The sequence below is a fragment of the Conger conger genome, chromosome 13 (genome assembly GCF_963514075.1).
Source record: "Conger conger chromosome 13, fConCon1.1, whole genome shotgun sequence".
NCBI classification, from domain to species: Eukaryota; Metazoa; Chordata; class Actinopteri; order Anguilliformes; family Congridae; genus Conger; species Conger conger.
The window spans coordinates 6,540,265-6,795,648 of NC_083772.1; the positions used below are offsets into that span (position 1 = coordinate 6,540,265).

A 255,384-nucleotide genomic window follows, 5' to 3' on the forward strand; every position below is an offset into this window, starting at 1 on the left:
TATTGTCGAATCTCGCTATACAGGTTCTCTCTCTCTGCAACACAACATTTGGCGACGAGAGATGTCGAAAATGATACACAACAGATACCACTGTGTAAAATAAATTGAAATATTACCTCTCAAGTATCATATATGAAGAGTTAATTTGCAAAAACGGATAAAAGCCTCTCTTACAACGAATAAACAAACAGCTGTTTGATTGATGCTCCCTGGAGTGCCCAAAAAATATGATTTAGGATGATAAATAGACAAATTAAATTAAACAATACTTCATGTTATTAAATGTATTCTCATAAATAATATGGTGAACAGTCGGACAAATTACGCTGCACTGATGCCGTTTACAATGCGTCAGTCGGGCAGATACGAGTGCATAGTTTCATATATTGTTATCATATGCATATATTATGTTTTATAATGTGTTTATTGTTATGGCTTTTTGTTCGTTTTATCTCTTAATTTTGTAACTGTATTTGTATTATTATTATTATTATTATTATTATTATTATTATTATTATTATTATTATTATTATTATTATTATCATCGTTATCATCACATTCGTTGTGCAGAAATGTTCGTCATTTACAATCAATCATTCATTAGGGGTGTTTCACTGCCTATTTATAGGCAACTGTGGGCGGGACATGAAGCTGGCAAAGGTGCGCCACATTTAGAGTTGATTGTGATTCATAAAGGAAAACTGGCGTGGGACGTGCGTATGCACTGTTTTATAAATCAGAATATTTTTGTGCGTACGCACGTCCTGGATTTTATAAACGAGGCCCCAGGTGTGAGGCACTGCCAGTCTAAACCGTTGAACGTCACAGTACATTGTGCGTGCAGAACGTAAGAGCACGGGTGGAATTACCTGCTATATCTGCACAATCCTGAAGAGGTCAGTGTTGCTCTCCTGATAGTTCTCGCTGGGTTTTTTAATTTTTTAATTTTATTTCATAGACATTACATTACATTACATTATTGGCATTTGGCAGACGCTCTTATCCAGAGCGACGTACAACGAAGTGCATACCCATAACCAGGGGTAAGTGCGCTGAAAGACCCTAGAGCGAAGTACAATTTCAATTGCTACCCGTTCAACAAAGATAAGGACCAGGGCTTTTTTTATTTATTATTTATTTATTTTATAAATCAACAAATAAATAAACAAACAACAAAGCCAAAGTGATCAAACTTAACTATCCAAATACTGCTTACCTAGCCAAATAAAAATACCGAAACACTACCTAAATCACAAAGACAGCAATTAAGGTTCACAGGGAGGTAGGGAGGGATGAGGTGCTGCTTGAAGAGGTGCGTCTTCAGTTTGCGCTTGAAGGTGGGGAGAGATTCTACAGTTCTGACCTCAACAGGGAGTTCGTTCCACCACCGTGGAGCCAGAATAGACAGTAGTCGTGAGCGTGAGGTGGAGGTTCGGAGAGGGGGAGGTGCCAAGCGGCCTGTGGAGGCTGAAAGAAGAGGTCTGGCAGGGGTGTAGGTTACATGATTTTTTGTAGGTAAGCTGGGGAAGACCTCTTAACTGCTTGGAAGGCTAGCACCAATGTTTTGAATTTGATACGAGCCATGACAGGCAGCCAGTGGAGGGAAGTAAGCAGGGGGGTGACGTGTGAGTATTTGGGAAGGTTGAAGACCAGACAAGCTGCTGCATTCTGGAAAAGTTGGAGGGGTCTAATGGCGGACGCTGGGAGGCCAGCCAAGAGGGAATTGCAGTAGTCCAGGCGGGACAGAACCATCGCTTGGACCAGGAGCTGGGTCGAGTAGGGGGTGAGAAAGGGGCGGATTCTCCGTATGTTGTATAGGAAGAACCTGCATGACCGGGTCACCGCCGCAATGTTCTCGGAGAGGGACAGTCTGCTGTCCATCACCACGCCGAGGTTCCTTGCACTGGGTGATGGCGTGAGTGTGGTATCCCCAAGGGAAATGGAGAGATCCAGGTGGGGAGAGGTAGTAGCAAGGATGAATATAATTTCAGTCTTACCTGGGTTGAGCATTAGATAGTGGTTGTCCATCCAGCTCTGGATGTCACTCAGGCAAGCATAGATACGGGCAGAAACCTGTGTATCAGATGGTGGGAACGAGATGAAGAGTTGGGTATCATCCGCATAGCAGTGGTAGGATAGCCCATGTGCAGTGATCACAGGGCCAAGGGAACGAGTGTAAAGAGAAAAAAGAAGCGGGCCTAAGACTGAGCCCTGGGGAACTCCTGTGGCAAGGGGCCGAGGTGTCGATACACCTGGTGTACACATGGGTGTTTATTTGTTTTTTTGCCTAATTCAGATACACTTCTATTTCCTTCTTTTTCTTGTGTGCTTCCGCATAGGTTGGACATGAATATGTCCTCAGTTTGATCAAACAAAGAAAGGATTTTAACAAATGTGTCACGAAAACCAAATAAGATCTGTTCAGTGAATACGGCAAAATAATCACTCTTACATTTGTTAGGGAAAAATGCCCTTTTTAACATTTCACAGGTGAGCATTGTCTGATGAAATAGAACCCAGTAAAAACAACAATAGCTATACTTGAGTTTAACTTTTGTATTTATTTGCAAAGAAATGACAGAAAGTGAGAAAGTTTACCGGCTTTCTAATTTGAATCAGACACAGTAAGACTCTTATACACACTTTTCCAGAAGGGGGGGCTTTACTAAAACAAAAAGAGATGAAGCTGGCCACAAACATTTATCAGTATTTTGTCTTCTGAATACCCCTTGTTGACCTTGCTGTAAGACCAGAATGTGCTAGCTGAGAAGACATTAAGACATTAAGGTCAAAGGCTGTCTGTCTGCTGGGAGAGAGACAGAGAACGACTCCTAGTAAGCACTTAATTCATCAATAGTAATAAGAATACATTTTTATGTACATTTCCCACTCCCCATGGTGGAAAAATATCTTCTCCTTCCAGCCCTCATACCAGCAAAAATATATATAATAATAGTTTTGAAACTATTGTACACATTTGTGGCTGTGCGGATTTTATTGTGGCTACACCGGGAATCGAAACCAACAATCTGGGGTCCCAGTCATGTACCTTAACCAATACGCCCTAAATAGCTTTGGCCAGCCACACTGAGAGAAGTACTGTAATAAGTTACTAATCTTCTATTCTGTGAGCAGACTAGACTATGTCTTGATCTAGGGAATACAAACCATTTTGCCTGGTGTCTTTTCCTTATTGAGAAGGTTAGGAACGTAAGCGGAAAGCTTCTTCAGATTTTCGAGGTTGTCGAATAATGAACTTTTTCTTGATTTCCCCGACTTCACTTGTTTTTCTTTAATCTCTTCCTAGTCTCTCCCGATGGGTGGAACAAGGCACAAGAAAAGGAGAGAAGGAAAGGAAAAAGAGGAGGAAAATAAGGGGTTGGAATGGGCCCGCTGTTTCTCTGTCTGGACTACCACATCCTGCATACTGCATACTGCATACTGCATACTATTGGAATGATCACCATGGCTTAATTGTCCTTGTGGTGAGGAGAGGGGTCAGCAGTAGATGAATGGAGATAGGGCAGGTAGTAATCACATTGATAATGCAGGTAAATTACTGAAGGCCAGTGGCACCACATGTGTCATACATGTGACGGGCCCATGACCAACATTTGGATCTCCCAGCCCCTTTTTTTTCGGTACGGTATTGACTCTTTCTGTGGAAACAAAGACCCTTATAATTGTGTGGAGTGTTGTCCTGATTGGATTGCATTTTTACAATACTAGGATGGATTTTCCTTCTCAATCAAACAGCAGTAATGTGTACAGAAATGTTTTTGCCCCCCACCGAACTCTCAAACCATATTTAAATGCCTCATGGGGCTAAGGCTTTAATTGGCATTGTACTGGCAGTGTCGGTAGTGTGATCCCATCTCTATCTGCAACCCACTCCGAATAAAGTGAATATATACAAAATGAAGGTGGACTGTCTACAAACCTAGCTGCACATAATTGCATAAGGAACTAAAACGAGATTATATTTAGAGGAAATAAATAACACGCGCACAAGAAGTAGAAAATTTAAATGTGCAACGTTTCGTAATAAGGTAACAGAAATGCATGTAACGTGCAATGTTCCACATATGTTTTTCTGAGAAGAAAATGTGACATTTGCTCCTCTTCTTGGGAACTTGATCAGCTCGAGAGGGATGCCATTGACTGACACGTGCTTGACATTTTAGGAACAGAACCTAAAGTAAACAGTTTAATCAAGAGAGGGAGAGGCACGCGGTGTATGATACACATGGCTTGCGGCGGCGGAGGAATGAGCGAGTTTCCTGTTATTTAAATGTGCGCTCGGTCTTACAGCACGTCCCTTAATTACGTTTCGAGCAAGAAAGGACACCTTTCTGTGGCGTGTATAGGAGCGAATAAGGTAAGGGGCCGGGGCGACTATTCGTAATTATGTGTTAACGCGTACAAACTTTCTGACCAGAAACATTAACCGAAATGTATGTAGCTTTCGCTCTCACGCCGAGATCCTTTGCGGATATGCGTCTTTCATGAGTAAAATAGGCTTGTTGCTTCTGGGTAGCCTGCACTAAAATGCGAAATTAATCCACCAATTGTTTCCGTTGTCAATGAGAATAGTACATATTGCCTGCGCTGTAAGATGTAAATCAGTAATTCCGAAATAGCCTTCCAAATGTGCCATCTTACAATTGGCTACATTATATTTGTTGGACTAATGGCTGAAGTTTAGCTGTTTAGCCTAACTTACCTAATTCAACCGTTAAAATGTTGCCTAATAAAAGCTTGTCTTCGACGCATCGTTGTTTGAAATGAGGCTACATTTAAAGCTTAAAGAAAGTTTAAAACCATTGAACATATCTAGAAATAGTTAGGTTAAAACATTATGTGTGAGCTAATGATTGTTTCGGTCTCGTGATGGGTAATGCGGACAAGGTGTCTAAAGTTATTAAACATCATCCTTTAATTTTAATTTCGTAATGTCGTTTGGTAGGACTTAGGAGTCATATTCGCCACTGACTCGCTTGTGTATGATCGTGTGTCATAGGTTACCGAACTTCCGACAGCAAAGTAGAAATTGTTATTCATTTCCTAACGGGTTTCCACATCAGCAATTCTCATCTTATGTCTACATTTTCCCTATTCAAACAGTTTGTGAAATTTAAATTATGCTAGGCTATTTCGCTGGGGCGCAGGTGTCCATGTCATGTATCCTGTTGAGATTCGGAAATGTCAGAAAACCTCTCGCTATCTTTTCTAAGAGTGGAAAGAATGTTTACATTTCTGCTTCCTTAATTGCACTGACGGAACATATACTGATTAAGATCGACTGGTAGGCTAGGCATACAGGCATTCGCGCTCATTGTTTTCTTTCGAGAACGAGCCTTGAAATGCATCTGAATGTAACGGTTATTTGTTTATTATACTACGGCAATGAAAGATAACCCATCACCGGCGGCACATACGGCATTCTGATTGGCCGAGACAAGTCTAGCATTAATTTCTAAATATTCAACAAATATCAATGCGACCAATCAACAAAATTCAATTAAATATTGAGGTGTTTCGTTGCTTCAGTTCAAAATGGGATGGGCTCCGTTCAGTTGCATGACACTTAAGTCTAATTTTAGCCTGGGCGAAGCTTCTTCTTCTTTTTTTTTTCCTTACAGGGGCAATTTCTTTCTCCCGATACAATTGTGTTAAAAAAAAAAGTGTTTCTAAACTTAAAATAAATTATCCCTAGCCACATTACGCTAATAAGCCGTGCTATAAGCGGGATAATACCCTATGAACGAGTCAGTTATGAGGAAATGACTGCCCTTGAGGGTGGTACCTGTCGGGCAGTTATGATGAAATATTATCCCTCACATAGCGCAGTTTGCTTTAGTAATTCTAAATCACACCTGTAGCCTACGGGTGAATGTCATTGTTCTGCAGCCCTTGCCGAGAAAGACCACTTGTCATTGTTACAAAATGCGAGCAATTTCCAACCCTAGTTATAAATATAATGTTCTCCAGGCCTCCAGGTTTTATACACACACATTTGACCCTGCTTTACATTACAGTATACATGCAAACTGCAACCAAGTAGGTCTTCTACGCCGTAGCGCCAAAAAAAACAAAAACATTTGTTTGGTAGAGACAATTGTTTGTTAATGGAAATGATCATGTTACATTTAGCCTACAGTTCCACTTTTCTATTAAATTTACAAGCTCACTTTCACCACTGAAAGAAAAAAAATCAAAGCAAGACACAATCACACAAAAACTGTAACAGCAATGACACTGCTCAGTATATCTGTATCAAAACAGGTTAACCTTTTTTACAGCACACCTGGCTGCTGACTCATGGGTAACTTGCATTACCTATTGTTCACCTTTGAATGGTGTTCCAAGATCTTTATTCAGCACCCACTGTTCCACACAGTCAATGTCACCATCTTGTTCCCCATCACATCGGCCTTCCAACGACACCAAACATGATAACACTGTATATGGAAAACCTAACATAATGATCTTTCAACTCCTTGTGGGAGCATTCCGAGCAGAATGATTGCAACAGCACTATTGGGGCAATCGCACTGTCTCTTTATCAAACCTTGCTGACTCCCTTTCAGCACCGTAAACACAGTCTGTTCTCCTTTGGGGGTCTAATAAGGGGCACACTTCTGTGAACGACCCTAAATGGGCCAGAGACCAAATGTGGCCTCCATAGACCATTGTGTCCCTTTGACCAAATATTGAGAAGAAAATGTGCCAATAACTGTGACTATGCCCTGGTCTGCATCTTGTACTGTGTCAGCCTTCCATAAGTGACAGAATAAGGAATTCATATTCAGTAAGACAGCATGAATTAATTTACACTTATAGCTGTCTTTATTCTATTTTATTTCCTTTTCTGGGTGTATGAGTGGATACTGTGTGAACATGCACAAACAATATAAAGTCTCTCCTCTCGCTTGTTTACAGCATCTCCTGCACATCGCATATAATTTGAACCGATCAGAAGTAACTCTTCTCAGAAATGCATATTTTCACACAGTCCTGTAACAGTCCTATGACCCTGTCGGTCTGTCAACACATAGACCAGTTGTGGTTTGACTGCTGCAACATTAACTTCAGCGTTCGTCAGTGTCCATCATCATTGACTTGTTATTCTCGCAGTTTGCTTACCACATTACATTAATTACATGAATGGCATTTGGCAGACGCTCTAATCCAGAGCAACGTACAACAAAGTGCATACCCATAACCAGGGATAAGTGCGCTGAAAGACCCTAGAGGGAAGTACAATTTCAACTGCTAGCAGTACAACAAAGATAAAGACCAGGGCCAATTTGATTATTATTATTATTTTTTTTTTTAAACAAACAAACAAACAAACAAACGCAAAGGTATGACCAATCCCTTAACTAGCCATTAGCACATCTAGGGTGTATGTGACATCACACAACCAAAAAAAAAAAAAAAACCCAGCACAGTATCCCACAGTGAGATAAGGGTTTGAGGACCACCTGATAATGTGATCGATGGCCATGGGGGCTGTTGCAAGCAGCAAAGCAGCTGCCTTCAAAGGCTCTGATGTGGTGGATCACATACACCCTAGATGTGCTAATGGGGCAGCCGGTAGCGTAGTGGTTAAGGTAAATGACTGGGACCCACAAGGTCGGTGGTTCTCATCCCGATGTAGCCACAATAAGATCTGCACAGCCGTTGGGCCCTTGAGCAAGGCCCTTAACCCTGCACTGCTCCAGGAGGATTGTCTCCTGCTTAGTCTAATCAACTGTACGTCGTTCTGGATAAGAGCGTCTGCCAAATGCCAATAATGTAATGTAATGTAATGCCAATGCTCTGCTCTTACTGAAACGGCTTTGTGCGGACATAAAGGATAAAACTGACTTGATTGATGAGTCATGAGTCACCTCTGGTACTTGTGCTGTCAAAAACATTTTCCGTTTCTCTCTGGCTTCCTGTTTCTCAATGTCCATTACGCCAATATCCTCGCTGTGTTTTCGTCAGAAACAAAATGTGCTCTATTGAAATTGTCTTTCTTTTCCCACAGGGTGGACATTGCCTGTAATGTGTGTAATGTAATGTGACTGTGCCTTCAGAGAGCCTTCGTCTACGTCGGCACTGTTCTCTCTCCCACTCAAAATGACAAGCAAGCCCAACATCTGTTAAAAATGCCCAAGATAGCAATAACCTACAATATGGCTTTTTCAGGGGAATAACATGAAAGTTTTTGTTAAGTATGAAACAGACATACAGTACATGGCAAGCAGTTTGAATATTATCAGATGTGAGAAAATTACATTACTTATTATCTGATCAGTGAAAACCACAGAAAACAATGTACTGCAAATAATGGTAACTGTGACAAATAGAACATGGGAGTATAAAATCTTTACTGAAAGAGCAATCAAAATTAAAAGAAGACAACGTGGCAGCTTATGGAAATCCACAGCCGAGATGAGGTTTCACAGCACAAGAATCGTAGTTTAAAAAAAAGCTGTCTACTTTCAGGGCAAATGCAAGCAGTTTTTTATTTGTTTTTATTTTTCCACTGTATTATTTGTGTGTGTGTATAGCTGAACACCTGGCAATCACAGGACATTTTGGTTACAGTTTTCACTACCTCAAAGCAACAACAAACAAAGCACCCCAAATTATGTCTCAAATTTCCATTCTCCCACCCCCCTCCACCTTCCCTCCATTACATAGAATGGAAAAGAGAAGAGGAGGGGGAATGGGGGGAAGAGGGGGAGGGGGAAATCAAACAGTTTCTCTGATGGCACTGCCTTTCTGCACCTTCTGTCACCGCAGTTCCTTTCTGCTGTCTTGGTGCTGCACTGTGGTAAGAACTAGGCTACGCCTTAGTACCACGTAAAAGTTTGCATAGTTTCCTCGTCTGTTTTGCTGTGGGTGCCTCTGTCACAAAACATTTCAGAAGTGTACTAGAGGAGATTTGTCTCTTCTAGGTCTGAGTGTGAAGTTTCCTGACAGACAGGGCTAGAATTTGGTTTCAAACTCCTCGCCTACGTTTACACTGGCTTTGTGTTGTTCCCCGCACTTTGACCACTCCTACACAAGATGGCAGCAAACATCTTGAAGCAGTTAAGCTTGTTTTCCTGGGTGCCATGTTAGCTATGGATAGGTCCTGATTTCAGGTCTGAAGTAGGAAGCCAGTATGTACCACCTAATTTGGTGTAAATTGACGGTACACTGTGATTCTGGTTAGCTTTTCAAAATCATTTTCTGGAAAATGCTCATGTTCATCTCATTTGTTATCCTCACACCATAAATATAGGCAGCGTAGTCTGTTCTCTCTACCATTGAAGGAGGCAAAAATAGCTCTATCCGTATAACTATAACTGGATGAGAAGGAGGTGCATACATTTTAAATTAATTTATTACTGTATATTCAGAAATGCATCATTACATTTAGAGGAGCATGGTAGATTGTGGGTGTGCAGGGTGCACAGTAGGAGAGGAAGAGGTGGGTGGGCTGTGTGCAGCAGTGGATCATAATGGCTAGATGGCGAAACAAACCTGCCATTGCATCACTGAGCAAGGTACTTCTCCTGAATGGCTTCAGTGAGTATCCAGCTGTATAATGCATGGTATGTGAAATGTGTAAGCTGTGCAGATCACTCTGGATAACAGCGTCTGCTGAATTCAGAGATTTTGTCTTTTTTTATTTAAATGAATGCTGTTGTGCTGACAAGAACAGGCCTTTCAAGGACATTGGGCATGCAATTTTCCCCCATATCTAAAATGAGCTATTGTGGGCTTTTGTTATTGTTCCTTGGCTTTATCTCCATGGCTTGCTACCTGTGTTGTCTTGTCATCTCAGTTGCTCAGCTTGCCTGCGAGCTCTGGTGTCGGCTGGATTTTTCTGTTGGGTCAGATGGCCTTATTCACATTCCGTGCACACAGAATGAGAAGACCTTATGCAGCTGCCCATTCCTCCACCGCCTGTGGACATGTTGAACACAGGGTCTTTTCTGCTCTCCTTTGTCATGCTCCGCCCAAACATGGTCTGCTTGGTGAACAAAAAATGTCCACAACTTCCTTTCTAAAGTCGATTACGTCGGCATTGGCAAGGGCAGATTTGACACATCAGGAATAGAGTTTGAATGTGTGACTCACCAGCGTCATGATCAGATGGCTGCACTTCTTGCTTTGCTTAGAGAAGCAATGTCGCTCAACAACCCATATAGTGCCTCCGGAGCCAAAATATTTTAAAAAGTTAGGCGTAGCTTAATGTTATTTTTGGCAAAAACTATTTCCCATGGCACGTGCAACCTGCGACTACATTCATCGGGGGAAGTACCAGCATGATGCAAGAACAGATGTTTACGCTTAGTTTTGTTCACTTGTAACATAATGTCACTGTACAAGCTGCTCTGGACTTACGTGAAGTGTAGTTTCTTGCCACACACCCCCAAATGTCCTACAACCATTGAAAAGCTGGCAGATGTTCTGAAACTGTAGGCATATGAATAAGTATCCTTCATTGCACACAATTTGTAAGCTAATAAAAAACAATATACTAAAACTGGACAAAGATTCTTAAAATCCCAGGAAGTGAACTATCCCTTTAAGTGGCTTAACAGCATAATTTTTGAATAAATATGGAATTCCAGTTTAGACTTGCTTTCCATTCCATACAGTGTGTTAAGTGGTATACCAAGAACAGGCGCTGGGCGAGGGTGTCATAAATTAACCATTTTAATGTTGTCATTTTAGAGGGCCTTGTGTATTGAAATATTTGGAAAGCCCTGATTTAAAATGGGCTACGTAACAAATTGTTAGTATGGTTTTATGGTTGTGATTTGCCATTATCTTTACATTGATAATAATAATAAATAATCTGTTATACATTTATAAATAAGTAGACTAAGGTCACGCACATAAACTATTTTTATTTTTCAGGGGCTGCGTGGACTGACGAAACGTCCAACGACGGAGTGTACAGTTTGAAAATGTGGTTGAGCAACTTCCTTAAAGTCTCGAAGCACAAACGTGTCATGCTTGCAGCGCTGACACTTTATGTGCATCACATGGCCTAGATACGGCTTCGGTGGACTCGTTTAAGGTGTAATATAAACCATAATATAAAAGCACCATCCTTGTGAATCAGAGGGCGTGGATTGAAGATTGAAACGCTTTGTTCTGCGAGACCCCTCCTCGCCTGACAGGGCGGAAGGTACGGAGTGCAGTATGGGTCAATCCCCTTCCGTATCGCCGTGCTCCTCCATCGTCTCGGCTAAAGCGAAAGGAAAATCGGTGGAGACGGCAGCGAGGCGAATGAGAATACGAAGAATAACAAGCGAGGAGCAAGGAGGTGACCGGTTTGACCGGAATTTAGCCAAAAATAAAGAGCTACCCAAACTGGAAGAGAGGGTGACGGATATTTCTTCGGCGGAGCTCGGAAGCGAGGATTGGGAGGCACTCGGACCAAAGGAGTCGTTTTGCGGTCGGACAGAGACAAACCAAATCTCCGTTACCAAAAACCCACCTGGTGACCGGCGTGAACCAGCCCGGGCTGTTGTGAGCAGGTATGTGGACGGAAGCGGTGGTGAATTAGATGCCGAATGTTGCAATCTACAGGGCAACGGACTCGATAGAATCGACTGCACGAACCATCAACGCGACGGCGCAAACACGACCTGGGATCGTGATAGAGATGCCTCGGTCCAGATTATGGAGAATCAATCTTTCAGAGATAATTGTACCAAACAGAGCAGAAGCGCTTTGGAGGCCAAGCTACCACGGGAGCTGGGGGTACCGGTTGGTTCAGACGGAGTGTGTCCGCCGGAGCAAGCTATGAGACAGACTCTAATGAGCTTGAGTTTGGACGCTCCAAAAAGAAGTGACGTGACTGGTTCGGCAGACTCCCAACAGACTAACTCCATAGAGCGTATAGTAAACCATTCTAATGTGCGAATGACTAAAACGCCAGAACCTACTTCCCCTTGTCCGATCAAAGCGTTCAGACCGGGGGAGAGGACCCATAGCTGTCCCGTAGAGTCGGTAAACAAGTCAAGCCCTCTGAAACAACACGGAGTTCAAAGAAGCATACCCCCAAGTCAGAGCTTCCCCGGCACAATACCGCGACTCATCGTGACTCGGGAGCCGAGCCCAAGTCGAACAGGGGAGTCGTGCCTTCACGGGGGCAGTGGGCCTGGCATAATCTCTGTGGACATACACATGGACGAGGAGTCGCCGTGTTCAGACAGCGGCTGTGGAGGCTCTCCGGTGCCGTCCCTGGTGTTCCGAAAGCTCTCGAGTTCGTCCTCTGCTGGGCTGTCGTCAGCCTCGTCGTTTGAGGAGTCGGAGGACGACTTTACCGGTAGCGACATCGAACCCAATTTAACTACAGCTGTGTTCAACAGTATGCTTAGCAGTCCGGAGGAAGTTCCCGGGGTGAGTTTGTGATTCTATCTCTCTCTCTCACACACAAACATACACACACACACACGTAGTCTTTTACAATTTTAGGAGGTAGCTAACACTGAAACGTACAGTAACACTTTTCTGACTTCCAATTAAAAATATAAAATGGTAGCAACATGTATAGCAAAATTCAGCATGTATTTTGCTGTAATAATACAAAGTTGAATTATATGGCAAACAAGCCTGCTGGTTGTAGCACCCCGATTTCATGGCGGTTATAACATACCACGTGATACTATTGTTGCCGATGTGTTGGTGGAATTTCTAACTCAGACTGACACAGTCAGGCAGGGCTGTCGCGTAAAGACCCTGAGGGACAGACGGTGAGCTGTTCTTCTGAGAAATGCAAAAACAGATGTTTGCATTGCTCTTTTCCAGAAAGGGAAAAGCTAAAAATGTAATCCACACTGTCACATGACTGCCACACCTCTGTGGAGAGCGTCGGGATTGACAGACAGGGCAAGGGGAGGGGGGTCTTCTCCGTCATTGTTGCCGCTTGCCTTTTTTTGTTTGCTCGCTCAGTCTTCTCTCAAACACAGAAACTGCTGCTACTAACGCTACTACCACTCCTGATGTACTAAGAATGTTTCATATGATTCATATTATTATTGGTTTTAAAATCATTTGCATAATGATTATCGTTTCTTAATAAATTAGTTCGTGTCGTGGTTACCAATGTAATTTCCCGGCTGTTGAATATCTTAATATTCAATATATTAATTCAATATAATCACACTTGTATGCATTTCAGTCTTGCACTGAAGTACCTCACAACCTGTGTAATTAGTTTATTCACAATGGCTAATTTTCCATGAGCTTGTGGAAGTTGGGTGGGTCGGCGTTCTGACTGGACGCAGTCAGACCCAGTCAGTGGCTGAGGGCCTGAGGGGCTGAGGGCCCTTTAGTTATTCTAAAATTGAGATAATCTATATTTTTATTTATTTAGGGGGAGGGTGGTTTGTTGGGGTTGGTGGTTTGGGGGAAAACAAATCCTGCATTGGGCCCCTCAAAAGCTACGGTCGGCATTGTACATCGGATTCTTTGAATGCCTGGCTGTGCGTGCCCATGTGTGTAGGTTATCCAGCTATGTGTGAATTTGTGTGTGAATGTGTGTAGCTGTGTCACCCCTCATCTTCTTTTTGACTCAGTCTTTTTGTTGCCATTTGGACATTGTAGGTATGTGTGTTTGTGTCTGTGTCGCGCTAAGTCAGTTTGTGTGAGTAGAAGTGTTGTAATGTGTGTATTGTGGCTGTGTAGGCCTGCATAATCAGGCTATATAGTGTGTGCCTGCATTGTTTGTGTGTGTGTGTGTGTGTGTTTTGCATTGTGTAGAGTGTGAAAGGTGATCAGTTACTAAGATAATCGTTGTGTGCAGTGACATGATTTGGATTTATAAATAGAATTTCCTGAAAGTATTATGTTGGCTAAATAATAGCTTGCTACCTATGTCACCTGGAATTCTGTCAAAAATGTGAATGCCAACTAGTAAGTTGTATTTTGTTCTCAGAAGTTCGTTTCTCTACCGATAATCAGTTTGTTTCATTCTGGTTTTTTTTTCAACACTGTATTGGGGAAAAAACGCTGTTGAATACATTTCACATAAATCGATACATTAATATCCGGTGAGTTTCCTGCACGCTAGTCATTCATTCCTGTAAATCCTCCTCTTTTCAGGCCTTTTCATCTTTCACTTCTCACACCTCCTCCTGCGCCTCCTCTGCTCCTTCTGCAGGAGGGGGCGTTTTGTAACAGGAGGTGGTGGAAGTGACCGGATTTAAGGGGAGAGGGCTGAATGACCAGGAAAAAACCCTCACTGCCCTAACGGTGACCCTATGTTTACGCATATACCCCCCTACGAGTACGCACACACATGCACGCATGCATGGCATGGGTCCATCCCATTGTTTCCACAATAAATACACACGCATTTGTGCTTTATCATGCATAAAATTAAAAAAAAAAATAATCATGTGCTGTTTTATTACACAAATAAAGAAAACGTACACGTTCTTTGCTGTCCTTTAGCCTGCTGTACGTAAGGAAGTGATGTCACAGACTGTGCATTCTTGTGTTGCGAATGATGTCCTTCATGCCCAGCAGGAGAGGTTAATACACTGTTTTCAGACTGTGGAGAAATGCAAGGAATGATGAGGACTGGAAAAGCAGGAATTGACCAATCAGAGTGCTTGACTCCTGAGAAAGGGTGTGAATTTTTGGTGGACTTTGAAGCACTGTGTTGAGTGTCACACACTATCACCTAATCTGGGTTGAGCAATTCTTTGAATTGCACCTGTATGGCTTCTGTTCTAGATTTCTAGATTCTTCTTTTTGAAAGTTCCCAGGGATCAGAGAGAGAATTAAAGTCGCTATTTCAAGTACATATGTGACCCAGCACATAATGAGACAGACACACACACAGACACACACACACACACACACACACACACACACACACACACACACACACTCACACAGGGTTGAATATATATATATATATCTGTACACTACCCACACACATGGTTGTGTCTATGTCCACGACAGCCCATGGTACCTGTATTTACCTGTGCTGGGGATCTGGGTTATACCCTTAAGTTGTTTTGCTCATTAGGATGTGAGCCTTTTCAGATTGGCTCAGCATGCAAATGGATTAGCACATACATTCTCAGTTTACTCACTTTGGCGCAAGTGCTGTTGGGGTGTTTGTGATGTTGATGCATGTACACACGCACACACACACACACATGCATGTGCATGTGCATTTCGGCCAATGCAAAGGCATAGACAGATCAGGGAGTGTCATGGAAAATTGGGCTGAAGGTGGTTCTGTTGCTAGGTGATAGGGTTTCCTTATATGGCGCTGTTTATTTTTTTTCTCTCTCTTGCACCTTCTCTCTCACTGTCTCTTTTTTGTGTGCGCGCACACACACACACACACACGCACACCATGTGGTGTCTGAAGTTGTGTCTCAGGCCAAATGTGAGACACCGAGACCGTTTCCAGAAGGTTGCTACATTCCTCAACATCGCAATAGTGGGGGAGAGTTGAGGGGGTAGTTTTAGTACAGATGTGAGAAATCCTGGACCTCTGCAAAAACTTGACACTCACTCTGTGTTAATATATAGTGTGTGTAGGTGCCTGTGGTTGAGAGTTGTACTGCAGAAGGGGAGGGGATGTGGTTGAGACAGAGAGAGAGAGAGCGAGAGAGAGAGAGAACGATGAAGTAATTGGGCCAGAAAAATGTACCAAATGAATGTGGTGGGTAGGGTCTAGATTCAGTTAAATTCAATTTGCTTTATTGGCATGACATGCCGGCGGAAAATGTTGCCAAAGCCACTGTGGAAACTAAATGTGGAACTATTTAGTTCAGACTGTTCACATGAAATAAACAAATCACTGAGATCATGATAACTAACAGTTATTATAGTTAGCTACAGTTATATAGAATCAATAAAACATTTGATGCACAGTATACCTATTGAAGCTGATATTGATAATAAGTATTTTCCTGTCCATGGTCGTTGATGCTAAAACTGATACGGCCATATTTTACATTCTAGCATGAATGCAAACTGCAGCAGACATAACCAACTTATGATAGCTAAATGTCAAAAAATTAATTTGTCTTAATATTTAAACTTTGTTTACTTTCTCCTTGAGGAGACCTCATGAGAGGAGAACACACAGCCAGGCATTCTTGGTAAAATTTAGAGCACGGTATACGAGAGAACCCCCCGACTTTTCTTCCCGAAAAACAAGTCCGACTTTTCAGTCCTCCACATTTGACGCCGTTGTAAATGCTGTAAATGTTTTGTCATTTTTGCTCATGCTAGGGGGAGAAACACGTTCAAAATGTCATTTACTGCATCAGCGGCAAGTGACACACATATGCTGCGTTATCCTATCTGCCATGACCCTAGCATTGGACCAACAACAATAAGTTAGTTTATGCGTCCTTAAACACATACTTTAAAGAGAAAAAAGACTTCCCTTATAGTAGTAGTATTATTATTATTATTATTATTTATTATTATTATTATTATGCATACCTCTGTTATATTGTTGTGTGGTTGCTCCCAATCGCTCCAGTTGTGACAAGCTCAAACATGTTCTGCTGAGAGTGGGGCTCTTGGCCCTTTCCCTAAAACCACTTGCAGCTTTTCCTCATTTGTCAGGGAAAGGTGCAATACCATTCTATTTTTGTCTGTCTGTTTTTGCGTCCGCTTTTTCAGTTCCTAAGATGTGGTTGCTGATACTGATACTTGAATGGTAAATGGTTCGCATTTATATAGCGCCTTTATCCAAAGCGCTGTACAATTGATGCTTCTCATTCACCCGTTCATACACACACTCGCACACTGACGGCGATTGGCTGCCATGCAAGGCACCGACCAGCTCGTCAGGAGTGTTAGGTGTCTTGCTCATGGACACTTTGACACAGCCTGGGCAGGGGATCGAACCGGCAACCCTCCGACTGCCAGACGACTGCTCTTACTGCCTGAGCCATGTCGCCCCCACTTGGTTGGGATCTGCCTCTGTAGAGACGAGATACGCTGCTGGTGTGTATTCTCTCTCCCTTTTAGGCTCCGTAGTTATTCAGTTCATTTTGGGATTATTTGTATGTTCCAAATAAATGGTTTTGATTTATTTAGCAGTTACAAAGCAGTGCTTATCTAAAGCTGATATGTGATGGTGAAGCAGTGCTTATCTAAAGCTGCTCTGTGTTAGTGCATGATGGTCGGTGAAGCAGTGCTCATCTGAAGCTGCTCTGTGTTAGTGCATGATGGTCGGTGAAGCAGTGCTCATCTGAAGCTGCTCTGTGTTAGTGCGTGGTGGTTGGTGAAGTAGTGCTCATCTGAAGCTGCTCTGTGCAGAATGGTGGATGATGGATTAAGGAGGTTCAGTAACAGCTGAATGAGTAGACTCCTTCCTAGGCTGACCTCTAGGTTTTAAAATACTTGAAAAAGTACAGTAGCCTTTTCTGCATTTGATTACGACTAGGATACCCCCACCGCTCTTTTTTTTTTCTCTCGCTCTTTCTTTCTCTCTACCCCTCCTTTCTCTGGGGGAGAGTGTGCTTGTCAGACTGGTTTGTTTCTCTGTGAAGGTGAGGCATGCCTGTGTTTGCCGGAGGAATGCCAAAGAGGAACGTGGAGAGATGGAAAGAGCAAAAGGGGGGAGGGGGGAGGGAGAGGAGGGGGATAGGTGTGACAGAGGAATGGTGGTGTTGGATGGGTGGCAGGATCAGTGGGATTATGTGACAGACGGGTGTTCAGCTGTTGGCGTCACAATAACAATTTGTGTGTGTGTGTGTGTGTGTGTGTGTGTGTGGGTGTGGGTGGAGTGGAAATGCTTCAAGCCCCCCCCCCCCCCCCCATTTAGAACAGTAATTTATCTTTCTCTTGCCAAATGAGAGCGGTTGGGTGTGGGATAGTGGCTGAGAAAGGTAATGGCTGAGCGCAGGTGATCACAGGGGGAGAGGGAGACAGAGATGGATGTTTTGCATTTTGTGTATCTTCTAAAAACATTTTATTTTTAATTCTCGTGCCAAAGAAGCACATTCGAATTTGAATGAGAGGTGGGTGGCAGAGGCTGCAGAAAAGAGCAGATGGAGGCAGTGAGGGAGGGAGCAAGATGAGTGCAGGCAACCGAAAGAGGCAGGGATTTGGGGAGTGTGTGAGAGAGAGAGAGAGAGAGAAAGGGAGGGATTTGAGAGAGAGGGGGAGAGGGATTAGTGTGCATGAGAGAGAGAGAGTCACACTGCTCAGCGTGAGGGAGAATGCGTGGACGGGAGTACGACCATACCGAGAGACAATAGCAGGGTGTGCTGACCGTGACCGGGGCCGGGGCCGGGCAGCATGCTGGCGGCTGTGGGGGATGGGCGGGGGGCGAGCGGGGTAGAGGCTCCGGGGCGTTGCGCGTGGTCCTGGCTGCGGCCTCGCTGCCTGAGCCTGTCTGCGTGCGTGTGCGCCTGCCTGCTGCTGCACTACTGCGCCGTGTCCCAGGTAAGGCTCGGGCGTGTCCCGAAACCCGCGCTGACGGGGCGGCTTTGTGAGGGAACTGCAGGGCCGCTGTGCTTCGTATCGGCCGTTTGGAGGCGTCTGTCTCTCTGTCTCTCTGTCCCTCTGTCCGTCTGTCTGTGCCTATACAGTGCAGTTTAAGTACTTGGACTTGGTTCTGTTCTTTTTGCTCTGTACTCCAGACTTGAAATTAAACAATGAATATGCCATTAAAGTGCAGACTTGTGTCCATATCAGGACATCCATACATCCGTTTATATACCCCCCCACCCCATTTTAGGGGACAAATGGTAATTGGACAGTTTCCGATTAGTCAGGTGACCAAACAATTCTTGCCAACTGAGGAAAAACCCTCAAACATTTGTCCAACGGGTCAAAAACACTCTTCATGCAATGTAACAGCAGAATGAAGTGTACAGGCGCATCTTCTCAAGTTCAATCAAACGCCTCCAAACTCTTTGGATGGTGTTTCATCCCACAGCAAGGCAATTTTCCCAAACATACACCATGTCCTCAAGCTCTCTTTCTCAATTATGTTCCAGTTCATTGTTTGTTTAGGCAAGCCTATGGTTTAGCCTTTTTTATTTTTTTTATTTTTATTTCATAGCCCTCATAATTGCTTCCTTGACTGTCGTTGATACAACTTTGGTCCCTGTTGACAAAAGGCAATAACTGGCAATCAAAAGTTGAGAATCGATACTAGATAAATACTTAATGCTTCCTCATACCTGCCCTAAGAAAGCACCTGACTAATCGGAAACTGCTGAGAAGCCAACTGTCCAATTACGTTTGGTCAGCTAAAATGGGGAGAGTTCTGCCAGAAATATTGTTTCTTAAATCTCAAATCTTCCTATAGGTTGCTATGGCCGCTTGTCCTCCGACATGTTGTCATGGAAATTCACGTGATTAAAATATACGTCATATACGTTTGCCACAACCTTTTAAGTGTGTGCATGTGTGCGGATGGTAGTTTTGGCCACATGGCTCAGGCAGTAAGAGCAGACGTCTGGCAGTCGGAGGGTTGCCGGTTCGATCCCCTGCCCGGGCTGTGTCGAAGTGTCCCTGAGCAAGACACCTAACCCCCAGATGCTCTTGATGAGCTGGTCGGCACCGTGCATGGCAGCCAATCGCCATCAGTGTGTGAGTGTGTGTATGAATGGGTTAATGAGAAGCATCAGTTGTACAGCGCTTTGGATAAAGGCGCTATATAAATGCCAACCATTTACCATGGTGATGGCTGTTTAGGGAGTGGTTAGGGTTGGGGTCTGTGTGCTGGCTCTGTTCACGGCTGAAGTGGGGTCAGGTTCAGGGTCGTCGATGACGACTGCGGCGGGTCCGGCCCTGGCAGTGTGGGTTTGGCGTGGGGCCGGGGTCATGGCAACCCCGGAACAAAAGCCCGTCTGTGGTGGAACGACGCTGGGTTTGTGGTGACGATGAGTGCCCACTCTGAAGGGTGTGGGGGCGGAGCTGTGGGCGGAGCCAGGCCAGAGGCCTTCATCACAGCGAGGGGGATTCCCCGCCGTTGGTTCCCTGGGGCATGAACAACAGGGCGAGGGTGAGGATTTGGGTCACTATTATGGTTACGAGTTACAGTTACGGTTACAGTTATGGTTAGGGCTGCTGAAATGTTAGGGTTAGGACTGTAGTTATGTTCAGGCTAAAGGTAAGGTTAAACTTTGGGATGGGGTTATGGATTAGGGTTATACTTAAGGTTATGGTTAAAGTTTGGGATAGGGTTATGGTCAGGGTTTGGGTTGTGGTTAGGGTTATAGTTACGGTTATGGTTTAAAGTTTGGGTTAGGGCTGTATTTAGCTTTGTGGAAAGAAACGCAGTTGCAAGCAAACCCTCTAGCAGCACACTGCCTTTTATGGACATTGCTGTGGATGGGTGTCTGAGTAGCAGCCCTGAATGCAAGGGCATCGCACAAATGAGTCCCTCTTTCTCTCTGTGGTGTCCTGTGCCACATGACCATTGGTTGCTATAGCAACAAACTGCTAGATGTGGTGGCTGTTGCAAGCATTAGTAAGTGATTGAGAACTTGAGTCAGAACTCAGAGGAGTTCAGTATGCTTCTACTGAGAAGAAACCTCTTCCATTTCACACAATATATACATTACATTATTGGCATTTGGCAGACGCTCTTATCCAGTGACGTACAGTTGATTAGACTAAGCAGGAGACAATCCTCCCCTGGAGCAATGCAGGGTTAAGTGCGTGCGTGCGTGCGTGCGTGCGTGCGTGCGTGCGTGCGTGCGTGCGTGCGTGCATGTGTGTGATCCCTCTCTCTCTCTATACTTGCAACTGTTCTCCGGTTTTTCTCCCAGGGAATCCTTGTAAAAGAGAACACGTTCTCAGTGCATCTCCCCTGGTTAAATAAAGGATTAAAAACAACTGTGTGAGACAGAGAGAACAATCGGTGTCCGTTCATGTACACACGCACGTACCCGTTGATGCATGTAAGTGCACGTGTGTGTGAGAGAGGGATGGACAAAGACAAACTGGGTCAAACTGAAACTAGACAGGAATTAGTATTAGTGGGTCACCTGCCACTCACAATCAGGTCATGGTCCTGTCCCATCCAGTCCTGGGTGGAACCAGGCATAGCACGGCTAATGCCTCCTGCCTTGATGTGGCGGTAATCCGCTTTAACGGATTGAGATGCAAAGTCACGGTGTTTCGTGTGTCGCCCGGAAAATGTCTCCGCAGTGTCGTGGCTGTCGTGAAACGCACTTCCACTGTGTCTGCCAAATGACTGAATGGCCAACTGCGATGCTTTCCAAGCATCGAGCCACAGCCACAGGTCTCTTACGCCGACCGCATCCCGAGATGGGGATGTAGACGCCTAGCGCTGTCTGTTCTGACCCAAACGCATGCCGCTGTGCGTCAGAGCGGCGTCGGGCCCGGCGGAGGGTTAATTCCACAGGATTACTGCACCATGCTGTTGATGGCCACTCTGTTGCTGCCCACACTGACCTCTGGCCTCCAGCAGTCTTAGTGAAGAGCTGATGGAAGTGTTGTCAGCAGTCTAATGCTCCCTCCCACACACACCTACACAAACACGCACACATACACAAACACGCACACGCACACATACACACACGCACACGCACACACACGCACACATACACATACACAAACACGCACACATACACAAACACGCACGCATACACAAACACGCACACAAACACGCACACAAACACGCACACAAACACGCACACAAACACGCACACAAACACAAACACAAACACGCACACAAACACGCACACATACACAAACACGCACACATACACAAACACGCACACGTACACAAACACGCACACGTACACAAACACGCACACGTACACAAACACGCACACGTACACAAACACGCACACGTACACAAACACACACACACCATGCAGCGCACACAGCTCTCTCACAATCTCCAGCTTGCACAGGCTGCGCTTGTCTGTGTACGCCAGTCCCCTTTAAAAGCGTAAAACTGAAGTTTCACAATCAGATAAGCTCTGACTGTCTGTGCGTGGGTACGACGGCGCTGTTCGGGTGCTGGTGGTAAATGTTTCACCAGCAGGATGAACGCACTTTAACCCAGGTGTTGCACAACGGCAGGGTTCCGTTCGCTCCTCGCTGATAATTGTCGGATTCAAACCGCCGACGTCGCGGCTCGCAATGAGCACGTGGATGGTGCTCTACAGGCTGCGCCACCGAGACACCCTAGCGAGCGGCATTTCTGACAGGGGTTAAGGTGCGCTGACGGGACTGCGTTTCGCAGGGAGCAGATTTTAATCTCTCTCTCTCTCTCTTTCAGAACAAATCGTGGAAGAAGCTGAAGACCATGGTGCAGTGCTCCCCCTTGGTTGCGTCCTTCAAGAAGCGCTGGGTCCAGCTCGCCGGGCATGCAGGTGTGTGACCGCTGCGCATCCATGCGTATGTCTATTTAAGAAGGAATAAAGCCCTACACAATTATGCTCTTCCCTTTACATTAGTTTGTGTGGCCCTGAATGCTCTCCTGTGCGTTAGCGTGTGTGCGCTCATCGGCCCTGGTCCTGGTTTGTCTCCACACAGGGAACTTCCAGGCTGGGGAGCGGGGTAGGCTGCTGAAGAAGTACTGCGAGAACGAGCAGCAGTGCCTGGAGAAGCTGATGAGCGACTCCCTCCGCCCATTCGTCCCCGGGTACTACGGTGTCACCCAGCTCGACGAGCAGGACTACAACGTGATGGACGACCTGCTGGCTGACTTCGACTCGCCCTCCATCATGGACTGCAAAATGGGCAGCCGGTAAGAGGGATGGAGTGCCGTTCATAATTCAGGGAAGATTAAGGCTCCTGGTTATCGAATTATAAGAGCCATTGTTGCCAGTGTTTTAAATAAAATAAAAAAAATAATAAAAAAAAAATAATAATAAAATAAATCCCCTCCCCACTCTCTCAGGACATATCTGGAGGAGGAGCTGGTGAAGGCCCGGGAAAAGCCCAGGCTCCGCAGGGACATGTATGAGAAGATGGTTGCCGTGGAGCCAGGGGCCCCAAGCGCAGAGGAGCGAGCCCAGCAGGCCGTGCTGAAGCCCCGCTACATGCAGTGGAGAGAGACCCTCAGCTCCACTGCCACCCTGGGCTTCCGCATCGAGGGCATCAAGGTCCGTACCGCGCCGGCTGTACCAGGGACATGCATTATGCCTGTACTGCAGTCTGTACCAGGAATATAGGTCTGTACTGCAGTCTGTACCAGGAACGTGGGTCTGTACTGCAGTCTGTACCAGGAATATAGGTCTGTACTGCAGTCTGTACCAGGAACGTGGGTCTGTACTGTAGTCTGTACCAGGAACGTGGGTCTGTACTGCAGGCTGTACCATGGTTATCCATTAGGTCTGTACTGCAGTCCCAAGTGGGGATATCAGTCTGTACTGTAGAATTTCCTGTTGCTGAATATAGATATTGGATAAATGAGTCTGTACTGCAGACTCCATTATATATATTCTCTGAGTATCCCAAATGGAAATTGGTCTGTAAAACACTGGTACTTCCTAAAGGCTACATAACCACCTACAGGAATAGGCCTTAATCCTGCTATGCTGATCATTTTTAGGAGATTAAATGGTGGCTCTGCGAGGGAGGTTATTTTCAGTGGTAAAATGTTTTGTATCCGTGCTGAACTGACCGTCGCACTCTTCTTCATGCAGAAAGCTGATGGCACGTGCAACACAAACTTCAAGAAGACCAAACACAAGGAGCAGGTGATGCAGGCACTGAAAGACTTTGTGGGCGGGAACACACAAATCCTGGTATGTATTCTTCTGGGAATTTTAGAATAGTGTGGAACCCTATTGTGTGTGTGTGTGTGTGTGTGTGTGTGTGTGTGTGTGTGTGTGTGTGTGTGTGTGTGTGTGTGTGTGTGTGTGTGTGTGTGTGTGTGTGTGTGTGTGTGTGTGTGTGTGTGTGTGTGTGTGTGTGTGGGTGTGTGTGTGTGTGTGTGTGTGTGCATGTTTAATTTTTTAGCATGACGCCCTTTATTAGCATGACAAACACAGTCCTATTTGGACAAAGAAGCACAGCAGAAAATCACATATTAGAAGAATTAAAGGGAAAAAAGTTAGGATAACAAACCATTTGCAATGGTAAGGAATAATTTCATTGAAATATTTAATTTGAAGGAAATCAGGCATGAGGTAAAGGCAACTTAGGTAATGCACAGAAGAAAAAGCAAAAAATATGAAATTATTTACTTTTTGAATTCAGATGTCCTGACAAATAACATGCAAGTAGTACACTCATAGAGCACTTTATTAGGTAGACCTGTACACCAGCTTGTTAATGCAAATATTTAACCAATCATGTGGCAGCAACTATGGGCACCCCTGGTATAAATATCTGTTACAATTAATCTGTATGCGATCAAAAGCAAACCTGAACTCTGGTAGTTAAACATGAGACCTTTCTGCAAATTTTAAAGCTAAATTGCTTTTCATTTTAATTTTTTACTGTTTATAAATGATAAAAAAGGGAAAGGGCCCTGTGTGAAAATTTCGGAACCCTTTTGGATTATTCTTTGTTACTTTTTCAAAAAATGATTACTAAGGCCCAGACCCAGGTGATTTACTCGTTAGGGTTTCAATGAGTCAGGTGAGTATAATTCCAGGGCTGAACTATTTATTCTGAAGTAACTCCATGCCTTCTAAAGTATCCAACTACAGTGGCTGTTCTGTCTGGTGTTGACAACCATGTTGTCATGGTTCTGCAATAGGTGTTCTGCAAGGAACAATGGGGGAAAATTTTGTTCACTTTGATATTCATTGTAAAAGGCTTGTTGACCAGGGGTGACAGGAAGGTGACAGTAATGCAAATAGCCATGCATTGTATCAACAGTGGTATCCAGAAGAGCATCTCTGAACACACAAGGCATTAAAGGTCGATAGGCAGAAGACCAATAAGTCAAAAGAATGAGTCTAATCAATACCTAATAAAGTGCTCATTGAGTGTCTATATTTAACTTAATTAACTTCCATTTTTCTCTCCCTGTCTCTTCTCATATTATATCCGATAGAAAAGTTACCTGCAGAGATTGGAAGATCTGCGAACAGAACTGGCGAATTCACCGTTCTTCAGATCACATGAGGTGAAGTATGCTTAGGGGCTTCCCAAATAGTCAGATCCCCCGCTGAGTCACTGTGCTGATTGCTCTGATTCCTCTTCATTGAGTCACAGTGCTGATTGCTCCGATTCCTCTTCGTTGAGTCACAGTGCTGATTGCTCCGATTCCTCTATGTTGAGTCACAGTGCTGATTGCTCCGATTCCTCTATGTTGAGTCAGTGCTGATTGCTCCAATTCCTCTTTGTTGAGTCACAGTGCTGATTGCTTTGGCTACTCCTGCAGGTGGTGGGCAGCTCCCTACTGTTTGTCCATGATGGCTCGGGGCGGGCCCGGGTGTGGATGATCGACTTTGGGAAGACGGTGCCCCTGCCCCCGCCCCTCACCCTGGACCACCGCACCCCCTGGGTGGAGGGCAACCGTGAGGATGGGTACCTCTGGGGGCTGGACAACCTCATCAGCATTCTGACCACAATGCTGCCCGCAAGCTGAGGGAGGGTGACAGGAAGGGACCTCTCTGCCCCCCCGCCACCCCCCACCCCGATGTGGGACCAGCTCCATGGGACCAGCTCTGGAGGACCCAAGAGATCACCACCAGCGGCCGCCACTTCTCATCTCTCTGGGAAACGGGATGGAGAGAAAAATCTGAGAAATGACATGAGAGAGCTTATGGGTCCGAACAGGATAGAGCGACAACTGACATGGAGAGAGAGAAACTGTGCAAACATCTCACTGGGGAGCAATTCGCAGCCAGGCTTCACATTGCTGATGGGATTTCTGCGAATCGCTGCATCTCCCGGACAATCCATCCCCTCCTTGGGCTCTCTACTCCTCCCTGGTGGTGAGAGGGTTTGAGGCATTGTTACTCACCTTTTCAATTAGAAAAATACCCTAAGTGTCCTTAGCGAGTGGAAGAGTATTTTATTCCTACATGGACCGATTTAATTTTAAAGCGATTTTTACAGATGTGCTACAACACTAGAATCTTGGAAAAACCTTTGCAGTTATATTTCTTTGGTTTATTCGTCGTTTAATGTAAATAGTATTTTACGTATGCATTGCGGAGAGACGCATGCCATTTGGTGGATATGCTGGGCGTTTCGGTTTCAACTGGAATAGGGAGGACATTTTTTTCTGGGAGAGATTAACCATTGCAGAGTTAAAGGAGATGACCCCATTTGGGCCATTTTAAAGGACAGTTTACTAAACGTGGCCCAGGGAAATGACCCCAAAGCTTGACTCGGGTTGGAAGGCAGCCAGTGGAAAATGTGATGGTGGGCAGCGTGTGCAGAGGCTGTATGCTGAGGTGACAGAGGCTGAGGGTGGTGGTGGTTTGTGCTTCTGGGAGATGTTATTCCATCCCCTCTGCAGGGGTTAAGCAATGCATTCCAGCCCTGTTCTAAAGAGGTGTCCACTGGTGTTGGGCCTGTTTCTATTCAACTTCCTTTGTGACCAGCTGGTCTGTATTGCACTGTTATGCCTCATAGATGCTACTGAACAAAGCCAGGACTCCTAGGTGTGACATTTTCACCCCTCAACCCCCAAAAAAAAGAAAAGAAAAAAAAAAAGTTCAGTGATATTTTGGTGTTCCCAGAAGAGATTTTGGTTTTACAAATTAATATTATGGGCTATATTGTGGGAGCACTAGTGCCCTTAGATACCATATATATCAGCTATGACACATCCGTAACATCATGTACGATGTGTGTTTAGACTTGTTAAGAGGGGGGTGGGGTTTGGGGTGTTTTTTTTTTTTCTCCTTTCCCCCCCTCCCCCCACAGTCATAGCATTGATTTGTTTTACTGGTAATGTCTGCTCTGTGTAGACTTGCCGGTGTGTAATCTGGTGTTTTAAAAAAAAAAAATGTTTTAGTCCGAACTCTTAAGCCATAACAGGAAATGAACACACAGACTGCTTCACACAAAACAGTTCCCTATTTTAGCCGAGTGTGGGATAAAAGACCCAGCTTATCGTATTAAAAGCTCATGACACACAGTCATGGGCCTGCGTGTCAACACAGTATCTGTGTTTGTGTGATACAACCACAACCTTCTGATCTCAGATATTGCCAGAATGGCAATAGGATCTTGTGAATTATGAATACTGGGTTTGAAAATATGTTGGGAACTTTCACTATGACTAACTGGTGGTGTGTGAACTTGTACAACTGGTATTTCAAAGGCATATTCTGTCAAAAGTTCTTTTTAAAAAGGATTTGAATCTTTTTAAGAAGCAAATTTTGATAAATTATTGATTTGAAAAGATTTGTTTTTGTGTTTTTATTTTGGGCATGACTGTTTGCTTATTCACGGCAGTGTTGTATGGTATTGACTGAGCCCATCACGTGGGCCTGGAACTGGGAGGTTGGGTGTAACAATCTTATGCTTCCTCTGGACACTGTCATAGCATGTGGACCATTAGGCAGTGGACCACCTGTGATTTCATTAAGAGATCAGTGCCAGTTGCGGGATGATTTTTATTTTTTTATATGCGATGGGTTCAATTGAGTGTGTTGATTTTCCTATCTTTTAGGGTGGCTTCAAGAACTGGCCTACATGTAAACCGAGTGTCGGTCTGTCTGCCAACATTCCCATTTGAGTCTTCCTCTGCATTCCATGACCACAAAGTATTAAAGAACCCATGGCTTTGTGTCAGTCTGAAACACTTCCAAACCTGAAAACTAACAAAATGTGTCTTTCCCTAAAGCTCAAACATCTCTTGGAGCAAAGCGAATTGGTTGAAAACCATTACTTTTCATAATATCATGCTTTGGCATTTTGCAGTGTTTGTGACATCAGACAGGGAAGAGCAGTGGGATGTTTCTGGGGATTTCTGCTGGCTTTGGCCTTGCTAGGTGCAGCATGTTGAAAGAGAGCGGTATTCTGGGTAGGAACCACAACTCTGTGTCCACTCTGTGTACAGAAAGCAAATGCAATAAACTGGGACCATGAGCTAAAAAGCCTTTATAAAGAACCCTTGTCGCCTCTCATTAACGTGAGCACAGCAGAACCGTTACAAGTTAAACGGTGCACTTCCTACTTTGGTTTGGCCCACAGCAAGTTCTAGAGCAGCAGGTGTTTTTTTTTGTTTTGTTGTTTTTTTTACACATTCAGATGAATATTCAATACAATATTATTTTATTGAAATGTAGGTGGCCACTGTCAAGTTAGTCATCAAAGAACATTTTAATAGTTTTATTTATATTTTTATATATATATATATATAGTTATATATATATATATATATATATATATGGGAGAGCGGTCAGTCCATCCTTTGAGCCTTTGAGCAGTTGTTGCGTGGCTCAGTCCTGCTCCGTGCTTTGGGCAGGGTTCACGTCACGGTCGGTCTGTCTGTGCAGAAGCACTGCCTGTCCCGCCAGCCCGACCTGCAGCCCGCCCTGGGGCAGGACGTAGGCCGTGCCGTCAGCCGCTCGCTTTGGGTCCATCTCCCGCAGCTGGCTGTTGCTCCTCTCCAGCGCCTCCAGTGGCCAAAGCTGGTAGCGCAGGCTCTTGCCCTGCTTGGCCAGGATGTACACCTCCTCCACCGCCGCACCCTGCCAGCAGGGGGCATCCCGGGGCAGCAGCAGCCAGGGCAGGGCAGGGTCTGCCTGGAAATGCCCCTTCAGAGTGCCCTGTGCCACACCCAACAGAATCCCTATGGGAATGGGTGGGGGAGAGACTACAGGTGTGTACTGGGTCAACAGGCATATGCTGGGTGGACAACAACAGGAGTTAGACTTTGAAATTCATCACTTTTAGATGCCTTCAGAATTGTCAATTAATCATGTTCATGACCAAAATTTTAAATCATCACAGGATGGAACAAGTTGGCGGAAGAAACTACATTATCATTTAAATAAACTTATGAATATTGGTGAAAGTAATGTTTAACTTATGCATGCTGGGGGGGGGGTGTGTGTGTGTGTGTCGGTCCGTCTCACCTGAAGCCACAGCCCAGTGTGCTCTGTGGCCACTACGCAGACAGGGCTCGTGGTTGAAGTCCTCGTCGTAACTGCGCAGATGCAGTTAAAGATCATGACTGACGTGTGCTCTTTCTGCCTTGCCTGACCGGTTGAGCCCTAGGAGAGTGCCAGTGCCTCTCTAAAGCAGTAGCAGCCAACAGTACACTGGCCAGTCCAACATTACATAATATTACACTTTTATCCAAGTTAGAATTGATTAGACTAAGCAGGAGACAATCCTCCCCTGGAGCAATGCAGGGTTAAGGGCCTTGCTCGAGGGCCCAACGGCTGTGCGGATCTTATTGTGGCTACATCGGGGATCGAATCACCGACCTTGCGGGTCCCAGTCATGTACCTTAACCACTACACTACAGGCCGCCTTGCAACTGCAACTGCCAGGCTGCTCAAATGTGACGAGTCAAAACACAGTCCAATTTAGCTTTTGGAAGACCCCAGAGAGCCTGCCCCCTCAGCATGGGCTTTCCTGTGGTGGTCCATCTGACACAGGAATGACATGACAGGTGGCTTCTTCCTCTAGCACAGGCTTGTGTTTTTATTTTTGCATGCATTTGCCAGGAGAACAATTTATCTATACACCTCAAGGAAAAATTTTAGGATCCAGGATCGCCAGTTCAGAAATCTGATTTGTCAAGTTATGAAATTATTCCTGATGTGTAAAACATCTGCTTAAAAGCCCATCGCTCTGGATAAGAGCGTCTGCCAAATGCCAATAATGTCATGTAATGTAAATGAAATTTGTAGTGAGGTACCACCGGAGCTGGGTTCGGGGTTAGCCAAGGATACGGAATGAGGACCGGAAGTCCGGCAGAGAGGTGCCTCACGATGCGGGAGGAGTTATCCCCTCCCATTCCTCCCGACAGATGCTCTGCGTGGCACCCACACACCTCTTCAGCAAGCAGAGCCATGTCCCGGGCTAAAACACACACACGCACGTGATTGAGCCAGACCTTCTGCTCCAACCGGGCGCCAAAATGTTGCTGTTGAATCGCAAGTGCCAAACAAACTGCCGCTGCACCTGAGAAGACTTCTCCCTGCGCGGTGTAGCCCCTCTGCATGGCCGTGTGCACCACGCTCTCCATGGTCATGGCCAGTGGGTGCTGCAGGAGGTGAGCAGCCATCCACAGCGCCACCAGACCACACCTTCAGAACAAACAACTCTGAGATACAGCTGTGTTCCCCAAAAAGGACATGGCTAACTCCCGCTGAACAATTCAATAATTTATTTTTCTTGCTCAAGGAAACTTCTGGGTCCAGCTTCTCGCTCTTCGAAGGAAGATTTATGGGTAAAGGCGGCGGATCTCGAGCGATTTCCCGGGTCGGACAAAGAACAAGGATATAGGAGGTGAAATAAGTGATTTTTACCTGCTAAACAAGAACACTCAAAGGAATGGACATGCAAACAAGAATGTAAAGTATTTAGACTAATGGCAGTATTGACTCACTGTGGTCCATCCTGAATGAGGGAAGGCACGTATTTGTTGAAGAGGGCCCACTGCAGGTCTTGTCTGAAACTGCATGGAAAACACTAAAGGATTAGTTCAGATTTTAGCAGGGGGTTTCCTATTGAAAAATCCAACCTTGTATGAATTAATGTTTTACCTTCTTTTCAAATGGCATGTTTGCCATGGGACTACTCAAATACAGAGTGTAGGTGTGTTTCTCCCTTTTACAGGACACCATTGTTAAAGGAAACTCAATGAATGTTTGGGGGGGAAAAAAAGAAGGAAATTCTCCGCTGTGTGTGTATCTAAACATTCCAAACAAATAGTGAGAATTAGTATAGCTGCTGCTTGATTAATCTCAGTTCAAAGCATGTCAAATGTTTTGTTGATTCAAGACTGGACCTGCATCATTCATGCTTCCATAAGGGACACTTTTGTATAGTACAATGATTACTTATCTGGAATAAAATATCTGGATTTTGTAATATGATCAAGTCAACTAAAACTGCAGTGGTCCCCAGTGTAAGCTATACATTTAATAAATTATCAACTGCAGTTATATGATGATAACTGTTCTGAAAGCATGAGTACTTCAAAACAGTAAGTATGTTCACAGTACTGTGAAGAAACATAACATGTTAATTCGCTTACAAGGTACTGGGTGAGATGCACTCACTTTGACAGTAACCAGGGGAACTACAAAGGTGCACCAGTCAGCTTAAGCGCTCCCTCACCTGCCCTCTCTCTGTCTGAGTAGAAGCTGTGCCTCCTTGTGATCTCCCACCACGGGGGACTTTCCCTCAGCTATGGCCTGGTACAGCTTCTTCTTACTGGAGCCTGGTAGGACAACTGGGGGTGGCGGAGCAGTCGGGGGCAGAGGAGGGGGCGGTGTGGGGCTTTCAGTTGACATGCCGCCCTGTTTACTTCCTCCACTCACTCTGTGCTGAGTAACCGCAGCAAACTGCAGACTGGTGCATGACTATCAAGCAAACAAGTTACAAACGTGCAGGTTGCAAACTTTAAAAATTCACAAATGGCTGCAACAAACTTTTTTCTTTTTTTCCCAAAAGGAGACAAAACTAAAGTGGGTAATTTTTCTTTAATATTTTGTATACTAGGAGCTTTACGCATGACAGAAGCATCATACACATGATTCATATCAAGTTACCAGGCGACTTTTCTTTTGACTGAAAATTATTAAGATGCTTTCTAATAAAATATTGCAGAACATGTTTTACAAAACATCGCTGGGGGGGGGGGGGGCTATGTATAAACACTGCCGTAATTTGTACACGACGAAACCAAAATGCATTAAGTGCCCTTTATTAAAATCAGAAAATGTGCACTTTAACCACATGTGATTTTTTTTTTTTTTCATTTTTATTACAAATCTCAAATTGTGTACAGAGGCAAATAAATAAATAAATAAATAAATGATGGATCTTTGTCCCAAACGTTATGGAGGACACTAGGCATTCACCTAATAGCTGTAGGTATTACTCGTGGCGAAAATAATAGCTCGGAAAACTCGCTCCTTGGTTCATAGGCGTTATTCACGGTATTTTGGCGTTTGGGCTACTGCCCCTTGCGTCTTACAGTAAGCAATAAACTAAAAACAATTTACATTTAAACCCCGTGTATTGCGTTAGTAAACTTAGGTCGTGTTGTAGCTAGTATCTAGACGTGTGTGATCTAACTTATGTACCCTCAAAAGTAGTTTCAGCAACACAGTGGCGGAAGTTGGCTAAATTGGCTAGCTAGCTAGCATTCACTAGCTGGAACATAATCGTGAAATGTAGCCAACAAAATAAAATAATAAAATATTTTTATTTAAATAAAATAAAAAAGAGCTCTTACAAAATGCTAGAGTGAAAAGCTATCCAATGAAAATCTGAAATAGTGTTTCAAATTGAAGCTCAAACGGCACATACCGCACGAGTGAAATTGCTTCTGCCTTGACTGAACGGCTAACGCGGTGTTACAGAGCATGCCCATCCAGTACCGATTCCATATAAGGCTTGCTAAACTGTTGGATGCATGTCATTATAAAACCGTTGGTTAATAGCAGTTATAAACGACATACCACGGCTATGACTTCTAATGGTTGTTTGTTTGTTGGTTTGTTTGTTTTCACTTTTCACTCTGCGGTCGTTCAAGTCCAAAATGCAGCCAAGGCGCGTGAATCACCTTGCAAATATGTTGCGCAGGAATTACAAGCAAGCAGGTACGCACAGCGACACTAACTAGGCTATTGCACAATTTATAACCATTCCACTGACTATCCCTCTTCCCACGGTCCAAACTTTGCTCTGTGCTTTTCTCCCAATTACATTTTCTACCCTTACTCTCTTTGTTGCTTCCCGTGACATTTTTGTTCTTTGCTGTCATCCGTTTCACCGGACTTTCCATCTTTCTTCTCACATGTCTCACACCCACTGATTTCCCCCACAGACAAAACATGCAGCCTGGTCTTTAGACAACCCACACTTTTCTGAACACCCATCTTTCCTACACCTTACCCGTGCATACTGCTGCAACATGTCCGTATGACACCAATAACAGTGTCCCTCTCATATGCCCTCATACTGCAGCTACCTAATTAAAACCCTTACTGTAGCCTCCCACCGAATTATAGCAATACTGATCCACTGTCTTGTTCTTTTCCGTCCCTATAACTGTTCAACCCCTTCGCCCCACGAACTTTCTCCACTTAGTTATGTGTAACCTGCTAACGCAATGCTATTATGAAAATGTGAGAAAATATTGACGACAAATAGGAACCTGCATCCGGTGAACATCAGCGCGGGGGAAATATAAATACAGTTAAAGATTTATTTTCTCGTATGTTTGTTTCTTTATTCGATGTTGTCTGCATAGCTCAGTAAATGGCATATCCTACCTTGTTTAAATTACATCCATTATTAATAGGGTCTCATTAAATAAGTTCTGAACGGATTTGTGTCATAGAATTCAATAACTCTCAAACCTCTAAACTAGCACTATGTGCCTTCGTCCATTTTGGATACGAAGGGAATTTGAGCCAGAATGAAAACTATTCCTCAAGTTACTGCAATCCAATCGAATTGTATGTTAGAGTTGGGTTATTAAGCCTTGTCCAATCACACCACGCATCTCGCGGGGGTGATGAACTTCTATCTAACCAATGGAAGCCCACAAATGTATGGAAAGGCAGGATCTATTTGACGATTGACGGATAAAGCAGCCAACGGCGTTAATGAAGTTGTTTTGTGGCTGTTGTAGTTAGTGGCGGTTTCACAGGAGTACTGGTAGCAGGCCGCACGTTGGGGAAGCTCACGAAAAATTTACCAAAAGGTTTATGTAAGTAAAACTAAATCACAAGAGAGTGTGTTAAGTTTACTTTTTTGTTCTCTGAAAACTGGTACTGGTATTTTAACAAGGATAGTTCACCTTAGTCGTTTTATCGAATCGATGTAACTTGCTAACCAACCTTACTGGCAAGCCGGCACTTGAGCGAATTTACGGTCGTTTTTTGTTTAAACGACAGTAACGTTATTTTCAAATTGAAAAGCTGTAACATGTTTTAGATCTAGCAGACGGCATTCATAATGATACGTTTGGACTATCTCTTCGCTTATCGTGAGTGCATGAACCAGACCGGCTTATTCGGCCTGCAGACAATAGTTGCCTGACTGGATTGTGGTGTTTGTATGCCGCTCTCAGAAAATGGCTGCCCAGGACATGCGGCTCAACCACACCATTTACATCAACAATCTAAACGAGAAGATCAAAAAAGACGGTAAGTTTATTTTCATTTCTTTTTCTTGACCATATGGTTTCTTGTTTACAAATAAGTTCGCAAAGTTATGGCTTGTATTGGAAAATCGGAGTACAATCCTGTTTTATTCGGGCTACATTGTATTTGTCGTTGCAATGTCAGGCTGTGCGTAGATGTGATTTGTTACACCAGAATGACCGTTGCACTTCCCTCCTCATTAGAGTTGAAGAAGTCCCTGTATGCCATTTTCTCCCAGTTTGGGCAAATCCTGGACATTCTGGTGTCCCGTTCCCTTAAAATGAGGGGACAGGCTTTCGTCATCTTCAAGGAAGTCAACAGTGCCTCCAATGCCCTGCGGTCCATGCAGGGGTTCCCCTTTTACGACAAACCTATGGTAAACCTATGGTTCAAATGCTCCTGATCCTAACCGTTCCTTTGTTTTCAAGATGCGGTGTAGATTAGTGTCTTAGACCATTAATGAAATCGCAGTAACCTGGGTGGTGTGCTAAAATGTGTTCTAAACTTGCTAAAACATGACCAACTGTCCAGTGAGCATGCCTACTATACAGTGGTAGGAAGAACTACGTACATGTGCACAACATTAGCGCAGATGTGGGGTCCAGAACATGGTATCCAGGGGTGTGGTTGTATTGGCTGCTGATTTCATTCAATTGTGAATGTAAAAACCTACACTCCAAAGGGTGAAATGATGTGGGTGTGTACGCTAGCCGCTCGGTGTTATGGCTTTGCCCACACTCCCGTGGCGTAGCTCGCAAAACCCAAGGCACCGTTGTGCAGTAGGTTCTCACGCTTGTGCTTTGGGCTCCTCGACACAGCGCATCCAGTACGCGAAGCTGGACTCTGACATAATCGCCAAGATGAAGGGCACCTATGTGGAGCGTGACCGCAAGAAGGAGAAGAGGAAGGTGAAGGGCCCCGATGTGACTGGGGCCAAGAAGGGCGTGCCAGGGGCCGCAGCCCCAATGGGCCCCGGGGTCCCGACACCCATGCCTGTGAGTGCCTGGACTGCCGCCGTTTTATGCTCTCCATGGCTCACGTAGCTGTGCTGTACAGGTTAATGTGTGCCTTTGGAGCCTCTGCTTTTACATTTACATTTTAATTCTACCACACTAGCAGTGATGAAAAGGTCTCAATGTTTTTGTTATTATTCCAGGTTGTGTTGCTCCAGGTTTTCCTGTTTTCCTTTTTTAAAGCCTGTGTCAGTCACTGTTGGAATGGACGTCATACCTGACTGGACTTGCTGCACGTGATGCCCAGTTTGCAGTGAGCGTTGTTGATGTTGCAGTCCCCCTGCTGTGTTTAATGCGGCCCTCTCTCCTCCACAGGGCATGCCCCCCATGAGCCAGGCTCCCAGGATGATGCCCATGCCTGGACAGCCCCCCTACATGCCCCCCCCTGGCATGATGCCCCCTCCAGGCATGGGGCCGGGGCAGATGCCCCCGGGAGCCATGCCCCCTGGCCAGATGATGCCGGGCCAAATGCCAGGGCAGATGCCTCACGCGCAGCAGGTCAGTGCAGTGACGTCCGCGGGATTAGAAATCGCACCAGTGTGTCCTGGGTACCCCTGCCTGCACCATGCATGGCGTAACTGCTGCCATCTGTTCCAGGTGTCGGAGAACCCACCCAACCACATCCTGTTCCTCACCAACCTCCCCGAAGAGACCAACGAACTCATGCTGTCCATGCTGTTCAACCAGTCAGTAGCCTCTTCTCTTCTGCCTGTGCCCCACAGCTGTTCAGCGCAGTTCATTAGCCTGAGGGCATTCTCCCCCCGACACGGCTCTGCACTAACCTTTTTTGCCAAGGAGCAGTTGCTCCCAAGTTAAATGTAGAAGCACTCTCAAGCATCCCAATTCAAATATGTGCTCCTAAAATGGCAGCATTGTGGAGCCCTTCCCTGAGCACGTCTGTGACATTTATTTAGGCTTGGCATTAATGTAGGCTCCACATTTCTGTGAAGGCCTATTCTGAAAGGCAAACGCTGAAACGTTTCCATTATCAGCGTCAATGATGTCGCTCATTTACTGCATCAAGCACTTAATTTATGAAACTCAAGGGCAGCCTGTAGCGTAGTGGTTAATCAACCGTACGTCACTCTGGATAAGAGCGTCTGCCAAATGCCTGTAATGTAACCTCTCGGTCTCACTAAGTTCTTAAGTGTTTAGGGTCCGTCCTGTTGGAAATGCTTGCTCTCTTCTGTGTGCCTGCCTGTCTGGGTATTCCGGAGCTCACCCGATGTTGTGCTTCCGCTGCAGGTTTCCCGGCTTCAAAGAGGTGCGTCTGGTGCCCGGGAGGCACGACATCGCCTTCGTGGAGTTCGATAATGAGGTGCAGGCAGGCGCTGCCAGGGAAGCGCTGCAGGGCTTCAAGATCACCCAGACCAACGCCATGAAGATCTCCTTCGCCAAGAAATAAAAGGAACCGGCTCCTCGTGATGCATGTGTACACATTCATGCGGCTGGCCATACGCTTGGGACAAATTGGGGGCCCCTTTTGTTTGCAAATTGCACCCACACTGATTGCCATGATTCTCTGTAGCTCAATTTTATTTCATTTTAATCCCTCCCACCACAAAAGTTGTTCAACACAGCCCACAGGTCCCCCAGCAATCCCTCTGTGTAGTCTCATTTCGGCAGTATCGGTGGGCAGAGCCCATGGACTTCCCAGGAGCATGTGCTTGAGGTTGGTAGCTCATGACCTGTGTCCACCGATGCTGCCCCTCTTGTCCCTGGTATCTGTGGAACGAGCCCACACTTCCCAGCAGCGTTCCTGTGAGCTCAGAAGAGGCATTGCGTCTGTGTCCCAGCTGCGAGGTAAGGGTAAGGATGGTGCACAGTGAAAGGTTGGTGTCTTTTTACAACCATTTTATTCCCCCTCCCTCCCTCAGACATTCTTTTTGGCTGCACAGAATGTCTGCGCTGTTTACTTGATTTAGTTTGAGCGCCTTAACGATCATTGCCACCATGTAGTATGTTGGCCACTTACAATTTTTTTTTTTTTTTTTTTTTTCTCCGCATAAAGATGTCCTTCTCAGCTAGTTCTTGCAGCTTCCATGTGATTTATTTTATCCCTTCTGTAGTTTGAATGTTTACTACCTCAACAGGTAATCTGGTATAGTTAAAGACTAAAAGAAAGCCAATACACCTCATGCTTCTGGTGGTAATTTTTTCAAGGCGTATTGCCCAACAGTTTTTCAAAGCCAATGGGGAGGGATGGGTGTTCTCTTGAACATGTGTTTTGGTTAATTATGTAACTCCCATCAGCCACCTGGATGTAATGTGTAAGCATGCGTGTTAATTTCCTTTTTATTGTACTGTCCTATTGTAAGCATTGCACCCAGGGTCTGGACCACCAGACATTGTACCTGGAGCTTTTCTTCATTATAAAATGTTTTATTAAGCACAATGTCTGTCTGTTCATTTCATCGTGGGACAAAGTTGTCAGTGACGCTTTTTTTATTTATTTATTTTAATATATTTTAAAGATAGAAAATAGTCTATCCTGCTCTGTTTAACTAGCTCCCATGGCTGCCTAGTTTGGCAGGTAATCAAATGTTTTTAAACGTCTAGGCACGCTTCAGCGATTTACGCAAATATTGGTTACATTTCATAACTATACCTTTACGTATACACTCGCCAAGGTTTTATTAGCTGGTCGAATGACAGGTCTTCTCATTCTCAAACTCCTCTAGAAATGTCCAGCTTCCCAATTACCATAAGGTGCTCTCATGCAACTCCTGCATGCCAAATGGTGCACTTGATTGTCATTGGCAAAGATAGTCACAATGTTTAGCCACCGGATGTCACTCGTGAGTTGTCTTCAACTTATTTTTTTTTTTTTTTTGAGATCTCACTTTTGGGCGATTTTTCCTGAATCTGTTTCATTGAGGACGATTAAGGGTGTTGTTGCAATTAAGAATTTTGAAATCTGGATAGTTGAACTTTTTATTTATTACTTTTTTCAAATAGCGTTTTGTGTGTGTTTGGAATTCGGTTTCTGGGCTACTTGGGTGCTGTATTCTTCTGGTTTCAGGTTTGCTTTCAGACTGGTTTTGGTTTTCACTTAATGCAATTCTCCCACGTGCGTGCTTGTTTACCTTGACCCCAGGGGCTCGTTAATTGAGCCGTTTTGTTGCACATTTCCAATTTTGGTACACCCCTCCCGAAGACTGATGGGAAGACTTGGCATTCCTGTAAGTCTTGGTCGGTGGGGGTGCTGTCCCCGTCAAACACAAATATATAAACTGATTGTTATGGTCTGCTGTCAATCCCTGGCCCTGGATCGGTTAACCCTCTTCTGGAATCCTCCAGTTGCTGAAAAATAACAGCGTTCTTCCACCAATTTGGGTGTCTCGCAATGCTTCTGCATTAGCTCTTGTAAAGATGGAATCACTACATCGGTGTCCTTGAGTATTCCTTGTGTTTCCAAGGGAGACCCTTACTTGATAGAAAATGGATTTGTAATTACAAGTGGAGTGTTCATTATTCACGACTTAATGAGGGATGGTTTCCTGGTGGTGTGAGATTGTTCAATAAATGAATGTTCACATTGACGGAAGTGCGATACGCCGCTGTTCGCTGTGCCCTTCAGTTGGCTGTCGAGTTGATGCTGGATGTGGCAGGGGCGTCCGTTTTGAGGAGAGAACCTCGGTCACTACTGCTGTAGTTGAATACCTGACATGAATCCTTTCCTCAGCGCACTTTAAATGCATTTAAAGTGAATTTGCTGTCAAACTATGCTCTAATTTCCAAGTGGTTTTCCTTGTCGAGTTTTGGTGTAGCAGGTGTAACCTGTAGTAAATCTCCCTTTGGAAATGTCTGCAAAACGATTTTGACCGGGCCAGGTATAATCGATTTGTCTCCCTTCAGTTTTCATTTTTGCATTATGTAGGCACAGTTGCCATTTGCAGACACCTGCGCGTGGCAATGCAATTCTAAAATTATAATCCAACGCCATCACGCATTAACATTTGACATCGACATGCTGTAAGTGGACTTTAATGTTGCCACATTGTACACCTTTCCAGTGTTTTATTTTAGGTCCTGTTATCCATAGGCGAAGTTTGTGGTTAAGTGCCAAGAACAATCGCTATCCAGTTGTGCATGTCCATTCTCCAGTGCCTCTTATGAGCTTTACCAAGAACAATTAAAAGGTACTAAAGGTACAATAGGTACAATTTTTGTGTTCAAGACCATTGTGAATCCCTTCCTATCGTTGAAAAAGGCTCACTGACATGTTGACTCACCCTCTGCCTGTGTTTATAGTCCTTAAATTCAGGTTTCAAAATATGCAGTTGACGGGCTGGCACTGTACCAAAACATTGTACAGCTGTACAATAATCCAAGCTCATTGGTTGAAAATTGTCACAGCCAATGGTGTTTCAACATCAGCGTGTTCAGAGAAGGGGGAGGGATAAACAGTGTTGTGATTTGAGCGTTTCTTGCTGCAATTCCGTTTAGAAGTCCAAAATTACCTATTGTACCTCTAAGGCTTATTAATATCAATGAATCTCTGTTCTGATTGGCTGGCTAGCTCCAACAAACGATGGATTATGTGGATTTATTTGGTGACTGCATTTTGATACTTTCACAGTGTTCTAGCACCTTCAACTCCTTTATAATCCACATAGCAAGGCAAATGTCATTTTACATGATATGGGACCTTTAACCTCTGGTGTTATTTGGGTAAATCGGAGTACCTGGTGTATTTCTGAATTTGAAATGAAAGTTAGAACAGCTACAGGCTGACGGGCGTATGTGAATGCAATTAGTGAGAACATGATGTAATGGTGCCATGGTGATGCTGATAGCTTGGCTGCTGGACTGATGTTGTTTTTTGGTGTGTGTGTGTGTTTTTTTATTTTATTTTTTTACATGACCAAATGCTTGTGGGTAAAAAAAGGAAAACCTGGTCGTGTGAAGCAATCGCTTAATCTGTGTTATGCATGCGTCAAGCGCCAACGAATTGAAGGAACGACACAGAAGTGAGGCTGAGGCCTAGTCTGTCCCCTCTAATTCTTCCCCTCTGTTCCTCAGATCCCCTCATCTGCCTCAACATTTTAATTCCTGTGTCGTCCGGGGACTGGGCTCCAGCTTGCGGCTTCCTGCCAATTCAATTTTCCATCCGTCTGAATTTTTTTTCTCGCAAAAACACAAAATATTGAAATTCATGAGATTTGGGGATGGCATTTGCTGCGTATCGATTGCGGCAGTGCGGAATGGGGCCGCGGCGTGGGCACCCCCGCACAGCGACATGCACACCATCAGCCCTGCGTGCTGCCGCCAACGTCCTGTCAGCGGGTTTGAAGTGGCAGCCAACTTTCCAGGGGTGGAGGGGGGAGGGGTGGTAACTGCTGTTTTTTGTTTGTTTTTTTGTTTTTCTTCTCTCCCCCTCTTTCTTTCTCTTCCCCATTGGCTATTTGATATGATTGGGAAAGGGGGGTGCAAGAAAAAATGTCCCCCCAAAGTGAGCCAGTGTGGAGCCCCAAGAAGAGGTGGCTGTGGCTTAGAGTGGGAGGGGCGGCTTGTTTACTTGCCATCTCTTGTTTTCAGTGTCTGTTTATAAGCTTTTTCTGCCAGCGGTTCCTCTTGTTCCATCTCAATTTTTTTTTTTTTTTTTCCCTTTCTTTGGTTCTGGAGCGACTATGTCTTATGGATTTGCTTCGGTTTCCGCACTTTGTTGGAGGGCTGATTTTTCTTTTCTGTTTCCCCCTGGCCAGACAGAACCAGGATTTGCATCCTCTGGGAGATTTAAACGAAGCCTCATAAGTCTGTCATTTTGGTTGGATGTAAAACCTAATTTCTTTGTTTGGTAAAATATTTTCCTGGCTACTTAGTGCCTGAAGCATCCAGTCAGCCCACGCACCGTTCACTGAGTTGTATTGTGCGAGGGTTCAGAAATGTTTGTGTGCAATTCGTTCATGTAAACTTTCAACTCATAGAATTCTTCCCCATGCTAAATTATTCCCTTGTTATTATTTAGAGGGTTGGTGGTACTCCCAGCGCATCCTGTGACTGCTGTATGAAATGCAAACCTGTGATTTAAATGCACAGTGTTGTTCAGTCTGCCCCCAAGTGCTGATCCAGAAACCGTTAATGGCTCTAAAGCTGTTCAGATCCTGCCTTATTTCAGGTCAATACTATAAGCATTACTTCGCCATTGAATTTGGTGTGAATGGGAGTCTTAAAGCATTCTGGCCTGCGGGGTGGCTCATTTTGCTAAGGCACCACAGAATCCTCCCATTTCCTCTGATACAATCGCCAGTTACATGTTGCCCAATGTATGGGAGGGCTCAGTCGTTTAGGGGTCTATCTACAGAGACCCCTGGTCAATTGGGCACCTATTGACTGCATTCAATACATTATATTGCATTACATTAAAAAAACAGATATGAAAGGTAATCCTCCAACTCCCCCTTTGCGAGGTGAACTGGTCTGCAGTGTAAAAAAATTATAAAACTTTCTGGTGTTATTCTGCCTTTTCGTCAATTAACCGCAATAAAAAGGGTTCTCCCAGTGTCAGGGCAGTGCACAGCGTATACAGCAGTAAACGCTGTCTGCAGCCTGCCACAAAAAGTTTAGTATAGTTATAGGCCGTATAAGGTATTTGTATCTAGTGCTGGCATAAGTGTCAGTGTAATAGACTATTATTATAAGAATTGTATATGTGAATGTGCTTTTTTTTTTTTTTCTTCCCGTTTCCCTTTTGCCTGAGAAAGCGCTGACCTTAAGCTACTGGGGCGCCGCGTACGTGCGTGCGTGCGTGTGTGTGTGTGTGTGTGTGTGCGTGCGCGCGCGCACAAGTGTCTGGAGCTCTTGGCGACACGCCTGGTGACTCCCTTTTACCAACACTATGGCCTTTCAGCAGAGGAATAAAGGCAACTATCTGCCGACCATGCGTGGGCCACCTCCGCTGTGTCCATCTTATTAAGATTAAAACATCAAGAGCATTCCATCGGACTTTAGCGAAACCGCATCATGTCCTCGCAAATATGAGAATACACTAATCTAGTCCATAGCTTGAAAAATTAGAAACACTCTTACAATTGGGCTGTGTGTGATTATACACCGAACTGGAAGTGCTGTATGTACCTTCGCTCCTTAGAATGATACAATGTTGAAAGCATTCCAATTCAAGTAGCCTAGCTAATATTTCGTGTGATCTCCGATTACATCTGTCTGTGTTGCAAAGCAGAATCTAGTGATTCACACGCCTCTGGTCAGCAGTGACAATGTTACAGGTTAAAAGGATAATGTTTAAAGCCAACGTGATATGATTTACTCGGTTTCAAGCGGGGTTTGTTGATTTTGTTGCGAGGGAAAGAATGCGTTTGCCTTGTCTTCAAAGAACAGTGTTTTGTTTGAGGTTCCTTCTCAAATCGCCGTGAGCTTATTTTGGATTATCGGTTTTGCCGAGGGTTTGCGTAACCTGTAAATTTCCTGTAGCTACGCATGTTATCTGGAGCCACACAGCCTGCCGTTTATGTCTGATATATCACGGTGGGTCTAGCAGCCCGTTTCTGCTTAATCCACTGGCCTTGGTCGGTAGTCTTCGTAGGCCTGTTGAGAGATCAAGATGCAAGACGTGAGATTTGTTGCTGAGAAAGACCGAGAGCAGCTCTTCACTAAAGAGCTGTGCCATCACCGACTGGCAATGCCAATCTGTTTAATTCAGTCGGTTTTAATGTGGGGATAAAGTTTTATAACCTGGTTAAATCAGTTAATTTCATTTATGGTTACATTGTCTTGCTTTGATGTAGAGCATGCTGGAAATGCTGGGGCAAATTGTTTTCAATAGATACAGTGGCTTCAGAAAATATTCAGACCCTGTCATTTTTTGCAATTTATTATGTAGCACATTTATATTTAAACTGATAAAATTGTTCAAAGGCCTACTCTCAATAACCCATAATGACAAAGTAAAAATATGTTTTTTACATATTGAGTGGCCCAGCCAAACCCTGTCTTAAATCATGTAGAACATCTGTGGAGACCTGAAGATGGCTATTCACAGACACTTCCCATCCAATCTGACGGAGTTTGAGAGGATCTGCCAGGAAGAATGGGAAAGAAAGGCCCTAATCCAGGTGTGCAAAGCTTGTAGAGGCTTTCCCAAGAAGAGTCGAAGCTGTAATTGCCAAAAGGGCTTCTACAAAGGACTGGATTAAGTGTCTAAATACTTATATAAAGTGATTTTAGTTATACATTTTTCATATCTTAGCAAAAATTCTGAAAGCATATTTTCACTTTGTCATTATAGGTTGTTGAGTGTAGATTGGTGGGCAAAAATGGCAATTTCCTCAATTGTAAAATAAATATACAACACAAAGTGCAAAAAAAAAGTGAAGGGGTATGAATTCTTTCTGAATCCACTGTAGGCGTGCAATTCGCACCTCCTCCGTCAGGTGGCGGCCTTCGTCTGAACACGGACGTTGGGACATTTTATTGATTGTTGATGCGAGCGAAAATGTGACTGGTTGGACGAAACGCTACTCCTAAAACAATCGGGACCACTTTCATGTAGACTTAATGGAAGGAAATCTGTGAAGTGACTTCTAATCCCTTGATCAACGAGAAGACTGGATTGAAATTCAGTGCATGCCCCTATTCACTGGTGCTATATGCTAATCAACGCTGGTGGCTTGAAGAGCCCTCTGTTCTAACCCAGGGTCACCGAGCAGCAAAGAGAGCACAGAAACTATCCGTTGCCAGGGACGTCAGCGTCAGCAACAAGTCTATCCCCAGACAGAGAGCGTTTTCGAATAAAACTGCTTCATTATGTTCCAAGCATAAAGCAGAGACATTGTGCGTATCTCTGGTCTGGATGAACGGGTACAGGCAGAAACTAGCTAGATGCGGAAAGTATTTTGAAAAACGACAGCCAAAAAATAAAATGGCATGCCGCTTCTGCTATGAGGAGGGGTGGCTTCATTTTCATGTCGTAGTTCGTTTTTTTCCCGCCCCTTTCGCGCAGCACAGGAGAAGAATGTTAGGCTGCCTCGACAGGTTTGATTGTACAAATGCGTACACGCACAAGCCTGGTAGATTGCAGAAAACGTTATTTGGCACGCTGGGAGGTTCTCTGCGTGCGCGTGCATAGTAAATTATCATTACTAAAAAAACAAAAAAACGAGGTGCAAAATATTGGGCCTAACTCCTGGGAAATGCTTTCCCCATGACTACCTAAATATTATAGCTTATGAATGAATTTCCATACTGGCTGCTTCTGTAAACCACCAATTAGCGAGCCATTTCATAACCGATGACCCTCTTAGAAAATCCAATAACAAGCCAATAACACTGTTATTGTCATTTATTTGACAGAAACGTTATCAATTAGTGAGGCAGCACTTTGATGTTAAATGCAGATTAATTGTTGCTTAAAACACATAGAGGACCATTAGTATATCCGACAGTATAGACTAACTGCGAACAAACCAAGCCAACGAGAAAACAATCAGAGAAACCATTAACCGAAAAGACCATATAGGCCTATAGACTAAAACCTGTGTCGATGGTATGTGAGGACAGGATCCAGACAGCAGGCACACAGTTAGATCAACACAAAGGAGGTGTTCGTCTATTTATAGGCATTCTTCAACTAAAAGCGAATTAAACGAATTCTAAGGAGCGATAATGTCAAAGTACATTACACATGAACCGGAAAAAAAACGACTGCAAAAGTATCCTTGATATTGCAGATCCCACAATTAAACACATTATAGACTGTCAGTCACTGTCATTGGCACACTGACGAGTTGTAGTGTCTGAAGCATGTTACAATTAAATAAATAAATAAATAAATAAATATTACAGGTAGGCTATCGTATTCGATTGGAATGCGCAGGAGGCAGAGACCGCCTCCGTTACCAGAAGCACTGCACACGAGAAAGGACGACGGATATCCCCAACGCCAGGACACACCCTCTTATCTTTCTCTCCGACATTCGCAGTCAAATACACACTGTATGCTCTTTTCCTCCGTAGCAGCAGTCGTGTATTGCGCCTTCTTCCAGGCCAGTCAACCACCTTAGGTTGGAGTCCAGTGGGCAGCCATGCGCACAGAGCGCGAAGCGTAGCCTAGTGTGTGAGGGTTAAACGGCAGAGAGAAAGTCGGACAGAGAAAGAGAGGGAGAGCGAGAGAAAGCGAGTAATTGGGATGTGAGCTCAAGTCAGTGAGCCAGCAGGTCGGACAATCAAAGCTTCTTAACGACTGGTGGAGGGAAAGAAGGGGGGGGGGAGTCGTGTTTTCCCCGAGACGGACAGCGTGGACAGCGCACAAACAGAGGGAAAATCGGGGGAAGGGGGAAAGGGGTGGGGAGGTGGGGTAACCTTACTGACCATATTTACCCAAATATGCGGGCTGTCACTTAAAGTCCGGTGGGATGAGAAGGTCTCGGGAAAGCTGAGTTCGGCGGAGCGGGAGTCGGAGTAACAAGGGGGTAAAAACACGCACGTGTCCCCCGCAGCGAAAGTGCTCGAAATCAAATGTCACGAGAGGGAGAGACGGAGAAAGACGACGAGGAGGGGAAAACGTGGAGGGACAGCCGGACGAAGAGCTCCGCGATGACGGACCAGGGACTGGGACAGCAGTGGCCCGTGATTTTCCTGCTGGCACTCACCCTGCAGTCACAGGTAGCCTAAGTCGCCGATTAAGCGCTATTTTCAGAGCGGCTGTTTAACCTAGTGGCTTTATTTTGATGCACTTTTCCGCTGTGAGAAAGTAAGACCAACAACAATTTTTATACCTCTATTTTAATTAGATTTCCGCCCTGTCTCCATTTAGATGTGCTCCACCTGTTGTCCCATATATGTCGTATGTGGTTTCATTTGGACACTTGTTGCTCTTTGTAAGCGATTTTCTTTTCTTTTACACAAAAGCTACACAAGACAGATTCTTCTTCTTGCATTTTTCAAGAGAGCAAGAGAGCGCGTTTACTTAAATTCTCTACGCAGCTTAAATGTAATTACTTTCCCACCAGGCGATGGGGTTGGGGCTGCGGTCAAGTCATTGTTTGAACTGTAATAGGAGAAATAAAAAACAAATATAGGAAAGAGCATTGCACGTTCACTGTCTCGGGCATTGTGTGCAGTAAGCAGACGAAGCTTTTGCTTATTAGAACATATAACACACCTATAGGGTAAAGGAAGACAACGATGTTGTGTGTTCCGACAAGAGGGTAGCCGTTCTATGTTCTGTTGTGTTTACACCGAGCGAACCAGGCGATAGTTCACTTATATAGGTGAGGACGCGATAAAAGTGTAGGATCTGTGTGTGCGCGCCTGTGTGTGTGAGAGAGAGAGAGCAATAGATGGGCTTGCTGTAGCCTATTCTCTGTTTCAGCTGTTTGACTCACGTACAGTGATCCACTAAACAGAATCAATCTTCTTAATAATGCTCGCCATGAATGCGCTTTGTCGTCCACTCCCGGTCCCTTAAGCGAACCAGCCAAATTATCTGGCCGGGGGCCAGGCGTCGTATACAGATAGTTTATGTAAGTGTATTATTCACAAAACGGCAGCGCATATTGAAATTCCGGCCATGACAGTTAAGTAGAGGCGTTCCACCCCCTGATATCAGGCCAATATGTCAATGTACGGAAATACAAAAAATAAAGATAGGCTACCTGCAGATGTGGAATTGTAAATGATAAGAAATTCATAAGAACATACAGTGCATAAACCTGTGTCAGGATGACACTAATTCTACTAATGCAGAATGCACTAATACAACCATTTTCTGTCACTGTTTGTCATATGTCAAGATGACTGTGTTCATATACACCCACTGAGCACTTTATTAGGTATTTATTAGACATATTTTTTGGCTGCTGTAGCCTATCCACTTCCACTATCCATCCAAGGTGTGTTCAGAGATGCTCTTCTGCATACAACTTTTGTAATGTGTGGATATTTGTATTGCTGTCACCTTCCTGTCAGCTTTGACCAAAGTGGCCCTTCTCCTCTGACCTTTTGTCATGTTTTTGCCCGCACAACTGCTGCTCACTGGATGTTTTTTTTTGTTTTTCGCCCCGTCCTCTGCAAACTCTATAGACTGTTGTGTGTGAAAATACCAGGAGATCAGCAGTTCTGAGATACTCAAACCACCCTGTCTGGCATCAGTGATGATTCCATGGTCTGAACAACAGCTGAACCTCTTGACGATGTCTGCATTCTTTTACGCATTTAGTTGCTGCCACATGATTGGCTGATTAAATATTTGCACAAGCTACAGAGAAGTGGCTGGAGTGGTGGATAGAGTAGACAGTTAGAAAGAGAAATAGATAGTTACATTACATTTGGCAGACGCTCTTATCCAGAGCAATGTACAGTTGATTAGACTAAGCAGGAGAAAATCCTCCCCTGGAGCAACTTGATGGTAGGATTAAGAAATAGAAAGAAGGATGCATTGATTATCTTAAAACAATTTATTTGGTTGAGTGATTGATTGCTTGATTGGTTAATTGATTAATTGGTTGATTGTAGGATACTTTCTCTGCCTCTCTGAATCATGTGTGTCTTGATTCAGTACAATGCAAGTGGCCTCTCCCAACACAAAAACACTCACGTGGTGTTTAATCACCCTTAGTTCAATAACTATCTATGTAGATGAAAATGTGAAGCAGTTAATTACAGTAAAATTAAGATGCATCTGTTTTTTAACTGAAAAACTGTCACTTTACTGCATTTCTCCTTCCATTTTCCATGGGGCGACATGGCTCAGGCAGTAAGAGCAGTCGTCTGCCAGTTGGAGGGTTGCCGGTTTGATCCCCCGCCCGGGCTGTGTTGAGGTGTCCCTGAGCAAGACACCTAACCCCCAAATGCTCCTGCCGAGCTGCCTTGCATGGCAGCCAATCGCCGTCGGTGTATGAATGGGTGAATGGAGAAGCATCAATTGTACAGTGCTTTGGATGAAGGCACTACATAAATGCCTGGCATTTATTTACCATTTTACAATGTTTAAAGCTATGTAGAACTTTGTTTATCTCGTAAAAATACACATTTTCTTTACTGGGCAGGGGTAACCTAGCTGAGCTTCCATCAAGGTGTCGCCCCCACCTGATCGATGTTGGGCGGCCTGCAGCGTAGTGTGTTAAGGTACATGACTGGGACCCGCAAGGTCGGTGGTTCTAATCCCGGTGGTTCTAATCCCGATGTAGCCACAATAAGATCCGCACAGCCGTTGGGCCCTTGAGCAAGGCCCTTAACCCTGCATTGCTCCATGGGAGGATTGTCTCCTGCTTAGTCTAATCAACTGTACGTCGCTCTGGATAAGAGCATCTGCCCAATGCCATTAATATATTGTAATGTGATGATTCATGACCGCTGTTAGCATTAGCGACGGTGCCAAGGCAGAGGGCAAACTGCGGCTCATCTCACACGTGTGAAGGGGAGGGTTATGTGTCAGTAACACACATTTGTATCACAGCTCAGCGTGCTGGCTGTGAAACCCCAGAACAGAACAGTGTAGAAGAGTGTTTATAGAGAGTGCATTTTTCACTGAGGGTACTTTTGTATCCTTTCTCATGGGCAAAGTTAGTCTTGTATTCATTCTTTACTAGGCAGAGTGTGGTTTAATCAACTCGGTGCATTTCGGTTACGGTGTTTCTCAATCTGCGTGGAGCGGGGCAGAGTGGTATGGAACTTATCAGTGAAGTGTTGTTCGGCCGGTGTCAAGCCGAGCATTGGGCAGTGGCAGAGGGGAGAGGGTTGGGGCTGTGTTGGGGTTCAGGGACCGGTTGCAGGCATGCTGTGCTGAAGGATGTGGCTCTTTGAGTCTCCAGGTGAGTGCTGAAAGGCGGGTATGTTTGGAATGGCCACGGAGGAGAGAAAGCGACGGAGGAAAAAGAGGAGGAGAATGGGGTGCCTGTCTCTCTATCTCCACAGCCCCTTTGATGCGGGAGTGCTTAGCTCCCCAGCAGTGGACCTGGAATGGGATGAGATGCCCTGCACTGACAATAGGCTGGTAGCACAGACACACACTCTCTGTGAAGCTCCCTCTTCTAGTCCTGGACACACCTCCCCACGCAGACACACACACACACACACACACACACACACACAGACATACACACACACACAGACACAGTCACACACTCCCTATGAAGCTCCCTCTTCTAGCCTGGACAGAGTTTGTGTGTGGGGGGGGGGTGTCAGTACATGTACACAGGCACAGACACACACACAGACACACATACTCACTCTCACACACACACACACACACACACACACAAAGACACACAAGCACACACAGACACACACACAGACGCACACTCACCCACACAAACACACACCTACCCATGCACACGCACACACACATGCACCCACGCACACACACACAAACACACACTCACCCACGCACACACTCAACCACACTCACCCACGCTCTCACACACACACACACACACTCACCCACACACGCACACACTCACCCACACACACACACACACACTCACCCATGCACACACACACACACACACACACACACACACTCACCCACGCTCACACACACACACAAACTCACCCACGCACCCACACACACACACACACACACACACACACTCACCAACACACACACACACACACACACACACACACACACTGCCCACCCGGCCCCTGGTCCTCTCTGGGGGTCTTGTTAGCAGACAGCGGGGCAGGTGTGCCTCCGTCGCCCTGTGCCTGGGGGAGCGGGTCAGGGGATAAAGGGCAAAGAAAGGAGGGCAGGACGGTGTGATGAAAAGAAAAAAAGGAACAATTAAGTGAAGAAGAGCCAGAGAAGGAGGGAGGGAGGGAGGGATGGAGAAGTCACAGCCTGTTCTCAGAAAGAGGAGGCTGTTCCTTCCTCCCTGGAGAGAGGACAGAGGCAAAGGGAGGGAGGGAGACTGATACAGAGAGAATGAGATAAAGAGAGATAAAGAGGAGGAAAGAAAGGTAGCGTGTTGGGGACGAGAGAGAGATCTGTGTGTCTCTTCCCCAGAGACAGTGAGGGGAGGGGGGGGGGGCACTGACGGACCGATAGAGAGAGATGAATAACTAAGTAAAGATAGAATGAAAGACAAGAAGCAAACACATGTCCTCCCTCCCTGGAGAGAAGCGAAGGACAAGAGGTGAGAGAGAGAGAAAAGGAGAGAAATAAAGGAGGGAGGTGAAAAGAGGGCAGCGGGTTACAGGAGAGAGTTCTCCGTGGCTTTGTTTGAATGCACACACTGTGGAAGTATGCAAGCACAGAGCCTCTCATTCTTGACTCATGTGGAGTTTACATTACATTACATTAATGGCATTTGATGGAGCGACGTACAGTTGATCAGACTCAGCAGGAGACGGTCCTCCCCTGGAGCAACGCAGGGTTAAGGCCTTGCTCTAGGGCCCAACGGCTGTGCGGATCTTATTGTGGCTACACCGGAGATCGAATCACCGACCTTGCGTATCCCAGTCGTGTACCTTAACCACTACGCTACAGGCCGCCCTAAGAAGGTGTCACTCAGTTAAACTCCACCTGTCCCCAGTAATGCTTTCAGGAGTGGGTTTTGTGGAATGAGTCCCAAGTCAATGTTCTGGAACTCCACTGCGTTCAGTCACCAGCAGCGATTGTTGCATCAGCATTAGAATGTCCACTTAAGAGCGTTCTTATCACACATTTCTGACCTTGCACCTTTAAAGGGCTAAGCTTGTCACTCTTTTCGAGACAACCTTTGAGTCAGAAATCTCTAATGGGAAGCCGGCCACTGTCTGTCTGACTGCCTCTTTCTCCGTTTGTGCTGGAAGAGTCATAGGAGGGGAGGATGAGTTTTGGAGGATGAGTTTGGAAGTCAGTGAAAGTCGGCGAAAGATTACGGAATGAAGAGAGGGAAGATAGATGAAGCAGCTGAATCGGAGCGGAAAGGTGAAGGCCCAGACGGTCACAGAGTGAGATAAACGGAGCGAGATCCACCAGCACGTGGGAGTGCTCTCTGTATGTGACGGCAGGATAGAGCGGATTCCATTTTTTCCTCCTTTATTTTGGAAGAAGGTAGCTAGAGAAAATGTGTGCTCTTTCCCTCCCTCACTGTGTATGAAAGGGTGTTGTGTATAAACGATACATTCTCTTCTGTCAATTGTTTCCTTCCATGCCAATGGAGGGGCTCCTCTGAGTGATTTTGACTGTCTCACGGGACTCATTTTGTTTCTCCCTCTTTCTGTGCATCGATATACGCACCTCACCGTCTCCCACACCTGCCACCGCTCATCCTCTTACACGCCTCTTTCCACAATTTTATCTCATCTTTCACTTCCTGTCCTCCTGTCCCCTCTGGGGGCTAGATGTCTGTGGGTGTGTGTGCGTTTTTGTGTGCATGCGTGTGTGGGCGTGTGTGTTTTTGTGTGTGTGTGTGTATGTGTGTGTGTGTGTGTGTGTGTGTGTGTGTGTGTGTGTGCGTGCATGCGCGTGTGTGTGTGTGTGTGTTACAGCTGTGTGTGTGTGTGTTTGTGCGTGTGTGTGTTACAGCAGTGTGCACTCTCGTCTCTCCTGCAGGTGGTGTGTGCAGTGGGCTTGTTTGAGGTGCAGATCCGGCAGGTGCAGAACTCCCAGGGCCTGCTGCAGAATGGAGAGTGCTGTGACCTCCCGTCCAGCGGAGGGCAGCGCTGCTCCTTCACTGACCAGTGCGACACCTTCTTCCGCGCCTGCTTGAAGGAGTACCAAGCCCGGGTGGCGCCCACTGGCAGCTGCACCTTCGGCTCTGGCAGCACCGCCGTTCTGGGCGGCAATTCCTTCTCCCTGCGTCACCGTGGCCACGGAGGGGGCGGAGCCGGAGCAGGGGGCGGAGCCGGGGCAGGGGGCGGAGCCGAGGACCGGAGCAGTGGAAGCATTGCCATTCGCTATAAGTTTGCTTGGCCGGTAAGTGCAGGGTGTCTCATTTCGATGGCTGCTATTTTACAATCTATTAAACAAGCGGGCAGTGGGAGGACCCAACCCCAACCCAGCCCCAACACCCAGCTGGCTCTCCCCCCTTGCTTGCCCTTCCCCGCCCCTAAACCGAGTCCTTATCGATGGGTTCTGCCTGCGCCAGTGGCTGATGTGTTCAGTTTTGCTGTGTCTGGTGGGCGGTGCGTTGAAGGCTGATTGGCCTTCAGCTCCATCTGATCTTCTGGCTGATTGAGTGCAGGTCCCGTCTCATTGGTCTGAGTGGGCACAGACAGGTCCGGTCTGTGTGAATGAGAGGTGATTTAGTGTTGCTGGTGCAGGTTCTGTCTCATTGGTCTGTGTGGGCACAGACAGGTCTGGTCTGTGTGTATGAGAGGTGATTTAGTGTTGCTTATGCAGGTCCTGTCTCATTGGTCTGAGTGGGCACAGACAGGTCCGGTCTGTGTGTATGAGAGGTGATTTAGTGTTGCTTGTGCAGGTCCTGTCTCATTGGTCTGAGTGGGCACAGACAGGTCCGGTCTGTGTGAATGAGAGGTGATTTAGTGTTGCTGGCGGCGTTGGCCATTGCTGCATGTGATTGATGGCTCAGTGAGTGCTGCACTGCTCTCAAGCATATGAAATCCTCCTGAATGGTTATAGCATTGCACAGTGACACACACACATACACAATCAAACAGACACACACACCACACCACAATAGCTGCAAATTGTGATGGCTTAATCAATGCTGATAGTATAATCCTGCTGCAGTGCAGTGATCCACCATGACAGTGTGCAGCACTGTGCTAAACGCAGTTGCACACAGTGCACTGATTCAGTGCAGTACAGTGGCTTGTGGTATAATAATGCGTAATAACAGCAAGCAGCACAGCAGATATGAACACAGAAAGGCACACAGAACAGAAGGGTCCGTGTACATGGCTACACATATCAGACGTGTGCATTGCAGCACTTACTAGGATATGCATAATACAGAGGCAGTAACTCAACACAGATTTCACTCTTTCTCTCTCCATCTCTAAAGTGTCACCTGGTAAGTGTTGCACCATTGTAAGCTCTCTCTCTCTCTCTCCCTCTCCCTCTCCCTCTCTCTCTCCCCCTCCCTGCTCTGCCTGGATCGATCTCCCTGCTCTCAGCCGGTGAGCTGGGGGCAGACCGGGTCTTCATTACGCTGTGCTGGTTATTAATCGCACGTTGGTTTAGCGGGCAGGATCCCTGGCAGCCAGAATGATGCGCTCATCATTAGCATTCCTCCCTGGGAAACGTATCATCGTAACACAACCGTGAGAGGATAGGGAATGAAAATAAACGGATGTGGGACAAATCCCTGGGGCAGAGGTTTAAAGCTGCATGTATAATATAATATACTGTACAATATATAATAAAGCTTGCAGTGTTGCTTTTGGCAGATGGAGCCTTCTATAAAACTGCTGACAAAAGTGTCTTTCTTTGTCATTGTGTGGAGACAGAGGCGGAGACGAAGGGTGAAAGAAAGTCAGTGAGGAACTGGATAAGGGGCATTGCCACTTTCACTAGGCAGGGCCATTTAAAGAAACTATCCTCACTTTCTGTTCAACATTTCATTTTTCTTTCGGGTTAAAGTGCTTTCTGGGAGCTTTATAAGGACCACTGCCAGAGAATAGAATCCTTCTAAAATTATTTGGCTGCTCATGCAGAGAGGCTGGTTTTTAAAGTAATCTCTAATTCAGTGTTTGTTTGCGTTTGCTGGATGTTTTTTGTTTTTCGCGCCATTCTCTGCAAACTAGTGACTGTTGTGCATGAAAATCCGAGGAGATCAGCAGTTTCTGAAATACTGAAACCATCCTGCCTGACACCAACAATCATTCCACGGTCAAAGTCAATTCGATAACATTTCTCCCCCATTCTGACATTTGGTCTGAAAAACAGCTGAACCTCTTGACCTTGTCTGCATGCTTTTATGAACTTAGTTGCTGCCACATGATTGGCTGATTAAATATTTGCATTAACAAGCTGGTGTATGGGTCTACCAAATAAAGTGCTCTGAGTGTACACACATATTGTATGCACTGAGGCACAGGGTGTGAATAGTAACCAGTGCATATACAGTGTACGTGTGTGTGTGTGTGTGTGTGTGTGTGTGTACAGTATACCTGTGTATTTGTTTGTAGCTGTATGTGTGCCTTGTGTGTGTGGGTGTGTGTGTGTGTGTGTGTGTGCAACCTCTGTGGGCATATATCAGCAAAGTGTGTGAGTGTTTGCTGTGAGTGTGAGAAAGTTCTCTCCCAGAAAGCCAATCTGTATCGGTTTCAGGGCTGGGCAGTAGGGTGGGGGGTGGGAGAAGGAAGAATCAAGAGAAAGAGAGAATGAATGGATCTCTATGGGGAATTGAGGGACTGAAAGACTTGCATTATCTGACTATCTTTGTGTGGCTTTTGGGTGGGGGGGGGGGGGGGGGCGGTGGATGTGGAGGAGGGATGGTTGAGGGGTATCGTGATACCACTGCCCCAGGTGAGGGGGCAAAGAGGTGAACAGAGTCATTTTGAGAGAATCTGAGCTCCATCTCTCTCTTACTCACTCTCTCTGTCTTTCTCTTCCATAATCTCCTCAGGGAAAAGTTGGAAAATGTGTGTGTGCGTGTGTGTGTGTGTGTGTGTGTGTGTGTGCGGATTTAGCCTGAAATTACAGTATTCTCATGGTTCCCTGATGAAGGCTTGTTTGATTTGGCTGCCTTTTGATGGTAACCACCACAGGCCAATTTCAGGGGCTGAACTGGCCTTGCCATTTCCCATGGTGCATGTGCAGATATCATGAACGGGGCTGTGGCTAAGGAGTGCCAGACGAATGGACATTACCTCGGCATTATTCTGTGTGTGCTACTGAATGGTGTGAGGCTGACCCTGATTTTAAGTAAACTGTGATGATTGTTGTGCTATGGGAACCGTTCTGCAGCCTGTAGCTGCTCTGTATCAATCTACAGGGAAATGGCACATAATGCTTAATAAACTTCCTTTCATTTTTTCATCTGCTTAATGTGGACTTTCTACTTTACCGGCTAGTTTAATACCTGAACTGTTACCAGCCCAACCTATAAGCCAGCGGAGGATGGGCATCCCCCCCTATAGCCGGATTCCTCTCCAGATTTCTTCCTATCGGAGAGTTTTTTCCCTCACCACTGTTTGAGGGTCTTTATCCCCACTAGGGAATTATTTTACCTCGTGCTATCTGGGGGCTCAGGGCTGGTACCCTTTTTTTCTTCCCTTCTGCTACTCTGTAAAGCGTCTTTGTGACAGTCTGCTGTGAAAAGTGCTACAAAATAAAATTGAATTGAATATAAAATCTAATCTAAGTGAATGTAAAATTTGGCAAGTGACAGTGAAATGGGATAACCCACTCTGAGGCATGCATACTTTCTGCATTGAAATCATATAACCATCCCGTGAATTATCCACTTCATAACCTGCTAATAGCCTATGTTACCATTAGCCGATGCTTTCCAGATTCGTCTTCACCAACACAATTTGGAATTTAGTTCTGGTTCTGATTTGGAATCAGTTTTTCGATACCCAGCCCTATCTACACCAGTGTGGAATGAGAATAAATCTTGTAGTGGGTGTAGCAGAAAAATAAATGACTGTTCTCATTCTCTCCCTAACCCGCCCCCCCATCCCCACTCTCTCCCCCTCCTTCTCTGCTCATGGAGTTCATCAGATAACCAGATCGTTGCTAATAATCAATATTTTTAGCATTAGCACTTTACGGTCTAATCTCTTTACATTTAGTCCTTCCTTGAGCATCTATTGAGACTGTTAATTTATCGTCAGGCCCACGCCAGTGTCCTTCAAGTGGGCTATAAGTGTGTAGCCTTGGTTTTAAATGTGCTATTAGAATTTATCCTCACTTTTGTAAGGACATGAAGTACTTTTGCATATTCCCTGCCTAGCTGGTAGTGTCTGTGTATGATGCCTTGACCTGATCAGCAGCATTCAAATGCTTTTCTTTTGTTGCTGATTTGAGGCCTGTTCCTATTTAGAGTGGTACAGCAATAGCCCCGATAGTTAGCTCTCTTCTATGTGGCAGCCAATGGGATATAAGAGTGGTGTGTGCCAGCCAATTGGGAATGAGGGAGATGGCACTTACTGAAGGTGCTAAAGGACAATCCGACTGGAAGGGATTGATAATTAATACATACCAAGCAAAGTAAGTTTAACCGCGGTTAAAGCTAAATGTTGACGCCTCCCCAGTTTATCAAAAAAGAATATCCTGCAAGTGTTTGGTAGAAAAACCAGAATGACTAATTTCATTGAGCCTGCAGTGATTAATTTGCAGGTGTGCTTTAAAGTTGTGACTGTGTCTGGCCTGAGGTTAGAAAGTGTGGTTAGAGCTGGAAAAAGCACAGATCCAAGGGTTACAAAAATCAGAACCCTCAGGCTAATAATTTGAGCGTCTGAGGCGCAAAAGCTAGTGTGTGCGTGTGTGTGTGTGTGTGTGTGAGAGTGCGTATACTATATATATATATATTTATATATATATATGTGTGTGCATGTTAAGTGTGTATGTGTAAGCTTGTATGTGTGTATATATATTTGTGTGCACATAAGTGTGTGTATGGATGATTGTGTGTGTGTGTATAAATGTGCATCTGTGTATGGATGATTGTGTGTGTGTGTATGTGTATGTACGTGTGTGTGTGTGTATGTACGTGTGTGTATAAATGTGCATCTGTGTATGGATGATTGTGTGCGTGTGCGTGTGCGTGTGCGTGTGCGTGTGTGTGTGTGTGTGTGTGTGTGTGTGTGTATGTACGTGTGTGTGTATAAATGTGTGTCTGTGTATGGATGATTGTGTGTGTGGGTGTGTCTGTGTGTGAGTATGTTTGTACATGTGTGTATAAATGGGCATCTGTGTATGGATGATTGTGTGTGTGTGTTTATATAAGGATGCTCGTGTGTGTGTTTGTGTGTATGGGTGCGTGAGTCTCAGTGGGCTGTAATATGACTCCTGCTCTATTCTGTAGGGCTGTGCTGCTCTGTTACCTGTGCATTCCTGCTGCCTGGGAACCAGAGAACACAAGCGGGCGCCGGCTTTCTTCTCCCGCCTGGCCTCTCTCCCTCTCCCTGTCTCTCTCTCTCTCTCTCCCCCTCTCTCCCTCTTCACATCCCCAATGCCCTATTTCATTTTCTCTCAATCTGCCACTCTCTCACGCACATACCTGTGCTCTGGCACACTTGCATACACTCACACACGTGCACACCCATGTACTCATACAACACATACACATGCACACCCATGTAATCATACAACACATACACGCACACAAGTGTACACTCACACACATGCATACCCATGTACTCATACAACACATACATGCACACAAGTGTACACTCACACACATGCACACCCATGTACTCATACAACACATACATGCACACAAGTGTACACACACACATGCACAACCATGTAATCATACAACACATACACGCACACAAGTGTACACTCACACACATGCACACCCATGTACTCATACAACACATACATGCACACAAGTGTACACTCACACACATGCACACCCATGTACTCATACAACACATACATGCACACAAGTGTACACACACACATGCACACCCATGTACTCATACAACACATACACACACACAAGTGTACACTCACACACATGCACACCCATGTACTCATACAACACATACACGTACGCAACCGTACACTCACACACATGCATACACACACGCAAGCCCATACGCACGCAACATATGCATTGAAAAAAAGTGCTAAATCCATTTATACTTTATCCTTCTGGGTTTGAAGATAAGTAATTAGCCTGAGAGAAAAGTGTCCACTGGGATCTTCTGGTTTAATGCTTTCATTTGTGTGCAAATTGGATTGAAATAGAACTGGCTATATTAGAGACATTGGGGCAGTGCGGGGGGTGTGGGGGGTGTGGGGGTAAAGAGCCGATCACCTGGGAAACACGGCAGGGACATGGATGATGAAACATGATCTGTGTGTGTGTGTGTGTATGGTGTAATAGAGGAAGTGTAATACATCACAGAGTGTGGTCACAGATGTCATCCTGTGTCTTCTGCAGATTTTTATAGAATTTATTGATGTGTTCTCTGCCTTTCTCCCTTTCCATCCCCCCTCAGCCAATTCTGTCCCCCGCCCCCCCCCTCTTTATTTTTCACCACTCCCTCTCCTTCCTCGCCTCTGTCCTTGTCCCCCTGTTCTTCAGACGGTGTAGGTTCTGCTTTCTTGTCAATAACTGCTCCTCAGGTGGCACAGCTATTTCTGGCTTAAATATGAAACCGCTGGGATTCACACACTCACAGGCACACAGCCACGTAGACAGACTCACTCTCACACACACACACACACACACACACACACATTATATACACACGTGTACACACACACAAACACACTTGTTTAAAAATATTTGTTGTCTTTGAGCAGCCTGCCTGACTGGGTGCTTTCCTGTCAGAGCCAGTGGGTGCATGTTTACATTTTAAATGTACATTTTAGTCATTTGGCAGACCCTTTTAATCCAAAACGACTTACAAGTGCATAGGTTCTTCCACAAGCAACACATCCATAACTAGTAAAATACACATGAAGTGTTGTTCTAAACAAAACATACAGTCATCGTAAGTGCAATTTCCTTTTTGGGTTAGACAAGAGGGATAGGGATATCGGAAAAGGGGGGGGGGGGATCAGGAGGGAGGACTAAGGTTTGAAAAGGTGTGTTTTTTTTAGTCTGCGTGGAAATAGGGGGAGGGATTCTGCTGTCCTGACAGTGGTAGGCAAGTCATTCCACCACTGAGGAACCAGAACGGAAAACAGGCGTGAAAATGCAGCTTGACCGCCAGGTGCTCGTAGTGAGGGAGCCGTAAGTGAGCTGGCTGACCGGAGTGGTCTTGCTGGGGCATAGGGCGTGATTAAGGATTGTATGTAAGGTCCCACCCCAGTCCCCTTAGCAGCCTGAAATGCCAACACTAGGGCCTTGAAGCGGAGTGTAGCCCAGCGGGGGGCCCAGAAACGCAGGGGAGACTAAGACTTCTGCGTGTGGGGGACATGGCTCAGGCAGTAAGAGCAGTCGTCTGGCAGTCAGAGGGTTGCCGGTTTGATCCCCCGCTTGGGCTGTGTCAAAGTGTCCCTGAGCAAGACACCTAACCCCCAAATGCTCCTGACGAGCTGGTCGGTGCCTTGCATGGCAGCCAATTGCCGTCAGTGTGTGAGTGTGTGTATGAATGGGTGAATGAGAAGCATCAATTGTACAGCGCTTTGGATAAAGGCGCTATATAAATGCCAACCATTTACCATTTACTTTGAGAAGAGGGTTGGATGAAGAATATGCCTGTGGGGCAAGGGGTGTTCACCTGGCCGGTGAGGGCTTGAGACTTATCAAGACACAAAGGAAAGGAAAACAGCAGGAGGAGAACAGGATGAAAAGACAGCTAGTGCGTGCTTAATTACACAGTGTGTGCGCGTACATGCGTATGTGTGCGTGTGTGTCTCTGCGTAATAAGCTATTTATGAATCCAAACAGACAGGAAATTATATTACGGCCTGATGCAGGAGAGAGTCTTCAGTCTCCCGCACCGTGCAACAGTGAGCCGACTGACCCCGCCATGACCCCGCCAGTGTTCGGCTCGGTGGAGCTCTGTTTCACCCAGAGTTTTCGGAAACCCACTTCCCACACACCGGGGGGACAGTCAGAGGGGTTCCCTTTTCCCACACACCAGGGGGACAGTCAGAGGGGTTCCCATAGCTCCCCCAGCTCCAACACATCCCGATGCGGTGTCCCTCATTCTGCCGACTAAACCGCGCTTCAGGCATTCTAGTTCTGCCCAGATTTTACTGGAGTAATTTGTCAAACACAGCCTCAGGTACAGGTGGCCTCAGACTGACTGGAGGACCCCAGAGTGAGCAGAATGCTTTTCTGTGCTCTCATGAGCTAACAGGGGATGTTGCAGCAACTACGGCCTTATAAACAACAGCCGCTACAGCAAGCACATTGCGAATGAGGGAAAAATAAATGAATGTACTCGTATATATTTATATATTATATATATATTTGTAAAAATCTACTGTCAGGACAATCAACTAGCCTAGGAACTACTTCTATGCAAAACATGGCCACGCCTGTCACAATGTTAATGTATGATAAATCTTTACATGAACAGAAGCTAGTGTGGCCTCAACACTGCACGAAGTTAAGCAGGGCAGCTTTATGCCAATTTAACACCTTTTTATTCCGCTGCATTTATTACAGATCAAAGGTAATGAACACTAGTGTACATGGCACATACAATTGTCCAGGCACCCTGTTGGTTAGTACTTTGTAACATCTCCTTTCACATATTATAGAAACAGCTTATAGAAATGTCCTGTCGCTGGCACAGGTAGTCTTTTTATGCTTGCTTTTGGAATTGTTTCCCATTCCTCTTTGTGAAGCCCTTAGCTCTGAACCATTTTAGGTGTCCTTATATGCACTTCATGGTTGAAATCTCCCCACAGTTTTTCAATTACATTAAAGTCGGGACTGTGGCAGCCATTCCAAAACCTTCATCTTCATCTGGGCCACCTTGACTTGCGTAGTAAAACACAAAGTCTCTTAAGCACACCTGCTAGTCCCATTCATATGAAAATATCTCCCCACCAAACCTATGCATGTGAGGTTTGAGGTTTGCTTGGGATTATTGGCTTACAAAAAGGTCAATTTTTCAGCCAAGTTTGTGCTTTCTAGGGTTTGGTTCGGTAGGGATTGGGTTGCCCGGTTTTTGGAGAGAATGTTTTGGCACTTGCTGGAGTTCATGACGCCGATGACCAAGACCTGTAGATGCAAAACAGCCCCATAACATCGAAGATCCACCTCAGAATTATGTTTTCTGGTGACCAGCATAGGAATCCTTCTTCTTATGCCGAACCCACTGTTTGTGTGTGTGGCCAAAAAGTCAAATACTAGTTTCGTCTGACTATAACACCCTGTTCAGTTGAGGTTCCAATGCTGAACTTTGATGAGAACTGGGTGTCACGTTGTACTGTATCTGTGTGAAACGAGGTGTTACTAATACTCACGTCTGTCATGTCCACGTCAGTTTATATTTTAAATCTGTAGTGAATTGAAATGCACAGTAATCACACATTAAAACTATCAGAAAATTGTCATATTTATTATAGATGACTTGCATTATTAGAGTTTGTGTGAGAGAAACTGGTTGTGTGTGTTACTATAGTGTGTGTGAGAGGTGAGTGTGTGGCGGAAATTGTGTGTCTGAGTGACGTGCTATTAGTGCAAGAGAGATTTGTAGTTTGTGTGTGAGTGTATATGTGTGTGTGTGTGCGTGTGTATGTGTGTGTGTATCTGTGTGTTTGAGAGAGAGAGAGGGTAGTTCAGAGGGGAAATTCCTCTCTCTGGGATGGGAGTCCTTCCTGTCAGAGGGCTGTGTTTGTACAGCCTGGATCAGCCAGGATTTCCTCCTCTGCCTGTCTGAGAGAGGGTTGCAGAGAAGGGGGTAGAGAAGAGAGGGAGGCAGCAAGAGAAAGAGGGATGAGAATGTGGAGAGGGGAGGAGGACATTGAGAGCTGTTGGCAGTCAGGCAGCGACCGATTTTAATTGAAAATTTTAATTGGTGTGAGAATGCATTTGTGAAAGGCCCTGCTTTTCCTTCATACCACTATCAATATCTCCATAACAACCAGCAGGCACTAATGAGCCTTCAACCAATCGAAACATATTAATCAAAACGGTGACCTGTAGCAAAATCAAAGTCACTCCTCCACATGCTAATTGACTGCAGAGTTACAAAAATAGTGAAAGGAACAAAATATGAATATTTCCAAACAGCAGTGACAGGGTAGAATGATGGGTGTGCTGATGGCGTCATAACCGGCGGGTTGTTGGCTCAAATCCCAGACAGTAAACCCCTGAGCGATGCAGAGCTTCCTTTATGTTTCTCCACCAGACCTGTAAATATGCCTTACTCAAAAGCCCAGCAATCGGTAATAACGAATGTCGATCGTATTGAATGAAGCTAATCGCAAGGCTGTTCCTCGACTGAAGCAAAGTCAGCATGTGGGTACCTGTTAAGTGGAGAACGTTCTCGTTCAAACAGCCCGGTGTTGAAGTGACTCTGCCAGGGGACAGGGCGCAGGGGGACAGAGGGGGTCGGGTGCAGGGGGACAGGGCGCAGGGGGACAGGGGGACAGGGCGCAGGGGGACAGGGGGACAGGGCGCAGGGGGACAGAGGGGGTCGGGGGACAGGGCGCAGGGGGACAGGGGGCCTGTGCTGTGGAGTGGAAGCGGTCTGGTCAGTCAGCATGGAGGTGGAGTGAGTGGCTCCAGCTCCCCTTGGCTGTCGTGTGGGGGGCTGAAGGCCCTCTGCTGGCGGACTGTGCAGACGTAGACGCAATCAGCGCTGTCATCACAGGCACCCCCGCACCCCGCCAGCACCCCCGCGCCCCTCTCCCTCCTCGTCTGGCACATCCCCGCCCCGCCCGTCGATCAGCAGCTGTGATCGTGGGTAAAAATATGGCCGGCATTGTTGCTGTTGATCTTTTGTTGAGGCAGAGTTTCCCCTAACCCCCCCCCCCTTGTTTACTGTTGCTGCAGAAGGCCAGTTCCTCCCTTTTGAGCATGTTTAGGTTTGGTTTTGGGTTTGGTTGAGGCTTTGGGTTATGAGTAAGGTTAGCATCTTGGTTAGGTGAGGAAAAAAAGGACAAGTCTGTTGACATGCAGGGGGGAGAGGGGGCTGGGTTCAGCAGGGAGACTGAGGATTCTCTCCTCCTTCATCAAATGAGCTGCAACATCATTTCCTGTCCATATGGATTTATGAGTAGCTTATTACACATGCGTCGGTGATTCATTACATTTGGCTGTGCCGAACCCAAACTTCCAGACACCCAGTCAAGTTGGAGCTCACTTTGAACTGCCAGGCCGGGCAAAAAAGAACCTGGAGAAAAATGACCGCAAATGCCTTCATGTCGCTCTGGATAAGAGCGTCTGCCAAATGCCAATAATGTAACGTAATGTAACATGCACACGGACACACACACACATACACACTCACACACACACAGACACACACACACATTCACACACACACATACACACGGACGCACACACACACATGCACACACATACACACACACATACACACGGACACAAACACACACATATACACACACACACACGCTTACACACAAACACACACACACATACAGAAACACATACACACATATACACACGGACACAGACACACAGACACACATACACACGGACACACACACACGCACACACTCACACAGACACGCACACACACTCGCATACACACACACATACACACACACATACACACCAGTCTTTTGGCCTCACCTCTTCATCCCGCATATACTGTGGCATCAGCAGTTTGGGTCACTATGAGTATGCATCAGAGCGCTGTCTCCTACCATGTAAAATGCCACATAAACACACTGTTACACACACGCACACACACCTAAAACACACACACACACACACCCAAGCCCTCCTGGGTGGCTGATGTATTACAATCATGCAAGCCCATATACTCCATAAGAGCAGCATTGCCTCTCACTCTTGTCTGTCTCTCTCTCTCCGTACATCATTTTGGAGTTGGAGAAGGGGAGGGGGTTGGGGGCCAGGACTGTCTTTTAAGTTTTTACTGCGTCTCTCCATTTACACCATTTTTCTCAGTCTATCCTCCTCCATCTCCATCCACTCCTCCTCCACTCTCTCTCACCCTCTCTCTCACCCTCTCTCTCTCTCTCTCTCGCTCTCACCCTTGCTCTCTCAGCCTCTCTCTCTCCCTCTCTCTCTCCCTCTCTCTCTCTCTCAGAAGAAGAAGAAGAAGAAGAAAAAAGTCCTGGAACAGTGACCAAGTGGCAGCTCCAGATTGTAAACACACAGATTTTTAGAAAAGAGCAGCCTCCACTGCTCAGAATCCCCGCTGCAAGTGCTTCTGGGATATCAGGGGACTAGGTCAGGCTCGCCGGGGGGTTTAAGCGCACCCAGAGACACGGGCGAGCTGAATCACACACAGGGGTTTGTGACAGGGCGTGGGGATCGGTGGTGGTGGGCGCGGGCTTGTGTCAGAGGGTACGCCTAAAACAGTGACCTCATCCTACCAGGTGAGTCACAGCTGTAGGATGGGTGTAACGTTCGCAGGTCTCCGGGTCAGGGCCGGAGTTCCCATGGTTACAGGTGGGGTTTCCACTCCCCTGGCACCAGAATGCCTCAGGGTCGCAGCGCTAATGAGAACGGTTTCCTACGCTGACGTGCACTCCACTCTCCTCTTCCTCCTCCTCCTCCTCCTCCTCCTCCTCCTCCTCTTCCTCTTCTCACTCTCAGCCCTGCTGCTGTCTAAGGCACAGTGCAGTAATTCTGCCCTACGGACCGTCAGAAAGCACACGTTTAATTTGTAGCCTAGCTAGCTTGTTGTACGTCTTATGTGTGTCTGTGTGAGTGTGTATGTGAGTGTGTATGTGTGTGAGTGTGTGTGTGTATGTATGTGTGTCTGTGTGTGTGTGTCCATGTGTCTGTGTGTATGTGTGTGTGTGCGTGTCTGTGTGTGTGTATGTGTGTATGTGTGTGTGTGTCTGTGTGTGTGTGTGTGTGTGTGTCCATGTGTCCGTGTGTATGTGTGTGTGTATGTGTGTATGTGTGTGTCTGTGTGTATGTGTGTATGTGTGTGAGTGTGTCTGTATGTATGTATGTATGTGTGTCTGTCTGTGTGTGTGTGTGTGTGTGTGCGTGCATGTACGGGTGTATGTGAGTTTGTGTGTGTGTGTGTGTGTGTGTGTGTGTGTACACATGTAAGGGTGTATGTATGTGTGTGTGTATGTGTGTATCTGTGTGAGTGTGTTGTATGTGTGTGTATGTGTGTGTGTGTGAGTGTGTATGTGTGAGTGTGAGTGTGTGTGTGTGTCTGTGTGTGTGTGTGTGTGTAAGGGTGTAACTGTCTGAATAGCTCTGCTCTTTCATTTCCTGCCTTCCTCACCTCTCATTTCCTCTCTCTTTCCCTTTCTTCTCTCTTTCCTTTGCTCTCAAGGTACTTCTTTCACTCTCTTACTTATTCCATTGGCCTGTATGTCCACTCTTAGCCTCTCCTCCACTCCGCTGTAACCTCTACCTCTGCCTACTGTCCTCCTTCTCTTGCCTAGTCTCTCCTCCGCCCTTTAGCAGTGAAAATAGAAGAAGAAAAAAAAGTACTGGTAGAATGTCAGCGTTCTCCATGATGTTTAATGGCTCAGTTAAAAACAAAACTAACCCTCGCACCTCAGCATGGCGGCCTCAAGCCAACAATATTCAGAAGCCAGCGTTGCTCAGAGATGCTCGTGACCTGGCGCAGCCAGGCTGTTTTTGCACGAGCTACTGTAGATGCCTTTCCAGATACACATTAATGTGCCCGTTCAGAGCCTTCCCTCCTTCCCAGCATCCACCAGAAGCACTTGTGTTGCCATGGCAATTTTCAAGTGTAAGCCCGTGCGGAGCAACAGAACACAACTGTATTTAATTTGCTCTGCGGTTGGGTGTGGACTGGAGTACTGTAGATCTATGCAGCGGCTTGTATTTTGGCTACTATACTGTCTCATCACTGTACCATCATAATCATAATCGTGATCATGCCACGCCATATATTACTTGTGTGTATCGTGTCAGACACCGGCAATATTCTTCATACGCATCTCTGACTATGCTGTTTATCTTACTATATGCAGCCTCTCTCCCACTATTGATCTTATTGGCCTTTTCTCTTCCTCTTTCTACCTCTTTCCATCTCTTCTCTCCCCCGTTTTCCATCTTTCCTCACCAGGCCTTCTTGCTTCCCCTTTCTTCAGTTCCCCCTCTATCAATTTATCTCTCTCCTCCTCTCCTCTCCCCACTTTTTGTGACACCTTTCATTTGATCACCTCCCTCTTTGTCCCTCCTTTCTTCTTCTCTCTTATCTTCTGCTCTCTCCCCTCTCAACCTCACCTCTCCAGCTCCTTCTCTCCGCTCTGGTTTCTCTCTCACCTCTCCCTCCTGTCTCTCATGACCTCTCTTGTGCGACCATCTCTCCATCTCTCCTCTGCCTCTCTCCTCTGCCTCTCTCCTCCTCTCTTGGGGGGGAGGGGTGGCGGCGCATCCCAGAGTCCCAGGAGAAGCTCCGGTCTGTAATCCGCGCTGCCCGTGTGCCACCGCAGTCTTATCTGCGTGGAGGAGACGCTGAGCCTTATGGAGACGGAGGCTGTGGCTCTGAATTATTCATCCTTCACGCCCTGCGCAAAATCACATAAAGACTCACCCTGACCGGGATTCATGCAGCGTTTGCGCTTTTCTCCGTGGGCACAATTTGACATTCTTCAGTGATCGCTTATAATTAGTTTGGAAAACTGTGTTTGCAATGAAAAAGAGTGACAATGACATCTGATTTAGGTCAAAAGTTAGGGAGAAATATTGATCCTGGAGGCCCTCCAGCCAGGCTCAGTGTGCCAGTGTCTCAGTTTGCTTTGCTGTCATTTATCAGGTGGTGTGATCCCTAGGTTTGGGGGGCAGCCTGTAAGTGGTTAAGGTACATGACTGGGACCCACAAGGTCGGTGGTTCGATCCCCGGTGTAGCCACAATAAGATCCGCACAGCTGTTACGCCCTTGAGCAAGGCCCTCAACCCTGCATTGCTCCAGGAGAGGATTGTCTCCTGCTTAGTCTAATCAACTGTATGTCGCTCTGGATAAGAGCATTTGCCAAATGCCATTAATGTAATGTAATATTAATGGGTCATCTGTGGTGACATCACATGACATGAACCATGAAACATTCAGTATTCTATGCTAGATTTCGCCCTTGTCACCTTATGGATGTTGTGGATTTCATCAATCCCGCTGTTGAACAACGTTTCGTATTATGGCGGCCATGCTGATATTGTAGCGTTGCACCTTATATGAGTCTCGGTTGGGGAAATTCTGATACCAGAGCGACCTTCAGGTCCGGGATCTAGTGCAGGAATTCCCTTGAGGGCGGAAGTACATTCCCAAGAGACATCTAGAGCCTGAAAAATGTGTGTGCATCAGAAGTATCAGTATGTGATTCTGACCGTGAGATTGTGTCCAATAGCTAGTGTACATTTTGGGTTGTTTCATGAGCAAGTATGTGTGCCTAGAATTACTTGGGTGTGCAATATCACAGTAAAGTGATATTATAAATATCACTGAAAGGACTTAAAGTAGCAGCTAGCAGAGAATGCTTCATTTAGAAGCAGACCTTCCTTCAGTAAGCCACGCTTTGTTTATGTTTTTCTAAAATTTGTTAAACATCACTTCAGAGTTTTGAGCAAATAACATTTCACAACTTTTCGGCAAGAGTTTCACACCTGGAGCTCTAACCTGAGGAAACCTCTCAGCTCGACTAGCCCCGACCAGCATGGACTTAAAGGCACAGAGAAAATGCGTCATAAATTACTGTATGATAAATAACGGTTGAATGTTAGGTTTAAACAGCATTGTTATGAGTTAATATGTTTAATATTGGTCTCTGTCTGTCTGTCTCTCTGCAGAAATCCTTCTCCTTGGTGCTTGAGGCTCTAGACTATGACAACGACACCTCAGAGCCAGGTAAGGGCTGAGCAGCTGACCCCCAGCGTGTGTGTGTGTGTGTGTGTGTGTGTGTGTACATGTATAAACAAGTGCATGTAGTGGTTAAGGTACGTGACTGGGACACGTAGGTGGTTCGTAGCTACAATAAGATCCGCACAGCCGTTGGGCCCTTGAGCAAGGCCCTTAACCCTACATTGCTCCAGGGGAGGATTGTCTCCTGCTTAGTCTACTCAACTCCACGTCGCTCTGGATAAGAGTGTCTGCCAAATGCCAATAATGTAATGTGTATGCACGAGTGTGTGTGTGCATGCACGTGCGTGTGTGTGTGTGTGTGTGTGTGTGTGCGCGCATGTGTGTATGACTGAGAGATGGAGAGAGAGAGCTCCTCCCAGTGCACAGACAGACTGTGACGTATGCGCACATATCTGCCAGATGGGAAGTGAACTCACCCTGTAAGCAAATGGTGCCGTTCAGTCCCACTTTGGCACACAAGGATATGTCACAGCCTGTACTGACCCTGCTCCGATCCCCACGATCCAGCCCACGCACAGACTGACATGGGGCTGCTATCCAGAGCCACTTACCCAGCACACTGTTTTTAACATACTGCCCCTTTGTCCGGCTGGGTATTGACTCAAGCTGTTGAGATGAAGTACCTCAATCCCAGGACAGAACGGCAGCCCAGTTCCCTAACCGCTACCCTACGCTGTACTTCGAGTCTTCCATTGTCCCATCTAGCTCTGTGACTCTTCCTGGCCAAGTGGACATACTCACGAGATAACACCGCCCCCCTCTCTCTTACCTATCCATCTGGTCCGTGAGGTGTTGTCGCCGTGGTCATGCCCTGCCCAGTGGATTTTGGGTCTGGGCATGCCCACAGCTCATGCAGGCTGCTTAACTTTTGGCTTTCAAAAATCTATTGATTTTTCACCTCAGGTGCTTTGGAATGCCGAGGTAAAAATGTACACTCACCGTGGAAACATGCTCTTGCTTGCAGTCAAGGGCAAACGCATTTGATTCAAGGCCGGGATCGTCATAGATACCGAGAGAGCAGTAGCACATAGAGAGACTTAACCAGATATACCTAAATTAATGTAGAACGCAAAGTCTGTGTGTGTGTGCATGTGTGCGTTTCTGTGCGTGTGCATGCATGTGTGTGTGAGTGCGCATATGTATGTACGTGTGTGTATGGTGGGTGTGTGTGTGTGCATCTGTGTGTGTGTGTGTGTGTGTGCGCGCATGGATGTTTGTACATATGCTTTGGGGTTTTGAGGAGGCTCTTTTTAACACGTCTGCAGTAATTTTCCCAAACCCTCCTCATGCATAACTGGACCTTTTCATTAATAATAATAAAAATAATAATAATTTAATTTGAATTGGTTCGTCTCTCTTACTAAGGGCTGCAGCACATTGCTAATGTCAGTTGGCAGACTCGCACATTACAGTAATTATGTCACCAATCTGACTTTGAGCTTTACCGCAGCTGCTGGTCGATGGCTCCAGACTGGACAGTTTATTGAATACCACGTTCATTACATTACATTACATTGCATTACATTACATTTCATTTCATTACATTACATTACATTACATTACATTACAATTATTTGGCAGACACTCTCATGCAGAGTGAGGAAGAGTGACGAGAAGGACAGTTATATATATATATACAGTACGAGATTAAAGCTCAGTGAAGGCACTTTACAGATGTTGTGCTCACCCCCTCCCTGCCCCGCCCGCAGGAGTGCAGGCGTGAGGGGGGCGTGAGGGGGGCGTGAGGGGGGCGTGAGGGGCGGGACACACTGCCCCCCGCAGGGGGTCCTCGCACACTGCAGGCGCACCTGATTCAGGCACAACAACCAGAGCTCTCCCGGGCCTCCAAATTCTGCAGCAAGTCTCAACACCTGGCCGCAGCTCCACGCACCAGATAAAACTGCCGTTCTCACACTGATTTTTATATCGAAAAGTCCATTAAGAAAACACACTGAATTGACAATTCATTTTTGTTCATGGCTTTTGCATTTCAGTTCCTTGCAGTTTGAAGCAATTCATTGAACTGACTGAACTGAAGTCTTGTCCTCACCCCTGCTTTCCGCTGGCCGGGCCAGTGGTCCTCCTCAATTTTATGTGTGCGGTCAGGTTCTTTGTGAATAGACTCCTCTTGGCAACATGTTTATAATGTGCGAATTTTCAGTCAGGAGTCTGGGGCAACCTCTGGAAACATCCTCATTATTTCCATAAACCCTCATTATTTACTATACATCTTGTGAGGCGCGTACTTACAGATAATGAATACTTAATGTCACTCTCATAACTGTAATTACGCATTACAGAGCTGCAGTAAATGGGAAACCTTGCACCACTGCTTATTCACCAATTATTAATTTAGCTCTGGCTCTGCTCTTTTGTGTTCCTGTGCTGCGTCTTACAGAGCCCTGCCTGCATTGGAATCAGGGAGCCGTGCTTTTTCTTTTCACCCGTTGAGAATTGAGAATTATTATTCAGCCCAAACTTTGAGTGGCTCTGGATAAGAGCGTCTGCTAGATTAAAAACATGCACGTGTGAATTCGCACCTGGGGCGTTGACTTAAGAATGGAGAGCGAGAGAGTGAGAGAGGGAGAGAGGGAGAGAGATAGAGAGGGCAAGAGAGGGAGAGAGAGAGAGAGAGAGAGAGACTGCTGCTCTTCCACTTTCACCTTTATTATTTCTCTCCCAGGCTCTGTGTTTATTCTTTTCTTCCGACCTAGATGATCTCATCTCTCTATCTGGAGTTTTGGATTGTGTTAGCGCTCACACTGCCTCCCTCCCTTCCTCTCTTCTGCTTGATTACACTGTCTTTCCCTCTCTCCCTCTCCCTCTCTCTCCCTCTCTCCCTCTCTCTCCTTCTCTCTCGTACTCTCACCCCCCTTTCTCTCCCTCACTCTCTCCCCCTTCTTGCTCTCCTCTCTATCCCTCCCTCCTGCTCCCTCTCCATCTCTCTCTCTTTCTGTCTCCCTCTCTCCCCTTCTCTCCCTCTCTCTGTCCCCCTTCTCTCTCCCTCTCTCTCTCTCCCTCTCCCCCTTCTCCCCCTTCTCTCTCCCTCTCTCCCCCCACTCTTTCCCTCTCTCTCCTGCCTCTCTCTCTTCTCTCTATCCCTCACTCTCTCCCTCTCTCTCCCTCACTCTCTCTCTTACTCTCTCCCCTTTCTCTCCTCTCTATCCTTCCCCGTCTCTCTCACCCCATCACTCTCCTCTCTCTATCATTCCCTGCCTCTCTCTCTTTCTCTGTCCCTCTCTCTCCTTTACTCTCTCACTTGCTCTCTCCCTTGTTCTCTCTGTTTATTTTTCATTGTATCCCCCTATTATTTCTGCTCAGGACTCTCAAACTGAAACTGATGATGAAAAGCAGAATGCTCTGACTCCCTCATTCACTGTCTCGGTCCCTGCCCTTTCATTCTCTCTGAGTTTTCGGTCCAGCCCGACTCAACGTGCTTTAATGGCATGGAATGCATGTTAAAAATATTGCCATGCAGGTGGTGGTGTAGAAAAGCAAAGGTACATTTGAACCTTTGAATATACATATACTCTCATTGCTGTCAATAGACACCACCAATACAGTAACAGCAAAATAAGTCTTGAGCATAATGAATGAATGAATGCTAACAGTAGCAGTGATTATAATCTGATGAATGAAAATAAATAATCAAACATAACAAGATAACATTTTGATAGTAAACTGAGTTTCATTTTACAGTCTTGGGGTACTGTACACTGATGTGTCTGAGTGAATAATAGTGTTTTTCTAACCACCAGCGGCCCTGTCTCATGCATGTCTTCTCCTTTGATGAATTGGAGTACATGCAATAGGTGCCTTTGCCTCCTCGTTGGGCACGTTGGGCACGTTAGAGCACGTCTGTCACGGTCGCAGGCTGCAGCTGACTGGGCAGCTCACGGTGCTGCTTCTCCCTCCCCAAGTAAAATGGACTCCTTGCTATTCCTTCACTTCGCAAATTTGGAGGACAGACGTTCCAATCTTTTCAAATATTTGTCTTTTAGTTTAGACTTTTTGAATGTTTTTTAACAGCAAAAAAGTGAACTCTACTGGCTCACAGAACCCACACACTGCGGTTTCTCTGTGTGGGCACTCTGTTTTTAAAGGGGAGAGGGAAACTGCACACATAGGCAGAGATGTACTGGACTCGCCTTTTACTGTTTCCTGTCCTCCTCCCTCCTCTCTTCCTCTTTCACTGTGGTTTGTAACCCTATTTACCTTCCCCCCCGTCTTTTCCCTCCCTCCTGTTCTTCACCTGTAATCCATTTCCCTTCTCCTTCATTCTCCTCTTTGCCATTTGTCTCTCCACTGTCTCACAGTACTCTCCTGCTCATGCCCTGTTTCTTGCTCTGTCGCCCCCTACAGGGCAGCAGGTCATTGAGCAGGTGCTGCTTTCCTCCATGCTGAACCCTGGGGAGCAGTGGCAGACCTTCAAGCACCACGGCCGTCACCTGAGTCTGGAGTACCAACTGCGTTTCCGCTGTGAATGGAACTACTACGGGCCCTTCTGCAACAGGTTCTGCCGGGGCCGCGATGACTTCTTCGGCCACTACGTCTGCGACGCTGCGGGGCGCAAGGCCTGCATGGAGGGCTGGACCGGCCCCGAGTGTCAGCAGGGTGGGTAAAGGGCTGGGGCCTTACAGGGGGGCGGGGCCTAAGCATGGGCAGGCTGGGTAAGAGGGTGGGGTCTTAGAGGGGGCTCAGATGTCTGGAATGATGTGGCTCAGATGTTGGGAATGATGTGGCTCAGATCTCGGGAATGAAGGGGCTAAGATGTTGGGAATGAGGTGGCCAGATGTTGGGAATGATGTGGCCAGATGTTGGGAATGATGTGGCTCAGATGTGGGGAATGAGGTGGCCAGATGTTGGGAATGATGTGGCCAGATGTTGGGAATGATGTGGCTCAGATGTTGGGAATGAGGTGGCCAGATGTTGGGAATGATGTGGCCAGATGTTGGGAATGATGTGGCTCAGATGTGGGGAATGAGGTGGCCAGATGTTGGGAATGATGTGGCCAGATGTTGGGAATGATGTGGCTCAGATGTTGGGAATGAGGTGGCCAGATGTTGGGAATGATGTGGCCAGATGTTGGGAATGATGTGACCAGATGTGGGGAATGAGGTGGCCAGATGTTGGGAATGATGTGGCCAGATGTCAGGAATGAGGGGGCTCGGATGTGGGGAATTTGAGAAGTGGGACCCGTGTTAATACCCATACACATTCAAAACGTGCCCTGAGATCTTGGCTTAACGTCTCATTAAAAGCGGCCCCGTCCGCAGCACCACGGCCACGGATATTTTATTCTCGGTCCAGAGGGAAGAGAGTGTGTAGCGTTGAGTGGTGTGTTGAGGCCTGTTGTAATGCCAACATTGTGCGTTGGGGCGTTGTCATTTCAGCGGTGTGCAGGCAGGGCTGCCACCTGGCTCACGGCTCCTGTACCGTACCCTCGCAGTGCACGTGAGTACCAGTGCAACGACAGCGCCGCGGTCACTGACACAGGCCGCGACACGAGGACAATCACGCTAATGCTAATGCTAGCACTCAGGGCTACCAGTCTTATTCAGCGTTTTAACAGTTCTCGCTTGAACCACTCTTCTCTTTTTTGACCACTCCCTCCCTCTCTCTCTCTGCCTGTGTTCCACCTCCCCCCCCTCCCCCCCCCCAAGTTCATGTTTAGTTCAGCGTTTCAGCTCAGTTTAATTCCAAAGCTATTCAACATAATTCAATAAGTCTAAGTGCTTTTCTGTAGAATTAAATTCCAATTCACATTTATCCACTCTATACTTCCTTCTCATTTATGTATCTCTCGTCTCCTTAGTGTTTTTATGTCTTTTTTTTGTATTCAATTTAATTCTATTTAATTGAATGTTCAAAAAACTTTTCTTTATCTGCATAAGCATTAGTGTACAATACATAAAACACCAACAACCACAACAAATATAAATTTTGTAAAAATTGCAATTATTGTAATGAATTTTGTAACTGTAGATTAATAGTTGTTGATAGAATGTAAATGATTGCTATTAAACTTGTTATTAAATCACATTTATCTTGAAAAAATTACCAAGGGTCCAACTGATTGGCTTCTGAATGCTCACTGGAAAGTACAATGCATTCTCATCATTTCCCATAACAATATCATAGAGTTATTTCACATTTCACAAAATATTGCAGAATATGTTATATATATTTTTTGCCATGGAAGAGAAAGTGCATTTCACTCTCTACATCTCCGCGTACATAAAGTTGCTTTGCATAAAATCTACTGTAGTATCCAAAAAGGGCACATTTTGGCTTTTATGTCTGAATAACCCCCTGGAACCCGACGACCTCACTGCAGGTGTCAGTACGGCTGGCAGGGCCCCCTCTGTGACCAGTGTGTGACGTTTCCCGGGTGTGTCCATGGCAGCTGTACCGAACCGTGGAAGTGTGTGTGTGACACCAACTGGGGCGGCCTACTCTGTGACAAAGGTGAGGCCTCTGTTCGTGAAGGCCACATTAGCTCAGGAGGTAAGAGCGGTCGTCTGGCGGTCAGAAGGTTGCAGGTTCGATCCCGCCCTGGGTGTGTCGAAGTGTCCCTGAGCAAGACGCCTAACGCGTGTGTGTATGAATGGGTGAATGAGAAGCATCAATTGTACAGCGCTTTGGATAAAGGCACTATGTAAAAATTAAGCTCTGTATTTTTCTTTCATGCAATTATCTATCCATCCATCCATCCATCCATCCATTATCTTAACCCGCTTATCCTGAACAGGGTCGCAGGGGGGCTGGAGCCTATCCCAGCATACATTGGGCGAAAGGCAGGAATACACCCTAGACAGGTCGCCAGCCCATCGCAGGGCAGCAGTTATCTCAGCATGCCATAATTTTAAATAATTTCCACTACATTTTCACATGAAGCTTTTCCTCTATCCAGCCTTTATCATGTATCATCATTAGCATGTATCCAATAGCCTCTAACCTCTATTCTCCAGCCTTTATCATTCAGCTTTTAGAATTAGCTTCCACTATTTAGCACCCTTTATTAACCTCTGACTCTAGCCAGAAACAAACACCTTGAGGTGCTGCATTATATTACATTACATTAATGGCATTTGGCAGACGCTCTTATATTCTGGAACCACTCGTGTTGTGATCCGCTTGTGCACACTCATAGTTGGATCACAGCTTTGCTTCTGCCAGAGTAAATATGCCAGTCGCAAGTTGAAAGGGTTCAAATGGGTTTCAGGCATTGTTGATTTATAATATGCTCCACGGTGGATAGTTACTGCAGCGCAAGAGCTCTGTTGGAGTTGTGTAAAATATGTATATATTGTTCTTAAACATGTATATATTGTTCCGTTTTATTTTTTTTTGTGCTACCTACCTCTTGTGTGTTTTTGATATGAGTTATGATGTGTTACTGACATGGATGCTACTGCTGCTGTAACGCCATTCCCTCTTGGGCTAAATAAAGTACTCTATCTCTATCTCTATCTATCTCTGTCTATCTATCTCTGTCTATCTCTGTCTATCTCTATCTCTATCTCTCTGTATCTCTGTCTATCTGTATCTGTATCTATTCATCTTATATTAAGGGTTTTCTGCTGGTTTCTGCTGGTTTGTTTCGATACATTGGATGTTACATTACATTACATTACATTACAAGGCATTTAGCAGACGCACTTATCCAGAGCGACGTACAATGAAGTGCAGATCGAACACAGGAAATCAATCAATCAATCAATCGTCTAGCCAGCCAGTCACACGTGTGGGTGGGTGAGTGTGTGTGCATGTGTGCGTGTGTGTGTGCGAGAGTGAGTGAGTGAGTGAGTGTGTGAGTGAGTGTGTGAGTGAGTGAGTGTGTGAGTGAGTGTGTGAGTGAGTGAGTGTGTGAGTGAGTGTGTGAGTGAGTGTGTGAGTGAGTGTGTGAGTGAGTGTGAGTGAGTGTGTGAGTGTGTGAGTGTGTGAGTGTGTGAGTGAGTGTGTGAGTGTGTGAGTGTGTGAGTGTGTGAGTGTGTGAGTCTGTGAGTGTGTGAGTGAGTGAGTGAGTGAGTGAGTGAGTGAGTGAGTGAGTGAGTGAGTGAGTGGGAGTGTGTTCTCATGTTCCTGTGTGTTATTGTGTATGCGTGTGCAAACGGAGCTGTTTTCAGCTCTGAATCATGAATAGTGAACTGTGTGCTGGTGTGTGTACAGGTCCTTGCCTTATGTACACAATGTGTGCAGCCCACGTGCGGGGCGATGGGAGGGGTGCTGTCAGGAGTAACGCAGCGGCCCTGGGCAGGCACAGTGTGTGCTGGGCGGGGCTTAGGGAGGTGGGAATTCCAACGCACTCCCCCATTCAGGTCTGCATCGGCGCTCCTCAGAACGCTTAGTTCTGCGAGCTGCCAGGGGCCCACGCCCAACCCTGCGGCTCCTGACCTGAACTTCTCTCTGGGTGGGACTGCCATTCAGAGCACATGCTTGTATGCGTGCCTGCTTGTGTGCGTGCGTGTGTTCATGTGTTTGGTGTGTGCATGTGTGTCTTTGCGGTGAGTGTGTGCGTATGTGTGTCTGTGTGTGTGTGCGTGCATGTAGATGTGTGCTTGCGGTGTGTGTATGTGTATGTGTTCATGTGTTTGGTGTGTGTATGTGTGTCTTTGCGGTGAGTGTGTGTGTGTGTGGTGTGAGTGTGTCTGTGTGTGTGTGAGTGTGTGTTTGTGTGTGTTTGTTTGTGAGTGTGAGTGTGTGTGAGACTGTGTGTAGATGTGTATGGATGTGAGTGTGTGTGTGTGTATATGTGTGAGTGTGCGTGTGTGTGATACAGTGTGTGTGGATGTGAGTGTGTATGTGAGTGTGTGTGTGTGGATGCGTGTGTGTGTTGGTGTTGTGTGTGTGTTGGTGTTGTGTGTGTGTGTGTGAGTGTGTGTGTGAGTCTGTGTGTGGATATGTGTGGATGCGTGTGGATGCGTGTGTGTGTATTTGTAGATGTGTGTGTGTGTGTGTGTGTGTGTGTGTGTGTGTGTATATGTAGATGTGTGTGAGTGTGTGAGTGTGTGAGTGTGTGTGTGTGTGTGTGTGTGTGTGAGTGTGTGTGTGTGTGTGTGTGTGTATATGTAGATGTGTGTGAGTGAGTGTGTGTGTTGGTGTTGTGTGTGTGTGTGTGTGTGTGTTGGATGCTATTGCTCAGGGCTGTGGTTGCCAGCGCAGGTCTTTGTGTCAGGGACCCTGTGTCAGGGAGATGGACAGTAGGACACTGTGTGCGTCCAGAACAGGAAGGAAGTGGCAATGGCTGGCACTGAACCCCTCTCCTTTTTCCCTCCCTCCCTCCCTCCCTCTCTCAGACCTCAATTACTGCGGCACCCACCAGCCCTGCAAGAACGGGGGCACCTGCGCCAACACAGAACCTGACGAGTACCAGTGCGTGTGCCAGGAGGGCTTTCGGGGTCGTAACTGTACCATCGGTGAGTGGAGGAACCCGCCACCGTCCCGGGGCGTTAACCTCTCCGTCCTGGCTGAAGACTTCATTACTTGGCTTAATTAAATAGTTGGCTTGTTTGATGAGAGCTAAGCCCAGTTTATTGTGCTGCGGAGACCCACCGGGCCTGACTCATTATGTGCATTAGACTGGGACCCTCAAGGCCTGGAGTTCACATGCACCGTGAACTGTTTGTTGTCTGTTTTTTTTTTCTCTCTAGCGATATACTGTTTGCATGCTGTTCAGGCATAGAGTTGGCCCTCCCTGTGCTGTACAGCGTTTAACTATTGTTCTGTTTTCTTGCCACTTCTCTTGCCTCACTCTCTCTCTCTTTCTCCCCTTTCTCTCTCATACTCTCCCGCCTCTCTCTCTCTCTCCTCTCTCTATCCCTCACTCTCTCTCTCCCTCTCCCCCTCTCCTCTCTGCCTCTCTCCCTCTCTCCCGCTCCCAATCTTTTCTTTCCATTTTTATTGTGTCTGCCTGCGCAGTGGAGCACGCCTGCCTCTCGGGCCCCTGTCTTAACGCCGGGACCTGCGTGGAGGACAACACAGGCTTCAGCTGTGTCTGCGCTCACGGCTGGACCGGACACGACTGCGCCGCCGGTAATCAGGCCCAATCAGCACTGCGACTGCGCCGTCCGGCAAACACACATCCCAATCAGACGGCCAGGATACGCGGCGCTAGTGCAGCCAAAACACCGGTCACACCAACGACAACAATCCGGCAACATGAGCTGATTCATAGATTCCCCCAGCAAGCCAGTTAGTTAATTGGTCTAAGCCTTTAAGTGAACATGTGTGTTTGGTCTGCAGTAGCCTTCACCCCGGGGACGCCTCCCCTCTTCTTAATGCAATTTCACAAGACCCAGGGCAGTGTATCACAAAGCAGGATTACTAAGTTAGCTGGTCACTGAGTAAAATTCGGAACCCTTGCAGAACTGGAACACGGACTGAAGTAAGAACAGCCTGTCTTTCTCTTGTCAACTTATCCAGCTAACTCGCTAAATCCTGCTTTGTGATGCATCCCCTAAAGCTACAAGTAGACGACACTGTGTCGACATTGCGAGGGACATTGAAAGGAATTTCTGAATGAGCGTTTGTCTCACGGATAAGGGGAGCGAAAGTGAAAATGTGGAAACGCAACCGTCTTCCAACAGCTCAGTATTATTCGCCCTGCAGAAGTCCCAACACTATTGGACTTGTGGTGTGGCCCCACACCTTGAGAAGTGACCTTAAACGGGCGTTTCCATGTTTATGTTACCTACCTGTGTGCCGCACAATGGTAGTAGTTCCTGTCGCACAGCATGTGACCATCCTTAATGGTAAATAGTATTCGGCTTTTCAAATTTGATTTTTTTAAATTTGTGTGTGTGCTGTCCCTGTGTGACGGTGAGCCGAGCAGCCTTGTATACAAAGTGTGGGGCGAGAGGAAAGTTTGTGGATCACAGCCTGTTTACCATATACATATGGACACCGTTATGTACACATATAGTGGGGTGCAAAATGATCGAAAGCAAACCTGAACTCTAAATAGTACAGAGTTAAACATGGGTGTTGTCTCAAGGTCTCATGTTTACAGAGTTAATCATGAGATCTTTCTGCACATTTGAAAGAAAGATTGCTTTTTATTTTCATTTTTTACTGTTTATACATTTTTTTTTTTTTTAAAGGAAAAGGGCCCTGCGCAAAAGTTTGAGAAAGTTTCTGGATTATTCTTTGTTTCTTTTTTAAAAGATTAAGGCCCAGACCCAGGGCTTCAATGAATCAGGTGAATATAATTCCAGGGCTCAACCTTTTATTCTGAAGCAACACCAACACCACCACCAGTATCCAACCGCAGTGGCTGTTCTGTCTGGTGTTAACAACCATGGGTTCCTCAAAACAGTTGTCCATAGATTTCAGAATGAAGATTGTTTATTTCCACCAGAAGGCTACAAAATGTTTCAAACTACCTATTTTGTATTTCAAAAGTTAAATGGAACAGTTGAAGTCAAGGCAAGGTCTGGAAGACCAAGAAAGGTTTCAGATAGAATGGCCCGAGATCTGGTGAGAAATGTTCAGAAGAACCCACACGTCACTGCAAAAGACCTGAAAAAAAGAGTCGCAGACACAGGTCTGGTTGCTCACTTTAAACAACAAAGACCTACATAGAGTTTCCAGAAAGAACAACCTAATGGAGGTGGATCCATTATGCTTTGCAGTTGTGTTGTGAATATTATTGAAACATGCAGTACATGCAAGGAGGCCAAAGAATATTTCTGAGCTAGAGGTGTTCTACCAGTAATAATTGGGAAAAATTCCAAAAGTGAGAATTGAAGTGTTTATAAGCTGTTATAGTTGCCCAAGGAGGAGTTCTAAAGTACTAACTGACTGGATTTCCAAACTTTTGCACAGGGCCTTATTCCTTTTTTATTAGTTTGAAACTGTAAAAATGTTAAATAAAAAGTAATCTTGCTTTAAAATGTGAAGAAATGTGTCATGTTTAACGTTGTAGAGGTCAGGTTCGCTTCTGTTCACTTAAATATTCATTGTAAATGGCTTTTTGACCTGGGGTGCCTACATTTCTGCACACTACTGTACATACAGACACACACACATATAGTACATACATACATACACACGCAAAAAATACACAATACACAATCATATACACATCGATCTGCACTCATACACAATCATATACATATCTACACACACACACACACACACACACTCACACACATACACACACACATCCACACACACAGAAGCTTTTTCCCCCGTGGTCGTACTATGAACTGGATTTACTATGCTGCAGTAAAAAGCGTCACACCACAGTTCATTTCTGAACACTGCCCTGCACTCATGTTCACTGAAGGATTTGGGAAGTATTCCCTGAACTATGTTTTAGCCTTACAACGATGTTACGACTATGTTTGTGCCGACTGCTGGCCAGAAAGAAAAATGCCCTCTGTTGGGGGGCTGTTTTTATTCGGGACCCCAGCCAGGAAAGCAGCTCTAGCCCTGGGGGGGGGGGGGGGGGGGTGAATTTCATTGTACGTGATGTGAGCGCTTAAAGTGGTCTTCCAAAAACAAAACACAAAATGATGACTGGGAGTAATGGGTGGCACCCGGCTGAGCTGTGGAAGTGCTTGGTGCCAGGCCTGCATGAGGGTACCGACTCCTCCTGTCTCTGTTTTTAATTCCTCTCCGGAGAAGTGGAACCAGGCTCAATTCTACCCTTCACACACACACACACACACACACACACACGCATACATACATACATACATACATACATACATACATACTGGCACACACACCTACTGGCACACGCATTCGCCACACTCATCTGTAAATTAGTACATGCTTACATACACACACACACACACACACATACACAGAAATACACATGTACATGCGCACATATACACAAACACCCTCCCCTCCCTCTGGATGGGATTGCCAGCCAGCAGAAATCACCCCAAATGTGCTAAATGTGCAGGCAATTTTGTTTTTAGTGTGCACAGGAAACAAAGCCAGTGAGTAAGGAATGACAACATCCCCCCGTCATACGTGCCCCCCCCCACTCCTCTTCCACTGCATTTCTTTGTGTCATTGCATAGGTGCAGCACGTACACACGCGTCCAGGGTACGTTCTACTTTTCTGTTATGATTGATCAATGTACTGACTGATTGGCACATTGACCGAATAATTGTATTTGTGTGTGTATGTGTGTGCATGTGTGTGTGTTTGTGTGCGTGCGTGTGGGTGTGTGTGTGTGTGTGTTTTGTGTGTGTGTGTGTGTGTTTTGTGTGTGTGGGGGTGTGTGCATGTGTGTGTCCACGTGTGTGTGTGCGTGTGTGTGTCCGTGTGTGTGTGTGTGTATGTTTTTGTGTGTGTGTGTGTATGTTTGTGTGTGTGTGTGTGTTTGTGTGTGTGTGTGTTTGTGTGTGTGTGTGTATGTTTGTGTTTGTATGTTTGTGTGTGTTTGTGTGTGCGTGTGTGCGTGTGTGTGCGTGTGTGCGTGTGTGCGTGCGTGTGTGCGTGTGCGTGTTTGTGTGTGTGTGTGTGTATGTTTGTGTGTGTATGTTTTTGTGTGTGTGTGCGTGTGTGTGCGTGTGCGTGTGCGTGCGTGCGTGTGCGTGTGTGTATACTCCCCTCTGCAGCAGTGGAGCAGTGTGCCTCCAGCCCGTGCGCACAGGGGTCGACGTGTCTGGAGCAGCCAGAAGGGTTCCAGTGTGTGTGCGCGCCCGGGTGGTCCGGCAGAACCTGCCAACTGGGTGAGCTGGAGACCAGACAGCATCCAGCACCGGCACTGCGCCTTCCACTGACACCCACACAGCCATTACCTCAGCCACCACCAATGTGCAGCACCCACCAGAACTACAACATTCCCTGGAATAGATTCAGGCAATATGCAAAAACATTGGGCTCATCTTCATAGCCATATAACTGTGCAGTGGTCTACAAATCCACTTACTGGCATTATTTTCAGTACGCCACACTGAGACTTGAAATAATTGTGTATTTCTATCTGTGTAAACAAATTTGGGCAATAAGGTTAAATATGTAGAGCCAGTACAGGCCATACAGACAATGCCTGCCATTCGAAATTCAGTTTGTGTTTCTACAGTTTCATACGCTGGGTCTGCAGAAGGCACTTTTCCTGGAGAGAGTTTCTTGAAGGCTGTAATTACCTGTCATAACTGCACCATTCTCTCCAGCTCATGGGCTGAGGCGGCTCTTTAGATCCTGCCTCTGAATTGATTCCTGTTTAATTGCTTGTTTGGGGCTATGCGCAGAGATGCGCTGCAGTCTAATCTGTATGCCTCGTCGTGCTAAATGAGTATATTTTATGCGAGCAGATATCCCTGATCTCTCTGCCGCAGAATAATACCGCGGTTTCGCAGAAATGCGTCTCCAAGGAAACATGACATCTCGTTAGCGGGACAGGCTCGCACGACAGACATGTGGTCTCGTTAACTGACATCTTCACTCGTTAACTGACATCTTCACTCGGGCTGTGTTCATTTCTCAGTGGGTGATTTCGGGTTCATACGAGTGGATTGTTTTTCTCTTCCTGTGATTTGGGGACGGCCCACGCAGGGATCCCTGCAGCTGAATGGCATGCTTGCTCGTTCCCCGGGCTCCTGCCCCACCCTTAGACACACTCGTGCTTGTGTTTGATCTGCACTTCGTTGTACGTCGCGCTGGATAAGGGCGTCTGCTAAATGCCTCGTAATGTATTGTAGACAGGTACCACTGCGCAGTCCCAGGGCCTCTCCTGCTTTAAGATGGATGTGCAGTCAGGCATCCACAGGCCTACTGACGACCCAGTTCAGCAATACATGCAGTTTGGTTTGGGAATTTTGTAAATAGTATGATTATACGCATGTCCCCTTTGGTAGTGTGTTAACGCTCCCCAGTGCATTGTATTCCTGACTGCAAGATGATTTGATCTGCATTACTAACCTTGTGCTTTTATATGTAAACATTTTTGCAGAGGTGCGGAGTACCAGCAAGTTTAAGACCTCAGGTCTTCACCTTTGCGAACAGTAAAAGCATCAAAAGTGGCAATAACATGTGAAACAATAAAGCAATAAAAATGTGCAATAAATTATACAGAATCAATTATCACTAGAAACACGTTCCTCAGTGTATAGCATGACTTAGCAAGTCCACAAGCACGAGTGCGCCAGTGAGAGTGCGTATGTGTGTGCAATGCAAGTCCATGAACGTGTGTGTCTTGTGTGTGTGTTTGCATTGCTCTTGCGTTTTTCCTCTGCGTTACGGTGTGTTGAGCAATGGCAGCTTGGAAGACTTCCCAGGTGTGCAATAGGCGGGCCTGTGAGCTGTTCTCACGGTAACGGTGGCGTTCGTTCCCACGTTCTCCTCCGCCACTCCTGACACGGCGCAGGACGGGACCTGTAGCTGCCTGTCTGAGCAGCTCCGTTGCAGGGTTTAGACCGGACTTGTGAGCATATGGTTGTAGGTTTGAATCCCTGCTGTACTGGTGTTGCCAGTGATATCCCAGAGAAAGGCAGCCCAGCACGCAAATGACTTGATTTGCTTCCGTAAATATGCAACTGCATATATTAATATTATGTCCAATCTGAGGGTTTGCCATACTTAAAAGTATAATCGGTCATTTCGGACTTCTAACGGTCAAAAGAGGAATAGCAGCAACAATCACGTTCAAACCACAACACTGTTTATCCCTCCCCCTTCTCTGTGAAACGCGCTGACGTTGAAACGCCATTAGAACCAATTTTCAACCAATGAGCTTGAATTATTGTGCAGTTATATAATGTTTTGGTACATACCTCATACCTGCCCCTGTTCATGAATAGCCCCACCCTCTCTGCTCATATCTGCCCCTGTTCATGAATATCCGTGAACTGTATATTTTGAAACCTGAATTTAAGGACTATATACACAATGAGCATTGAAATCCATTGGTCTTGTAACACTGTTTTAACACAAAAATATCTTATCTATTGTACCTTTAAGGCAGTCATTTTTTTCTGCATCCCACGGTCCATTTCTAACGCACTCTGGTCTAAAAAAGATGGCTGCAGAGTTACGGACTGCATTCACAGTCCCGGTTATCTACTGTGTCGAAGGTTAGAGGAGAACCAGGAAATGGCTGTTTATCTGTACTGCATCTTGGTTGTGGAACATTTTTCCAAAGGCTCTTAGATTAGAGGAAGTTGTATCGTTACCTGAATTTAGTGCCAAAAATATTTGAAATCGGCAGTTCTATTTAAGCAAGTTCTGTATTATTCTCTATAATTTCGTTTTGTGGTTGGCCTACGTGCAAAGACAGCATGTAACGTGTCTCTCACTGCTGACCTTCTTTGTACAGCAGGTCTCTGTTTCCCAAGCTCAAGAGATCTTCTGCTGAAATATAGGTTGAATTGTGAAAAAAAACAACAAAAACAAAATGGCTCCTCTCCAGCAGTTTGATTGTGCTCGGCTAATGAGAATGATTCAGGACTGCGCAGTGGCCACCCAGTGCCCAATGCTGCAGCCCAAGTGTGTTAGTTAGTAACGGGCGTGTCCTTCCTCTTTCTGTCTCCGCAGATATCAACGAATGCGAGGCGGAGCTGTGTGTCAATGCCCAAGGGTGCCGCAACCTGATTGGTGGATACCTTTGCCAATGTCTGCCGGGATGGACCGGGCTGAACTGCGACATTGGTTAGCGTTGGAGAAAAGAGTGAAGTGTGAAGAGACAGGGATGGAGGGAGGGAAAATGAGAGAGGGAGAGGGACGGGTAGGTGGAAAGCTGGAGGGAGACAGAAGGAGAGTGAAGGAGTTGGAGGAAGAAAGGACAGGGGAGATTGTAAAGGTGGAACGAGCAAGCTAGATGGACAAACAATAGTAGATGTCTGCATTTATATAGCGCCTTTATCCAAAGCAGTGTACAATTGAGAGGTGACGCTCACACACACACACACACACACACACACACACACACACACCGATTGGCTGCCATGCAAGGCACCAACCAGCTTGTCAGGAGCAGGGTCAGGTGTCTTGCTCAGGGACATTTCGAGACATCCAGGGCGGGATCGAACTGGCAATCCTCTGACCGCCAGACGACAGCTCTTGCCTCCCGAGTCAATGTCACCCCAACAAATTTGCAGGAAGGGAGAGAATCATTAACAGTCATTGGTGTGAAGGCAAGCCTTATTTCTCATTGCAGACACCCAACGTTTTTGGTGTGTTGTGCTATCCCTGCTGATAGAGTGATTATGAAAAGCATGGAGATGCAGGAGTAGGAAATGACTCTTGAGTGCTGGCTCCTGACTGTTTCTGTTTGCACCTTGCCTGTCCACCCATCTGTCTGTCTCCTCCACAGCTAACGGCAGCTGCCAGGGGAGGTGTCTCAACGGGGGGAGCTGTGAGGTGCGTGCTCGGACCGTCCAGTGGTTGTATTCCTGTTCTATCCCATCTTTCCCACGGATTTACTTTGATGTTGATTTTGACACCCCTGCTGGGTGTGGTGCTAACATAAATTTCAAAGTTGGACATGAGACATTCATGATACATGAGATGGAAAGGAACACCTTATTTTAAATTGGTGTTGTAGTGATTTGAGGATTGATTGGTGCTTCGATGTACACTGTCAATTTTAAAGCCTTTGTTTTTTTTCTGTCACTAAAAGGTCTGGTAATCTCTCCTGTGTGTGTGTTTGTGTGTGTGTGTGTGTGTGTGTGCATGTGTACGTGTGTGTGTGGGTGTGTTTTGTGTGTGTGTGTTTCTGTGTGTGGACCCACAGGAGAGTCTGTCAGGGTTCCAGTGCCACTGCTTGCCAGGTTTCTCTGGGAAGTACTGCCAGAACGAGCCCAGGGCCTGTGACAGCGGCCCCTGCCTGCACGGAGGACAGTGTGTGGAGGAGGAAGGGGGAGCCATGCTGTGCCACTGCTCATTGGGCTACACGGGCCCACGCTGCGAGGTCAGCCAGTCCCACTTCCTGTCTTCCTCTCTCCAACTTCCTGTCTGCCATTTCCCCTTCCTCATACTTCTCTGTCGCCTTTTTTTTAGGTCGTGGACTTCTGCAACCCCAACCCCTGCCACCAGGGAGTGCCCTGTCGGAGCACCGAGGGAGGGTACTTGTGTGCCTGCCCGGAAGGTTACCATGGCAACGAATGCATGAGCCTTAAGGATACCTGCCATGGACAGCAGTGTACAGGTATGAGCAGAGAGGGTGGGGCTATTCATGAACAGGGGCAGGTATGAGCAGAGAGGGTGGGGCTATTCATGAACAGGGGCAGGTATGAGCAGATTAGGTGGGGCTATTCATGAACAGGGGCAGGTATGAGCAGAGAGGGTGGGGCTATTCATGAACAGGGGCAGGTATGAGCAGATAAGGTGGGGCTATTCATGAACAGGGGCAGGTATGTGCAGCGCGGGTGGGGCTATTCATGAACAGGGGCAGGTATGAGCAGAGCGGGTGGGGCTATTCATGAACAGGGCCAGGTATGAGCAGAGAGGGTGGGGCTATTCATGAACAGGGGCAGGTATGAGCAGAGAGGGTGGGCTATTCATGAACAGGGGCAGGTATGAGCAGATAAGGTGGGGCTATTCATGAACAGGGGCAGGTATGAGCAGATAAGGTGGGGCTATTCATGAACAGGGGCAGGTATGAGCAGAGAGGGTGGGCCTATTCATGAACAGGGGCAGGTATGAGCAGATAAGGTGGGGCTATTCATGAACAGGGGCAGGTATGAGCAGAGCGGATGGGGCTATTCATGAACAGGGGCAGGTATGAGCAGAGAGGGTGGGGCTATTCATGAACAGGGAGAGGTCATTTGCCAGCATATTTGTCAGGTCCATGAAGCTCTGTTGTGTCGTGTTGTCTACGTACTGGGTTGTTTGTGGCCTGTGTTGTCCCAGCCTGTATTGTCTGTATTGTGTTGTTTGTAGCCTGTATTGTGTGACTACCTGTTTTTGCTGTAACTATATTGAAGTCAAAGGCAAATTTACAGAAAAGGGACCAGCAGGAGGGAGGTGTGGTTGGTCTGCAGTAATGTATGGTACGTCTATTGATACTTAATGCGTTTGTGCTCTTCGTTTACTTCCGTCCCTTTGGCTCCTCTCCGGCTCTCCCTCCTCACCTCCTCCCTCTCTTCTATCATCCTCACCCTCCTCTTCTCTCCCTCTCTCCCTCTCCCTGTGCTCTCCCCTGCAGGCGCCATGTCAGGCCCCGCGGGGGGTGGCGTCAGCATGTACACGGTGCTGCTGGGGGTGCTGGTGCTGCTGGCGGTGGGCGTGTGCGTGGGCTGCGGACTGCTCCTGTCCCGGCTGTGCAGACAGAGGCGCAAGCAGGAGCCGCAGAGGACAGGGCCCGAGGCGGGCATCAACAACCAGCGCGAGTTCGTCACCCTCATCCGCAACCTGGACCGGCCCTCGCCCCTGCCGCCGGCCCGGCCTGCCTCCCCCGCCCCCTGCCGCTGCGAGGAGATCGAGCTGACCCTGCCCCCGGCCCCCGTCTCCTCCTCCGCCCCCGTCCCTGCCCTCAAACCCGCCCACGCCCCCAAAACCGACATCTCCAACCGCGAGAGGGAGAAGCTTAACCGCTTCCACTACCCCGACAACCAGGAGCTGGAGGTGTGACGCCGTAACCCCCTGACCTCTCACCTTTGACCTCTGGCCTGGCCTGGGCTGAGAGCAGGGCCTTTGTCACAGAGGAGAGGTGTGGTCCCGATGGGGACTAGTCCCTGGCCTGAGCTGGAAAGGTTGTTGTTCCGCCGGGCACCCAGCCATTTGATCTCCCCCCCTGCTCCTATCCCCTCCCCTCCTGCACGCTGTAATTACCAGTTGCTGGAAAGTCTTGTTCTGAACTCTGACCCCTGCCCCCTCATGTGGTCTGCCCCGAGGCCCTGGTGAACGCACACTTACACTCTGCTCTCTGAGACTCACCCATTATCACCCTCATTTCTGGATCTTTTTTTTTTGGGGGGGGGGTGGGTTGCTCTCATTACCCTGCCCCAGATTAACTGAACCTCCATCCCCCCAGTTGCTCGAGGGAGATTGATAGGAGCGGAAGGGAGGAGTACCAACCTGTTTTTAATTTCACTGAGATATTTTCCTCATCCATTCAGCAGAAGAAAGAAGCAATTGTTTGCCATTATTACTGTGCGTGTGTGAGTGTGTGTGAGTGTGTGTGAAAGCACAGGACATGCTGTGTTTTAACGGGGCGAGGCTGGACCCCATTTCAGACTCGCCAGAGTCTCCGCTGTGACCCAGTGTATCCTGGAGTCATGTGACCTGGTGGAGCAGGATGTGCTACTAAATGCTGTCGTCACGTGATCTTGTGGAACGGGGTGTGACTGCTGAACCCCGAGTCATATGACCTGATGGAACGGGAAGTGACTGCTGAACCCTGGATCCATGTGACCTGGTGGAGCAGGAACTGAACCCTGTCTAGCTGAGGATTCTACTGGCGAAAGGTATACACTCGCACGGCGGCCATGGACACGTGAACAAACCAAGGGGTGACAAACAGAAAAGATGGAATAAACTCAATGTTCGAGTGAGGGTTTCAGAGCAAACATCAGAGAAAGGAAGACTACTACAGACCAGTGAAAGACTGAGCTGTGGAAATGTGTCAGAGGTTGTTGAAGATGTATGGTTTTGATACATGTTTGTAAATATCACTATTGTATATATGCTGTATATATTGGTATTATCTCTTAATATTTTGTACCGTTGATTGTCCCAGAACGTCACCAATTTTACTTGGTCTTCTTTTTAATCCTCTCTCCTATAATTAAATGGTGGCTGAGCAAGTCTGGACTGTTCTGTAATTAAAGTGCATTGATTGCCAAAACTGACCACGGGTTTATTTTTAATGTGTGCTGCACACATGTGTGTTCAGGTTTATTTGAGATATATTGACTGTGTGAAGCTGAGACTCAGTGTGCAGCTGTGATGTGTGTGTGTGTGTGTGTGTGTGTGTGTGTGTGTGTGAGTGTGTGAGTGTGTGAGTGTGTGAGTGTGTGAGAGAGAGAGATAGAGAGAGTGATTGATTGATATGTAGGTAGATAAATAGAGAGAGAGATAGAGGGAGATAATGAGAGCATGTGATAATGTAAGTAAGATTCAGTATGTATGTAATGAGGCTGGGGGAGTGAGAACTGAAATCATTTCTGAACAACTTCTGCCCTCTCTGGACAGGGTGAGTACTTCCTGTCTCCACCCGTCCCCACAGAAACACAGGAAGTACACCTGAAACCCTGCTCCCACCTCACAGAAACACAGGAAGTACACCTAAAGCCCCCCTCCCACCTCACAGAAACACAGGAAGTACACCTGAAACCCCGCTCCCACCTCACAGAAACACAGGAAGTACACCTAAAGCCCCCCTCCCACCTCACAGAAACACAGGAAGTACACCTAAAGCCCCACTGCCGCCTCACAGAAACACAGGAAGTACACCTAAAGCCCCACTGCCGCCTCACAGAAACACAGGAAGTACAACTAAACCCCCCCCCCTCCCACTGCCACCTCACAGAAACACAGGAGGTACACCTGAAAGCCCCGCTCCCACCTCACAGAAACACAGGAGGTACACCTGAAAGCCCCGCTCCCACCTCACAGAAACACAGGAAGTATAACTAAACCCCCCCCCCCCCATCCACTTTGGTTGACCAGTCAGTTTGAAACTCTGAGGTTTCACTGCTATATTACATAATTTAGCATCTACACACTTACCAAGACACTCACCCAGTGCTTTTCTGCTATAGATGTATGGAGGCAAATTTTACTCACAGAGTGTACAGAGACACGTAGAGTATGATACTCAAGTAGGCTTTAGTCATTAAAACCTTCTATCTTTATTTACTCTATTACATTCACTCATCATGGCCAGGAACAGCTGACTGGGTTGAAGTTAAATTATTCAAACTAATTTGAAGAACAACAAGGCCTTGTTGACTAAGGTCTTTTAAGAGTGAGGTGTGACATTCCTACCACACGGTGGCCCCGAAGTGCAAAACATCGCAATACAGTGGCATCTAGTGGCCATAGATGTACATTCACATCATTGAGAGTGACCGTGGTTTTGATTTCCCCATAACAAGGGATTAGTCAGAAAAAGATATTGTCGGTCCACGTAATTTCCCTAACAGAGCAAATTTCAATTTAGATGGTTCAGTTCATTTTTATTTTGTCATTATGATTTCAAGTAAGTTCTTTTTTTGTTTTTCTTTTTTTTAAACAAAGTTAGTATTTATTTAAAGAAACCCAATTTCAGGATTAGATAGAATCCAAAGTATCTCCCATCTCACACACACAGTTTGTTTTTTTAGGTATTTTAGTGTATTTTCCAAAATCCAAAACTAAAATCTGCAATGTTGTTGGGCTGTCAGTGGTGTGTGTAAATACCGTTCATGTGGCTTCTTGCTTAAGCCTTCTGGACTATTTTAGTCATTGACCATCATCTTCCGGTTTTCTCAAGTTCCTCTTTCTACTGAAATATCACAATGCCTCAGAATGCATGAAACTTTATTGGAGCTCTAGCAGCAGAAATGGCAGAATCTACAGTTTCAAAAGATATGGGTATATACGCTGAACTGACCTCTCCACACCATGATGTGTACTGTACAGTGGGCCAGACCACACCCAACAGCCCAAGAGCACAGCACACAGGTAAGAACACCTGTACAGCCCATTCTGGAATAGCAGTTGATGTACTCGACTAGAGCGACATGTGATGAAGTCAATTTTCAGGGCTATGGTATAGTATAACAAATGAAATACATATGAAAGCCAAGTGAATATCCTCCCTGCAATGGAAACAAACAGTAATGTTTCACAGGATTTCATCCATGTCTTTTCATAGTGCAATAATGACAATAAGGAGCATAATTGTTTAATGACAGAGTTTCATTATTTTATCCCTGCATTGCTTGTGGCCACAGAGACAGTTGGCCGAAGCTCCCACCCCTATAGGCTGGCTGCCGTGTGTCTGGGGCTGCTGTGTGCTCTCTTATTGGCTGCCACTATAGTCCTGTGTGTCCTCTGTGAGTATCTCTGTGAGCAAATCTTGAAATTCACATAGTAAATTATCTGCAGCAATATCCTTATAGAGCCCAAATAAACAAAATGTTTTAACTAAAATCCTATTAAACTGTGTAATTGAACAGTTTAGAAATGAACAGTCTAGAAAAAACAATTCCCTCTTTTGGCAATAACATAAAATAACATTTTAAATAGTTTTTTCCTAGCTTGCCTAACTTTCTCAATTCGCAAAAACATGTGGTGTGTGGTGATGTGGTGAACCGAATGGGGGTAAACGTCCTTAATTCTAAGAAAGGATGTCCTCTTGTTTATTAGATACACGCCTGTCAAAGAACAATTCAATGCTGGAGAGAGAGCAACTGGATTTTACTGAAGAGATAGGCGACAATGGCTCAGGAGGTAAGGGCAGTCGGAGGGTTGCCAGTTCAATCCCACCCTGGGTTGGTTTGTGTGTGTGTGTGTGTGTGTGTGTGTATGTGTATGTGCGCATTTGTGAATGGGTGAATGAGAAGAATCAATTGTCCAGTGCTTTGGATACAGGCGCTATATAAATGCAGACATATACCATTTAGAAAGACGAGCTACAGAGAAGCTACAGCACAGTTTTTAAGAAACTCACATCCATGGAGCAGTACTACCCCCTCAGTACTCACACAGTGAGTGCTGCTACTCTGGTCATTTACTGTTTTATTTTTACCCTCTTACTTATGTTGAGGTAACACAGAAAACTGTTTCCTGTTCTTCCTGTACAGACAGTGAGTGTCCACAGGGCTGGGAGCAGTTCTACTCCAAGTGTTACTACTTCTCCACGGAGAGGAAGAGCTGGAAGGACAGTCGCAGAGACTGCTTAAGACGGGGAGCTGACCTGGTGATTATAGAGAGTGACGAGGAGCAGGTGAGGTTCAGTGAAAGCAGTGAATGGATGAGGCAGTGGGTTATGCATTTATAATTAGCCAATTATTTATGGTTAATTGTGTTTCTCATATCCTGTTGGCTCTTACAATCTGCCAATAGTATTATTCCAATATTCGTTATTTAAGTGAATCTCATTTATCTGTGTGGTGTGGCTCTCGCTGTTGCTCAGTATCCGGACACATCCAGAATGAATTGAGTCTCTCTGGGTCTTTAACAGCAGAGTGAGCAGTGAGAGTTATTATGTGTCTGTGTTCAGGAGTTCATCACCAACAGCACTTTCCAAAGAGCCTTTAACTGGATTCGACTGAGTGACTGGGGAACAGAGAGCACCTGGCTCTGGGTGGGTGAACCTTTACTGAGGAGAAGGTAAGAGTCCTTGCACACACAGTACCGGGCATGAATATACAAACAAACAGAAAGTGTGTGATTATGTGCTCATGGCTGTAGTTATCTGCTATGGTATGTGCTAATGGCTATAGTTATGTGCTATGGTATGTGTTATGGCTGTAGTTGTGTGTTGTTGTGTGCGAATGGCTGTATTTGTGTGTTGTCATGTGTTAATGGCTGTAGTTGGCTGTAGTTGTGTGTTGTTATGTGCTGATGGCTGTAGTTGTGTGTTGTTATCTGCTGATGGCTGTAGTTGTGTGTTGGAGCAGCCTGTAGCATAGTGGTTAAGGTAAAAGACTAGGACACCCAAGGTTGGTGGTTCTAATCCCGGTGTGGCTGTAACAGGTGAGCAATTGCCTGAGTCTGAGGTGGGATTTGAACCCTCGCCTCTCACTTGTCCAAATATTTGTTGAACAAACGCTTTACCAGTCAGCTAGAGATGAACTCACCACTAGCCAAGGGCAACAACGTTCTTTTTGAATATGAGGGTTACATCATTAGGGAGTGTTGTCGCGATAACCTGCTACCAGCCTTCGCTTTCACTGCACTTCACCATGCTTACTAGCGAACTAGCTGAGCTAAACATGCTACATAGCCACAATAAGATCCGCACAGCCAGCCCTTAACCATGCATTGCTCCAGGGGAGGATTGTCTCCTGCTTAGTCTAATCAACTGTACGTCGCTCTGGATAAGAGCGTCTGCCAAATGCCAATAATGTAATGTAATGTAATGATTCTGAGCAACATCTGATTCTGAACTATGAATGTTCCTCCGCTGCTAGTCAGTCATTGATCTACATTTTCACTGTCTAAACTCTGCTTCTGCGTTTGCAGCGTCACACAGTGCACTATCATAGACAGCACTATACAGAAAATGTGAAGGAGTCACTGGATCTCTGTAGGAAACAAGAGAGAAACAGAGCTCCTATGTAACATTCAGCGTCTGTGGTTCTCCTGCAGGTTCTTCCTGGGCTATCCTTATGCACTTGATTGTGCCCAGACACCTGTGAATAGATTGGCTGCTCACCTTTGTGCTCAAGACTGGGGATGGATCTGTGAGACAAATGCACTGCTCGCTTAAACAATTTTTATCATTATATGTTTTTGGTTATTTTGTCTTGTGATAGTCAGATGACCATGCCAGGTTTCACTGACAAACCCGGGACCAATAAGCAGATTGAAATGTTACTAATACTATTGGGAATGTGTGGACTATACTGTACATGCTGCTATTTTAACTAGAAATATCTTAATATTTCAAGCGCAAACTGAAGACGCACCTCTTCAAGCAGCACCTCTCTCTGTCCCTCCCTACCTCCCTGTAAACCTTAATTGTTGTCTTTCTGTGAGTTACTTGTGTATCAGGATATTTTAGTTTGGCTAGGTAAGCAGTGTTTGGCTAGTTAAGGGGTTTGTTCATACATTTGCGTGTTACAGATTAAAAAAAAAAAAAAAAAAAAAAAAATCAAGTAGGCCCTGGTCCTTATCTTTGTTGTACAGGTAGCAGTTGAAATTGTACTTCCCTTTAGCGTCTTTCAGCGCACTTTTCCCTGGTTATGGGTATGCACTTTGTTGTATGTTGCTCTGGATAAGAGCGTCTGCCAAATGCCATTAATGTAATGTAATGTAAAGAAATATGCCTGTAAGACTAATCTTTATCAAATGCATTGAAATTACAATACAAGTGATTATACATGGAGAATATTTTGTTGGCTCTCTGAATATGAATGTTTGTATGAATAATCACACTTCAAATGTTTAATAGTTCTCATTAAGAGACTGTGGGTAGACACCTGCCTATGTCCTCAGCGTGATACTAATAAAAACAGGTCACCGTAGTTTATTAAATCACTAAAGTCACTAAAACCTCTGCATGAGTAGGCTGTGGCATAACTCCCTTGCTCGTTCTCAACACGTAAAAAGCTATTTATTAGGTAGACCTGCACACCAGCTTGTTAATGCAAATATTTAATCAGCCAAACATGTGGCAGCAACTAAATGCATAAGAGCATGCAGACATGGTCAAGAGGTTCAGCTGTTGTTCAGACCAAATAAATACCTAATAAAGTGCTCACTGAGTGTATATGACAGAAACAGTATTTGCTACCTACTGTGTCATGTTATTTGTTTGAGTTTAAAATATAGTATATATTTTATGTAAAAATATAAGTTCGCTCGTTTATCAGTTTTACCTTTTCGATAACATTTGCTTTAATACTCATGAACTGAAAGGTAATATCATCCTGTGGCTCAGTATGAAATAGGTGGAACTAATTCCACAAATGTGATAAAGAATATGCAGGAAACATGAAAAACAATGGGAAACAAAAGTTCAAGAGGTAAGCGAACCATGAAAAAAATATGACCTCTGACTAATAAGGTGCTTGTTATTAGGGTAGTGGTGACAATGGCTCAGGTGGTAAGAGCAGTCGTCTGGCAGTTGGAGAGTTGCTGGTTTGATCTCGCCCTGGGTGTGTCGAAGTGTCCCTGAGCAAGACACCTCACCCCTAAATGCTCCTGATGAGCTGGTTGGTGCTTTGCCTGGCACATGTATGTCTGTGTGTGTGTGTGTGTGTGTATGAATGGGTGAAAGAAAAGCATCAATTGTATAGCCCTTTGGACAAAGCCGCTTTATAAATGCCAGCCATTTACCATTTAGTTGGTCACATCCTTATTACTAATACTGCTGGGGTCCCTTTTGTGCTGATGCTGCTTTATTTGTGATCACAAAGGTGCAACGTCTGCTTCCTGTACAAACTGCACTGAGCTGCTACGCAATCCCACCCTGGATCTGTAGGCTAGTTTGATGTGTTATACCATGTGTATATATCATCAGGAGCAGGATAAAAAATAAAAAACGTAATAATTACCACGCAAACTGCCAAATTTCAGCTCTAATTCTAACTTTAGAGTGGTTTAGGTTTATGGTCACTCTCAGGTACTCTGTGGTTCTGCTTGATTTTATTCTGCTCTTTATAGGAAAAAGCAGTGTGGACTGTATTAGTAATACGAAGTAGTACCCAACAGAGATATACAGTGATATATAACAGATACTCGGGGGATCACCACTGCTAGTGTGAACCCCTTTGATCCTGTAATATCCTACTCAAGCATCAATATTAACACCACTTGAACCCTTTGTGTGACCAACTGTCCCTAACAGGAAGGGCTATAGCAGAGTGAGTGCGTGTGTGCCTGCATGTCTGCGTGTCTGTGTGGGTGTGCGTGCGGGTGTGGATGTAAGCCAGTCATAAGTAACATTTGGTCTCATGCGCTGGTCAGCTTGCTGACTTCCCCCTCCCGGAGCATGCCTTATTAGCCCCCACCTTTTAGCACACATGCCTGTGGGGGAGAGCTGGAGAAGGATTCCTGGAGCCCCCTTCTCTCACATTCGAAGAAACCAAGCAATCTGGGGTGTCTCCTTTCCTTTCATTCACCCAAATCAGGTTTATCCAAAAGGTATATTACCATGAGAGGCACAAATACATATTTACAGCATAATGCAGTTATCATGAAAACTCCCAACTACAGCATTCGTAGTGGTTAAGGTCAGGAAGGGCTGCCATTTGTGAGGGACCTGAGAGCTGGGGTTTCTGTTTGGTATGGATGTGATCTGGTAAAATCAAGGAATTGTATGAAATACATTTCATACCAAATGGAGTTTAATAAACCATAGTTTCAGTAACTCAAGGGAAAACCTACACGTCCTCTCTTGGTAATCATCTCATTTTCCACTCTTAACAACCCCCAAGGGTGGGGGTCTAAATTCCAGATTTGACCACCCCTCCAGGTTGATTTATGGCACTGCCGCCTGGTTTCAAACGTATGATTTGGCATAAAAGCAAGGGAGACAGACCAATCTGGGAGGATCGTATTCAACTTCCCACACAGCATATTGTACGTATATGTAAGTATCAGGAAGATCGTATTCGACTTCCCACACAACATGTCTTGGGTATGTAGGCATGTATGTATGTATGTGTAGCAACGGAAGATCGTAATCGACTTCCCATACATGGCATATTTTATACTCTTTGTTTGTGTGTAGCCAACGCAGGCTAGATATGATGATTTACTCTATCTCTATTCTTAATTTGTGCGTCTGTAATTGACTATTGGCATTCTAAAGCTAATAACCTACCTGTCTGCGAATAAACTATTTTGTTTGTAACTTGCGTGATCTTCATGACTCTAATTCATCTTGTACCTTTTCAGCCTAAATTACAATTGAATACTCAGGGGGAAATGGTGGCTAAAGACCGACCGATCGGCGGCTTGGTACATCTGTGGTAGTTCTAAGCTGTGTGGCCGTCAAGTTTCTGCCCATTAAAGGATCGGTGACGCACGGCTCTTGTAATTTGGTGCGAAGGGAACCCATGGGTGTTACGGCACTGGTTCCTGTCAAATTAGCTCTAAGGAGCCGAGATAATGCTACGCCGACCTGGGCTCGCAACTATCATGGCAGTTTTGCATGTATTGTGTTGGCTGGACCCTCAGCCTCTGTGTTCTCCACCGAACTGAGATTTCAGCAATAATGCTAATCCCGGGAGCATATATTGAGTAATGGTGGCGCAAGTTTCAAGCCCAAAATTCTAAACTATATCTTAAATGGAGTCAGATAAACGAGTAAAACTATAGTAACCACTAAGCCTACAATATGGGTCCGTTTGAGAACGGAGAATATTAAGAATTGTATTGATCTGTTTCAGGCCAGCCGTAAGCGGGATATGGGGCAGGTCAATCCATATCCGACCCGTGGCAACGAACCCAGTATATTCTTAAACGTAATTGTGCTCTGCTCTTGGACAGAGGATAGTAATAACCCTACTAATGTTCTCCCAGCAACGTTAGAAGGACAAGCACGCAAAACCCCCTTCGGCCCTCGCTAAATTTCGTCATTGGGTTAGCGTGGGGTTTTACATGGATGTGTATACAAAATGAAGGTAAAACAGGAACCACTTAGAGTGAAACGGTTAATGTGTATGATAAATCTAAAAGGCGTGGTATGTGACTCTCTGCGTTTCCTGTCTTAAATGTATCTCAATCTGCCAGTATCACAGAAGCAAAGTCAGTCAGTGGGCTTTGGCCTGTGTAAATGCCATAGTAATGCTCATAAATGAACTTGAATTGTGCCCAGACTATGATTGATGTGAATGAACTGACTGCTAATTACTGTGCTGATGACCGCAATTGGGTCTGTGAGACAAAAGCTCTGCCACCCTGAATCATTGTCATTTTGTGTTTTTGGTTATTTCATCTTTTGAGAGGCAAATTACCATGCCAGGATTTACAATTGATTGTGGGACCAATAAACAGGCCACAAAGTTACTTTTACTGTTGGGAAAACATGGGATATGGTGCATGCTGCCATTTTACCGTAACTAGAAATGTGTCAGTGAAACTAAGATTTATTAGGAAATTACTGTACTTGCAGAATATATTTAAGCTATAGCTTTTTGGATCTCTGAATATGCACGTACTCTGAAGAGAAACCACATACTTTTAAAAGACACTCTTTAAGAGCAACAGCAATTACCCTGCTACACAAGTTCATGTCTTATGCCTTCATTGTGTGAAAAAATCTCCTAATAGCAAGAGTTCTCATTCATTTTTAAAATGGTTAAGCCATTAAAACAATATTAGCTGTAGGTCTCCATTCAGAGGCTGTGACCAAAAGCCATAAATCATATGTAGCCACAAGTGATACTGTACAGTATGTGACTCTATGGCTTCAATTCGATCACCATTTATGCTTAACTTACACTTAACTTACAAGTGTAAGTGATATTATTTTTCTTCGTAGTCAGTTTAGTAAATAGCTAAACTTTCCAAACTGTGTTGGTGAAGAAATGTATTCTTGCTAATTATTGTAATGACAAATGTTGATTGAATTGAAGTGTATGTGTTTCCTGTGTTACATTTATCTCAGTCCACCTGTATCAGAGAAGCAAGTCCATGAGTTAGCGTTCAGCAAAGTGTGTTTGTGAATGCGACTGTATATTAATGCTAATGAATGGTAAACTGATGAAGTAGCAACAATTATATTCCATACAGTTTTTGAAGACATATTTCAATCACTTTGATGTTAATCTCATAAATTTGTGCTCACTTCTCGAAACCTCAAAACGGAAGCTCATTGGTTAAAAATATCAATTTTTCATGAAATACTATTGGAACATTTAGATGAGGTGTGGTTCAGCAGTTGCCCAATCTCAATGGAAACTTGTACAAGTTTCCCCAGAAGAGATGACTGCATCAAGGGCTTTATTTGTTTGATCTGTCAATATGCCTGATGTCTGGTGTGTGGATGCCTGTTTAAGTGATCCCTGGTCTAAAACCCAGCTATGACCAGCTTAAAATGATCAGATATCAGCTGTTTCAAAACATAGCTTGAGCTGGTCTGAACCGATAAACCAGCTACCAGCTGTTTTTTTTCCCAGCAGGGATTTTAATTGACAGTAAGACATTAGTTCATGTTTTATTCCAGTACAATCTCAGAAATAAAGGTAGAAAAAGGGCCTAGAAAGGTACAAATGCTTGTTGCTGGAGTGGTATTTTATAGGTACAAAACGCAACCCTAGCTAGTAATGACAACTACTTTGTACTTTTTGGGTTGGAAAATGTACTGATTTGTACCCAAAGAGGAAATTACTGGACTTTCAAGCTACATTTGGGAACTTGATCCTTGAAGAACAGTTTCTTTATTTCTTTAAAATTGGCACAACGAAAAAAGAGGAAGTATAGCAAATCACACTTTTAAAAAATGAAACAGCACACACCCAACAATGTTATTCATTTAAAATTGTGAATGCTTATAAAGGAAGAAGAGTCACTTTGTTATCATTTCTACACATGAACTGAAAGGTAACATCGCCATCTTGTGGCTCAATATGAAAGGCAGGAAAACCCATGAGTGTGATAAAGAATAAACATGAAACACAAAGTTCAAGAGAGGCACAAATCATGAAAAAACGGGAACACTAATCTAAGGAAGGAAGGTTATTGTTGTTACAGTTTTTTTCCAATCACTTTGGTGCTACTCTCACAAGTTTGTGGCAAATTTTAAAAACCTTAGACACAAGACTCAAAATGGTCAGCGCATTTAACACAGCCTATTCATCGTCATTCATATCTATGACGAAATCTTGCACTTCCAAACTTCAAATAAGTAATTTATCATGAAATACTATAGGGACATTTGTTTAGATCACCTGCACACTGCAGGAGGATTTTTGTAAGGGTATATTCGAAATTTATCTTTTGTCTTTATGATCTTATTATAACATGTTGGTTTGCAAGATTGGCCTTGTTTTCATTTGAGGAAGTTTTGTTACATTTTGGCAGTTCGCCAACCTTCCCTTTTGGTTTCGTCTGACCTGCCCACCTTGTGACTTCATTGCTCTCTAGTGACCCCCACTGGTTGATCAGGATCCAGGGACTACATGTCGAATCTATATATGAAAGTTCTTCCTCCAATTCTACTATATGCTTATTTATTTATCTATTCACAGGCACAACAGCCCAACAATGTGGAGTACTGAATGATTTTTAAATCACTCTGGATGATTTTTGCATTTCTTTGACAAAAAATGCATTCAGTGAACACAATTAATTAATTTCTCACTCAAGCTCAACCACCAAAAAAAGTGTCTAAGTACAGCCCAATTTTCAAGGACTTGCATACTGATACTGTAATTACCTAACCCCATGTTCATTGGTTACATGTTTGAAAAAGAGAGCCGTCAGTACATTTGCGGTTAAACACTGTTTTCTGATTGGTAATATGAACGAATGAACGAAAGGTTACGGCAGTGTGGCAGCAGGAGCTACACAGTGTTATGCGGCCAATTAAATAAACTACCATTACTGAGTGGCTTACTCTCAAAGCAAGAGTCCGTGGTTTTATTCAAGACATTTAGTCGCCACTTCCACCAATCCTTTACTTTATTCTGTAGGTACAAAGCAGGGACACAGCAGATACAAAACTTATACACTCAAGTTACAATCCACTACTTGACTTGAAGTAATGTCTGACTGTCACTGTTAATTGATATCACATCAACGCACATCCACACGCCGGACATATTGGCAGATGAGAAACCCAATGAAGCCCTTCTGCTTTTTGAAAGAGTTGTGCAGGTTACCATTGTTAGGGAAAAAATGCCCTTTTTAACATTTCACAGGTGAGCATCGTATGATGAAACAGATCCCAGTAAAAACAACGACAACCAAACTTGAATTAACTTTCGTATTTATTTGCAAAGAAATGACAGAAAATGAGAAAGCTTATCGGCTTTCTGATTTGAATCAGACACAGTAAGGCTCTTATACACACTTTTCCAGAAGGCGGGGCTTTACCGAAACAAAAAGACATGAAGCTGGCCACGAACATTCATCAGTATTTTGTCTTCTGAATACCCCTTGTCGATCTTGCTGTAAGACCAGAATGTGCAAGCTGAGAAAGGCTGTCTGTCTGCTGGGAGAGAGCCAGAGAAAGACTCCTAGTAATCTCTTTATTATTGTTGTTTATCACCCCCCGGGTCCTCTGGGGAGCTTCTTGGATGAGATGGACATCCTCCTTAGCTCCTTACCAGTCAATGACACTCCCCTCATCCTCCTGGGTGACTTCAATCTCAACTCAGAGTCCACCCAGTCTACCTTTCTCTCCCTCCTTTCTTCTTTTGACCTTACCCTCACACTTTCCCCTCCCACCCACAAAGCAGGCAACCTCCTTGACCTCATCTTCACAAGGAGCTGCACAACAACCAACCTCTCTGTAACACCACTCCATATATCTGACCACTCCTTCGTCTCTTTTTCTCTTCCACTCTCCTCTAACACCCATCCATCTCTCCCACCATCCACTGGCACCTGTTGGCGGAACCTACGCCACCTGTCTACGTCCACCCTCTCATCTACAATCCTCTCCTCCCTACCATCCGCGGAGTCTTTCTCTCAAATGTCTCCCGATGATGCTGCTACAACCCTCATGTCCTCCCTCTCATCTTCCTTTGACTCTTCCTTGACCTCCCCCCCAATCCTTGGCTTTCTGATGCTCTACGAGCTTTCCGAACCCAACTGCGGGCAGCGGAGAGAAAATGGAAAAGGTCCTGTCTCCCCAGTGATATCGCTTCCTTCCATGCCCTCCTATCACCTTTTCACTCCTCTGTCTCTCTAGCTAAATCTTCCTTCTTTAACCTTCTCCTCTCTTCTGGCCCCCCCTCCCCCCCCACCTCCCTCATCACTCACACCTGATGACTTTGTCTCCTTCTTTGAAAAGAAGGTTGACGCCATTCGCAATTCCTTCTCCCAACCCTCTCCCCCTGCTGACCCCAACTCCCTAACCTCCTTTTCTCCCCTCTCTGACTCCGACACATTGAAACTCCTTACATCCCACCGCCCGTCCACCTGTCCTCTTGACCCCATCTCCTCTCCCCTTCTACAATCTATATCTAATGACATTCTCCCTTTTCTCTCCTCTCTAATCAACACCTCCCTCTCTTCCGGCACCATGCCCTCTTCCCTGAAGAGGGCCAGAGTCACTCCCCTGCTCAAAAAACCTACTCTTGACCCCTCTGCTCTGAGCAACTACCGGCCTGTCTCTCTTCTTCCCTTTCTCGCCAAGACTCTGAAACTGGCGGTCTGCTCCCAACTGTCCACTTATCTTCTTCACAACAATCTCCATGACCCCAACCAGTCTAGCTTCAAGAGTGGCCACTCCACTGAGACTGCCCTGCTCGCGGTCACTGAGGCACTCCACTCTGCTAAAGCCAAATCCCTCTCCTCTGTCCTCATCTTCCTCAACCTGTCGGCCGCCTTCGATACAGTCAACCATGAGATTCTTCTCTCGTCGCTGACTGGGATGGGTGTCACAGGATCTGCACTCGCTTGGTTTTCCTCTTACCTCTCTGGTCGCTCCTACCAGGTGACTTGGAAGGGCTCAGTCTCTGACCCTCACCCCCTACAAACTACAAAAAGACTGCCCCACCTTACATACAATCCTTGATCACTCCCTACTCCCCAGCTAGACCACTCCGGTCTGCCAGCTCTGGTCGCCTTGTGGTTCCCTCACTACGCGCACCTGGCGGTCGAGCTGCACGTTCACACCTGTTTTCAGTTCGGGTTCCTCAGTGGTGGAATGACTTGCAGGATAGCAGAATCCCTCCCCCTATTTCGACGCAGACTAAAAACACACCTTTTCAAACTCTACCTTTGTCCTCCCTCCTGATTTCCCCCGCCCCCCTTTCTGATATCCCTATCCCTCTTGTCTAACCCCCCCCCAAAAAAAAAGAAAAGAAAAGAATTGCACTTATGATGACTATATGTTTAAAACAGCACTTCCTATGTATTTTCCTAGTTTTGGATGTGATGCTTTGACTTGTGGAAGAACCTATGCACTTGTAAATCGCTTTGGATTAAAAGCATCTGCCAAATGACTAAAATGTAAATGTAAATGTAAGCACTTAATTCAGCAAGTGGTCTAATAGTAATAAAGATTATCACTAAAAGGCTATTTGTAACCATGTGATTGTCTTTATGTTAACACCTTGTCAATTAAGAATCAATACATTTCCCTCCTTTTATCATTTCATAATACCATTCAAATAAGGTAACTGCAGCTGAACCAGGCCAATCCTCAGATACACGTTCTGTAAGACGTGGTCATGTTGAAGTGATGAGGAATAAATGATTGCAAAGTTTTTCCAAAAAGCAGAAATGATTTATTTCAGCTTCAAACAGACATTCAGAATTCTACATATTATATTTTGAAATAAGTTTTAAAAACAAATAAGAAGACGAATGGGACAGTTTTACTACATCAGCTAGGTGTTTCTGAGTACTAATGTAGCATTACACATCCTCTTAGCAGAACGCTCAGAGATGGAATTTGTTTTTCAGACACAGACAGATGGAGATACATTTAACACAGGAAACACAGTGCTACTTTGGGTACATGTGGCTTATGGCTGTAGGCCACAGCCTCTGTTTGGCGAGCTGCATGTACAGGCATGCAGAGTAATTCTTTTTTTTTGCAGGGTGATTGCAGTTGTATACGGAGCTCCATAATGTTTGGGAGAAATACTTTTTTTCTCGATTTGGCTTTGTACTCCACAATTTTAGATTTGTGATCAAACGTTGTTAAATCAAACCTGGTTAAAATGCTGATTCTCAGCTTTCATTAAAGGTTACAGAAATGACAGTGCTTTTAATACATAGTCACTCCCCATGTCAGGGTATCATAACATTTGGGACATGCAGAAAGTCATGTTTAGTACTTTGTCGCATATCTTTTGCCTGTAATGGCTGTGACCCATAGACATCACCAGGTGTGCAGTATCTGATCTGGTGATGCTCTGCCAGGCCGGTACTACAGCTATCTTCCTGCTTGTTTTGGGGGCGAGTTGTCTTGCTTTTTGTTCAGTTAGATTCAAATCATGTGAATGACTTGGCCAGTCAAGAATTTTCCTGTTTTTTCTTTGAGAAACCTCTGTCTTGGCCTTTAGCGTAGTGGTTAAGGTACATGTCTGGGACCCACAAGGATAGTGGTTTGAATCCTGGTGTAGCCACAATAAGATCCACACAGCTGTTGGGCCCTTGAGCAAGGCCCTTTTCCCTGCATTGCTCCAGGGGAGGATTTTCTCCTGCTTAGTCTAATCAACTGTACATTGCTCTGCCAAATGCCTTTAATGTAATGTAATGTCTCTCTAGACTCTGAATATGAACTAACATGTGTCTATATTGTTGATCTATTGTCTGAATATCTATGTCTGTTTTGTCTGTGTACCACTCTGTGCTAAATGTATGTGAACAAGAGTTGTTTGTTAGATGCAAAGCAACTCATGGACCTGTCTTATAATAATTTTTAACCAGGTTATGCTTGAAACTCACTCACTTACTGATGTTTAGCAGTCTGAAGATTCAATTCAGGGGGCGCGACATGACAGCAATGACGTAAAACCTTCAACCATACTTCCTCAGATACAAAAGACCACAGCGACCATTAGAAGCAGTTTTCAGAAATGGCAGCATCTACAGTCTCCAAAGATTCAGAGGGTATATACACTGAACTGGCCTCCACACAACAAGATGTATACAGCACTCTGGGCCACACCACACTCAACAGCTCAAGAGCTCAGCACACAGGTAAGAACGCACTTTTTTTTGTTTATTTGAGTTTATTATAAATGGTAAATGGCAGGCATTTATATAGTGCCTTTATCCAAAGCGCTGTACAATTGATGCTTCTCCATTCACCCATTCATACACACACTCACACACCGACACACCGACGGCGATTGGCTGCCATGCAAGGCCCCGACCAGCTCATCAGGAGCATTTGGGGGTTAGGTGTCTTGCTTCGACACAGCCTGGGCGGGGATCGAACCGGCAACCCTCCGACTGCCAGTCGACTGCTCTTACTGCCTGAGCCATGTCGCCCCGTTATTTGTTTATTTGAGTTCATTTGTTTTATCTGTGACTTTGCTTGTGACCACAGAGACAGAGAAAAGGGGACAAAGCTCCCACCCCTACTGGCTGGCTGCAGTGTGTCTGCTGTGTGCTCTCTTATTGGCTGCCACAATAGCCCTGGGTGTCCTCTGTGAGTATTTCACTGTATCTGTGTATGACATCCTTATTGGAAATACCCTGAACTGTGATTTTAGACTTTAAAAAAAAGGATTTCCTATATAATGTGTCAATCTGCTTTACTATCAATGTGTCTGAGTGGGTATTATGATACAACCCACCATCGTTTTATTTTTCATAAAGATCATTAGATTTTTACATGAATGCCTATAATTATGCATATATAAAGTTATATAAATTAAATAAGAATAATCAACATTTATAGAAAAGAGGCCATTCAAACCAACATGAAACTGTTACACTACTGAGTAGTCAACTAAAATGCCCACACTGTTCAGTTTATATGGTCAAGATGAAACATGTTTGCTCTGATTGTCAGCAGATACTGCATTAATTAGATTAGTAATATAATAATGCATGTTCCTTCACACACCAGACCAGAAGGGGACAATGTATGTGTCTACGGAGTGCTCAAATACGGTGAGAGAACCGAACAATGACAGCAGAGGGATTGAAGAAGAGAGGATGAAGATCAACACAGCTTTCCTTTCAATGTTAGGGAAAAAGTACCAACTTCTGGATAAATACTGCCCTGTAATTTCAAACGGTGAGTTGTATTACCGTTAGCATAATCTGTAGATGGAGATGATCTTTTTGCTACTTGTTGGTGGTTTTCTTTTAAAAAAATGATCTATTGTATTTCTGTGAAAAAGATATATGAGAGAAATTAAATTTCTTATTATGTTTCTTAAATTATTTCTTATTTATATGATTTCTTGTTGCAAAGCATCTTGTTTGTTGTGCATCTGTAATTGACAGAATCTGTGGCATTTTCTTCCTGTACAGAGAGAGTGTGCAAGCCCTGTCCACAGGACTGGGAGCTGTTCTCTTCCAAGTGTTACTACTTCTCCAGGGAGGAGAAGAGCTGGATGGACGGTCACAGTGACTGCTTAAGACGGGGAGCTGACCTGGTGGTAATAAAGAGTGAAGAGGAGCAGGTAAGATACTGTGTGAGTGAGAGACTGACTGACTGAGTGCGACAGAAAAAAAACTAGAGTCACGTAATATTCTATTGTCATTGAAATGTATTAATGTTTCAATGGAACCAACCAAAAGCAAACATTAATTCAATAAAAACTCGATTTATAATAGAATAGACCAAAATCCAAAGGTCCATGATTATTGGCACCCCTGGTACTTGGGGCATCCACCTCTGGCGAGGATAACAGTATTGAGTCTCTTCCATTAGTGCTTGACAAGGTTAAAGAACACATTGTGTGGGATTTTGGACCATTCCTCTTTGCAGATCCTTGCAAGATCCTTCATATTCTTGAGTTTATGTTGGCCTCTTCAGTTTAGCGCACAGGTTTTTGATTGGACTGAGGTGGCAGAACATAGCTTTTGCTGTCATGGAACCATTTCTGTGTGAATTTTGAGTTATGCTTTGGGTCATTGTTTTGCTGGAAAGTCCACCAACAGCCAAGTCTCAACCTTGTGGTAGAGGCAACCAGATTTTCAGCCAAAATTGCCTGATACTTGGTGGAATCCATCATACCATTAATTTTAACCAGTGCCCCAAGACCTCTGGAATTAAAACAGATTTCTCGGTGCACTTTCTCCATAGGTATGATATCTGATTTCTGTTTCAATGGCATACATGCTGATCCTGCATCTTTTACATTACGTTACATTAACATTACAAGGCATTTAGCAGACGCTCTTATCCAGAACGACGTACAATGAAGTGCAGATCGAACACAGGAACAAGTGTGAAGAGGACCCTAGAGGACAGTACGGTCAAGTCCTAGCGTGACCATACAGATACATCTGACCAAAATGTTCAGTTTGGTCTCATCTGACCACAGCAACTTCGTTCAATAATACTTTAAATGACCATATGAGACCAAAATTGAATGTATTATTATTATTATGTGCATTACCAGTCAGGGGTGCCGATAATTCTGGAGCCTACTGTACGTGAACTTGTGTAGCCTTTATCAAAAGTACAAACAATCAAGACATATCTTTTAAGTTATGGTCAGGTGAACTGGCAGTCCTACATGTATCCATTTTTTACCATCTTTTACCAACAAAGTATAATCTAAAAAAACCTTCTTTTAAACCTTTATACAAAACAAAGTAGATAAAAACTTAGTAGATTTTAAAAATCCATCCATCCATCCATCCATTATCTTAACCCGCTTATCCTGAACAGGGTCGCAGGGGGACTGGAGCCGATCCCAGCATACATTGGGCGAAAGGCAGGAATACACCCTGGACAGGTCGCCAGTCCATCACAGGGCACACACACCATTCACTCACACACTCATACCTATGGGCAATTTAGACTCTCCAATCAGCCTAACCTACATGTCTTTGGACTGTGGGAGGAAACCGGAGGAAACTCACGCAGACATGGGGAGAACATGCAAACTCCACACAGAGAGGCCCCGGCCGACAGGGATTCGAACCCAGGACCTCCTTGCTGTGAGGCGGCAGTGCTACCCACTGCACCATCCATGCCGCCATTTAAAAAATCCCAAAATCAGAAATAAACACATAAGAACCCCTCAATCAAAGCCAGGGTACATGTAGGGTCCTACCAAATTCACATAAACTTTTGGTCAATTTCAGTGTTCTGAACTACAATACATGTCGTTAACAAAAAACAAAGAACCTGACTCCACAATCTGTGAATTCATTGTCACAGACAGGGCAGCACGGATGGTGCAGTGGGTAGCACTGCTGCCTCACAGCAAGGAGGTCCTGGTGTCAAATTCTGGTCGGTAGGGGCCTCACTGTGTGGAGCTTGCATGTTCTCCCCGTGTCTGCGTGGGTTTCCTCCGGGTACTCCGGTTTCCTCCCACAGTCCAAAGACATGCAGGTTAGGCTGATTTGAGAGTCTAAATTGCCCATGGGTATGAGTGTGTGTATGAGTGTGTGTGTGAGTGCGTGCGTGTGTGTGCCATTCACTCACACTGGTGACCTGTCCAGGGTGTATTCTTGCCTTTCACCCAATGTACGTGTAGCATGGTTGGCTCGGCTGGTTCGCTAGTAAGCACGGATGGTGCAGTGAAAGAGAAGGCTGGTAGCAGGTTATCGCGACAACACTCCCCGATGACGTAACCCTCAAATTCAAAAGAACGTTGTTGCCCTTGGCTAGGGGCGAGTTTGTCTTTAGCTGACTGGTAATGCGTTCGTTCAACAAATTATTTGGACAAGTGAGAGGCCGGGGTTCAAATCCCACCTCGGACTCAGGCAAATTTCTCACCTGTTACATATGCTGGGATAGACTCCTGTTCAGGATAAGTGGGCTGAGATAATGGATAGATCTGGTAGGACCCTGGGTGTGTGGAATTATCAAAGCTCTTCAAACCTCAATATTTGATCATAATAGATTGAACCATTTGGTCAGAATACTAAGAAAACCTCTAAGAGAAAAAACTTTCCAAAAATAAAATAAAAATCTACTTGATTGTCATAAGATTACCATAACAGGAGGCATTATGTACAAACTCTCTAAGGCTTCTGACTGGACCTGGTATGCTTGCCTGTGGAAATGTGGATAATAATTAGCAAGTAAACTGGAGAAAAATGTTGTGTTGTATTTTGAACAATGGAATGCATGACTCATATCAGTGGATACATTCTCAATAAGCCTCATGCTCTGTAACTGACAGATCCAGAATGTGTTGGTGTGGACTCTGTGTCAGCAGAGTTAGCAGTGAGAGAGATTATGTGTCTGTGTTCAGGGGTTCATCACCAACAGAACAAGAGAGCACCCATACTGGATTGGATTGACTGACTCAAAAAGAGAGGGCACCTGGCTCTGGGTAGACAGATCCTCGCTGCAGAAAGGGTAGGCTTTTGTAGCTATATATGAGTTAATATTTTGTAATAATTTAATGTCTATCTTTCTATATCATCATTTTTCCATGTGCAGTATCACTGTTCTAGGTTTTGTGTGTTGTTCCACAGTGTGTAGTTCACGGTGACTACCAAGCACAAACCCACAAAATGTGTATTTTTGTATATCCGATAATATTAAACGATGATAATAATATTCTACAAGCATAACAACAAAAGGCATAATTGTAACCAGAGTATACAGTGTCAGGTAGTGCTGTAGCCGTAGGCAACGTGAAGGTGTCACGTTGCCTAGTGGCTCTGCTTCTCATACAGGTTCTGGAGAAGTGGAGAACCGGATGATCATTCCTGGCCTGGGAACGTAACCCGGGGCAAAGAAAAAGATGCAGACTGTGTAGTTACCGTTCCATATGAGAACACGTGGAACGACACCTACTGCTATTCTAATTTTAAGTTTGTCTGTGAGATTGGTGCTCTTTTGTTCTAAACAGTCTGCCATGCTGGATGATGTCATTATCATTACTTGGAGTCATATCATTATTTGGAAAGTATGTGACTTGAGTGTTGACCTAGGAGAAATCCCAATCCCCGCAACATTTGTCATGTTCTCTTAACTATAGGAGTATTTGCCAAAACATTTTATGTCCAATAAAAGACTTCAAATGAATTCACAATAACCATCACAGTTTATTTTTTCTTTATGAACTTTAAGCGGAAATAGCATGAAGAATTACAATATTGCACAATTGCACACCTGTTTTCTCTTCAGAATGTTCATATGATTGATGACACCGTGGACCGGCCCGCATTAGGGTGTAAGACCATGGTTGATTACATACAACGACATACACAAAGAGTAGTTGCACAGATTGTTTGAGAGTAAGACTATTCAACAGGAACACCTTAATCTGTTCTGATCAGCAAGACTTATGCCATTGAACATTGCGCCAATTGTAACTGTGTACTATGGGTGCACCTACTGTACGTTTCACTGAAACCAGAGCGAGAGTTCTTCTGTTTGTTTCATCTTCAATTTGTATCACAAATAAATATATTTTTTTAACCTGTCTTGTTGCCTTTTGCACTTAAATCTGACTTAACCCCTTCACAGATGTGAAGGCAGGGGGGAGACGTGTCTGCGTGTGTGGTGGTATGACAGAGTGAGAGAGGTGTCTGTGTGTGTGGTGGTATGGCAGGAGGAGAGGTGTCTGTGTGTGTGGTGGTATGGCATGAGGGAGAGGTGTCAGAGTGTGTGGTGGTATGGCATGAGGGAGAGGTGTCTGAGTGTGTGGTGGTATGGCAGGGGGAGAGGTGTCTGAGTGTGTGGTGGTATGGCAGGAGGGAGAGGTGTCTGAGTGTGTGGTGGTATGGCAGGGGGAGAGGTCTCTGAGTGTGTGGTGGTATGGCAGGGGGAGAGGTCTCTGAGTGTGTGGTGGTATGGCAGGGGGAGAGGTGTCAGAGTGTGTGGTGGTATGGCAGGGGGAGAGGTCTCTGAGTGTGTGGTGGTATGGCAGGGGGAGAGGTGTCAGAGTGTGTGGTGGTATGGCACGGGGAGAGGTCTCTGAGTGTGTGGTGGTATGGCAGGAGGAGAGGTGTCAGAGTGTGTGGTGGTATGGCTGGGGGAGAGGTACATATTCTCTGCATGCCATGACTTCCTGATGTCTGTGACCCATCATCATCATCAGAGCCTGGTTATCATATTTTCAGGTTGTTATGACTGGCTCGTTTTAGTCGTGAACAGAAAAATGAGACACATGACAACAGGGTTACGGGATAACCAATGATTTATTTTAAAAATAAATTACGATGGGGCATGAGAGATCAGTATGACGGCAGTGTTGCATGTAGTCGGTGTAGCAATGTTGAGGGTGCAGAAATACAACCAAAAATGTCTGTCCTACGACAGGTGTGATATTCACTGCCCCCCCCCCCCCCCCAAGCAGCAACACTGGAGCTCATTTAACCCGGAATTAAACTAGCTCCAGGTGCCACTTGTGGAGGGACCACGCCCACCAATCAACCTGTTGGAAGGCAAAAGTGAAAAATGATAAATGCAGCAGGGGGGCGTGACAAGGTTGTCCTACAACTCACACTAAAGCTCTTTGAATTTGAATGGATCACAATGGGAATTGGGGGTTGGGACTAGATTCAGCTGTAAATCATGTTGATACAGTATGGAACAGATACACTCTGTGAGCACTTTATTAGGTATTTATTGGACTTTTTTTTTTAGACTTCTACTGCTGTAGCCTGTCCACTTAGAATTATGATGTGTTGTGTGTGCAGAGATGCTCTTCTGCATACCCTTGTTGTAATGTGTGGTTATTTGCATTACTGTCACCTTCCTGTCAGCTTTGACCAGTCTGGCCAGTCTCTCATTGACAAGGCTTTTCTGTCGGCAGAACTGCTGCTCACTGGATTTTTCACATTTCTTTGTAAACCCTAGAGACTAGTTTGTGTGAAAATCCCAAGAGATCAGCAGTTTCCAAGATACTCTAACGACCCTGTCTGCCACCAACAATCGTGAACATTACGTGAAGCTCCTGACCCGTATCTACATGATTGTATGCATTGCACTACTGCCATACAATTGGCTGATTAGAAAATTGCATGAATAAGTAGGTGTAATGAAGTAAAATAATAAAGTGCTCAGTGAGCGTATGTTGGCTAAATGGCTTTAAGTCACGGGTCCAAGGTATCAAATGAGCCTCAATCCATCATGCTGCTGTCCGATATGCAGTAGATACTACAATAATTGTTTCTCCTGACCAATGTATTCATATTCACAAAAATATTAAAAAGACAATTTGACATTATGTTAATTTGTCTCAAACATTGAAATGGGGAACTACATATAAAAATGCTGTAATTACTACATGGTAAAACCGAAATATAAAAAAATACCCTTTAATAAAAGCTCTGAGTCTGCGCTTTGGCCACGTATGGATTGTTTAATTACAAACAGAGAAAATAAAATATTAAATCTGAAAAAGCAGAAAAAGACAAGGTGACCCCAGACTTTTGACTGTTTTGACAGACTGTTTAACTGTGCAGGTGCTTTTCAGTTTTGGGGTTCAGAGGAACCCAGTACTTAGCAGCCCCTTTTTTTTTGGGGCACAGCCAATCGCAGATCACGATTCACATAATTTACGTATTGACTGTTGATTCTGAAAAGCAGTGAAATGTAACTCCGTAAGTGTTTACATCCTTTACCTTGCTTTACTTTGAGACTGCGGTGAGACGCACGTTTACCTCGTTGCTTTTCAATTAGATGAGAACCGCAGGCTAACAATTGTCCCGGAAACCCCCTGAACAGGAAACGTTGCAGTTAGAGATAGGGCTTCTGTTCGACTCATATGCTCTGTGTGAGAGATCTTGTTCCCGCGACTGAAGCCCATTTATCGGAGCATGGTTGCTCCGTATTTGACTGATGCCTGTGGTATCAGTGTGGACTGTGCGTCTCTCAGGTTCGCAGCAGGTCAGACACTGGATAGGTCTTGGTGACTGAGAAGCAAAGGAGGCCTGACTGGAGGTCAGAAGGGTAAGAAGTCTTCCAGACACATTACAGTGGATAAATACACATTCGGAGGAGAAATGGAGAGTATGGAGCAAACAGAAAGCTGGACCAGCAAACACACAAACCACCTCTGTACATGCAACTGTACATGAACCCCAGAGAGCCCCACAAAGTTTATCCACTTTGTGCTTAGTGTTGCCCAGTTATCTATACAGTACATCTATTATTACATTTTAACCAATTGCTGGCCAGTAGTCAGTGTTATGGGAGTGGTCTGAATGGCACGTAATCCAGTATAATCACTGACTAGACCCTCTGAGTCCCGAATTACAATTTGCAGTCTTGTAGCGCTATAACTGGGACCGAGATTGGAGGCAACGCTTGCAGGCAGGCAAGTGAGAAGTGGAGCTTCTGTCTTGTCATTGTGTCTTTGTGCTTATTTTACAGGATCTGGTGGAAGGGAAAGCCAGATGACCACTGCATGAATCATACAGATGTACAGTACATATATGCAGACTGTGTAATTACTGTGTCTGGTGAAAATGCATGCTGTACACTAGACCGATACATACCGTTCAGCTTCTTTAACCAGAATCTTGCCAGAGATTGCATTTCTGCTGGTGTAAACATCTTTTATTTTATTTTTCTGATGATTGATCAGTAAAAGGGAAAAAAAAGTGTTTTATTGTAAAGCTAGGGATGTTACTCCTTAGCTTCTGCATGTTTAGTGGGGGAGGTGTGCTGTGCTTCCTGTTCCATAGGGCAGTGCAGGCCGTTGCATACCCTGTAGGCCCTGAAGCAGAAATGTATTTATTATATGCTTTATTTTGTCATTCGGCTGTTATTAGCAGTGTGCAGATAGAAGTCTTGTCCTTTACACCGCTCACTGCCATGTCGAAGGGCCTGCTATACTTACCTGTGAAGTTCAAGAAGAACTTCTGCCATGACGCTGCCGGTAAGTAAACAAATGGCAAATGGCTTTAAAACTCAAGCTGCCCATGACCTCCAGGGTTCACGGACGCGGTTTAATAATAGCAGCGCTACGTTGGTCTCCAAGGCCTTTAAAATGGATTGCGCTGAGGAAAGAAAAGTCACTTGTGGAGGGACCACGCCCACCAATCAACCTGTTGGAAGGCAAAAGTGAAAAATGATAAATGCAGCAGGGGGGCGTGACAAGGTTGTCCTACAACTCACACTAAAGCTCTTTGAATTTGAATGGATCACAATGGGAATTGGGGGTTGGGACTAGATTCAGCTGTAAATCATGTTGATACAGTATGGAACAGATACACTCTGTGAGCACTTTATTAGGTATTTATTGGACTTTTTTTTTTAGACTTCTACTGCTGTAGCCTGTCCACTTAGAATTATGATGTGTTGTGTGTGCAGAGATGCTCTTCTGCATACCCTTGTTGTAATGTGTGGTTATTTGCATTACTGTCACCTTCCTGTCAGCTTTGACCAGTCTGGCCAGTCTCTCATTGACAAGGCTTTTCTGTCGGCAGAACTGCTGCTCACTGGATTTTTCACATTTCTTTGTAAACCCTAGAGACTAGTTTGTGTGAAAATCCCAAGAGATCAGCAGTTTCCAAGATACTCTAACGACCCTGTCTGCCACCAACAATCGTGAACATTATGTGAAGCTCCTGACCCGTATCTACATGATTGTATGCATTGCACTACTGCCATACAATTGGCTGATTAGAAAATTGCATGAATAAGTAGGTGTAATGAAGTAAAATAATAAAGTGCTCAGTGAGCGTATGTTGGCTAAATGGCTTTAAGTCACGGGTCCAAGGTATCAAATGAGCCTCAATCCATCATGCTGCTGTCAGATATGCAGTAGATACTACAATAATTGTTTCTCCTGACAAATGTATTCATATTCACAAAAATATTAAAAACACGATTTGACATTATGTTCATTTGTCTCAAACATTGAAATGGGGAACTACATATAAAGAGTGCTGTTATTACTACATGGTGAAACCGAAATATCAAAAATACCCTGTAATAAAAGCTCTGAGTCTGCTCTTTGGCCACGTATGGATGGTTTAATTACAAACAGAGAATATTAAATCTGAAAAAGCTCAAAAAGACAAGGTGACCCCAGACTTTTGAACGGTAGTGTACATGTTTAACTGTGCGGGTGCTTTTCAGTGTTGGGGTTCAGAGGAACCCAGTACTTAGCAGCCTTTTTTTTTGGGGCACAGCCAATCGCAGATCACCGATTCACATAATTTACTTATTGACTGTTGATTCTGAAAGGCAGTGAAATGGAACTCCGTAAGTGTTTACATCCTTTACCTTGCTTTACTTTGAGTCTGCGGTGAGACGCACGTTTACCTCGTTGCTTTTCAATTAGATGCAAAGCCTGATGAGAACCGCAGGCTAACAATTGTCCCGGAAACCCCCTGAACAGGAAACGTTGCAGTTAGAGATAGGGCTTCTGTTCGACTCATATGCTCTGTGTGAGAGATCTTGTTCCCGATAAATGATAAATGGACTGAAGCCCATTTATCAGTGCACGGTCGCTCCGTATCTGACCGATGCCTATGGTATCAGTGTGGACTGTGCGTCTCTCAGGTTCGCAGCAGGTCAGACACTGGATAGGTCTTGGTGACTGAGAAGCAAAGGAGGCCTGACTGGAGGTCAGAAGGGTAAGAAGTCTTCCAGAAACATTACAGTGGATAAATACACATTCGGAGGAGAAATGGAGAGTATGGAGCAAACAGAAAGCTGGACCAGCAAACACACAAACCACCTCTGTACATGCACTGTACATGAACCTCAGAGAGCCCCACAAAGTTTATCCACTTTGTGCTTAGTGTTGCCCAGTTATCTATACAGTACATCTATTATTACATTTTAACCAATTGCTGGCCAGTAGTCAGTGTTATGGGAGTGGTCTGAATGGCATGTAATCCAGTATAATCACTGGCTAGACCCTCTGAGTCCCTAATTACAATTTGCAGTCATGTAGTGCTATAACTGGGACCGAGATTGGAGGCAACGCTTGCAGGCAGGCAAGTGAGAAGTGGAGCTTCTGTCTTGTCATTGTGTCTTTGTGCTTATTTTACAGGATCTGGTGGAAGGGAAAGCCAGATGACCACTGCATGAATCATACAGATGTACAGTACATATATGCAGACTGTGTAATTACTGTGTCTGGTGAAAATGCATGCTGTACACTAGACCGATACATACCGTTCAGCTTCTTTAACCAGAATCTTGCCAGAGATTGCATTTCTGATGATTGATCAGTAAAAGGGAAAAAAAAGCTATTGTGAAGCTAGAGATGTTACTCTTTAGCTTCTGCACGTTTAGTGGGGGAGGTGTGCTGTGCTTCTTGTTCCATAGGGCAGTGCAGGCCGTTGCATACCCTGTAGGCCCTGAAGCAGAAATGTATTTATTATATGCTTTATTTTGTCATTCGGCTGTTATTAGCAGTGTGCAGATAGAAGTCTTGTCTTTCACACCGCTCGCTGCCATGTCGAAGGGCCTGCTATACTTACCTGTGAAGTTCAAGAAGAACTTCTGCCATGACGCTGCCGGTAAGTAAACATTGAGTGGCAAATGGCTTTAAAACTCAAGCTGCCCATGACGCGGTTTAATAATAGCAGCGCTACGTTGGTCTCCAAGGCCTTTAAAATGGATTGCACTGAGGAAAGAAAAGTTTTCCATCATTCACTGAATTTGTCATCTCTTTCAGTCGATCAAGCGAAGCAGCTGGATTCCGCAGTGTCTCTGGAGGAACTGAAGGAAGCTGTGGCTTGCAGAAAGAAAGGTAGACCATGTGAGTTTAATGCGACTCCTGAGTAGAACGAGCAGTGTAGCACTCGATAGGTCTCTATTATATAGGATGGCACTCTATTTTCACTTAACATAGTCTACGAAGATATCATGAGTTCAGTTAAATTGGCTAAATAATAAAACGTATGGTTCCGTAAATAAATGTTCCTATAATTTTTCATGAAAAATGAGGAATTTGATCCAATGAGGCGAACAAGTGCTTACAATTTTGAATGTTGTGTCTAAGGTTTTGAAAATTTAGCAGAAGCTTGTGAGATTAGGGTCGAAGTGATTTGTAAAAAAAACTGTAACTTGCAATGTTTTGCAAGTTCTTCAGTAACCAAGCAAATATTTTTCAGAATGTGGGTCTTTATAATCGAGTAGTTAAAAATTATTGTATTACTTTACTGCGGCACGGATGGTGCAGTGGGTAGCACTGCCGCCTCACAGCAAGGAGGTCCTGGGTTCGAATCCCCGTCGGCCGGGGCCTCTCTGTGCGGAGTTTGCATGTTCTCCCCGTGTCTGCATGGGTTTCCTCCGGGTACTCCGGTTTCCTCCCACAGTCCAAAGACATGCATGTTAGGCTGATTGGAGAGTCTAAATTGCCCGTAGGTATGAGTGTGTGAGTGAATGGTGTGTGCCCTGCGATAGACTGGCGACCTGTCCAGGGTATATTCCTGCCTTTCGCTCAATGTATGCTGGGATAGGCTCCAGCCCCTGAGACGGGTGCGTGGGGTTTGGACCCAAAATGCACGACTCAGAAACAATAGTAATATAAAGACCCCTCAGGGCTTTATTCGGGACGAATCCCAGGAGAGTAGTCAACACAAGCAAAGTCCATACACGTAGATCCAGCCAAACAAAAAGTAAACAAACAAAAAGCACGGTGCCGAGGGAAGAGGCAAACTCGTAGTCGGTAGACGTGCGGGGAGGTCCGGTAGCAGGAGAGCTGTCAGCGGGGCAGATGAACAGACGGACGGCAGGCAGAGGCGTAGTCGTGGACGAAGCGGGAGTCGAAACCATGAAACAATCAGCGAAGCAAAAGTCCAAAAACGGTAGGCAAGGACGAAGTCAAAAAACAAACGATGGTCACAAAACAGAAATCAATAAACAATGGTCGGTAAACAGGCGTGGATCGTAACGTGTAATCAAACAGTAAATAATGCTCAAGAGTTGCGTGGTAAACAGAGGCAGACAATTTCGCGAAGAACAGTTGCGCGACTGGGCTATAAATGCGGGTGTAGACAGGTGTAGACAATTAGTTAGAGCTTAGCAAGGAAATGGAAAACAGGTGCGATGGATGACAAGTTTAACAAGGAGATTAGTAATCGTTAGTAATAAACCTATCCTGCCCTAGCATTAGTAAATTAGTAAATGACATGCACGAGAAACGTAAGGTAACATGAACACATGATTAGTCTTGTTAGTTTCTACCCAATCCTGATCTAGCGTTAGTCGTTTTAGTAAATAGACAAATGGAAATAATTAGGGAGTGAATGACAGAAGGAGCGAGAGAGAAAAGGCGGAACGCAAGGTTTGCGGAAAAACATGTAAAAGTGTATGCATAAACCGTGACCAGTATACGTAACAATAAACATAAATCAAAACATGACACAACGCGAAAAACTAAGACGATAATCACTCAACATAACCAGGTAATAAAATCGTACGAAAACATAACTAGACATGACGAGAAAATAAATCGTAACATGAAATAAACTAAACAACATGACGAACCTAGACTAACATAATACATAAGACACTACGTGACTAAGACAACATGAATAAACATAAAACATGGCGAGACAGACCTGAAACGTGACAGCCCCCCTGCGACCCTGATCAGGATAAGCGGGTTCAGATAATGGATGGATGGATGGATGGTATTACTTTACTTTTTTGAAAATTTCTAGTTGGGTGCATATGTACCGTCCTGGCTTTGCACTTCAAAAACATTTGTGATGACCTTATAATAATTTCATGAATCTAAATTAAATGAAAGGGGAAGTTCAAATATGATGGTCCTCAAACCGCCAACTCTGCTCTTCCTCTCTCAGTAACTCAGGGTGAAGATGTGACCAATATTGACGTGAAAACCAACTGTACCTCCCTCCACACTGTCTCCCTGTTCGAATCCCGGTGTAGCCACGATAAGATCCGCACAGCCATTGGGCCCTTGAGCAAGGCCCTTAACTCTGCATTGCTCCAGGGGAGGATCGTCTCCTGCTTAGTCTAATCAACTGTACGTCGTTCTGGATAAGAGCGTCTGCCAAATGCCTTTAATGTAACGTGATGCAATACTGACAGGCATCTCATCCATGTGCGTTCAGGCCATAACAACGAGTTTAATCGTTTTATCCGTGCTTATGCTTGTGACTACAGAGACAGAGAAACGGGGACAAAGCTCACACCCCTACAGGCTGGCTGCAGTGTGTCTGGGGCTGCTGTGTGCTCTCTTATTGACTGCCACAATAGTCCTGTGTGTCCTCTGTGAGTATCTCCCTATCTGTGTATGTCCTTATTAGACACACGCCAAACTATGATTTTAAAGTTAACGTTTACATTTTTAAATTTACTATATAAACTCAATCTGCATGCAGACGTGGTCAAGAGGCTTGGCTGTTTTTCAGACCAACTGGCACAATGGGGAAGAAATGTGAGCTAAGTGACCATGGCATGATTGTTGGTGCCAGGGTGGTTTCAGAAACTGCTGATCTCCCGGGATCTCAGAAACTGCTTATCTCCTGGGATCTACAGGGATCTAAGAATGGTACGAAAAACAGTGAGCAGCAGTTCTGTGGGAAAAAAAGCCTTGTTAATCAGAGACCTCAGTGAAGGACCAGACTGGTATGACAGTAATGCAAATAAGCACACATTACAACAGTGGTATGCAGAAGAGCATCTCTGACCACACAACACATCATAACTCATAGTGGATAGGCTACAGTGGTAGAAGTCTAAAAAATAAGTCTAATGAATGCCTAATAACGTGCTCACTGAGTGTAAATGAAACTGAACATTCTACAGCGCTGAGATTGTGATATGGAAGACAGTTCATTTGTGTTATATACTATCGGCAACAGAAAAGATGCGTTTAATTAAAATGAATGAACTAAGTAAAAGACCCCGTCACTGTGTTTACCTTCATTTTGAGTAGATACATGACAATTCGCAATCCACAGTAAGAGAAAAGTAATAATGTATCTTAAAATGTGAACTTTGTTTTTTTTACCGTAAAATTCACCGATTCAAATCCCCACTGCGCCCTTGTGTTTTAGACATGCGTGCCGGTGAAGAGGGTGCTCTTCGTCAGAACGATACGATAGAGGAAGGGGTTGCGGAACAGCTCAGGGCCAACTGCAGCATTCACACTGACGACAATGGACAGCAGCAGGAGAACTACAACAAAATGGCCGAGGAGAAATGCCTGATACAAAAGAACTACAACAAAATGGCCGAGAGGAAGGACAAGCTGCAGAAGAACTACGACAAAATGGCCGAGGACAAGGCTCAGCTGCATAAAAGAAACAAGGTGCTGACCAAAGTCAATGCTCAGCTGCAGAAAAACTGCAGCACAGTATGGAAGGACTACAATACCCTGGACAATGACAAGAGACAACTGGTTACGGACTACAATGTCCTGGCAAAAGAGAAGATCCAGAGAGAGAGGGACTACAGCGCCTTAGAGACGGAATGCCAAACTCTGACCAGAGAGAAGAAAAGGGTTGAGGAGGAAAGGAAGACACTGCAACAACTACTGGAAGAAGAGAGGGACATGTTTCAGCGATGGAACCGTACCTTTATGGTTGTGTTGGAGAACATGAAACACAAGGAGCAGCTACAGAGGGACTTCGATGCCGTGTTGGCAAAATCCCCCTTCCTGGATCAGTACTGTCCCCTCAGCTTACAGAGTGAGTTGTGCTCTTCTTGCCTCAATTACATAACACAGAGAGAACTGGGGGAGACCTCGTTCTGGTGCACTCGTTCACGTGATTTATTGTCTCAAATTATCTTGTCTGCCATACATCTCGATTGGTCAGAAACGTGTGTTCTTCCTGTACAGAGAGAGTGTGCAAGCCCTGTCCACAGGGCTGGGAGCAGTTCTACTCCAAGTGTTACTACTTCTCCACGGAGAGGAAGAGCTGGATGGACGGTCGCAGTGACTGCATTAAGCAGGGAGCTGACCTGGTGGTAATAAAGAGTGAAGAGGAGCAGGTAAGATACTGTATGAATGTGACTGTGAGTTAATGTGAATGGGTGGGGGCGACATGGCTGAGGCAGTAAGAGCAGTTGTCTGGCAGTTGGAGGGTTGCCGGTTCGATCCCCCACCCGGGCTGTGTCGAAGTGTCCCTGAGCAAGACATCTAACCCCCAAAAGCTCCTGACGAGCTGGTCGGCGCCTTGCATGGCAGCCAATCGCCGTCAGTGTGTGAGTGTCTGTGAATCTGTGTATGAATGGGTGAATGAGAAGCATCAATTGTACAGCGCTTTGAATAAAGGCGCAATATAAATGCCAACCATTTACCGTTTTGTGTGTATGAGAAAGTAAACAGAACACATTTTACAAAAAGCATAAATGTATGCAGCCTATTGTGTGTTCAGTCTTGTTACCTTTACATTTACATTTTAGTCATTTGGCAGACGCTTTTAATCCGAAGCGATTTACAAGTGCATAGGTACTTCCACAAGTTAAAGCAACACATCCATAACTAGTAAAATACACATGAAGTGCTGTTCTAAACATACAGCCATCATAAGTGCAATTTTTATTTTTTTAATATATTTTTTTGGGGGTGTTAGACAAGAGGGATAGGGATATCGGAAAGGGGGGGGGGGATATCAGGAGGTGGGAAAAGGTTTGAAAAGGTGTGTTTTTAGTCTGCGTCGAAATAGGGTGCAGTTCATTTATCAGTGTGGTGTGGCCCACGCCGTTGCTCAGTAACTGACAGATCCAGATTGTGTCGGTGTGGACCGTGAGTCTCTCGATGTCTCTATTAGCAGGGTGATCAGTGAGTTCTGTGTCTGTGTTCAGGAGTTCATCACCACATACACATGAGATTATAACTGGATTGGACTGAGTGACTCAGAAACAGAGGGCACCTGGCTCTGGGTGGATGGAAGCCCCCTGCAGAGAGGGTAACACTACTGGGCATACATATTTAGACAGTGGAGAAACTGAGTATACTCCAGTACCTCCATATCACATACAACTCAATTAAAAAGCAACTATTATCGTGTGAGGTGTAAGTGGAAATAATGATGTTAAATGGCCACCAGAGGGTGGTAAATGGACTGGATTTACACAGCGCTTTCACACCAACAGGGAAAGGCTGCCATGCAAGGTACCAATGAGCTCATCAGGAGCAATTGGGCATTAGGTGTCTTGCTCCCGGACACTTTGACACGACCAGGGTGAGGGATCGAGCCGCAACTGTCTGAGTGCTAGATGACTGCTCTATCGCCCCTGTTATGACGCTACTAGTTATTGAACACGTAATATCTTATATATAACTTATATATAACTTTTACTGTACATGGGAGGTGTGTATTAGAATATTCTGATTCATAATGATCCTTATAAGCTAAATAATCGCTCACTATTTTCTCATAAGAAACTGCTGTTTGCACCAAATGTAGAGCACAAGCAGGTGTAAAACAGTTTATAAAGTGTAGCCGAACTGTGTTTCCCTGTGTGTGAAAATAATGTTTAGAAATGCTTAGAAAGCCAACCTGTACAGGAAGTAATGTGGAAGAATTTGAAAGTAAAAGTAAACATAGAATGAAGCAAATATCTCACACAGCCACCATAAATTACAAAAAACCGACATTAATTTTTGGGTTGCAAATTTGCCCTAAAAACATTGCTCCCTGGCTATGTAGGGGGTCAGAGTTAGGTTCCCATCCTAATTTGAAATGTTCACTGAGCAGTCATGTTCAGGCACCATCCCACACTGCTTCTGTTGAATTAAATACGTCCGCAGAAACAAGTGATGTTGCCGGCTTGATTCTTCACACCACCGTCGGAAAAAGACGTTTTATATTCCGCTTTGACATGCAGTCCATGGGGGCAAAATGAACCAGCGGGAGGTACTATACACTGAACCCTCCCATACTGGTAGCTCCATAGGGTGATACAATTGCCAACTGTGCGTTGCCCTATGGTGCTACCAGCCACAATCAGCACAGGCATGATCTGGATTTGGTCCATGACTGTGGGGCTCATCCATGCACCTGCCTTAGCCCAATGAGCCACCCGGCAGCCTGTGTCTCTGTGCTTATCTTACAGGTTCTGGAGGAACGGACAGCCGGACGACCATTTCTGGTTTGACAGTCGCACGCAGTACCAGGACGCAGACTGTGTGGTGACTGTGCCCGGTGAGAGTGCATGGATGGACACGCACTGCTACTCGTACCGCAGGTTCATCTGCGAGACTGACGCTCTGCTGCTTTAAAACGCCACTTCCTTTGATGCCAAGTGGGAAATCTGGGAAATTTTGTTCAAGAACATATGTAATCATTTTCCTCATTTTCCAAAGATGCTGAAAATATCAAAACGTTATGGCCAGACCAGAACTGTACCTATGTTTGAGAGTTGAGGCCTTAAAGGGAACAAAACAGAGACTGGCATAGAGACACAGAATACACTTCCATGTTGTGAAATAGTGTAGTGTGAAATACTGTGATATAGATTTGTGCTTCCCAAATGCATGCACATGTTTGCATTGAGACACTCTAATCCAGACAATCTTACACAGTTTTAACACACAATCCATTTATACAACTGGCTAATTTGACCAAAGTAATTCAGTTGGAGTGCTTTGCTTAATAGTACAACGGCACCACTGCAGTCAGGAATCAAATCCACAACATTTGGGTTAACTGCCAGGCTCCCAGACCATTGGACTCCAATCTAACCCTCCAATCATTGGCCCCAGCTACACTACAGCCCTCCAATCAGGGGCCCCGCCTACACGACAGCCCTCCAATCAGACGCCCCACCGATGTTCTCACTTACTGGACATGTTTGTAATGATCCCTCAGTGAATCGTGGACTGATAAAAATTAGTAGAAATTAATCCTAATCATAAAAAGCCTGTAAAGATGGTAAAAAAAAAAAAAAAGTTTAGTCTATTAAAAACAACCAGCTTTTAAATGTTGTTTTATTTTCATTATTTAAATATGTGTCCTGATTTTGGAATAATAAAGTAATGTAAATAAATGACTCTAACTATTATTGGTGGAACTGGTTTGAAGTTGATAAAAAAGTGATATTAAAGAATTATGGGATTTATTGACTCAGGAGGCCCAGGGGGACCATGAAGCAGTCAGGGGGGCCCATGGAAAATCAGAAAATACAGTGTCGAAAATTGGCTCAAAATAATAATGTTTTTAAGTTTTGACCAATAAGTTCCTTTAGTCTTTCACTATGGCTCAGTTTTTGGGTTCCTGCAGAGGCAGGTCACAGTGGCGCCCCTGTTACTGTAGCTTTCAAGTACACACGGATCGTGCAGATAACTGTGGAATTGTGAATGACCAAGTGTTACAACGACAATAAGGAAGGTGACAATCCACCATTATGTATTTGAGTAAGAGAAAATGTTATCAGTGCGCATCAGTGATAAGCGCATACAGGTAATTGGTGACAATCTGCCATTCTGGCTCATCGTTAACATATCGTTAACGTTGCATTTTCTATCAAGTAACTTCAATCTCTCTCTTTTAGCGAATATGTGGGCACATTATCATTAATTATCTCTTGTTCTGTTAGTGGTCAGGCAATGTCACGGTGCTCAATAGGTATCCGCAATGTTCTGGTTTGCTGGTTTCAGACCAAACAGGTATGAGGGTACAAGCAGTTGGCAGTGTCATTCTCACTCAGAATATATTCAAATATTCCTCCTTATGAATAAAGATATTTCTGTATTTTTATGTTTTTGAGCAGCACTACTGTGTGCCTTAACAGGATGGGCCACACCACAGCCTGCTTGGTTCTATTTTGAAAGTAGAAACAGATTATTCCAAAACAAAAAATGTTATGTTCCTTTTTTTCCTTCCCTTGCATCTGTGTTTCTCTCCTATACATTTTAATGCTGTCTTCCATACCATTTAAAATTTTAATTTGCAATGTAAAGATATAGATTTAACACGGAAATTGGCCACAGTGCAGGACACTACATATACATGTTAAAAGGCACACAAGCCGTGTGGTCTGTGATGCATCATTCAACAGGAAATGTCTTAACTAGTGCAATGGTGACACACACGCCCACACACATGGGCTCACACACACACACACACACACACACACACACACACACACACACACACACACACACACACTCACACACTATATACACTCACCTAGCTCTTTATTAGGTATTCATTAGACTTATTCTTTAGACTTCTACTTCTGTAACCTATCCACTTCGAGAGATGGGTGTGTTCAGAGCTGCTCTTCTGCACACCACTGTCATTTGCATTACTGTCACCTTCCTGTCAGCTTTGACCAAACTTTGCAACTCTAGAGACTAATGTGCATGAAAATCCCAGGAGATCTTTACATTACATTACATTACATTATTGGCATTTGGCAGACGCTCTTATCCAGAGCGACGTACAACAAAGTGCATACCCATAACCAGGGATAAGTTCACTGAAAGACCCTAGAGGTAAGTACAATTTCAACTGCTACCTGTACAACAAAGATAAGGACAAGGGCCATTTTTTTTTTTTTTTTTTTTTTTTTGAACAAACAAACAAACAGAGCAAAAGTCACCAAAGTTAACTATCCAAACACTGCTTACCTAGCCAACTAAAAATACCGATACACAAAGCAAGTCACAGAGACAACAATTAAGGTTCACAGGGAGGTAGGGAGGGATGGGGAGAGGTGCTGCTTGAAGAGGTGCGTCTTCAGCTTGCGCTTGAAGGTGGGGAGAGATTCTATAGTTCTGACGTCAACGGGGAGTTCGTTCCACCACCGTGGAGCCAGAACAGACAGTAGTCGTGAGCGTGAGGTGGAGGTTCTGAGAGGGGGAGGTGCCAAGCGGCCTGTGGAGGCTGAACGAAGAGGTCTGGCAGGGGTGTAGGGTCTGATGATTTTCTGCAGATAAGCTGGGGAAGACCCTTTAACTGCTTGGAAGGCTAGCACCAATGTTTTGAATTTGATGCGAGCCATGACAGGCAGCCAGTGGAGGGAAGTAAGCAAGGGGGTGACGTGTGAGTATTTGGGAAGGTTGAAGACCAGACGAGCTGCTGCATTCTGGATGAGTTGGAGGGGTCTGATGGCGGACGCTGGGAGGCCAGCCAAGAGGGAATTGCAGTAGTCCAGGCGGGACAGAACCATCGCTTGGACCAGGAGCTGGGTCGAGTAGGGGGTGAGAAAGGGGCGGATTCTCCGTATGTTGTATAGGAAGAACCTGCAAGACCGGGTCACCGCCGCAATGTTCTCGGAAAGGGACAGTCTGCTGTCCATCACCACACCGAGGTTCCTTGCACTGGGTGACGGCGTGAGATCTGTCACGTTTCAGGTCTGTCTTGCCCTGTTTTATGTTTTATCATTTGTCTTAGTCACGTATTGTCTTATCATGTATTATGTTAGTCTAGGTTCGTCATGTTGTTTAGTTTGTTTCTTGTTATGATTAATTTTCTTGTCATGTCTTGTTATGTTTCCTTACGATTATTTTTACCTTGTTATGTTGAGTGGTTATCGTCTTAGTTCGTTTAGTGTTTTGTTTTGATTTATGTTTATTGTTACGCAGACTGGTCGTTGTTTCAACATACACTTTTACATGTCTTTCCGCAAACCTTGCGTTCCGGCTTTCTCTCTCTCTCTTTCTGTCACTCACACCCTAATTATTTCTATTTGTCTATTTACTAAAACTACTAATGCTAGATCAGGATTGGGTAAAACAGTCTAATCATGTGTTCATGTTACCTTACGTTTCTCGTGCATGTCATTTACTAATTTACTAATGCTAGGGCAGGATAGGTTTATTACTAACGATTACTAATTATCTTGTTAAACTTATCATCCATCGCACCTGTTTTCCATTCCCTTGCTGCTCTCTAACTAATCGTCTACACCTGTCTACACCTGCATTTATAGCCCAGTCGCACTTCTGTTCGTTGCAAAATTGTCTGCCTCTTGTCCGTCAAAGCAACGCATGAGCATTATTACCGTTGATTACACGTTAAGATCCGAGCCTGTTTATCGACCACCGTTATTGATTTCTGTTTCGTTGACCATCGTTTGTTTTTGACCACATCCTCGCCTACTGCTTTTGTACCTTTGCCTCGCTGTTTGTTTTATGGTTTTGACTTCCGCATCGCCCTCGACTACGACTGCCTGCCGTCCGCCTGTACTTCTACCCTGCTGACCTGCTCTCCTGCTACCGGACCTCCCTGCACGTCTACCGACTACGAGTTTGCCTCTTCCCTCGCCACCGTGTTTTCTGTATTTATTGTTTTATTCGCTGGATCTACTTGTATGCTTGTTTTGATTACGCTTCTGGGATTCGTCCCGAATAAAGCCCTCGCGGGACTATATTTTACTATTCTTTCTGAGTCGTGCATGTTGGGTCCAACCCCCACGCACCCGTCTCAAGATCAGCAGTTTCTGAGATTCTGCCACCAACAATTATTCCACAGAAAAAAGTTACTTGCATTAAATTTTTTTCCCATTCTGATGGTTCATGTGATTAACTGAAGCTCCGGACTCATATCTACATGATTGTATGCATTGCACTGCTGCCACAAAATTGGATGATTAGATAATTGCATGAATAAGTAGGTGTAATAAAGTAAAAGTGTTCCTAATAAATATCTCAGTGAGTGTATATACTATATTGTAGAGGAACTTGAATGACCCGAATGAAGTAAGAAATGAGATTACTGATCCCTGCCCCCGTTCTCTCTCAGTAACTCGAGATGAAGATGTAACCTGTTCTGAGGTGAAACCTACCAACCATACCTCCTCCTGCATAGTGTCCCACTGTGGCTCCGCAGGTCAGTAAGCCCCTCTGTGGTTCAGCAGGTCAGTAAGCCCCTCTGTGGTTCAGCAGGTCAGTAAGCCGCTCTGTGGATGAGCATATTAAAAGTGACATCTGTATTTGGTGTAAATTAATTTAAATCTTTAATCATTGTTTCCACTCTAACAGATTGACTCCATTTGCAATGAGTTGTTGAGATGAGACACACCAGCTATGGATACGAATGGTTCTGAGTTAATTGATGGTTTGTATTATTTAACAATATGAGCACACTAATCTGCAATGTTATTAATTTAAAATTGTGAATGCTTATAAAGGAAGTCACTTTGTTGTTTTCATAATTTGTCATTTTTGCTTTTCTACTCATGAATTGAAAGGTAACAGCGCCATCCTGTGGCTCAGTATGAAAGGCAGCAAAGCCCATGAGCGTGAAAAAGAATGAACATGAAACACAAAGTTCAAGAGAGGCACAAATCATGAAAAACCGGGAACACTAATCTCAGGAAGGAAGGTTATTGTTGTTACAGATTTTTTCCAATCACTTTGGTGCTACTCTCACAAGTGTGTGGCGAATTTTAAAAACCTTTGACACAAGACTCAAAATGGTCAGCACATTTAACACAATCTATTCACCGGTTCAAAACATTGTCATTCATATCTATGACGAAATCTTGCACTTCAAAATTCAGCCACCCCAGGAGGTCCCCCCCTCTCCACACTTGCACTTCTCGGTCACGACTGCTGTAATCTACCAGGCCCAAGTCCTTGCATCTGTTGTATTCTAAGCACTTGAAACTGTATTTCCCTCTAGGGTTTTTCAGAACACTTATCTCTGGATATGGGTATGAACCTTTTTCTAGGTTGTTCTGGATAAGAGCGTCTGCCAAATGTGCAAAGAAACAAAGTGCTGATTGAAGTTGATGCAGATTGAGGTTCTAATTGTGAATTGGATATTCAATAGGTGAACAGGTGTTCAGGGAATTTCAATTTCATCTTTGGAATGATTGACGCGGAAAGAAAGAAGAAGACAAATGGCTGGATAATGTAGGGGAGAAGGAGAGAAGAACAGATTTCTGGTGGCAGGGGATGGATGGCGGATGCCTTGATATATCAGGAAACGATTACAGGGATGGATCAGACATGCACAGAGGTTCTTTCCCCAGTGAGGAGTCAGCTGATGAGTATTACAAATACGAGTGTTCTGCGATTATAAATCTTAATAATTAGACAAGCTGTAATCTCATGGGAACTACATTTTCAACATCCTGTGTTTTCCTTTATCTGTATAATGGCAGGTGCAGTCTGTGAGTATTTGGACAGTGACTACAGGCAGGTATGGCCACAGCTGTGATTCATTGTAAGCACCATAGCTGTGGCCCTTTCCCTAATCCCTGGGCGATATACGAGGCCTGTTTCCCGGTCTGTAGGATGAGCAGGGCCATTTGGGAAGCTGGTTCGTGGACACTGCTGCAGAAGTATTTTTGTAAGGGTATATTTGAAATTCTTCTTCATGGTGTCATTATAACATGTTGGTTTGCAAGATTGGCCTTGTTTTTATTTGAGGAAGTTTTGTTAAATTTTTGTGAATAAAAGGCAGTTCGCCAACCTTCCCTTTTGGTTTTGTCTGACCTGCCCACCTTGTGACTTCATTGCTCTCTAGCGACCCCCACTGGCTGATCAGGATCAAGGGACTGCATGTCAAATCTATATATGATAGGTCTTCCTCCAGTTCCACTATATGCTTATTTATTTATCTATTCACAGGCACAACAGCCCAACAATGTGGCGTATTGAATGATTTTTGAATCATTCTGGATGATTTTTGCATTTCTTTGACAAAAAATGCATTCACTGAACACAATCACCAAAAAAAAGTGTCTAAGTACAGCCCAATTTGCAAGTACTTGCATACTGATACTGTTATTACCTAACCCCATGTTTATTGGTTCCATGTTTGAAAAAGAGAATCGTCAGTACATTTGCGGTTAAACACTGTTTTCTGATTGGTAAAAGAGGCTGCTATATGAACGAATGAACAAAAGGTTACGGCAGTGTGGAAGCAGGAGCTACACAGTGTTTCAAGACATTTAGTCGCCACTTCCACCAATCCTTTACTTTATTCTGTATGTCCAAAGCAGGGACACAGCAGATACAAAACCAATACACTCAAGTTACAATCCACTACTTGACTTGAAGTAATGTCTGACTGTCACTGTTAATTGATATCACATCAACGCACATATTGGCAGATGAGAAACCCCATGAAGCCCTTCTGCTTTTTGAGAGAGTTGTGCAGGTTACCATTGTTAGGGAAAAAATGCCCTTTTTAACATTTCACAGGTGAGCATCGTCTGATGAAACAGATTCCACTAAAAACAACGATAGCTATACTTGAATTAACTTTCGGATTTATTTGCAAAGAAATGACAGAAAATGAGAAAGCTTAGCGGCTTTCTGATTTGAATCAGACACAGTAAGACTCTTATACACACTTTTCCAGAATGGGGGGCTTTACCAAAACAAAAAGACATGAAGCTGGCCACGAACATTCATCAGTATTTTGTCTTCTGAATACCCCTTGTCGATCTTGCTGTAAGACCAGAATGTGCTAGCTGAGAAGCAGAGACATTAAGGTCAAAGGTGGTCTGTCTGCTTGCAGAGAGACAGAGAAAGACTCCTAGTAAGCACTTAATTCAACAAGTGGTCTAATAGTAAAAAGGATTAACACTAAAAGGCTATTTGTAATCATGTGATTGTCTTTATGTTAACGCACATTGTCAATCAATAATCAATTAAGAAAATGACCCTTACATTTCTCTCCTTTCATCATTTCATGATACCATTCAAATAAGGTAACTGCAGCTGAACCAGGCCGATCCTCAGATACACGTTCTGTAAGACGTCGTCATGTTGAAGTGATGAGGAATAAATGATTACAAAGTTTTTCCAAAAAGCAGAAATGATTTATTTCAGCTTCAAACAGCTTTAAAAACAAATAAGAAAACAAATGGGACCGTTTTACTACATCAGCTTGGTGTTTCTGAGCACTAATGTAACATTACACATCCTCTTAGCAGAACGCTCAGAGATGGACTTTGTTTTTCAGACACAGACAGATGGAGATACATTTCACACAGGAAACACAGTGCTGCTTCTGGGTACATGTGGCTTATGGCTGTAGGCGAGCCATGTTTGGCAAGCTGCATGTACAGGTATGCAGAGTTATTCTTTTTTTTAGAGTATTTATTTTATTAGCAGATGTATTTATTATTCCTTATTATTCCTTCTCCCAACCCTCCACCCCTGCTGACCCTCCTACCCTCCCCAACTCCCTAACCTCCTTTTCTCCCCTCTCTGACGCCGACACGCTGAAACTCCTTACTTCCCACCGCCCAACCACCTGTCCTCTTGACCCCATCCCCTCTCCCCTCCTACAATCTATATCTGAGGACATTCTCCCTTTTCTCTCCTCTCTAATCAACACCTCCCTCTCTTCCGGCACCATGCCCTCTTCCCTGAAGAGGGCCAGAGTCACTCCCCTCCTCAAAAAACCTACTCTCGATCCCTCTGCCCTGAACAACTACCGGCCTGTCTCTCTTCTTCCCTTTCTCGCTAAAACCCTGGAACGGGCGGTCTGCTCCCAACTGTCCACCTATCTTCTCCACAACAATCTCCATGACCCCAACTAGTCTGGCTTCAAGAGTGGCCACTCCACTGAAACCGCCCTGCTCGCGGTCACTGAGGCACTCCACTCTGCTAAAGCAAAATCCCTCTCCTCTGTCCTCATCTTCCTCGACCTGTCGGCCGCCTTCGATACAGTCAACCATGAGATTCTGCTCTCATCGCTGGCTGGGATGGGTGTCACAGGTTCTGCACTCGCTTGGTTTTCCTCCTACCTCTCTGGTCGCTCCTACCAGGTGACTTGGAGGGGCGCACTCTCCGACCCTCAACCCCTACGAACTGGAGTCCCGCAGGGCTCGGTTCTTGGGCCTCTCCTCTTCTCGCTATACACCATGTCTCTTGGTTCTGTTATCTCTTCCCACGGCTTCTCTTATCACTCCTACGCTGATGACACCCAACTCTTCATTTCCTTCCCCCCTGACACCCAAATCACCACACAGATCTCTGCCTGCTTGGCTGATATCTCTGCATGGATGACTTCCCATCACCTGAAGCTCAACCTTGCCAAAACTGAGCTTCTCTACATCCCTGCTAAGTCCTCTCCGTCAATCGACCTCTCACTGACTGTGGAGGACTTTGTAGTTTCCTCCTCCCGTATGGCAAAGAATCTTGGGGTGACTCTTGATAACTGCCTCTCCCTGGCTCCACAAGTATCCTCCACTGCCAGAACCTGCAGGTTCTTTCTGTTTAATATACGCCGCATCCGTCATCTCCTGACGGAGAAAGCCACCCAGCTCCTAGTCCAGGCGCTCGTCATTTCCCGCCTGGATTACTGCAACTCCCTCCTAGCCGGTCTCCCAGCGTGCGCCATCAAGCCCCTCCAGCTGGTCCAGAATGCTGCAGCCCGCTTGATCACCAGTCAGCCCAGGTCGGCTCATGTCACCCCGCTTCTCATTGGCCTCCACTGGCTTCCTATTGCCGCACGCATCCGATTCAAGGCCCTAGTGTTGGCATTTCAGGCTGTTAAGGGGACTGCCCCACATTACATACAATCCCTGATCACTCCCTACTCCCCAGCTAGACCACTCCGGTCTGCCAGCTCTGGTCGCCTTATGATTCCCTCTCTACGGGCACCTGGCGGTCGAGCTGCACGTTCACGCCTGTTTTCCGTTCTGGTTCCTCAGTGGTGGAATGACTTGCCTACCACTGTCAGGACAGCAGAATCCCTCCCCCTATTTCGACGCAGACTCAAAACACACCTGTTCAAACTCTACCTTAGTCCCCCCTCCTGATTTACCCCGCCCCCCCCTTCTGATACCCCTATCCCTGTCTAACCCCCCCAAAAAAAAAAAAAAAAAATTGCACTTATGATGACGACTATATGTTTAGAACAGCAGTCCAGGTGTATTTTTCTAGTTCTGGATGTGATGCTTTGACTTGTGGTAGAACCTATGCACTTGTACGTCGCTTTGGATTAAAAGCGTCTGCCAAATGACTAAAATGTAAATGTAAATGTAAATGTATAAGACATGATCTTTTGTTGCAGGGTGATTGCAGTTGCATACGGAGCTCCATAATGTTTTGGAGAAATACTTTTTTTGTACTCCACAATTTTAGATTTGTGATCACATGTTGTTAAATCACACGTGGTTAAAATGCAGATTCTCAGCTTTCATTAGGGTATTTAGTATATTTTAGTACATTTTTGTATCACCATGAAGAAATTACAATGTTTTTAATACATAGTCCCTCCCCATGTCAGGGCATCATAACGGTTGGGACATCTACAAAGTCATGTTTAGTACTTTGTCACATATCTTTTGCGTGTAATGGCTGCTTGATGCCTGTGACCCACAGACATCACCAGGTGTGCAGTATCTGATCTGGTGATGCTCTGCCAGGCCTGTACTACAATTATCTTCCTGCTTGTTTTGGGGACAGGTTGTCTTGCTTTTTGTTTTCCTGTCATGTTACATTACACATAATGTAATACCATTCAAATAAGGTAACTGCAGCTGAACCAGGCTGATCCTCAGATACACGTTCTGTAAGACGTGGTCATGTTGAAGTGATGAGGAATGAATGATTGCAAAGTTTTTCCAAAAAGCAGAAATGATTTATTTCAGCTTCAAACAGACATTCAGAATTCTACATATTGTATTTTGAAATAAGTTTTAAAAACAAATAAACAAAGAAAACAAATGGGACAGTTTTACAACATCAGCTTGGTGTTTCTGAACACTAATGTAGCATTACACATCCTCTTAGCAGAATGCTCAGAGATGGGCTTTGTTTTTCTGACTCAGACAGATGGAGATACATTTAACACAGGAAACACAGTGCTACTTCTGGGTACATGTGGTTTATGGCTGTAGGCCACAGCCTCTGTTTGGCGAGCTGCATGTACAGGCATGCAGAGTTATTCTTTTTTTAAGTATGTATTTCATTAGCAGATGTATAAGACATGATCTTTTGTTGCAGGGTGATTGCAGTTGTATACGGAGCTCCATATTGTTTGGGAGAAATACTTTTTTTCTCGATTTGGCTTTGTACTCCACAATTTTAGATTTGTGATCAAACGTTGTTAAATCAAACGTGGTTAAAATGCAGATTCTCAGCTTTCATTAAAGGGTATTTTTTTAATACATTTTTGTATCACCATGAAGAAATTACAGTGCTTTTAATACATAGTCCCTCCCCATGTCAGGGTATCATAACATTTGGGACATGCAGAAAGTCATGTTTAGTACTTTGTCACATATCTTTTGTGTGTAAAGGCTGCTTGATGTCTGACCCACAGACATCACCAGGTGTGCAGTATCTGATCAGGTGATGCTCTGCCAGGCCTGTACTACAGCTATCTTCCTGCTTGTTTTGGGGGCGAGTTGTCTTGCTTTTTGTTCAGTTAGATTCAAATCATGTGAATGACTTGGCCAGTCAAGAATTTTCCTGTTTTTTCTTTGAGAAACTCCTTTGCTGTCTCTGTCTTGGCCTTTAGCGTAGTGGTTAAAGTACATGACTGGGACCCACAAGGATAGTGGTTTGAATCCCGGTGTAGCCACAATAAGATCCACACAGCTGTTGGGCCCTTGAGCAAGGCCCTTTTCCCTGCATTGCTCCAGGGGAGGATTGTCTCCTGCTTAGTCTAATCAACTGTACATTGCTCTGCCAAATGCCATTAATGTAATGTAATGTCTCTCTAGACTCTGAATATGAACTAACATGTGTCTATATTGTTGATCTATTGTCTGAGTATCTATGTCTGTTTTGTCTGTGTACCACTCTGTGCTAAATGTATGAGAACAAGAGCTGTTTGTTAGATGCAAAGCAGCTCATGGAGCTGTCTTGTAATAATTTTTAACCAGGTTATGCTTGAAACTCACTCACTCACAGATTCAATTCAGGGGGCGCGACATGACAGCAATGACGTAATACCTCCAACTATACTTCCTCAGATACAATAGACCACAGCGACCATTATCAGCAGTTTTCAGAAATGGCTGCATCTACAGTCTCCAAAGATTCAGAGGGTATATACACTGAACTGGCCTCCACACAACAAGATGTATACAGCACTCTGGGCCGCACCACACTCAACAGCTCAAGAGCTCAGCACACAGGTAAGAACACACTTTTTTGTTTATTTGAGTTTATTTGTATTTGTTATAAATGGTAAATGGCAGGCATTTATATAGTGCCTTTATCCAAAGCGCTGTACAATTGATGCTTCTCCATTCACCCATTCATACACACACTCACACACTGACAGCGATTGGCTGCCATGCAAGGCCCCAACCAGCTCATCAGGAGCATTTGGGGGTTAGGTGTCTTGCTTCGACACAGCCTGGGCGGGGATCGAACCGGCAACCCTCCGACTGCCAGACGACTGCTCTTACTGCCTGAGCCATGTAGCCCCGTTATTTGTTTATTTGAGTTCATTTCTTTTATCTGTGACTTTGCTTGTGACAGAGAAAAGGGGACAAAGCTCCCACCCCTACTGGCTGGCTGCAGTGTGTCTGCTGTCTGCTCTCTTATTGGCTGCCACTATAGCCCTGGGTGTCCTCTGTGAGTATTTCACTATATCTGTGTATGTCCTTAATGGAAATACCCTGAACTGTGATTTTAGAGTGAACTTAAAAAAAAAGGATTTCCTACATAATGTGTCAATCTGCTTTACTATCAATGTGTCTGAGTGGGTATTATGATACAACCCGCCATCGTTTTATTTTTCATTAAGATCATTAGATTTTTACATGAATGCCTATACTTATGCAAAAGAGGCCATTCAAACCAACATGAAACTGTTACACTACTGAGTAGTCAACTAAAATGCCCACAATGTTCAGTTTATATGGTCAAGATGAAACATGTTTGCTCTGATTGTCAGCAAATACTGCATTAATTAGATTAGTAATATAATAATGAATGTTCCTTCACACACCAGACCATAAGGGGACAAAGTGTGAGTCTACGGAGTGCTCAAATACGGTGAGAGAACTGGTGGGGCTCAAAGCCAATTACAGCAGAGGGATTGAAGAAGAGAGGAGGAAGAATAACAGGGCTTTCCTTTCAATGGTAGAGAAACATTTCCAATTTCTGGAAAAATGCTGCCCTGTAAATTCAAACGGTGAGTTGTATTACCGTTAGCATAATCTGTAGATGGAGATGATCTTTTTGCTACTTGTTGGTGGTTTTCTGTTTAAAAAAATGATCTATTGTATTTCTGTGAAAAAGAGATATATGAGAGAAATTAAATTTCTTATTATGTTTCTTAAATTATTTCTTATTTATATGATTTCTTGTTGCAAAGCATCTTGTTTGTTGTGCATCTGTAATTGACACAATCTGTGGCCTTTTCTTCCTGTACAGAGAGAGTGTGCAAGCCCTGTCCACAGGACTGGAAGCTGTTCTCTTCCAAGTGTTACTACTTCTCCGGGGAGGAGAAGAGCTGGGAGGACAGTCGCAGTGACTGCTTAAGACAGGGAGCTGACCTGGTGGTAATAACGAGTGAAGAAGAGCAGGTAAGATACTGTGTGAGTGAGAGACTGACTGACTGACTGACTGACAGACTGAGTGCGACAGAAAAAAAACTAGAGTCACGTAATATTCTATTGTTATTGAAATGTATTAATGTTTCAATGGAACCAACCAAAAGCAAACATTAATTCAATAAAAAATCGATTTAGAATTGAATAGACCAAAATCCAAAGGTCCATGATTATTGGTACCCCTGGTACTTGGGGCATCCACCTCTGGCGAGGATAACAGTATTGAGTCTCTTCCATTAGTGCTTGACAAGGTTAAAGAACACATTGTGTGGGATTTTGGACCATTCCTCTTTGCAGATCCTTGCAAGATCCTTCATATTCTTGAGTTTATGTTGGCCTCTTCAGTTTAGCGCACAGGTTTTTGATTGGATTGAGGTGGCAGAACATAGCTTTTGCTGTCATGGAACCATTTCTGTGTGAATTTTGAGTTATGCTTTGGGTCATTGTTTTGCTGGAAAGTCCACCGACAGCCAAGTCTCAACCTTGTGTTAGAGGCAACCAGATTTTCAGCCAAAATTGCCTGATACTTGGTGGAATCCATCATACCATTAATTTTAACCAGTGCCCCAAGACCTCTGGAATTAAAACAGATTTCTCGGTGCACTTTCTCCATAGGTATGATATCTGATTTCTGTTTCAATGGCATACATGCTGATCCTGCATCTTTTACATTACGTTACATTAACATTACAAGGCATTTAGCAGACGCTCTTATCCAGAGCGACGTACAATGAAGTGCAGATCGAACACAGGAACAAGTGTGAAGAGGACCCTAGAGGACAGTACGGTCAAGTCCTAGCGTGACCATACAGATACATCTGACCAAAATGTTCAGTTTGGTCTCATCTGACCACAGCACCTTCGTTCAATAATACTTTAAATGACCATATGAGACCAAAATTGAATGTATTATTATTATTATGTGCATTACCAGTGCGGGGTGCCGATAATTCTGGAGCCTACTGTACGTGAACTTGTGTAGCCTTAATCAAAAGTACAAACAATCAAGACATATCTTTTAAGTTATGGTCAGGTGAACTGGCAGTCCTACATGTATCCATTTTTTACCATCTTTTACCAACAAAGTATAATCTAAAAAAACCTTCTTTTAAACCTTTATACAAAACAAAGTAGATAAAAACTTAGTAGATTTAAAAAATCCATCCATCCATCCATCCATTATCTTAACCCGCTTATCCTGAACAGGGTCGCAGGAGGACTGGAGCCGATCCCAGCATACATTGGGCGAAAGGCAGGAATACACCCTGGACAGGTCGCCAGTCCATCACAGGGCATACACACCATTCACTCACACACTCATACCTATGGGCAATTTAGACTCTCCAATCAGCCTAGCCTACATGTCTTTGGACTGTGGGAGGAAACCGGAGGAAACTCACGCAGACACGGGGAGAACATGCAAACTCCACACAGAGAGGCCCCGGCCGACGGGGATTCGAACCCAGGACCTCCTTGCTGTGAGGCGGCAGTGCTACCCACTGCACCATCCATGCCGCCATTTAAAAAATCCCAAAATCAGAAATAAACACATAAGAACCCCTCAATCAAAGCCAGGGTACATGTAGGGTCCTACCAAATTCACAGAAACTTTTGGTCAATTTCAGTGTTCTGAACTACAATACATGTCGTTAACAAAAAAACAAAGAACCTGACTCCACAATCTGTGATTTCATTGTCACAGACAGGGCAGCACAGATGGTGCAGTGGGTAGCACTGCTGCCTCACAGCAAGGAGGTCCTGGTGTCAAATTCCGGTCGGTAGGGGCCTCACTGTGTGGAGCTTGCATGTTCTCCCCGTGTCTGCGTGGGTTTCCTCCGGGTACTCCGGTTTCCTCCCACAGTCCAAAGACATGCAGGTTAGGCTGATTTGAGAGTCTAAATTGCCCATGGGTATGAGTGTGTGTGTGAGTGTGTGTGAGTGGGTGCGAGTGCGTGCGTGTGTGTGCCATTCACTCACACTGGTGACCTGTCCAGGGTGTATTCCTGCCTTTCACCCAATGTATGTGTAGCATGGTTGGCTCGGCTGGTTCGCTAGTAAGCACGGATGGTGCAGTGAAAGCGAAGGCTGGTAGCAGGTTATCGCGACAACACTCCCTGATGACGTAACCCTCAAATTCAAAAGAACGTTGTTGCCCTTGGCTAGGGGCGAGTTCGTCTTTAGCTGACTGGTAATTATTTGGACAAGTGAGAGGCCGGGGTTCAAATCCCACCTCGGACTCACCTGTTATATTATATATAATTTCTCACCTGTTACATATGCTGGGATAGACTCCTGTTCAGGATAAGTGGGCTGAGATAATGGATGGATCTGGTAGGACCCTGGGTGTGTGGAATTATCAAAGCTCTTCAAACCTCAATATTTGATCATAAAAGATTGAACCATTTGGTCAGAATACTAAGAAAACCTCTAAGAGAAATAACTTCCCAAAAATAAAATAAAAATCTACTTGATTGTCATAAGATTACCATAACATTAACCAAATGCTGAAATTCTCAAGATTCCCTTTGCCATTGGGATCGAGAGTGTTGGTCAAGGTTAGGTTTAAGCTATCATAGGCAGCTTCTTATCAAAATGGATATTAGAGATAATTAGATCACATCCTGGGACCCTAATGTTATCTCCTAGGAGGAGTGTTTTTTGAGGTTGTTTTAGAGTGAGATTGGCACCTCTTGAGCAAATGGACCAGCATTCTTTGCTGATTCTTTGCAGTCTGGCAGGAGGCATTATGTACAAACTCTCTAAGGCTTCTGACTGGACCTGGTATGCTTGCCTGTGGAAATGTGGATAATAATTAGCAAGTAAACTGGAGAAAAATGTTATGTTGTATTTTGAACAATGGAATACATGACTCATATCAGTGGATACATTCTCAATAAGCCTCATGCTCTGTAACTGACAGATCCAGAATATGTTGGTGTGGACTCTGTGTCAGCAGAGTTAGCAGTGAGAGTCATTATGTGTCTGTGTTCAGGGGTTCATCACCAACAGAACAAGAGAGCACCCATACTGGATTGGATTGACTGACTCAAAAACAGAGGGTGTCTGGCTCTGGGTAGACAAAACCTCGCCGCAGAAATGGTAGGCTTTTATAGCTATATATGAGTTAATATTTTGTAATAATTTAATGTCTATCTTTCTATATCATCATTTTTCCATGTGCAGTATCACTGTTCTAGTTTTTGTGTGTTGTTCCACAGTGTGTAGTTCATGGTGACTACCAAGCACTTGCAAAACCCACAAAATGTGGATTTTTGTATATCCGATAATATTAAACGATGATAATAATATTCTACAAGCATAACAACAAAAGCCATAATTGTAACCAGAGTATACAGTGTCAGGTAGTGCTGTAGCCGTAGGCAACGTGAAGGTGTCACTGTAGTCATTCAGTGGCTCTGCTTCTCATACAGGTTCTGGAGAAGTGGAGAACCGGATGATCATTACTGGCCTGAGAACGAAACCTGGGGCAAAGAAAAAGATGCAGACTGTGCAGTTACCGTTCCTTATGAGAACACGTGGAACGATACCTACTGCTATTCTAATGCTAAGTTTGTCTGTGAGACTGGCGCTCTTTTGTTATAAACAGTCTGCCATGCTGGATGATGTCATTATCATTACTTGGAATCATATCATCATTTGGAAAGTATGTGACTTGAGTGTTGACCTAGGAGAAATGCTTTTATAATGTATAACGTTTTTCTCAATCGCTTTGGCCCAATCCCCGCAACATTTGTCATGTTCTCTTAACTATAGGAGTATTTGCCAAAACATTTTATGTCCAATAAAAGACTTCAAATGAATTCACAATAACCATCACAGTTTATTTTTTCTTTATGAACTTTAAGCGGAAATAGCATGAAGAATTACAATATTGCACAATTGCACACCTGTTTTCTCTTCAGAATGTTCATATGATTGATGACACCTTGGACCGGCCCGCATTAGGTTGTAAGACCATGGTTGATTACATACAACGACATACACAAAGAGTAGTTGCACAGATTGTTTGAGAGTAAGACTATTCAACAGGAAAACACCTTAATCTGTTCTGATCAGCAAGACTTATGCCATTGAACATTGCGCCAATTGTAACTGTGTACTATGGGTGCACCTACTGTACGTTTCACTGAAACCAGAGCGAGAGTTCTTCTGTTTGTTTCATCTTCAATTTGTATCACAAATAAATATATTTTTTTAACCTGTCTTGTTGCCTTTTGCACTTAAATCTGACTTAACCCCTTCACAGATGTGAAGGCAGGGGGGAGAGGTGTCTGCGTGTGTGGTGGTATGACAGAGTGAGAGAGGTGTCTGTGTGCGTGGTGGTATGGCAGGAGGAGAGGTCTCTGAGTGTGTGGTGGTATGGCATGAGGGAGAGGTGTCAGAGTGTGTGGTGGTATGGCATGAGGGAGAGGTGTCAGAGTGTGTGGTGGTATGGCATGAGGGAGAGGTGTCTGAGTGTGTGGTGGTATGGCAGGGAGAGGTGTCTGAGTGTGTGGTGGTATGGCAGGAGGGAGAGGTGTCTGAGTGTGTGGTGGTATGGCAGGGGGAGAGGTCTCTGAGTGTGTGGTGGTATGGCAGGGGGAGAGGTGTCAGAGTGTGTGGTGGTATGGCAGGGGGAGAGGTCTCTGAGTGTGTGGTGGTATGGCAGGGGGAGAGGTGTCAGAGTGTGTGGTGGTATGGCAGGGGGATAGGTCTCTGAGTGTGTGGTGGTATGGCAGGAGGAGAGGTGTCAGAGTGTGTGGTGGTATGGCTGGGGGAGAGGTACATATTCTCTGCATGCCATGACTTCCTGATGTCTGTGACCCATCATCATCATCAGAGCCTGGTTATCATATTTTCAGGTTGTTACGACTGGCTCGTTTTAGTCGTGAACAGAAAAATGAGACACATGACAACAGGGTTACGGGATAACCAATGATTTATTTTAAAAATAAATTACGATGGGGCATGAGAGATCAGTATGACGGCAGTGTTGCATGTAGTCGGTGTAGCAATGTTGAGGGTGCAGAAATACAACCAAAAATGTCTGTCCTACGACAGGTGTGATATTCACTGCCCCCCCCCCCCCCCCAAGCAGCAACACTGGAGCTCATTTAACCCGGAATTAAACTAGCTCCAGGTGCCACTTGTGGAGGGACCACGCCCACCAATCAACCTGTTGGAAGGCAAAAGTGAAAAATGATAAATGCAGCAGGGGGGCGTGACAAGGTTGTCCTACAACTCACACTAAAGCTCTTTGAATTTGAATGGATCACAATGGGAATTGGGGGTTGGGACTAGATTCAGCTGTAAATCATGTTGATACAGTATGGAACAGATACACTCTGTGAGCACTTTATTAGGTATTTATTGGACTTTTTTTTTTAGACTTCTACTGCTGTAGCCTGTCCACTTAGAATTATGATGTGTTGTGTGTGCAGAGATGCTCTTCTGCATACCCTTGTTGTAATGTGTGGTTATTTGCATTACTGTCACCTTCCTGTCAGCTTTGACCAGTCTGGCCAGTCTCTCATTGACAAGACTTTTCTGTCGGCAGAACTGCTGCTCACTGGATTTTTCACATTTCTTTGTAAACCCTAGAGACTAGTTTGTGTGAAAATCCCAAGAGATCAGCAGTTTCCAAGATACTCTAACGACCCTGTCTGCCACCAACAATCGTGAACATTACGTGAAGCTCCTGACCCGTATCTACATGATTGTATGCATTGCACTACTGCCATACAATTGGCTGATTAGAAAATTGCATGAATAAGTAGGTGTAATGAAGTAAAATAATAAAGTGCTCAGTGAGCGTATGTTGGCTAAATGGCTTTAAGTCAAGGGTCCAAGGTATCAAATGAGCCTCAATCCATCATGCTTCTGTCAGATATGCAGTAGATACTACAAGAATTGTTTCTCCTGACAAATGTATTCATATTCACAAAAATATTAAAAACACAATTTGACATTATGTTAATTTGTCTCAAACATTGAAATGGGGAACTACATATAAAAATGCTGTAATTACTACATGGTAAAACCGAAATATAAAAAAATACCCTTTAATAAAAGCTCTGAGTCTGCGCTTTGGCCACGTATGGATTGTTTAATTACAAACAGAGAAAATAAAATATTAAATCTGAAAAAGCAGAAAAAGACAAGGTGACCCCAGACTTTTGACTGTTTTGACAGACTGTTTAACTGTGCAGGTGCTTTTCAGTTTTGGGGTTCAGAGGAACCCAGTACTTAGCAGCCCCTTTTTTTTTGGGGCACAGCCAATCGCAGATCATGATTCACATAATTTACGTATTGACTGTTGATTCTGAAAAGCAGTGAAATGTAACTCCGTAAGTGTTTACATCCTTTACCTTGCTTTACTTTGAGACTGCGGTGAGACGCACGTTTACCTCGTTGCTTTTCAATTAGATGCAAAGCCTGATGAGAACCGCAGGCTAACAATTGTCCCGGAAACCCCCTGAACAGGAAACGTTGCAGTTAGAAATAGGGCTTCTGTTTGACTCATTTGCCCTGTGTGAGAGATCTTGTTCCCGCGACTGAAGCCCATTTATCGGTGCACGGTTGCTCCGTATCTGACCGATGCATATGGTATCAGTGTGGACTGTGCGTCTCTCAGGTTCGCAGCAGGTCAGACACTGGATAGGTCTTGGTGACTGAGAAGCAAAGGAGGCCTGACTGGAGGTCAGAAGGGTAAGAAGTCTTCCAGACACATTACAGTGGATAAATACACATTCGGAGGAGAAATGGAGAGTATGGAGCAAACCGAAAGCTGGACCAGCAAACACACAAACCACCTCTGTACATGCACTGTACATGAACCTCAGAGAGCCCCACAAAGTTTATCCACTTTGTGCTTAGTGTTGCCCAGTTATCTATACAGTACATCTATTATTACATTTTAACCAATTGCTGGCCAGTGTTATGGGAGTGGTCTGAATGGCATGTAATCCAGTATAATCACTGACTAGACCCTCTGAGTCCCTAATTACAATTTGCAGTCATGTAGTGCTATAACTGGGACCGAGATTGGAGGCAACGCTTGCAGGCAGGCAAGTGAGAAGTGGAGCTTCTGTCTTGTCATTGTGTCTTTGTGCTTATTTTACAGGATCTGGTGGAAGGGAAAGCCAGATGACCACTGCATGAATCATACAGATGTACAGTACATATATGCAGACTGTGTAATTACTGTGTCTGGTGAAAATGCATGCTGTACACTAGACCGATACATACCGTTCAGCTTCTTTAACCAGAATCTTGCCAGAGATTGCATTTCTGCTGGTGTAAACATCTTTTATTTTATTTTTCTGATGATTGATCAGTAAAAGGGAAAAAAAAGTGTTTTATTGTGAAGCTAGAGATGTTACTCTTTAGCTTCTGCACGTTTAGTGGGGGAGGTGTGCTGTGCTTCTTGTTCCATAGGGCAGTGCAGGCCGTTGCATACCCTGTAGGCCCTGAAGCAGAAATGTATTTATTATATGCTTTATTTTGTCATTCGGCTGTTATTAGCAGTGTGCAGATAGAAGTCTTGTCCTTTACACCGCTCGCTGCCATGTCGAAGGGCCTGCTATACTTACCTGTGAAGTTCAAGAAGAACTTCTGCCATGACGCTGCCGGTAAGTAAACATTGAGTGGCAAATGGCTTGAAAACTCAAGCTGCCCATGACCTCCAGGGTTCACGGACGCGGTTTAATAATAGCAGCGCTACGTTGGTCTCCAAGGCCTTTAAAATCGATTGCACTGAGGAAAAATTCACTGAATTTGTCATCTCTTTCAGTCGATCAAGCGAAGCAGCTGGATTCCGCAGTGTCTCTGGAGGAACTGAAGGAAGCTGTGGCTTGCAGAAAGAAGGGTAGACCATGTGAGTTTAATGCGACTCCTGAGTAGAACGAGCAGTGTAGCACTCGATAGGTCTCTATTATATACGATGGCACTCTATTTTCACTTAACATAGTCTACGAAGATATCATGAGTTCAGGTAAATTGGCTAAATAATAAAACGTATGGTTCCGTAAATAAAAGTTTCATGAAAAATGAGGAATTTGATCCAATGAGGCGAACAAGTGCTTACAATTTTGAATGTTGTGTCTAAGGTTTTGAAAATTGAGCAGAAGCTTGTGAGATTAGTGTGAGTCGAAGTGATTTGTAAAAAAAACTGTAACTTGCAATGTTTTGCAAGTTCTTCAATAACCAAGCAAATATTTTTCATAATGTGGGTCTTTATAATAGAGTAGTTAAAAATATTGTATTACTTTACTTTTTTGAAAATTTCTAGTAGGGTGCATATGTACCGTCCTGGCTTTGCACTTCAAAAACTTTTGTGATGACATTATAATAATTTCATGAATCTAAATTTAATGAAAGGGGAAGTTCAAAGATGATGGTCCTCAAACCGCCAACTCTGCTCTTCCTCTCTCAGTAACTCAGGGTGAAGATGTGACCAATATTGACGTGAAAACCAACTGTACCTCCCTCCACACTGTCTCCCTGTTCGAATCCCGGTGTAGCCACGATAAGATCCGCACAGCCATTGGGCCCTTGAGCAAGGCTCTTAACTCTGCATTGCTCCAGGGGAGGATCGTCTCCTGCTTAGTCTAATCAACTGTACGTCGTTCTGGATAAGAGCGTCTGCCAAATGCCATTAATGTAATGTGATGCAATACTGACAGGCATCTCATCCATGTGCGTTCAGGCCATAACAACGAGTTTAATCGTTTTATCCGTGCTTATGCTTGTGACTACAGAGACAGAGAAACGGGAACAAAGCTCACACCCCTACAGGCTGGCTGCAGTGTGTCTGGGGCTGCTGTGTGCTCTCTTATTGACTGCCACAATAGTCCTGGGTGTCCTCTGTGAGCATCTCCCTATCTGTGTATGTCCTTATTAGACGCACGCCAAACTATGATTTTAAAGTTAACGTTTACATTTTTTAATTTACTATATAAACTCAATCTGCATGCAGACGTGGTCAAGAGGCTTGGCTGTTTTTCAGACCAACTGGCACAATGGGGAAGAAATGTGAGCTAAGTGACCATGGAATGATTGTTCCATGCCAGGGTGGTTTCAGAAACTGCTGATCTCCCGGGATCTCAGAAACTGCTTATCTCCTGGGATCTACAGGGATCTAAGAATGGTGTGAAAAACAGTGAGCAGCAGTTCTGTGGGAAAAAAAGTTAATCAGAGACCTCAGTGAAGGACTAGACTGGTCAAAGCTGACATGAAGACAGTATGACTGTCACGTTTCAGGTCTGTCTCACCATGTTTTATGTTGATTTATGTTTATTCATGTTGTCTTAGTCACGTAGTGTCTTATCATGTATTATGTTAGTCTAGGTTTGTCATGTTGTTTAGTTTATTTCTTGTTACGATTTATTTTCTCGTCATGTCTAGTTATGTCTCGTTACGATTTATTTTCTTGTCATGTCTAGTTATGTTATCGTACGATTTTATTACCTGGTTATGTTGAGTGATTTCGTCTTAGTTCCGCTTTGTGTTATGTTTCGATGTTTGTTTTTTGTTACGTTAACTGGTCGTGGTTATGCATACACTTTTACATGTTTTTCCGCAAACCTTGCGTTCCGCCTTTTCTCTCTCTCTCTCTCTCTCGTTCTGTCCTTCACTCCCCTAATGTTCTATTTGTCTATTTACTAAAACTACTAACGCTAGATCAGGATTGGGTAGAGACTAACAAGACTAATCATGTGTTCATGTTACCTTATGTTTCTCGTGCATGTCATTTACTAATTTACTAATGCTAGGGCAGGATAGGTTTATTACTAACGATTACTAATCTCCTTGTTAAACTTGTCATCCATCGCACCTGTTTTCCATTTCCTTGCTACGCTCTTACTAATTGTCTACACCTGTCTACACCTGCATTTATAGCCCAGTCGCGCAACTGTTCACTGCGAAATTGTCTGCCTCTGTTTTTTCACGCAACTCTTGAGCATTACTTACTGTTTGATTACACGTTACGATCCACGCCTGTTTACTGACCATCGACTATTGATTTCTGTTTTGTGACCTTCGTTTTGTTTCTCGACTACGTCCCCGCCTACCGTTTTTGTACTTTTGCCCCGCTGATTGTTTCATGGTTTCGACTCCCGCTTCGCCCACGACTACGCCTCTGCCTGCCGTCCGCCTGTTCATCTGCCCCGCTGACAGCTCTCCTGCTACCGGACCTCCCTGCACGCCTACCGACTACGAGATTGCCTCTTCCCTCGGCACCGTGCTTTTTGTTTGTTTTGTATTTGTTTGGCTGGATCTTCGTGTATGGACTTTGCTTGTATTGACTACGCTCCTGGGACTCGTCCCGAATAAAGCCCTAACGGGACTTTATTTTACTATTGTTTCTGAGTCGTGCATTTTGGGTCCAACCCCCACGCACCCGTCTCAGAACAATTTCGCCACTATGGACCCTGCTGACTCAACTGCCATGTTCCACGCCCTCCAGGAACAAGGAGCCATCGTCCGGCAGCATTCACAAGGAATCTCCGAGCTTCACCTAGAGATTTGTGAACTGTGTGCAGAGATGAGGAGGCTCGCCGTTGCGGTCCTGCCACAACCACGGGAGGAACCCACCCACCCACCCACTTCCCCGGCGGTCAACCCCTCGGGAGCCTGGCAATTCCGGGAGCCCCAACAACCCCCCCCCCGGAGAGGTTCGGTGGAGAACCTGAGAGGTGCAAGGCGTTCCTACTCCAGTGCGAGTTTGTATTCAGACAACAGCCCCAGACCTACAACAGCGACGACCGTCGGATTGGCTATGTGATGGGACTACTCAAGGGGAGGGCGTTAGATTGGGCTACGGCGGTGTGGTCCGGGGATTCTTTCCCTCCCCGTTACCCAGCCTTCGCCGACGAGATTCGTAAGGTGTTCCAACACGCATCCAGCGACCAGGAGCCATCCCAGAGACTGATTGCTCTGCGCCAGGGACGGAAGACCGCGGCAGACCACTCCATCGACTTCCGCACCCTCGCAGCAGCTACTAGTTGGAACGATGCAGCTTTGGCGAATCTCTTCCTGGCCAGCCTGAGCGAGACGCTCCAGGACGAGTTGGCGCGACTGGACCCCATCACCCAGCTCGACCAACTCGTGCGCACCACAATCCGCCTGGACAACCGCGCCAGACAACGCCGGTCGGAGAGACCGATCCTTCCCGGCAACCCGTACCCCAGGCAGGGCCCAAGTCCTCGACGTGAGGAGCAGCAGTCGGAGGGATCCGAACCCATGGACCTGTCCCGGGCCGGTACCAGGGTCTCTACCGAGGAACGAGCACGCCGCAGAACCACCGGTTCGTGCTTCTACTGTGGGAGGCCGGGTCACACCCAGGCTCGGTGCTCCTTCAGGACCAGGCGACCAGTAGAGGTGAGAGCAGTCGACAGGCATGAGGGTGCTGACAGAGAGAACCATCGTCCCACGCTCACCACGCTGTTGATTCTTCCCGACAGAACAACCCGGATTAACGCGTTGGTGGATTCTGGAGCGGACGCCAATCTCATCGACGAAGTGTTGGTGTCCGAACTGAACATTCCCACCCTCCCTCTACCCCACCCTGAGAATGCGCGGTCGCTGGATGGAAGGACTTTCTGCCGCATGACGCACATTACCATTCCCTGTCAACTGGTCATTTCTGGGAACCATCGAGAGATGATCCAGTTCCGCGTCATCCAGTCCCCCAATGACCAACTCATCTTGGGATTACCCTGGCTCCAGAAACACAACCCCACGATCAACTGGAGTTCCAATCAAGTTCAAGCCTGGGATTCTAGATGTCATCTATCCTGCTTGCGTTCCGCTCCACCACCAGCAGAGGGAGCACCAGCTCCACCACAGACTCCCAAGCCCTCCCTGGAAAGGGTTCCCACACCTTACCATGACCTGGGCGCAGTATTCTCCAAGATACAAGCTCAGTCTCTGCCGCCTCATCGACCCTACGACTGCGCCATCGAGCTCCTTCCTGGTTCGTCACTTCCCTCAAGTCGCCTTTACAACGTCTCCAGACCTGAAAGGGAGGCTATGGAGACATACATCCGTGACTGCCTGGCTAACGGACTAATTCGCCCTTCTTCCTCTCCCGTCGGTGCGGGATTCTTCTTCGTCCAGAAGAAGGATGGCTCCCTACGCCCGTGCATCGACTACAGGGAGCTGAACAACATCACGGTGAGGAACAAGTATCCTCTGCCCCTGATGGACTCCGCGTTCCACCCACTTCACGAGGCCACCATCTTCACCAAGCTGGATCTTCGCAACGCGTACCACCTGGTCCGGATCCGTGAGGGCGATGAATGGAAGACCGCCTTCAATACCTCTCTCGGACACTTTGAATACCTGGTCATGCCATTCGGCCTCACCAATGCTCCTGCGGTGTTCCAGGCCCTGGTGAATGACGTTCTTCGGGACTTGTTGGGTCGCCATGTGTTCGTCTACCTGGATGACATCTTGATCTACTCCACTAATGCCAAGGATCATGAGAACCACGTCAGGCAAGTTCTACAAAGGCTTCTAGAGAACAAATTGTTTGTCAAGGCAGAGAAGTGCGTCTTCCACTCCGACACAGTTGAGTTCCTTGGGTTTATCCTGGAGAGGGGACAGATCAGGGCGGATCCCAAGAAGATTCTGGCGGTCACCGACTGGCCCACACCCACCTCACGCAAGCAACTCCAGCGCTTCTTGGGATTCGCCAATTTCTACCGTAGGTTCATCCGTTCCTATAGTCAAGTGGTCTCTCCCCTAACCAAGCTCACGTCCCCAGCGGTGCCATTCCGGTGGAGCCCCGAAGCTGAGACGGCCTTCACCAAGGTCAAGAGACTGTTCGCTTCCGCTCCCATCCTGGTACACCCCGACCCCACCCGCCAGTTTGTGGTCGAGACGGATGCTTCCGACACAGGGGTGGGAGCAGTGCTCTCTCAGGTGGCGGCCGCTGACAACCGACTACACCCCTGCGCCTTCTTCTCCAAGAAGCTGTCCCCGGCGGAGAGGAACTACGACGTTGGAAACCGTGAGCTGCTGGCAGTCAAACTGGCGCTGGAGGAGTGGAGACATTGGCTGGAGGGGGCCGAGAAGCCGTTCATCGTTTGGACCGACCACAAGAACCTGGCATACCTCCAGACAGCCAAAAGGCTGAATTCTCGACAGGCGAGATGGGCGCTGTTCTTCGGGAGGTTCAACTTCTCTCTGACCTACCGTCCAGGTTCGAAGAACGTCAAGCCCGATGCCCTGTCCCGTCAATTCAACACCTGTTCTGAGCGTGAGATCCCCGAGAACATCCTTCCTACCTCCTGCACCATCGGATCCGTCACATGGAAGATCGAGGCGGTGATCCAGAGGGCTCTACGGGAGGAGCCCGATCCCAGGTCCAACCCCGGATTACGCCTATACGTCCCCTCAGCCGCTCGGACACAGGTGCTGCAATGGGCCCATTCATCCCTCCTTTCCTGCCATCCCGGCTTTACCCGCACCTTGGCGGTGCTGAAGCGGAGATTCTGGTGGAGTGCCATGATCCCCGACACCAGACGCTTCATCAAGGCCTGCACCACATGCGCCAGAAGCAAAGCATCTCACCAGGCCCCTGCTGGACTGCTTCAACCATTGCCGGTGCCCAGCCGACCCTGGAGTCACATCGGAGTGGACTTTGTTACCGGACTTCCCCCTTCCGAAGGTAACACCACCATCCTCACTGTGGTGGACCGATTCAGCAAAGCGGCACACTTCATCCCCCTGGCTGGATTGCCCACCGCCCAAGAGGTTCTGGTGAGAGAAGTTTTCCGCATCCACGGACTTCCATCGGACATCGTATCTGACCGCGGTCCCCAATTCATTTCCCAAGTCTGGAAAGCGTTCTGCGTGGCCCTCGGGGCCACAGCTAGCCTCTCTTCTGGCTACCACCCTCAATCCAATGGCCAGACTGAGAGGGCCAATCAGGACCTGGGGGCCGCTCTACGCTGCGTATCGGCCAAGAACCCAGCCGGCTGGAGCAAGATGCTTACCTGGGTCGAGTACGCTCACAACACTTTACCCTGCGCTGCCACCGGGAAATCACCTTTTGAGGTCTCCCTGGGCTACCAACCTCCACTGTTCCCTGACCAAGAAGCCGAGATCGCTGTTCCCTCCCTCGCCATCCACATGAAACGGTGCACCAAGGTTTGGAGGGATGCCAAGGCCGCGCTGCTAAGCACGGCAGACCGTAATCGGCGTTTTGCTGATCGCCACCGCACTCCAGCTCCGGCCTACAAACCAGGTGACTCCGTCTGGCTGTCCACTAAGGACATTCCCCTCCAAGCCACTTCCCACAAACTGCAACCCCGCTTTATTGGTCCCTTTAAGATCCACAAAATCATCAATCCTTCCTCTGTTAAACTGTCACTCCCTGCTTCCCTTAAGATTCACCCCACATTCCATGTTTCATGTATTAAGCCCGTATCCTCTCACCCCATATGTCCCCCGGATCCCCCACCACCTCCCCCCCGCATTATTGACAACCACCCCGCATTCACGGTTAAGAAACTCTTGAACATTCGTAAGAGGGGCCGTGGGGTGCAATACTTGGTTGACTGGGAGGGCTATGGCCCTGAGGAGCGTTCCTGGGTCGCTCCCAGTCTCATTCTGGACAAATCGCTTATCAGAGACTTCCATCGTGACCACCCTGATAAATTCCAAGGACCGCCAGGAGTCGGTCGTTAAGGGGGGGGTCCTGTCACGTTTCAGGTCTGTCTCACCATGTTTTATGTTGATTTATGTTTATTCATGTTGTCTTAGTCACGTAGTGTCTTATCATGTATTATGTTAGTCTAGGTTTGTCATGTTGTTTAGTTTATTTCTTGTTACGATTTATTTTCTCGTCATGTCTAGTTATGTCTCGTTACGATTTATTTTCTTGTCATGTCTAGTTATGTTATCGTACGATTTTATTACCTGGTTATGTTGAGTGATTTCGTCTTAGTTCCGCTTTGTGTTATGTTTCGATGTTTGTTTATTGTTACGTTAACTGGTCGTGGTTATGCATACACTTTTACATGTTTTTCCGCAAACCTTGCGTTCCGCCTTTTCTCTCTCTCTCTCTCTCTCGTTCTGTCCTTCACTCCCCTAATGTTCTATTTGTCTATTTACTAAAACTACTAACGCTAGATCAGGATTGGGTAGAGACTAACAAGACTAATCATGTGTTCATGTTACCTTATGTTTCTCGTGCATGTCATTTACTAATTTACTAATGCTAGGGCAGGATAGGTTTATTACTAACGATTACTAATCTCCTTGTTAAACTTGTCATCCATCGCACCTGTTTTCCATTTCCTTGCTACGCTCTTACTAATTGTCTACACCTGTCTACACCTGCATTTATAGCCCAGTCGCGCAACTGTTCACTGCGAAATTGTCTGCCTCTGTTTTTTCACGCAACTCTTGAGCATTACTTACTGTTTGATTACACGTTACGATCCACGCCTGTTTACTGACCATCGACTATTGATTTCTGTTTTGTGACCTTCGTTTTGTTTCTCGACTACGTCCCCGCCTACCGTTTTTGTACTTTTGCCCCGCTGATTGTTTCATGGTTTCGACTCCCGCTTCGCCCACGACTACGCCTCTGCCTGCCGTCCGCCTGTTCATCTGCCCCGCTGACAGCTCTCCTGCTACCGGACCTCCCTGCACGCCTACCGACTACGAGATTGCCTCTTCCCTCGGCACCGTGCTTTTTGTTTGTTTTGTATTTGTTTGGCTGGATCTTCGTGTATGGACTTTGCTTGTATTGACTACGCTCCTGGGACTCGTCCCGAATAAAGCCCTAACGGGACTTTATTTTATAGTTGTGCATTTTGGGTCCAACCCCCACGCACCCGTCTCAATGACAGTAATGCAAATAAGCACACATTACAACAGTGGTATGCAGAAGAGCATCTCTGACCACACAACACATCATAACTCATAGTGGATAGGCTACAGTGGTAGACGTCTAAAAAATAAGTCTAATGTATGCCTAATAAAGTGCTCACTGAGTGTAAATGAAACTGAACATTCTACAGCGCTGACATTGTGATATGGAAGACAGTTAATTTGTGTTATATACTATCGGCAACAGAAAAGATGCGTTTAATTAAAATGAATGAACTAAGTAAAAGACCCCGTCATTGTGTTTACCTTCATTTTGAGTAGATACATGACAATTCGCAATCCACAGTAAGAGAAAAGTAATAATGTATCTTAAAATGTGAACTTCGTTTTTTTTACCGTAAAATTCACCGATTCAAATCCCCACTGCGCCCTTGTGTTTTAGAAATGCGTGCCGGTGAAGAGGGTGCCATTCGTCAGAACAATACGATAGAGGAAGGGGTTGCGGAACAGCTCAGGGCCAACTGTAGCATTGACACTGACGACAATGGACAGCAGCAGGAGAACTACAACAAAATGGCTGAGGAGAAAGGCCTGATACCAAAGAACTACAACAAAATGGCCGAGGAGAAGGACAAGCTGCAGAAGAACTACGACAAAATGGCCGAGGACAAGGCTCAGCTGCAGAAAAGAAACAAGGTGCTGACCGAAGTCAATGCTCAGCTGCAGAAAAACTGTAGCACAGTATGGACGGACTACAATACCCTGGACAATGACAAGAGACAACTGGTTATGGACTACAACGTCCTGGCAAAAGAGAAGATCCAGAGAGAGAGGGACTACAGCGCCTTAGAGACAGAATGCCAAACTCTGACCAGAGAGAAGAAAAGGGTTGAGGAGGAAAGGAGGACACTGCAACAACTACTGGAAGAAGAGAGGGACATGTTTCAGCGATGGAACCGTACCTTTATGGTTGTGTTGGAGAACATGAAACACAAGGAGCAGCTACAGAGGGACTTTGATGCCGTGTTGGTGAAATCCCCCTTCCTGGATCAGTACTGTCCCCTCAGCTTACAGAGTGAGTTGTGCTCTTCTTGTCTCAATTACATAACACACAGAGAACTGGGGGAGACCTCTTTCTGGTGCATTCGTTCACGTGATTTATTGTCTCAAATTATCTTGTCTGCCATACATCTCGATTGGTCAGAAACGTGTGTTCTTCCTGTACAGAGAGAGTGTGCAAGCCCTATCCACAGGGCTGGGAGCAGTTCTACTCCAAGTGTTACTACTTCTCCACGGAGAGGAAAAGCTGGATGGACGGTCGCCGTGACTGCATTTAGCAGGGAGCTGACCTGGTGGTAATAAAAAGTGAAGAGGAGCAGGTAAGATACTGTATGAATGTGACTGTGAGTGAATGTGAATGGGTGGGGGCGACATGGCTGAGGCAGTAAGAGCAGTCGTCTGGCAGTTGGAGGGTTGCCGGTTCGATCCCCCGAAGTGTCGAAGTGTCCCTGAGCAAGATATCTAACCCCCAAAAGCTCCTGACGAGCTGGTCGGCGCCTTGCATGGCAGCCAATCGCCGTCAGTGTGTGAGTGTCTGTGAGTGTGTGTATGAATGGGTGAATGAGAAGCATCAATTGTACAGCGCTTTGAATAAAGGCGCAATATAAATGCCAACCATTTACCATTTTGTGTGTATGAGAAAGTAAAGTCCGTCCATTAGCCACGGTAATGTTGAGGTTTCAGTAAAATTACGTTATGATTTTTAATCTCATTGATCAGTGTGAAGACATGAAAACAAACTCCTTGTTGATATCAGGGATGCTGTTATCAAGAGGCTGTGTGTCAGTTTGTGAACAGCAAGTGTCAACAGTGAATAAATGATCATGCATACACACCAGAATTGTGACGTGATCAAGAGATCATTTTTATTTGCACGATGAATGGAATAAAGTGATAGAACAGTTTAAATAATTAAATGGCTTACCATAATAAGTAGGACAGAACACATTTTACAAAAACCATAAATGTATGCAGCCTATTGTGTGTTCGGTCTTGTTACCTTTACATTTACATTTTAGTCATTTGGCAGACGCTTTTAATCCAAAGCGATTTACAAGTGCATTGGTACTTCCACAAGTTAAAGCAACAAATCCATAACTAGTAAAATACATATGAAGTGCTGTTCTAAATATACAGCCATCATAAGTGCAATTTTTTTTTTTTGAATTTTTTTGGGGGTGTTAGACAAGAGAGATAGGGATATCGGAAAGGTGGGGGGGGGGGGGGGGGGAATCAGGAGGTGGGACTAAGTTACAGTTTGAAAAGGTGTGTTTTTAGTCTGTGTCGAAATAGGGTGCAGTTCATTTATCAGTGTGGTGTGGCCCACGCCGTTGCTCAGTAACTGACAGATCCAGATTGTGTCGGTGTGGACCGTGAGTCTCTCGATGTCTCTATCAGCAGGGTGATCAGTGAGTTCTGTGTCTGTGTTCAGGAGTTCATCACCAAATACACATGAGATTATAACTGGATTGGACTGAGTGACTCAGAAACAGAGGGCACCTGGCTCTGGGTGGATGGAACCCCCCTGCAGAGAGGGTAAGAGTCCTTTCACGCACACTACTGGGCATACATATTTAGACAGTGGAGAAACTGAGTATACTCCAGCACCTCCATATCACATACAACTGAATTAAAAAGCAACTATTATCGTGTGAGGTGTAAGTGGAAATAATGATGTTAAATGGCCACCAGAGTGTGGTAAATGGACTGGATTTACACAGCGCTTTCACACCAACAGGGAAAGGCTGCCATGCAAGGTACCAATGAGCTCATCAGGAGCAATTGGGCGTTAGGTGTCTTGCTCCCGGACACTTTGACACGACCAGGGTGAGGGATCGAGCCGCAACTGTCTGAGTGCTAGATGACTGCTCTATCGCCCCTGTTATGACGCTACCAGTTATTGAACACGTAATATCTTATATATAACATATATATAACTTTTACTGTACATGGGAGGTGTGTATTAGAATATTCTGATTTATAATGATCCTTATAAGCTAAATAATCGCTCACTATTTTCTCATAAGAAACTGCTGTTTGCACCAAATGTAGAGCACAAGCAGGTGTAAAACAGTTTATAAAGTGTAGCCGAACTGTGTTTCCCTGTGTGTGAAAATAATGTCTAAAAATAGGCCTCCAAACAGCACAACAGCATGTCCTTTAGCTTAGAAAGCCAACCTGTACAGGAAGTAATGTGGAAGAATTTGAAAGTAAAAGTAAACATAGAATGAAGCAAATATCTCACACAGCCACCATAAACTACAAAAAACCGACATTAATTTTTGGGTTGCAAATTTGCCCTAAAAACATTGCTCCCTGGCTACGTCGGGGGTCAGAGTTAGGTTCCCATCCTAATTTGAAATGTTCACTGAGCAGTCATGTTCAGGCACGATCCCACACTGCTTCTGTTGAATTATGAGAGAGAGAGAGCAACTGGATTTTACTGAAGAGATAGGCGACAATGGCTCAGGAGGTAAGGGCAGTCGGAGGTTTGCCAGTTCAATCCCACCCTGGGTTGGTTTGTGTGTGTGTGTGTGTGTGTGTATGTGTATGTGTATGTGCGCATTTGTGAATGGGTGAATGAGAAGAATCAATTTTCCAGTGCTTCGGATACAGGCGCTATATAAATGCACACATATACCATTTAGAAAGACGAGCTACAGAGAAGCTACAGCACAGTTTTTAAGAAACTCACATTCATGGAGCAGTACTACCCCCTCAGTACTCACACAGTGAGTGCTGCTACTCTGGTCATTTACTGTTTTATTTTTACCCTCTTACTTATGTTGAAGTAACACAGAAAACTGTTTCCTGTTCTTCCTGTACAGACAGTGAGTGTCCACAGGGCTGGGAGCAGTTCTACTCCAAGTGTTACTACTTCTCCACGGAGAGGAAGAGCTGGAAGGACAGTCGCAGAGACTGCTTAAGACGGGGAGCTGACCTGGTGATTATAGAGAGTGACGAGGAGCAGGTGAGGTTCAGTGAAAGCAGTGAATGGATGAGGCAGTGGGTTATGCATTTATAATTAGCCAATTATTTATGGTTAATTGTGTTTCTCATATCCTGTTGGCTCTTACAATCTGCCAATAGTATTATTCCAATATTAGTTATCTCATTTATCTCATTTATCTCAATTATTAGTGAATCTCATTTATCTGTGTGGTGTGGCTCTCGCTGTTGCTCAGTATCCGGACACATCCAGAATGAATTGAGTCTCTCTGGGTCTTTAACAGCAGAGTGAGCAGTGAGAGTTATTATGTGTCTGTGTTCAGGAGTTGATCACCAACAGCACTTTCCAAAGAGCCTTTAACTGGATTCGACTGAGTGACTGGGGAACAGAGAGCACCTGGCTCTGGGTGGGTGAACCTTTACTGAGGAGAAGGTAAGAGTCCTTGCACACACAGTACCGGGTATGAATATACAAACAAACAGAAAGTGTGTGATTATGTGCTCATGGCTGTAGTTATCTGCTATGGTATGTGCTAATGGCTATAGTTATGTGCTATGGTATGTGTTATGGCTGTAGTTGTGTGTTGTTGTGTGCGAATGGCTGTATTTGTGTGTTGTTATGTGTTAATGGCTGTAGTTGGCTGTAGTTGTGTGTTGTTATGTGCTGATGGCTGTAGTTGTGTGTTGTTATCTGCTGATGGCTGTAGTTGTGTGTTGTTATCTGCTGATGGCTGTAGTTGTGTGTTGGAGCAGCCTGTAGCATAGTGGTTAAGGTAAAAGACTAGGACACCCAAGGTCGGTGGTTCTAATCCCGATGTGGCTGTAAGAGGTGAGCAATTGCCTGAGTCTGAGGTGGGATTTGAACCCTCGCCTCTCACTTGTCCAAATATTTGTTGAACAAACGCTTTACCAGTCAGCTAGAGATGAACTCACCACTAGGGAGTGTTGTCGCGATAACCTGCTACCAGCCTTCGCTTTCACTGCACTTCACCATGCTTACTAGCGAACTAGCTGAGCTAACCATGCTACATAGCCACAATAAGATCCGCACAGCCAGCCCTTAACCATGCATTGCTCCAGGGGAGGATTGTCTCCTGCTTAGTCTAATCAACTGTACGTCGCTCTGGATAAGAGCGTCTGCCAAATGCCAATAATGTAATGTAATGTAATGATTCTGAGCAACATCTGATTCTGAACTATGAATGTTCCTCCGCTGCTAGTCAGTCATTGATCTACATTTTCACTGTCTAAACTCTGCTTCTGCATTCAGAGTCTGCAGCGTCACACAGTGCACTATCATAGACAGCACTATACAGAAAATGTGAAGGAGTCACTGGATCTCTGTAGGAAACAAGAGAGAAACAGAGCTCCTATGTCACATTCAGCGTCTGTGGTTCTCCTGCAGGTTCTTCCTGGGCTATCCTTATGCACTTGATTGTGCCCAGACACCTGTGCATAGATTGGCTGCTCACCTTTGTGCTCAAGACTGGGGATGGATCTGTGAGACAAATGCACTGCTCGCTTAAACAATTTTTATCATTATATGTTTTTGGTTATTTTGTCTTGTGATAGTCAGATGACCATGCCAGGTTTCACTGACAAACCCGGGACCAATAAGCAGATTGAAATGTTACTAATACTATTGGGAATGTGTGGACTACACTGTGCATGCTGCTATTTTAACTAGAAATATCTTAATATTTCAAGCGCAAACTGAAGACGCACCTCTTCAAGCAGCACCTCTCTCTGTCCCTCCCTACCTCCCTGTAAACCTTAATTGTTGTCTTTCTGTGAGTTACTTGTGTATCAGGATATTTTAGTTTGGCTAGGTAAGCAGTGTTTGGCTAGTTTAGGGGTTTGTTCATACATTTGCGTGTTACAGATTAAAAAAAAATAATAAAAAATAAAAAATCAAGTAGGCCCTGGTCCTTATCTTTGTTGTACAGGTAGCAGTTGAAATTGTACTTCCCTTTAGCATCTTTCAGCGCACTTTTCCCTGGTTATGGGTATGCACTTTGTTGTATGTTGCTCTGGATAAGAGCGTCTGCCAAATGCCATTAATGTAATGTAATGTAAAGAAATATTCCTGTAAGACTAATCTTTATGAAATGCATTGAAATTACAATACAAGTGATTATACATGGAGAATATTTTGTTGGCTCTCTGAATATGAATGTTTGTATGAATAATCACACTTCAAATGTTTAATAGTTCTCATTAAGAGACTGTGGGTAGACACCTGCCTATGTCCTCAGCGTGATACTAATAAAAACAGGTCACCGTAGTTTATTAAATCACTAAAGTCACTAAAACCTCTGCATGAGTAGGCTGTGGCATAACTGCCTTGCTCTTTCTCAACACGTAAAAAGCTATTTATTAGGTAGACCTGCACACCAGCTTGTTAATGCAAATATTTAATCAGCCAAATATGTGGCAGCAACTAAATGCATAAGAGCATGCAGACATGGTCAAGAGGTTCAGCTGTTGTTCAGACCAAATAAATACCTAATAAAGTGCTCACTGAGTGTATATGACAGAAACAGTATTTGCTACCTACTGTGTCATGTTATTTGTTTGAGTTTAAAATATAGTATATATTTTATGTAAAAATATAAGTTCGCTCGTTTATCAGTTTTACCTTTTCGATAACATTTGCTTTTCTACTCATGAACTGAAAGGTAATATCATCCTGTGGCTCAGTATGAAATAGGTGGAACTAATTCCACGAATGTGATAAAGAATATGCAGGAAACATGTAAAACAATGAGAAACAAAAGTTCAAGAGGTAAGCGAACCATGAAAAAAATATGACCTCTGACTAATAAGGTGCTTGTTATTAGGGTAGTGGTGACAATAGCTCAGGTGGTAAGAGCAGTCGTCTGGCAGTTGGAGAGTTGCTGGTTTGATCTCGCCCTGGGTGTGTCGAAGTGTCCCTGAGCAAGACACCTCACCCCTAAATGCTCCTGATGAGCTGGTTGGTGCTTTGCCTGGCACATGTATGTGTGTGTGTGTGTGTGTGTGTGTGTGTATGAATGGGTGAAAGAAAAGCATCAATTGTATAGCCCTTTGGACAAAGCCGCTTTATAAATGCCAGCCATTTACCATTTAGTTGGTCACATCCTTATGATACCCTTTGATCCTGTAATATCCTACTCAAGCATCAATATTAACACCACTTGAACCCTTTGTGTGACCAACTGTCCCTAACAGGAAGGGCTATAGCAGAGTGAATGCGTGTGTGCCTGCATGTCTGCGTGTCTGTGTGAGGTGTGGGTGTGTGTCTGTGTGGGTGTGAGTGCGGGTGTGGATGTAAGCCAGTCATAAGTAACATTTGGTCTCATGCGCTGGTCAGCTTGCTGACTTCCCCCTCCCGGAGCATACATTGTTAGCCCCCACCTTTTGGCACACATGCCTGTGGGGGAGAGCTACAGAAGGATTCCTGGAGGAGCCTTCCTGGGCCCCCTGGGGAGCCCCCCTTCTCTCACATTCCTTACAGGTTTAGAGCACAGGAATACTGGAGATGGCATGAAGATGTTTCATGATAATCCCAGGTCAGAATATAGTAATGTTTGGTGTTATTCTGATTGGTTCAGTGCGACTGGTGTAATGGTCTAGTTTTTGTAGCAGTCTACCTTTGATATCATAACCTTTCAGGAGCCGAGGGGAAACTGGGCAAAAGCTGTCTCTGTAGAAGCCATTTGTTTTAGCTCCCTGACCAGTTTGGGAGTTTGGCTGTAAATTATAGATGGGTGACCTGTTTTTAGGACTAAGGCCTAGATTTTGGAGATAAGGAGAAGAAACCAAGCAATCTGGGGTGTCGCCTTTTCTTTCATTCACCCAAATCAGGTTTATCCAAAAGGTATTTTACCATGAGAGGCACAAATACATATTTACAGCATAATGCAGTTATCATGAAAACTCCCAACTACAGCATTCATAGATATGATGGGGCGGCTTGTAGCGTAGTGGTTAAGGTCAGGAAGGGCTGCCATTTGTGAGGGGCCTGAGAGCTGGGGTTTCTGTTTGGTATGGATGTGATCTGGTAAAATCAAGGAATCGGATGAAATACATTTCATACCAAATGGAGTTTAATAAACCATAGTTTCAGTAACTCAAGGGAAAACCTACACATCTTCTCTTGGTAATCATCTCATTTTCCACTCTTAACAACCCCCAAGGGTGGGGGTCTAAATTCCAGATTTGACCACCCCTCCAGGTTGATTTATGGCACTGCCGCCTGGTTTCAAACGTATGATTTGGCATAAAAGCAAGGGCGACAGACCAATCTGGGAGGATCGTATTCAACTTCCCACACAGCATATTGTACGTATATGTAAGTATCAGGAAGATCGTATTCGACTTCCCACACAACATGTCTTGGGTATGTAGGCATGTATGTATGTATGTGTAGCAGGGGAAGACCGTAACCCGCTTCCCGCACAGCACGTTCTATGTATGTGTAGCAACGGAAGATCGTAATCGACTTCCCATATTCCCATAATTCGGCATATTTTATACTCTTTGTTTGTGTGTAGCCAACGCAGGCTAGGTATGATCATTTACTCTATTCTTAATTTGTGCATCTGTAATTGACTATTGGCATTCTAAAGCTAATAACCTACCTGTCTGTGAATAAACTATTTTGTTTGTAACTTGCGTGATCTCCATGACTCTAATTCATCTTGTACCTTTTCAGCCTAAATTACAACTGAATACCCAGGGGGAAATGGTGGCTAAAGACCGACCGATCGGCGGCTTGGTACATCTGTGGGAGTTCTAAGCTGTGTGGCCGTCAAGTTTCTGCCCATTAAAGGATCGGTGACGCACGGCTCTTGTAATTTGGTGCGAAGGGAACCCATGGGTGTTACGGCACTGGTTCCTGTCAAATTAGCTCTAAGGAGCCCAGATAATGCTACGCCGAACTGGGCTCGCAACTATCATGGCAGTTTTGCATGTATTGTGTTGGCTGGACCCTCAGCCTCTGCGTTCTCCACCGAACTGAGATTCAGCAATAATGCTAATCCCGGGAGCATATATTGAGTAATGGTGGCGCAGGTACACTCCCGAGGTTCGCGTAAGTTTCAAACCCAAAATTCTAAACTATATCTTAAATGGAGTCAGATAAACGAAAAAAACTATAGTAACCACTAAGCCTACAATATGGCCCCGTTTGAGAACGGAGAATATTAAGAATTGTATTGATCTGTTTCAGGCCAGCCGTAAGCGGGATATGGGGCAGGTCAATCCATATCCGACCCGTGGCAACGGACCCAGTATATTCTTAAACGTAATTGTGCTCTGCTCTTGGACAGAGGATAGTAATAACCCTACTAATGTTCTCCCAGCAACGTCAGAAGGACAAGCACGCAAAACCCCCTTCGGCCCTCGCTAAATTCCATCATTGGGTTAGCGTGGGGTTTTACATGGATGTGTATACAAAATGAAGGTAAAACAGGAACCACTTAGAGTGAAACGGTTAATGTGTATGATAAATCTAAAAGGCTCAAACTCTCTGCCTGCCTACCCAGACCACTCTAAACAGAGGCTGTGACCTAAAGCCACAAGCCATGCATAGCCTCTAGTACCCACAAGTAGGCAAGTGGTATGTGACTCTCTGCGTTTCCTGTCTTAAATGTATCTCAATCTGCCAGTATCACAGAAGCAAAGTCAGTCAGTGGGCTTTGGCCTGTGTAAATGCCATAGTAATGCTCATAAATATGAAGTACAATGCTTATACTATATTCCATGACTTTTTACAGCTATACAGATTCGAGATGCCAGGTTGATGCTGAAATAAATAATTTCTGCTTCTTTTTGGTAAAACTTTGCAATCATTTGTTCATCCTCTCTTCAACATGACCATGTCTTACAGGAAGTTTATCTTCTTAGTGGTGCATTTCAGTTGCCACCCACACATATGATCTCTAGTTGATTAGATTAAGCGGGAGACAATCCCCCCTGATTAAGGGCCCTGCTCAAGTGCGCAACAACTGTGCGGATATTATTGTGGCTACACCGGAGATCAAACCACCGACCTTGCGGGTCCCAGTCAGAGAGGCAGGTAAGGTTCTGTGAAAGAGTGAAGAGGGAACCTGGCTCTGGGTGGATGGAACCCCCCTGCAGAGAGGCTAAGAGTAAGTAAGAGCTCACACAGTTCTTTGCATAAATATACAGATGAACACAAGCTGTATAATTTGAAACAACATCTGAGGGCACGTTACTGCAGGGCACGTTTTTTGAACCTGGCATAATTGTTCAGAGTCTGCAGTGTCATGCAGTGCAGCAGGCAGTGAATGTGAAGGTGTTGGACGCAGGAGATGAATGGAACTTCTGATACTCTTACAGGTTCTGGGGGATTGGAGAGCCATATGATAATCACTTGAATTGTGCCCAGACTATGATTGATGTGAATAAACGGACTGCTAATTACTGTGCTGATGACCGCAATTGGGTCTGTGAGACAAAAGCTCTGCCACCCTGAATCATTGTCATTTTGTGTTTTTGGTTATTTCATCTTTTGAGAGGCAAATTACCATGCCAGGATTTACAATTGATTGTGGGACCAATAAACAGGCCACAAAGTTACTTTTACTGTTGGGAAAACATGGGATATGGTGCATGCTGCCATTTTACCGTAACTAGAAATGTGTCAGTGAAACTAAGATTTATTAGGAAATTACTGTACTTGCAGAATATATTTAAGCTATAGCTTTTTGGATCTCTGAATATGCACGTACTCTGAAGAGAAACCACATACTTTTAAAAGACACTCTTTAAGAGCAACAGCAATTACCCTGCTACACAAGTTCATGTCTTATGCCTTCATTGTGTGAAAAAATCTCCGAATAGCAAGAGTTCTCATTCATTTTTAAAATGGTTAAGCCATTAAAACAATATTAGCTGTAGGTCTCCATTCAGAGGCTGTGACCAAAAGCCATAAATCATATGTCGCCACAAGTGATACTGTACAGTATGTGACTCTATGGCTTCAATTCGATCACCATTTATGCTTAACTTACACTTAACTTACAAGTGTAAGTGATATTATTTTTCTTCGTAGTCAGTTTAGTAAATAGCTAAACTTTCCAAACTGTGTTGGTGAAGAAATGTATTCTTGCTAATTATTGTAATGACAAATGTTGATTGAATTGAAGTGTATGTGTTTCCTGTGTTACATTTATCTCAGTCCACCTGTATCAGAGAAGCAAGTCCATGAGTTAGCGTTCAGCAAAGTGTGTTTGTGAATGCGACTGTATATTAATGCTAATGAATGGTAAACTGATGAAGTAGCAACAATTATATTCCATACAGTTTTTCACTTTGATGTTAATCTCATAAATTTGTGCTCACTTCTCGAAACCTCAAAACGGGAAGCTCATTGGTTAAAAATATCAATTTTTCATGAAATACTATTGGAACATTTAGATGAGGTGTGGTTCAGCAGTTGCCCAATCTCAATGGAAACTTGTACAAGTTTCCCCAGAAGAGATGACTGCATCAAGGGCTTTATTTGTTTGATCTGTCAATATGCCTGATGTCTGGTGTGTGGATGCCTGTTTAAGTGATCCGTGGTCTAAAACCCAGCTATGACCAGCTTAAAATGATCAGATATCAGCTGTTTCAAAACATAGCTTGAGCTGGTCTGAACCGGTAAACCAGCTACCAGCTGTTTTTTTTTCCCAGCAGGGATTTTAATTGACAGTAAGACATTAGTTCATGTTTTATTCCAGTACAATCTCAGAAATAAAGGTAGAAAAAGGGCCTAGAAAGGTACAAATGCTTGTTGCTGGAGTGGTATTTTATAGGTACAAAACTCAACCCTAGCTAGTAATGACAACTACTTTGTACTTTTTGGGTTGGAAAATGTACTGATTTGTACCCAAAGAGAAAATTACTGGAATTTCAAGCTACATTTGGGAACTTGATCCTTGAAGAACAGTTTCTTTATTTCTTTAAAATTGGCACAATGAAAAAAGAGGAAGTATAACAAATCACACTTTTAAAAAATGAAACAGCACACACCCAACAATGTTATTCATTTAAAATTGTGAATGCTTATAAAGGAAGAAGAGTCACTTTGTTATCATTTCTACTCATGAACTGAAAGGTAACAGCGCCATCTTGTGGCTCAGTATGAAAGGCAGGAAAACCCATGAGTGTGATAAAGAATGAACATGAAACACAAAGTTCAAGAGAGGCACAAATCGTGAAAAAACGGGAACACTAATCTTAGGAAGGAAGGTTATTGTTGTTGCAGGTTTTTTCCAATCACTTTGGTGCTACTCTCACAAGTTTGTGGCGAATTTTAAAAACCTTAGACACAAGACTCAAAATGGTCAGCACATTTAACACAGCCTATTCACCGGTTCAAAACATTGTCATTCATATCTATGACAAAATCTTGCACTTCCAAACTCATTGGTTCAAATAAGTCATTTATCATGAAATACTATAGGGACATTTGTTTAGATCACCAGCACACTGCCAGACCTCTCCGTTCAGCCACCCCAGGAGGTCCCCCCCTCTCCACACTTGCACTTCTCGGTCACGACTGGTGTAATCTACCAGGCCCAAGTCCTTGCATCTGTTGTATTCTGAGCACTTGAAACTGTATTTCCCTCTTGGGTTTTTCAGCACACTTATTTCTGGTTATGGGTATGAACCTTTTTCTAGGTCTTTCCGTATAAGAACGTCTGCCAAATGTGCAAAGAAACAAAGTGCTGATTGAAGTTGATGCAGATTGAGGTTCTGATTGTGAATTGGATATTCAATAGGTGAACAGGTGGTGACGGAATTTCAATTTCATCTTAGGAATGATTTTATTCAAGATGGACGCAGAAAGAAATAAGAAGACAAATGGCTGGATAATGGGGGAGAAGGAGAGAAGTACAGATTTATGGCGGCATAGGGGATGGATGGCGGATGCCTTCATGTATCAGGAAACGATTGCAGGGATGGATCAGACACGCACAGAGGTTCTTTCCCCAGTGATGAGTCAGCTGATGAGTATTACAAATACGAGTGTTTTGTGATTATAAATCAAAATAATTAGACCAGCTGTAATCTCATGGGAACTACATTTGCAACATCTTGTGTTTTCCTTTATCTGTATAATGGCTTTTCTGACCATATCATGTGCAGTCTGTGAGTATTTGGACAGTGACTACAGGCAGGTATGGCCACAGCTGTGATTCATTGTAAGCACCATAGCTGTGGCCCTTTCCTCAATCCCTGGGCGATATACGAGGCCTGTATCCCAGTCTGTAGGACGAGCAGGGCCATTTGGGAAGCTGGTTTGTGGACACTGCTGCAGAAGTATTTTTGTAAGGGTATATTTGAAATTTATCTTTTGTCTTTATGATCTTATTATAACATGTTGGTTTGCAAGATTGGCCTTGGTTTTATTTCAGGAAATTTTGTTCGCCAACCTTCCCTTTTGGTTTCGTCTGATCTGCCCACCTTGTGACTTCATTGCTCTCTAGCGACCCCCACTGGTTGATCAGGATCAAGGGACTACATGTCGAATCTATATATGAAAGGTCTTCCTCCAATTCTACTATATGCTTATTTATTTATCTATTCACAGGCACAACAGCCCAACAATGTGGAGTATTGAATGATTTTTAAATCACTCTGGATGATTTTTGCATTTCTTTGACAAACAATGCATTCAGTGAACACAATTAATTAATTTCTCACTCGAGCTCAACCACCAAAAAAGTGTACAAAAAAGTACAGCCCAATTTTCAAGTACTTGCATACTGATACTGTAATTACCTAACCCCATGTTTATTGGTTACATGTTTGAAAAAGAGAGCCGTCAGTACATTTGAGGTTAAACACTGTTTTCTGATTGGTAATATGAACGAATGAATGAAAGGTTATGGCAGTGTGGCAGCAGGAGCTACACAGAGTTATGCGGCCAATTAAATAAACTACCATCACTGAGTGGCTTACTCTAAAAGCAAGAGTCCGTGGTTTCATTCAAGACATTTAGTCGCCACTTCCACCAATCCTTTACTTTATTCTGTATGTCCAAAGCAGGGACACAGCAGATACAAAACTTATACACTCAAGTTACAATCCACTACTTGACTTGAAGTAATGTCTGACTGTCACTGTTAATTGATATTACATCAATGCACATCCACTCGCCGGACATATTGGCAGATGAGAAACCCAATGAAGCCCTTCTGCTTTTTGAGAGAGTTGTGCAGGTTACCATTGTTAGGGAAAAATGCCCTTTTTAACATTTCACAGGTGAGCATCGTATGATGAAACAGATCCCAGTAAAAACAACGACAACCAAACTTGAATTAACTTTTGTATTTATTTGCAAAGAAATGGCAGAAAGTGAGAAAGCTTACCGGCTTTCTAGTTTGAATCAGACACAGTAAGGCTCTTATACACACTTTTCCAGAGGGCGGGGCTTTACCAAAACAAAAAGACATGAAGCTGGCCACGAATCAGTATTTTGTCTTCTGAATACCCCTTGTCGATCTTGCTGTAAGACCAGAATGTGCAAGCTGAGAAAGGCTGTCTGTCTGCTGGGAGAGAGCCAGAGAAAGACTCCTAGTAATCTCTTATTATTGTTGTTTATCGCCCCCCGGGTCCTCTGGGGAGCTTCTTGGATGAGATGGACATACTCCTTAGCTCCTCACCAGTCAATGACACTCCCCTCATCCTCCTGGGTGACTTCAATCTCAACTCAGAGTCCACCCAGTCTACCTTTCTCTCCCTCCTTTCTTCTTTTGACCATACCCTCACACTTTCCCCTCCCACCCACAAAGCAGGCAACCTCCTTGACCTCATCTTCACATCTTCAAGGAGCTGCACAACAACCAACCTTTCTGTAACACCACTCCATATATCTGACCACTCCTTCATCTCTTTTTCTCTTCCACTCTCCTCTAACACCCATCCATCTCTCCCACCATCCACTGGCACCTGTCGGCGGAACCTACGCCACCTGTCTACGTCCACCCTCTCATCTACAATCCTCTCCTCCCTACCATCCACGGAGTCTTTCTCTCGAATGTCTCCCGATGATGCTGCTACAACCCTCATGTCCTCCCTCTCATCTTCCTTTGACTCTCTGTGTCCCCTCACCACCAAATTAGCTTGGGCCCCCCCCCCAATCCTTGGCTTTCTGATGCTCTACGAGCTGTCCGAACCCAACTGCGGGCAGCGGAGAGAGAAAATGGAAAAGGTCCTTTCTCCCCAGTGATATGGTTTCCTTCCATGCCCTCCTATCATCTTTACACTCCTCTGTCTCTCTAGCTAAGTCTTCCTTCTTTAACCTTCTCCTCTCTTCTGGCCTCCCCTCCCCCCCACCTCCCTCATCACTCACACCTGATGACTTTGTCTCCTTCTTTGAAAAGAAGGTTGACGCCATTCGCAATTCCTTCTCCCAACCCTCTCCCCCTGCTGACCCCAACTCCCTAACCTCCTTTTCTCCCCTCTCTGACTCCGACACATTGAAACTCCTTACATCCCACCGTCCGACCACCTGTCCTCTTGACCCCATTCCCTCTCCCCTTCTACAATCTATATCTAATGACATTCTCCCTTTTCTCTCCTCTCTAATCAACACCTCCCTCTCTTCCGGCACCATGCCCTCTTCCCTGAAGAGGGTCAGAGTCACTCCCCTGCTCAAAAAACCTACTCTTGACCCCTCTGCTCTGAGCAACTACCGGCCTGTCTCTCTTCTTCCCTTTCTCGCCAAGACTCTGGAACGGGCGGTCTGCTCCCAACTGTCCACTTATCTTCTTCAGAACAATCTCCATGACCCCAACCAGTCTAGCTTCAAGAGTGGCCACTCCACTGAGACTGCCCTGCTCGCGGTCACTGAGGCACTCCACTCTGCTAAAGCCAAATCCCTCTCGTCTGTCCTCATCTTCCTCGACCTGTCGGCCGCCTTCGATACAGTCAACCATGATATTCTTCTCTCGTCGCTGACTGGGATGGGTGTCACAGGATCTGCACTTGCTTGGTTTTCCTCCTACCTCTCTGGTCGCTCCTACCAGGTGACTTGGAGGGGCTCAGTCTCTGACCCTCACCCCCTACAAACTGAAGTCCTGCAGGGCTCAGTTCTTGGTCCTCTCCTCTTCTCGCTATACACCATGTGTCTTGGTTCTGTTATCTCTTCCAATGGCTTTTCTTATCACTCTTACGCCGCTGATACCCAACTCTTTATTTCCTTCCCCGCCGATACCCAGGTCACCACACAGATCTCTGCCTGCTTCGCTGATATCTCTGCGTGGATGACTTCCCACCACCTGAAGCTTAACCTTGCCAAAACTGAGCTTCTCTCCGTCAATCGACCTCTCACTGACTGTTGAGGACTTAGTAGTTTCCTCCTCCCATACGGCAAAGAATCTTGAGGTAACTCTTGAAAACTGCCTCACCCTGGCTCCACAAGTATCCTCCACTGCCATAACCTGCAGGTTCTTTCTGTACAATATACGCCGTATCCGTCATCTCCTGACGGAGAAAGCCACCCAGCTCCTAGTCCAGGCGCTCATCATTTCCCACCTGGATTACTGTAACTCCCTCTTAGCCGGTCTCCCAGCATGTGCCAGCAAGCCCCTCCAGCTGGTCCAGAATGCTCCGCCCGCCTGATCACCAGTCAGCCCAGGTCGGCTCTTGTCACCCCGTTTCTCATTGGCCTCCACTGGCTTCCTATTGCCGCACGCATCCGATTCAAGGCCCTAGTGTTGGCATTTCAGACTGCCCCACCTTACATACAATCCTTGATCACTCCCTACTCCCCAGCTAGACCATTCCGGTTTGCCAGCTCTGGTCGCCTTATGGTTCCCTCACTACGTGCACCTGGCGGTCGAGCTGCACGTTCACACCTGTTTTCCGTTCTGGTTCCTCAGTGGTAGAATGACTTGCCTACCACTGTCAGGATAGCAGAATCCCTCCCCCTATTTCGATGCAGACTAAAAACACACCTTTTCAAACTCTACCTTAGTCCTCCCTCCTGATTTCCCCCGCCCCCCTTTCTGATATCCCTATCCCTCTTGTCTAACCTCCCCCCAAAAAAAAGGAAAGAAAAGAATTGCACTTATGATGACTATATGTTTAAAACAGCACTATGTATGTATTTTCCTAGTTTTGGATGTGATGCTTTGACTGGTGGAAGAACCTATGCACTTGTAAATCGCTTTGGATTAAAAGTGTTTGCCAAATGACTAAAATGTAAATGTAAATGTAAGCACTTAATTCAGCAAGCGGTCTAATAATAATAAAGATTATCACTAAAAGGCTATTTGTAATCATGTGATTGTCTTTATGTTAACACCTTGTCAATTAAGAAAATTTCCCTTACATTTCCCTCCTTTTATCATTTCATAATACCATTCAAATAAGGTAACTGCAGCTGAACCAGGCTGATCCTCAGATACACGTTCTGTAAGACGTGGTCATGTTGAAGTGATGAGGAATAAATGATTGCAAAGTTTTTCCAAAAAGCAGAAATGATTTATTTCAGCTTCAAACAGACATTCAGAATTCTACATATTGTATTTTGAAATAAGTTTTAAAAACAAATAAAAAAAGAAAACAAATGGGACAGTTTTACTACATCAGCTTGGTGTTTCTGAGCACTAATGTAGCATTACACATCCTCTTAGCAGAATGCTCAGAGATGGGCTATGTTTTTCTGACTCAGACAGATGGAGATACATTTAACACAGGAAACACAGTGCTACTTCTGGGTACATGTGGCTTATGGCTGTAGGCCACAGCCTCTGTTTGGCGAGCTGCATGTATTCTTTTTTTTTAAAGTATTTATTTTATTAGCAGATGTATAAGACATGATCTTTTGTTGCAGGGTGATTGCAGTTGTATACGGAGCTCCATAATGTTTGGGAGAAATACTTTTTTTCTCGATTTGGCTTTGTACTCCACAATTTTAGATTTGTGATCAAACGTTGTTAAATCAAACGTGGTTAAAATGCAGATTCTCAGCTTTCATTAAAGGTTACAGAAATTACAGTGCTTTTAATACATAGTCCCTCCCCATGTCAGGGCATCATAACATTTGGGACATGCAGAAAGTCATGTTTAGTACTTTGTCGCATATCTTTGGCTGTAATGGCTGTGACCCATAGACATCACCAGTTGTGCAGTATCTGATCTGGTGATGCTCTGCCAGGCCGGTACTACAGCTATCTTCCTGCTTGTTTTGGGGGCGAGTTGTCTTGCTTTTTGTTCAGTTAGATTCAAATCATGTGAATGACTTGGCCAGTCAAGAATTTTCCTGTTTTTTCTTTGAGAAACTCCTTTGCTGTCTCTGTCGTGGCCTTTAGCGTAGTGGTTAAGGTACATGACTGGGACCCACAAGGATAGTGGTTTGAATCCCGGTGTAGCCACAATAAGATCCACACAGCTGTTGGGCCCTTGAGCAAGGCCCTTTTCCCTGCATTGCTCCAGGGGAGGATTGTCTCCTGCTTAGTCTAATCAACTGTACATTGCTCTGCCAAATGCCTTTAATGTAATGTAATGTCTCTCTAGACCAGGGGTCGGCAACCCTGGTCCTGGAGAGCCGCAGGGTGTGCTGGCTTTCGTTGTTACTTGACATTAATTGATCAATGAAAGCCGTTGATTACACAGTTAACTCACCTCACCTGGTTTCTTGGGTCTGAATCGGTTGCTTATTTTAAGGTGGAGACGAAAGCCAGCACACCCTGCGGCTCTCCAGGACCAGGGTTGCCGACCCCTGCTCTAGACTCTGAATATGAACTAACATGTGTCTATATTGTTGATCTATTGTCTGAATATCTATGTCTGTTTTGTCTGTGTACCACTCTGTGCTAAATGTATGTGAACAAGAGCTGTTAGATGCAAAGCAACTCATGGACCTGTCTTATAATAATTTTTAACCAGGTTATGCTTGAAACTCACTCACTTATGTTTAGCAGTCTGAAGATTCAATTCAGGGGGCGCGACATGACAGCAATGACGTAAAACCTTCAACCATACTTCCTCAGATACAATAGACCACAGCGACCATTAGAAGCAGTTTTCAGAAATGGCAGCATCTACAGTCTCCAAAGATTCAGAGGGTATATACACTGAACTGGCCTCCACACAACAAGATGTATACAGCACTCTGGGCCACACCACACTCAACAGCTCAAGAGCTCAGCACACAGGTAAGAACACACTTTTTTTTAAATTTGAGTTTATTTGTATTTGTTATAAATGGTAAATGGCAGGCATTTATATAGTGCCTTTATCCAAAGCGCTGTACAATTGATGCTTCTCCATTCACCCATTCATACACACACTCACACACTGACAGCGATTGGCTGCCATGCAAGGCCCCGACCAGCTCATCAGGAGCATTTGGGGGTTAGGTGTCTTGCTTCGACACAGCCTGGGCGGGGATCGAACCGGCAACCCTCCGACTGCCAGACGACTGCTCTTACTGCCTGAGCCATGTCGCCCCGTTATTTGTTTATTTGAGTTCATTTGTTTTATCTGTGACTTTGCTTGTGACAGAGAAAAGGGGACAAAGCTCCCACCCCTACTGGCTGGCTGCAGTGTGTCTGCTGTCTGCTCTCTTATTGGCTGCCACTATAGCCCTGGGTGTCCTCTGTGAGTATTTCACTGTATCTGTGTATGTCCTTATTGGAAATACCCTGAACTGTGATTTTAGAGTGAACTTAAAAAAAAAGGATTTCCTATATAATGTATCAATCTGCTTTACTATCAATGTGTCTGAGTGGGTATCATGATACAACCCACCATCATTTTATTTTTCATTAAGATCATTAGATTTTTACATTAATGCCTATAATTATGCAAAAGAGGCCATTCAAACCAACATGAAACTGTTTCACTACTGAGTAGTCAACTAAAATGCCCACAATGTTCAGTTTATATGGTCAAGATGAAACTTGTTTGCTCTGATTGTCAGCAAATACTGCATTAATTAGATTAGTGATATAATAATGCGTGTTCCTTCACACACCAGACCAGAAGAGGACAAAGTGTGAGTCTACGGAGTGCTCAAATACGGTGAGAGAACTGGTGGGGCTCAAAGCCAATTACAGCAGAGGGTTTGAAGAGAGGAGGAAGATTAACACAGCTTTCCTTTCAATATTAGAGAAAAATTACCAATTTCTGGATGAATACTGCACTCTAAATTCAAAAGGTGAGTTGTATTACCTTTAGCATAATCTGTAGATGGAGATTATCTTTTTGCTACTTGTTGGTGGTTTTGCTACTTGTTGGTGGTTTTCTTTTTAAAAACCTATTGTATTTCTGTGAAAAAGAGATATCTGAGAGAAATTATCTTTCTTATTATGTTTCTTCAATTATTTCTTAATTATATGATTTCTTGTTGCAAAGCATCTTGTTTGTTGTGCATCTGTAATTGACTGTGGCCTTTTCTTCGTGTACAGAGGAGAGAGTGTGCAAGCCCTGTCGACAGGGCTGGGAGCAGTTCTCTTCCAAGTGTTACTACTTCTCCACTGAGAGGAAGAGCTGGAAGGACAGTCGCAGAGACTGCTTTAGACGGGGAGCTGACCTGGTGATTATAGAGAGTGACGAGGAGCAGGTAAGATACTGTGTGAGTGAGAGACTGACTGACTGACAGACTGAGTGCGACAGAAAAAAAACTAGAGTCACATAATATTATATAGTTATTGAAATGTATTAATGTTTCAATGGAACCAACCAAAAGCAAACATTAATTCAATAAAAAAATCGATTTAGAATTGAATAGACCAAAATCCAAGGGTCCATGATTATTGGCACCCCTGGTTTAGTACTTGGTGCATCCACCTCTGGCGAGGATAACAGTATTGAGTCTCTTCCATTAGTGCTTGACAAGGTTAAAGAACACATTGTGTGGGATTTTGGACCATTCCTCTTTGAAGATCCTTGCAACATCCTTCATATTCTTGAGTTTGTGCTGCCCTCTTCAGTTCAGTGCACAGGTTTTTGATTGGATTTAGGTGGCAGAACATAGCTTTTGCTGTCATGGAACCATTTCTGTATGAATTTTGAGGTATGCTTTGGGTCATTGTTTTGCTGGAAAGTCCACCGACAGCCAAGTCTCAACCTTGTGGTGGAGGCAACCAGATTTTCAGCCAAAATTGCCTGATACTTGGTGGAATCCATTATACCATTAATTTTAACCAGTACCCCAAGATCTCTGGAATTAAAACAGATTTCTCGGTGCACTTTCTCCATAGGTATGATGTGCCTCCCCTTTCATGCATCTGTTTCAATGGCATACATGCTGATCCATATCCAACATTACATTACATTAACATTACAAGGCATTTCGCAGACACTCTTATCCAGAGCGACATACAATGAACTGCAATGATCGAAAACAGGAACAAGTGTGAAGAAACCCTAGAGGACAGTACAGTCGAGTCCTAGTGTGACCATACAGATACATCTGACCAAAATGTTCAGTTTGGTCTCATCTGACCACAGCACCTTCGTTCAATAATACTTTAAATGATCAAATGAGACCAAAATTGAATGTATTATTATTATTATGTGCATTACCAGTCAGGGGTGCCGATAATTCTAGAGCCTACTGTACGTGAACTTGTGTAGCCTTAATCAAAAATACAAACAATCAAGACAAATTTTTTAAGTTATGGTCAGGTGAACTGGCAGTCCTACATGTATCCATTTTTTACCATCTTTTACCAACAAAGTGAAATATAAGAAAACCTTCTTTTACACCTTTAAACAAAACAAAGTAGATAAAAACTTAGTAGATTAAAAAAAATCCCCAAATCAGAAATAAACACATAAGAACCCCTCAATCAAAGCCAGGGGACATGTAGGGTCCTACCAAATTCACAGAAACTTTTGGTCAATTTCAGTGTTCTGAACTACAATACATGTCGTTAACAAAAAAACCTGACTCCACAATCTGTGATATAATTTTCACAGACAGGGCAGCACAGATGGTGCAGTGGGTAGCGCTGCCACCTCACAGCAAGGAGGTCCTGGTTTCAAATCCCAGTCAGTAGGGACCTCACTGTGTGGAGCTTGCATTTCCTCCCACAGTCCAAAGACATGCAGGTTAGACTGATTTGAGAGTCTAAATTGCCCGTGGGTATGAGTGTATGAGTGTGTGAGTGCCATTCACTCACACTGGTGACCTGTCCAGGGTGTATTCCTGCCTTTCGCCCCATGTATGCTGGGATAGGCTCCTGTTCAGGATAAGTGGGTTGAGATAATGGATGGATTTGGTAGGACCCTGGGTATGTGGAATTATCAAAGCACATCAAACCTCAATATTTGATCATAAAAGATTGAACCATTTGGACAGAATACTAAGAAAACCTCTAAGAGAAATCACTTAAAATAAAAATCTACTTGATTGTCATAAGATTACCATAACATTAACCAAATGCTGAAATTCTCAAGATTCCCTTTGCCATTGGGATCAAGGGTGTTGTTCAAGGTTAGGTTTAAGCTATCACAGGCAGCTTCTTATCAAAATGGATATTAGAGCTAATTAGATTACATCCTGGGACCCTAATGTTATCTCCTAGGAGGAGTGTTTTTTTTTTGAGGTTGTTTTAGAGTGAGATTGGCACTTCTTAAGCAAATGGACCAGCATTCTTTGCTGATTCTTTGCAGTCTGGCAGGAGGCATTATGTACAAACTCTCTAAGGCTTCTGACTGGACCTGGTGTGCTTGCCTGTGAAAATGTGGATAATAATTAGCAAGTATACTGGAGAAAAATGTTGTGTTGTATTTTGAACAGTGGAATACATGACTCATATCAGTGGATACATTCTCAATAAGCCTCATTCTCTGTAACTGACAGATCCAGAATGTGTTGGTGTGGACTCTGTGTCAGCAGAGTGAGCAGTGAGAGTCATTATGTGTCTGTGTTCAGGGGTTCATCACCAACAGAACAAGAGAGCACCCATACTGGATTGGATTGACTGACTTAGAAACAGAGGGCACCTGGCTCTGGGTAGACAAAACCTCGCTGCAGAAAGGGTAGGCTTTTGTAGCTATATATGAGTTAAGATGTAATAATTTAATGTCTGTCTTTCTATATCATCATTTTTCCATGTGCAATATCACTGTTCTAGGTTTTGTGTGTTGTTCCACAGTGTGTAGTTCACGGTGACTACCAAGCACTTGCAAAACCCACAAAAGGAGTATTTTTTGTATATCCGATAATATTATTCTACAAGCATAACAACAAAAGCCATAATTGTAACCAGAGTATACAGTGTCAGGTAGTGCTGTAACCGTAGGCAACGTGAAAGTGTCACTAATCATTCAGTGGCTCTGCTTCTCATACAGGTTCTGGAGAAGTGGAGAACCGGATGATCTTTACTGGTCTGGGGATGAAACCCAGAGCAAAGAAAAAGATGCAGACTGTGCAGTTACCGTACCTAATGAGAACACGTGGAAAGATTCCAGCTGTTTTTCTCGTTTCAAGTTTGTCTGTGAGACTGGCGCTCTTTTGTTCTAAACAGTCTGCCATGCTGGATGATGTCATTATCATTACTTGGAATCATCAGGTGTTCAGTAAGTCAGTATGTGACTTGAATGTTGACCTACTAGAAATGCTTTTCTCAATCGCTTTGGCCAAATTCCTGCAACATTGTTGTCATGTTCTCTTAACTATAGGAGCATTTGCCAAAACATTTTATGTCCATTTAATGTCCAAATGAATTCACAATAACCGTCACAGTTTATGTTTTCTTTATGAACTTTAAGCGGAAATAGCATGAAGAATTACAATATTGCACAATTGCACACTTGTTTTCTCTTCAGAATGTTCATATGATTGATGACACCATGGACCGGCCCGCATTAGGTTGTAAGACCATGGTTGATTACATACAACGACATACACAAAGAGTAGTTGCACAGATTGTTTGAGAGTAAGACTATTCAACAGGAAAACACCTTAATCTGTTCTGATCAGCAAGACTTATGCCATTGAACATTGCGCCAATTGTAACTGTGTACTATGGGTGCACCTACTGTACGTTTCACTGAAACCAGAGCGAGAGTTCTTCTGTTTGTTTCATCTTCAATTTGTATCACAAATAAAAATATTTTTTTAACCTGTCTTGTTGCCTTTGTTGGGAGTCCTTCATGCTGGCTTCCTGCAATAAATACTTTCCTGACTCAAGACACAAACATCGGATTTGCTGCTTCCTGAGAAAACGGTCACTTTAATTATTTGGTAAAACTTTGTGTTACCAACAAATTGGCGCTGCGAGCATGAAGGATTCACACAAAAGTATCCATCGAACCATTGGAGTTCGGGGACTTTATACAAGTACATTTGCAAGTATTCAAATTTGGGTGCTAAATACAGTGTGACCTTTGATTGGTCATTCGTTATACAGGGTTGCCCTATAGGCTGCAATTTCTACCGCTGTGTTTTATTGGTTGTCTGTAAAACAATGGAAGCTTCCTGCGGACATTAACATGCATATGTGAAGTTTTTGTAATACACAAATCTGTCTGTCTCCCAACACCTTTTGCACTTAAATCTGACTTAACCCCTTCACAGATGTGAAGGCAGGGGGGAGAGGTGTCTGCGTGTGTGGTGGTATGACAGAGTGAGAGAGGTGTCTGTGTGTGTGGTGGTATGGCAGGAGGAGAGGTGTCTGTGTGTGTGGTGGTATGGCATGAGGGAGAGGTGTCAGAGTGTGTGGTGGTATGGCATGAGGGAGAGGTGTCAGAGTGTGTGGTGGTATGGCAGGGGGAGAGGTGTCAGAGTGTGTGGTGGTATGGCAGAGTGAGAGAGGTCTCTGAGTGTGTGGTGGTATGGCAGGGGGAGAGGTCTCTGAGTGTGTGGTGGTATGGCTGGGGGAGAGATGTCTGAGTGTGTGGTGGTATGGCAGGGGGAGAGGTGTCAGAGTGTGTGGTGGTATGGCAGAGTGAGAGGTCTCTGAGTGTGTGGTGGTATGGCAGGGGGAGAGGTGTCTGAGTGTGTGGTGGTATGGCAGGGGGAGAGGTCTCTGAGTGTGTGGTGGTATGGCAGGGGGAGAGGTGTCAGAGTGTGTGGTGGTATGGCAGGGGGAGAGGTGTCTGGGTGTGTGGTGGTATGGCAGGGGGAGAGGTGTCAGAGTGTGTGGTGGTATGGCAGGGGGAGAGGTCTCTGAGTGTGTGGTGGTATGGCTGGGGGAGAGGTACATATTCTCTGCATGCCATGACTTCCTGATGTCTGTGACCCATCATCATCATCAGAGCCTGGTTATCATATTTTCAGGTTGTTACGACTGGCTCGTTTTAGTCGTGAACAGAAAAATGAGACACATGACAACAGGGTTACGGGATAACCAATGATTTATTTTTAAAATAAATTACGATGGGGCATGAGAGATCAGTATGACGGCAGTGTTGCATGTAGTCGGTGTAGCAATGTTGAGGGTGCAGAAATACAACCAAAAATGTCTGTCCTACGACAGGTGTGATATTTACTGCCCCCCCCCCCCCCCAAGCAGCAACACTGGAGCTCATTTAACCCGGAATTAAACTAGCTCCAGGTGCCACTTGTGGAGGGACCACGCCCACCAATCAACCTGTTGGAAGGCAAAAGTGAAAAATGATAAATGCAGCAGGGGGGCGTGACAAGGTTGTCCTACAACTGACACTAAAGCTCTTTGAATTTGAATGGATCACAATGGGAATTGGGGGTTGGGACTAGATTCAGCTGTAAATCATGTTGATACAGTATGGAACAGATACATTCTGTGAGCACTTTATTAGGTATTTATTGGACTTTTTTTTTTAGACTTCTACTGCTGTAGCCTGTCCACTTAGAATTATGCTCTTCTGCATACCCTTGTTGTAATGTGTGGTTATTTGCATTACTGTCACCTTCCAGTCAGCTTTGACCAGTCTGGCCAGTCTCTCATTGACAAGGCTTTTCTGTCGGCAGAACTGCTGCTCACTGGATTTTTCACAATTCTTTGCAAACCCTAGAGACTAGTTTGTGTGAAAATCCCAAGAGATCAGCAGTTTCCAAGATACTCTAACGACCCTGTCTGCCACCAACAATCATGAACATTAAGTGAAGCTCCTGACCCGTATCTACATGATTGTATGCATTGCACTACTGCCATACAATTGGCTGATTAGAAAATTGCATGAATAAGTAGGTGTAATGAAGTAAAATAATAAAGTGCTCAGTGAGTGTATGTTGGCTAAATGGCTTTAAGTCAACGGTCCAAGGTATCAAATGAGCCTCAATCCATCATGCTTCTGTCAGATATACGGTAGATACTACAAGAATTGTTTCTCCTGACAAATGTATTCATATTCACAAAAATATTAAAAACACGATTTGACATTATGTTAATTTGTCTCAAACATAGAAATGGGGAACTACATATAAAAATGCTGTAATTACTACAAGGTAAAACCGAAATATAAAAAAATACCCTTTAATAAAAGCTCTGAGTCTGCGCTTTGGCCACGTATGGATTGTTTAATTACAAACAGAGAAAATAAAATATTAAATCTGAAAAAGCAGAAAAAGACAAGGTGACCCCAGACTTTTGACTGTTTTGACAGACTGTTTAACTGTGCAGGTGCTTTTCAGTTTTGGGGTTCAGAGGAACCCAGTACTTAGCAGCCCCTTTTTTTTTGGGGCACAGCCAATCGCAGATCACAATTCACATAATTTACGTATTGACTGTTGATTCTGAAAAGCAGTGAAATGTAACTCCGTAAGTGTTTCCATCCTTTACCTTGCTTTACTTTGAGTCTGCGGTGAGACGTACGTTTACCTCGTTGCTTTTCAATTAGATGCAAAGCCTGATGAGAACCGCAGGCTAACAATTGTCCCGGAAACCCCCTGAACAGGAAATGTTGCAGTTAGAAATAGGGCTTCTGTTTGACTCATATGCTCTGTGTGAGAGATCTTGTTCCCGCGACTGAAGCCCATTTATTAGTGCACGGTTGCTCCGTATCTGACCGATGCCTGTGGTATCAGTGTGGACTGTGCGTCTCTCAGGTTCGCAGCAGGTCAGACACTGGATAGGTCTTGGTGACTGAGAAGCAAAGGAGGCCTGACTGGAGGTCAGAAGGGTAAGAAGTCTTCCAGACACATTACAGTGGATAAATACACATTCGGAGGAGAAATGGAGAGTATGGAGCAAACAGAAAGCTGGACCAGCAAACACACAAACCACCTCTGTACATGCACTGTACATGAACCTCAGAGAGCCCCACAAAGTTTATCCACTTTGTGCTTAGTGTTGCCCAGTTATCTATACAGTACATCTATTATTACATTTTAACCAATTGCTGGCCAGTAGTCAGTGTTATGGGAGTGGTCTGAATGGCATGTAATCCAGTATAATCACTGACTAGACCCTCTGAGTCCCTAATTACAATTTGCAGTCATGTAGTGCTATAACTGGGACCGAGAACGCTTGCAGGCAGGCAAGTGAGAAGTGGAGCTTCTGTCTTGTCATTGTGTCTTTGTGCTTATTTTACAGGATCTGGTGGAAGGGAAAGCCAGATGACCACTGCATGAATCATACAGATGTACAGTACATATATGCAGACTGTGTAATTACTGTGTCTGGTGAAAATGCATGCACTAGACCGATACATACCGTTCAGCTTCTTTAACCAGAATCTTGCCAGAGATTGCATTTCTGATGATTGATCAGTAAAAGGGAAAAAAAAGCGTTTTATTGTGAAGCTAGAGATGTTACTCTTTAGCTTCTGCACGTTTAGTGGGGGAGGTGTGCTATGCTTCTTGTTCCATAGGGCAGTGCAGGCCGTTGCATACCCTGTAGGCCCTGAAGCAGAAATGTATTTATTATATGCTTTATTTTGTCATTCGGCTGTTATTAGCAGTGTGCAGATAGAAGTCTTGTCTTTCACACCGCTCGCTGCCATGTCGAAGGGCCTGCTATACTTACCTGTGAAGTTCAAGAAGAACTTCTGCCATGACGCTGCCGGTAAGTACACATTGAGTGGCAAATGGCTTTAAAACTCAAGCTGCCCATGACCTCCAGGGTTCACGGACGCGGTTTAATAATAGCAGCGCTACGTTGGTCTCCAAGGCCTTTAAAATGGATTGCACTGAGGAAAGAAAAGTTTTCCATCATTCACTGAATTTGTCATCTCTTTCAGTCGATCAAGCGAAGCAGCTGGATTCCGCAGTGTCTCTGGAGGAACTGAAGGAAGCTGTGGCTTGCAGAAAGAAAGGTAGACCATGTGAGTTTAATGCGACTCCTGAGTAGAACGAGCAGTGTAGCACTCGATAGGTCTCTATTATATAGGACGGCACTCTATTTTCACTTAACATAGTCTACGAAGATATCATGAGTTCAGATAAATTGGCTAAATAATAAAACGTATGGTTCCGTAAATAAATGTTCCTATAATTTTTCATGAAAAATGAGGAATTTGATCCAATGAGGCGAACAAGTGCTTACAATTTAGAATGTTGTGTCTAAGGTTTTGAAAATTGAGCAGAAGCTTGTGAGATTAGGGTCGAAGTGATTTGTAAAAAAAACTGTAACTTGCAATGTTTTGCAAGTTCTTCAATAACCAAGCAAATATTTTTCATAATGTGGGTCTTTATAATAGAGTAGTTAAAAATATTGTATTACTTTACTTTTTTGAAAATTTCTAGTCGGGTCCATATGTACCGTCCTGGCTTTGCACTTCAAAAACTTTTGTGATGACATTATAATAATTTCATGAATCTAAATTTAATGAAAGGGGAAGTTCAAATATGATGGTCCTCAAACCGCCAACTCTGCTCTTCCTCTCTCAGTAACTCAGGGTGAAGATGTGACCAATATTGACGTGAAAACCAACTGTACCTCCCTCCACACTGTCTCCCTGTTCGAATCCCGGTGTAGCCACGATAAGATCCGCACAGCCATTGGGCCCTTGAGCAAGGCTCTTAACTCTGCATTGCTCCAGGGGAGGATTGTCTCCTGCTTAGTCTAATCAACTGTACGTCGTTCTGGATAAGAGCGTCTGCCAAATGCCATTAATGTAATGTGATGCAATACTGACAGGCATCTCATCCATGTGCGTTCAGGCCATAACAACGAGTTTAATCGTTTTATCCGTGCTTATGCTTGTGACTACAGAGACAGAGAAACGGGGACAAAGCTCCCACCCCTACAGGCTGGCTGCAGTGTGTCTGGGGCTGCTGTGTGCTCTCTTTTTGACTGCCACAATAGTCCTGTTTTTCAGACCAACTGGCACAATGGGGAAGAAATGTGAGCTAAGTGACCATGGCATGATTGTTGGTGCCAGGGTGGTTTCAGAAACTGCTGATCTCCCGGGATCTCAGAAACTGCTTATCTCCTGGGATCTACAGGGATCTAAGAATGGTACGAAAAACAGTGAGCAGCAGTTCTGTGGGAAAAAAAGCCTTGTTAATCAGAGACCTCAGTGAAGGACCAGACTGGTCAAAGCTGACATGAAGACAGTATGACAGTAATGCAAATAAGCACACATTACAACAGTGGTATGCAGAAGAGCATCTCTGACCACACAACACATCATAACTCATAGTGGATAGGCTACAGTGGTAGAAGTCTAAAAAATAAGTCTAATGAATGCCTAATAAAGTGCTCACTGAGTGTAAATGAAACTGAACATTCTACAGCGCTGAGATTGTGATATGGAAGACAGTTAATTTGTGTTATATACTATCGGCAACAGAAAAGATGCGTTTAATTAAAATGAATGAACTAAATAAAAGACCCTGTCACTGTGTTTACCTTCATTTTGAGTAGATACATGACAATTCGCAATCCACAGTAAGAGAAAAGTAATAATGTATCTTAAAATGTGAACTTTGTTTTTTTTTAACCGTAAAATTCACCGATTCAAATCCCCACTGCGCCCTTGTGTTTTAGACATGCGTGCCGGTGAAGAGGGTGCCCTTCGTCAGAACGATACGATAGAGGAAGGGGTTGCGGAACAGCTCAGGGCCAACTGCAGCATTCACACTGACGACAATGGACAGCAGCAGGAGAACTACAACAAAATGGCCGAGGAGAAATGCCTGATACAAAAGAACTACAACAAAATGGCCGAGGGGAAGGACAAGCTGCAGAAGAACTACGACAAAATGGCCGAGGACAAGGCTCAGCTGCAGAAAAGAAACAAGGTGCTGACCGAAGTCAATGCTCAGCTGCAGAAAAACTGCAGCACAGTATGGAAGGACTACAATACCCTGGACAATGACAAGAGACAACTGGTTACGGACTACAACGTCCTGGCAAAAGAGAAGATCCAGAGAGAGAGGGACTACAGCGCCTTAGAGACAGAATGCCAAACTCTGACCAGAGAGAAGAAAAGGGTTGAGGAAGAAAGGAAGACACTGCAGCAACTACTGGAAGAAGAGAGGGACATGTTTCAGCGATGGAACCGTACCTTTATGGTTGTGTTGGAGAACATGAAACACAAGGAGCAGCTACAGAGGGACTTGCCGTGTTGGCAAAATCCCCCTTCCAGGATCAGTACTGTCCCCTCAGCTTACAGAGTGAGTTGTGCTCTTCTTGCCTCAATTACATAACACAGAGAGAACTGGGGGAGACCTCTTTCTGGTGCACTCGTTCACGTGATTGTCTCAAATTATCTTGTCTGCCATACATCTCGATTGGTCAGAAACGTGTGTTCTTCCTGTACAGAGAGAGTGTGCAAGCCCTGTCCACAGGGCTGGGAGCAATTCTACTCCAAGTGTTACTACTTCTCCACGGAGAGGAAGAGCTGGATGGACGGTCGCAGTGACTGCATTAAGCAGGGAGCTGACCTGGTGGTAATAAAGAGTGAAGAGGAGCAGGTAAGATACTGTATGAATGTGACTGTGAGTTAATGTGAATGGGTGGGGGCGACATGGCTGAGGCAGTAAGAGCAGTTGTCTGGCAGTTGGAGGGTTGCCGGTTCGATCCCCCGCCCGGGCTGTGTTGAAGTGTCCCTGAGCAAGACATCTAACCCCCAAAACTCCTGACGAGCTGGTCGGCGCCTTGCATGGCAGCCAATCGCTGTCAGTGTGTGAGTGTCTGTGAATGTGTGTATGAATGGGTGAATGAGAAGCATCAATTGTATAGCGCTTTGAATAAAGGCGCAATATAAATGCCAACCATTTACCGTTTTGTGTGTATGAGAAAGTAAACAGAACACATTTTACAAAAAGCATAAATGTATGCAGCCTATTGTGTGTTCAGTCTTGTTACCTTTACATTTACATTTTAATCATTTGGCAGATGCTTTTAATCCGAAGCGATTTACAAGTGCATAGGTACTTCCACAAGTTAAAGCAACACATCCATAACTAGTAAAATACACATGAAGTGCTGTTCTAAACATACAGCCATCATAAGTGCAATTTTTATTTTTTTAATATATTTTTTTGGGGGTGTTAGACAAGAGGGATAGGGATATCGGATCAGGAGGTGGGACTAAGTTACAGTTTGAAGAGGTGTGTTTTTAGTCTGTGTCGAAATAGGGTGCAGTTCATTTATCAGTGTGGTGTGGCCCACGCCGTTGCTCAGTAACTGACAGATCCAGATTGTGTCGGTGTGGACCGTGAGTCTCTCGATGTCTCTATCAGCAGGGTGATCAGTGAGTTCTGTGTCTGTGTTCAGGAGTTCATCACCAAATACACATGAGATTATAACTGGATTGGACTGAGTGACTCAGAAACAGAGGGCACCTGGCTCTGGGTGGATGGAAGCCCCCTGCAGAGAGGGTAAGAGTCTTTTCATGCACAGTGCTGGGCATACATATTTAGACAGTGGAGAAACTGAGTATACTCCAGCTCCTCCATATCACATACAACTGAATTAAAAAGCAACTATTATCGTGTGAGGTGTAAGTGTAAATAATGATGTTAAATGGCCACCAGAGGGTGGTAAATAGACTGGATTTACACAGCGCTTTCACACCAACAGGGAAAGGCTGCCATGCAAGGTACCAATGAGCTCATCAGGAGCAATTGGGCGTTAGGTGTCTTGCTCCCGGAGACTTTGACACAACCAGGGTGAGGGATCGAGCCGCAACTGTCTGAGTGCTAGATGACTGCTCTATCGCCCCTGTTATGACGCTACCAGTTATCATTGAACACGTAATATCTTATATAAAACTTTCTAAGTAATTCATTCATTGGAGACAAATAAAAAAGAACCTAATTTCTACACAGCACGAATGAACTGTAGTGTACTGCACATGGGAGGCATGTATTAGAATATTCTGATTTATAATTATCCTTATAAGCTAAATAATCGCTCACTATTTTCCCATAAGAAACTGCTGTTTGCACCAAATGTAGAGCACAAGCAGGTGTAAAACAGTTTATAAAGTGTAGACGAGCTGTGTTTCCCTGTGTGTGAAAATAATGTGGAAAAATAGGCCTCCAAACAGCACAACAGCATGTCCTTTATAGTTTAGAAAGCCAACCTGTACAGGAAGTAATGTGGAAGAATTTGAAAGTAAAAGTAAACATAGAATGAAGCAAATATCTCACACAGCCACCATAAATTATAAAAAACCGACATTAATTTTTCGGTTGCAAATTTGCCCTAAAAACATTGCTCCCTGGCTACGTCGGGGGTCAGAGTTAGGTTCCCATCCTAATTTGAAATGTTCACTGAGCAGTCATGTTCAGGCACGATCCCACACTGCTTCTGTTGAATTAAATACGTCCGCAGAAACAAGTGATGTTGCCGGCTTGCTTCTTCACACCACCGTCGGACGAAGACATTTCATATTCCTCTTTGACATGCAGTCCATGGGGACAAAATGAACCAGCGGGAGGTACTATACACTGAACCCTCCCATACTGGTAGCTCCACAGGGTGATACAATTGCCAACTGTGCGTTGCCCTATGGTGCTTCCAGCCACAATCAGCACGGGCATGATCTGGATTTGGTCCATGACTGTGGGGCTCATCCATGCACCTGCCTTAGCCCAATGAGCCACCCGGCAGCCTGTGTCTCTGTGCTTATCTTACAGGTTCTGGAGGAACGGACAGCCGGACGACCATTTCTGGTTTGACTGTCGCACGCAGTACCAGGACGCAGACTGTGTGGTGACTGTGCCCGGTGAGAGTGCATGGATGGACACGCACTGCTACTCGTACCACAGGTTCATCTGCGAGACTGACGCTCTGCTGCTTTAAAACACCACTTCCTTTGATGCCAAGTGGGAAATCTGGGAAATTTGGTTCAAGAACATATGTAATCATTTTCCTCATTTTCCAAGGATGTTGAAAATATCAAAACGTTATGACCAGACCAGGACTGTACCTATGTTTGAGAGGTGAGGCCTTAAAGGGAACAAAACAGAGACTGGCATAGAGACACAGAATACATTTCCATGTTGTGAAATAGTGTAGTGTGAAATACTGTGATATAGATTTGTGTTTCCCAAATGCATGCACATGTTTGCATTGAGACACTCTAATCCAGACAATTTTACACAGATTGCATTTTTACACACAATCCATTCATACAACTGGCTAATTTGACCAAAGTAATTCAGTTGGAGTGCTTTGCTTAATAGTACAACGGCACCACTGCAGTCAGGAATCAAATCCACAACATTTGGGTTAACTGCCAGGCTCCCAGACCATTGGACTCCAATCTAACCCTCCAATCAGGGGCCCCAGCTACACGACAGCCCTCCAATCAGACGCCCCACCGATGTTCTCACTTACTGGACATGTTTGTAATGATCCCTCAGTGAATCATGGACTGATAAAAATGAGTAGAAATTAATCCTAATCATAAAAAGCCTGTAAAGATGGTAAACAAAAAGTTTAGTCTATTAAAAACAACCAGCTTTTAAATGTTGTTTTATTTTCATTATTTAAATATGTGTCCTGATTTTGGAATAATAAAGTAATATAAATAAATGACTCTAACTATTATTGGTGGAACTGGTTTGAAGTTGATAAAAAACTGATATTAAAGAATTATGGGATTTATTGACTGAGGAGGCCCAGGGGGACCATGAAGCAGTCAGGGGGGCCCATGGAAAATCAGAAAATACAGTGTCGAAAATTGGCTCAAAATAATAATGTTTTTAAGTTTTGACCAATAAGTTCCTTTAGTCTTTCACTATGGCTCAGTTCTTGGGCTCCTGCGGAGGCAGGTCACAGTGACGCCCCTGTTACTGTAGCTTTCAAGGACACACCGATCGTGCAGATAACTGTGAAATTGTGAATGACCAAGTGTTACAAGACAATAAGGAAGGTGACAATCCACCATTATGTATTTGAGTAAGAGAATATGTTATCAGTGCGCATCAGTGATGAGCGCATACAGGTAATTGGTGACAACCTGCCATTCTGGCTCATCGTTAACATATCGTTAACGTTGCATTTTCTATCAAGTAACTTCAATCTCTCTCTTTTAGCGAATATGTGGGCACATTATCATGAATTATCTCTTGTTCTGTTAGTGGTCAGGCAATGTCACGGTGCTCAATACGTATCCGCAATGTTCTGGTTGGCTGGTTTCAGACCAAACAGGTATGAGGGTACAAGCAGTTGGCAGTGTCATTCTCACTCAGAATATATTCAAATATTCCTCCTTATGAATAAAGATATTTCTGTATTTTAATGTTTTTGAGCAGCACTACTGTGTGCCTTAACAGGATGGGCCACAGCCTACTTGGTTCTATTTTGAAAGTAGAAACAGATGTTATTCCAAAACAAAAAGTGTTATGTTCCTTTTTTTCCTTCCCTTGCATCTGTGTTTCTCTCCTATACATTTTAATGCTGTCTTCCATACCATTTAAAATTTTAATTTGCAAAGTAAAGATATAGATTTAACACGGAAATTGGCCACAGTGCAGGACATTACATATACATGTTAATTAAAAGGCACACAAGCCGTGTGGTCTGTGATGCATCATTCAACAGGAAATGTCTTAACTAGTGCAATGGTGACACACACGCCCACACACATGGGCTCACACACACACACACACACACACACACACACACACACACACACACACTATATACACTCACCTAGCTCTTTATTAGGTATTCATTAGACTTATTCTTTAGACTTCTACTGCTGTAACCTATCCACTTCGAGAGATGGGTGTGTTCAGAGCTGCTCTTCTGCATACCACTGTCATTTGCATTACTGTCACCTTCCTGTCATACTTTGCAACTCTAGAGACTAATGTGCATGAAAATCCCAGGAGATCTGTCATGTTTCAGGTCTGTCTTGCCCTGTTTTATGTTTTATCATTTGTCTTTGTCACATATTGTCTTATCATGTATTATGTTAGTCTAGGTTCGTCATGTTGTTTAGTTTGTTTCTTGTTATGATTAATTTTCTTGTCATGTCTTGTTATGTTTCGTTACAATTATTTTTACCTTGTTATGTTGAGTGGTTATCGTCTTAGTTCGTTTAGTGTTTTGTTTTGATTTATGTTTATTGTTACGCAGACTGGTCGTTGTTTCAACATACACTTTTACATGTCTTTCCGCAAACCTTGAGTTCCGGCTTTCTCTCTCTCTCTTTCTGTCACTCACACCCTAATTGTTTCTATTTGTCTATTTACTAAAACTACTAATGCTAGATCAGGATTGGGTAAAACAGTCTAATCATGTGTTCATGTTACCTTACGTTTCTCGTGCATGTCATTTACTAATTTACTAATGCTAGGGCAGGATAGGTTTATTACTAACGATTACTAATTATCTTGTTAAACTTGTCATCCATCGCACCTGTTTTCCATTCCCTTGCTGCTCTCTAATTAATTGTCTACACCTGTCTACACCTGCATTTATAGCCCAGTCGCACTTCTGTTCGTTGCGAAATTGTCTGCCTCTTGTCCGTCAAAGCAGCGCATGAGCATTATTACCGTTGATTACACGTTAAGATCCGAGCCTGTTTATCGACCACCGTTATTGATTTCTGTTTCGTTGACCATCGTTTGTTTTTGACCACATCCTCGCCTACTGCTTTTGTACCTTTGCCTCGCTGTTTGTTTTATGGTTTTGACTTCCGCATCGCCCTCGACTACGACTCTGCCTGCCGTCCGCCTGTACTTCTACCCCGCTGACCTGCTCTCCTGCTACCGGACCTCCCTGCACGTCTACCGACTACGAGTTTGCTTCTTCCCTCGGCACCGTGTTTTCTGTATTTATTGTTTTATTCGCTGGATCTACTTGTATGCTTGTTTTGACTACGCTTCTGGGATTCGTCCCGAATAAAGCCCTGGCGGGACTTTATTTTATTATTCTTTCTGAGTCGTGCATTTTGGGTCCAACCCCCACTCACCCGTCTCAAGATCAGCAGTTTCTGAGATTCTGCCACCAACAATTATTCCACAGAAAAAAGTTACTTGCATTACATTTTTTTCCCATTCTGATGGTGCATGTGATTAACTGAAGCTCCGGACCCATACCTGCGTGATTGTATGCATTGCACTGCTGCCACAAAATTGGATGATTAGATAATTGCATGAATAAGTAGGTGTAATGAAGTAAAAGTGTTCCTAATAAATATCTCAGTGAGTGTATATACTATATTGTAGAGGAACTTGAATGACCCGAATGAAGTAAGAAATGAGATTACTGATCCTTGCCCCCGTTCTCTCTCAGTAACTCAAGATGAAGATGTAACCTATTCTGAGGTGAAACCTACCAACCATACCTCCTCCTGCACAGTGTCCCACTGTGGCTCCGCAGGTCAGTAAGCCCCTCTGTGGTTCAGCAGTTCAGTAAGCCCCTCTGTGGTTCAGCAGGTCAGTAAGCCCCTCTGTGGATGAGCATATTAAAAGTGACATCTGTATTTGGTGTAAATTAATTTAAATCTTTAATAATTGTTTCCACTCTAACAGATTGACTCCATTTGCAATGAGTTGTTGAGATGAGACACACCAGCTATGGATACGAATGGTTCTGAGTTAATTGATGGTTTGTATTATTTAACAATATGAGCACACTAATCTGCAATGTTATTCATTTAAAATTGTGAATGCTTATAAAGGAAGTCACTTTGTTATTTTCTTAATTTGTAATTTTTGCTTTTCTACTCATGAATTGAAAGGTAACAGCGCCATCCTGTGGCTCAGTATGAAAGGCAGCAAAGCCCATGAGCGTGAAAAAGAATGAACATGAAACACAAAGTTCAAGAGGGGCACAAATCATGAAAAAACGGGAACACTAATCTCAGGAAGGAAGGTTATTGTTGTTACAGATTTTTTCCAATCACTTTGGTGCTACTCTCACAAGTGTGTGGCGAATTTTAAAAACCTTTGACACAAGACTCAAAATGGTCAGCACATTTAACACAACCTATTCACCGGTTCAAAACATTGTCATTCATATCTATGACGAAATCTTGCACTTCAAAATTCAGCCACCCCAGGAGGTCCCCCCCTCACCACACTTGCACTTCTCGGTCACGACTGCTGTAATCTACCAGGCCCAAGTCCTTGCATCTGTTTTATTCTGAGCACTTGAAACTGTATTTCCCTCTAGGGTTTTTCAGAACACTTATCTCTGGATATGGGTATGAACCTTTTTCTAGGTTGTTCTGGATAAGAGTGTCTGCCAAATGTGCAAAGAAACAAAGTGCTGATTGAAGTTGATGCAGATTGAGGTTCTAATTATGAATTGGATATTCAATAGGTGAACAGGTGTTCAGGGAATTTCATCTTTGGAATGATTGACGCAGAAAGAAAGAAGAAGACAAATGGCTGGATAATGTAGGGGAGAAGGAGAGAAGAACAGATTTCTGGTGGCAGGGGATGGATGGCGGATGCCTGGATATATCAGGAAACGATTGCAGGGATGGATCAGACACGCACAGAGGTTCTTTCCCCAGTGAGGAGTCAGCTGATGAGTATTACAAATACGAGTGTTTTGCGATTATAAATCTAAATAATTAGACAAGCTGTAATCTCATGGGAACTACATTTTCAACATCTTGTGTTTTCCTTTATCTGTATAATGGCATGTGCAGTCTGTGAGTATTTGGACAGTGACTACAGGCAGGTATGGCCACAGCTGTGATTCATTGTAAGCACCATAGCTGTGGCCCTTTCCCCAATCCCTGGGCGATATACGAGGCCTGTATCCCGGTCTGTCGGATGAGCAGGGCCATTTGGGAAGCTGGTTCGTGGACACTGCTGCAGGAGGATTTTTGTAAGGGTATATTTGAAATTCTTCTTCATGGTGTCATTATAACATGTTGGTTTGCAAGATTGGCCTTGTTTTTATTTGAGGAAGTTTTGTTACATTTTTGTAAATAAAAGGCAGTTCGCCAACCTTCCCTTTTGGTTTCCTCTGACCTGCCCACCTCGTGACTCCATTGCTCTCTAGCGACCCCCACTGGCTGATCAGGATCCAGGGACTACATGTCAAATCTATATATGAAAGGTCTTCCTCCAATTCTACTATATGCTTATTTATTTATCTATTCACAGGCACAACAGCCCAACAATGTGGAGTATTGAATGATTTTTGAATCATTCCGGATGATTTTTGCATTTCTTTGACAAAAAATGCATTCAGTGAACACAATCACCAAAAAAAAGTGTCTAAGTACAGCCCAATTTGCAAGTACTTGCATACTGATACTGTTATTACCTAACCCCATGTTTATTGGTTACATGTTTGAAAAAGAGAATTGTCAGTACATTTGCGGTTAAACACTGTTTTCTGATTGGTAAAAGAGGCTGCTATATGAACGAATGAACAAAAGGTTACGGCAGTGTGGAAGCAGGAGCTACACAGTGTTTCAAGACATTTAGTCGCCACTTCCACCAATCCTTTACTTTATTCTGTATGTCCAAAGCAGGGATACAGCAGATACAAAACCAATACACTCAAGTTACAATGCACTACTTGACTTGAAGTAATGTCTGACTGTCACTGTTAATTGATATCACATCAACGCACCTATTGGCAGATGAGAAACCCCATGAAGCCCTTCTGCTTTTTGAGAGAGTTGTGCAGGTTACCATTGTTAGGGAAAAAATGCCCTTTTTAACATTTCACAGGTGAGCATCGTCTGATGAAACAGATCCCACTAAAAACAACGATAGCTATACTTGAATTAACTTTCGGATTTATTTGCAAAGAAATGACAGAAAGTGAGAAAGCTTAGCGGCTTTCTGATTTGAATCAGACACAGTAAGACTCTTATACACACTTTTCCAGAATGGGGGGCTTTACCAAAACAAAAAGACATGAAGCTGGCCACGAACATTCATCAGTATTTTGTCTTCTGAATACCCCTTGTCGATCTTGCTGTAAGACCAGAATGTGCTAGCTGAGAAGCAGAGACATTAAGGTCAAAGGTGGTCTGTCTGCTTGCAGAGAGACAGAGAAAGACTCCGAGTAAGCACTTAATTCAACAAGTGGTCTAATAGTAAAAAGGATTAACACTAAAAGGCTATTTGTAATCATGTGATTGTCTTTATGTTAACGCACATTGTCAATCAAGAATCAATTAAGAAAATGACCCTTACATTTCTCTCCTTTCATCATTTCGTGATACCATTCAAATAAGGTAACTGTAGCTGAACCAGGCCGATCCTCAGATACACGTTCTGTAAGACGTGGTCATGTTGAAGTGATGAGGAATAAATGATTACAAAGTTTTTCCAAAAAGCAGAAATGATTCATTTCAGCTTCAAACAGACATTCAGAATTCTACATATTGTGTTTTGAAATAAGTTTTAAAAACAAATAAGAAAACAAATGGGACCGTTTTACTACATCAGCTTGGTGTTTCTGAGCACTAATGTAGCATGACACATCCTCTTAGCAGAACGCTCAGAGATGGAATTTTGTTTTTCAGACACAGACAGATGGAGATACATTTAACACAGGAAACACAGTGCTACTTCTGGGTATATGTGGCTTATGGCTGTAGGTCACAGCCTCTGTTTGGCGAGCTGCATGTACAGGTATGCAGAGTTATTCTTTTTTTTAAAGTATTTATTTTATTAGCAGATGTATAAGACATGATCTTTTGTTGCAGGGTGATTGCAGTTGTATACGGAGCTCCATAATATTTTGGAGAAATACTTTTTTTGTACTCCACAATTTTAGATTTGTGTCACACGTTGTTAAATCATACGTGGTTAAAATGCACATTCTCAGCTTTCATTAAAGGGTATTTTTTAATGCATTTTTGTATCACCATGAAGAAATTACAGTGCTTTTAATACATAGTCCCTCCCCATGTCAGGGCATCATAATGTTTGGGACAAGCACAAAGTCATGTTTAGTAATGGCTGCTTGATGCCTGTGACCCACAGACATCACCAGTTATGCAGTATTACATTACATTATTGGCATTTGTCAGACGCTCTTATCCAAAGCGACGTACAGTTGATTATACTAAGCAGGAGACAGTCCTCCCCTGGAGCAATGCAGGGTTAAGGGCCTTGCTCAAGGGCCTAGCGGCTGTGCGGATCTTATTGTGGCTACATCGGGATTAGAACCACCAACCTTGCGTGTCCCAGTCATTTACCTTAACCACTGCGCTACAGGCCTCCCAGTGTCTGATCTGGTGATGCTCTGCCAGGCCTGTACTACAGCTATCTTCCTGCTTGTTTTGGGGGCGAGTTGTCTTGCTTTTTGTTCAGTTCGATTCAAATCATGTGAATGACTTGGCCAGTCAAGAATTTTCCTGTTATTTCTTTGAGAAACATGACTGGGACCCACAAGGATAGTGGTTTGAATCCCGGTGTGGCCACAATAAAATCCACACAGCTGTTGGGCCCTTGAGCAAGGCCCTTAACCCTGCATTGCTCCAGGGGAGGATTGTCTCCTGCTTAGTCTAATCAACTGTACGTTGCTCTGCCAAATGCCATTAATGTAATGTAATGTCTCTCTGGCCTCTGTATATGAACTAACATGTGTCTACAGTGGTGTGAAAAAGTGTTTGCCCCCTTCCTGATTTCTTATTTTATGCATGTTTGTCACACTTAAATGTTTCAGATCATCAAACAAATTTAAATATTAGTCAAAGACAACACAAGTAAACACAAAATGCAGTTTTTAAATGAAGGTTTTTATTATTAAGGGAGGAGAAAAAAGCTTTGGGACTCCATCGAACCACAGTGAGAGCCATTATCCACAAATGGCGAAAACATGGAACAGTGGTGAACCTTCCCAGGAGTGGCCGGCCGACCAAAATTACCCCAAGAGTGCAGCGACGACTCATCCAAGAGGTCACAAAAGACCCCACAACAACATCCAAAGAAAACCACTGCTGAACAAAAAGAACATTAAAGCTCGTCTCCATTTTGCCAGAAAACATCTTGATGATCCCCAAGACTTTTGGAAAAATACTCTGTGGTCTGACGAGACAAAAGTTAAACTTTTTGGAAGGTGTGTGTCCTATTACATCTGGCGTAAAAGTAACACCGCATTTCAGAAAAAGAACATCATACCAACAGTAAAATATGGTGGTGGTGGTGTGATGGTCTGGGGCTGTTTTGCTGCTTCAGGACCTGGAAGACTTGCCGTGATAAATGGAACCATGAATTCTGCTGTCTACCAAAAAATCCTGAAGGAGAATGTCTGCCCATCTGTTCGTGACCTCAAGCTGAAACAAACTTGGGTTCAGCAGCAGGACAATGATCCGAAACACACCAGCAAGTCCACCTCTGAATGGCTGAAGAAAAACAAAATGAAGACTTTGGAGTGGCCTAGTCAAAGTCCTGACCTGAATCCTATTGAGATGCTGTGGCATGACCTTAAAAAGGCGGTTTATGCTCGAAAACCCTCCAATGTGGCTGAATTACAACAATTCTGCAAAGATGCATGGGCCAAAATTCCTCCACAGCGCTGTAAGAGACTCATTGCAAGTTATCGCAAACGCTTGATTGCAGTTGTTGCTGCTAAGGGTGGCCCAACCAGTTATTAGGTTTAGGGGGCAATCACTTTTTCACACAGGGCCATGTAGGTTTGGATTTTTTTTCTCCCTTAATAATAAAAATCTTCATTTACATTTAAGTGTGACAAACATGCAAAAATGCAAAAAATGTGCTGAATGTATGTGAACAAGAGCTGGTTATTAGATGCAAAGCTCTTCATGGACCTGCCTTGTAATCATTTTTAATCAGGTTATGCTTGAAACTCACTCACTTACTCATGTTTAGCAGTCTGAAGATTCTCCATAATGGCTGCAATTCAGGGGTTGCGACATAACGGCAATGACGTAAAACCTCCAACCATACTTCCTCATGTACAACAGACCACAGCGACCATTAGCAGCAGTTTGGCAGCAATGGCAGCATCTACAGTCTCCAAAGATTCAGAGGGTATATACACTGAACTGGCCTCCACACAACAAGATGTATACAGCACTCTGGGCCACACCACACTCAACAGCTCAAGAGCTCAGCACACAAGTAAGAACGCTTGAAGAGATTTGTCAAAAAATGTGATGAATGGCATAACCGAAATTGAGATGGTCTCAAAACGTCTACGGTTGGTGGTGCTATCAGGCTACAAATGAAACTCCTCTGCAGTGTATTAAGAAGCTGCTGTTGATGTCCCAGAATAGAGTAACCAAGACTTTGTGGTTGAGTCCATTTTCAGGGCTATGGTACAGTATACGAAAGGCAAATGAATATTCTCTCTGCAGTGAAAATAAACTGTGTAAAATTGACAGAGTAGGCCTAATAATTTTCAGACATAAATCACGATGGATGACAGGATTGTTTTATTCTGCTGTTTTTCTTGTGGCCACAGAGAAAAGCGGACAAAGCTCACACCCCTACAGGCTGGCTGCAGTGTGTCTGGGGCTGCTGTGTGCTCTCTTATTGGCTGCCACAATAGTCCTGTGTGTCCTCTGTGAGTATCTCACACTGTCTGTGTCACTTTATTCTAATCCTGGTACAATGCCATTTTTAGGCAATTTACTGTAGCTTGTGGAGAGGGTTCCAGGATTTAAAAAATAGATTAAAGGCCTTTTTTAAATGGGCTAGAACAAAGCAAATGAATGACCAATGCATATAAACACTAGCTCCTGCTTTAGAATAGTATGTGCATCTATCAGTTTTTATGTGAAGTTTGATAGATGTGGAAAGGTTTGGCATATACCCTTAGAGAGCACTTTATTAGGTATTTATTCAACTAATTATTTCGACTTATTGGTCTTCTGCTGTGATCAAAGTCACTTTGTCACTTTCCCCAGTCTGCTGGTTGATGTGATTATTAACTGAAGCTCCTGACCTGTATCTGCATGATTTTATGCATTGTACAGCTGCCACACAATTGGTTGATTTGATAATGGTACGAGTAAGTAGGTGTTCCTAATAAAGTGCTCAGTGACTGTATATACTGTCTGCCACCTATTTTTATGACCCTAATGAAAACCATTTTTTTCACCCAGGCTCAATGCCTTCGCCATTATGCTACGTGCTTTATGTTCATCCAAATTTCAGAGGTGTTTTTTCCCAATAAACTTTGTCTAAAGAGAAATAAAGAAGAAATATTGACATAAAATAAAATATAAATAAGGAAGTTACTATTGAGGATCTAAAATGAGATGTTGATGCCGTGATCAATGTTTATCATATTTTGTGTTTAAATGTGTATTACTACAATGTGCAATAGTCCTGTATTGACGAGCACTGTCTTTTCATCAAGCCTTGCTGACCCTGTGTCAACATGGTCAACACATTCTGTTTGCTTTTGGGGGTCTGCAGAGAGGCACGCTTATGTAAAATGCCATAAACCGTGATCAATGTTTATCATATTTCGTTTTTAAATGTGTATGACTACATTGTTTGTCAGTGTGATTGACATAAGTGTCTATGGAAATGAAGAGCAAATTCTGCATCCTGAAATACCCATTGTTAAATATACACAGAAATATCATGACAGAGCCGAAATAAATAAAAATATTGTTCATAATGTTCTAACAGTGCGTACATGAATACATGGCATCTCTCTTTTCGTAACAACATATTGGAAATTAAAATCTTGGTGAACATGGGAAAGCCGGTAGCCTACTGGCTAAGGCACATAACTGGGAAGGTTGGTGGTTCAAGCCCCAGTGTAGCTGCAATAAGATTGGCACAGCTGTTGGGTCCTTGGGCTAGGTCGTTAACCCCACATTGCTCCAGGGCTTGATTGTCCCCTGCTTAGTGTCATCAACTGTACGTCGCTCTGGATAAGAGCGTCTGCCAAATGCCAATAATGTAATAATGTAATGTAATGAGGCATTTGTCTGTATCATAGTGAACAGTGTTGAAATTTGTTTCTGAGGAATGCATTTTCCCCTTGTGTATTAGATACAAACCAGTCTGGGAAATATTCAATGCTGGAGAGAGGCCAGGAGGAGCTCAGAGCCAATAGCAGCACCTTGAGTGAGTGGTGTTCCTCTGTCAGTTATCTGCCGAAGAGCTTTTAGTCTTTTACTTTCATTCTGTTGCTCAGTATAAAGATAATTCACAGAAACTGTTGCCTGTTCTTCATGTACAGAGAGAGTGTACAAGCCCTGTCCACAGGGCTGGGAGCAGTTTTCTTCCAAGTGTTACTACTTCTCCATGGAGAGGAAGAGCTGGAAGGACAGTCACAGTGACTGCATTAAATGGGCAGCTGACCTGGTGATTATAGAGAGTCAAGAGGAACAGGTAAGGTTCTGTGAAAGAGTGAATGGATGAGGCAGTGAGTGGGTAGGGGAGAGAAATTTGACATAAATTCATACTTCTACATACTACAGCCTTCTTAAAGACAATTGTGATTCTCAGATCATGTTGCTTCTTACAATCTGAACAATATTCAGGATGATTACTTTGAGTGAAGTTTGTTTATCAGTGTGGTGTGGCTCATGCTGCTGCTCAGTATCTAACACCCAATCGTTAACCAAATCAACTTATTTTAAACTAAACCAACCTTTCTGACCAATCACCTCCAGATGTTTGCATTCACATTGGCCAATGAGCTGGTTCTAATGAACAAGGGCTTCGAGTTCAGTTAAGTTGTAAATGGACTCAGAGGATCAGTAAAGTGTGTGTACTTTATTGTGGGGTCAAATGGTGTGGGGACAGGAGATAGTTGTGGGGACAGGGGATAGGTTTGTGACCAGTATAAAATTGTCTTACAATTAGTTAAATCTTACAGGACTGTGTGTCTCTCAGTGTCACTGTCAGCAGAGTGAGCAGTGAGAGTCATTGTGTGTCTGTGTTCAGGAGTTCATCACCAAATACATACAAGATTATTACTGGATTGGACTGAGTGACTTAGAAACAGAGGGCACCTGGCTCTGGGTGGATGGAACCCTCCTACAGAAAAAGTAAGATTCCTTGCACACACAGTACTGCGTATTAAATATGCAGACAGACACAAAGCTGTGTAATTTGAAACAACTACTGAACAGATCAGAAATATGAATGCTCCTCGGCTGCTAGTTGGTCCTTGGTTTGTGTTCATGCAGTGCATATATTTCTGTTCATTATTTATTGTGAATATGTGAACTTTACCCTCTTCATCTATAATATTGTACAGTTTTTATGATGGGGATGATTCGAATGTTTACAGTGAAATTCAGAATTATCTTCAAACAGGATATATTTTCACTCTCTAAACTCTGCTTGATTTATTCAGGGTCTGCAGTGTCAAACAGTGCACTATCATAGCCAGTAATAGACAGAGAATGTGCAGGAGTCACTGTGTCTCTGTAGGAAACAGGAGAGAAGCAGAGCTTCTGTGTCTCATTCAGTCTCTCTGACTCTATTACAGCTACTGGAAGAGTGGAGAACCAGATGATCGTAACCAGCTAAACAGTTATATATACAGACCCGCAGACTGTGCAGTTACTTACCCTGGTAAGAATCTATGGATGGACGCAAGCTGCCATTTGTCCATCCGCTTCATCTGTGAGACTGATGCTCTGCTCCCTTAATTGCCAATGATGTAAAATTGATGTCGAATGGGAAATCCATTTTTGTACCATGACAGTTTTAACCATTTCCTTGGCTGAAAATATCAAAATAAACAGAACTGTGGCAGTGTTTGAGTGGTGTGTCATCAAAGCGCTCAGTGCCTGGAGAGAAATCCTGTCATCTTGATAAGATATTTGTTTGCACTCCATTCCTATGAAAGCTGTGGTTATGAATCAGATTTTGAAGAAAAGTTATGCGATTAAACTTGGATATGAATTTGTGTATTCTTAGATTAACTGAAATGCTACATGCTACTTAAATGGAATTGGTTCAGTGAGACAAATGCTGTGCTCCCCAATGTAACATTCATTATTGCAAATATTTTGTATGCAGAGAAAGAGGTTAGTGCTACTGTTGGGAATACATGGAGTATACATACTGCTATTTTAACTAGATGTGCCTGTGAGACTAATCTTTATTAAATGCAGCGGAATTACTGTACAAAAGCCTATACATTTTACAGTATTAAATATTATTATACAGTATTTTCAGCTATAACATTATTAGTTCTGTGAATATGGACATATGTATAAATAATCATAAATCCTTATTAGCACTATAAGTTTACTGTAGTACACAACAGCAATCACCGTGCTACAAAAGTGGATGTGTTATGAGCTCATTGTGTCAAAGCATCTGCTAATACAAAGAGCTCTTAGTACTTTTAAAAATGAGTATGTCACTAAAACGTGCTTAGATGTTGCTCTCTAAACAGGGGCTGTGACGCAAAACCATAAACCAGATGTACCCGCAAAATGGTTCTGTATGCGACTCAATCATGGTATGAATTCAATCATTTGTACTTCATTTTTTCTTTTTTGCTTTTGCTCATCTGTAAATAAACCTATTTAGACAAAACTGAATCATTCAAAAATCAATGTTGTTGGAGGTCTGTGTAAATTGTGTTTGTGTGGTTTCTGCTTCATCATTACATTGCATACCTATGTGCTCTGTGTACCATTACACCATACACCTGTATGACCAGCACTTGTGGTTCCCCTCGTAGAGACTCCTAAATGTACCACATGAGTCATGTCATACTCAATGATGAGCTGCTGTTCTTACCTGTGTCTTCAGCTCCTAGGCTGGCCTAATCATACACACATTGTTGTTTTGGGAAGGCTATTAGCACGACAGGGGGGGGCGACATGGCTCAGGCAGTAAGAGCAGTCGTCTGGCAGTCGGAGGGTTGCCGGTTCGATCCCCCGCCCGGGCTGTGTCGAAGTGTCCCTGAGCAAGACACCTAACCCCCAAATGCTCCTGACGAGCTGGTCGGGGCCTTGCATGGCAGCCAATCGCCGTCGGTGTGTGAGTGTGTGTATGAATGGGTGAATGGAAAAGCATCAATTGTACAGCGCTTTGGATAAAGGCGCTACATAAATGCCTGCCATTTACCATTTAGCACTCAAGTGGCTGAAATTCAGGGATGCTACATAATAGCGGCGCTTCGCATGTTAAAGCTTTGCTTTGCTTTAACAAGGACAGTGCGTCATTGTTGAAGCAAAGCAAATCCCTGAAAAAAGCAAATCAAGTATTTGATTAAATTCAGTTTGTATAGTTTGCAGTATTCTGCATGGAAAGGAAGCAGACTGCCAGCAACAATGTTGTAATACCGCAAACCAAACTTCCTCATGTGCTGCAGACCACAGTGACACATAATATAAAAAAGCAAGCAAGAAAGACCATTAGCAGCAGTTTTGAGCAATGGCAGCATCTACAGTCTCCAAAGATTCAGAGGGTATATACACTGAACTGGCCTCCACACAACAAGATGTATACAGCACTCTGGGCCACACCACACTCAACAGCTCAAGAGCTCAGCACACAGGTAAGAACACTTGAAGAGCTTTGTCAAAAAATGTGATGTGATGTGTGATGTGATAACTGAAATTGAGATGGTGTCAAAACATCTACGATTGGCGGTGCTATCAGGCTACGAATTAAACTCTTCTGCAGTCTATTGAGAAGCTGCTGTTGATTTCCCAGAATAGAGTAACAGAGACTGTGTGTTTGAGTCCATTGTCAGGGCTATGGTACAGCATACAAAATGCAAATGAATATTCTCTCTGCAGTGAAAATAAACTGTGTAAAATTGACCAGATTATTAGCCGGATTACAGGATTGTCTTATTCTGCTGTTTTTCTTGTGGCCACAGAGACAGGTGGACAAAGCTCCCACCCCTACAGGCTGGCTGCAGTGTGTCTGGGGCTGCTGTATGCTCTCTTATTGGCTGCCACATTAGTCTTGTGTGTCCTCTGTGAGTATCTCACTCTGCTAAAAAAAGAAATGTCCTGTTATGTTACATTACATATTATGTCTTGTATTGGGTTTCAGGATAGGTTTGGCTAATTCGTTCTATTTTCACCTAGCTGTTAATTTGCATTCTATTTTAAAAACAATTCATAAGAAATAAATCATTATTATGTGTAAGACCTAAAATGTGATGTTAATGCCTTATCTTTTTCAAGAACCATTATATAAGCTTTGTAATATGCTGCATACCAGTGTAATTTGAATATGTCACTGAGATGAGGAGTTCATTTTTCCATCTGAAGGACACATTGTAAAATATAGACCATAACATTTTTATAGAGCCTAACTTAACCAAAAGATTGTTCATAATTCTATGAAACTGTGGAAATCAAAAAAACGTCTACGCCCCCATTATAAACCCCACCCGCCCACACCCCAAGATGGCCACTGCACATTAGGGTGTGATCGACGGGTGTGATAGCAATGAGCTAAGAAAACCGCCGTCTAATATGATTCATAAAACATCAGTTTTATTCATCGCTTTCCACATAAGCAATTTAGCTAGCTTTTTAACGGACATTACTTGTGTTAGTATTTAGCTACACTACATTACAGGCATGTGGTTCAAGATTTTATCCAAAGTGACAGTTGACTAGATTAAGCGGGAGACAATCCCCCCTGATTAAGGGCCCTGCTCAAGGGCGCCACAACTGCGGATATTATTGTGGCTACACCGGAGATCAAACCACCGACCTTGCTGATCCCAGTCAGAGAGGCAGGTAAGGTTTTGTGAAAGAGTGAATGAATGAGGCAGTGAGTGGGTGAGGGAGATACATTTGAGACAATGCACGTTCAAAAATAGTCACTGTAAGGATAATTGTGTTTATCATATCATGTTGGTGGGCGGCACGGATGGTGCAGTGGGTAGCACTGCTGCCTCACAGCAAGGAGGTCCTGGGTTTGAATCCCCGTCGGCCGGGGCCTCTCTGTGTGGAGTTTGCATGTTCTCCCCGTGTTTGCGTGGGTTTCCTCCAGGTACTCCGGTTTCCTCCCACAGTCCAAAGACATGCAGGTTAGGCTGATTGGAGAGTCTAAATTGCCCATAGGTATGAGTGTGTGAGTGAATGGTGTGTGTGCCCTGCGATGGACTGGCAACCTGTCCAGGGTGTATTCCTGCCTTTCGCCCAATGAATGCTGGGATAGGCTCCAGCCCCCCTGCGACCCTGTTCAGGATAAGCAGGTTAAGATAATGGATGGATGGATGGATATCATGTTGGTTCTTCCAACATGAAACATGTGCAATATTAATGTTTAGAACTTTATTTAAGTTACTCTTAATTTTAGAACTTTTTTAGAACTTCTTAAAGTTAGCACTGTATGTGGACCAAACTGAATTATTTATTCATTGCTTTTACAAAAACTCTAACCACCAAAAACTATACAATTCTACAGTCCAATTAGAAAATCACTCTCAGAACATAGTGCTTGAAATGCTTGAATGAAATGATCAGCTGTTTCAAAACATAGCTAGAGCTGGTCTGAACTGGTAAACCCCAGCAGGAATTTTAATAGACAGTAAGATATTAGTTAATGTTTTATTCCAGTACAATCTCAGAAATAAAGGTAGAAAAAGGGCCTAGAAAGGTACAAATGCTTGTCGTTGGAGTGGTATTTTATAGGTACAAAACTCAACCCTCACAGCTTGGAAAATGTACTGATTTGTACCCAAAGAGAAAATTACTGGACTTTCAAGCTACATTTGGGAACTTGATCCTTGAAGAACAGTTTCTTTATTTCTGAGAGTGTAGTGAGGTCATCTTCTGGGCTCATGGCTGTGATGTTTCTGATGATGTACAGTATAGCAGTTTTAGACTGGTATTGAGCTGAGCAATAATGTGGAACACTAGAAGTGATAAAACATAGTCTTGCATCTTCTTTCTAAAAAGTGAGCAGTCTAGAATAGAAAAATGGCACAACGAAAAAAGAGGAAGTATTGAAACCGCACATACCCACGCGCGCACGGACACACACAGACGCACGCACATGCAGACACACACGACACACACTCACACTTTTATATGAGCATATTAAAAGTGACATCTGTATTCGGTGTAAATTAATTTAAATCTTTAATAATTGTTTTCACTCTAACAGATTGACTCCATTTGCAATGAGTTGTTGAGATGAGACGCACCAGCTATGGATACGAATGGTTCTGAGTTAATTGATGGTTTGTATTATTTAACATATGAGCACACTAATCTGCAATGTTATTCATTTAAAATTGTGAATGCTTATAAAGGAAGTCACTTTGTTATCATTTTCATAATTTGTAATTTTTGCTTTTCTACTCATGAACTGATAGGTAACAGCGCCATCCTGTGGCTCAGAATGAAAGGCAGCAAAGCCCATGAGTGTGAAAAAGAATGAACATGAAACACAAAGTTCAAGAGAGGCACAAATCATGAAAGAACGGGAACACTAATCTCAGGAAGGAACTTCAAAATTGGTTCAAATATGTCATTTATCATGAAATACTATAGGGACATTTGTTTAGATCACCTACACACCAGACCTCTCCGTTCAGCCACCCCAGGAGGTCCCCCCCTCTCCACACTTGCACTTCTCGGTCACGACAGCTGTAATCTACCAGGCCCAAGTCCTTGCATCTGTTTTATTCTAAGCACTTGAAACTGTATTTCCCTCTAGGGTTTTTCAGAACACTTATCTCTGGATACGGGTATGAACCTTTTTCTAGGTTGTTCTGGATAAGAGTGTCTGCCAAATGTGCAAAGAAACAAAGTGCTGATTGAAGTTGATGCAGATTGTGGTTCTGATTGTGAATTGGATATTCAATAGGTGAACAGGTGTTCAGGGAATTTCAATTTCATCTTTGGAATGATTGACGCAGAAAGAAAGAAGAAGACAAATGGCTGGATAATGGGGGAGAAGGAGAGAAGAACAGATTTATGGCGGCATAGGGGATGGATGGCGGATGCCTTGATATATCAGGAAACGATTGCAGGGATGGATCAGACACGCACAGAGGTTCTTTCCCCTGTGATGAGTCAGCTGATGAGTATTACAAATACGGGTGTTTTGTGATTATAAATCTAAATAATTGGACCAGCTGTAATCTCATGGGAACTACATTTTCAACATCTTTTCCTTTATCTGTATAATGGCTTTTCTGAGAAGGTCATGTGCAGTCTGTGAGTATTTGGACAGTGACTACAGGCAGGTATGGCCACAGCTGTGATTCATCGTAAGCACCATAGCTGTGGCCCTTTCCCTAATCCCTGGGCGATATACGAGGCCTGTATCCCGGTCTGTCGGATGAGCAGGGCCATTTGGGAAGCTCGTTCGTGGACACTGCTGCAGAAGTATTTTTGTAAGGGTATATTTGAAATTCTTCTTCATGGTCTCATTATAACATGTTGGTTTGCAAGATTGGCCTTGTTTTTATTTGAGGAAGTTTTGTTACATTTTTGTAAATAAAAGGCATTTCGCCAACCTTCCCTTTTGGTTTCCTCTGACCTGCCCACCTCGTGACTCCATTGCTCCATCCCCCACTGGCTGATCAGGATCCAGGGACTACATGTCAAAATGTTCTTTGACAAAAAATGCATTCAGTGAACACAATCACCAAAAAAAAAGTGTCTAAGTACAGCCCAATTTGCAGGTACTTGCATACTGATACTGTTATTACCTAGTCCCATATTTATTGGTTACATGTTTGAAAAAGAGAATTGTCAGTACATTTGCGGTTAAACACTGTTTTCTGATTGGTAAAAGAGGCTGCTATATGAACGAATGAACAAAAGGTTACGGCAGTGTGGCAGCAGGAGCTACACAGTGTTTCAAGACATTTAGTCGCCACTTCCACCAATGCTTTACTTTATTCTGTATGTCCAAAGCAGGGACACAGCAGATACAAAACCAATACACTCAAGTTACAATCCACTACCTGACTTGAAGTAATGTCTGACTGTCACTGTTAATTGATATCACATCAACGCACATCCACACACCGGAAATATTCTGATTTGAATCAGACACAGTAAGAGTCTTATACACACTTTTCCAGAAGGGGGCACTTTACCAAAACAAAAAGACAAAGCTGGCCATGAACATTCATCAGTATTTTGTCTTCTGAATACCCCTTGTCGATCTTGCTGTAAGACCAGAATGTGCTAGCTGAGAAGCAGAGACATTAAGGTCAAAACTGTCTGTCTGCTGGGAGAGAGACAGAGAAAGACTCCTAGTAAGCACTTAATTCAGCAAGTGGTCAAATAGTAATAAGGATTATCACTAAAAGGCTATTTGTAATCATTTGATTGTCTTTATGTTAACGCACATTATCAATTAAGAATCAATTAAGAAAATTACCCATACATTTCTCTCCTTTCATCATTTCATGATACCATTCAAATAAGGTAACTGCAGCTGAACCAGGCCGATCCTCAGATACACGTTCTGTAAGACGTGGTCATGTTGAAGTGATGAGGAATACATTATTTCAAAGTTTTTCCAAAAAGCAGAAATGATTTATTTCAGCTTCAAACCTATATTCAGAATTCTACATATTGTGTTTTGAAATAAGTTTTAAAAACAAATAAGAAAACAAAATGGGACAGTTTTACTTCATCAGCTTGGTGTTTCTGAGCACTAATGTAACATTACACATCCTCTTAGCAGAACGCTCAGAGATGGACTTTGTTTTTCTGACTCAGACAGATGGAGATACATTTCACACAGGAAACACAGTGCTACTTCTGGGTACATGTGGCTTATGGCTGTAGGCCACAGCCTCTGTTTGGCAAGCTACATGTACAGTTATGCAGAGTTATTCTTTTTTTTAGAGTATTTATTTTATTAGCAGATGTATAAGACATGATCTCTTGTTGCAGAGTGATTGCTGTTGTATACGGAGCTTCATAATGTTTGGGAGAAATACTTTTTTTCTTGATTTGGCTTTGTACTGCACAATTTTAGATTTGTGATCACATGTTGTTAAATCACACGTGGTTAAAATGCAGATTCTCAGCTTTCATTAGGGTATTTAGTATATTTTAGTACATTTTTGTTTCACCATGAAGAAATTACAATGTTTTTAATACATAGTCCCTCCCCATGTCAGGGCATCATAATGGTTGGGACATCTACAAAGTCATGTTTAGTACTTTGTCACATATCTTTTCCATGTAATGGCTGCTTGATGCCTGTGACCCACAGACATCACCAGGTGTGCAGTATCTGATCTGGTGATGCTCTGCCAGGCCTGTACTGCAGTTATCTTCCTGCTTGTTTTGGGGACAGGTTGTCTTGCTTTTTGTTCAGCTAGATTCAAATCATGTGAATGACTTGGCCAGTCAAGAATTTTCCTGTTTTTTCTTTGAGAAACTCCTGTGCTGTCTCTGTCTTGGCATTTAGCGTAGTGGTTAAGGTACATGACTGGGACCCACAAGGATAGTGGTTTGAATCCCGGTGTAGCCACATTAAAATCCACACAGCTGTTGGGCCCTTGAGAAAGGTCCTTAACCCTGCATTGCTCCAGGGGAGGATTGTCTCCTGCTTAGTCTAATCAACTGTATGTCACTCTGGATAAGAGCGTCTGCCAAATGCCATTAATGTAATGTAATGTCTCTCTGGCCTCTATATATGAACTAACATACCAACATTTCTTTATTGTTGATCTATTGTCTGAATATCTATGTCTGTTTTGTCTGTGTACCACTGTGTGCTAAATGTATGTGAACAAGAGCTGTTTGTTAGATGCAAAGCAGCTCATGGACCTGCCTTGTAATAATTTTTAACCAGCTTATGCTTGAAACTCACTCACTTACTCATGTTTAGCAGTCTGAAAATTCTCCACAATGGCTGAAATGCAGGGGGCGCGACATAACAGCAATGACGTAATACCTTTAACCATACTTCCTCAGGTACAACAGACCACAGCGACCATTAGAAGCAGTTTTCAGAAATGGCAGCATCTACAGTCTCCAAAGATTCAGAGGGTATATATACTGAACTGGCCTCCACAAAACAAGATGGATACAGCACTCTGGGCCACACCACACTCAACAGCTCAAGAGCTCAGCACACAGGTAAGAACACTTGAAGCGATTTCTCACAAAATGTGATAAATGGCATAACCAAAATTGAGATGGTGTCAAAACGTCTACGATTGGTGGTGCTATCAGGCTACGAATTAAACTCTTCTGCAGTCTATTAAGAAGCTGCTGTTGATGTCCCAGAATAGAGTAACAGAGACTTTGTGGTTGAGTCCATTTTCAGGACGATGGTACAGCATACGAAAGCCAAATGAATATTCTCTCTGCAGTGAAAATAAACTGTGTAAAATTGACAGAGTAGGCCTAATTATTTTCAGACATAAATCACGATGGATGACAGGATTGTTTTATTCTGCTGTTTTTCTTGTGGCCACAGAGGAAAGGGAACAAAGCTCACACCCCTACAGGCTGGCTGCAGTGTGTCTGGGGCTGCTGTGTGCTCTCTTATTGGCTGCCACATTAGTCCTGGGTGTCCTCTGTGAGTATCTCACACTGTCTGTGTCACTTTATTCTAATCCTGGTACAATGCCATTTGTAGGAAATATACTGTAGCTTGGGGAGAGGGTTTCAGGATTTTAAGAAAGATTAAAAGTTTTTTTTAAACAAAGCAAATGAATGACCAATGCATATAAACACAAGCTCCTGCTGTAGAATAGTATGCGTATCTATCAGTTTCTTTGTGTAGTTTGATACATGTGGAAAGGTTTGGCATATACCCTGAGAGAGCACTTTGTTAGGTATTTATTAGACAAATTTTTTTGACTCATTGGTCTTCTGCTGTGGTCAAAGTCACTGAGATCACATTGTTTCCCCAGTATGATGGGTGATGTGATAATTAACTGCAGCTCCTGACCTGTATCTGCATGATTTTATGCATGGTACAGCTGCCACACAATTGGCTGATTTGATAATTGCACGAGTAAGTATAAAGTGCTCAGTGACAAAAAAAAAAGTTTTCACCCAGGCAGAATGCCTTGGAAATAATACAAGGTGCTTTATGTTCATCCAAATTTCAGAGGTGTTTTTTTCCAATAATCTTTGTCTAAAGAGAAATAAACAAGAAATATTGATATAAAATAAAATATAAATGAGGTTACTATTGAGGATCTAAAATGAGATGTTGATTCCATGATCAATTTTCGTATCAATATTTTGTTTTTAAAAGTGTATGACTACATTGTTTGTCAGTGTGATTGACATAAGTTTGATTGAAATGAAGAGCAAATTCTGCATCCTGAAATTCCCATTGTTAAATATATACAGAAATATCATTACAGAGCCTAAATAAAAAAATATATTGTTCATAATGTTCTAACAGTGTGTACATAAATACATGGCTTCTCTCTTTTCGTAACAACATATTGTAAATTAATATCTTGATCAACATGGGGCAGCCGGTAACCTAGATGCTAAGGCATGTGACTAGGACCTGGAAGGTCGGTGGTTCTAATCCCGGTGTAGCCACAGTAAGATCCACACAGCCGTTGGGCCCTTGAGCAAGGCCCTTAACCCTGCATTGCTCCAGGGCGGATTGTCCCCTGCTTTGTCTAATCAACTGTACGTCGCTCTGGATAAGAGCGTCTGCCAAATGCCATTAATGTAATAATGTAATGTAATGAGACAGTTGTCTGTATCATAGTGTACAGATTTCATAGATTTGTTTCTTAGGAATGCATTTTCCCCATGTGGATTAGATACAAAACTGTCTCTGAAATATTCAATGCTGGAGAGAGGCCAGGAGGAGCTCAGAGCCAATAACAGTACCTTGAACAGGGACAAGGACCAGCTACAGAAAGAATACAGTGCAGTATTCAAGAAACTCCCTTTTATGAAGCAGTACTGTCCCGTCTATTTACAGAGTGAGTGGTGTTCCTCTGTTGGTTATCTGCAGAAGAGCTTTTTGTCTTTTACTTTCATTCTGTTGCTCAGTGTAAAGATAATTCACAGAACCTGTTGCCTGTTCTTCATGTACAGAGAGACTGTGCAAGCCCTGTCCAGAGGGCTGGGAGCAGTTTTCTTCCAAGTGTTACTACTTCTCCACTGAGGGGAAGAGCTGGATGAACAGTCACAGAGACTGCTTAAGACGGGGAGCTGACCTGGTGATTATAGAGAGTGACGAGGAGCAGGTAAGGTTCTGTGAAAGAGTGAACGGATGAGGCAGTGAGTGGGTAGGGGAGAGAAATTTGACATAAATTCATACTTCTACGTGCTAGAGCCTTCTTAAAGACAATTGTGATTCTCATATCATGTTACTTCTTACAATCTGATCAATATTCAGGATGATTACTTTGAGTGAAGTTTGTTTATCAGTGTGGTGTGGCTCATGCTGCTCCTCAGTATCTTGACACCAAATCGTTAACAAAATCAACTTATTTTAAACTAAACGAACCTTTCTGACCAATCACCTCCAGATGTTTGCATTCAAATTGACCAATGAGCTGGTTCTAATGAATAAAGTCCTCTAGTCAGGTTAAGGTGTAAATGGACTCAGAGGATCAGACAAGTGTGTGTATTTTATTGTGGGGTCAAATGGTGTGGGGACAGGAGATGGTTGTGGGGACAGGGGATAGGTTTGTGACCAGTATAAAATTGTCTTACAATTAGTTAAATCTTACAGGACTGGTCTCTCAGTGTCTCTGTCAGCAGAGTGAGCAGTGAGAGTCATTGTGTGTCTGTGTTCAGGCGTTCATCAACAAATACATGCGAGATTTTAACTGGATTGGACTGAGTGACTTAGAAACAGAGAGAATCTGGCTCTGGGTGGATGGAACCCTCCTGCAGAAAAAGTAAGCTTCCTTGCACACACAGTACTGAGAAATATGAATGTTCCTCTGCTGCTAGTTTGTCCTTGGTTTGTGTTCATGCTGTGCATCTATTTCTGTTCATTATTTATTGTGAATATGTGAACTTTACCCGTCTTCATCTGTAATATTGTACAGTTTGTATGATGGGGATGATTTGATTGTTTACAGTACAATTCAGAATTATCTTCAAACATGATACATTTTCATTCAGTTTGCAGCTTAACAGTGCACTATCATAGCCTGTATTAGACAGAGAATGTGCAGGAGTCACTGTGTCTCTGTAGGAAACAGGAGAGAAGCAGGGCTTCTGTGTCTCATTCAGTCTCTCTGACTCTATTACAGCGACTGGGAAAGTGGAGAACCAGATAATCATTACAATCTAGACAGTGTCAAATACTCAGGTGCGGACTGTGCAATTACTTACCCTGGTGAGAATGTATGGCTGGACGTAGGCTGCCATTTGCCCATTCCCTTCATCTGTGAGACTGATGCTCTGCTTCTTTAATTGCCAATGAACCTGTGGTTAGGAATCAGATTTTATGGAAAAGTTATGTCATTAAACTTGGTTATGAATTTGTGTATTCTCAGATTAACTGAAATGTTAATTCAGTGAAATAATGTTCAACTAAGCTACTTAAATGGAATTGGTTCATTGATTGCTGTGCTCCCCAATGTAATATTCATAATTCTGCTCTCCATCAAGTACTGCTCTTAGTACTTTTAAAAATGAGTATGTCACTAAAACGTGCTTAGATGTAGCTCTCTGAACAGGGGCTGTGACGCAAAGCCATAAACCACATGTACCCGCAAAATGGTTCTGTATGCGACTCAATCATGGTATAAATTAAATAATTTGCCCTTCATTTTTTCTTTTTTGCTTTTGCTCATCTGTACATAAACCAATTTAGACAAAAAGCATTCAAAAATCAATGTTGTTGGAGGTCTGTGTAAATTGTGTTTGTGTGGTTTCTGCTTCATCATTACATTGCATACCTGTGTGCTCTGTGTACCATTACACCATACACCTGTATGACCAGCACATGTGGTTCCCCTCGTAGAGACTCCTAAATGAACCACATGAGTCATGTCATACTCAATGATGAGCTGCTGTTCTTACCTGTGTCTTCAGCTCCTAGGCTGGCCTAATGTAAAACCCCACAGCTAACCCAATGACGGAATTTAGCGGGGGCCGAAGGGGGTTTTGCGTGCTTGTCCTTCTGGCGTTGCTGGGAGAACATTAGTTGGGTTAATTATTATCCTCCGTACAAGAACAGAGCACAATTATGTTTAAGAATATACTGGGTCCGTTGCCATGGGTCGGATATGGATTGACCTGCCCCATATCCCGCTTATAGCTGGCCAGAAACGGATCAGTACAATTCTTAATATTCTCCGTTCTCAAACGGGGCCGTATTGTACGCTTAGTGGTTACTATAGTTTTACTCGTTTATCTGACTCCATTTAAAATATAATTTAGAAATTTGGGTTTGCAACTTACGCGGACCTCGGGAGTGATTACATTCGACTTGTACCTGCGCCACCATTACTCAATAGATGCTCCTGGGATTAGCATTACTGCTGAAATCTCAGTTCGGTGGAGAACTCAGAGGCTGAGGGTCCAGTCAACACAATACATGCAAACCTGCCATGATAGTTGCGAGCCCAGGTCGGCGTAGCATTAACTGGGCTCCTTAGAGCTAATTTGGCAGGAACCAGCCGTAACGCCCATGGGTTCCCTTCGCACCAGATTACAAGAGCCGTGCGTCGCCCGACCCTTAAGGGACAGAAATTGCTGGCCGCACAGCTTAGAACTACCACAGGTGTACCGCCCCGCCGATCGGTCGGTCTTTGGCCACCATTTCCCCCTGAGTATTTCAGTTGTAACTTAGGCTGAAAAGGTACAAGATGAATTAGAGTCATGGAGATCACGCAAGTTACAAGCAAAATAGTTTATTCGCAGACAGGTAGGTTATTAGCTTTAGAATATCACAATCAAGTATAAAATATACAAATTAAGAATAGAGATAGAGTAAATAATCATACCTAGCCTGCTTGGACTACACACAAACACAGAGTATAGAATATGCCGTATGGAAAATCGAATACGATCTTCCTGATACTTACATACACGTACAATATGCTGTGTGGGAAGTCGAATACAATCTTCCCCTGCTACACATACATACATACATACATACACAAGACATGTTGTGTGGGAAGTCGAATACGATCTTCCTAGATTGGTCTGTCTCCCTTGCTTTTATGCCAAATCATACGTTTGGAACCAGGCGGCAGTGCCATAAATCAACCTGGAGGGGTGGTCAAATCTGGAATTTAGACCCCCACCGTTGGGGGTTGTTGAGTAGGGAAAATGAGATGATTACCAGGAGAGGACGTGTAGGTTTTCCCTTGGGATACTGAAACTATAGTTTATTAAATTCCATTTGGTATGAAATGTATCTCATCCGATTCCTTGATTTTATCAGATCACATCCATACCAAACAGATTACCCTTATGTTTTATTATGTTGCAGTTATCATGAAACTTCCCTCCTGATTATCCATTTTACATGCAATTCCTGTTACCATTACATAAGACTTAATGCAATAATACAAGGATCACATGGGCAATGTTTTCAAGGTGTTACCGGGTCTATTTACTATCTTAATAGCAGTTTTGAATATTTACTCTAAGAGAGCAGTCACCGGTGTAATGACAGCAGTGCCCAAATGAGGGCACTGTGGCATTGTCCGGAGTCTTCCCCCTTGGAAGTGACCAGGTATGGGGTCACAGGGAGGTCACCAATGTTCGGGAGGATTCTTTTCCCATGACCCAACTGGCCTTGGACCACTCATACATCTTAACTCCCCAACAGGTAGTCTAAACAACATTGGAACCCCAGCTCTCAGGCCCCTCACACATGGCAGCCCTTCCTGACCTTAACCACCATGCTACAGGCCGCCCCATCATATCTATGAATGCTGTAGTTGGGAGTTTTCATGATAACTGCATTATGCTGTAAATATGTTTTTGTGCCTCTCATGGTAATATACCTTTTGGATAAACCTGATTTGGGAGAATGAAAGGAAAGGAGACATCCCAGACTGTTTGGTTTCTTCTCCTTATCTCCGAAATCCAGGCCTTGACCCTAAAAGTGAGTCACCCATCTATAATTTACAGCCAGGCCCACCAGGCAGGGGACTAAAACACATGGCTTCTCCAGAGACAGCTTTTGCCCAGTTCCCCCTGGCTCCTGAATGGTTATGCTATCAAAGGTAGACTGTTACAAAAACTAGACCATTACACCAGTCACACTGAACCAATCAGAATAACACCAAACATCACTATATTCTGACCTGGGATTATCATGAAACATCTTTATGCCCTCTCCAGTACTCCTGTACTCAAATCCTGTAGGAATGTGAGAAAAGGGGGGCCCCCAGGGCCTAAGAAGGTGCCTCTAAGAATCCTTCTCTAGCTCTCCCCCACAGGCATGTGTGCCAACGGTGGGGGCTAACAATGTATGCTCCAGGAGAGGGAAGTCAGCAAGCTGACCAGCGCATGAGACCAAATGTTACTTATGACTGGCTTACACTAATCATACACACATTGGCCGCATTTCCCGATAGCGAACGTTCTTAAGGAGTTAAGAACGCTCTTAAGAAGGGTTCGGCTAAGAAGGATCCTTAAGTTACAAGTGTTTCCCGAACACCTACTTAGTGGCGTTCTTAAGACTGCGCCTAAGAAGGGTTGAAAGAACGTTCTTAATGGGAGCTGTCCACCCCCTCAGTGCTGGATTCAAAACAATCGATGCCAGGCTAATCGATTGTTCCACATAATTACATGCTCCCAGATGAAGTTCTGATGTAACAAGTGGCGTCCTACAATAAAACACTGAGAATAACGCGCGGGGAAATGAGGCGCCAGAACGCGATTATAATACTAATTGCGGGCTGAATCCACACTTTTCTTTTCTAATTTGCCATGCGTAGGCTATGTAACAGGGCAGGAATTTCCTCATTTTCGGGCAAAAAGGCCTTTGAGTGAAATAAGAGGATGTGGAGAATAAATTACTTGACTTTAAAGTTTTGATTTTAGTATGAATCAGGGGTGAAAGTGGATTGAAATTCTTGCCGGTACTACTACCCCAACCATGGGGCACTTTGGCAAAGACAGACCCTATGAGACAGACAGCAGAAAATTGGCTTGAAACCGGCTACGGTTTGCAAGCCTACGGCCTGGTCGCAAGAGTGCAAGAACCGGGAGAACAGCTGACATCCCGCAGGAGCCGCGAGTGAGGCCGAGGGAGGGAGGCGGAGCCCGGAACGGGACTCTTAGCTCGCTGGATTTCACATGGACTCTTTTAACACTGAGACATTTTAATCTGTTCTTAACTTGTGTTTTAGTAAGTATAATAAATCTTGTTTTTAACCTTCCGTCTGCATGTTGTTTTGGGTCAACAACTCCCCAGTAGAAATCATTGGAGTTCTCCACACCCGTAACATTTCTAAATTCTTACGTTTATTTTGTGTGCGAATCATGGCCAATTACACAAATATAACAATAATAATAAATGTTTAAACCGGAAATAAGGTGTTAAATAACTGTGGAAAGGGTGGAGGTCTGATTTGAACCTGAGGCTTCCACACGAAAAATGATAACATTAACCACTACACCATCTACTGCCTGCCGACTCACGGAGGATTTACAGCGTAAAGAACGTAACGTTACTGTGCACGAGTATCTAACTTTAGCCCTCACAATAAATAAAATACGTTTGCTTGATAACGGATCTCACAGTTTTATTTATTTGACTCTTTTATTTGCACTGCAGATGCTGGTTGAGAAACGGTGTCTCATTCTCTTGTTGTTACGGCAGGGCGGACAGAGGAACCAGAAGCAGACACAGGGGTGTGGAAAATGGCAAGTTTACTCACAGGTGATGGGGCAGACAGAGCGTAGTCACAAAACAAGCCAAGGTCAAAATCCAGGGGGTCAGTCCAAACAGGCAGAGGTACAGAAATCCACAAAACACAAAGAATAGTCCAGGGAAGCAGGCAGGGGTCAAAACAGGAAAACCGGATAAACAAGGGCAAGGGCAAGGACTGGAGAACAAGGACAGGGGCAAGGAAACAAGGAGGCTAGAACTTGGGGAAGGAATCAAGGGCTCGGGAACAGAAGCAGGACAAGACGAACTAGCCGCGTGCAACTGAAAAGGACAGGTATAAATACACAGGGGAATGAGACAAACTAGGCGGGGCATGGGAGTGAGGGCGGTCTAACAAATAAACATCAGGTGAGACACATGAAAGGGTAATGGGACAATTACGAGGGGGAAACAAAAACGCGGACTGGAATCACAAAGACACACATGTAATACAAACGGCTCCGGACTAGGGAGTAGACAATTTGCAGAGAATCAGGAGATGCAGAGATACAGAGAGACAGGTGCGAATACTTCGCTGAAAACTAAGCAAGTAATCAGTGATAGAATAGGGAGGTGGAGTTACAGAACAGAATTGAAACTGGAGATGCATTAGTAAGTTAGTTAAGTGCTTTAAATTACAAATACCCAAAACTAGTGAATGTTAGTTTGACAAACATATTAGTGTGTTAGTATAATTAGTACTGTACAAATTCTATGTTAGTTGGGATTAGTATATTAGTGCTATGTACAAACATGAAATGGAGAGAAAGCAGGAAGTAAGTAATGTAAGATTGGAAGGAAGACTGAACCCCGGAACTACCGTAAACACCCGAATAGTGGGGCACGCAGACAAGGGAGTGACTGGACTAGAAAACATTCAGACTCAGACATCACAGGGGAAGACGAGTGCAAAGACAAACAAATATAAACAGAACCAGACATGAAATATGAAAAATAATAAATTACAAGAATAAATAATTCTAAACAATGATACACTAACACACAGAACACAGGAACTTAACACTTGTATGCAAATGCACAGTGATAAAGGAATCTTTACTCTTTAATCTTTAATCGGCCGTGCTCAATTTCATGTGTCAGTTGCCTGATGCGGCTGGATCTGCAAGTGTTTGGTCGCTACGAAGCCTGTTAAGTTGGCCGGGTTTCCCGATAAAGAACGTTCTTAAGAGATAAGAAGGCTCTTAAGAACGCTCCGGACCCTTCTTACAAAGCCTTCTTACGAAAGATCATCTTAGGCTAAGAAGGTGTTTTGGGAAACGCGTTTGCTTCTTTCGGGAGGCCTAAGAAGGTCCTTAAGAACTTTCTTAGCTTAAGAACATTCTTAACGCGTTTGGGAAACGCGGCCATTGTTGTTTTGGGAAAGCTATTAGCACTCAATTGGCTGAAATTCAGGGATACACAGAGACAGGTGGCCAAAGCTCCCACCCCTACAGGCTGGCTGCAGTGTGTCTGGGGCTGCTGTGTGCTCTCTTATTGGCTGCCACATTAATCCTGTGTGTCCTCTGTGAGTATCTCACTCTGCTAAAAAAAGAAATGTCTTGTCATGTTACATTACATATAATATCTTGTATTGGGTTTCAGGATATTGTTTTAGCCAATTCCTTCTATTTTCACCTAGCTGTTAATTTGCATTCTATTTTAAAAACAATATTCATAAGAAATAAGTCATTATTATTGTGTAAGACCTCAAATGTGATGTTAATGCCTTATCTTTTTCAAGAACCGTTGTATAAGCTTTGTAATACACTGCATACCATCCATCCATCCATCCATTATCTGAACCCGCTTATCCTGAACAGGGTCGCAGGGGGGCTGGAGCCTATCCCAGCATACATTGGGCGAAAGGCAGGAATACACCCTGGACAGGTCGCCAGTCCATCACAGGGCACACGCACTATTCACTCACACACTCATACCTACGGGCAATTTAGACTCTCCAATCAGCCTAACCTGCATTTCTTTGGACTGTGGGAGGAAACTGGAGTACCCGAAGGAAACCCACGCAAGCACGGGGAGAACATGCAAACTCCACACAGAGAGGCCCCAGCCGACGGGGATTCGAACCCAGGACCTCCTTGCTGTGTGGCCCTCTTTGCCGTGAGCCGCCGTCTAATATGATTCATAAAACATCCGTTTTGTTTATTTGCTTTCCACATAAGCAATTAAGCTAGCTTTTTAACGGACGCTACTTGTGTTAGTATTTAGCTACACTACATTGTGGTTCATGTGGTTCAAAGTGGTCCAAAGTGACTTACAGTTGACTAGATTAAGCGGGAGACAATCCCCCCTGATTAAGGGCCCTGCTCAAGGGCGCAACAACTGTGTGGATATTATTGTGGCTACACCGGAGATCAAACCACCGACCTTGCTGGTCCCAGTCAGAGAGGCAGGTAAGGTTAGATCATTGTGCTATGATTGACACAAAAAATTATTGTGCTGGTGTGTTTTCTTTGAGACATGTTCGCAGTGGTTTGGTAGTTTTGATCTATTTTGTGAATTAAATGAACTGACAAGCTCTATGTTGGTGCAGATAGTTGTATGAAGAGTTTTGAAAAAGTGTAATCACAGCAACAAAATTATAGGTACAAACAGGGAATAAATCCTGAACTGCAGTGATAGACACTGTCCTCTACCAGGACAAACCCCCCCCCCCGCCACCTCTAAGACGAGAAAAAAAGCCACCTCTCTGAAGGTGTACTGAAGGGGCGACATGGCTGAGGCAGTAAGAGCAGTCGTCTGGCAGTCAGAGGGTTGCCGGTTTGATCCCCTGCCCGGGCTGTAGCCAAGTGTCCCTGAGCAAGACACCTAACCCCCAAATGCTCCTGACGAGCTGGTCGGTAACTTGCACGGCAGCCAAACGCCGTTGGTGTGTGCATGTATGAATGGGTGAATGAGAAGCATCAATTGTACAGCGCTTTTGGATAAAGGCGCTATATAAATGCAGACCATTTACCATTTACTTGATCTCTTCCTCCTCCTCTCACTGCTTGATCTCTATTCTAACATGGATCATCTGACTGCTCCATGTTGTCACAATGGTGTTGCAGGTGGATACACATCCTAACTCTTGCTCTTAACACTCTGTAACCTCAATCATCAGTCACTTGACCACCAGCTCAAACTTGCGTGTCAAAAAAGGTTGAAAACCCCTGTGACAAAAGATGCAGAATTACACTGAATGATAATGTGGTCAAATTGATCCTGTTCCAACGCTTTAGGAGTAATGTCACAGTTACTTATAATTTTGAGAAGTAGGATAGAAATGATTTTTGGTTTTTGTATATTGTATCCAAGCAATTGAAAAAGGTTTTTCGAGTTTTGAAAAATGTGTTTATCTATTTAGAGTTTTGTCTATGGTTTTGAAAAATTACCTCAAGGTTCTGAAATTAGTGTCAAAGTGAAAAAACAGCATTAAGTACTGTAGCTATGTTTGATTAGTTTTGTCTGCATTGTGCTTTTGTATAATGCAGTAAAAATGCATGGACTTTTTTGTCATTTTATTCTTATTGTTAGTTTGACACTGAAATATTCTGCTTTAATTTCTGCTTTTTGCTTTGCAATAATTTGTTCTGTATCGCTTCAATATGACTGTGTCATATACAGCTACCAGCTGTTTTTTTCCCCAGCAGGGATTTTAATTGACAGTAAGACATTAGTTCATGTTTTATTCCAGTACAATCTCAGAAATGAAGGTAGGGCCTAGAAAGGTACAAATGTCATTGGAGTGGTATTTTATAGGTACAAAACTCAACTTTAGCTAGAAATATAATTACATTGTACTTCTTGGCTTGGAAAATGCACTGATTTGTACCCAAAGAGAAAATGACTGGACTTTCAAGCTACATTTGGGACCTTGATCCTTGAAGAACAGTTTCTCTATTTTTGAGAGTGTAGTGAGGTCATCTTCTGGGTTCATGGCTGTGCTGTTTGTGATGATGTACAGTACAGCAGTTATAGACTTGTATTGAGCTGAACAATAATGTGGAAAAAAGAACACTAGAAGTGATTGAACATAGTCTTGCATCTTCTTTCTATAAAGTGATCAGTCTAGAATAGAAAAATGGCACAACAAAGCGTAGGGGAATTCGCACGGGCCGCCAAATAACTTAGGGATTGTACTCTACGAAACCAGGGAGCCAATTAATATTATGTAGCAGTATAACTGCCAAAATTACTGTTATCAGAAATATCTAACCACAAATTTAGTATTTTAATTAATAATTAAAATAACCAATATTAATGATTACATCACATTTACATTACATTAATGGCATTTGGCAGATGCTCTTATGCAGAGCGACGTACAACAAAGTGTATACCCATAACCAGGGATAAGTGTGCTGAAAGATCCTAGAGGGAAGTACAATTTCAACTGCTACCTGTACAGCAAAGATAAGGACCAGGGCCTATTTGAATTTGTTTTTCTTTTTCTTTTTTTTAACAAACAAATAAACAAACAAACAACAAAGCAAAAGTGACCAAACTTAACTATACAAACACTGCTTACCTAGCCAACAAAAAATACTGATACACAAAGTAAATCACAAAGACAACAATTAAGGTTCACAGGGAGGTAGGGAGGGATGGGGAGGGGTGCTGTTTGAAGAGGTGCATCTTCAGTTTGAGCTTGAAGGTGGGGAGAGATTCTACGGTTCTGACCTCAACGGGGAGTTCGTTCCACCACTGTGGAGCCAGAACAGACAGTAGTCGGGAGCGTGAGGTAGAGGATCAGAGAGGGGGAGGTGCCAAGCGGCCTGTGGAGGCTGAACAAAGAGGTCTGGCAGGGGTGTAGGGTCTGATGATTTTTTGTAGGAAAGCTGGGGAAGACCCCTTAACTGCTTGGAAGGCTAGCACCAATGTTTTGAATATGATGCGAGCCATGACAGGCAGCCAGTGGAGGGAAGTAAGCAGGCGGGTGACGTGTGAGTATTTGGGAAGGTTGAAGGCCAGACGAGCTGCTGCATTCTGGATAAATTGGAGGGGTCTGACGGCGGACGCTGGGAGGCCAGCCAAGAGGGAATTGCAGTAGTCCAGGCGGGACAGAATCATCGCTTGGAGCTGGGTCGGATTCTCCGTATGTTGTATAGGAAGAACCTGCATGACCGGATCACCGTTGCAATGTTCTCGGAGAGGGACAGTCTGCTGTCCATCACCACGCCGAGGTTCCTTGCACTGGGTGATGGCGTGAGTGTGGTATCCCCGAGGGAAATGGAGAGATCCAGATGGGGAGAGGTATTAGCAGGGATGAATATCATTTCAGTCTTACCTGGGTTGAACTTTAGATGGTGGTTGTCCATCCAGCTCTGGATGTCACTCAGGCAAGCAGAGATACGGGCTGAAACCTGTGTATCAGATGGTGGGAACGAGATGAAGAGTTGGGTATCGTCCGCATAGCAGTGGTAGGATAGCCCATGTGTAGTGATCACAGATTGTAAAGAGAAAAAAGAAGCGGGCCTAGAACTGAGCCCTGGGGAACCCCGAGGGGCCGATACCGTACCAGCCCAGCGACCCCCACTGGCTGATCAGGATCCAGGGACTGCATGTCAAATCTATATATAAAAGGTCTTCCTCCAATTCTACTATATGCTTATTTATTTATCTCTTCACAGGCACAACAGCCCAACAATGTGGAGTATTGAATGATTTTTGAATCACTCTGGATGATTTTTGCATTTGACAAAGAATGCATTCAGTGAACACAATTTTCTAAATTCTTTAATTAATTTCTCACTTGAGCTCAACCACCAAAAAAAGTGTCTAACTACAGCCCAATTTGCAGGTACTTGCATACTGATACTGTTATTACCTAACCCCATGTTTATTGGTTACATGTTTGAAAAAGAGAACCGTCAGTACATTTGCGGTTAAACACTGTTTTCTGATTGGAAAAAGAGGCTGGAATATGAACGAATGAACGAAAGGTTAGGGCAGTGTGGCAGCAGGAGCTACCCAGTGTTATGTGGCCAATTAAATAAACTACCATCACTGAGTGGCTAACTCTAAAAGCAAGAGTCTGTGGTTTTATTCAAGACATTTAGTCGCCACTTCCACCGATCCTTTACTTTATTCTGTATGTCCAAAGCAGGGACATAGCAGATACAAAACTTATACACTCAAGTTACAATCCACAACTTGACTTGAAGTAATGTCTGACTGTCACTGTTAATTGAAATCACATCAACGCACATACACACGCCGGACATATTGGCAGATGAGAAACCTGCTTTTTGAGAGAGTTGTGCAGGTTACCATCGTTATGGAAAAAATTCCCTTTTTAGCATTTCACATGTGAGCATCGTCTGATGAAACAGATCCCAGTAAAAACAACGACAACTATACATGAATTAACTTTCGTATTTATTTGCAAAGAAATGACAGTGAGAAAGCTTACCGGCTTTCTGATTTGAATCAGACACAGTAAGACTCTTATACACACTTGTCCAAAAGGGGGCGCTATACCAAAACAAAAAGACATGAAGCTGGCCATGAACATTCATCAGTATTTTGTCTTCTGAATACCCCTTGTCGATCTTGCTGTAAGACCAGAATGTGCAAGCTGAGAAGCAGAGACATCAAGGTCAAAGGCTGTCTGTCTGCTGGGAGAGAGACAGAGAAAGACTCCTAGTAAGCACTTAATTCAGCAAGTGGTCTAATAGTAATAAGGATCACTAAAAGGCTATTTGTAATCATGTGATTGTCTTCATGTTAACACACATTGTCAATTAAGAATCAATGAAGAAAATGACCCTTACATTTCCGTCCCATTATCATTTCATGATACCATTCAAATAAGGTAACTGCAGCTGAACCAGGCAATGACGTAAAACTTTCAACCATACTTCCTCATGTACAACAGACCACAGCGACCATTCGCAGCAGTTTTCAGAAATGGCAGCATCTACAGTCTCCAAAGATTCAGAGGGTACATACACTGAACTGGCCTCCACACAACAAGATGTATACAGCACTCTGGGCCACACAGCACTCAACAGCTCAAGAGCTCAGCACACAGGTAAGAACGCTTGAAGAGATTTGTCGCAAAATGTGATGAACGGCATAACCGAAATTGAGATGGTTTTAAAACGTCTACGATTGGTGGTGCTATCAGGCTACGAATGAAACTGTTCTGCAGTCTATTAAGAAGCTGCTTTTGATGTCCCAGAATAGAGTAACAGAGACTTGAGTCGTGCTTGAGTCCATTTTCAGGGCTATGGTACAGTATACGAAAGGCAAATGAATATTCTCTTTTCAGTGAAAACAAACGGTGTAAAATTGACAGAGTAAGCCTAATTATTTTCAGACCTAAATGACGATGGATGACAGGATTGTTTTATTCTGCTGTTTTCTTTGTGGCCACAGAGGAAAGGGAACAAAGCTCCCACCCCTACAGGCTGGCTGCAGTGTGTCTGGGGCTGCTGTGTGCTCTCTTATTGGCTGCCACAATAGTCCTGGGTGTCCTCTGTGAGTATCTCACACTGTCTGTGTCACTTTATTCTAATCCTGGTACAATGAAATTTTTAGGCAATTTACTGTTGATCGTGGGGAGGGTTTCAGGATTTTAAAAAAAGATTAAAAGCCTTTTTTAAATGGGCCAGAACAAAGCTAATGAATGACCAATGCATATAAACACTAGCTCCTGCTATAGAATAGTATGTGCATCCATCAGTTTATTTGTGTAGTTTGATACATGTAGAAAGGTTTGGCATATACCCTTAGAGAGCACTTTATTAGGTATTTATTAGACTTATTGGTCTTCTGCTGTGGTCAAAATCACTTAGATCACATTGTTTCCCCAGTCTGATGGGTGATGTGATTATTAACTGAAGCTCCTGACCTGTATCTGCATGATTTTAAGCATGGTACAGCTGCTACACAGTTGGTTGATTTGATAATGGCACGAGTAAGTAATATAAAATAAAGTGCTCAGTGACTGTATACTGCTTGCCACCTATTTTTTTCACGCAGGCAGAATGCCTTGGCCATTATACTAGGTGACTAGACCAATGATACTGGAACAGGGTGAATTTTATTTCGTTCTTGTTTATCTGACTCCAAAAGATAAGTTCAACTGCTCCTCTGTTCTAAGAGTTCAACAAAAGTAACGGCAAATGTCCGCCAATAGTGTGGCTCTATATGATAGCTATCTATTTGTATAGACACGGACGTGCCTGTGGCCTGTATAGTCTACAATGATAGGTATCCTAGGTTGTCTATGTCTGTGAGGACTCTTAACTGCTAAGTGTGCAGTGGTGCGAGTCAAGAGGATGCAGGTTCAAATTAATACAATTTATTAAACAATGTGCATTGCAGAAATAGAATGACAATGTGTTACAAGAATTACAAGTTGTAATATGAATGGTAAATGGTTTACAAATAAACGGCATTTATATAGCACCTTTATCCAAAGCGCTGAACAATAGATTCTTCTCAACGACCCATTCATACACACACTCACAGCGATTGGCTGCCATGCAAGGCGCCAACCAGCTCGTCACGAGCATTCGGGGGTTAGGTGTCTTGCTCAGGGACACTTCGAAACAGCCCGGGCGGGGAATCGAACCAGCATCCCTCCGACTGCCAGACAACCGCTCTTAGTGCCTGAGCCATGTCGCCCATGGCTATATGCAAATGGTGCGCAGGAGATCGTATTATGCAAATCATCGCTAATACGGAGTCTCCTCAAACCATTCCACGTTCCCCTCTATATACCCAGGGTTTACAGGAAAACAACAAATCAAATAAAGAGTCACAAGATGGCGGTAACAATGGTCCTGCTGATGTTATCTCTATATGTCCAAGAAACCTGGTTAACCTTTGTATTACAGCAGGATGCTGACTCACAGGTAACTTGCATTACCTGTGGTTTATTCCTACAAGATCTTTATTCAGCAACCAGTGTACTACACCACCAATGACACCAAACTATTTCCCACATCATTAGCCATCTAAAGACACCAAACACTGTATGTGGAAAACCCATGGTTTATACAGTGTTTTTTCAACTCATCAGTTCTGGGAGCATTCCACTGAGGAGGCAGAATTGCCCAGAGGCAGCACAATGATGGGAGGAATAGTCCTGTATTGACGAGCACTGTCTTTTCATCAAGCCTTGCTGACCCTGTGTCAACATGGTCAACACAGTCTGTTTCCTTTTCGGGGTCTGCAGAGAGTCACACTTATGTGTTTATCATTTTTTAAATGTGTATGACTACATTGATTGTCAGTGTGATTGATATGTGTCATTGAAATGTAGAGCAAACTCTGCATCCTGAAATGCCCATTGTTAAATATATACAGAAATATCATTACAGAGCCTAAATATACAAAAATATAGTTCATAATGTTCTAACACCATGTACATAAAGGCATGGCTTCTCTTTTTTTGTAACAACATATTGTAAATTAATATCTTGGTCAACATGGGGCAGCCAGTAACCTAGCAGCAAAGCCACATGACTGGGACCTGGAAGGCCGGTGGTTCAAGCCCCAGTGTAGCCGCAATAAGATTGGCACTGCTGTTGGGTCCTTGGGCTAGGTCGTTAACCCCACATTGCTCCAGGGTGGATTGTCCCCTGCTTTGTCTAATCAACTGTAAGTCACTTTGGATAAAAAGTCTCAGCTAATTAACTGTAAAGATATATGTGGCAGTTGTCTGTATCATAGTGAACAGTGGTGAAATATGGTAAAATTCACAGATTTGTTTCTAAGGAATGCATTTTCCCTTTGTATATTAGATACAAGCCTGTTTCAGAAATATTCAATGTTGGCAAGAGGCCAGGAGGAGCTCAGAGCCAATAACAGCACCTTGAACAGGGACAAGGACCAGCTACAGAGAGAATACAGTGCAGTATTTAAGAAACTCCCCTTTATGGAGGAGTACTGTCCCGTCAATTCACAGAGTGAGTGGTGTTCCTCTGTTGGTTATCTGCAGAAGACCTTTTAGTCTTTTACTTTTATTCTGTTGCTCAGTGTAAAGATAATTCACAGAAACTGTTGCCTGTTCTTCATGTACAGAGAGACTGTGCAAGCCCTGTCCACAGGGCTGGAAGCAGTTCTCTTCCAAGTGTTACTACTTCTCCACTGAGATGAAGAGCTGGATGAAGAGTCGCAGAGACTGCTTAAGACGGGGAGCTGACCTGGTGATTATAGAGAGTGACGAGGAGCAGGTGAGGTTCAGTGAAAGACAATTGTGATTCTCATATCATGTTGCTTCTTACAATCTGATCAATATTCAGGATGATTACTTTGAGTGAAGTTTGTTTATCAGTGTGGTGTGGCTCATGCTGCTGCTCAGTGTCTGACACCCAATCGTTAACCAAATCAACTTATTTTAAACTAAACCAACCTTTCTGACCAATCACCTCCAGATGTTTGCATTCAAATTGGCCAATGAGCTGGTTCTAATGAACAAAGGCTTCTAGTCAAGTTAAGGTGTGAATTGACTCAGAGGATCAGACAAGTGTATGTACTTTATTGTGGGGACAAATGGTGTGGGGACAGGAGATAGTTGTGGGGACAGGGGATAGGTTTGTGACCAGTATAAAATTGTCTTACAATTAGTTAAATCTTACAGGACTGTGTCACTCAGTGTCTCTGTCAGCAGAGTAAGCAGTGAGAGTCATTGTGTGTCTGTGTTCAGGAGTTCATCACCAAATACATACAAGATTATTACTGGATTGGACTGAGTGACTTAGAAACAGAGGGCACCTGGCTCTGGGTGGATGGAACCCTCCTGCAGAAAAGGTAAGATTCCTTGCACACACAGTACTGGCATAATTATACAGACAGACACAAAGCTGTGTAATTTGAAACAACTTCTGAACAGATCAGAAATATGAATGTTCCTCTGCTGCTAGTTAGTCCTTGGTTTGTGTTCATGCAGTGCATCTATTTCTGTTCATTATTTATTGTGAATGTGAACTTTACCCGTCTTCATTTATAATATTGTACAGTTTGTGTGATGGGGATGATTTGAATGTTTACAGTGAAATTCAGAATTATCTTCAAACACGATACATTTTCACTCTCTAAACTCTGCTTGATATATTCAGGGTCTGCAGTGTTAAACAGTGCACTAACATAGTCTGAAATAGACAGAGAATGTGCAGGAGTCACTGTGTCTCTGTAGGAAACAGGAGAGAAGCAGAGCTTCTGTGTCTCATTCAGTCTCTCTGACTCTATTACAGCTACTGGAGCAGTGGAGAACCAGATAATCGTTTCCAGCAACACAGGGACATACAGACATACACACCCGCAGAGTGCGCAGGTACTTACCCTGGTGAGAATCTATGGATGGACACAGGCTGCCATTTGTCCGCCCGCTTCATCTGTGAGACTGATGCTCTGCTCCTTTAATTGCCAATGATGTAAAATTGATGCCAAATGGGAAATCCATTTTTGTACCATGATAGTTTTAACCATTTCCTCAGCTGTAAATATCAAAATAAGCATAACTATGGCAGTGTTTGAGTGGTGTGTCATCAAAGTGCTCAGTGCCTGGAGGGAAATCCTGTCATCTTGATAAGATATTTGTTTGCACTCCATTCCTCTGAAACATGTGGGTATGAATCACATTTTGAAGAAAAGTTATGTCATTTAACTTGGATATGAATTTGTGTATTCTCAGATTAAGTTAAATGTTAATTCAGTGAATTAATGTTCAACTAAGCTTGTAAACGTTTGAACTACAAACGTTTGGACTGACACAGATTTACTATCTGTAGCAATTGTTGAGATTTAGTGGCGTTGTGAACGCAGCCCATAAATGACGAGATGACATTTTCGTTGAAAATGTATTTCCTCCTGTACACAAGCTAACATAAGCTGTTTCCAAACTGCACATGAGCTAACATAAGCTGGTCGTTTGGTTGACTGATACATGGCTAGCTGTACACACAGCTTGCTGAACAACAGCGTGCCGATTGACGAAATGCTGACCACGGCTGTGGGGCCATACACTGGCTGTACACGTGCTGTACACGTGCTGCGCTGAGCAGTAGTGAGCTGTGTTGAGTTGTAGCGATCGTTCTGAGCTGGTTCAACCTACCAAGTGCACCACGCACTTGTACATTTTTCTTAACATCAAATATCTAATTTACAATGCATCAAATGAAATTCACATCGGTAATAATAGAACAAACAATATTATCGGCATTTTACACGCGTTTTCCCGACAACAGGATAGCTACCGCCATTAGCTCAGTCGCGGAATTATACAAGAATCTACCGAGCTCATTTAGCTTCGTACAAACATTCAAACTCGATCTAACATTTGTATATATAATACTCGGAATTCAAATACAATTACAAACAGTGTACTTACAACGTTTCCACTTTATCGCATTTAAATTAACACTTGGGAGCTCAACTCCATGCAACCATGTGCTTCGTTTCTTTGCACTGTTCGGAATCGCCTGCGCTGCGTGAAGACGTCATCTATGCGCCTCACATTAATGCGATAGGTGCATCAATGGTTCCACCTGCTGGCCAGGCGGGCATACAATTATCTCCATAACTTACACTCCCCCCGAAAGGGCCGTAAAGGGACCTTTACGCAAAATTAAGTAACATACAGCACATTAATATAAAGCAATCAATACATCATTACCTTATGATTTCCAAGTCATATATCAAAACATCACATATTTACAAAAAACAAATAAAAAACAAAAACAAAACAAAAAGAAACCTTCTTTTAACAGCCAAATAAGAATTGACATCAGCTTTCTAATGCAAAAGATCAATACCGGAAGATCCTAATTTACCTCCTCCAACAAGCACAACCTTGTAATAGGCCGAATACGCTCTGTGGACTTTGTCCTAACCTTGACCTTGCGCACATGCCCATCTGCCCCTGGGCCATCTGTTACTCTCGCTAAAGGCCATTCTCCCCTTGGAGTCTCTTCAACTAGCAAAACAACATCTCCAACTGCGGTATCCCTTTGCAATTTGTGCCACTTTAGCTTGCAACATTGGGAGATACTCTCTTGTCCATCTTCGCCAGAACACGTCTGCGTGACACTGAACTTGACGCCATCTGCGTCTGACATAGAGATCCTTGAGATCAAACTCCTTCTCTGTGTAAGCAAATGAACAAGTACCTGGGCGAAGTAAACGATTTGGGGTAAGCGGCTCTGAATCAGACACATCATCTGAAAGAGTAGTGAGCGGTCTACTGTTTATCAGAGACTCAACAATGCACATTAGGGTAGTAAGGGCCTCATCATCCATGACTTGTTCTGAAAGCATGGGGCGCAACACATTTTTTACCGACCGAACTAAACGCTCCCCCACATGAGGGGCATTGAAATGCCAGTCCACTCCCTTGGTGTGCAATATTCCCTGAATCCTATTCTGGTCCAAACCCCCAAGTAATCCCTTCAGCTGTCTTTCAGCCCCTACAAAATTGGTCCCATTATCACAGTAAATGTCCTTTGGACAACCTCTACGAGCCATTAATCGGTGTAAACAGTGAATAAAGGAATCCGTGTCAAGTGACACATTTCGAGGTGAATGGCCCTGACCGTCATGCAGGTAAACAAACACCCATACCTTTTCAAGACACTTCTGCCACATTTCACCCTCAGTGGACCAAATAAATATATCCCCATGCCACTAAATGGCGGATTGGTGGCCTCCAATCTGCATTTGGGTAGATCTGCCATGCGCTGTGTAACTACCTTGGAACTCCACCTTCTACATGTAACACATTGTCTGAGGACCCTTTTAACTGCTTGTCTACCACTAATTACCCCAAATTTCTAATACATGTTCCTGGCCAACATGGCCATGAGTCTGTTGAACTTCACGCACTATTAAATCCACAATGTGATGCCGTTTCGGCAGGATAAGAGGATGCTTCATTGTCTCCTCAAACTCCCCCTGTGAAATCCTATCACCGACCACCAGTAGGTCCTCATCAGAGACACAAGGACTGAGAGAAGCTAGCATGCCTCTCTGTGGCAACTCTTTCCTAAAGTACAACGGAAATTCTTTCTTCTGAACAAAGCGAATTATGGCAAGCTCTGCCTTTTCCATCTCCTGAGAATTAACTGGCAGGGAAATCTCAGGTACATCGCCATCTGAGACCTTGAATCTTAGCGAAGCCTTGACTCTTAAAAGCAAGGCAACTCTCCTCTTGAGTTGAAACCATGACGAGTGATACAAGATGAAGTCCTGAACAATATTCCATGCCCTTGTATCATCTTTCCATTCCTCTGTCTCTCTAGCTAAATCTTCCTTCTTTCACTCGAAAATTTACGTGGCCACCTCTAATCCCCGCAAACTGTTTTCAACCTTCTCCTCTCTTCTGACCCCCGTCATCACTCACACCTGATGACTTTGTCTCCTTCTTTGAAAAGAAGGTTGACGCCATTTGCAATTCCTTCTCCCAACCCTCTCCCCCTGCTGCCCCTCCTACCTTCCCCAACTCCCTAGCCTCCTTTTCTCCCCTCTCTGACTCCGACACATTGAAACTCCTTACATCCCACCGCCCGACCACCTGTCCTCTTGACCCCATCCCCTCTCCCCTCCTACAATCTATATCCAATGACATTCTCCCTTTTCTCTCCTCTCTAATCAACACCTCCCTCTCTTCTGGCACCATGCCCTCTTCCCTGAAGAGGGCCAGAGTCACTCCCCTGTTAAAAAAACCTACTCTTGACCCCTCTGCCCTGAACAACTACCGGCCTGTCTCTCTTCTTCCCTTTCTCGCTAAAACTCTGGAACGGGCGGTCTGTTCCCAACTGTCCACTTATCTTCTCCAGAACAATCTCCATGACCCCAACCAGTCTGGCTTCAAGAATGGCCACTCCACTGAGACCACCCTGCTCGCGGTCACTGAGGCACTCCACTCTGCTAAAGCCAAATCCCTCTCCTCTCCTCATCTTCCTCAACCTGTCGGCCGCCTTCGATACAGTCAACCATGAGATTCTAGTTCTAATCGCTGTCTGGGATGGGTGTCACAGGGTCTGCACTTGCTTGGTTTTCCTCATACCTCTCTGGTCGCTCCTACCAGGTGACTTGGAGGGGCTCAGTCTCTGACCCTCACCCCCTACAAACTGGAGTCCCGCAGGTCTCAGTTCTTGGGCCTCTCCTCTTCTCGCTATACACTATGTCTCTTGGTTCTGTTATCTCTTCCCATGGCTTTTCTTATCATTCTTATGCTGATGACACCCAACTCTTTATTTCCTTCCCCCCCGACACCCAAGTCACCACACGGATCTCCGCCTGCTTGGCTGATATCTCTGCATGGATGACTTCCCACCACCTGAAGCTCAACCTTGCCAAAACTGAGCTTCTCTACATCCCTGCTAAGTCCTCTCCGTCAATCAACCTCTCACTGACTGTTGAGGACTTTGTAGTTTCCTCCTCCCGTACGGCAAAGAATCTTGGGGTGACTCTTGACAATTGCCTCACCCTGGCTCCAAAGTATCCTCCACTGCCAGAACCTGCAGGTTCTTTCTGTATAATATACGGCGTATCCATCATCTCCTGACGGCGAAAGCCACCCAGCTCCTAGTCCAGGCACTCGTCATTTCCTGCCTGGATTACTGCAACTCCCTCCTAGCCGGTCTCCCAGCGTGTGCCATCAAGCCCCTCCAGCTGGTCCAGAATGCTGCAGCCCGCCTGATCACCAGTCAGCCAAGGTCGGGTCATGTCACCCCGCTTCTCATTGGCCTCCACTGGCTTCCTATTGCCGCACGCATCCGATTCAAGGACCTAGTGTTGGCATTTCAGGCTGCTAAGGGGACTTTGACTTTGACTTGTGGTAGAACCTATGCACTTGTAAGTCGCTTTGGATTAAAAGCGTCTGCCAAATGACAAAAATGTAAAAAATGTAAATCACTAGCAACACTCAGACTGACTTGTGGTGGCTGTTTGACCTCAGTTGTTTGATCATTTGGATTTACCGTAGCCTTAACATCTGACATAGGCCAGTACTCTACAGGTTTAGTCAGAAACCATGGTCCCTTCTTCCACACTCTCAATGAGGGACTGCGCTGTTACGCCACGAGAAACTATATCAGCTGGGTTATCGTAAGAAGCCACATGGCGCCACTGATCAGGCCTGGAACCTGCCTGAATGGCCGCAACCCTGTTCGCAACAAAGGTGTGATACCGCTTCTGGGGGTTTTTGATGTAGCCTAAAACTATCATACTGTCAGTCCAAAAATATGAGCTCTCAATCTCAATACACAGTTCCCTTCATAGCATACTGTCTACCTTTACTGCCAAAGATGCAGCAGATAACTCCAACCTATGAATACATAACTTCTTCAACGGAGCAAGTCTGGACCTTGACATCAGCAAATGACTATCAACGCTATTGCCCACCGACAGGACGCGTAAATAAACGACAGAACCATATGCTTTGGTCGATGCATCTGCAAAGTGATGCAACTGAAACTTCATTGCACTAGTAGGTTTCACACATTTGTCAATTCGAAACCCTTGCAGCACTGGTAACTCAGCTGACCAATTCTTCCAATCTGTCACAATAGCATCTGGAGGCTGATCATCCCAACCTATTCCCAATCTCGCTAGTTGCTGTATTATGAGTCGTCCCTTGACCAAAAATGGCATCACAAATCCAAGAGCGTCAAACACAGCACTAACCCCACTAAGCAAGCCTCTTCTAGTGTGAGGTTTGTCTCCAGTAAGTACACTAAATGACAAAGTGTCTGAGCCCAGTTCCAAAATTAGTCCTAGGGCCTTCTCATAAACTATTTAATCTGAATCAAGGTCAAGATGCTGAACACCCTTAGCCCTGTCCTCTACAGGGATTAAATCCACAACTTCCCGGGAGTTGCTAGTGAACTTGGCTATTCTAAAGCCGCCTTCTGAAAGCATACCTTTCAAATCTTGAACTAGACGTACAGCACCCTCAACTGTGTCAACAGCCACAAGGCAGTCGTCAACATAGAAATTCCTTTTGACTGTCTCTACAGCCAAACTACCATATTTGGCACTACCCTGGTCGGCAACATGACGCAACACAAACCCACAACAAGCAGGTGACCAAGTATCACCAAATAGATGTACCGCGATAGACTACCACATCATCATTCAGGTCCCCGTCCCTCCACCAAAGAAACCGGAGAACATCTCTGTCCCTGGGACAAACCTTGACCTGGTAAAACATTGCTTCTATGTCCCCCTGTACTGCTATTGGTCCAAGTCTGAATCTGAGGAGAACACTAGCTAACATCTGGGCCTTGCATGACATGCTTATTCAGTGAAACATCATTAACCTGTGCTGCACAGTCAAATACTACTCTCACTTTCTTTGGAGAAACAACTGGATGGTGTGGCAAGTACCACACTGGGTCATCAACAGCATCACACTCTGATACCTCCTCTGCATGACCGTTCCTGAACAATGCAGCCATAATCTTCACATACTCATCCCTAAGTTCCTGATCCCTTACTAACCTCTTACGGAGCGACTGAAGTCTTCTCTCAACAAGAGGACGGCTATCTGGAAAACTGGGCTGGCCCCTGAATGGAACCGGCAGCACATAATGGCCATCCATATCCTGAGTAATGGTACCCTTCCACAAACTCAATGTACGTTCATCCTCTAATGATAACGACTTCTCCGGACCATTCAGCTGTTCCCAACCCTCAACCTTCCAGAACTTTTCCAACTGGACCTCTAAGTGACAGTCTACAAAATTGGCTGACAATGACATACCTGTACCTGGCGAAAGTGGCCCATTCAAAGCCCAACCTAATCTGGTCTTGACAGCGTATGGCATGCCAGGACCTGTTCCTTGCCTGACCTCCAAGGGTATCATCAATTCGGCGTTGTCTTGCCCAATAAGAATCATGACCTGATCACTTCTCACATCTGGTAGACGTAACCCTTTCAGGTGGGGGAATCTCTCCACATCAGCCTCAGTGGCGATGTGAGTCTTGTCACAAGGGATAGCAAACCTGGTGTGCACAGGATTCAACATATAAAACCCATCATGATTAACAGCAGATATTTCAATAGTAACCACCCTGGTATCAATTTTATTAGGCCTATCAATAGTGTTTAGGATCAAAGTTTCGACTTCTCCTCTCACCCCCAGTCTCTCTACTAGACCGTCTGTGCAAAACGTTGAGGTAGACCCATTGTCTAAAAGAGCATCAGTGCAAAATGTTCGGCTGCTACCAGGCGCTCTAACTCTTACGGGTACAATAGGCAAAGTTAGTCTGGATCTGCCTCCACTGACTGCATTGCACCCTGCCTTACTGGTAACATCTGTACACTCAGACTCTGAGTCTGGCTTTCCTTGTGACTCAAGGAAAACTTACAGCTGGATGACACATGGCCTGTCCTGAGACAATTAAAACATAAGAGTTTGTTAAGTACATATTTCTTCCTACTTTGTGGAGTCATATTCTTGAACTTGCCACAACCAAACAGACTGTGGTTGCCATTCATACACAATTCACAGCTCTTGTTAACTGTTACAGCCGGCCTACCTGCTTGAACTGAACGACCCACAGAGGAACCATCAGGCTCAAACTCCCATGAGCGATCTGCTGTGACTGACAATCTACCTGACTGAGACTAATTGGAATGACCTACTGTCAAAGGCACTGCCCTGTCGCCTACTTGGCTTATCGTACAGTAAACTACTGTAGACTGGGTCATTGGTTTCTCCCATTGGCTAAATTTAACACATCTGGTGGCTTACCACCCCGAGATCTTAGATTTTGAACCTCTCGCAACCATCTGGTTCTAAGGTACATGGGTAACCTTGAGATGATTTGCACCATCACCCTCTGGGTACTTATCTCAGCTACATAACCCATAGTGCTAAGAGTATCAACGCAACAGCTGAAATCATCTGCCAGCTCCTGTAACTTAAATGCATCCTTGGGAATCTGTTGGCCCTCTGCTACCTTCCTAACCCAGGCTTGTGAAATTGTATAATCATCTCCAAATCGCTGTTTCAGTAATTCCCTTGCCCGTGAATACCCATTTTCTAAACACACACAAGGCTCTATGAGGGATCTGGCCTTACCTGAACAATACTGAATCAAGAGCATGAGTTTGGCAGCATCATCTACTGCAGTCACCCTACTGTCAAAAGCTTTGATAAAAACCCAATACTTCAGTGGATCCCCATCGAAACAAATAAGCTCTGGTTTAGGTAACTGTACAATATTTAACACCTGTTGCTGCCCTAAACGGACAGCCTCAGCAACATCTTGAAAAGGCTCAACAGAGTTGACAGCTGCAGGTCGAGGACAAAACTCTTCTGCATCAGCATTCAGTGTCCCGTTCTTTTGGCAGTCCACGTTTGTTAAAGCTCGTTGCTGTTCCTTGTTCGATCGGATGCTTGACACCCGGCTCCCCCCTGTGGCAGCCATCTCCTCCTGCGCCGCAGCCAACTGGGTCCTCAGCTCCAGCTCCTCCCTCTGTTGGCGAACACGCAGCTCCTCCCTCTCCAGACGTTGATGCTCTTGCAGGGATTCTGCGATGACAGACAAGGATGCGGCTCTTCCTGATGCTCTTGAACTAGCTGCTCCACTGCAGCTTGATACTCGCGAACCTCCTGCACTACTGCGACCGGCTTGGCTCACAGAATCTTCAGGCTTGACGTCATCAGCTGGGAACTGGAATAGGACAACCTTTCCTTCTTTCAGCTTCTTTATTTTTTCCTCTGTCCTTACTCAGAGCTCACGGACTTCACGGTCTATACCTTCAAAATAGGCCTGCTGCTCTTCAATCTCATCTTCTTCATTTAAAAGTTCACATATTTTATCTTGAACACTTTGCAATTTTGCATAAGCCTCTACCACGGCATCTAGACTATTCTGTAACCGCTGGACATCATTTAGTTCAATTACCAAGTGCACCACGCACTTACACATTTTTCTTAACATCAAACATCTAATTTACAATGCATCAAATGAAATTCACATCGGTAATAATAATAAAACAATATTAGCGGCATTTTACACACGTTTTCCCGACAACACGATAGCTACCGCCATTAGCTCAGTTGTGGAATTATACAAGAATCTACTGAGCTCATTTAGCTTTGTACAAACATTCAAACTCGATCTAACATTTGTATATATAATATTCGGAATTCACATACAATTACAAACAGTGTACTGACAACGTTTCCACTTTATCGCATTTAAATTAACACTTGTTTTCTCGGGAGCTCAACTCCATGCAACCATGTGCTTTGTTTGTACGTCATCTATGCGCCTCACATTAATGCGATTGGTGCATCAATGGTTCCACCTGCTAGCCAGGCGGGCATACAATTATCCAACTACATAACTTACAAAGCTACTTAAATGGAATTGGTTCAGTGAGACAAATGCTGTGCTCCCCAATGTAATATTCATCATTGCAAATGTTTTAATTTTTATTAAATATTATTAAATGCAGTGGAATTACTGTACAAAAGCCTATACATGCAGAGTATTTTCAGCTATAACATTATTAGTTCTGTGAATATGGACATATGTATATATAATCACAAATCCTGATTAGCGCCATAAGTTTACTGGAGTACACAACAGCAATCCCCTGCTACAAAAGTGGATGTGTTATGAGCTAATTGTGTTAAAGCATCTGCTAATACAAAGAGCTCTTAGTACTTTTAAAAATGAGTATGTCACTAAAACGTGCTTAGATGTAACTCTCTAAACAGGGGCTGTGACGCAAAGCCATAAACCACATGTACCCGCAAAATGGTTCTGTATGCGACTCAATCATGGTATAAATTCAATCATTTGCGCTTCATTTTTTCTTTTTTGCTTTTGCTCATCTGTAAATAAACCTATTTCGACAAAACTGAAGCACTCAAAAATCATTGTTGTTGGAGGTCTGTGTGAATTGTGTTTGTGTGGTTTCTGCTTCATCATTACATTGCATACCTATGTGCTCTGTGTACCATTACACCATACACCTGTATGACCAGCACATGTGGTTCCCCTCATAGAGACTCCTAAATTAACCACATAAGTCATGTCATACTCAATGAGGAGCTGCTGTTCTTACCTGTGTCTTCAGCTCCTAGGCTGGCCTAATCATCATTTTTGTTTTGGGAAGGCTATTAGCACTCAAGTGGCTGAAATTCAGGAATGCTACATAATCGGCGCTTTGCATGTTAAAGCTTTGCTTTGCTTTAACAAGGACAGTGTGCATCATTGTTGAAGCAAAGCAAATCCCTGAAAAATCAAGATCAATCAAGACCAAATCAAGTATTTGATTAAATTCAATTTGTATAGTTTGCAGTATTCTGCATGGGAAGGAAGCAGACTGCTAGCAACAATGTTGTAATACCTCAAACCATATTTCCTCATGTACCACAGTCCACAGTGACAAAATATTAAAAAGAAAGAAATAAAGAAAGACCATTAGCAGCAGTTTTCTGAAATGGCAGCATCTACAGTCTCCAAAGATTCAGAGGATATATACACTGAACTGGCCTCCACACAACAAGATGTACACAGCACTCTGGGCCACACCACACTCAACAGCTCAAGAGCTCAGCACACAGGTAAGAACTTGCATGGTGTACCCATTATGAGACTGCCTTCTCCCTCGGTACTGCACTTTGGTTTTGGCTGGATTTTACGTGTACGAACATTGCTCTCTGGACATTCCCCGAATAAAGCCCTGACGGGACTTTATTACACCACTGTTTCTGAGTCGTGCATTTTGGGTCCAACCCCCCATGGACCCATCTCAGATAGTGCACTGTTTGACACTACAGACCCTGAATAAATCAAGCAGAGTTTAGAGAGCGAAAATGTATCGTGTTTGAAGATAATTCTGAATTGCACTGTAAACATTCAAATCATCCCCATCATACAAACTGTACAATATTACAGATGAAGACGGGTAAGGTTCACATATTCACAATAAATAATGAACAGAAATATATGCACTGCATTAACACAAACCAAGGACCAACTAGCAGCAGCGGAACATTCATATTTCTGATCTGTTCGGAAGTTGTTTCAAATTACACAGCTTTGTGTCTGTCTGTATATTTATGCGCAGTACTGTGTGTGCAAGGAATCTTACTTTTTCTGCAAGAGGGTTCCATCCACCCAAAGCCAGGTGCCCTCTGTTTCTGAGTCACTCAGTCCAATCCAGTAATAATCTTGTATGTATTTGGTAATGAACTCCTGAACCCAGACACACAATGACTCTCACTGCTCACTCTGCTGACAGAGACACTGAGAGACACACAGTACACACACTTGTCTGCCCCTCCAAGTCTTAATCTGATGAGAGGCCTTTGTTCATGAGAACTAGCTCATTGGTCAATTTGAATGCAAACATCTGGAGGTGATAGGTCAGAAAGGTTGGTTTAGTTTAAAATAAGTTGATTTTGTTAACGATTGGGTGTCAGATACTGAGCAGCAGCATGAGCCACACCACACTGATAAACAAACTTCACTCAAAGTAATCATCCTGAATATTGATCAGATTGTAAGAAGCAACATGATATGAGAATCCCAATTGTCTTTAAGAAGGCTGTAGTATGTAGACGTATGAATTTATGTCAAATTTCTCTCCCCTACCCACTCACTGCCTCATCCATTCACTCTTTCACAGAACCTTACCTGTTCCTCTTGACTCTCTATAATCACCAGATCAGCTGCCCATTTAATGCAGTCACTGTGACTGCTCATCCAGCTCTTCCTCTCAGTGGAGAAGTAGTAACACTTGGAAGAAAACTGCTCCCAGCCCTGTGGACAGGGCTTGCAGAGTCTCTCTGTACATGAAGAACAGGCAACAGTTTCTGTGAATTATCTTTACACTGAGCAACAGAATGAAAGTAAAAGACTAAAAGCTCTTCTGCAGATAACCAACAGAGGAACACCACTCACTGGAGAGGAGTTTCTTAGATACTGCACTGTATTCTCTCTGTAGCCGGTCCTTGTCCCTGTTCAAGGTCCTGCTATTAGCTCTGAGCTCCTCCTGGCCTCTCTCCAGCATTGAATATTTCCGAGACTGGTTTGTATCTAATACACAAGGGGAAAATGCATTCCTTAGAAACAAATCTGTGAATTTTACCATATTTCACCACTATTCACTATGATACAGACAACTGCCTCATTACATTACATTATTATATTATTGGCATTTGGCAGACACTCTTATCCACAGCGACGTACAGTTGATTAGACTAAGCTGGGGACAATCCGCCCTGGAGCAATGTGGGGTTAACGACCTAGCCCAAGGACCCAACAGCTGTGCCAATCTTCTTGCGGCTACACTGGGGCTTGAACCACCAAACAGCTCCAGAAACTTTTCTTCACCTGTTGTGCATGAATGAAGCCATTGTGAGTTAATTTGGACGAGAATGAACATCCACGCAGGACGCTGCTAGGAAGCTAGCTAGTAATGAGCAGCTCTTCCTCGGACAAGTCAAGTTCAAGTTTACAAGGGAACCAAAAGAGACACATCATGGCTGGAATCATCAGACATATAGGATACTTTTGATGAATCCGGTGGGCAATGGGCAACATACATTGAACGTTTTGAGCATTACGTCCTGGCTAATGAGATCAGGGATGCTAAGAAAGTACCAGTACTGTTTAGCATAATGGGCCCGAAAACGTATGGATTACTGCGCAGTCTGAACACCCCTGAAAAGCCTATTGTATGGCGTATTGTGGATGAATTGCAGAGTCAATTTGCACCAAAATGTCTCGTGATAGCAGAGAGGTTCCACTTCCACAAACATAATCAGGCGGACAGAGAGTCTGTGATGCAGTATGTGGCAGTTCTTAAAGAGCTTTCTGAACATTGTGAGTTTCGGTGAGCATTTGGAGGACGCACTGCGGACAGATTCGTTTGTGGGTTAAACAGTGAAGCTGTTCAGAAGCGCCTGCCGACAGAGGAAAATCGTACTTTTCAGAAAGCAGTCGATTATGCTGTATTGGCAGAGACAGTGTCACGTGATCCGCAGCAGCTAAGTGGCTCACTCAGAGTGAACGCTGTTCTGTGTCCAAAAGTTAGTGATGAGTGCGGACAGTGAGGGAAAATGAATCACACTGCTGATAATTGCTGGGACAAGAACAGGGACTGCCATGATTGCGGGAAGAAAGGCCACATCGGTCGCTTGTGTAAAAATAAAAATAGAAACCGAAACCCTCCAGAGAGGGAAAGAGAGAGAAAACGGAGGGAGGGAAGATCGTAACTCAGCCAAGCGCAGTGAGAGAGAGAAAAAGAGAAGAGTGCATCGTGTAGCGGCCAGTGAGAGTGAAAGTGGAAGTGAGGAAATAAAATCTGACCCAGATAATGAATTAGGGCTGAACTCACTGTCTCATAAAAGGAAATATGCTTTGCGGGTGACTAAAACACCTGCACGTTGCAGTGTTTAAAACACCTGCACGTTGAGTGAATTGACCGAAATAGTGATACGGAGACACAAGAGTCTGATTTAAAAGGACCAGGGCCTTTTTTTTTTTTTTTTTTTAAACGAACAAATAAACAAACAAACAACAAAGCAAAAGTGACCAAACTTAACTATCCAAATACTGCTTACCTAGCCAACTAAAAATACCGATACACAAAGTAAGTCACAAAGACAACAATTAAGGTTCACAGGGAGGTAGGGAGGGATGGGGAGAGGTGCTGCTTGAATAGGTGCGTCTTCAGTTTGTGCTTGAAGGTGGGGAGAGATTCTACAGTTCTGACCTCAACGGGGAGTTCGTTCCACCACTGTGGAGCCAGAACAGACAGTAGTCGTGAGCGTGAGGTGGAGGTTCGGAGAGGGGGAGGTGCCAAGCGGCATGTGGAGGCTGAACGAAGAGGTCTGGCAGGGGTGTAGAGTCTGATGATTTTTTGTAGGTAAGCTGGGAAAGACCCCTTAACTGCTGGGAAGGCTAGCACCAATGTTTTGAATTTGATGCGAGCCATGACAGGCAGCCAGTGGAGGGAAGTAAGCAGGGGGGTGACGTGTGAGTATTTGGGAAGGTTGAAGACCAGACGAGCTGCTGCATTCTGGATAAGTTGGAGGGGTCTGATGGCGGATGCTGGGAGGCCAGCCAAGAGGGAATTGCAGTAGTCCAGGTGGGACAGAACCATCGCTTGGACCAGGAGCTGGGTCGAGTAGGGGGTGAGAAAGGGGCGGATTCTCCGTATGTTGTCTAGGAAGAACCTGCATGACCGGGTCATCGCCGCAATGTTCTCGGAAAGGGACAGTCTGCTGTCCATCACCACGCCAAGGTTCCTTGCACTGGGTGATGGCGTGAGTGTGGTATCCCCGAGGGAAATGGAGAGATCCATGGTGGAGACACCATGTCTCTGTGTATCTTTGTGAGTCTATAAAATTGTTTGCATAAATACCTGTATATTATAGTCAAGTACGTAATAGTTCCTTTACATGGTACAGTAAAGGGCAGGTGTGAAATGGTCTTTATTGGATTAAACTGTCTTTTATCATGTTTCCACTCCCATTTTCCCTATTTAATTATTACAGTGGATCCCTCTACTAATCCCACCTATTCCACGGAGCACTCCTCTCCTCGCGTTTGTAACCATCGTGTTTTATTGTTCCTGTCGATATAACTGGTGCATGTTGTGTCATCTCCCGGATCCTAACCCCATGGAACGGTGTTGGGTGCAATGGGTTCCCAAGCCCAGTCACAATCCTGTGTTCTGGACCAGGTTGCGTTATGAGGGGATACAGAGATCAAAACGCAGAGAACACGAGCGTCAGGAAGACTGCTGCCTCCAGACCTGGCCACTCGCGGATCTCTCTGGTATTTGTCGTCATTTCTCACTTATGCTCTGGAACAGAAAAAGAAAGTGAAAACACATAATCCCACCTAATTGGCAGGTTTTAACAGGTTTTAAGTTTCTCCTCCGGTAACCCCCTTGAATCCCTCCCAAACACGCTGCACGTTCATTTGCCATTAATACTGGGTAAGGTCCTGCCCAATGTGTTTGTAAGCTTATTGGTGCCAATTTTTTAAGCATAACCTGACTTCCTACTTTTGGTACCCATCCCCTTTGGCTTTCCTATTTCTCATCATGTTCTGTTTGCCTTTGTTCTACATGCTTTCTCATCTCCTGAATTGACTTGTCTAAAATCTGCAGATAAGCTCTCAACATCTACCCCTGGTAAAGGGGCGTCTCCTGTCGGTGTCATCGCTCTCCCTGTCATTAACTCGAAAGGGGTGAGCTGCGTTACTTTACTATTGGGTGATGCTGTTGTCTTCCACAGGTCGGCAGGAAGCAATCCACGGCATCCTTTTCCTGTGTCTTTGATTGCAGCCGTGAGTTTTGTTTTTATTGTTTGGTTCATTTGCTCTGCCATCCCGGCAGATTGGGGATGATGCTGAACTTTTGTTTTATTTCCAAAGTCTTCATTGCTTCCTTCATAACTTCATAATGACTCCCTGTGAAGTGAGTAGAGACTGGTAGGGCAGGCCCCATCTTAGAAAGATTATTAGTGGCTAATAGTCTTGCAGCAGTGGCAGCTGTTCAGTTCCTTGTTGGAAAAACCTCCATCCATCTGGTTTCGATTACCATAAACAGGTATGTGTATCCTCCACTAGGGGGCAGTGGTCCAGTAAAGTTCACGGGCCCTTGGGTCTTGGAGCACATCCCATAGGTATTTTCTTCCTGGTTGTGCGGATCTTTGTTTCCAGACAGATGAGACACCTAGATGTGTAATTGTAAATGTCTCTTTTCATTCCCGGCCACCACCACGTCCACTGCATCTGTGCCGCCTGCTTCTCAGGTCCTTCATGAGTAACGCCATGATGCAGCTCAATCAGGGGTCCACCACGCTGTCGTTCAGCCTCCGTAGGCAACCGCTGTCCTGTTTGCCCCTACAGCTACAGCTGTATTTCGGAGTCTATTTGATTCCTTCGTCGGTTGCTTCTCGTTCCCTTCAGGTTGGGCCGCCACCGTCCTGGTGCCTTGATCAGCCGAAGCGCTCCCTTGTCCTTGCGTTGTTGTTGTTTCTTGGTGCGCAGCTACTTTGATCACAGCTGCTTCCTTTGGGAAGAGGGCTGCGTCCAGCAGGGTTTTCACGTGTGTTTAAGTGGCACTCCTGCGGACGTGACCAGTACCCTTCGTACCCACACTGGCCCAAAATCTTGTACAACGCCGTAGGCATAGATGCTATCTGTATAGACATTCAATGTTTTGTCTTTAGCCAGCTTTAGGGCTTCTGTTACAGCTACCAGCTCAGCCAACTGGGCCCCCCCTCCCTAGGCATATGCTTCCAGCTGCCTCTGTTTCACCCGCTTGATTGACAACGGCCAAGCCAGTCTTCCTGACTCTGTCTTCATAGAAACTTGATCCATCCACGAAAAAGTGTCAGGTCAAAGCTGGGCAGGGGTTCCTGTTGGAGGTGTCCCATGCAGCCATCTTCCATTTAGGCTGCACACTGGTGGGGTGTTCCCTCCTCCACTAGAAATGATGTCGGGTTCACTATGCCTTCACTCTTTGCAACGACGTATTTCAATGCCTTTGCCCAGTAAGCACATTTCCCTGGCAAAGGGCTGGTGCTTGCTACAGTTCCTCTTTTAGTCCGGTGACTTCCTCTTGGGGCCCCCACTCCAATTTTTCAATTCCTGGTTTTCCTCCTTTCAGCATCCTCTGCAAAGGCGCCACCAGCTCCCCGAAATCCGGCACATAGAGTAATGTGCAAGGGTCTTCAGCACCTGTATACCATTCTGTACAGATAAGATTCTTTCAAAAATAATTCAATGAAAGGTCCTAAATAAACATACTATACATTTTACATTACATTTGAGTAATTTGGCAGAATAGTTCAAAACTGAATCAAATCAATATTTTTTTGTCACCACCCTTCGGCGTTAATACTGCGTCACTTTTCTATGATAGCCAACACTGTCCTGCAGTTCTATAAGACAATCAACACTTTCCACAGTTCTTCAGCAGACTTTGGGCGGCTCCTTGCTTCCGATCTGACAGCCTTGATCAAGTTTTTATGTAGTAAAGGTAGTAAATAGCTTACAGTAATATGTTACTGTATTAAATACAAAAATGTCTGTAAAATTAAATATTTTGGAAAAAAGATGAAGGTTGGATGAAAATGAATATTTGGAAATCTCAAATGTGTTCTTCTATACTAACACACAAAAACATAAACATGTATAATAAAGTCTACGGTGAAGACGTCCCTTTCCCCTAATTAAAAAGTGCGGAGGGCCAGAAGTAAAACATGTATATCCTTTGAGCCAATTATCACACATCACGTTAATAATCAAAACGTGTAACCAACAGAGAAATCTGTATGATTTAAGTGATTCTTTATTCTTCATTTGTTGTTTTTCATTGAAGACTGATGTTTTGCTTCACAATAATGATCTCTAACCTAAAAGAGGATGTGTGTTCGGGTTGAACAGGGGGACATCTTCTTTCGGAATGCTGAGTGAAGCAGACAAGGAGGGGGGAATCGGTGGGGGCTTTTGCCGAGGAAGATTTCTTAATGCAGACAGGCTTCCGTTTGAACTTCTGCTTTTGTGGAATCCGAATTCACGACCAAGAGACAGGAGTTTGCTCGTCTGCTGAATTTATGCAGTTTGTATGTAATCCGTCTTCATGCTTTGACAGGCCCTATTTTAAAAGATTGCTCTGGAAGAGAACTGGGTGAACCGGAACCAATGCCAAATATGAGGCTCATGTACGTTAAAGCAAGAGACTGTCCTACAACAAATTTATGTTAACATGTAACACGTATACCAAAGAATAAGAATTTATTAACAACAATAGTTCGTTTTATGGTTTGTTTATTGTAAGATGTATCAGATAATATTAACAAGAGTAAAATGCTCAATGAAAAATAAATACACTATGTAATGATACTCAACAATTTATCAGTAAAACCCAGAACTGTTGGGACGAATTGGGACAAAGGTATAAAGATTGGAATGACCGTGAAGTGTTAGGCTTTGTCTTGTGCATTGCTCTTCTGCTCCAGAATATTATTGCAATAAAAAACATATTATTCACCAGTCCTGGACCCGAGAACCTGTCCGCCTCACAAAACAATGTGTTGACAATGAGGCCAAACTTCCCACAACAGACTAGGAGCTGAAGACACAGGAAAGAACAGCAGCTCATCATTGAGTATGACATGACTCATGTGGTTAAAAAAGCAAAAGTGAAGGACAAATGATATTGAATTTGTAACATGATGGAGGTGCAGACAGAAGCATTTTGTAGGTACATGTGGTTTATGGCTTTGTGTCAGAGCTTCCGTTTAGAGAGTTACATCTAAGCACCTTTTAGTGACACACTCATTTTAAAAAGTACTAAGAGCTAATTAGCATATTAGCAGATGCTTTGAAACAATGAGCTCATAACACATCCACTTTTGTAGCAGGGGGATTGCTGTGGTGTACTACATGTTACCGGCTCAAGGCAACAAAGAAAACGACAGGAGACTTCGCAACGGTTTCACATTTAGGGTTTAATTACGTGAAAACGTATGAATTTCAAACTGATCTCAAACACAAAAGACAAAGCAAAGCTCCCGCCGCTTCTCTGGAAGGCCAGGCCCACTTTATGTCCTCGGCTGGGACACGCCCTGCGCGCTGGCACATCCCATCCAGGAACACACGGGACCAGGCCTACGAGACACCAGAACAGAAATAAGCAACATAATGCAGAATAAGGCTGAGAGGCCCAAGTGGCTGTAACACCCTCCCCCTTGAGAAGAGGCTTGTAGGCTATCACAGGTCATTATACCCACAACCATTGTCACCAATAATTACCTATTTAATTCCACCAAATTCACCAAATGTGCCTAATTGGGCAACACAGTCCTTAAAGGTGCACACAAATATCCCAATAATCACAGAATTTAAATAAATTCCCATTTAAATTCCAAAAATTACACCCCATTAACCCCTATTTCTCCAAAACCATTTCCCAACTGTCGTAACATCTGTAATCCGGGCCCTGGAAAACAAAGACGACAGATAGGAAACCATGGGGTAATAAGCATGAAATGTTAATCAGTGGGAGCACGGGACAAAGCATCAGCTATCACATTGTCTGAGCCTTTAATGTGACGTATATCCAAGTTAAACGGCTGCAGAAAAAGAGCCCAGCGCATTAGCCGCTGGTTCGGATTCTGGAGTGACTGCAGAAATGTCAAAGGGTTATGATCACAATAGGCCACAAGTGAAACAGCACCCCTGACAAACATCAAAATGCTGAAGTGCCCAAATTAACCCTAACGCTTCTTTTTCAATGACTGAGTAGCTTGACTGATAGGAAGCAAACTTCCTGGAAAAGAAACTGACTGGACAGTCAATGCCTTGCTCATTCTCCTGGAGCAACACTGCACCAGCTCTGACCTGACTAGCATCAATGCGCAGTTTGAACGGCCGGTTCAACTGCGGAGCAGCCAAGACAGGAGAGGAAGTGATGAGACCTTTTACACTCTCAAAAACAGACTGGCAGACTGGAGTCCAGTTAAACTTCACAGAAGACTTCAAGAGGTCAGTCAACGGCGCAACCACAGAAGAAAAGTTTGGGCAAAAACTGCGGTAAAACCCTATCATGCCCAAAAAGCGCATCAGCTCTTTTTTGTTCGTGGGTGATGGGTACCGGTCAATAGCCAAAGTTTTAGCCCGAACAGGACGCACTTGTCCTTGACCCACCACTTTTCCCAAGTAAGTGACTGTCGCCCTCGCAAACTCACACACGAGGTTGATGGTCAATCGGGCGTCAAAGGCGATGGAAAAGAGCTCTGATAATGTCTAAGTGTGCCCCCCAGCTATTGCTATGGGCCACCACATCTAAATACACCGCACAGCCCTCCAGACCAGCAACAACAGTGTTCATGAGGCGCTGGAAAGTGGCCGGTGCATTTCTCAATCCAAAACTCATGACTTTATAAGAGAACAAACCCTGTGATGTAATAAAAGAAGAAACATCTCTTCCACGGTCAGTCAAGGGCACTTGCCAGTAACCCTTGAGGAGGTCGAACTTGCTAACAAACCTGGCAGCCCCCACCTGGTCTACACAGTCTTCAATCCTTGGAAGTGGAAAACTGTCAGGCTTTGTGACAGCATTGAGTTTGATAGTCCGTGCAGAACCGGAAAGTACCATCTGGCTTGTTAACAAGAAGACATGGTGAAGCCCATGCTGATGAAGAAGGTTCAGCCAGTCCATTGTCAAGGAGGTACTGCACCTCTGTGTCAATGTGTTTACGTTTTTCCTGAAAAACGCAATAAAAACGCTGTCTGACTGGGGGAACATCACCCACATCTATATCATGCTGCAACAAAGGGGTCTGAAAAAAGCATCGGAAAGTCATGAATTAAACTTGTCCTCAGACAAGTGCTGTAACAACTGTGGAAGTTGTTTCAAGGTTTTAGAGTTAAGACGTGCTCGCAACACACTGTCATCAGGAGCCCTGATCTCCTCCTGTTCCTGCGCTGCCACCGAAGGATCAAAAGGAGACAGGAGACACTACACCATCACTTAAGGCCACAGGCTGCACAACCGCACCATCTGCAGGTGTATCAGAACGTTCATGATACGGCTTAAGCAGGTTCATGTGACAACTGCGAGCTTTTTCTCCTGTCAGGAGTGGCAATCATATAGTTAATATCTGACACCTTTTGGACCACAGTGTATGGACCAGCGAACTTTGCATGAAACGGTGAGGATATAACTGGCAAAAGGGCCAGCACCTTATCACCTAATGCAAATACACGGCGCTGAGACTTCCGATCGTAGCGCTGCTTCATCTTAGCCTGAGTGACAGAGATTTTTGCGTGCCAACCGAGCTGCCTCATACAGACATCTTTTAAAACCATTAACGTAATCACACAAAGGTTTTGGTGGCTCCTGAAGGCCTGCACCATCCTTCAGTACAGCCAAAGGACCACGCACAGAATGGCCAAAGACAAGTTAATTAGGGATGAACCCTGTACTTTCTTGTACTACCTCTCTTGAAGCAAGGAGCAACCAAGGTAATCCTTCCTCCCAGCTCCGTCCCAACTCCATGCAGTAAGCACGAAGCAGAGACTTCAACGTCTGGTGGAAACGCTCAAGAGCACCTTGGCTCTGAGGGTGGTAAGCTGAAGCTTTGTGATGCTTAATATGTAGTTGACAAAAAACCTGAGAAAACACTCGAGACATAAAATTGGACCCACGGTCAGTCTGGACAACCTTTGGTATACCAAAAATGGAGATGAACTGGGAAAGAGCCTTTACAATGGACCTGGTGGTAATAGAACGCAGTGGGTAGGCAGCAGGATAACGAGTCACCTGGCACATGATGGTCAACAAATACCTAGAACCACTTGTAGAAGTAGGCAACTGCCCAACACAGTCCAACTGTAAATGGTCAAAAGGACCAGCCTCCACAGGTATCGGCTCCAAAGGTGCAGGCCTGATGACCTGATTGGGCTTACCAATCATCTGGCAGATGTGGCAAGTTTTTATGTAAGCAGCAACATCTTTCTTTAACCTTGGCCAATAGAAATGGCGCATAATGCGGTCATGTCTTTCTCACACCAGAATGCCCCAACAGGTCATGAGCGATCTTCATCACTGCAAGTTTAGCGGTGGCAGGCACAACAACCTGTAACCATGGCTCCCCCACCAAAGTGTCAGTGGAGGGGGTCCATTTTCTCACAAGCAGACCATTTTGAACAGAGTACCCATGAGCCATGCTCTCAAAAATGTTAGCTGGGACAGCACGGTCAAACAATGAACACAGGGACTGATCTGCACGCTGCTCTTTAACTAGGCCCTCATAGCACAGATTCAATGGAAAATCAGGTAAGGCAAACCTAGTTCTCTGCAGCCACCTTGACCCGCTTGGTTTCCGCCCCTGCATGAGCAGCCGAGCGGGTCACAGCACAAGCTGCAAACACCTCAGGGAACTGCTTCGAACAATCATCAGTTTCATTTCTCAGCTGAGGAGAAGACAACACTACTGGCACAGGGTTACACTGCCAAACGCGTCCACCAGCATAATTATTTCCAAGTATCACCGAGACACAGGGAGAGCAGGGCGTACTCCCAACTCGACCTCCCCCTCAACTAACTCTGAGTACAGCATGATCTTATGTAAAGGGACTGCAAAGGTAGTGAGATCAATTCCACGAACCAAAAGAGATCTGCCAGAACTTGAAGAGGACGAAAATGGCAGAACAGACTCCAAAATGAAGTGTCACGCAGGATTTTTACAGGAATTATTTCATCACTGCCAATCAAGGAAACAAGTCCATCTGAAATGAATGGAGAATTGGAATTCGGTTCAGTAGAACGTGAATGTACATCCATCTTAAAAGGGGATGCAGCCAACATATCAGGCTTTACATAAGAAAAGCGGCTTTTGGAGTTTGATTTCAGCACTGGATAGTTCCCTTTCCAATGACCCTTCGCATGGCAGTAATAGCAAATTTGTTCTGAATCAGATTTAACGACTGAATGATCCGTTCCAGAAACTTGTGGTGTATTAACGTTAAAACTTTTATCTCTGCGAAAAGAACCAACATCTCTTTGCTCATCCGATGAGCGCACGTGAGCTTTGTGAGTTAACTCGTACTCATCTACCAAAACAGCAGCATCGGCCTCGTTCTTAGCCTGTTTCTCGGCAACATATGTCGCAACACGCTCGGGCAATGTGTTCTTAAATTGCTCAAGGACAATTAAATTCATTAAATTGTCATAGGTTTTAACATTAGAGGCAACGCACCATCGTTGGCATTGTAAGCGCAAATCTCTGGCAAACTCAACATTGGTTTGATCCGAACGTTCTCATGTTCCTAAAACGTTGGCGATAAGCCTCTGGAATCAACTCGTATGCTCGCAAGACCGAAGCTTTCACAGTTGCATAATCACGAGAGTCTTCCAAACTCAGAACAGAGAAAGCCCGCTGTGCTTTCCCCGTAAGAACGCACTGAAGCATAATCGCACTGAAGCATAATCGCACGGCGTGAACTCGGCCAACCTTGCGCGTCAGCCACTCTCTCGAACAGGAGGAAAAAAAAGTATCCACGTCTTTCATTAAAAGGAGGAATCAACCGTAGACTAGTGACAAGATCCTTGTTAGCATCTACTCCAGTAGGTGTAGGCATTTTTCCCTGTCTAATAAGGTCCAAACGCTGAGCTTCAAGATCGAGCTTTTGCTGCTCCAATGCTCGGCGAGCGCGTTCATTGTCTTCATTAAATTGCTCCTCAAAAGTCAACGTTTCCTTAGTTTTAGGAGACGGAGGATTTTCCTCCTCATCGGAAACGTAATCGGATTAATTAATCAAAAGCATATCACAAAGCCGACTTCAGTCTTTTTAACATCCCCTTTAAGACGCACGGATGGGACTTCAATTTTGTAATGACCAGCCAATTGTATCAACTGGTCCTTGGTTAATGCATCAAAGACAACCTTGGAAGGTTCTTCCACGAACTTTTCAACAAGTGATGTCATTATTCAAGTAACTGCGCGTATAACACCAACTGAACGAAACAGTATAAGAGACTAAGCCAAGACCAATGACCATTCCCCCTAGGCAAAACAAAACAAAACCCATGTAATTAACTACACGCGAAGCTTCGAACAGGCCGGTGGTAGGATGAATTGAGCACCAAGCCCGCAGGTATGGCAAAACAACCAGAAAACTGGCGATTCCACCAATGCCTCGGAGTGCACCCGAGACAATTGCTCTAGCCACAGGAACTGTTCAAAAATAATAAACCACACGTCCCAAAAAATACGCAATTAAGTAAGTCTAAAAGGAAAGGTAAAAGGCCAAGCAAATATATCGTTGAACTTACCAAACCTTATTGTCCGACGTTTCGGTGCACAAATGGACGAGCCCCCAATTGTTACCGGCTCAAGGTAACAAAGAAAACGGCAGGAGAGACTTCGCAACTGTTTCACATTTAGGGTTTAATTACGTGAAAACATATGCATTTCAAACTGATCTCAAACGCAAAAGACAAATCAAAGCTCCCGCCGCTTCTCTGGAAAGCCAGGCCCACTTTGTCCCCGGCTGGGACACGCCCCGCGCGCTGGCACATCCCATCCAGGAACACACGGGACCAGGCCTACAAGACACCAGAACAGAAATAAGCAACATAATGCAGAATAAGACGGAGAGGCCCAAGTGGCCGTAACATACAGTAAACTTATGGTGCTAATGAGGATTTGTGATGTATACATATGTCCATATTCACAGAACTAATAATGTTATAGCTGAAAATACTCATGTATAGGCTTTTGTACAGTAATTCCGCTGCATTTAATAAAGATTAGTCTCACAGGCACATTTCTAGTTGAAATAGCAGTATGTATACTCCATGTATTCCCAACAGTAGCAGCAACCTCTTGCTCTGCATATTCGTACCCAATATTACAAATAATTTGCAATGAATATTACATTGGGGAGCACAGCATTGGTCTCATAAGTAGCTTAGTTGTACATTATTTCACTGCATTTCAGTTAGTGAGAATACACAAATTCATATCCAAGTTTAATGACATAACTTTTCTTTAAAATGTGATTTATAACCACAGGTTTCAGAGAAATGGAGTGCAAACAAATATCTTATCAAGAGGACAGGATTTCTCTCTAGGCATTGAGCGCTTTGACGACACACCACTCAAACACTAGCACAGTTATTTTTAGCTGAGGAAATGGTTAAAACTCATGGTACAAAAATGGATTACCCATTCGGCATCAATTTTACATCATTGGTAATGAAAGGAGCAGAGCATCAGTCTCACAGATGAAGTCGGTGGACAAACGGCAGTCTTCGTCCATCAATACATTCTCACCCGGGTAAGTGCACAGTCTGCACCTGGGTATTTGACACTGCCTCGTGTGTAACGATCATGTGGTTCTCCACTCCTCCAGTAGCTGTAATAGAGTCAGAGAGACTGAATGAGACACAGAACCCCTGCTTCTCTCCAGTTTCCTACAGAGACACAGCGACTCCTGCACATTCTTTGCCTATTACAGGCTACGATAGTGCACTGTTTGATACTACAGACCCTGAATAAATCAAGCCAAGTTTAGAGTGAAAATGTATCCTGTTTGAAGATAATTCTGAATTGCACTGTAAACATTCAAATCATCCCCCATCATACAAACTGTACAATATTATTGATGAAGACGGGTAAAGTTCACACTTTCACAATAAATAATGAACAGAAATATGCACTGCATGAACACAAACAAAGGACCAACTATCAGCAGTGGAACATTCATATTTCTGATCGGTTCAGATGTTTCAAATTACACAGCTTTGTGTCTGTGTGTCTATTTATGCCCAGTACTGTGTGTGCAAGGAATCTTACTTTTTCTGCAGGAGGGTTCCATCCACCCAGAGCCAGGTGCCTTCTTTTTCTGAGTCATTCAGTCCAATCCAGTTATAATCTTGTATGTATTTGGTGATGAACTCCTGAACACAGACACACAATGACACTTATGTACAGCTCTGAGAACCCAAATGCAGACCACAGGATACACAGTGTTTAATAGCCCGAAATCGTAGCCAGGAGATCCAATACAATCACAAAAACAAAAGGCAAAAGAAAACAGGCGAGGGGGTCAAAAATTCAGAAACTCAAAAGGCTAAAGTACAGAAGGACAAAGGCAAGAATCAAAACCAGAAAACAAAGCGGAATGTCAAAAAACAGAAAAGCAGAAAGGCAAACAAAAGGGCAAGGCAGGCTCAGAAATCAAAAGGCAAAGGGGTGTCTATCAAGACTCTCAAGCATTAGGCTTGCAAAGTATTCAGCACTAAAACTGATCAACGTTCTGACAAAGAACAATGCAGAGACTGAGGTTTAAATACATGAGGGAAGGTGACAATCTAGGCGGGGCTGGGAAAAAGGTGGGCTAAACAAATAGACAACAGGTGGGGAAACATAATAGGGTAATAACATAATAACGGGAGGGAGAGGAAAACGCGGACAGGATGCACGTAACAAAACATGTAAAACATACGGCTCCGGATTAGGGAGTAGACATTTGCGTAGCTTGAAGACGTAGTGATAGTTAGAGACAGGTGGGAACACTTCGCTGAAACTAAACAAGTAATCAGGGATAGCATAGGGAGGCGGAGTTACAGAACAGTGCAGAAATACTAAGAGATTGCGTTAGTGAGTTTGTTACGTGAATATTTCTAAACTACCCAATAAAAGTGATTGTTAGTTAGTTAGTTAGACAGACAGTAAGTGTATTAATCGGATTAGTACTGTACAAAACCTAGATTAGTAGTAGTTAGTAAGAATCGTACTTCACAACATTTAACTACCAAGAAAAAGCAGGAAGTAAGAATCGCGAGTTTTTGAAGGAATGCTGAAAACCCGAAAAAACTACCGTTACCACCCGAATAGTGGGACACGCAGACAGGGGAGTGACTAGAATGGTAAACATTCAGACGCAGACAAAACAGGGGATGACAAATGAGAACTGTAATGGAAAACACTAACCAATTTCAAAAAATGAATAAATAACAAGAATGAATAAACATACATACACACAGGACAAATACAGGAACATTACACACTGCTCACTCTGCTGACAGAGACACTGAGGGACACACAGTTCTGTAAGATTTAACTGATTGTAAGACAATTTTATACTGGTTACAAACCTATCCCCTGTCCCCACAACTATCTCCTGTCCCCACACCATTTGACCCCACAATAAAGTACACACACTTTTCTGATCCTCTGAGTCCATTTACACCTTAACTTGACTCGAAGCCCTTGTCCATTAGAACCAGCTCTTTGCCAATTTGAATGCAAACATCTGGAGGTGATGGGTCAGAAAGGTTGGTTTAGTTTAAAATAAGTTGATTTTGTTAACGATTGGGTGTCAGATACTGAGCAGCAGCATGAGCCACACCACACTGATAAACAAACTTCACTCAAAGTAATCATCCTGAATATTGATCAGATTGTAAGAAGCAACATGATATGAGAATCACAATTGTCTTTAAGAAGGCTGTAGTATGTAGAAGTATGAATTTATGTCAAATTTCTCTCCCCTACCCACTCACTCCCTCATCCATTCACTCTTTCACAGAACCTCACCTGCTCCTCGTCACTCTCTATAATCACCAGGTCAGCTCCCCGTCTTAAGCAGTCCCTGCGACTCTTCATCCAGCTCTTCCCCTCAGTGGAGAAGTAGTAACACTTGGAAGAAAACTGCTCCCAGCCCTCTGGACAGGGCTTGCACACTCTCTCTGTAGATGAAGAACAGGCAACAGTTTCTGTGAATTATCTTTACACTGAGCAATAGAATGAATGTAAAAGAGTAAAAGCTCTTCTGCAGATAACCAACAGAGGGACACCACTCACTCTGTGAATTGACGGGACAGTACTGCTCCATAAAGGGGAGTTTCTTGAATACTGCTCTCTGTAGCCGGTCCTTGTCCGTGTTCAAGGTGCTGCTATTGGCTCTGAGCTCCTAAAAGATAAAATACTGATGAATGTTCATGGCCAGCTTCATGTCTTTTTGTTTTGGTAAAGCGCCCCCTACTGGAAAAGTGTGTATAAGACTCTTACTGTGTCTGATTCAAATAAGAAAGCCGGGAAGCTTTCTCACCTTCATTACTTTGCAAATAAATAAGAAAGTTAATTCATGTATAGCTATCGTTGTTTTTACTGGGATCTGTTTCATCAGACGATGCTCACCTGTGAAATGTTGAAAAGGGCATTTTTCCCTAACAATGGTAACCTGCACAACTCTCTCAAAAAGCAGAAGGGCTTCATCGGGTTTCTCATCTGCCAATATATCCGGCGTGTGGATGTGCGTTGATGTGATATCAATTAACAGTGACATCAGACATTTTTTCAAGTCAAGTAGTGGATTGTAACTTGAGTGTATAAGTTTTGTGTCTGCTGTGTCCCTGCTTTGGACATACAGAATAAAGTAAAGGATTGGTGGAAGCGGCGACTAAATGTCTTGAATAAAATCACAGACTCTTGCTTTTAGAGTTAGCCACTCAGTGATGGTAGTTTATTTAATTGGCCCATAAACATGGGGTTAGGTAATTACAGTATCAGTATGCAAGTACTTGCAAATTGGGCTATAGTTAGACACTTTTTTTGGTGGTTGAACTTGAGTGAGAAATTAATTAAGAATTTAGAAAATTGTGTTCACTGAATGCTTTTTCTGTCAAAGAAATGCAAAAATCATCCAGAATGATTATAAAATCATACAATGGTCCACATTGTTGGGCTGTTGTGCCTGTGAATAGATAAATAAATAAGCATATTGGAGGAAGTCCTTTCATTTATAGATTTGACTTGTAGTCCCTGGATCCTGATCAGCCATTGGGGGTCGCTAGAGAGCAATGAAGTCACGAGGCGGGCAGGTCAGATGAAACCAAAAGGGAAGGTTGGCGAACTGCCTTTTATTTATAAAAATGTAACAAAACTTCCTCAAATAAAAACAAGGCCAATCTTGCAAACCAACATGTTATAATGAGACCATGAAGAAGAATTTCAAATATATCCTTACAAAAATACTTCTGCAGCAGTGTCCACGAACCAGCTTGCCAAATGGCCCTGCATGTCCTACAGACCTGGAAACAGGCCGAGCAGGCCTCGTCACCCAGGGATTAGGGAAAGGGCCACAGCTATGGTGCTTACAATGAATCACAGCTGTGGCCATACCTGCCTGTAGTCACTGTCCAAATACTCACAGACTGCACATGATATGGTCAGAGAAGCTATTATACAGATAAAGGAAAATGTAGTTCCCATGAGATTACAGCTGGTCTAATTATTTAGATTTATAATCACAAAACACTCGTATTTGTAATACTCATCAGCTGACTCACTGGGGAAAGAACCTCTGTGCGTGTCTGATCCATCCCTGCAATCGTTTCCTGATATATCAAGGCATCCGCCATCCATCCCTTATGCCACCATGAATCTGTACTTCTCTCCTTCTCCCCCTACATTATCCAGCCATTTGTCTTCTTCTTTCTTTCTGCGTCCATCTTGAATAAAATCATTCCAAAGATGAAATTGAAATTCTCTCAACACCTGTTCACCTATTCAATATCCAATTCACAATCAGAACCTCAATCAGCACTTCTTTTCTCTGCACATTTGGCAGACGCTCTTATCCAGAACGACCTAAAAAAAAGTTAATACCCATAACCAGAGATAAGTGTGCTGAAAAACCCTAGAGGGAAATACAGTTTCAAGTGCTAAGAATACAACAGATGCAAGGACTTGGGCCTTGGGTAGATTACAGCAGTTGTGACCAAGAAGTGCAAGTGTGGAGAGGGGGGGACCTCCTGGGGTGGCTGAACGGAGAGGTCTGGCAGTGTGCAGGTGATCTAAACAAATGTCCCTATAGTATTTCCTAATAAATGACTTGTTTAAACCAATGAGTTTGGAAGTGCAAGATTTCGTCATAGATAAGAATGACAATGTTTTGAACCGGTGAATAGGCTGTGTTAAATGTGCTGACCATTTTGAGTCTTGTGCCTAAGGTTTTTAAAATTTGCAACAAACTTGTGAGAGTAGCACCAAAGTGATTGGGAAAAAAACTGTAACAACAATAACCTTCCTTCCTCAGATTAGTGTTCCCGTTTTTTCATGATTTCTTGAACGTTATGTTTCATGTTCATTCTTTATCACGCTCATGGGCTTTGCTGCCTTTCATACTGAGCCACAGGATAGCGATGTTACCTTTCAGTTCATGAGTAGAAAAGCAAAAATGACAAACTCTTCTTCCTTTATAAGCATTCACAATTTTAAATGAATAACATTGCAGATTAGTGTGCTCCTGAAATGAGCCCAGAGGAAATGTTGCTGTGGCAAAGTAGTGCTGATTTTGTCATATTGTTAAATAATACATACCATCTATTAACTCCATTTGTATCCGTAGTTGGTGTGTCTCATCTGAACAACTAATTGCAAATGGAGTTAATCTGTTAGAGTGAAAACAATGATTAAAGATTTTAATGAATTTACACCGAGTACAAATGTCACTTTTAATATGCTCATATAAAAGTGTGAGTGTGTGTCTGCATGTGCGTGCGTCTGTGTGTCCGTGCGCGCGCGTGGGTGTGTGCTGTTTCATTTTTAAAGAGTGTGATTTGCTATACTTCCTTTTTTCTTTGTGCCATTTCTAGACTGATCACTTTTTATCAGAAGTTGCTTGACTATGTTCAATCACTTCTAGTGTTCTTTTGTTCCACATTATTGTTCAGCTCAATACCAGTCTAAAACTGCTCTACTGTATATAACCCACACTCAGTTGGTAAGGTAGTGATGGGTTCCTTTAAGAAGTTTTTGCCGCATTTTAGGCTATTTTCTGCGGTGGCGTCACAGTTTACGGCAATAGTAAGGAGGGCAGTATAAATGCACTGGTAGAGCATGTGCGCGCCAGAACGTAAGTGTGCAGACCTGAGGCAGTAGCAGTACAGTCCTGTACAGTAACCGCTGCACCCACTGGCGATAATTCTTGCTCCTACAGAGTTTGCAATTACATGCCTCTCATATTAGGTGTCGGAGACTGAGAAGAGTTCGTCTTGGGTCATCCGTCAGTTGCCTCGTGGACACCACTAGAGGGCGCCCCGCTGCCGCTCATCAATTTTTCTTCCGCTCGTCAACGGGATCAAGTAGGAATTGGAACGGAATTTTTTTTATGACACGGGTACCTTGACTCCTACGTTTTTTTTTTTTTCCACCAAACAAACATGTTCATGGACTGATTCTAGATAGTTCAATTTGAGAATTCCGATCAACACATTCAGAGGTTGTTAACAAGCTGCAGCATAAAAATTATGTTAGGTCTTACAAAATAAGACTTTGTGATTATCAAATTTTTCATTTTATGCTGTATCATTGTGTAAGTTTCCTTATCACATTTGCAAAGAAAACTGTATGCTGTGTGCAATTGTAGGACTCGGTGCGTTCCAGTTCAGACAATAAAAACTAAGTACATACATCCTCCCTGGAATACATTTTTCCTTGTAGTCCCTACTATAAGCTGGCTTCTGCGTTGTTAATATTTAACCCCTTCCCCGCCAATTATTTTGGAAAAAACCTGTCATTTTCAGACGAATTTTTTAAATTATATTTAATATAGTATTTTTTATGCTGATTATGAAAAATAACTTTTTCCCCCATTTTTGTGGTTGAAATTTTATTTTGAAAATA

At 44.1% G+C, this 255,384-nt stretch overlaps 12 protein-coding genes and 2 long non-coding RNA genes across 41 annotated transcripts; 12 read left to right on the plus strand and 2 right to left on the minus strand.

Annotated features, from left to right (window-relative positions):
• The first annotated feature begins 4,213 nt into the window (after window positions 1–4,213).
• Window positions 4,214–28,009, plus strand: itpkcb (inositol-trisphosphate 3-kinase Cb). The gene is made up of 8 exons (XM_061216758.1): window positions 4,214–4,378; window positions 10,909–12,402; window positions 22,259–22,352; window positions 22,516–22,729; window positions 22,883–23,087; window positions 23,631–23,732; window positions 24,992–25,063; window positions 25,322–28,009. The coding sequence occupies exons 2-8, from the start codon at window positions 11,197–11,199 to the stop codon at window positions 25,526–25,528; spliced, it is 2,100 nt and encodes a 699-aa protein (XP_061072742.1). The 5' UTR covers window positions 4,214–4,378; window positions 10,909–11,196; the 3' UTR covers window positions 25,529–28,009.
• A 147-nt stretch (window positions 28,010–28,156) lies between these two features.
• actmap (actin maturation protease) lies at window positions 28,157–33,499 on the minus strand. Of its 6 annotated transcripts, XM_061216760.1 has the most exons (7): window positions 32,651–32,971; window positions 31,198–31,442; window positions 30,464–30,532; window positions 30,037–30,161; window positions 29,805–29,934; window positions 28,980–29,050; window positions 28,157–28,693 (listed from the first exon to the last, which is right to left on the minus strand). In XM_061216760.1, the coding sequence occupies exons 1-7, from the start codon at window positions 32,921–32,923 to the stop codon at window positions 28,341–28,343; spliced, it is 1,266 nt and encodes a 421-aa protein (XP_061072744.1). In that variant the 5' UTR covers window positions 32,924–32,971; the 3' UTR covers window positions 28,157–28,340. The 6 variants fall into 6 exon arrangements, with proteins under 6 accessions (XP_061072744.1, XP_061072747.1, XP_061072746.1 ...); XM_061216763.1 differs by lacking the exon at window positions 32,651–32,971 and adding an exon at window positions 33,363–33,499 and having other exon boundaries at window positions 29,805–30,161; XM_061216762.1 differs by lacking the exon at window positions 32,651–32,971 and adding an exon at window positions 32,983–33,353 and having other exon boundaries at window positions 29,805–30,161.
• A 184-nt stretch (window positions 33,500–33,683) lies between these two features.
• Window positions 33,684–37,646, plus strand: snrpa (small nuclear ribonucleoprotein polypeptide A). Of its 2 annotated transcripts, none has more exons than XM_061217229.1 (7): window positions 33,684–33,802; window positions 34,166–34,241; window positions 34,442–34,614; window positions 35,057–35,233; window positions 35,567–35,749; window positions 35,849–35,937; window positions 36,497–37,646. In XM_061217229.1, exons 2-7 carry the CDS (start codon window positions 34,169–34,171, stop codon window positions 36,654–36,656), a joined length of 855 nt encoding a protein of 284 aa, XP_061073213.1. In that variant the 5' UTR covers window positions 33,684–33,802; window positions 34,166–34,168; the 3' UTR covers window positions 36,657–37,646. The 2 variants fall into 2 exon arrangements, with proteins under 2 accessions (XP_061073213.1, XP_061073214.1); XM_061217230.1 differs by having other exon boundaries at window positions 33,718–33,802; window positions 34,120–34,241.
• Window positions 37,647–45,571: 7,925 nt separating this feature from the next.
• Window positions 45,572–88,506, plus strand: LOC133108488 (protein jagged-2). The gene is made up of 14 exons (XM_061218053.1): window positions 45,572–45,874; window positions 51,750–52,112; window positions 67,684–67,741; window positions 72,119–72,370; window positions 73,150–73,210; window positions 74,094–74,224; window positions 77,056–77,175; window positions 77,678–77,791; window positions 81,338–81,451; window positions 84,255–84,368; window positions 85,033–85,079; window positions 85,453–85,629; window positions 85,719–85,866; window positions 86,866–88,506. Exons 1-14 carry the CDS (start codon window positions 45,728–45,730, stop codon window positions 87,288–87,290), a joined length of 2,271 nt encoding a protein of 756 aa, XP_061074037.1. The 5' UTR covers window positions 45,572–45,727; the 3' UTR covers window positions 87,291–88,506.
• Window positions 88,507–90,176: 1,670 nt separating this feature from the next.
• Window positions 90,177–94,055, plus strand: LOC133108729 (CD209 antigen-like protein A). The gene is made up of 6 exons (XM_061218430.1): window positions 90,177–90,326; window positions 90,599–90,700; window positions 91,014–91,097; window positions 91,451–91,593; window positions 91,870–91,979; window positions 92,961–94,055. The coding sequence occupies exons 1-6, from the start codon at window positions 90,206–90,208 to the stop codon at window positions 93,079–93,081; spliced, it is 681 nt and encodes a 226-aa protein (XP_061074414.1). The 5' UTR covers window positions 90,177–90,205; the 3' UTR covers window positions 93,082–94,055.
• A 9,936-nt stretch (window positions 94,056–103,991) lies between these two features.
• Window positions 103,992–109,519, plus strand: LOC133107195 (C-type lectin domain family 4 member E-like). Its single transcript, XM_061216130.1, has 6 exons — window positions 103,992–104,144; window positions 104,497–104,598; window positions 105,022–105,192; window positions 105,432–105,583; window positions 108,338–108,444; window positions 108,768–109,519. Exons 1-6 carry the CDS (start codon window positions 104,021–104,023, stop codon window positions 108,937–108,939), a joined length of 828 nt encoding a protein of 275 aa, XP_061072114.1. The 5' UTR covers window positions 103,992–104,020; the 3' UTR covers window positions 108,940–109,519.
• A 5,014-nt stretch (window positions 109,520–114,533) lies between these two features.
• LOC133107192 (CD209 antigen-like protein C) lies at window positions 114,534–139,634 on the plus strand. Of its 6 annotated transcripts, none has more exons than XR_009704572.1 (10): window positions 114,534–115,100; window positions 115,420–115,523; window positions 115,682–115,765; window positions 117,819–118,003; window positions 118,144–118,251; window positions 118,392–118,531; window positions 119,040–119,672; window positions 119,825–119,976; window positions 120,793–120,896; window positions 122,047–122,983. XR_009704572.1 is itself a non-coding variant. In XM_061216108.1 (10 exons), exons 6-10 carry the CDS (start codon window positions 118,405–118,407, stop codon window positions 139,021–139,023), a joined length of 1,191 nt encoding a protein of 396 aa, XP_061072092.1. In that variant the 5' UTR covers window positions 114,534–115,100; window positions 115,420–115,523; window positions 115,682–115,765; window positions 117,819–118,003; window positions 118,144–118,251; window positions 118,392–118,404; the 3' UTR covers window positions 139,024–139,634. The 6 variants fall into 6 exon arrangements, 5 of the variants coding, with proteins under 5 accessions (XP_061072092.1, XP_061072093.1, XP_061072094.1 ...); XM_061216108.1 differs by lacking the exons at window positions 120,793–120,896; window positions 122,047–122,983 and adding exons at window positions 138,413–138,519; window positions 138,852–139,634; XM_061216109.1 differs by lacking the exon at window positions 120,793–120,896.
• Window positions 139,635–142,083: 2,449 nt separating this feature from the next.
• Window positions 142,084–185,162, plus strand: LOC133107193 (trichohyalin-like). 15 transcript variants are annotated; one of them, XM_061216125.1, is made up of 8 exons: window positions 142,423–143,051; window positions 143,213–143,296; window positions 143,855–144,039; window positions 144,180–144,287; window positions 180,475–180,614; window positions 181,146–181,774; window positions 181,923–182,074; window positions 182,880–182,985. In XM_061216125.1, the coding sequence occupies exons 5-7, from the start codon at window positions 180,488–180,490 to the stop codon at window positions 182,052–182,054; spliced, it is 888 nt and encodes a 295-aa protein (XP_061072109.1). In that variant the 5' UTR covers window positions 142,423–143,051; window positions 143,213–143,296; window positions 143,855–144,039; window positions 144,180–144,287; window positions 180,475–180,487; the 3' UTR covers window positions 182,055–182,074; window positions 182,880–182,985. The 15 variants fall into 15 exon arrangements, 14 of the variants coding, with proteins under 14 accessions (XP_061072104.1, XP_061072109.1, XP_061072111.1 ...); XM_061216120.1 differs by lacking the exon at window positions 180,475–180,614 and adding an exon at window positions 142,084–142,128 and having other exon boundaries at window positions 142,544–143,051; window positions 143,855–144,287; XM_061216127.1 differs by lacking the exon at window positions 143,855–144,039.
• Window positions 155,191–157,017, plus strand: LOC133107197 (uncharacterized). The gene is made up of 3 exons (XR_009704574.1): window positions 155,191–155,296; window positions 155,598–155,707; window positions 156,680–157,017. It is a non-coding gene; the product is annotated as an uncharacterized LOC133107197 (long non-coding RNA).
• On the plus strand, window positions 170,298–175,336 carry LOC133107194 (CD209 antigen-like protein C). The gene is made up of 6 exons (XM_061216129.1): window positions 170,298–170,435; window positions 170,785–170,880; window positions 171,260–171,439; window positions 171,690–171,844; window positions 174,164–174,270; window positions 174,583–175,336. Exons 1-6 carry the CDS (start codon window positions 170,312–170,314, stop codon window positions 174,752–174,754), a joined length of 834 nt encoding a protein of 277 aa, XP_061072113.1. The 5' UTR covers window positions 170,298–170,311; the 3' UTR covers window positions 174,755–175,336.
• A 2,664-nt stretch (window positions 185,163–187,826) lies between the features above and the next one.
• Window positions 187,827–198,995, plus strand: LOC133107196 (CD209 antigen-like protein C). 3 transcript variants are annotated; one of them, XM_061216132.1, is made up of 8 exons: window positions 187,827–187,946; window positions 193,477–193,633; window positions 193,977–194,078; window positions 195,524–195,598; window positions 195,714–195,865; window positions 196,424–196,527; window positions 196,974–197,059; window positions 198,819–198,995. In XM_061216132.1, exons 2-8 carry the CDS (start codon window positions 193,510–193,512, stop codon window positions 198,833–198,835), a joined length of 660 nt encoding a protein of 219 aa, XP_061072116.1. In that variant the 5' UTR covers window positions 187,827–187,946; window positions 193,477–193,509; the 3' UTR covers window positions 198,836–198,995. The 3 variants fall into 3 exon arrangements, with proteins under 3 accessions (XP_061072116.1, XP_061072117.1, XP_061072115.1); XM_061216133.1 differs by lacking the exons at window positions 193,477–193,633; window positions 198,819–198,995 and adding an exon at window positions 188,099–188,174 and having other exon boundaries at window positions 196,974–197,944; XM_061216131.1 differs by lacking the exon at window positions 198,819–198,995 and having other exon boundaries at window positions 196,974–197,944.
• A 6,417-nt stretch (window positions 198,996–205,412) lies between these two features.
• LOC133108263 (CD209 antigen-like protein D) lies at window positions 205,413–209,259 on the plus strand. Its single transcript, XM_061217731.1, has 4 exons — window positions 205,413–205,536; window positions 207,478–207,629; window positions 208,186–208,289; window positions 208,650–209,259. The coding sequence occupies exons 1-4, from the start codon at window positions 205,413–205,415 to the stop codon at window positions 208,810–208,812; spliced, it is 543 nt and encodes a 180-aa protein (XP_061073715.1). The 3' UTR covers window positions 208,813–209,259.
• A 10,890-nt stretch (window positions 209,260–220,149) lies between these two features.
• On the plus strand, window positions 220,150–240,171 carry LOC133108264 (CD209 antigen-like protein C). The gene is made up of 7 exons (XM_061217733.1): window positions 220,150–220,268; window positions 220,616–220,717; window positions 222,991–223,155; window positions 223,271–223,422; window positions 223,896–223,999; window positions 239,986–240,050; window positions 240,143–240,171. The coding sequence occupies exons 3-7, from the start codon at window positions 223,017–223,019 to the stop codon at window positions 240,169–240,171; spliced, it is 489 nt and encodes a 162-aa protein (XP_061073717.1). The 5' UTR covers window positions 220,150–220,268; window positions 220,616–220,717; window positions 222,991–223,016.
• A 7,969-nt stretch (window positions 240,172–248,140) lies between these two features.
• Window positions 248,141–249,674, minus strand: LOC133107671 (uncharacterized). Its single transcript, XR_009704614.1, has 3 exons — window positions 249,547–249,674; window positions 248,917–249,106; window positions 248,141–248,294 (listed from the first exon to the last, which is right to left on the minus strand). It is a non-coding gene; the product is annotated as an uncharacterized LOC133107671 (long non-coding RNA).
• Between the last annotated feature and the right edge of the window lie 5,710 nt (window positions 249,675–255,384).

Excerpts from the sequence above, each read along its gene's own strand:
- LOC133108264 (XM_061217733.1), top strand. The coding sequence starts at position 223,017 with ATGTTGGCAAGAGGCCAGGAGGAGCTCAGAGCCAATAACAGCACCTTG. Across the intron at positions 223,423-223,895 it reads TAGAGAGTGACGAGGAGCAG|GAGTTCATCACCAAATACAT; the intron begins GTGAGGTTCAGT and ends GTCTGTGTTCAG. Across the intron at positions 224,000-239,985 it reads GGAACCCTCCTGCAGAAAAG|GTCCTTCATGAGTAACGCCA; the intron begins GTAAGATTCCTT and ends CCTGCTTCTCAG.
- itpkcb (XM_061216758.1), top strand. The coding sequence starts at position 11,197 with ATGGGTCAATCCCCTTCCGTATCGCCGTGCTCCTCCATCGTCTCGGCT. Across the intron at positions 23,088-23,630 it reads TCCGCATCGAGGGCATCAAG|AAAGCTGATGGCACGTGCAA; the intron begins GTCCGTACCGCG and ends TTCTTCATGCAG. Across the intron at positions 23,733-24,991 it reads GCGGGAACACACAAATCCTG|AAAAGTTACCTGCAGAGATT; the intron begins GTATGTATTCTT and ends TATATCCGATAG.
- LOC133107193 (XM_061216116.1), top strand. The coding sequence starts at position 178,964 with ATGTTACTCTTTAGCTTCTGCACGTTTAGTGGGGGAGGTGTGCTATGC. Across the intron at positions 179,220-179,394 it reads CTTCTGCCATGACGCTGCCG|TCGATCAAGCGAAGCAGCTG; the intron begins GTAAGTACACAT and ends CATCTCTTTCAG. Across the intron at positions 179,479-181,145 it reads CAGAAAGAAAGGTAGACCAT|ACATGCGTGCCGGTGAAGAG; the intron begins GTGAGTTTAATG and ends CTTGTGTTTTAG.
- snrpa (XM_061217229.1), top strand. The coding sequence starts at position 34,169 with ATGGCTGCCCAGGACATGCGGCTCAACCACACCATTTACATCAACAAT. Across the intron at positions 34,242-34,441 it reads CGAGAAGATCAAAAAAGACG|AGTTGAAGAAGTCCCTGTAT; the intron begins GTAAGTTTATTT and ends CCTCCTCATTAG. Across the intron at positions 35,234-35,566 it reads GGGTCCCGACACCCATGCCT|GGCATGCCCCCCATGAGCCA; the intron begins GTGAGTGCCTGG and ends TCTCCTCCACAG.
- LOC133108488 (XM_061218053.1), top strand. The coding sequence starts at position 45,728 with ATGTCACGAGAGGGAGAGACGGAGAAAGACGACGAGGAGGGGAAAACG. Across the intron at positions 72,371-73,149 it reads CGGCCCCGAGTGTCAGCAGG|CGGTGTGCAGGCAGGGCTGC; the intron begins GTGGGTAAAGGG and ends TTGTCATTTCAG. Across the intron at positions 84,369-85,032 it reads CGGGCTGAACTGCGACATTG|CTAACGGCAGCTGCCAGGGG; the intron begins GTTAGCGTTGGA and ends TCTCCTCCACAG.
- LOC133108729 (XM_061218430.1), top strand. The coding sequence starts at position 90,206 with ATGGCAGAATCTACAGTTTCAAAAGATATGGGTATATACGCTGAACTG. Across the intron at positions 90,327-90,598 it reads CCCAAGAGCACAGCACACAG|AGACAGTTGGCCGAAGCTCC; the intron begins GTAAGAACACCT and ends TTGTGGCCACAG. Across the intron at positions 91,980-92,960 it reads GAACCTTTACTGAGGAGAAG|GTTCTTCCTGGGCTATCCTT; the intron begins GTAAGAGTCCTT and ends GTTCTCCTGCAG.
- LOC133107194 (XM_061216129.1), top strand. The coding sequence starts at position 170,312 with ATGGCAGCATCTACAGTCTCCAAAGATTCAGAGGGTATATACACTGAA. Across the intron at positions 171,440-171,689 it reads CTGCACTCTAAATTCAAAAG|AGGAGAGAGTGTGCAAGCCC; the intron begins GTGAGTTGTATT and ends CTTCGTGTACAG. Across the intron at positions 174,271-174,582 it reads AAAACCTCGCTGCAGAAAGG|GTTCTGGAGAAGTGGAGAAC; the intron begins GTAGGCTTTTGT and ends CTTCTCATACAG.
- LOC133107196 (XM_061216131.1), top strand. The coding sequence starts at position 193,510 with ATGGCAGCATCTACAGTCTCCAAAGATTCAGAGGGTATATACACTGAA. Across the intron at positions 193,634-193,976 it reads CTCAAGAGCTCAGCACACAA|AGAAAAGCGGACAAAGCTCA; the intron begins GTAAGAACGCTT and ends TTGTGGCCACAG. Across the intron at positions 195,599-195,713 it reads AGCCAATAGCAGCACCTTGA|AGAGAGTGTACAAGCCCTGT; the intron begins GTGAGTGGTGTT and ends CTTCATGTACAG.
- actmap (XM_061216759.1), bottom strand. The coding sequence starts at position 32,923 with ATGTTTTGTCTGTGGGGGAAATCAGTGGGTGTGAGACATGTGAGAAGA. Across the intron at positions 30,533-31,197 it reads CTCAGACAGAGAGAGGGCAG|TTTCAGACAAGACCTGCAGT; the intron begins GTGAGGGAGCGC and ends TTTTCCATGCAG. Across the intron at positions 29,051-29,804 it reads GGACTTCCGGTCCTCATTCC|TTACGACGAGGACTTCAACC; the intron begins GTATCCTTGGCT and ends GCATCTGCGCAG.
- LOC133108263 (XM_061217731.1), top strand. The coding sequence starts at position 205,413 with ATGGCAGCATCTACAGTCTCCAAAGATTCAGAGGGTATATATACTGAA. Across the intron at positions 207,630-208,185 it reads TAGAGAGTGACGAGGAGCAG|GCGTTCATCAACAAATACAT; the intron begins GTAAGGTTCTGT and ends GTCTGTGTTCAG. Across the intron at positions 208,290-208,649 it reads GGAACCCTCCTGCAGAAAAA|CGACTGGGAAAGTGGAGAAC; the intron begins GTAAGCTTCCTT and ends ACTCTATTACAG.
- LOC133107195 (XM_061216130.1), top strand. The coding sequence starts at position 104,021 with ATGGCAGCATCTACAGTCTCCAAAGATTCAGAGGGTATATACACTGAA. Across the intron at positions 104,599-105,021 it reads AATAGCCCTGGGTGTCCTCT|ACCAGAAGGGGACAATGTAT; the intron begins GTGAGTATTTCA and ends TTCACACACCAG. Across the intron at positions 108,445-108,767 it reads AGATCCTCGCTGCAGAAAGG|GTTCTGGAGAAGTGGAGAAC; the intron begins GTAGGCTTTTGT and ends CTTCTCATACAG.
- LOC133107192 (XM_061216108.1), top strand. The coding sequence starts at position 118,405 with ATGGGGAAGAAATGTGAGCTAAGTGACCATGGCATGATTGTTGGTGCC. Across the intron at positions 119,673-119,824 it reads CTGTCCCCTCAGCTTACAGA|AGAGAGTGTGCAAGCCCTGT; the intron begins GTGAGTTGTGCT and ends CTTCCTGTACAG. Across the intron at positions 119,977-138,412 it reads TAAAGAGTGAAGAGGAGCAG|GGGTTCATCACCAACAGAAC; the intron begins GTAAGATACTGT and ends GTCTGTGTTCAG.